General features: G+C 35.8%; 12 protein-coding genes and 2 long non-coding RNA genes across 16 annotated transcripts; 10 read left to right on the forward strand and 4 right to left on the reverse strand.

The window, feature by feature from the left end:
- The first annotated feature begins 421 nt into the window (after window positions 1–421).
- Window positions 422–9,066, forward strand: LOC117333760 (potassium voltage-gated channel subfamily C member 3-like). Its single transcript, XM_033893180.1, has 2 exons — window positions 422–941; window positions 7,811–9,066. The coding sequence occupies exons 1-2, from the start codon at window positions 468–470 to the stop codon at window positions 8,813–8,815; spliced, it is 1,479 nt and encodes a 492-aa protein (XP_033749071.1). The 5' UTR covers window positions 422–467; the 3' UTR covers window positions 8,816–9,066.
- Window positions 9,067–16,381: 7,315 nt separating this feature from the next.
- Window positions 16,382–36,264, forward strand: LOC117333093 (anaphase-promoting complex subunit 7-like). The gene is made up of 16 exons (XM_033892225.1): window positions 16,382–16,572; window positions 24,159–24,287; window positions 25,141–25,218; window positions 25,606–25,689; window positions 26,089–26,204; window positions 26,531–26,644; window positions 27,063–27,246; window positions 28,194–28,282; window positions 28,603–28,723; window positions 30,162–30,303; window positions 30,435–30,535; window positions 31,100–31,144; window positions 32,052–32,164; window positions 32,645–32,761; window positions 35,177–35,306; window positions 35,558–36,264. The coding sequence occupies exons 1-16, from the start codon at window positions 16,507–16,509 to the stop codon at window positions 35,618–35,620; spliced, it is 1,692 nt and encodes a 563-aa protein (XP_033748116.1). The 5' UTR covers window positions 16,382–16,506; the 3' UTR covers window positions 35,621–36,264.
- A 1,098-nt stretch (window positions 36,265–37,362) lies between these two features.
- LOC117333094 lies at window positions 37,363–41,408 on the forward strand. Its single transcript, XR_004533827.1, has 2 exons — window positions 37,363–39,968; window positions 40,055–41,408. It is a non-coding gene; the product is annotated as an uncharacterized LOC117333094 (long non-coding RNA).
- A 4,961-nt stretch (window positions 41,409–46,369) lies between these two features.
- LOC117333096 lies at window positions 46,370–63,798 on the forward strand. Of its 2 annotated transcripts, none has more exons than XM_033892227.1 (15): window positions 46,370–46,499; window positions 46,806–47,156; window positions 47,931–48,045; window positions 48,129–48,425; window positions 48,773–48,870; window positions 49,495–49,545; window positions 50,096–50,322; window positions 52,748–54,187; window positions 55,893–56,396; window positions 57,288–57,723; window positions 58,036–58,508; window positions 58,790–59,210; window positions 59,670–59,937; window positions 60,495–60,880; window positions 62,604–63,798. In XM_033892227.1, exons 2-15 carry the CDS (start codon window positions 46,874–46,876, stop codon window positions 62,696–62,698), a joined length of 5,094 nt encoding a protein of 1,697 aa, XP_033748118.1. In that variant the 5' UTR covers window positions 46,370–46,499; window positions 46,806–46,873; the 3' UTR covers window positions 62,699–63,798. The 2 variants fall into 2 exon arrangements, with proteins under 2 accessions (XP_033748118.1, XP_033748119.1); XM_033892228.1 differs by having other exon boundaries at window positions 46,379–46,499; window positions 46,838–47,156.
- Window positions 63,799–68,106: 4,308 nt separating this feature from the next.
- LOC117333098 (beta-1,3-galactosyltransferase 1-like) lies at window positions 68,107–72,914 on the reverse strand. Its single transcript, XM_033892229.1, has 2 exons — window positions 72,567–72,914; window positions 68,107–69,946 (listed from the first exon to the last, which is right to left on the reverse strand). Exon 2 carries the CDS (start codon window positions 69,932–69,934, stop codon window positions 68,870–68,872), a length of 1,065 nt encoding a protein of 354 aa, XP_033748120.1. The 5' UTR covers window positions 69,935–69,946; window positions 72,567–72,914; the 3' UTR covers window positions 68,107–68,869.
- Window positions 72,915–73,623: 709 nt separating this feature from the next.
- On the reverse strand, window positions 73,624–89,970 carry LOC117333099 (beta-1,3-galactosyltransferase 1-like). 2 transcript variants are annotated; one of them, XM_033892230.1, is made up of 2 exons: window positions 89,801–89,970; window positions 73,624–75,447 (listed from the first exon to the last, which is right to left on the reverse strand). In XM_033892230.1, the coding sequence occupies exon 2, from the start codon at window positions 75,433–75,435 to the stop codon at window positions 74,371–74,373; it is 1,065 nt and encodes a 354-aa protein (XP_033748121.1). In that variant the 5' UTR covers window positions 75,436–75,447; window positions 89,801–89,970; the 3' UTR covers window positions 73,624–74,370. The 2 variants fall into 2 exon arrangements, with proteins under 2 accessions (XP_033748121.1, XP_033748122.1); XM_033892231.1 differs by lacking the exon at window positions 89,801–89,970 and adding an exon at window positions 89,406–89,772.
- A 4,217-nt stretch (window positions 89,971–94,187) lies between these two features.
- LOC117332378 (beta-1,3-galactosyltransferase 1-like) lies at window positions 94,188–97,041 on the reverse strand. The gene is made up of 2 exons (XM_033891264.1): window positions 96,993–97,041; window positions 94,188–95,755 (listed from the first exon to the last, which is right to left on the reverse strand). The coding sequence occupies exons 1-2, from the start codon at window positions 96,996–96,998 to the stop codon at window positions 94,742–94,744; spliced, it is 1,020 nt and encodes a 339-aa protein (XP_033747155.1). The 5' UTR covers window positions 96,999–97,041; the 3' UTR covers window positions 94,188–94,741.
- Window positions 97,042–101,226: 4,185 nt separating this feature from the next.
- On the forward strand, window positions 101,227–106,381 carry LOC117333100 (fatty acid-binding protein, heart-like). Its single transcript, XM_033892232.1, has 4 exons — window positions 101,227–101,348; window positions 102,605–102,774; window positions 103,676–103,804; window positions 104,026–106,381. The coding sequence occupies exons 1-4, from the start codon at window positions 101,237–101,239 to the stop codon at window positions 104,077–104,079; spliced, it is 465 nt and encodes a 154-aa protein (XP_033748123.1). The 5' UTR covers window positions 101,227–101,236; the 3' UTR covers window positions 104,080–106,381.
- A 520-nt stretch (window positions 106,382–106,901) lies between these two features.
- LOC117333101 (fatty acid-binding protein, adipocyte-like) lies at window positions 106,902–110,571 on the forward strand. The gene is made up of 4 exons (XM_033892234.1): window positions 106,902–107,758; window positions 108,527–108,696; window positions 109,562–109,690; window positions 110,001–110,571. The coding sequence occupies exons 1-4, from the start codon at window positions 107,647–107,649 to the stop codon at window positions 110,052–110,054; spliced, it is 465 nt and encodes a 154-aa protein (XP_033748125.1). The 5' UTR covers window positions 106,902–107,646; the 3' UTR covers window positions 110,055–110,571.
- Window positions 110,572–114,654: 4,083 nt separating this feature from the next.
- On the forward strand, window positions 114,655–119,420 carry LOC117333102. The gene is made up of 4 exons (XR_004533828.1): window positions 114,655–114,800; window positions 117,044–117,215; window positions 118,028–118,156; window positions 118,449–119,420. It is a non-coding gene; the product is annotated as an uncharacterized LOC117333102 (long non-coding RNA).
- Window positions 119,421–124,736: 5,316 nt separating this feature from the next.
- LOC117333103 (fatty acid-binding protein, adipocyte-like) lies at window positions 124,737–139,866 on the forward strand. Its single transcript, XM_033892235.1, has 5 exons — window positions 124,737–124,854; window positions 128,853–128,999; window positions 136,657–136,826; window positions 137,419–137,532; window positions 139,566–139,866. Exons 1-5 carry the CDS (start codon window positions 124,815–124,817, stop codon window positions 139,617–139,619), a joined length of 525 nt encoding a protein of 174 aa, XP_033748126.1. The 5' UTR covers window positions 124,737–124,814; the 3' UTR covers window positions 139,620–139,866.
- Window positions 139,867–143,990: 4,124 nt separating this feature from the next.
- Window positions 143,991–156,484, reverse strand: LOC117333104 (deoxyhypusine synthase-like). Its single transcript, XM_033892236.1, has 10 exons — window positions 156,321–156,484; window positions 151,928–152,126; window positions 150,500–150,699; window positions 149,416–149,580; window positions 148,881–149,099; window positions 148,296–148,382; window positions 147,375–147,480; window positions 146,703–146,806; window positions 145,246–145,371; window positions 143,991–144,421 (listed from the first exon to the last, which is right to left on the reverse strand). Exons 2-10 carry the CDS (start codon window positions 151,944–151,946, stop codon window positions 144,326–144,328), a joined length of 1,122 nt encoding a protein of 373 aa, XP_033748127.1. The 5' UTR covers window positions 151,947–152,126; window positions 156,321–156,484; the 3' UTR covers window positions 143,991–144,325.
- A 233-nt stretch (window positions 156,485–156,717) lies between these two features.
- LOC117333105 (zinc finger protein Xfin-like) lies at window positions 156,718–177,649 on the forward strand. Its single transcript, XM_033892237.1, has 2 exons — window positions 156,718–156,797; window positions 171,591–177,649. The coding sequence occupies exon 2, from the start codon at window positions 171,652–171,654 to the stop codon at window positions 175,498–175,500; it is 3,849 nt and encodes a 1,282-aa protein (XP_033748128.1). The 5' UTR covers window positions 156,718–156,797; window positions 171,591–171,651; the 3' UTR covers window positions 175,501–177,649.
- A 3,203-nt stretch (window positions 177,650–180,852) lies between these two features.
- Window positions 180,853–203,360, forward strand: LOC117333106 (polycystic kidney disease protein 1-like 2). Its single transcript, XM_033892238.1, has 22 exons — window positions 180,853–180,926; window positions 181,551–181,605; window positions 182,050–182,189; window positions 182,526–183,362; window positions 184,396–184,632; window positions 185,369–185,503; window positions 186,076–186,448; window positions 186,782–187,429; window positions 187,963–188,066; window positions 188,612–188,851; window positions 190,594–190,764; window positions 191,095–191,249; window positions 191,459–192,095; window positions 192,714–192,855; window positions 193,223–193,449; window positions 193,870–194,041; window positions 195,160–195,255; window positions 196,614–197,189; window positions 198,475–199,041; window positions 199,370–199,413; window positions 199,619–199,690; window positions 200,149–203,360. Exons 4-22 carry the CDS (start codon window positions 183,291–183,293, stop codon window positions 200,326–200,328), a joined length of 4,848 nt encoding a protein of 1,615 aa, XP_033748129.1. The 5' UTR covers window positions 180,853–180,926; window positions 181,551–181,605; window positions 182,050–182,189; window positions 182,526–183,290; the 3' UTR covers window positions 200,329–203,360.
- The last annotated feature ends 10,267 nt before the right edge of the window (window positions 203,361–213,627 follow it).

Here is a 213,627-nt window from a genome sequence, read left to right on the forward strand (position 1 = left end):
ATACATACATATACCTTATAGATTACGGAATGATACCCAAGAACACATTATTGTCCACGGGTTCTAATAGGATTATATTGATTTATTGTAGTTCTACCTTCTCGCGTGACAGCAATGTGGAGATGATTCCTATTCTATGTCCGATTAATATAGATTTAATGTATTTGAAGCTACACCCGGGAGAGTTGAGGTGTTTATATTAATGCATATAGGCATACTGATATACAAAAATTGTCTATCAAACGGGATTTATCCCCAGTCATCACTGGCTATATTGTCGCTATGTCTATATCAATATTTAATTTCTATTGGAGTGAGCAGAAAGGTGATTATCATTTTAATGTCAACTGAATAAGATAGGGCGTCTGTATCCTGAGGGCAGAGTATATCGACCAAAGACACATTTCATACTCTTTGTATCCTATTGTACAACCCTTGTTGGAGAAACATTGTCTAATTGCGGCGAGATGGACGAGAAAATTAAATTTAACATTCGCGGAACTATGTTCGTTACACGGAAGTCAACGATTGAAAACCTAGTACCATCACGTTTATCTAGACTGACAACCGATTCCAATGAGTATGAGAAAAATACTGATGAATATTTCTATGACCGGAATCCTTCCTATTTCAACTGGATCTTAGATATTCATAGTTCAGGGGAAATACATGTGCCATCCTGGATGTGCCCCACCCGTGCATTACAAGAACTGGAATTCTGGGAAATATCTTGCAAGGTTCAGTCGTGTTGTTGGAAGACACTTTACGAGAACGACAATAGTATACTCAAGAATTTGATGGCAATGAACAGCGCTGAAGTAACGTCGAGTGGAAACAAGGTCTGGTCGGAGAAAAACTGTGGAATTCAAAAGGATATTACATCTGCAGTTGCCGTGCTCAGGGACGCTTACAACCACCCGTTCAGGTCAAGGGTTGGGAAGGTAATCCACTACATGTTGAAAGGCTGTGTCGTAAGCGTTTTATATTACAAGTCTTTATGTCATACGTATAGCTATATTTTTTGACGCATTTGTATATGTAATACTGTAGTACAAAGATGGAATGTTCTTTCTTGATAGAACTTTGAAAACCTATATATCCCGATTAAGTGGTGTCTAAGGCACATACAGATGATATGTCATTTTATGGGTATTTAATGGGTACATTACATCAGTGGTGTTTAAGGCACATACAGACGATATGTCATTTTATGGGTATTTAATGGGTACATTACATCAGTGGTGTCTAAGGCACATACAGATGATATGTCATTTATGGGTATTTAATGGGTACATTACATCAGTGGTGTCTAAGGCACATACAGACGATATGTCATTTATGGGTATTTAATGGGTACATTACATCAGTGGTGTCTAAGGCACATACAGACGATATGTCATTTTATGGGTATTTAATGGGTACATTACATCAGTGGTGTCTAAGGCACATACAGACGATATGTCATTTTATGGGTATTTAATGGGTACATTACATCAGTGGTGTCTAAGGCACATACAGACGATATGTCATTTTATGGGTATTTAATGGGTACATTACATCAGTGGTGTCTAAGGCACATACAGACGATATGTCATTTTATGGGTATTTAATGGGTACATTACATCAGTGGTGTCTAAGGCACATACAGACGATATGTCATTTTATGGGTATTTAATGGGTACATTACATCAGTGGTGTCTAAGGCACATACAGACGATATGTCATTTTATGGGTATTTAATGGGTACATTACATCAGTGGTGTCTGAGGCACATACAGACGATATGTCATTTTATGGGTATTTAACGGGTACATTACATCAGTGGTGTCTGAGGCACATACAGACGATATGTCATTTTATGGGTATTTAACGGGTACATTACATCAGTGGTGTCTAAGGCACATACAGACGATATGTCATTTTATGGGTATTTAACGGGTACATTACATCAGTGGTGTCTAAGGCACATACAGACGATATGTCATTTATGGGTATTTAATGGGTACATTACATCAGTGGTGTCTAAGGCACATACAGACGATATGTCATTTATGGGTATTTAATGGGTACATTACATCAGTGGTGTCTAAGGCACATACAGACGATATGTCATTTTATGGGTATTTAATGGGTACATTACATCAGTGGTGTCTAAGGCACATACAGACGATATGTCATTTATGGGTATTTAATGGGTACATTACATCAGTGGTGTCTAAGGCACATACAGACGATATGTCATTTTATGGGTATTTAATGGGTACATTACATCAGTGGTGTCTAAGGCACATACAGACGATATGTCATTTTATGGGTATTTAATGGGTACATCAGTGGTGTCTAAGGCACATACAGACGATATGTCATTTATGGGTATTTAATGGGTACATTACATCAGTGGTGTCTAAGGCACATACAGACGATATGTCATTTTATGGGTATTTAATGGGTACATTACATCAGTGGTGTCTAAGGCACATACAGACGATATGTCATTTATGGGTATTTAATGGGTACATTACATCAGTGGTGTCTAAGGCACATACAGACGATATGTCATTTATGGGTATTTAATGGGTACATTACATCAGTGGTGTCTAAGGCACATACAGACGATATGTCATTTTATGGGTATTTAATGGGTACATTACATCAGTGGTGTCTAAGGCACATACAGACGATATGTCATTTATGGGTATTTAACGGGTACATTACATCAGTGGTGTCTAAGGCACATACAGACGATATGTCATTTTATGGGTATTTAATGGGTACATTACATCAGTGGTGTCTAAGGCACATACAGACGATATGTCATTTTATGGGTATTTAACGGGTACATTACATCAGTGGTGTCTAAGGCACATACAGACGATATGTCATTTATGGGTATTTAATGGGTACATTACATCAGTGGTGTCTAAGGCACATACAGACGATATGTCATTTTATGGGTATTTAATGGGTACATTACATCAGTGGTGTCTAAGGCACATACAGACGATATGTCATTTTATGGGTATTTAATGGGTACATTACATCAGTGGTGTCTAAGGCACATACAGACGATATGTCATTTTATGGGTATTTAATGGGTACATTACATCAGTGGTGTCTAAGGCACATACAGACGATATGTCATTTTATGGGTATTTAATGGGTACATTACATCAGTGGTGTCTAAGGCACATACAGACGATATGTCATTTTATGGGTATTTAATGGGTACATTACATCAGTGGTGTCTAAGGCACATACAGACGATATGTCATTTTATGGGTATTTAATGGGTACATTACATCAGTGGTGTCTAAGGCACATACAGACGATATGTCATTTTATGGGTATTTAATGGGTACATTACATCAGTGGTGTCTAAGGCACATACAGACGATATGTCATTTTATGGGTATTTAATGGGTACATTACATCAGTGGTGTCTAAGGCACATACAGACGATATGTCATTTATGGGTATTTAATGGGTACATTACATCAGTGGTGTCTAAGGCACATACAGATGATATGTCATTTATGGGTATTTAACGGGTACATTACATCAGTGGTGTCTAAGGCACATACAGACGATATGTCATTTTATGGGTATTTAACGGGTACATTACATCAGTGGTGTCTAAGGCACATACAGACGATATGTCATTTTATGGGTATTTAATGGGTACATTACATCAGAAATCTCCATAACGTTGCTTATTCTGCTTTTTATAATTGATGTCGGCTTGATTTGGTTTCGCTTTAACTGTTTGTTTTGTTCGAGTCGTTTCTTTGAGCTAAATTGTACATGACATCTACATGTACACTGACATAGTTTTATACTGCAGATCCTGTTTTGACTCTCTCTCTCTCTCTAACTAGGTGTCCCAATGTCATTAGTATGAAGATAGGTGTCCCAATGTCATTAGTGTGAAGATAGGTGTCCCAATGTCGTTAGTATGAAGATAGGTGTCCCAATGTCATTAGTATGAAGATAGGTGTCCCAATGTCATTAGTATGAAGATAGGTGTCCCAATGTCATTAGTATGAAGATAGGTGTCCCAATGTCATTAGTATGAAGATAGGTGTCCCAATGTCGTTAGTATGAAGATAGGTGTCCCAATGTCATTAGTATGAAGATAGGTGTCCCAATGTCATTAGTATGAAGATAGGTGTCCCAATGTCGTTAGTATGAAGATAGGTGTCCCAATGTCATTAGTATGAAGATAGGTGTCCCAATGTCATTAGTATGAAGATAGGTGTCCCAATGTCATTAGTATGAAGATAGGTGTCCCAATGTCGTTAGTATGAAGATAGGTGTCCCAATGTCGTTAGTATGAAGATAGGTGTCCCAATGTCGTTAGTATGAAGATAGGTGTCCCAATGTCATTAGTATGAAGATAGGTGTCCCAATGTCGTTAGTATGAAGATAGGTGTCCCAATGTCATTAGTATGAAGATAGGTGTCCCAATGTCGTTAGTATGAAGATAGGTGTCCCAATGTCATTAGTATGAAGATAGGTGTCCCAATGTCGTTAGTATGAAGATAGGTGTCCCAATGTCGTTAGTATGAAGATAGGTGTCCCAATGTCGTTAGTATGAAGATAGGTGTCCCAATGTCATTAGTATGAAGATAGGTGTCCCAATGTCATTAGTATGAAGATAGGTGTCCCAATGTCATTAGTATGAAGATAGGTGTCCCAATGTCGTTAGTATGAAGATAGGTGTCCCAATGTCGTTAGTATGAAGATAGGTGTCCCAATGTCGTTAGTATGAAGATAGGTGTCCCAATGTCATTAGTATGAAGATAGGTGTCCCAATGTCGTTAGTATGAAGATAGGTGTCCCAATGTCATTAGTATGAAGATAGGTGTCCCAATGTCGTTAGTATGAAGATAGGTGTCCCAATGTCATTAGTATGAAGATAGGTGTCCCAATGTCGTTAGTATGAAGATAGGTGTCCCAATGTCGTTAGTATGAAGATAGGTGTCCCAATGTCGTTAGTATGAAGATAGGTGTCCCAATGTCATTAGTATGAAGATAGGTGTCCCAATGTCATTAGTATGAAGATAGGTGTCCCAATGTCATTAGTATGAAGATAGGTGTCCCAATGTCATTAGTATGAAGATAGGTGTCCCAATGTCATTAGTATGAAGATAGGTGTCCCAATGTCGTTAGTATGAAGATAGGTGTCCCAATGTCATTAGTATGAAGATAGGTGTCCCAATGTCGTTAGTATGAAGATAGGTGTCCCAATGTCGTTAGTATGAAGATAGGTGTCCCAATGTCGTTAGTATGAAGATAGGTGACCCAATGTCATTAGTATGAAGATAGGTGTCCCAATGTCATTAGTATGAAGATAGGTGTCCCAATGTCATTAGTATGAAGATAGGTGTCCCAATGTCATTAGTATGAAGATAGGTGTCCCAATGTCATTAGTATGAAGATAGGTGTCCCAATGTCATTAGTATGAAGATAGGTGTCCCAATGTCATTAGTATGAAGATAGGTGTCCCAATGTCGTTAGTATGAAGATAGGTGTCCCAATGTCGTTAGTATGAAGATAGGTGTCCCAATGTCGTTAGTATGAAGATAGGTGTCCCAATGTCGTTAGTATGAAGATAGGTGTCCCAATGTCGTTAGTATGAAGATAGGTGTCCCAATGTCGTTAGTATGAAGATAGGTGTCCCAATGTCGTTAGTATGAAGATAGGTGTCCCAATGTCGTTAGTATGAAGATAGGTGTCCCAATGTCGTTAGTATGAAGATAGGTGTCCCAATGTCGTTAGTATGAAGATAGGTGTCCCAATGTCATTAGTATGAAGATAGGTGTCCCAATGTCATTAGTATGAAGATAGGTGTCCCAATGTCATTAGTATGAAGATAGGTGTCCCAATGTCATTAGTATGAAGATAGGTGTCCCAATGTCATTAGTATGAAGATAGGTGTCCCAATGTCATTAGTATGAAGATAGGTGTCCCAATGTCGTTAGTATGAAGATAGGTGTCCCAATGTCGTTAGTATGAAGATAGGTGTCCCAATGTCATTAGTATGAAGATAGGTGTCCCAATGTCATTAGTATGAAGATAGGTGTCCCAATGTCATTAGTATGAAGATAGGTGTCCCAATGTCGTTAGTATGAAGATAGGTGTCCCAATGTCATTAGTATGAAGATAGGTGTCCCAATGTCATTAGTATGAAGATAGGTGTCCCAATGTCATTAGTATGAAGATAGGTGTCCCAATGTCATTAGTATGAAGATAGGTGTCCCAATGTCATTAGTATGAAGATAGGTGTCCCAATGTCATTAGTATGAAGATAGGTGTCCCAATGTCGTTAGTATGAAGATAGGTGTCCCAATGTCATTAGTATGAAGAACCCGTGGGTTTTACCCTCCTTGCTTGATTGTGTATCTGTGTTTCTTATTCTTTAATTCATCAAAACTGTTCTCACTGTCCTCTTTGCTACCCATAAGAGACAGCAGTGCTATTCATATGTCATTTGTCCACTACTTTGTCTGACATATATCAACAACACAAAGCATAGTCATGTCGTCAGCTGCTGAGGTTTGAAAAGTCTTATACCAGTAACCTAATGGCAAACGCTCCTTGTTAAAGATAATTCAAGGTGAAATACATTTTAATACATGTAGTTCTAATGCAAATTGGCATAGATTTGCTATCGCTTTTTGGACTCCGTCCAGGGTCCAGTTTCATCGACGTTCCTTAGTTATAAGGAGCTCCTTAAATAGACTTTCCCCTTAAATAGGGAAATTCCTTAGATTGAATAAAATTGCGTTTCATGAAGCTACCTTAATTTTAAATCCGTCCTCAAATCTAAGGAATCTCGTAAATATTTAAGGCCGTTTTCTCTCAGGCTCAAATCGCTATGGAGCTCCTGATTTCAGTTAAGGAATGTTGATGAAACGTATATTTAGGGAAATCTAAGCTAAGGATGTCCTTAAGGATTTTAAGTTAATGAAGTAGGAACGTTGATAAAACCATGCCCGGAAGAAACAAGATATACTATATATGCTGTCCTTCCGGCCTGTGAAAGTGTCTGAAAGAAGTTCATTTGGTCTTCTGGCGTATCATCAAGCCCGATAATGATGTTGGCTGTCTACACAAATCACCAAATGGAGACCAAATTCATATCAAGCAATAATATGTGCCTGTGTGCGATTCTGTGAATTGTTGTACATCATGTTAGTTAAATTACCAATATCTTATTCACCTCCTGAAAATACCGTTCCACATTTTCTTGGTTGGTCTTAGGTATGTTACCTCGTGTTCAGACTGACGGCTCCGAAATTAATTGAAACAACGTATACTTTGTCCCCTTTCCCTCTCAATTGCGAACGGTACAGAAGTCCTTCGCATTATTGACTCCTGTAGGATGTCTCCATACCAAATATTGGCCTTTTTGGATGTCCTTACTATAAAATAGTGTATCAGTGTTTACATTTTGTTTTTGAAAGACAAGTTTCTTATCAAAGGGATGTAATAGTAAAGAAACTGGCATCCTAGATACTCCAGAGCCTAAGATCACGTACTCTCTCTTCGTGAATAGAATGTATGTAATCGTAACCCCTAGTGTATCGGGAATACAAAATTGGTTATTGCTATTTATTTATCTATTTTTTTTTAATATTTGTATTCTGCCAGGTCAAATCCTGTCATATGTTTTCTGATATGAAATATAATATTGGTCACGACATTGTTAAACGTACGTTCAGAAATAAAACCAATATCCAATGTTATTTCTATTTCATATATATTTATCTCATCAAAATACTGTGAATGTCTATAATGTATGTTGCAGGTTTGCTTTGGCCTGGTACTGATGCTGACGTTGACCTCTATCTTTACGTACGCACTAAATGCTCAGAGTATAACAAGAGTTCGGCGGTCTGACGAAGAACTACGAGATATCTATGAGAATTTGAGATTTAGCTATTATGAAGGGGATTACCTGGACTCGGCTAATGGAATAAATGGTGGCGATGACACAAACCAAACCTATATAGATAGAATGTCACAATTAGATGACAAAGGCGACGTCAGCAGCCATGGAGAATGTGGCGAGAGGAGTAACTCGTTTTCTGTAAAAACAGAGATGTATGGAATGTCAAGAATGCACCCAGTTCTCTGGTATATTGAGGTTATTGTGAACAGTTTGCTGCTAATAGAGTTCATTCTGAGATTATGTCTATCGCCCAAGAAGTTTCGTTTTCTTACAAACCCTTTGAACGTGTGTGACATACTTTCCATTGTCGCATTTATCTTTGTAATATACTTTGATGAAGATCCTAGTTTCTTTACACATAAATACAGCAAGCCAATATTGATGTTGCTAGGAATCGTGTATACCGCCCGAGTGCTGCGTATATTGAGACTAGCATTTTACGTGGATGAGATGAAAATTTTGGTGTTTAGTCTCAAGTCCAGTTTTAGAATGTTATCATTCTTGTTTATTTGTTTTATGGTATTTTCTGTTTTGTTCGGTTTTCTCATGTACAGCTTCGAGTTATTCAGTCAGGACACTTTTGAAAATGTCTTTATATCTGTGTGGTGGGCGCTGGTTACCATGTCAACGGTGGGGTATGGAGACGAGTATCCGAAAACCCCGCAAGGCTATGTTCTCGGGTCTGTTACCACGATGTTCGGTATAGTACTGATCGCCATGCCCATAGCTATTCTATCCACCAACTTCAATGCATACTACTGCTGTTACAAACTCAAAGTCAAGGCGTTATCGTGCACAATGAAGCCGTGGGACAAACAGCTGGAACACAAGGCAAACCGAAATATCAGCGATACACGTTAGTCTCGGTACAACATTCGAAATAATTTCCATAACATTGACATATGATACCTTAAAATTCGTAGTTTTCTACAGCGTTACTGATGAGTAGAAACCGCATAATGTTTGTTGTACGATCCTTGTGGCGTTTGTCAGTCAGGCTACCTGTAAGTTTATACAGATGTTACATTTGATTAGGGATTGAAGTCCACTTTTGTCGATTTAACGGGGTGATGAACTGAGCTGGTCATAATATAAATCCAACAGTAACAGATTCTCTGCAATTTATTGCTTGTCATTTAATTATCATTGTCATAGGTCGTGATACAAAACATGTTTCTTGATACAGCTAGTGTTTTACACAGATCTATTTCGTCAGATGTGATAGGCAATTTGAGATGTTTTCACACGGGAGGGAAATGTTGATTTAGCCAGATCCACGGGGAAATGAAACGGGTGAAGTTAAGTAGCTGCGTGGGGTCAAACTTGAGTAGAAAATGAAATATTTTCGTTTGACAAGCAAAGTGTTAATGTTAACACACATGTATAGTATCTATTGTGGACTGTTCTCAGAATACTAACCTCACTCATACACTCTTCAGTATTCGACTTAATGAAATAATGATTAACATAAACAGCAAATGCAGAAACTACACATGATGGTTTGATAATATCTCATCCTAATGTTTAGGTATATGACCGTCCAAAGGTTAAGCAAATCACCGAAACCTGTCGGTTTTCAGGAATCAGCCATCTACGGTTCTGTTTTTAACATGGCGTGACAAAGGTCGTTCTTTGATACGTTGTGTTGATGTTGTCGCGTCTACCTGATAGTTTCCAAGATCATCACAATTATCAAGTACATCCGGTCTCCGATGTTACATAAAATATACTTTATTCCTCAAGCCATTCTTTTAACATTGATATGAATTATTGATTGATGTAAATAATTACTCGTTGTCCTTGGAGATATGGTCCTTGGCGATATGGTCCTTGGAGAGATGGTCCTTGGATATATGGTCCTTGGATATGTATGGTCCTTAGAGAGATGGTCCTTGGAGAGATGGTCCTTGGAGAGATGGTCCTTGGAGATATGATCCTTGGAGAGAAGGTCCTTGGAGATATGGTCCTTGGAGAGATGGTCCTTGGAGAGATGGTCCTTGGAGATATGGTCCTTGGAGATCGAGATGGTCCTTGAATATATGGTCCTTAGAGATATGGTCCTTGGAGAGATGGTCCTTGGAGATATGGTCCTTGGAGATATGGTCCTTGGAGATATGGCCTTAGAGATATGGTCCTTGGAGATATGGTCCTTGGAGATATGGTCCTTGGAGATATGGCCTTGGAGATATGGTCCTTGGAGATATGGTCCTTGGAGATATGGCCTTGGAGATATGGTCCTTGGAGATATGGTCCTTGGAGATATGGCCTTGGAGATATGGTCCTTAGAGATATGGTCCTTGGAGATATGGTCTTTGGAGATATGGTCCTTGGAGATATGGCCTTGGAGATATGGTCCTTGGAGATATGGTCCTTAGAGAGATGGTCCTTGGCGATATGGTCCTTGGAGATATGGTCCTTGGCGATATGGTCCTTGGAGATATGGTCCTTGGAGATCGAGATGGTCCTTGGATATATGGTCCTTTGAGATATGGTCCTTTGAGATATGGTCCTTGGAGATATGGTCCTTGGAGATATGGTCCTTGGCGATATGGTCCTTGGAGATATGGTCCTTGGAGATATGGTCCTTAGAGATATGGTCCTTGGCGATATGGTCCTTGGAGATATGGTCCTTGGAGATATGGCCTTGGAGATATGGTCCTTGGAGATATGGTCCTTGGAGATATGGTCCTTGGAGATATGGCCTTGGCGATATGGTCCTTGGAGATATGGTCCTTGGAGATATGGTCCTTAGAGATATGGTCCTTGGAGATATGGTCCTTGGAGATATGGCCTTGGAGATATGGTCCTGGGAGATATGGTCCTTGGAGAGATGGTCCTTGGAGATATGGTCCTTGGAGATATGGTCCTTGGAGAGATGGTCCTTGGAGATATGGCTCATATGGCCATCGGACTGTCATCTTGGTATAAATAGGATATCGATAAGGGTGACAAATCATTTGTAATTTTCATCCAAGAACCAGCTATAAATATCCATAACTGAAAAGATTGTAAGCCTGAAATACATACTACAGGTATTGTGATGTTGTATGGTATCCATCACTGTAAATAGATAACTGAACGCTATAATATCTCATTTTGTAATCAATATGTATATGCAATAACACATGTAATTATAACTTTTTATATGATATGAAAACGACTTGTATTATAAAAATAATAAATTGGTACGTGCATATTACATACATGTATCATTGATTTTAATTACCCAGAAAATGAACGGGTAAATACTTTTACAGTAAAGAGTTCCTCACTCTTCACTCGTCCGTGAAATGTCACAGCCTTGTAACCATTTTATAACCGCTCTATACCAGAGTTTGTTTGTTTGTTTTGTTTGTTTTTGTTTAACGTCCTATTAACAGTCATGGTCATTTAAGGACGTGCCAGGTTTTGGAGGTGGAGGAAAGCCGGAGTACCCGGAGAAAAACCACCGGCCTACGGTCAGTACCTGGCAACTGCCCCACGTAGGTTTCGAACTCGCAACCCAGAGGTGGAGGGCTAGTGTTAAAGTGTCGGGACACCTTAACCACTCGGCCACCGCGGCCCCTATACCAGAGTGTATTGGGATTTTGATTTTTCATATATTCATATATACATTGTATATACAATGAAATTGAGCACAAGCTTTTTCAACTTTTATCAAACCCTTTATAACATTTAACTACCTTATATCCAATGCCATGAGAAAAATATAAATTACGGCTATGATTACTAGGGCAATGGTTCTATTTCAAATATATATGAAAAAAGAAAGGTATATAACCACATCCGGAATCAACATCTTGTTTTGCAACTGACCAGTCCTCGATATATATACAGAAATGGAACCGCAGAACTTTGTTCTTTGTATTGAAATATTGATTATAAGACTCGTAATATCGTCCTCTTTTACATCATATTTCAATTCCAGCAAATACAATAACTGTTTTTTTCATTTATCGTTTGTTTTCACTTTTTATCTCTCCTGTAGTGGTGATTGATGATAAGTAATTATGAATCATATACAGATGTATAGCAGCGCAAAGTATTGTCAACAATGTAAACAAAATGTCATAAGTATGTCTCTCATTGCTATATGATGTGGAATCGTAAAATCAGTGCTTGGTAAACACAGCAGTAATTGATAACTGGGAAGTTATTCGACAGATTTTAAGCATCAGTGATCGAACAAAATAGTTGCTAGGAATTACCAGCCCCCACTCCGGAGGCTGGTTAGTAAAGGAAGACTGGAGGTGTGTCGTAAGTCCAAAGGGTGCAAAGATGGGCAAATATCTGGCTTTGTTGATTTGTAATGATCAAACTTATACATGTACATATGAAATCTGAATAAACTTTTTGAATTTCATTGAATTGAGTCATGACATTTAGTTTCTATTCCAGGGCTACAGGATCCCTCAATTGTCATCGAGTATTTTGGTTTATCATACCCCCACCCCCACCCCCACCCCCTAAGTTACACTTGCTTGACGTATATGTCGATGATTTAAAGCCTCTATGTTTCCGTTACATATAAAGATAAAACTACAAAAATCTGTTCAATGATAGAATATATACCTTAATGATAACATCATGTGAGAACCAATACCGTAGTTCTTCATAATAGCAATTAAAAACGGGAAACAACCCACTGATTACGGAGAATCTCTGATGCGGTGATCCACTTTCTATACTATAGTCAGTCGACCAAGCTGCCGCGAAGACAAAGGTATAAGCTAGGGTTGTGTAAAAGCACAGCATCTACGACTTACAGAGTCAACGTGAATCGTTGGACAAAAAATTAAGATAAATTAAACGTGAAAAAAACACCAGTGAATTTTCTCGGCATTGGATGTCATCCGTGAATCTAACTCGGCGCGCGCAGAGTTGATTCACGTGCATTTTGAGATGAATTGTAGGCGTAATTGAGCAGATTTGGAGGGAATTACATTAAGATAATTCCATAAGGGATTATGAAGTTTAAACTTCCTCAATTAAGTTGTATATTATCTATAAACAAAAGCATAAAGAGGCTGTAATATACACTGTATATAATCTGTTCCTTTTCCATAAAATAGGACCGCCTTGTTTAACTGATATGGTGGTCAGATGACACAGTCGTAATAAAACTGGCCCCCCCCCCCCCCCGGAAACTATACGGTTCCTCACACAGTAGGACCCCTCACGCGCTTCCATTAGTCTTGACCTTTCATGTCAATAAATAAATAAGTTATCATTCTGGAACAATCGTGATTAATAGAACTTGGTATCCATCGTTTCGCAATTGATGTAAAATAAATAAGTGGTGACGTAGTTCCAACATTTCATTGCACTCTTTATGGTCTGGCCTGTGTGATTATGTTATCTAGGTTAGATATTCCTCACCTTAAACTTAGGAATTCCATTAAAGTGATTATATCTGAAATCACAACTGAATAATTTGGCCAAAGAATTCTGCCCCTAGCATTAGCATTATCCCTTCCTTTTTATAAACTCCTGTTCGGGTTTTGAATTCTTAGTTGACATAAATGTACAAATATAGAATTATCTTATTAGTGTTTGCTAAATAGTTTTCTATGTCTCTATTGTGATATGTTATCAAGACATATATACAATGTATACAAGTGTATATACAGCTCTTACGCTTTCCTGATAATTTTATGCCGTTCCGGTGTGCTGAGAGATGCAAACATCTTTCCATTCTCTAGCTTTCTTTCGTGTTGACCTGCTTAACTATTCAATTAATTTACCCATTGTATATCATTTCTCTCATATCTCGCCATGTTGGATAGAGTTTGCCCATGTAAGATAGCTATGTAAGATAAATCTATCTTACATAGCATTTCACGCGCGCGGATTAATCTGCGTTCAAGGGGGACAACTCTCACAACGTCGTCTGCTTGTGTTCACATCCGACAGTCCTTATCGTCGGTGTCGGTTTTGAAACGTTGGACTTAACTATAAAAATACATACATTCTTAGATAAATATATATCATATCAGCAGTAAATCAATAGGGCTACACGGTTAACGATTAGACATTTCATTTGAGCGAACATATAACTCCGTTACTGTAACAAACAGTTAGACTACGCCTAACGTTACAGGCCTGTTGTAACAGTTACAGTACAATACAGACTTGCCTACCCGACAGATTTGTCATTTGTCATTAAAAACATGTAAACACACACAATCACCTGGCAATGACAGGAAGTAAAATAAAAGCCATACATAAAAAAATATAAAAAAGAAAATGTCAAACGTCACAACCTATGAAATGGTTCCGTTTGCGTCAGCAGGGGGCCCTGGAATTTGTTTACTCTACTGTACGGTACTGTCAGTAACTGTTAGGCCTACTCAGTAACCTGTGTATTTGGAAGTTGGGAATTGGCTCTTAAATGAATGAACATTCGGTAAAAATGACACCCATCGATGTTCATATAAAAATATTTATTTCAATTGTAACTCAGAGTCTACATGTATATTTGTGTAGAGTAACCATGAAAACTAACTGCCATCCTAGCCTTTCAATATGATCATCGTTAGCCTATCGACTGACCTACCTTCGTCATTCCATCAAGACAACCGGTTAAACACATATAATCCTATGTCACAGAAAAGATCGAATACTCGTATAGAGTCACTGTTCGCTGGTTCACACACGAAGTTGCCAAAATCATCCTAGCCTTTCAATATGATCATCGTTAGCCTATCGACTGACCTACCTTCGTCATTCCATCAAGACAACCGGTTAAACACATATAATCCTATGTCACAGAAAAGATCGAATACTCGTATAGAGTCACTGTTCGCTGGTTCACACACGAAGTTGCCAAAATCACAGTGAATTTAAAATTACCAGCCACGAAACATCGCCGCGTCATGGCGATCGAGATCGACATCACTCTCATTGAACTATGAATGGAATTCCAATGACAGTCGTGACGTCATGCAGTGACGTAGTATTTTATAAACAAAAATTTGACTTGACATTTAAAAGTACAGTGTGTTCTGTGAAATGATTAAATATGTCGAGGTGCAAATCAAATTATATGTGAAGTTGGGAAACTCATTTCAGCGTTGGCTTTCAGTATTGTTGATAGAACTTCTTTTTCTCGGATGTTGACAATTTGATCATGGCCACGTACAAGTCGGTCAAGTTACGGTAATTTTTATCGGCGAATTGTTCATTCGTTCATCACTTAACCACAAAATGAATGAAATTTGTGTGCAAACACTGTTTGCCAAAAATAGGGTATGATCTTTCAGAATATCACAAGTATATTTAGTAAAAACGTCAAATAAAGAAATTAAAAAATTGAAGAAAATGGATGGCTGAGGGACACTTTCGCCAGAAATTCGGTAAGCCTCGGGTTTCACCACATTTTGTGACCCCTCGGGTGGAATGTCCCTATCCTACATATACACATATGAAAGAGTCTTATAATCATACATGCCATATTTTTGGAGACCATGCAATAAGGTAGATTGATGAAAATTTTAAGGGATTAAATTAGGCGTAAAATAAGGGAGATTTGCTCGCGATATGAATATTGACATTTTTTTTACTCTGTTTAAAAAACAATAAATTAATTTTAAAATGGAAAAGAGTAGTTTCATTGATTGCCAATATCACATAAAAACAGCAAAAAATACATATAAAAAAACAGTGCTTAGGACGGTCGGATCTTGACCTTTCGTATGTACATCAAGTTTAAATTTGGTAGGGGTCTCACAGCAATGGCTCAGTTGACCCATGACGTAAGAACCACATTGGAGTGGAGGTAGATATAGATATTGCATATGGAAGGATCCTTAAAAGGCGACTGTTTCATCTTGCTAGGAGTCCTTAGGACGATGGATCTTGGATTTTACAACAAACATAGAGCATAGGACTATAAAGCGCCGTATACATTACAATACACAGTAATAAAATAAAAGTGTCCATATGCAAATCTTCACGAGTTGTCGAAATGTTAGTACGTGTTCGCCAAACAATGGTACTGTGCTTTATTTTTTTTGTATTTAGTTCGTCAATTTTAGTGGGATACGGATTGGCAGGTACGGATGAGTTAACTATCACTCAATGAAATGAACCCGTTCCCGCCACACTAAGATTTTTGCCATTACATTAATTTTAAATACTGTACAGTACTCTTTGAACATTTATTAAGGGAAAGGCCAATACCCCCTGATTTAATTCAATAAAATCTTTGTGAAATGAAAAAAAAACCATTAACCCATCGAACGGTGTGTGTGGTGTTTTCATGTCTTTTTAAATGCTATAAAACACCCAGCAACGCCACTTTAATATCGAAATTGGTATGCGTGTTCGTTCCGTTGCGTAGTTTTCCGTCTTTCCGAATTTTAGTAACTTCCTTTTATTTTGATCAATATCACTGAAATGCTTAAAATAAGCGTTGGTATTAAGCGTTTTAATGGCAGTGTTATTGAAAGTGATGTCGGCAGCGGGATTTTTTGCACGGATGTAGATAATTTTGAAGAGAACAAAAAAGCATTTAAACGTAAACATTTGACTTCAAAAATTTGATTCTCACAATGAATTTATTTGACCACGTGAAGCAATTACACGATTCGGAATTATACCAAGATTTAAGTCAACTGGTAAGTATTGACATAATTGTGATGGTCATCTTATTATTCTGACTCGCCTCCGTCAATATAATAATTTGTTTTCAAATAAGATTTGTTATGGGTAGGGTATGTCGCCCACAGGCTACTAGCTGTATGCTACTTACTGTATGCATCCTTCTTCGTCTGTTGAATTTTTTCAGTCATGTAATGTCTAATAACGCTCTTTCTTGTGTTCCTTGTGGGACTCGGTTGAATGCCAATCTTCATATTCGGGCTCGTCAAAGTTCTGGATTCACATGAAAACTCATACAAAAATACTGTGTGTAACGTGTGTGTGTGGTTTGGGGATTTTGGGTCTCAGTAGATGGAGAGGAGGGGCGGCTTGACTTTTTACTCAAATACACTCAAATATACTCAAATACACTCAAATATACTCAAATACACATAAAATATACTCAAATACACAAAAATATACTCAAATACAAATGTATTTCACACATATAACCTTATTTTGTGCGTAACATGGTCGTTAATAAGCGATCAGGCTACGATCTTGCGAACTATGATACCCGGATCGGTTGGGATATTTAGGCTTTACTGAAATTGACTTGGAATTATCAAAACGTTGGGAAATGGGGCTTAAATTAGCATTATTTTCAGAGAACAGAGCCAAATATTTGTTCTGAAATGCTCAACTGTATCATATGCAAAACATTAGTGGTTTATTTGACCGAGAAGTAGTTTAAATCAATGTTTTAATCATTCGCGATTCACGGTCCGATTGTCGTCCGAGTTGAATTACAGAAATGGCCGATAATGGACCCGAAATCGATATTTTCATAAGAGAATGGACTCAATATGGTATTCTTTGGTGTCTGTAGAGGTCATATGTCAAATATCTTAAATTAATTTTCACTAGAAGTATTTTGAAATAATTGTCAAAATATCCGATTTACGACCCCATTGCCGTCAGAGTTGAATTGTCGAAATGGTCGATAACGGACCTGAAATGAATATTTTTATGATATAATGGACCCAAAATAATATTCTTTTGTATATATAGAAGTCACATGTAAAATATTTTTTATTTATTTTCTCAAGAAGTATTTTAAAATGATAATCAAAATAGGCCTACCCCATTCACGACCCAATTTTTGTTTACGCATTGGGCGCGAATAAAATAAAAAGGAGCAGGAAAACTGAAATCCGGATTATCTACTCACAAATGCAAAAATACTCATACTAGATAGCTATAATTAATATTTAATACAAGAATTTCTATACTGTATTTGATTCTCTGTATAAAATTGTTGTCAAATTTGTGGTATTATGTAAAATAATTCATTTTTATTGATTTTTTTTCCCCCTCACAAATCCATATTTCAATCTTTGAGTAATTAATTCATTGAAAATTGAAGTCAAGGCAATGAATTAATATTTTCCGTAATAATTTTTCGATAAACTGTTAAAAAGTTTCCAGATGATATTTTGTGCCATGCTGTCATAAAATTTCAGTTATAACTTTAAAATTAAATTACATGTAGTATGTTAATATGATAACCAAGTTGTCAATATCCACAAAGCGAGTGTAGTCTACTGTAATCTCAATCACTGAGTGGATAGCATTACATATGAATATAATTATTACTGTAAAATACCTGTAGTATAAAGAGATATGTGACCAACTTTAGAATGAATGATATCAAATTTAGATTATATCTCAAGAGCAATAGGTGGATTATTAGAATTAACTTCCAAATGAAATCAACATATCCGTGTAACTTTAGCAGGATTTCATCATTGTTTAAGATCAGACTGATGAATAATATCCATTCTAAAAAAAATCATCAGAAATAATCATAAACCATCAGCTGTATAGCAAGAGTTTCCAGGGGATCTTGGTGTCTGCCATTGAGATTGATCTCTTTTCTACTTTTCCCTTCTTTTCCCTATTACTTATTATTCATTTGATTATATTGGAAACCTAAATTTGAAGTCTAAGATCTTAAGAAAAACTTTTGGAAATGTATCAATAACAGATTAAACTGTTGAAACTGATGGTGGGCTGGCTGGCTGGCTTAAAGCCATTTTGTTTTCCTGATCAGACTAAAAGATAAATAGGAATTGTTGATGTACTTCCATCTGATGATGGCAAAAAATCTTCATTCCATAATATAGATTTTCATTTTTTATATAAATAAATACTTAAAACATACAACAACTATTATATGTAAGAATGTTGAAAGTCATATTAGTTGTGTTGTATAACTTCAATTTATGTTATTACCTTAACTTGGTGATGAGTAATTAGATTATGAGCATTATAATATGGCCATGGTTTACTACTTAATAAGATCAAGTTTCTGTGTGATATATTGTTTGGTTTTATTTACTGGACAATATTAATTTACCATATTTTAGTTAAATTTTATAAATTACTCCACCCCCCTCATTACTTTCACAGATATGGATGTTATTTCTACAATATTTGTAGAGCAATTTTTCACACCTGGGGACATGATTGACACGCCTGTGTAACTTACACTAATTGACCAGTGTATTGAAAGAGTCCCCCTAAGGCTATAACTGAACTGTCCAGGTAATGAAAGGGTGTCACACCTGTGTTAGCAGGTGGAGAGAGATGGGTGAGGGGGAGGGGGGTCCTATAACCTCCAATTTTTACCTGTGAGATATACTGAAGATTTAATTTCCTAAGACCTAATTAAACCAGATATAAAATGAACTATCTTAAACTGGTCATTTAACAGCAGTATAAAAACTCAAGTTTAAAGATGAGTATGAATTAAAAATATTGTATCAGGGACTCAGCTTGTTACTCTTCTTTTGCACCTCGCGCAATTAATATTAAGTACATCAAATATATCATAATTACATTAAAATATAACATGAGCAATGTTAAGAACATATGCTCTCTACAATTATAGCACATTTTGCCAAAATAAGAATATATGTGATAAACTCATAATAATTTAAACCTTAATTTATATATAGTATACCACAATATCCCAAAATTTGTTAACATAAAAAAGAAACAAAAACAACATTAAACTGATAAAAGAGGCATAATACAAGCAAAATATTTCATATAGATTCTATGGAGACCCTTAAACAGTTCAAGGAGAAATAAGTTAAGACCATCAGGTGTTGATTCATATGGGCTTCAAAATTTCAAAATTTACTCTGTGATGATATGATTGAATAGTATGGTCCATAAGATGGTTTTACTTCTTATAAGTAAACTTCAAGGATTCTACTTCAAGTGCACTAAACATGTATGTTTAACGTTTTCCATAATTAGGTAAAGGCTTAACACATATCTTTGTTTTAACTTTTAATTTCCTATCAAAAACAGAAATACACCAGGATTGTATATTAATATATATGTGTACATTTATATATTTAGATGATTTTTTTTCTGTGTGAAGTAGGCATATCATCTAAAAACAAACTAAAAGCAAAAAAAAACAAAAAATGCAATACATGAATTTTATTCAATTTTATTTGAGAGGTTGCATTTTGCCTCAATATACTTATAACATGTATACACATGTATATATATTTGCAAAAATCATCTGTTCATAAAGTTGTTAAATCATCTGTTCATAAAGTTGTTAAATCATCTTTTTATTACTTTACCAAATCCTGGTGATATTCATTAAGAGACTGAATTCAGAAATTTATTATTTCTTATGGAAAAGTTCATCAGACAAGATAAAAAGAGATGTAATTATTAAGAATTGTAGTGAAAGCGATCTGAAAATGAAACATTTACAATCTTTTATTTTAGTAACAATAAAAATAAGAGCATTTTTTATATAGATTGGTATAGAAAAGGATTTATATAAAACAAATTATAGTCAAAGAAAATAGCAATGGTAGATTTTACAGCTATACAGAATTAATGGAGAAATTCAATATTCATACTAACTTTCTCACTTATCAAAGTGTCAAAAGTGCTATAAAAAAGAATTTTTCCAAAGAAGATATCTCCACTGAATTCATAAAACTATCTTACATACCTGCCAACTTAGATTTTTTTTTCAAACAGAAAAGAGGAGCAAGTTAATTTTATAACTGTCTGTGTAAAAATAATATAGAATCTACTGGAAAAAGGAAATGGGAAGTATTGTTTGATTTTGATGAAAATACATATATAACACAAGATGCCACAACATTTTAATCAAATAAAGTTCTACAAGATTTCCACTAGTCCGTTTGGCTACCGGAATTTCAAACCACTAGCCCGGGTAGAAAATCTACTAGTCCCAGACTATCGGGCTACCTTTAAGTTCGAGCCCTGTGCCAGGAAAAGAGTCTGTCTTTATCAGCTTTGAAAAATTACATCAAAGAAACATACCACACTCCAAGATATTGCAACCAGTAAAAGGGGAAATCATCTGAACTTCTTTAATAAGGACTGGAAAATATGGGAAAGACTACTGGTCTCTACAAAAATTATAAAAATGTTTAAAGGTTTCATTCTATTTTTGGAATTTCATATTTTATATGAAACTATACATTTGAAGAACGTGTAGCCTATACTCAACTTAGGCTTTAGAAAATGCTGACCTGCTTTAGATTTGACTGGAAGGACTTTAAAGTATTCATTTTATCAGTTATAATCACAGTTTTCTGTGCTAATGGAAATATAAATACAGTATACTATAAAACACACGTTAGCTTTTTCCTTCCCACAAACAGACAGAATTATTGTCAAAGATCTACATTGTCCTTCACCTTTTGATCCAAATGACCCTGACCTCTCACCCAAAGTGACCTAGCTTTGTCTTGGTCAGGAGTTGGCCATGATCAATAAGTATGAAAGTTAAGGAACTATTGTGGATGGGCAGACAAACAAACAAACAGACAGAGTGATTACTATAGGGCACCTGTATGGACCTGATTAAGAAAAACCATGTCATTCCTACATTAAAGGAAAATCTTAAGGATTTTTTCCTATTGGGCTCAACACTAAGGGCTCCATAGGTCACAGAACACATTATATGAAGTCATAATTAATTTCCTTAAATTGGCGGCTTTACATGGCTCAAAGACAGCTCAGACCAAAGTTGGACAAAAACCTATAACTAATTTGAAATAGAAGAAGGAAATTTGCCCATCAGATCTGAAGAAAATTTCAATCTAAATAATTTACAGAGGAAAATTGTGCTACAATATGCCATGAAAATAGATGAGACTGGACAAATGTTTTCGTTCATTCTAATAAAAATCTTGTCATTAATGCAAGAGAAAATGATAAAACACATTTTGATTTAAACATATTTTATTGTATCTTAATTTATACATGGGAATTGGGCACAAGTTATCAAACTTATATTAAACACTTTCCCTATATAATTTTACATACATATAATACATTTATTTTTACAAGATGACATATATTTACATATTAGAGAGAGAGAAAGAGAGAGAGAGAGAGAGAGACGAAGTTCAAACTTTTCACTTATCAAAACACTCTGCTGTTTCTAAAGTTCATCACATCCTGTGCCATGGTTAGCTCTCTCCGTCCGCTTCTGATGCCTCCTGGAAATTTGATTATCTTTTGCCATCGGCATCGGAATAGATATGATAAGCACAAATAAATTTACACAGATATATATAGAGAGATAAGGGGAATTAAAATCTATACAATAAAACACGTGAACAATAGTGCATTGAACACAGTCATTAGTACATGTATTGTTATATTTTGAGTATAGTGACACGGACAAGGACGAACGGAAACTTTTCCTTTAATCCATGATGATTCTGTTTAATGCTGAAAGTGACTATAACCTGACAAAAAGTCTATTTACTCAACTAAAAAAAATATTTGTGCATGAGTAAATTATTCTTTGCATACATAGCATTTTATGGTTTATGTATTGAAATCTAGAGTATTTTGATTGAGTAACAATAATACATGTTATATTTTATATATTTAGTAGAAAGAGACAGGCAGACTAAGATCCTTAAAAAATAATAATAATCAAATATATTTGTAGGAAAGAGTCAGGCCTTAAAAAACATTAAAGAAAACCAGACTGATGTTTTCAATAGGTATGGTAGGTTGTATAGGAAAAGGAGTTACCTCCCTTGCAAAGTTGTTGGTTTGGTTTTGTTTTTTATCAGGCCTTATGTCGTAATATTTACAAATCAATAATCACATCACATACAAATTGATGTTATAGAAGTGAATTTTATTTGTATTTGAGTATTTTTTTGTGTATTTGAGTGTATTTGAGTATATTTGAGTGTATTTGAGTAAAAAGTCAAGGGATACTAAAAAAGATAGGTCTGATCACTGGCCCATAATATAACCACTACTTTGCAGTAAACAAAAGACAAGACACTGATCTGAGGTCTAGCCCATCTATGATTTTGTTTACAACGTTCACAAATATAAGTATAGAACGTTATCTTTAAACCAACCCTGCATGCACCAAGTTACATCCCTGGATGATAAACTGAAAAGCATTTAAAACATGGGATTTTTTCAAATGCTGAGATGACTCTTTGCGGCATTTGCAGCAACTGGTACATCTGATTAACATAGGGATTCTGATGCATGTATTTGATCGCTGGCCCACCATTCATGAAAAAAAAAGGTTTGCACATACTTTCTTTAGCTCATTTAAATTTCCATATAGAGAGTGGAGCACAGCATTAAAAATTCTCCGTAATCAGTATATATAGTTTCCTGGTTTTAATTCCAATTTTAATGAACTGCATATATGAACTGTATTGATTCTCATATTATATCATCATTTATTAAGGTATTTTTTTTATCCTTCAGCAATTTTTTTTTTTTTTTTGTCATGTTTTTTTTAATGTTTTGTGCAAAAGATAAAGAGGCTTTTAAAGAAATGACATCACATGGGGTTGGGACACAAAAAGATCATATCCAAGGCTTTTATTATTACCTTATAATAAAGTAGGGAATTTAGCAGGGTTTAGTTTTGTGTTGATGGCAAATTTTATTAAAAGATTCCTTTCACAATGAAAACCATATACATTGTAGACAAATACTTTTGCACGCCACAGATATATAACAGGCTGAGAGCATGATAATTTTTATTTATTTTAATGCACCCAGTGCAGTCTGCTAGTGATTTCACCTAGGACCTTTGACTTACTCTGGCTGTCTTAAACTCATGTACACTCGACCAATCGAGCTAAAGAAAAGTTCATTTCTCCCTAGTCGAGTGGCATATTGCAGCTAATTATATTTACCAACTTGTAATTGCCATGCATGGTAATTACATACAATTACATCCTCTAGGAAAAAAGTGTCTGAGTTTCTAGGGCTAACAGCTGCTATATGCATGTGGAGAAAATTTGTATTATTTCCCAGGTCTCGATGTGGATGCCAATAAAATTAACAGATGGATCCAAAAGATCATGGCAAATTGTATTTATTTCAAGGCCACTGATCATGATAAGGATCGAACCCAGGACTGGTTAATAATTACTAGTCCATTAAAGGGCATGCAGTCCTTTGATTGCACTAGTAAGCAAGTCCAATCGAGGTGAGAGAATTCGAAGTTTTTCCCTAGCCTTAATTATATACTTACACACAGTTAATTTCATTTCAGGCAAGTGTTGTGATCACTCTCTGTGACAACAGTACAGATGTGGAACTTCTCACACTTCAGCAGCGCTACCAATGCATGGTTTACTATGGCAACGCCCTTTACAACATGTCACAGTACCTCAAGGCAGAGGTAATCAAAGGCTTTTGTACCTGAATTGGTTGTATTCCAATAATGCTTTAAATCATACAGGAGTGTATATTTGTTAGTTATTCATAGGCAATAAAGAGATGATAACTATAGTTTCCTATAATATATAATTAAGCCTTTAGTAGTGTGTCCAGATTGTGACATTTCAGTGAGATGGCCATGACATCCCTTGACCAATGTGTGACTCCCATTATCTAATAAGGATATACTGTGTATGGGGCGGGGTCATACTCCTGTAGTGTAAGCTTTAATTTGTCTGTCTTGTCATCAGGAAAAGTCACAATTCAGTGTCATATCACTTACTGGCTATCCTCATTTCAGTACAGGTATTCAATAAACTTTTCATCAGGTGTGGGAACCTGTATGTTCTGATAGAGACATGTTTTAAGTTCAATATCAAGGCCACCTATTACTGAATTAGCTTGGAAAAACTGACTACCTGTGTCTGTTTCAATTGAAGATGAAACAGTCTCAAAATGTAGTAGAATTTGATATGGAATTGTACATGTTTCAAATGTCAATAAATCATTTCTCATGTAGCCATTCTGATTTGTTATCATCATTAAATATTGTGTATAGCCATTTTATATATATTGAATTTTTTTATCTTTGATAGTTTGGAACCTTTTATATATGTTTTATGACTTATGGAAGTTGTAGTACATATACATGTTTCATGAGAAAAAAAAATCAATTAGGGTTTATTGAAGGTTACTCTAGCATTTTTCTTATCAAGGTGACACACAATATTGTAATACTAAAGAGTTGTTCTGCTTCTGATTTGTCATCATTAGTAAGGTATTACAAAATATTTCATAAATTGGGTTTGTTCCAGGACACATACAAGAAAGCTATAATTCTAAGGAAGGGTTTCAACAAGTCAAAGGTCAAAGGTGGGCCACCATGTCACATGGTAAGTACAGTCTGGTGTACAGTTCACAACAAATAATGAAATAATTATAATGAGCAGGTTAACGTAAAGAACTAGTACTTAATAATAATTAAAAGAACTTGATAAAAACACTTTGATTATATAAATGCCATTTGGGAAGAAATATACATCTTCAAATAATTTTGAATTGCCTCCCTGTCAATTTTGCTTGGTACCATTATATTGTGTCACCTTAAGGTTAAGAGATCCATGATCTTCCCATTCAGGAAGAAAATATTCTTATAAAAGTGAATTTAGTAAAATGAAATTCTATACAATTCTGCTCTCAAAGGAAAACACTTAATACTGTAAACACTTTGAAATAAGATATAACGTTGAAGAAAGATCAAAGGGAGGTAACTTTTACAGGAGCTGACCTCAGAGGTTGAAGTGAAGTACAAGATGTACCAGTGTTTGTTACAACAGAAGCAATACAAAGAAGCCATGTCTGTGGTGAGTGTCTGACTAATCCCGGTCTACACATTCTAGAATACTTCGATTTCCAATGCTACATATACACCACGGACAGCTATAAACAGTGCTTCTATTAAGGAGAAATGCTTAAAACTGATCCCACTGTATAGAAAACAGAACAGTATTATTACATTACAGGATCTGTCTCATGTAACTTCTCAAAATATTGAAGTGTTTGGCTATGTCCTGTACAGGTTATTTGTACAATAGATATTATATATCTATACATGGTAATTCTGTAATCAGTCAAGTGATGTTTTAAAACTGAAGAATTTACATGATAATTTGTATAAATTAGGAAATTATATCAGAGACAATTGAGATATGTACACAGTCATGACGATGTGATAATGTGATGCTCATGTCTGTTCCTCAAAGCTGGAGGGAATCAGCTCACGTCAGAGAAACCCAAAGATTCACCTGGCTCTAGCCAAACTGTACCTGAGGGCAGGAATGGACCGGTCAGCAATAACAAGCTACAAGGAGGTCATCAGGTCAGAACTGTGTTGATTAGAGTGGTCAGTTATTGAACATTTCAATAAGTAGGTTTTATCACAAAGCCTGTTGTACTATGCCTTACGTTTTTCAGTTTTGTTCTCATAAATGTGAGTTATTGTGGCCAAGAGTATCTTACATTTTTGGCTATGCCATACTAAATTTATCAAACCTCTCCTGTAAGATTTTCTATTTCTCACATACTGTCTGTGTAATACACTAATATATCCAGTGTGTGTCTCATTGATCATTGTAAAACAATTGGAATTGTTAAGCTGTAAACAATGTTTGATTTGCTTTTATAATGTTGCATTTGTTTTTTAAGGGTTTGTCCTCTGGCATTGGAAGCTCTGAACGGTTTACTTGGTCTAGGGGTCAAGGGTTCAGATGTAGCGACTCTTGTGATAAATGGTCTTCCTCATGGCACACCCAATGATTGGTGAGTGTTCAGCTGGCTGATATCATTTCCGTCATCATTTTCAGTCCTTTTCATATTATCATTATATATAACTTACAGTTTAATAACTGTTGATTGAACTTAAATTTGTTTATCAATTGTACAGTGTTAAAGTTTTCCATTTAGCTAGGATTTCAGCACACTTACTTTCTAAGTACAAGCGCTGCCATAACCAAAGCTGGAAATGGCCATCCCATCACACATTTCAGATTCTAAATTTTTCTCTATATTTTACTGTTAATTGAATTGGACTTTGAGAAGCAGGGACATGCAAGTTATGATTATATATTTATGTGTAATTCTTGATTCTGTAACATTCTGAAAAAATGATGGAATTATGTTGATGCAATTGAATTATAATATTAAACAGTAAATAAAACAGACATTGTATCTTTTACAGGCTATCAATGTGGATCAAAGGACAAGCACATTTGTCGTCTCGAGAGTTCAGCAGTGCTGTCGCAACATTCCAACTGATGGACACAAAAGCTTACCTCAAAGATAATGTTCTCCTAGTTAACAGTCTGGCCGAGGCCCTCTTCTATGATGGTCGCTACTCTGGTGCTCTACAAGCCTTCCAAAGGGTAAAATCCAACACTGGTCACTCGTACCTCATTAAATAACAACTGAACTTAGATATGTACCAATGTCTATTTTGACAATATTGAAACTTAGTCTTTTGTCAACTTAATTGAAGACAATATCAAAACTAGAATAGATGTTTGAAAGCCTGACCAGCCATAAGTGTGTTTTTATCTTACCTGTGACAAATCATGAAGCAACACTATGGTGTTACTTTTCTGGTGGCGACAGTGAAGTTGTCAACATTTTACTTTAAAAGTTGTGTATCTAGATCCATTTCTCAAAAAGTATAATTTCAACTTAAGCCAAACTTGGTGTATAGTTAGATCATAAAGTAGACGATACAGCCTTTATTTACAGAATATAAATCCAGAATTTTTGGTCCAGTGACGGGAAATTAGGAATACATGTACTGGGAATCTTGACTTTACAGTTTTTTGTTACCCCAGTTTCTAATAAAGACTGAATGTTATTTCAATTAAACTTGGAATATAGTTTATTGAATTATGGACATGATAACACACACTACAGATTACCTCAATTTTAACGTTTTGTTGTATTTTGGTGTTAGAAACCTAAGATTTTGAAAAAAATTGATATAAAATCTTTTTTTGCTTCTCCAATTGACTTAAAAATTAGGTATAGTCAAATTCGAATGAAGTCGAATGAGTAAAAAAATGTTTCTCTCACTTTGGTGTAAAAATCACAAATTTAGTTGAATTTTGAGAATTAGTGATTCTGTGAAATTTGATATGTGTTTTGCAATTCATGATATTTACACCAGTCTATAGTTATCCAGGACGCTTCCATACTTTCTAGCAGAGGTTCTTTTAGTTGTTTTTGGAAAAAAAATACTGAAATTTTAATGAATTTTGGAGTTTGCTTGATTTAAACTTATACTGGCAAAGTTGGACAGACGAAACATAACATGTATATCTTGTTGGTACAGGTACATGCTCTGGACCCACTTCAGGTGAAGAATATGGATCTATATTCCTACCTCCTATCCAAAGAAGATAAAGTGAAAGAATTACAAAGGTTAACCAGTGTGATATTTAAGATTGGATTTTTTTCATGAAAAAAAAAAACCAAAACAAAAAAGCAGTGAGATTCCAAAGTTGTATATATACAGTACATTGTACATATCAATAGAATTTTTTTCATATTTAAGAAAACAAAAGCTACAATAAAGAAAGTAGAAAACTGGGGTTTCCACAAATGTCCATATGATTGGAAATTAAATGAGCATTACAATACTACAGAACAACTGTTGAAGTAAAAGCCATGGTCATGTATTTATTGCTAATCAAATAAATCATTAGATGAGGTTAATTAAGATGTAACTTGTGATGTTGTAGGTTATCCCAGCGCCTAATGAAGATCACAGAATATGCTGCAGAATCCTGGATCTCCATTGGATATTTCTCTATGGTCACTCACAAGGAATCTCGAACCAGGACTGTTTACTTTGCACAAAAAGTATGATAATTGATTGTCACATGCTTCTGTACAATATTAACAGGGTAGAAATGTACCGCGGTATGTCATATATACTAATGAATCTTCACTAGTACATACAGTCAAACCTGTAATAGCGGACACCCTTATATAGCGGACACCTGTCCATAACAGACAGTTCCATGAATTCCCAATGAAAATCACTATATAAATATCATGTATATAGCGGACACCTTCCTAATGCGGACACTTATTATTGTCTGTAAAGTTGTTAAAAATTCTGTATAGACATATTGTGTGTAAAAAGTTTCTAGATAACCAGCAGAGCCTTAATTACTCAACTCCCCTGGCAGCAATGCTAACTATGGAAGTCACTACATCAGTCACAAATTGTCCTGTTACCTGTAACAATGGGCAGTAATTACAAGAGAGTGACCGATCGCCATCAGCAGAGGTGTTTGTTTACACAACCCCACCAGTGAGAGCTAAGCTTAGCCATTCAACTATGGCCTAGACAACAAGAATGGTCAGGTGGTACTTAAATAATTATCGAGACCAACAAAAGAGGGACAAAGCAATAGTTATGTCTGTCATAATTGTTTTACTTACAAAAACAACCGTATGAAAATCTGACAGGGCGCAACTGGCAAGCACATGGTTGTCAGCCGCCATTTTCTCACACTCGAAACTCCCCGGAATATGACTAAGCAACATATTAAGAACAGCTGAAGAGTTCTGAGTGTCTTTGTATACACTATAGTAATAGACAGAACCAGAAAACGGTGTTTATTAAATTAAATTCCTACATGGATTTCAGAAAATATGTCTCAAAATAAATACTTAGGGACTATAAATATCAGAGGAAAATGCACTTTCATTTATAAAGGGTTAATGTTGTAATAGAAAAGATATTTCAAACATATTTTTTTTCCCAAAATATTGATGATTAATGAAAATCGTTTTAATAAGAATTACCTTTACTCTTTTGACTATATTGAGTATTTGTCTGAATAGATATTCAGTATAGTATGATATTGTGAAGATTCTTTTTTGAAACTATAGACTTAATATAAATTATTCAAAATATCAACTTCAATTTTTGTGTCGGATGAATGATTGAAAATTAATTAAGCATTTATCTTTAATTATTTGTCTTTTATTCATTTGTTTTAGTGTTTAAATATAATTAATCAGGAGATATATAGTGTACTGTAATCAGACTTTGGTTTGTTTCTTCGAATCGTTTATAAGGGACATAACTTGTTGAACCTCTATATAAAGGACACCTCTATAAAGGACACTTTTGCCTTGTCCCTTAGGTGTCCTTTATACACAGGTTTGACTGTAGTTCTCTTGATAAAAATTGGATTTTGATTTGTTTCAGCATTAGTAATCAATTTAAAGTATTGCTCTGAATGATACATGTTTTGGCCATTACTACCATACACAATTGTTTCAGGCCAACAACTTGGATTCTTTTAACATAGAGGCATATCTACTGAAGGGGGCAGCACTGTTAGAACTGAAGAAAAGTCAGGACGCCTCTCTGCACTTCCAGGAGGCTCTGAGACTGGCCCCACACAGATACGAGGCCTACCTAGGTAATAAACAGACGTCCGGTTTATTGTCAAGCTTAGGTCTAATTATTAAAGCCTTTGTTGTGTCATTTAACAGTTGAAATTAAAACTGTCAAACAAAGAACAAATGTAACATGATTTACCAATATTTTCAGGTCTGATCAACTGTTACATGGCTAGTCATCGTACAAGAGAAGCGCTCTCCTGGGCTGGAAAGGCCATCAAAATTCTAGGAAACAACGCAAGGACCCTTACAGTAAGTTCAGTTGTTATTTTGTTAATTACTTGTAGTCAACAAAATCTTTGTGATTACTGTAGTCTTTATAAAGGATCGCTGTCATGAAAAGATAAAGTAAAATATATTTTGAAAAAAGAATTACTGGACAAATATTGAGGAGATCCAAGAGGGAATATGGCGACCACCTGGCACTATTGAATAATCTTTGTTGGATCTATGTAAGACTGGTCTTTTCTTGACTTTCCTTATTTTCTCCTTTTCTTCATTAATAATCATTTGAAAGCAAAGGAACTTCTATATGTAATTTGGGGAAAAGCTATGAAGAACTTTTTCAGAAACAAAGATAAGAAAACAACCACCAACTGATGATGGTGGATTGAAATTCAAACATATGTTTTCAAACTATAATTATACATAATTATATATTCAATGTTTTGAGACTAATACATAATTATATATTCAATGTTTTTAGACTTTTGTTGCTAATGTCGACAATATTACGACCAGATACAGAAGAAGCAAATGAAAGATCTATCGGTACATTGTATGATGAATTAAAAAATATCTACTTTCATTTGCTAGCTCTATGCATCAGTATTATCCAAGGAGCCAACCATGACTGCAAAGGTAAGTTGGTCCAAGTTATATTTATGTACTTGTATTATGGAGATATGTAAACTTATAATACTATGGAATAATACACTTTGTATGTAAAAGGTGTGTAGCACCAACAGCTTGGAGATAGATAGAACAGGTTAATACATTTCGTAAGACTTAAATGTTAATGTGTTTATTGAAAGTGTTAATATCAACGACTAAATGTGTTTATTAGCTCACCGGTTATGAGTAACCGTGAGCCTGTCACCCCGGTGTCCGCATCAATCTAAGTCCAAAAGTATACACCTCACACCCTTCTAATTTGGTTTATACATTCATTAGAGGTCTAGAAGTGATGTTATCAAAATCATGCAGAAAAAAATTGTGATTTGTTTTGGCATTTTAATTAGTGGACTTTTTTTGGACAAAAACCCTCTTTAATCAAAATTACATGCTTATACATACATAAAAAATGAATGCATAGTGTGATTGCTGCCGCCAGTTAGCTTTCGCAATCATTGATTGCACTTGTTGAAAGTGTTAATTTCAACAACTAAATGTGTTTATTGAAAGTGTTAATATCAATGACTAAATGTGTTTATTGAAAGTGTTAATATTAATGACATAATGTGTTTATTGAAAGTGTTAATATTTATGACTAAATGTGTTTTTTGAAAGTGTTAATATCAATGACTAAAGTTGATGTCCATTTCAACTTAAATTGTGTCAAATAATGAGTATAGAGGGTCTAACAGTTGTGTTCATATGATACTGACTTTTAAATTATTAAAACTGTAAATCAATTTAAGTATGAGGTGATTCTTTCGGAAAGTTTTACAAAAAAAGTAGGACAGACAATCAATACTATTGTTTAAATTTATCTTCAACAAGTGTGTGTTGAAATTTAACTTGCTTTGATATTTTACTTTTTCTGAAGGCTAAACCTTACTTGGAGAAGGCAATGAAGATGGACCCTAATTTCCTCGACCCTGTGTATATAATGGCAGACATTCTGTCTCGGGAACATCAGTATGAGAAAGGCATAGAATTGTAAGTCTGAGCAGGATTGAAGGTTCTGTAAGATGAAATATGTAAAGGACACTTGGTGAAAATGAAAAAATGAGACAGGCAAATTGTTGGGACTTTTGACACAGAAACACTTGTAGATGTAGGGGATTGAAGGGGTGGCATAAGGACTGATAACCGTAAACATTAAGTCTAGGGATCTAGAGTACTAGGGACTGATAACTGTAAACATTAAGTCTAGGGATCTAGAGTACTAGGGACTGATAACCGTAAACATTAAGTCTAGGGATCTAGAGTACTAGGGACTGATAACCGTAAACATTAAGTCTAGGGATCTAGAGTACTAGGGACTGTTTGAATGAGATCATGATCGATCCACTAGGCTTCTGTCTGATGGTTCCAGATACATGACATTATTTCTTAGCTAACATACATCGATGGAAACTGCATTCTTTGAACATGTAGAATCAGAATGAGAATTTCAATTGTTTGATTTTATTTCAGACTCAGGAAACAGCTACAAACCCAAAGTACATGTCAACTTCACAGGACTTTGGGTGACTTCCTGGGCTGCACAAATGAACACTTAGAAGCTATTGACCAGTACAGCATAGCACTCAGGTATGTCACTTTGTGTATAGAAACACAGAAATCAGATTATATTACAGTACACTTAGTCTAATCAGTTAGCTTATTTTGTGTATAGAAACACAGAACTCAGATTACATTACAACATTTACATATCACTCAGGTAGATTATTTTGTGTATAGAAACACAGAACTCAGATTATATTACAACATTTACATATCACTCAGGTAGATTATTTTGTGTATAGAAACAGAACTCGGATTATATTTCAGTACAGCTCACAGATAGATTATTTCATGTATAGAAACACAGAATTCAGACTATACATATCACTCGGGTAGATTATTTTTAGGTCATCTGACCCGAAGGGTCAGGATGACCTATAGCCATCGTGCTTCGTCCGTCGTCGTCCGCCGTCCGTAAACTTTTCACATTTCAATCTTCTTCTCAAGTTTCACCAGTGAGATTAAGCTGAAACTTGCCAGAAATGATCCTGAGATGATCCTGACCAAGTGTTGTTATTTTTCGGGTCGGTCCGAAATCCAAGATGGCCGCCATAGCCGCCATCTTGAAAAACACATTTTAAACTTCTTCTCAAGTTCCACCAGTGCTATTAAGCTGAAACTTGCCTGAAATGATCCTGATATGATCCCGACCAAGTGTTGTTATTTTTCGGGTCGGTCCGAAATCCAAGATGGCCGCCATAGCCGCCATCTTGAAAAACACATTTTAAACTTCTTCTCAAGTTCCACCAGTGCTATTGAGCTGAAACTTGCCTGAAATGATCCTGATATGATCCTGACCAAGTGTTGTTATTTTTCGGGTCGGTCTAAAATCCAAGATGGTCGTCATGGTCGCCATGGCCGCCATCTTGAAAAACACATTTTAAACTTCTTCTCCAGTTTCATTGGTGCCGTTGAGCTGGAAATGGGTGAGGATGTCAAGAAAAGCGAGTCAACATAGTGTTGATATTTTTTCGGCCTCGTAAAAACTTTGACATGGCAGCAATGGCGGCCATTTTGTAACATGATTGTGCAATCATGGTTTTCCTGAACAACACCTATTTCAAACTTCTTCTCAAATTCCACCAGTGATTCAGCTCTAACTTACCAGAAATGATCCTGAGATTGTCCTTACCAAGTGTTGTTATTTATCGGGTTGGCCAGAAATCCAAGATGGCCGCCATTGCAGCCATCTTGAAAAACACATTTTAAACTTCCTTCTCCAGTTCCACTGGTGCCATTGAGCTGGAAATTGGTGAGGATGTTAAGGGAGGAGGGCCAACAAAGTGTTGCTATTTTTCGGCCTCGTAAAATCATTGACTTGGCAGCCATGGCGGCCATTTTGTAAAATGATTGTGCAATCATGTTTTTCCTGAACAATGCCTATTTCAAACTTCTTCTCAAATTCCACCAGTGGGATTCAGCTCTAATTAACTTACCAGAAATTATCCTTAGATGGTCCAGACCAAGTGTTGTTATTTATTGGGTCAGTCAGAAATCCAAGATGGCCACCATGGCCAACAGTGCCACTATATACTTGCTACAGAGAATGCATACTACAATAATATAAGGGTTTTAATTTAGAGTCAGATGACCGTTAAGGCCCCTGGGCCTCTTGTTTTATAGAAACACAGAACTCAGATTACATTACAACATATCACTCGGGTAGATTATTTTGTGTAGTGAAACTGAACACAGATTATTGTACAGTACAGTACACAGGTAGACTATTGTGTGTAATGGAACATAGAACTCAGATTATAGTACAATTAATTAGTTACATGTATGGATGTAAAAGTAATTATATAGTAGTTACATGTATGATGTAAAAGCATAGTAGTTAATGTATGGATGTAAAAGTAATGTAGTTACATGTATGGATGTAAAAGCAATGTAGTTAATGTATGGATGTAAAAGTAATGTAGTTACATGTATGGATGTAAAAGCAATGTAGTTAATGTATGGATGTAAAAGTAATGTAGTTACATGTATGGATGTAAAAGTAATGTAGTTACATGTATGGATGTAAAAGCAATGTAGTTAATGTATGGATGTAAAAGTAATGTAGTTACATGTATGGATGTAAAAGTGACGTAGTTACATGTATGGATGTAAAAGTAACGTAGTTACATGTATGGTGAAAAAGTAAATGAGTTACATGTATGGATGTAAAAGTGATGTAGTTACATGTATGGATGTAAAAGTGATGTAGTTACATGTATGGATGTAAAAGTAAAGTAGTTACATGTATGGGTGTAAAAGTAATGTAGTTACATGTATGGATGTAAAAGTAATGTAGTTACATGTATGGATGTAAAAGTAGTGTAGTTACATGTATGGATGTAAAAGTGATGTAGTTACATGTATGGATGTAGAAGTAAATGAGTTACATGTATGGAAGTGTTTGTATTTCAATACCTGAAAATACTATAATTTTGCTGTCAGCCTGGACCCCACCAACAGTCGAGCACGTGAGGGGATGGAGAGGGTGGAGAAACAGAGTGACATGGGATTGATGGGCCTCAGTCTGGAGAACTCTTATGATGTCGATGACATCGAAGGCAGCGACAATGATGTAAGTGTAACTTTCATAATTTATAAGTTAGTCATTACCTGCTGTTGATTAAGAAACTAGTAACAGATTGCAGATGAAGCTTTTCTAATTGAGCGTTATGGATTATGGTAGTGACTTTAATTGATATAAATTATTTCCTATTTTGTATTGGTTAGGGGTTTACCTAGATTATATTAATGAAATGTAAATATTCAGAGATTTAGAATTCTATATCATACTAATACAGAACAAAATATTTTGGTATGTTGCAGGGAGACTTTGATAATAGTAACAGTGATGTGGAGAGTACCTGGTCAGAGACAGAATACACCTAGTTCTCTGCCAGTATATAATGTGTATGGGTGAATGATATGACATTTAAGCGACAAGTATTTGATACCTACCAGTCTACATACAGGGACATGGGACGTACCAGCTGGTCAGGGACAATTTGGCCAATGTATAATGTGTACATACACACAGGGACATTAGAAGTACCAGCTGGTCAGGGACGCCTTGGCCAATGTATAACAGGGACAAGAGAAGACAAAGGAATACCTCGGCCTATGTATAATTATACCCCTACTTTGATAAGAGGGGAGGGAGTTTTTAGTAGTTATTCTGTGAACACAATATCTCTTCAAGGACATATTTAGTTCATATTTAGCTCACCTGCCTGAAAGGCAAATGATCTTATGCCTTGTTGCAATGTCTGCCAGCCATTCAGCATCAACATTTTCTCAATAACCAAGAGGCCCAGAGACCTGATGTTAGATATACAGCATGCTAGGGTGAAGGTCTACCAAAGTTGTTCAAATGAAAGACCTTGACCTACATTCAAGGTCACAGGGATCAAATGTGTTAAACTCTTTAAATAATGACCAAGAGATCCAAAGACCTAATACTGGACCAATATGCTGGAATAAAGGACTAAACTTTATTTAAATGAATAAACAAGTGTTAGCATCTGCACAAATGACATCAATTAACTTCAGTTCAAAGCTGCATTAGAAGCAGGAGAGAGATGCAGGCCCATTGGGCCTCTTGTGGCACCTTGTAGGTAGTATCACACCTTCAAGGTATACATTTGGTTAGATTTCAGTGGTCATTGGTCAAGGTTAAAGGTGAAAGGTCAAACTTGATCACTTTCAAAATAGTTGACAGTTATACACATGATGCCACATCTATCTCTTTTCTCATAAACCCGTGGACAGATTTGTTTTTAGCTCACCTGGACCAAAGGTCCGGTGAGCTTATGTCATGGCGCAGCGTCCGTCCGTCGTCCATCCGTCCGTCAACATTTGCTTCAAATCGCTACTAGTCAAAAAGTTTTTATTGGATTTTGACCAAATTTGGCCAGAAACATCCTTGGCAGAAGGGGAACATATTTTGCATAAATGGTGGCTTTGACCCTGAAGGGGCCAAAGGGGCAGGGCCCAATAGGGGAAATAGAGTTAATTCATTAAAATCGCTACTAGTCATAAAGTTATGAATGGATTTGAACCCAATTTGGTCAGAAACATCCTTGGGGGAAGGGGAACAGATTTTGCATAAATGGTGGCTCTGACCCCGGAGGGGCCAAAGGGGCGGGGCCCAAAAGGGGAAATAGCGGTAATTCATTTAAATCGCTACTAGTCATAAAGTTATAAATGGATTTGAACCCAATTTGGTCAGAAACATCCTTGGAGGAAGGGGAGCAGGTTTTGTATAAATGGTGACTCTGACCCCTGAGGGGTTAAAGGGGCGGGGCCCAATAGTTGAAATAGAGGTAATTCCTTTAATCGCTACTAGTTATTACGTTATGAATGGATTTGAACCCCATTTGGTCAGAAACATCCTTGAGGGAAGGGGAACAGATTTTGCGCAAACGGTGACTCTGACCCCAAAGGGGCCAAAGGGGCGGGGCCCAGTAGGGGAAGTAGAGTTAATTCCTTTAAATCGCTACTAGTCATAAAGTGATGAATGCATGTTCTAAAAACAATTATTGAGGTCTTTCAGACCTTAGAGAGTCTGGACTTCATTAATGTTTAAAGCAGTTCGGATTCCCACTCTATAACCATATATAGCATTGTTAGAGATTTACAAATAAAACAAATTGAATATGAACATTATTTTGACATTTGGTCTAATCCAACCAGGTGAGCAATACAGGCCCCATGGGCCTCTTGTTTTGATTAGGGGGTACAGGTTATGTATGTTAGCACCTTCCCACATTGGTTTTATTATTATACTTGATGGACCAGTATTGGCTACCTACCAGTCTACAGACAGGGATCCATGATACTACATGATCTGTCCCTCAGAGACTATACCTCGTGTTCATTGGCTATAGTATTGTAACAGAAAAATGCATCTCTCTGTTAGCACGTACACATCTGGTAGGCCCAGAATAAAGTATCTCTATTGGTACGTACATATCTGGTAGGCCCAGAATAAAGTATCTCTATTGGTACGTACACATCTGGTAGGCCCAGAATAAAGTATCTCTATTGGTACGTACATATCTGGTAGGCCCAGAATAAAGTATCTCTATTGGTACGTACACATCTGGTAGGCCCAGGATAAAGTATCTCTATTGGTACGTACATATCTGGTAGGCCCAGAATAAAGTATCTCTATTGGCACGTACATATCTGGTAGGCCCAGAATAAAGTATCTCTATTGGTACGTACATATCTGGTAGGCCCAGAATAAAGTATCTCTATTGGTACCTACATATCTGGTAGGCCCAGAATAAAGTATCTCTATTGGTACGTACACATCTGGTAGGCCCAGAATAAAGTATCTCTATTGGCACGTACATATCTGGTAGGCCCAGAATAAAGTATCTATTGGTACGTACATATCTGGTAGGCCCAGAATAAAGTATCTATTGGTACGTACACATCTGGTAGGCCCAGAATAAAGTATGTCTATTGGTACGTACACATCTGGTAGGCCCAGAATAAAGTATCTCTATTGGTACGTACATATCTGGTAGGCCCAGGATAAAGTATCTCTATTGGTACGTACATATCTGGTAGGCCCAGAATAAAGTATCTCTCTATTGGTACGTACATATCTGGTAGGCCCAGAATAAAGTATCTCTATTGGTACGTACATATCTGGTAGGCCCAGAATAAAGTATCTCTATTGGTACGTACATATCTGGTAGGCCCAGGATAAAGTATCTCTATTGGTACGTACATATCTGGTAGGCCCAGAATAAAGTATCTATTGGTACGTACATATCTGGTAGGCCCAGAATAAAGTATCTCTATTGGTACGTACACATCTGGTAGGCCCAGAATAAAGTATCTCTGTTGGTACGTACATATCTGGTAGGCCCAGAATAAAGTATCTCTATGTTGGTACGTACACATCTGGTAGGCCCAGAATAAAGTATCTATTGGTACGTACACATCTGGTAGGCCCAGAATAAAGTATCTCTCTATTGGCACGTACATATCTGGTAGGCCCAGAATAAAGTATCTCTATTGGTACGTACACATCTGGTAGGCCCAGGATAAAGTATCTCTATGTTGGTACGTACACATCTGGTAGGCCCAGAATAAAGTATCTCTATGTTGGTACGTACACATCTGGTAGGCCCAGAATAAAGTATATCTCTATTGGTACGTACATATCTGGTAGGCCCAGAATAAAGTATCTCTCTATTGGTACGTACACATCTGGTAGGCCCAGAATAAAGTATATCTCTATTGGTACGTACATATCTGGTAGGCCCAGAATAAAGTATCTCTCTATTGGCACGTACATATCTGGTAGGCCCAGGATAAAGTATCTCTATGTTGGTACGTACACATCTGGTAGGCCCAGAATAAAGTATCTCTATGTTGGTACGTACACATCTGGTAGGCCCAGAATAAAGTATATCTCTATTGGTACGTACATATCTGGTAGGCCCAGAATAAAGTATCTCTCTATTGGTACGTACATATCTGGTAGGCCCAGAATAAAGTATCTCTATTGGTACGTACACATCTGGTAGGCCCAGAATAAAGTATCTCTATTGGTACGTACACATCTGGTAGGCCCAGAATAAAGTATCTCTATGTTGGCACGTACATATCTGGTAGGCCCAGAATAAAGTATCTCTATTGGTACGTACACATCTGGTAGGCCCAGAATAAAGTATCTCTATTGGTACGTACACATCTGGTAGGCCCAGAATAAAGTATCTCTATTGGTACGTACATATCCGGTAGGCCCAGAATAAAGTATCTCTATGTTGGCACGTACATATCTGGTAGGCCCAGGATAAAGTATCTCTATTGGCACGTACACATCTGGTAGGCCCAGAATAAAGTATATATTGGTACGTACATATCTGGTAGGCCCAGGATAAAGTATCTCTATTGGTACGTACACATCTGGTAGGCCCAGAATAAAGTATCTCTATTGGTACGTACATATCTGGTAGGCCCAGGATAAAGTATCTCTATTGGTACGTACACATCTGGTAGGCCCAGAATAAAGTATCTCTATTGGTACGTACATATCTGGTAGGCCCAGAATAAAGTATCTCTATTGGTACGTACACATCTGGTAGGCCCAGAATAAAGTATCTCTATTGGTACGTACATATCTGGTAGGCCCAGAATAAAGTATCTCTGTTGGTACGTACATATCTGGTAGGCCCAGAATAAAGTATATCTCTATTGGTACGTACATATCTGGTAGGTCCAGAATAAAGTATCTCTATTGGTACGTACACATCTGGTAGGCCCAGAATAAAGTATCTCTATTGGTACGTACATATCTGGTAGGCCCAGAATAAAGTATCTCTATGTTGGCACGTACACATCTGGTAGGCCCAGGATAAAGTATCTCTATTGGTACGTACATATCTGGTAGGCCCAGAATAAAGTATCTCTGTTGGTACGTACATATCTGGTAGGCCCAGAATAAAGTATATCTCTATTGGTACGTACATATCTGGTAGGTCCAGGATAAAGTATCTCTATTGGTACGTACATATCTGGTAGGCCCAGGATAAAGTATCTCTATTGGCACGTACACATCTGGTAGGCCCAGGATAAAGTATCTCTATTGGTACGTACATATCTGGTAGGCCCAGAATAAAGTATCTCTATTGGTACGTACACATCTGGTAGGCCCAGAATAAAGTATCTCTATTGGTACGTACATATCTGGTAGGTCCAGGATAAAGTATCTCTATTGGTACGTACATATCTGGTAGGCCCAGGATAAAGTATCTCTATTGGCACGTACACATCTGGTAGGCCCAGGATAAAGTATCTCTATTGGTACGTACATATCTGGTAGGCCCAGAATAAAGTATCTCTATTGGTACGTACACATCTGGTAGGCCCAGAATAAAGTATCTCTGTTGGTACGTACATATCTGGTAGGCCCAGAATAAAGTATCTCTATTGGTACGTACACATCTGGTAGGCCCAGAATAAAGTATCTCTATGTTGGCACGTACATATCTGGTAGGCCCAGAATAAAGTATCTCTATTGGTACGTACATATCTGGTAGGCCCAGAATAAAGTATCTCTATTGGTACGTACACATCTGGTAGGCCCAGAATAAAGTATCTCTATTGGTACGTACACATCTGGTAGGCCCAGAATAAAGTATCTATTGGTACGTACATATCTGGTAGGCCCAGAATAAAGTATCTCTATTGGTACGTACATATCTGGTAGGCCCAGAATAAAGTATCTATTGGTACGTACACATCTGGTAGGCCCAGAATAAAGTATCTATTGGTACGTACATATCTGGTAGGCCCAGAATAAAGTATCTATTGGCACGTACATATCTGATAGGCCCAGAATAAAGTATCTATTGGTACGTACATATCTGGTAGGCCCAGAATAAAGTATCTATTGGTACGTACACATCTGGTAGGCCCAGAATAAAGTATCTATTGGTACGTACATATCTGGTAGGCCCAGAATAAAGTTGTATGAAGTGATTCTGATGTCTTCTTCATATTGAGTTAAAAAGTATGCAGGTGTGATTTGTTAAAAAATCAGTTGGGTATATTTGATCTCAAAATCAGGAGGTTGATGAAGATAACTGTCAAAAGTAATATGATGAAATGTTTTAATGTGTCTGTTAGCAAAAAATAAACTTGTTTGATAGCAATACATGTGGGTTAAATGAGTTAAATTGGTCAGACAAAATGATTTCATATGTCATCTGAGATGGATTCTCAAATGACATTTAGTTTCTAATCGCCTTTTGTTTTACCATTGTACATCGTGTGTCCGTAAAAGTTTACATTTTCAATTTATTCTCGGAAACCACCGATTCAATATCAATAAAAATTAGCAGGAATTCCCATGGCAATATCGTGTGAAACCATCAGATCTGATCTTGCTGTTTGAGTTAAATACACGATAAATCTCGTCACTTTCTGAATATGTAAATACCACTTCCAAACATCCACTCAAATATGAAAAAGAAAATGCAAAAAAAAAAAAAAAAAAAGGAGAAGAAAATCTGACTTTCTACACCTAGAAATGACAAAAAATCGTAGATAACGAATATTAGGTGTAAAGCCGCTAATTTGAAGATTCAAAAGTATATCTAGCAACACGGGGTAGCTGCTATGACCACAGCTACAGCGCCTGACGCTAATTACTATCGTTATGTAGTGAACATACAACATATAGAGCTATATGTATTGGACCTACGTCTAACGCTAATTGTTATTGTTCAGCTTATGTGTAAATGCTGAATTTCGATCATATAGATCTATATGTATACAGGGTCACGCTCACTGGAGGTTTTCTGGAAGCATTATACATCCGGGTCTCTACGCCCAGGAATAGCGAAAATTCGTAGGTAATAGGTTTAAGTTGTAAAGCCCTCTACATGTTAAGCTGTTGTATAAATATGTGTATACATGTACGTTTCGTATTTCCTGTTTGGTTAGACAATGTGAATACGAGAAAATGCAATTTAGAGGAACGGTACTCCAACAATGTTCAGAGGATTACATGACGAGAAACTTATGACGGATGCCATGTCGGTTGGCGTCAGAAACAAAAAATAGCAAGATACCTTTAGCTGGATGAAATAGAGGAATACGGGGCTTGTGACTTTCAACAATGTACATTTGTTCATTTTTCGTACGAAGTAGTTCTCGTTGACAGAATACGAAGTTCACTGATGTTTTAGTCACACTTTTGCTCTCAGCACCGCAGAAAAAATCAAAGGAACACAACTAGCTATAGGTATATGTTATAAATACATAATGGCACGAGTGATGTATGGGATATATCGGAAGCGTGTGACGTGTCCGATACGTCACGAGTACTACTTCTGTATCTGTTTTTATCGTAATACTCTATTGAGGTTCAACTGCTGTTCCCGAAATTATGATTTCTTGTAGACAGCCCGCCTGTATCTTTGGATCTCCCGAGGCTGTGAAAATGCCTTATCATTTCCATTTAAAATGTCCTATTTATGAATATTGTAAAACAGAGATTTGAATTGTTTCAAAGTCTGAATATTATTATGAAATATCGTTAGATTTATTAAATTCTGATATTCCGGATCTGTCGGTTCAATAAAGTCATGTTTTGTTTTTTTGAAAATGTGAAAAGATTGATAAAGACCATGCAGCGGTACGTTTTGTTAGCTCACCTGCCCGTCCGGCGTCAACTTTTTTCTTTCAAACAACTTCTTGATAACCATGAGGCCCAGGGAGTTGATATTAGGTGCATGTAGCATGCTGGTGTGAAGGACTACCTTTAGTCAAATGAATCACCTTGACTTACATTCAAGGTTACAGGGGTCAAATAGGCTAGAATCTTTAAACGAGTTCTTCTCTATAACAAAGAGGCCCAAGGAGTTGATATTAGGCCTGTAGATAGCTCCAGTTTTCTCTGGCCCTGTCACCATGTCTGGTGTAGGGCCAGAGCGCACTACTATATGAAAACGTGGAATTATCCGACACCGTTTGGTGTCGCTAAGAATCTGGTGCAAATACAATAAAATCGGGAGTGACATAACACCTACCTTACATAAAAGTATAAATGAGATATTTATTTACCCCAAAACACTCACTTAGTCCCACCTAGGTGTTTTATTCCGTCCGTATAGACCCTCGCTTTACGTTAGTCAAAATTTCATACTGTTGACCCGCCATTTTGTAAGTGATAGTACGACTAACCACCCGAATCGGAACGCAATGTTGTGTTTTTCTTCTTACATAGTTAAAATTAAGAAAACTAAGCTTATTATTTACCACTATCAATCTAATTAAAATCTAGATGGTCATTCTCACTACGTTACATCAGAGACCTATACCTATATAGGTCTCTGGTTACATGAACATCTAACAACATCCCATAAGGGGTCACGTCGAGACGACCTTTTGGATTAGCCAATCAAATGGCTACTTCCAGAATCTTGGAAGTGAATTTTATGTGTCCGAATTAGCATGACTAGAGTGCATAGCTTGCATAATCTGTCAATATGTTTCAAGTAATTTCGTCACAGAGAGCATAAAGCTACATGTTAATACATGCTGTGACGAGATGGTTTGCTTCAGATGAATGCTGTGACGAAGTGACTTGCTTCGATGACATCGAGAAATTGACAATTCGCCCAGAGAGTGAAATACACATATCTCAAAGGTCATCAGAACGTGACCCCCTATGGGATGTTGTTAGATGTTCGTGTAACGTAGTGATAATGACCATCTAGATTTTAATTAGATTGATAAACTATAAGCGGTATCATATCTTAAAATAAATGTATTTTTTTTCTTTTCGCTCCATCGTGCACTGATTATGGTAATTTGGCCGCCCGCGACCTACATAGTTAGCAATATGGCGTCGAGTCAAGTGTGAAATTTTGACTAGCGTAAAGCGAGGGTCTATACGGACGGAATAAAACACCTAGGTGGGACTAAATAGGTGTTATGGGGTTAATAAATATGTCATTTATCCATATATGTAAGGTAGGTGTTTGCACCAGATTGACCTTGACCTACATTAAATGTCACAGGGGTCGGATAGCCTTAAAACTTAAAACAAGGATTTTTCGATAGCCAAGAGACCTGATATTAGGCCAAAAGTATGCTGGAATGAAGAACTAGTAGAAAATTTAAAATGAATAAACTTAGCCTATTCTGATATTTGAATAAAATGGTAATGAGCTGCATATATAGTATCTGCAGAAATACCATAGATCAACTTCAAAATTGCTGAAGTGAAGGTGAGCGATACACGCCCATTGGGCCTCTTGTTAGGTAATACTTCGTTATAACATTGATGAGACTGTTCACAGGTTTTCTAAGATTGATAAAGGTCAGTGGTGGGCTTTAGTATGTAATATATCTCTATTACATTTGCGAGACTGTTAACGGGTTGTACTTCTTTAATTTGTTTTGTTGTTGCGATGTTAGAATTATGTTACTAGGCACTATTTACTGTAAATCTGTCATTTAAATCTGATGTATATTGTCAGGTCACATGGGACGAAGTCTCAGTTGACCTATTGAGATCGCCTTTTGTCGGCGTCGTCCGTCGTGCGTCGTAAACAATTCACATTTTCAACTTCTTGATAACCAAAACTCCCAGAGACCCTATATTAGGTCTGTAATATGCTTGGATGACGGGCTACGAAGTTTGTTCAAATGGATGACCATGACCTTCATTGAAGCTCACAGGAGTTCAATATGCCAATATCTTTAAACAACATTTTCTTAATTACCAAAAGGCCCAGAAACCCAATATTAGGTATATGGCTTGCCGTGATGAAGGACTACCAAGTTTGTTCAAATGAATGACATGGACCTTCATTCAAGGTCACAGGGATCAGATATGCTAAACTCTTTAAACAACTTCTTGATAACCAAGCGCCCAGATACCTGATATTTGATGTGAAGCATGCTGAGATGAAGGGCTTCCAAGTTTGATAAAACGAATGACCTTGACCTTCAATCAAGGTCACAGGGGTCAAATATGCTAAAACCTTTAAACAACTTATGATAACCAACGGGCCAGAGGCCTGATATTTGGTTTGTAGTAGCTGGGATGAAGGGCTACCAAGTTTGATGAAACAGATGACCTTGACCTTCATTCAATGTCACAGGGGTGAAATAGGCTAAAATCTTCAAACAACTTCTTTTCGATAACCAGGAGGCCCAGAGACCTGATGTTGGGTTTGTTGCATTTATGTGTAAAGGGCTATAACAATTGTTCAAATGAATGACCTTAACCTTCATTCATGGTCCCAGGGGTCAAATATACTTAAATTTATCAAAACTCAGGTGACCGTTAATGCCCAAGGGTCTCTTGTATACATGTATATATCGGAGGACATAGCGTTGATAATATTGTTACAACTTGCGTCTAATCCTCTTGTTGTTTAAACAAATACATATAGATTTTAACTTAACAAGGTCGGCAACATAAAAACACCAGATACATGTTTGTAGCTGTTGTTAATACTTGCCCGTAATAAAAATATACGAGCATATAAATGAAATATAAGACAACAGGGGATTTATACGATCACAGATAATCGTCACGGCGATCAATGTACTCAGTTTATTGTTACGTTTTGGGCTAATTAAAGAATAGTCCCAATTGGCCAGACTCAGTTTCGAACTTGAAAAGACTGTCTACGAGATTAACTTGATCCATCGTATATATATTTTAATAGTGTCTTCTTGAATGAAATCGAAAAGTAAAAAGATTATGAAACATATAAATGGTTACTGTTAACATGCGTTTTTGATACTCCTCATTGAGTTTTGGTTTTACATGTAGGTAAGAAATACTGTAGAATGACAGGTGCCAAAGGACTCATTCTGTTATGTTTCACTCATCATTGTTTCGCTTTAGAAAATAATTCGTCCCGGTTTGAATGTTTAGCGGTATATTACAGGAACTTTAAACACACATTGATACAATGCCCGAGGTATTTACGCACCTACCACAAGTAACGCTGACCCGTCTTTGAAAATGAACTGTCTGGGTGCTCTTTGTTAAAGTTTAAAAGGACTCTCAATTGAAATACAGAATACAAAGCCGATAGAGTTGATGCTAGATAGTTTACACAAATAACAGAATAGTGTATACATTATACGACACTCTGTGTAATGTTAACCTACGTGGTCACGAGTTTGGGAATACCCTCATACTCAATCTTCAGACGAACGTGTTGATATGGCGACACTCCAGGCGAAGGTTACGGCCAGACCTCTGTAATATGTGAAGGTAAGTATATGTGGGAATCATAAATTGTACAAGGTCATTTGAAAGAAGTTTATAAAGGTGATATTTGGTATCCAAATGTCTGAAACATAGACGTACACACATAGCTACATACTTTCTGAAACAGTCTGTGTCTGTTTCCTATGTTGTTTTATTGACACCGTGCGTGATAATCGCAAATTACATCGTATGATGTACAGATGTAACTAAATGAAAGGATTTGAACTAACTACGTAGTTTTCCTCCTATCAATGCGATGTCATTTGCATAGATGTTTTTTATTTGCCCTATTGTGGACCAACCATCTAGACCAAGAGCTCTGTATCTGTTCCCCCTAACAGACAGTGACAATACTCTCGGCCTACAAAGGTTTCAGGATGAAGATGTTAAGCTACATTATGTTGGCAGTCATGATGACTGGTGCAGTTTACAAGTGTCACATTGCACAAAGAATGGAGCTGAGAGTTATCGGACTTTTGGACATTTCTCCAGGGAATGAAGATAACGTGGAGTCGTATGTTTCGGAAGTAAATGCCTTCCTTCGAGGACAAATGTCTAGTTCATATGGAAGGAATGTATCTCTGGCCATCGAAACGTTCGGTAATGTAACCGATGTTGATGATTTACTGCTACGGATAGGGAACACATCGAATGTTATAGGTACGTACAAACAAAATCTTACTGTAAATAGCAATACTGGTCAACTTACATAAGAGTTTAATTCAGAATTTTATTATATTAAATTGATTTACAAATAATAGAACACACACCACAATTCCTTAAATCGAATATCCACATTATATTAAACGTAAAGCATTTTAGTAGGATGTTTTGAGTTCAAGATGTCGTACTGAAATCTAATTCGGTTCCGAACTGAAATATTCTTGACAAGTATGTAGATGTTTTTTTTTCTTTTAAATATATTTCCCAGATTAATTTAGAGGGGCATCTCGTCGAAATGATTTTATTCCAAAAAATTTAAATAAAGGGGGATGTTGTATTTTTCCAAAACAGTAAAAACTTTACCTTATACGACACTCAAAGACCAAAGATAACAAAGTTCTATATACTTTTTTTTTGCTTCAAATCGCTATCGGCAATACAGTTATATCACTTTAAATATAAACCAATAACAACAAATCGGGTCACAGTTATTTGAGAGCAAAGTCAAAATAGATTCACTAGATTATCAACTGTTATATAATTTTGATTTCAATTAAGATCCAAAAGAGTTGGTCAAACCATAAAACATATTGCATGTATTGTCGAAATAATAATGAAGTAAGAGGTAACATAAACAAGAAGTAATTACACTATAAATAGATGACTAATCGCATTAATTACCAAAGTCATTGTCACTGTAATATTGTTTTCTGAAAGAATAGACCTAGCTATTATACAATTTATAAAGTATAAATAATATTGTTTCAACAGCAATGTACACTGAACCAGGACAGAGTCCATTTTTGAAAAACGACTTGCTGACTCGTCCGTCTACAAAAGGTATTCCTCTACTGGACATGTATCCGGATGAAGATAAAATTTCAAGGTGGGTTCACCCTCTTATCACACTTATTATTGGCCCGATTTGTAAATAATGAAATAATTAAAATCAATTATTTGTACTGACAGGTACCCGTCTTTAGTGTCAGTGACGTTGCCGGTAGATGACGTCACGTCCATCTTGGTTCAGCTGTTGGGCAATTTACGATGGAGTTATGTTCAGGCTGTGTATCAGAATTCGTCTTACTTCTCAACTATCCTGGAACGTGTGCATACTGTGGCCGGACGTGCCAACATATGTGTACTCAAGTCGTTCCCAATCAGTGATGACGTCACGAATACTATGCTGTTGAACACCATGCAGTCTTTGGGGAAGGAACACAACACAAGCGGTGTCCTGATTTTGCTGGACAAAGTGCTTACTAGGTATGACCAATACTCTGATGAAATGGGAGATACTGGCAGACTACATTGTTTAAAATAAATGAAATCAATAAATAGATAAATTCAATTCTATTTTTTTAATAAAATATCAAATTGATTGATAAACGGATATCTTTTTTATTCCAATTTTGTACCACCTTAATTGTGTAATTATTATTACCGTATTAATGTGTTGTCGAGGGACTGGGTGCTCCTAACATTACAAAGTGTTATACAAGGAACCAAAGGACCAACAGTAATATGTAGATGATATTACCTCAGATCATCATTAACGTAGTAGATATGACAAAAATTAAGTATTACTGAGGAATCTATATTGTCACTTGCAGACGCTTCATTGAAGTCATAAAGACACATCGAAGCTCATCGCTTTTTCATTTCCTCACCATTGGTAACTGGGAGGATACGAGTGTATCCCCAATATTAGGTAAGTGTAGCCTCGGAAACGTCACATGTTATCATCTCGTAAGCAATGTATTGCCTTAGCAACAGAGACGACACTTGTTAATCCCCCATGTGAGATGTGTATTGCCTTGGTAATGGAAACGACACTTGTTAATCCCCCAAGTCAGAGTTGTATTTCCTTGGTAACGGAGACTTGTTATACCCATGTAAGTTGGGCATTGTCTCGGTAACGCTATAATAAACAGTTATGTCTACACTAGTGGTTTCCCTTTGGTTATGTTTACAGGTACACTGGCGATCATTAGTTACCTCCCCTTGATTATGTTTACAGGTACACTGGCGATCATTAGTTACCTCCCCTTGATTATGTTTACAGGTACACTGGCGATCATTAGTTACCTCCCTTTGATTATGTTTACAGGTACACTGGCGATCATTAGTTACCTCCCCTTGATTATGTTTACAGGTACACTGGCGATCATTAGTTACCTCCCCTTGATTATGTTTACAGGTACACTGGCTATCATTAGTTACCTCCCTTTGATTATGTTTACAGGTACACTGGCGATCATTAGTTACCTCCCCTTCATTATGTTTACAGGTACACTGGCGATCATTAGTTACCTCCCCTTGATTATGTTTACAGGTACACTGGCGATCACTAGAGAATGGACCTTTACACGACTATCTGGATCTGGTCAGTCTATATTAAAATATAAAACATATAATCATATCAATAATTTTGTGATGGTGACCATGACTTACGTCTTTGCTACATCTACCGACATCTTAGAAAATTATCCTATACAAGTAATCACATGTGATAATTATATACATATAAAGATAATATCCTTCGTTATTATTATTTCAAAGTGATATTGCAACATGGATGTGACATAATTATATTTACCGGTTTGCCGGTGTCCGACCAGGAGGTCGACAATGTTTCCATGTGAAGAGCTTTTTATAAGTAACATTTTCTTCTTAAATTATTCGCTTGCAATGTCTCCGAGTGTGATCATGCCTGACTTCTGATGGAGGAGTCTAACCCTAACCCTTACCGATGAACCTGTAGGAATAAATTATAAAGCGACTGATGCGTATATCACGAGAGGAAGATAATGTAATGTCATATTAAATAAGGAGCTCGTGAAAGAGATGATTTGATATATTTTTTTCTGACAAAGCATATCGTTGAAGACTTTTATGTGCGAATAGGTATTTCATTACTATTATGTTTTGTGTAGTGAGAAGTGACATACCGGAAACTAGCTCTTTGGACACAGCGTTACAGTTCCTTCTACATGGACTAGACATGGCATTACCCGATGTTTTGAGCTGCCAAACAGAACCTGTTAGCGATAACCTCATGGCATGCTTTAGACAGTCTTTGCTGGACGTATTACGTAGAGACATTGATGATACATATGTGTACAACTTCCAAGGCAATACTAGCAGAGCACAATGGATCAAAGTGAGTAATGGGCAGTAATGTATTTTCTTAAAATTGATATGAATTTACTATTATTCTATTAATGCTCGACGCTTTTCATGAACGGTTGCATTGTTTACAAAAAAACCCGGATTAAAATGTAATGCAAAACAAGAGATGGGGTTATTACTCTGAACCATTGGTATGCATTTGTTTTAAGGTGACTTACGTTAACTTTGTATTATTACTTCAGGCGATGTTAGTATAATGTGATGTCTGTAGATGACTTACGTTAAGGCAATGTTAGTATAATGTGATGTCTGTAGATGACTTACGTTAAGGCAATGTTAGTATAATGTGATGTCTGTAGATGACTTACGTTAAGGCAATGTTAGTATGATGTGATGTCTGTAGATGACTTACGTTAAGGCGATGTTAGTTTAATGTGATATCTGTAGATGACTTACGTTAAGGCGATGTTAATATTATGTGATGTCTACAGACGACTTACGCTAACTTAATATTATTAATTAAGGCGATGTTAGTATAATGTGACGTCTGTAGATGACTTACGTTAAGGCGATGTTAGTATAATGTGATGTCTGTAGATGACTTACGTTAAGGCGATGTTAGTATAATGTGACGTCTGTAGATGACTTACGTTAAGGCGATGTTAGTATAATGTGATGTCTGTAGATGACTTACGTTAAGGCGATGTTAGTATAATGTGATGTCTGTAGATGACTTACGTTAAGGCGATGTTAGTATAATGTGACGTCTGTAGATGACTTACGTTAAGGCGATGTTAGTATAATGTGACGTCTGTAGATGACTTACGTTAAGGCGATGTTAGTATAATGTGACGTCTGTAGATGACTTACGTTAAGGCGATGTTAGTATAATGTGACGTCTGTAGATGACTTACGTTAAGGCGATGTTAGTATAATGTGATGTCTGTAGATGACTTACGTTAAGGCGATGTTAGTATAATGTGACGTCTGTAGATGACTTACGTTAAGGCGATGTTAGTATAATGTGACGTCTGTAGATGACTTACGTTAAGGCGATGTTAGTATAATGTGACGTCTGTAGATGACTTACGTTAAGGCGATGTTAGTATAATGTGACGTCTGTAGATGACTTACGTTAAGGCGATGTTAGTATAATGTGACGTCTGTAGATGACTTACGTTAAGGCGATGTTAGTATAATGTGACGTCTGTAGATGACTTACGTTAAGGCGATGTTAGTATAATGTGATGTCTGTAGATGACTTACGTTAAGGCGATGTTAGTATAATGTGATGTCTGTAGATGACTTACGTTAAGGCGATGTTAGTATAATGTGACGTCTGTAGATGACTTACGTTAAGGCGATGTTAGTATAATGTGACGTCTGTAGATGACTTACGTTAAGGCGATGTTAGTATAATGTAATGTCTGTAGATGACTTACGTTAAGGCGATGTTAGTATAATGTGACGTCTGTAGATGACTTACGTTAAGGCGATGTTAGTATAATGTGACGTCTGTAGATGACTTACGTTAAGGCGATGTTAGTATAATGTGATGTCTGTAGATGACTTACGTTAAGGCGATGTTAGTATAATGTGATGTCTGTAGATGACTTACGTTAAGGCGATGTTAGTATAATGTGATGTCTGTAGATGACTTACGTTAAGGCGATGTTAGTATGATGTGATGTCTGTAGATGAATTACGTTAAGGCGATGTTAGTATAATGTGATGTCTGTAGATGACTTACGTTAAGGCGATGTTAGTATAATGTGATGTCTGTAGATGACTTACGTTAAGGCGATGTTAGTATAATGTGATGTCTGTAGATGACTTACGTTAAGGCGATGTTAGTATAATGTGATGTCTGTAGATGACTTACGTTAAGGCGATGTTAGTATAATGTGATGTCTGTAGATGACTTACGTTAAGGCGATGTTAGTATAATGTGATGTCTACAGACGACTTACGCTAACTTAATATTATTAATTAAGGCGATGTTAGTATAATGTGACGTCTGTAGATGACTTACGTTAAGGCGATGTTAGTATAATGTGATGTCTGTAGATGACTTACGTTAAGGCGATGTTAGTATAATGTGACGTCTACAGACGACTTACGCTAACTTAATATTATTAATTAAGGCGATGTTAATAGTTAATGTAATGGGATGTCTGTTCGTACTCCGATGTAATATAAAAATGTGAATTACTGTTAAAAGGATACATATCCGGGATATTCATATTTGAAAAAACAACACTTATTTCAGCGTTATATAATTGTTAGTAATAAAGTTTTGAACAACACACAGAAGTAAATGTTCAGATTAAGTGAGAGATATAATGTACTATTGAATAAACCTGCATACCTTTTTATGTTATCATTTAATATTGATATAGCATTTTAAATAATTTCGTTTATTAAGGTCGATTCTGACAACAGTTTTTATGTTGTAGACAATCGCTGTTATGAACAATACAAAGAAGATGATAGCTCCCATTGTTTTTTACGACAATGAGGATGTACCAATAGAGGGGCATGCTGTCTCGACTAGTCAACCTTTTCGCCAGGAATGCCGAAATAACATTGTTCAGGAAATTCACCTGTCTGAACATGCAGATGTATACCTAGTTGGTGTATTTCCCATGCATGAACGGGCCAATACTCCCAATGGCTGTGGGGACCTCAATCCTGACCAGGTGATTCTTGCAGAGGCGGTCACATACGGAGTGGATATCATCAACAATAATATGGGAACTCTGTCGGGTTTGTCCCTTGGATATATCATTATAGACAGCTGCTCTCTGGCAGATCGTACCATAGCTCAATTTGATCAGATATACAGCGGGAAGGCTAGTAATGGGATAAATCTTGAAGTCGTGTCTCAAATATTTGGAGCGGTTGGTTTCACCGGTCATGATGAATACGCACCTTTGGCGGGATATTTACATAGCAAAGACTTACTTACTATCAGCGCGACAGCCATTGATTCCGAATTCAGTAAAAAAGACGTCTACCCAGATTTTATGCGAATGGTGCCAGATCAACGGGAAGAGATTAGTGTTATGTTTCAAACACTGAAGCTCTTCGGAGTTAAATATATCGGGATTGTGTATTCCGAAGAGCATCTTAATGAAGCCAGCGCTAGTTTAGCAATAGATACAGCCGACTCTTTAGACATATCAGTTGTCTACGCGATGCACATAGCAAAAGACATGGGACAAAGTGATTTATATATGGATAACTTGGTAGACGAATTTATAGAAAGAAATCTGAACTCCACCAGAGTATTGGTTACATTTGCGATGGCTGAGGAGCTACTGCCATTGTTTAAAGCGATGAAGCGAAGACATGTTGAACAGATGATGTGGGTTGGAGACAATTCGTGGTTTACAACCATACACCACGACGAAATGGTACCTTATATCGATTTATTGGACTGGGCCTTTGTTGTTGGGATACCTACATATCCAGTTCCAGCCTTCAATCGACACTTCATGCAGATTCAAAACAACAACTCTGCTGCCAGCGCGTTCACAAGGGAACTTTTAAATCTGATGGAAACATGTAATAACTTAACTAATAATGAAGAGACTGGCATTTGTAATAAATTACATTCTGACATGTTTAGTCACAACGATGCATACCTGGTCATTGATTCAGTAAAGGCCCTGGCAGAGGGTTTGGAAGAGCTATTACAAACATGCCCTTTAGGAGACTTTTGTCCAGACGCAAAGAATGATTTAGCAAGTCATCTTCGGGAACATATATTCCAAAATCACTTCCTTGGTTCGAGTGGGAAGATTGTTCGTTTTGACAGCAAAGGAAATGGACCTGCCTCGTTTGGAATTTATCAGGTTGTCCCTGATAAGGAGCACGTTGTTAAGTACCAAAAGGTAATGACATACTTCTGTTTTAATTTGTATTGAAATGCGATCTATATCTTCATGATTTATATTCAAAATGAAATTATGAGTCATTAACAAATGAGAGAACCGACATAGTAACGATACTTTAATATCTAAAGTATAGATTTGCAAATATACCCTTTAAAAAGTACAACAAAACCAGGCGTTCCGGCAAAATAAGCGTCTTCTGTTTAATCGACGACACCCGCCACGCAACTTCATAGGTCAAAACCGGATTAAGGCGCATTCACAGAGACTAGGCTTATCAACATCGAATGCGTCTGACTCACTGCATATCGCACAAGGACATAGAATATTCCAGAGATCATTCTAACTACCCTAAATGTTCTCCGTGGTCTTCACCACACTGCATCCCACGAAATTTTGTGTTGTCAAATTTTTGTCCGTCAATATTCCACATCTGTCAAGGAAAACGTGATAATCGAAGCAAGTCCTTGAATATCTAATCAACGTAACTACCGAGGTAGAGGAAGCGGGATGTTACTATCTAGAAATGAAAAAAAAAACAATTGGGAAAATAAAATTATCGCGCTTATCATACAACAATCACGCTTACCATACAGCATATTCATAAGGTGCCCCGCCCCTGCTTGTTATCACCCTTACCATTCAGCATATTCATAAGGTGCCCCGCCCCTACATGTTATCACCCATACCATACAGCATATTCATAAGGTGCCCTGCCCCTACTTGTTATCACCCTTACCATACAGCATATTCATAAGGTGCCCCACCCCTACTTGCTATCACCCTTACCATGTAGCATATTCATAAGGTGCCCCACCCCTACTTGTTATCACCATTACCATACAGCATATTCATAAGGTGTCCCGCCCCTACTTATTATCACCCTTACCATACATCATATTCATAAGGTGCCCCTACTTGTTATCACCCTTACCATACAGCATATTCATAAGGTGCCTCTACTTGTTATCACCCTTACCATACAGCATATTCATAAGGTGCCCCGCCCCTACTTGTTATCACCCTTACCATACAGCATATTCATAAGGTGCCTCGCCCCTACTTGTTATCACCCTTACCATACAGCATATTCATAAGGTGCCCCGCCCCTACTTGTTATCACCCTTACCATACAGCATATTCATAAGGTGCCCCGCCCCTACTTATTATCACCCTTACCATACATCATATTCATAAGGTGCCCCGCCCCTACTTGTTATCACCCTTACCATACAGCATATTCATAAGGTGCCCCACCCCTACTTGTTATCACCCTTACCATACAGCATATTCATAAGGTGCCCCGCCCCTACTTGTTATCACCTTTACCATACAGCATATTCATAAGGTGCCCCTACTTGTTGTGTTGTAGTAGCCTTGATTTCAGGTTCTACATGGTATATCCGACCGACATGGATTTTGATATAACATATCAATACACATATTAGTGATATTGAATGCAGGGTCTCTGTTACTTGTTCTGATCCTCTGTCTGATGCGGACTTTTACATCAAATAGAGATACATATCCTGTTTTATATGATGATTTTTATTCAAATGAATAGTATTGTTTACCAAGTTTCTGAACGATGAAACAAAACATCAGAGGTTGCATTATTTTAAGCAGAACTATGTTTTCTTATTTTGATAGATTTTCATTTTGAAATAATAACGAAATATTAAACTGTAGTTTTATTTTGATTTAGGTTGGTTCTTTTGAGGACGGATCACTGAGCGTTTCTAGTGATCTCTCTATTCCGCTGGATATGAAAAAATCAGAATGCAGCATTAAAACGTGTGCCCATGTACCTCTCGATATTTTCGGCAAACCGTATGTCTATATAGACGGTAATCCAATGTTGTATGGGTTTGTGAAGATCTATAAGCGCAAAGATGAAGCATCTTGTTCAGGAGAGGTGAGTCGTAACGGATATCAGGCCATGGAGACAATGGTTTGGGGAGTGAATGCCATTAACAACAACACCTCTTTACTACCAAACGTCACGCTAGGCTTGGCCGTGTTTCCCACTTGTGGTATATCCACAAATACTAAAAATATCGTTCAAAGCGTTTTACTACCAAACTTAGTGCTGTCTTCAAGAGGATTACGTCCAAACACCACTATTCTCGGTATCGTTGGAGGCGAAACAGTAGGGGATGCTATTGCTATGGAAACTGCTACACGCGCATTAGATACGGAAGTTCCAGTGGTAAGTTTTTTCCTGAATATTTGTGTACTCTATAACTATTGTACGTCTTCACTGGGTTGCCATCTTCTGTATATATCCAGTGTGGTATCCTTAAGATCGATCAATACAAGGGTTCAAATGCTAGTCCTACGAAACAATGAAGGCAAATAACCTCATACAAATAGGCAGACATAACAGATCGTAATCACTATAAGTTCATCCGGACGTGACATATATACAATAAGGTTACAGAGCCAAATGTCGGACAAAACTAACAAAACTAACAGAACACCATTACATTAAAGTTACCCAGAGCCAAATGTCGGACGTGACATTTAACCATCACAATGAGGTTACCCAGAACAAAATGTTGGATGTGACACTTTACCGTCACAATGAGGTTACTCAAAGCCAAATGTTGGACAGTTCATCATCACAATATGGTTATCTTAACTGCATTTTGTATATTATAGATGCACTTAAACATTAGGGAACAAATTGACAGTCGTCGTTACTAACAATCACAGGACAATACCCTGTCGTTCCTATTGGCCCAAAAAAATCATTCACGCGATTGCCAAAATAAGAATATTTCTGACAGAGTGACTACTGAACCAGAAACACCAATGCATGTATTTTACATTATAAGGCATACAGACTTTCCATTTGACCATTAAAGTTCATATAGAATCACGCTAAAACCTTTATATGTGGAGGGAGAAATGAAATAAACGTAACAACCAGTTGCAGTCCCAGAATTGTCATGAGAATGAAAGGGAAGCTTCAAATTCATTGTTTACCTTTCGCGCAACGTTTAAGTGTATTCTGCTTGTATAATTGGTGAAGGACACATGTGGTCAAAAGATAAAACATACATCTCTCAAAATGTTTCATTTTGCATTTTACTTCCAGATAATTTCATCACGAGCTGACGTAAATGACGGAAAACCACACCCACGTTTGTTCAGGACAGTGCCCTCGCCATTTGCGGAAATGGACTATATTCTTGAACTATGTTTGCAGCTAAAATGGACATATATCCATGTCATATATGGTCAGCTTTCGGACAGTGTCGTTAAATATCTTACGGACATTACAGACGTAAATGGGATCTGTATAGCAAGTCGTAATATGTTGGATGGATCGGTCTCCTCTGACGTAACGCGGTCTACGTTGATTAACATGACGACAGTAGAGGGCGCCACTGTGGTTATACTAGTTACGACTCCAAATACAGTTAAACAAGTACTGAAGGAGGCACGGGATTTGTACCTGTTAGGACGGCTTTTCTTCGTTCTTCCTTTTGAAATGTATAATTTAAAGCAACATCTGTCGGAAAATGACATAGGTAAAGCACATAACCTTTTGTTATGTCTTAATATATCCTCTGATTAATGTGACTATTGATTAATGTGACTATTACCAGATATTATTGTAAGACTTATATGGTTCAATACTTTATCACAAATATTTAGACTTCAATGCATTGCCACTATAAACTATAATATACTCGTAAATTACCATGAACATTTTCAAATGAACTGATTATCTTATTGCTGATTGAGATATTATTACAGTACATATGGTATTCAGTCTTACAAACGTTATAATTTACAATTATCAAAGATCAAATGTGAAATAATTACTGAATTCTTTTCAGGGTTGCTCTCCTCCCGCCAAGACATCCAATTAAATGACCGATTCATGGACTACTTTTTAGGCCTTAATATCAAGGACAAAGCAAGCGATCCTTGGTTTGCTGATTTTTGGCAGCAAGCAAACAAGTGTAATCTGCGTTTTTCTACCACCTATGAAAAAGACTGCTCGAATTCAGAACATCTTTCTACAAGTAATTTTCCTGCCATTCCTTCTACCAATGGTATTTTGGATTCCGTATTTTCCTTGGGACACGCACTCCATCACCTGATCAGAGAATGCAAGACCAATGTATCCGAGTGTATTGCAGGCAACCGGACGAACTTCTACAATGATATAGACCGCTTTCTTATTGCATCTGACTTCACATCTCCAGGAGGGTCACCATTTAAGTTCCGGGATAAAACTTCTGTTTCCAAAGCTTTGATAGTAACAAATGTTCAGAAGAGTCCTGACGGAGGAGTCAGATTAGTTGATGTAGGTTTGAATCACATTTCTTTTCATTTCTGTTTATTTAAAACGTACCGTAGTTATTCGCGTATCGTTCACATTTCGGTTGCTATACATTTTTTGTTTAGATAAACGAAAATTCTATTTTCTTTTTCTTTGAGGAAGCAATGCTTCCACTATTCTTTTATTTGGCTTTTTGTATGGTTTATCTTTTACATATAGGTCACACTATCTTCATTCATACAACCCGTACTGGACCCATTCCTTATGCCATATCAACAAATATCACAAAATATTTCTGTTTGTAGGTTGGTACTTTCGTGAACAGAAAACTAGCGCTCGATATGAGGAAGCTGAGCTTCTATAGAAATGGTGTCCGTGTCATACCTGAATCGAAATGCCTAGGCGACTGTAGGAATTGCTTGGATCCTAACTTTGTGAATGATTATGACGCGCGAGTGACGTCATTGCTATCAGCTGGTCCTATTCTACAACACAAGATTTTCACAGCTCTTGGAGTTATAGATATTCTCCTGATCTGTATCTCATTTATGTTCATTGGAATAGCAGTATACTTCCTGCGTAAGTTTCACACGCATAAAGTGTTCAATCTGTGTTTGGATGCCGATACTGGGATTCTGATCGGCTGTGTGCTGATGACTTGTTCAAGTTGCTGCTACCTGTTTACACAGACCAAACTGATGTGTACTCTACAACTTGGTACTCCAGGTAAGGGTTATTAATTACATTTTATATGATATATAAAAAGAGATGTGTTGACGTGCGTCGAAAATAGTAAACCAATAACATTTTCCTAATTTCGTTTTCATCAACATTTGCATTATCAATTTTTGAAGCAACTATTATTGATGCTATAAAACGCCGTTTGATCATGGTTAAAAGGCCCCACAAGTGGATAAAAAATCTAACATGTATATCGATAAGGATATCAATATCAACTAACTTTTACTTTTATGCATTAATTTAATTTACAAAAATAAATTCTTAAGGAAATGTCCAACGATATCACCACCCATCAATATCGTTCTCATTGTCCATTATTCACAAACAGACTACAATTGTTTTATTATAGTTGATTGAAGTATGGCACAGCAATTGTGATTTTAACACATACATGTATCTGTATTTTAACAATAATCAGCCATGTCAATAACTCAATAATTTCAGCTCTCTCATATGCCATATGTACTGCGTCTTTGGTTGTGAAAATTAACAAGACGGCATGTTTACGTTCGTATCTCGGACTCCAACAGAGTAGCGTACCAAGCTGGGATTTTGCTTTGACATACATGCCGTTGCTGCTGGTTCCAACAATCATATTATTCTTTAAATGGATGAAGAGTGATGCTGTTCAAATAAATTCAACTGTTCCTGGTATAAGGAAAATTTCGAGTATCGACGAAGTGACCATCTCCTGGCGTTGCAGTTTTGACAGGTACCAGTTTTCTGCATTATTTCATATTTTTATACACTGACTATGAATTATTGGTATAAAGTATATTGATTAAATCTCGATTGAAGATGCTTAATGAAAAAGATTGTTTGGACTTTGACAGGGGTTACCCAGGCCTTGCTATAAATGAATGTTGGTTTTCAATTTTAAACGTAGCCGACGTCAATCATAATCGATTACTAGGTAGGGTGAGTATGTATAGATTTACATGGGGACATCGGAAAAAGTAAAAGAATAAAATCATGTGTTTCGAAAACATATGCGCCCCCTGATTCACCAGCGACGTTTGCTAATATTATATATGTGTAGTAAAGATATGCCAAATCTAGGTCATGTTCATGTTCTCAAAATGCTAATCAAGATAGTAAATGTTGATAGTCACTGAATAAACCAGGATTGATAGTTTAATATAACTGAAATTTTCCATAAAATCACTGCTCTGATGTTATTTGAAACTACTGAGTAAAATAAATTTGATTTTTTGTGTAAATACGGAGGCTGAATATGTTATGATTTTGTTGCTTTCCTCTTTATTGCAGGGAATTTTATTCTTTGTATATGACAACATTTTGGTTCGTGATTGTAGAAGTGATTATTATTACATTCTCGTATATACTGCGCTGTAACAAAGAGCCGGAAGTCAAACAGGTCATGTGGTCTTCTACAATAAGCCTCGTTTTCATCACTGGATCTACGCTGGTACTGATGCTGACCGGTAATGTTGAGATATACGGAATAGTTATGTGCTTTGTACTGAACCTCAACTCTATGGTACTTACATGTGCTAACTTTCTCCCTGCGGTGTTTATATTGATGACTGAGGAACAAAGGGAACACGAGTTCATGCATATGATGACACAGGATAGAGTTACGCGCATGGCAAAATTTTGGCGTAATGAAAAATCAAGAAAAAAGGAAAACAAGGGTATGTTCTTTCAATTTTTAGCTCATCTTGTCCGAAGGACCAATGTGAGCTTATGCCATACCGTTGCGTCCGTCGTCCGTCGTCCGTCGTCCGTCGTCCGCCCGTCCGTCCGTCCATCAACAATTGACTTTTTCATAACCACAGATCAGAATTTGACCAAATTTGGTCAGAAGCATCCCTATGGGATGGGAACTCAAAATTGTACAAATGGTGGGGCTGACCCCTAGGGATCTGAGGGGCGGGGCCAAAAGGGGTCAATTTGGCTCTATTAATATAAACGACTTCTTCTCTGAAACCAAGCAAAGGATATTGCTCCTATTTGCCTGATAGCATCACTATGGGGTGGGGATTCAAAATTGTACAAATGGTGGGGCTGACCCCCTGAGGGGCGGGGCCAAAATGGGTCAATATAACTATATTGATATTAACGACTTCTTCTCTGAAACCGAGCAATGGATATCGCTCATATTTGCCTGGCACCATCACTATGGGGTAGGGATTCAAAATTGTACAAATGAAGGGGCTGACCACCCCAGGGGCTAGAGGGGCGGGGCCAAATGTGGCCAATTGGGCTATATTGATATACACGACTTCTTCTCTGAAACCGAGCAATGGATATTGCTCATATTTGCCTGGTAGCATCGCTATTGGGCGGGGATTCAAAATTGTACAAATGATGGTGCTGACCCCCCAAGGGCTTGAGGGGCGGGGCCAAATGTGGTCAACTGGGCTATTTTGATATAAACGACTTCTTCTCTGAAACCGAGCAAAGGATATTGCTCATATTTGCCTGGTAGCATCACTAGTGGGTGGGGATTCAAAATTGTACAAATGATGGTGCTGACCCCCCAGGGGCCAGAGGGGTGGGGCCAAATGTGGTCAATTGGGCTATATTGATATAAACGACTTCCTCTCTGAAACCGAGCAAAGGATATTGCTCATATTTGCCTGGTAGCATCACTGTTAGGTGGGGATTCAAATTTGTACAAATGGTGGGGCTGACCCCCCATGGATCTGAGGGGCGGGGCCAAAAGGAGTCAATTTGGTTAAATTAATATAAACGTCTTCTCTGAAACTAAGCAATGGATGTCACTCACATTTGTATGGTAGCATGGTCATGGGGTGAGGATTCAAAATTGTACAAATTTTGGGGTCTCCCCTCCCCAATTTCATTTCTTCATTTCATGGATTAATGCATTTTTGGCATAAAAACCTCACGTACCCCTATAAAATGCCTATGGTATACTGGCATAGCAATACCAGTGACAAATATACTTAATGATCATTCTTGTTTCATATCTCATGAAATCCAGGTGAGCGGTACAGGCCCTCTGGGCCTCTTGTTTATGATAATTTTACTAGTTGATGCAAACTATTTTGATAACAATAGAGATTTACATTCTTTTAGCATAAAACAATGTCTAGTAACTGTAAACAACAAGTATTTCAAATGCTATGAAACACGTAATTAATGTGGTACTATTATGAGATAACATGTGGTTTGATGCGACACTGCAATTAGTTGAATCATATTAGTACTGCATTTCCGTTTACCCGTTTTATGACAAGTGGCTGGACCAGCGTCAGTGTATGGATAAAACATTCCAATATGAAACGATCTACCAAGTATTTGTGTTATGTGTCGTGATATATCAGTGTCCAACTTTCTTAATTCTTGTTTGACAGTCATTCATGTTGCTTCATGTTATTTTTTTTATTGCAGGTAATGTCGAAAGAAAATATGCGAAATCGTTATGGAAACAAGGAGCAGAGCTAAGTGTGTTCAAGACTGCGACGTCTATTGAAGAGGGCACCTGATATTGATTAATTGTTATTGTGTACGCCAACACATACTTCATTCAAAGCTTATCATTTTGCATAAATCGTCATGCATGCAAATCGGTATTCAGGAAAATGTTTCACAATGGAGAAATGGTTACTTAAATTGCCCTGCAATCGATTTGTGAAAGAACATGGAATTCATTTCTGTCGAATGCGCCAACAAATCCACTGATCCTGTTATAGATAGTATCATAACTTCAGCGAAATCTCGATAAGCATATCTAAAGATATTTATATTCTTCTTAAGTCAGAGAAGTAGCTTTAATTAAATTGGTGGTTAAATGTCGAATGTACCGATATTCACCATTAGCAGCGTGTGAGGAATGACCCAAGGAGTCCGATAGGTCCTAGGGGTGACTCAAGGAGTCGGAGTGATCATAGGAGTGACTCGAGGTGTCGGAAAGATCCGAGAAGTGACTCGAGAATTCGGAGAGGTCCTAGGAGTGACTCAATGATTCGGAGTGATCCTAGGAGTGACTCTAGGAGTGACTCGAGGTGTCGGAAAAATCCTAGAAGTGACCCGTGAATTCGGAGTGATCCAAGGAGTGACTCGAGAACTCGGAGAGGTCCTAGGAGTGACTCATTTAGTCGGAGTGATCCTAGGAGTGACTCGAGGTGTCGGAAAGATCGAGAAGTGACTCGAGAATTTGGAGTGACTCAAGGAGTGACTCGAGAAGTCGGAGTGACCTGAGGAGATGGATTGACACTGGTTACGCTATATATATATATACATTTTATATGTATATGTTGTGTTAGAAATAAGATATAGATAACGTATACCTATAACCCTTAGTATAGTAATCATCAGTGTCTAATGACCAACATACCAGGGTTAAAATCGTTGATTTATCATATTTAGGAATACAGAGGTATGACACTATGCTAACTTTTTGACATTTGGTATATGTCGGGAGCGTCGATGCTAACAGAGATATACGTTTGTATGTTAAGTATGCTACGCATTTATTGACATTTTAACCAGTGAAATACACGACTGATGATTATAAGACTCTATCATATGTGGTCATGTAGGATAGGGATATTCCACCCGAGGGGTCACAAAATGTGGTAAAACCCGAGGCTCCGCCGAGGGTTTTACCACATTTTGTGACCCAGAGGGTGGAATATCCCTATCCTACATGAACCACATATGATTGAGTATTTTTCTCTCATTCCCCAACCTAAAATATGCAAAATAGGCACTATCTGTCGATAGCTTTCTCAGATAGACGCCATTTTTTCTCAATCCAAACTATTTTCTACTGCATATAATAAAAAAAGAACAGCGCCAATCGATTTACCATACCCCATATATGCAAACGGCGTTTGCTGTTCTAAAAACGAAGGAAACCATTCATTTCCACAGTATAACGTTGTTTCAGCAGCCCTGTCATTGCAAGCGAAGCCAAATCACTTGATGTCGGCCAAGCTAGTGTGTCCTTACGCGTGAAAATACAGTTCCATGTTTTATTAATAAAAAAACAATAAAAGAACGTGTTTTTTTTTTTTACATAATTGATATCATAAATAAAAAAAATTATTATCTGATTACATATCTTAATTCAATGTATTGTTTAAATGTTTAAAGTCATGTAGATCTACTTTCGGTTCGGCGACCTACTTTTGTATCATTGCGCGCGCGTGGCTATCCTACACCGGAAGCGAGGTAATACACACACAGCAAGCATGGGTGTATTTACCTGGACAGACCAGTATGATACCGGTAGGGATGAGAGAAAAACATTTTGACACTGTCGCAGAGTGCAATACGATTTTAAATGCAGTAAAACGTGATCGGACTTTAAACTGTATCATTCTATTTTGCAACAATTGTGAAACAAGTTATACTAACTAATATCAACCACACCAGAGTACCCTAGGGAAACCCACGAGGTCGGGCAGGTGACCCCCATACCTTTTCACGTCCGATCGGGGAATCGAACCCCGGCCGCCCAGGTGAAAAGGCGTGTGTTTAACCATTGTGCCACCTAAACACACCGTGATCGGATGAAGACCAATTAGCATCTAATACAAAACTGAAAATAGTATCATTACATATACTTGAAATAATTATCCATTAAGTACATATCAGCAATAGTAATTGGTGGTATTTGAGCAAGTACATATTAACCGACCCCGAAATGCCTGTGACGGTTACAATGTAGATTAATTACTTTAGGGATATGGTCGGTTGAAGAAAATGCATATGGAAACTAATATCGAAAGTACGTTTTAATTAATGATTAATTATATGATGTTGTGAATGAAAACTACCATACACTAGTCAAGTTAAAAAAAAGAGCAAAGTACATGTATAACGAATCGAATATGACTCGGTTACAATGTATCTAGGTACATGTATATCAGTTCCAGAATGTGTTTACTTCTGTACAGTAGTTTTAATCTAACAATATTAAACAATAAACAGTCCGGGAAAATTGATCGACCGTACGCGTGCTGATTTTGTATCAAAGGTGAAGGCCGCAGTCAGTGTTTATCGGCTGCATAATCATGCATTGCCACAATCTTTTGAACAGAGTAAAAACATCCCGCATATCATTGTTACTATTGCATCGTCGTATTCAGAATTTAGGCATATATAAATAAATCAATGACAGACAGGTATTTTTTCTTTGCATTTTTCGATGGAAGATATGTAATTTATCGTTTACTTTTTTCCTTATTTTTTTCGGTGGCCGTGTGCATCAAAACAGTAAACAGAACACATATTGGTTTGTAGACTAAAACGTGCACATTTTATTCTTAGTTATGTATACCTGAACGTTTTACTTCACCTGAGCACCTGTATAAACAATGGGATGATTTATAATTAAATACGGAAACCGATTAACCGACATATGTACAGTACTATATTATGAGGAATATTAATCAACCATATTGTCTACTGGCAACATCAGCAAAAAAATACATTGTAATCCACTTAATCTTACAAGGGCTGCGCCCAATCACAGAATTGATACTAATTATAATACACTGTTACAGAATGAGGATTCTATGAGAACTTTTATAACAGTCAGTCAGAGAGACATGGAAAAAAAGTATCAGATAATACCATTTGGTAAACACGACAGACGGACACCGGGAGGTTCAACAATGTATAAGCACACTATTATGCAATAACGTGTTACATCAAAACTCAACACCTACACAAACCAAGTATATTTACGCAATTCTGCAACTAAAAGCTTCTTTGATAAATCTTCCTAGCAAATTCAATTCTTTAAGACTATTTGTGTTCAGTAATTCTATTACTTTGAAGACTGAAGGTTTTTTCCAAAAATATTTCTTTATATATTTTCCTCTAAGAGTTGAATATTTTTGACATACGAGTAAAAATGAAATTCATCCTCAACTTCTAAAGAATTACAGTTAATGCAATACCTATGACACCTAGGAATATTCCTATACCTTCCTGATTCTATAGCTAGATTGTGTGCCGAAAGTCGGTCAATCAGACGAGGCCAGCAAATTTTACCTGAGACAGCATGACGCCTCGATGTTCGACACAAAAATGGAAATTTTGGTATAGTTTAGAAGGGAGGGACCACAAAATATATTCGACACAACCGCAGTATTCGATTCAACAGTGTTCGAGTCGGCTCATTCCCCGAACACCAACTCTGGTAAAGACAAAGGAAGGTGTTTATGTAGGAAGTTCTTTGAAGTTCAGTTATAGTCTGTTTCAATATGGAATACCATCTCAGGTAAAAAATAGGGTCAACTCAGGTATGTGAATCAGAAATAGTTTTCTAAATTCCAATCACTATGGTATAGATTATTTTACTAGTAAGAATGAAACGACAATATCATATCAATAAACAAGTATAAAATGAGTAAAAAATAAATATTACATACATGTACATTTGTATGTACATGTATATGGGTAATTTTATCTTATAGATATTTTTGACATGTTCACATCATCATCAATTGTCCTTATTATTTTTGGTAATGTAAAATTTATATTCATTTCATCATTTATGTTATAAGGGACAAGACGGATTTGAAATTTTATACTTGTGTCTATACACAAATTTTGTTTTGACAAATAAAATAGGTCTAAACGAAAAATAAAAAATAAAATTTTCAAAGCACTATATGCCTACATGTAACTATATATTTCACTATTGATCATGACAATATTAGATTAAAACATATAGATAAAAGATAAATAAAATTAGAAATTGTTTTCTAAATTTAACGTACTAATTATATATATTATTATTAATAATGACCTGTGCGTTCTCCATTTCGTGTATGATTAACAAAAAATATTACTAATAACTAAGCCTGAAACAGACACAAGAATGTTACAATTTTTTCTACAAGAACTGATCTATACAGTAATTATATGATAATCTCAACAAATCTGGAAAAATCAATTTATGTATAGGTATTCGAAGTAAACCTGTACTAATCAAACCTGATTACAGCTACAACTTTACAAGAATTTTACAATTCTACAATACCTTAATTGTCTATACAAATCTGAAAAACTTACAAAGTTAATCAATATGAAAAAATCAAAGTCTTACTAATGTACAACTGCTTTGCAGTGAAAAAGTAAGAATTTAAGATTCTGTTATTATGCCAATTGAAATGCTAATTCAAATGACGATAATCAGATATATATTTACAATATAAATGAAAAATGATACTGGACTGAAATGATTTAAAAGAATGTAAATTAAACAGCGGTATTAATGTATTGTTTGAATATTTACACTTAATCTGAAAACAACCACAAATTAAATCAATGTGACACAAACTTTTACAAAATGTTGAAGTTTGATAAACTTTTTTTCAGAAAATATAATTTAACAGTATTCAACGTACAACTGTTTTACAATTCAAGATTCAGTAAGTATTTACATGTATATGTCTGCCACGATGTTGATAATTCAAATATCAAATCAAAATGTGATGATTTTCCAAAGGGTGCTTAGTTTTATACACTATTTGTGAAACAGTTTGGCAATCATTAACAGCTAATGATTTTCTGATCACCTAACAGGTGAATTGATTTACCTGTGTTCTTACACTGAGGATATTTCTGTAACAGACTATAACTCCCTATCAACACACCTTAACCCCTATGTAAACACCCCACCCTAACCAGAGTTGGTGTTCGGGGAAGACCCCTTCGAGTCATCCGTGCTTAATTTACTAAGATAAAGAAGGGAAAAAGTCGGGACCGAACGAAACGTTCGACTCATCCGATGTATTCGATTCAACCGTGTTCGACACAAGTGAGTTTTACTGTATATCAGTTCCAGAATGTGTTTACTTCTGTAGTTTGATTTAGAATAGTGTATAATGTTCACATTTATTTTTAATTACAAACATACAACGTAATTGTCAAATTCAAACATTTGTATATTTTATTGCACCTTAATATATAGATAAGTTTCCAAATGTGGTCTTGAACATCGTCTTAAATAGGACAAAATTCGTTCACATGTGTATACATTGTATATCGACATAGTGTATCTGTATGATTCACCTCTCATCTCAGTTCCTACATTCTTTCATACACACACTACTCATTCATCCATATTTTTACTCGACCCATTCCGACATCCTTACGACAGTAATTGTATTAATGGTATATATATATATCTATATATATCTTACGTAAATGTCAATATCTCGGTATAGTTGTACTATCAGCACTCTAATATTTGTTCGGCTTCGTTCATCAAACTACGTCATATGACCTCTTCACTCAACCAATCACTCGATGTCTGTCTTCATGTTGATCTTTGGAGTGTGCTTTTACATCAATTGTGAAACAAGTTATATTATTTATATCAACGTATAAAATCATTCTTGTCGACCCGGATGAAAGCGCGTTAGGGATCGTACTGTGGGAGAGAACAAAACGAATTACGTGATCAGACAGGTGACCTCTTCTATGAAAGATAGTTTTGATTTATATATTATATATATCTTATATATCAATCACTTTGCACACATCAATTAAATTTTTCCCGAAATCGTTCGAATATCAGTTGGCAAGTTTATGCCATGTAGAAAAAACGTTGATTTGTCTTATTTTTGCGTACACACTTTGGAATTCTTATTGACAGTATCTATTATGCTGTAGGTACACATCGCTCTTAGATGTTAACATTTCATGTTAGGATCTTGAAGTTCCCGCCATATCTTTTCGATCTCCTCTAGTGTATTATCGTGACCGGTAATTATGTGTTGGTAGGCACACCCGGTAGGAGATCTATGGGAATAAGTAAAGCCATAGTCAGCCACGGCGTTGGCACCAATTTTCCGTCTACACAAACCAGTGATATACACATCCTCCAGCCAGAATAACGGTGTCATCTGCGATGCATGAAACAGTTTAGAAACAATATCACCGGATATGACGTAGGCTGTTCCACTCAAATATGGAGGGTAGACAGCTTCCTTGTACAATTTCTGTGGAGTGTGCCACTTAGAAGCAGGATTGTGAATAGGACGAGCACCTTGTATTAACATTCCTATCACACTATTTGTTATATGTTTATGTTTCAACACACCAATAAGATATGGAACATTAATGAACATATCATCATCTGCTTTTAAAACATATTTTGCGCTATTACAATATGACATTGCCCACCTTAGCATCGCCACTGACTTTAATGACAGATTTCTGTACGAGTCAACAAAGTCTTCCTGTACGATATCGTTGTATTCTTTACTTTCGTTGTTGATTTTTGATTGAGTCGTTTCATTTTTAGTTTTAGCAATAAGAAATATGAGCCTTACTTCCAGGTTGTATTTTGTTATGGATCCCCAGGTGTTCCTTATAACTTCCCTGTGTTTAAAATTCGCCGGAGCGACACACACACATATTAACAGATATACATCCGTGTTATTCCTTCTCACGCACGTGCTGTTTCCCTGAAAAACATACTGGAAGTTGTGAGGGTTCACTAGTTTTGCTATCGTCGAAGTAACAGGTAGTAAGGCCGTACGTGTTATATTAATGTCACTACTGGAAGCGTCCCGTGGAACACTAGCGTTTTGTATGTAGGGCAAAATGCTTTGACTGTAGAATTGTACAACACCGTCTCTTCCAGTTATATCCCAAAAAATGTAGATACTTAGTAAGCTTGCCAGAAGTAATAAGGAAAATCCTTTTCTGTACGATCGAAATCCATTTCCATCACCTTCGCCCGTCATCGTCATCCAACTGAATATCTGAAAATAAAAATAGGTAGTGGTACAGTCTGTCAACATGTTAGAGATAATAATGGCGATATCACTACACAAAGAGTGTTCATTCTGAATTAAGCCCGGCAGTATACTCTCCGTTACGAAATGTTACTACAAGCGTATTTTAACTGTGGAAAAGTTACAGAAGTTGAAATAAATACTCGCTATATATCGCGATCAGGCCTATGTAGTACCATCTGTCGCTTGTAACATACGTGTACAAATATTGCCAAGGAAATTATATATTGCGAAACATAATTTCCCTGCGACCGAGTTTAAGTAAATTCCGTCTCTCTTAATAGAAATTGGAGAGAGAGAAAAAAATATGCACGTTTCATGAAACCGGAAGTTGTGGACAGTGTATCACTTAAAATGAAGAATGGTAACATATCCATTCAGTGTTATGTTCAATCTCTTATTCACATTAATCAGGAAAACATTTTATATAAAATATCCTACCCGTGCTGGGACTCGAGCTAGCGACTTCTCTCAACTTTTACATTAAGCACACATAATGCCAAACATTTTCTGGAACAATCAATGTACTGCTGTTCTGTGTACATTTCTGACACCTGGTACTTACCTTATATTTCACTGTGCTATATGTTTGTATATTCATCCTTACACAATATTGATCCGCATCAGTATATACAATGTAACTGATCACTTTATAATGTCATGGGTAATTTATTTCGCGACAGCTAATAATGATCTGCAATGAATATTTCTCTGAATGATCAGTTACTTCTTCAAGATTAGCATCAATTAGTATCTCAATTATTTTCATTAAGTAAGACAGTTGTCTTTGATAAAGAGATTAAGTATAGAGATGGTATAAACAAAATAATTAAATAGATAAATAAAGGATAATGCCTCTGCTCTAAAAGGAATGGTATGCTTATTTACATCCGTGTAACTTGTCCGACAGGAAATGTGGGAATACATGTTGGATTCTAAATCTGACTGCAGCAGCTGGGCAGCACGTTCAGCATGAAACACCAGAGACTAAGCGGTCCTTACAGCATGAATACTCATTATCCAAAGCTCCCACTACTTCTAACACACTCTAGCTATGTTGATTAATTTGGTTGCTTATTATAAAAATCGTTATTTGACAATCCCAGAGTCACCCATAATTAATGAAGATTCAATCCCCCAGAATAGAACAATATAGACCGGACTGTCGGAGGAGGTGGGGAGGTAATTTTTACCCAAACATTTGCCAGATTCACACCACCTTCCCGACGGAATCCGTTGATGCCAGAGTTGTGACAACAATAAATGTAATTTAAAGGTTGACGGAGGAGATTGTGAACCACATCAGATACCTTGTTTTAACACAGGCGTCTGCCTCTGGTTACTACTTATAGAAAAAATATTAACCCCTGCTCTTAATATATCAACAAGTGTAAGACTCGAAAAGTCGGAAATGGGGGTGAGCTTCGATTCACTTTCAATTAGTTCAATCCGACTAAATTATAAAAGCACACAGACTTCAGTAACATACCTTGGTTAAGAATCCTAAATATCAATGCATGTTATTATTTTGTCGTGTGACAATGATTAAAGATGACCTGTGTGCTCCAAACACGGGCGATACTCGTACCTAGAAATATGATACGGACTTGAAGACAGCATCAAAACTGGTATTGTTTCATGGGTACCTGTTAATGTAGCGTAAGTTTACTTGTCCTCTGAAAAGATTTACGTCTTTTTTTCACGTTCCCCTTGTTTCACTTGGCCTACATTGTAACTTGGAGCAGTACAGACACATCTCCCTGGTCGTTATTGTCATGTTCGTTAGTAATATGCTTCGACAGATATAGCCCATTATTGATATATTTTAATTCGGTTTTAGAACATTAATATTCGCCATCTCGGGGTCCAAAATTTGAATCAGTCAAACAATAAGAGTATTATACTGGAGTCTAAAGAATGCTGGACAATTCCAACGCAAAATCGAAAAACTAGGGAAAGATATGAGCAAAATATAGATAAACAAGGAGACAAAGGGAACCAGGAAGACGGTAACAATCAGTTTGGGTATACATGTAAGTGATATAGTGCTGACAAACTAGCATCTGATGACGGTGGGCTAACCAAATCGGCCTACATACGTCGTCTGTCGTCCGTCCGTAAACAATCCTTGTTATCGCTATTTCTTGAATAGTACTGAAAGCATAGTGTAATAGGCTCCCCTTGGTCCCTATTTGTTCCAATTCAATTAAGATTGTTGATAAGAAAAATGGCCGACATTCAGCCATCTTGGAGTTTGACAATTGAAATTTGTTATCGCTATTCCTTGAAAAGTACTGGAGCGATATTTCCTCAAACTTCATGTGTAGGGTCTCCTTAGTTTCTTGTTGTGCAAATTTAATTAAGATTCTTGTATCAGAAAAAATTACCGACAGGCGGCCATCTTAGATTTTGAGAATTGAAGTTTGTTTTCACTATATCTTGAAAAGTACTGGAGAAATGTTTCTCAAACTTCACATGTAGGTAGGTTCCACTTGTTCATGCCATCAGATTATCAAGAGGAAAAAAGAAAAAAGGGAAAAGTAGAGAGAAGTTCCCTGGTTAGAGTTTAAAACACTTGATCACTTACCTGTACACCAATGTGTCAGAGTTCAGAGAATTAATCCGCTCTGAAATGAGTACTTGTTCTAACACTATCAATATTAGTGTTGTTTCTCTACCACTAAGCCGTGTTGAGCCTGGCATGTAAACTCAGCTTGGCATGAGTCAGGGTAGGAGAGGTGGGGTAAGGCATGGCTACTGACATGGGTGTATGATCAAGATACTATTTGTACAATGGTACGCTTTCTGTTCCAACAAAAGTAGCACGACAGACAACCACTCATATACATATTGTAATTCACTAAAACTGGGACACCTATCGATTAGGTTTCATTGTATACATATTTACATGTATGATGTCGGTGCAAGCCACTCAGACTCGTGAAACCAGAAGTGTGAACGAAAAATATTATCTAATCCCTATCGCTGTACCGCTTAACCGTTCATGTGTATCAGAAAAGGTGTACAGTAACTTTGCCAGGCCAATCACATGACGTGCGTTTAAAACGAGAGCCGTGATTGGTCGGAATTGCAAATTATGTGTGCAGGAGTGCATCGATATAGTGTTGTCACAGGAAGGTCTACGTGTCAATCAAGTTACAAGCGTATTCGATAGCGGGCGGTCACTAACCCAAATGACGGTACGGGTGCATGATGTGTGAAAATAGTATCATTACATATACTTGAAATAATTATCCATTAAGTACATATCAGCAATATTAATTGATGTTTAAGTGGTATTTGAGCAAGTACATATTAACCGACCCCGAAATGCCTGTGACGGTTACAATGTAGATTAATTACTTTAGGGATATGGTCGGTTGAAGAAAATGCATATGGAAACTAATATCGAAAGTACGTTTTAATTAATGATTAATTATATGATGTTGTGAATGAAAACTACCATACACTAGTCAAGTTAAAAAAAAGAGCAAAGTACATGTATAACGAATCGAATATGACTCGGTTACAATGTATCTAGGTATATCAGTTCCAGAATGTGTTTACTTCTGTAGTTTGATTTTAGAATAGTGTATAATGTTCACATTTATTTTTAATTACAAACATACAACGTAATTGTCAAATTCAAACATTTGTATATTTTATTGCACCTTAATATTTAGATAAGTTTCCAAATGTGGTCTTGAACATCGTCTTAAATAGGACAAGATTCGTTCACATGTGTATATATCGACATAGTGTATCTGTATGATTCACCTCTCATCTCAGTTCCTACATTCTTTCATACACAAACTACTCATTCATCCATATTTTTACTCGACCCATTCCGACATCCTTACGACAGTAATTGTATTAATTGTATATATATATAATCTTACGTAAATGTCAATATCTCGGTATAGTTGTACTATCAGCACTCTAATATTTGTTCGGCTTCGTTCATCAAACTACGTCATATGACCTCTTCACTCAACCAATCACTCGATGTCTGTCTTCATGTGGATCTTTGGAGTGTGCTTTTACATCAATTGTGAAACAAGTTATATTATTTATATCAACGTATAAAATCATTCTTGTCGACCCGGATGAAAGCGCGTTAGGGATCGTACTGTGGGAGAGAACAAAACGAATTACGTGATCAGACAGGTGACCTCTCCTATGAAAGATAGTTTTGATTTATATATTATATATATCTTATATATCAATCACTTTGCACACATCAATTAAATTTTTCCCGAAATCGTTCGAATATCAGTTGGCAAGTTTATGCCATGTAGAAAAAACGTTGATTTGTCTTATTTTTGCGTACACACTTTGGAATTCTTATTGACAGTATCTATTATGCTGTAGGTACACATCGCTCTTAGATGTTAACATTTCATGTTAGGATCTTGAAGTTCCCGCCATATCTTTTCGATCTCCTCTAGTGTATTATCGTGACCGGTAATTATGTGTTGGTAGGCACACCCGGTAGGAGATCTATGGGAATAAGTAAAGCCATAGTCAGCCACGGCGTTGGCACCAATTTTCCGTCTACACAAACCAGTTATATACACATCTTCCAGCCAGAATAACGGTGTCATCTGCGATGCATGAAACAGTTTAGAAACAATATCACCGGATATGACGTAGGCTGTTCCACTCAAATATGGAGGGTAGACAGCTTCCTTGTACAATTCCTGTGGAGTGTGCCACTTAGAAGCAGGATTGTGAATAGGACGAGCACCTTGTATTAACATTCCTATCACACTATTTGTTATATGTTTATGTTTCAACACACCAATAAGATATGGAACATTAATGAACATATCATCATCTGCTTTTAAAACATATTTTGCGCTATTACAATATGACATTGCCCACCTTAGCATCGCCACTGACTTTAATGACAGATTTCTGTACGAGTCAACAAAGTCTTCCTGTACGATATCGTTGTATTCTTTACTTTCGTTGTTGATTTTTGATTGAGTCGTTTCATTTTTAGTTTTAGCAATAAGAAATATGAGCCTTACTTCCAGGTTGTATTTTGTTATGGATCCCCAGGTGTTCCTTATAACTTCCCTGTGTTTAAAATTCGCCGGAGCGACACACACACATATTAACAGATATACATCCGTGTTATTCCTTCTCACGCACGTGCTGTTTCCCTGAAAAACATACTGGAAGTTGTGAGGGTTCACTAGTTTTGCTGTCGTCGAAGTAACAGGTGGTAAGGCCGTACGTGTTATATTAATGTCACTACTGGAAACGTCGCGTGGAACACTAGCGTTTTGTATGTAGGGCAAAATGCTTGGACTGTAGAATTGTACAACACCGTCTCTTCCAGCTATATCCCAAACAATGCAGATAATTAGTAAGCTTGCCAGAAGTAAGAAGGAAAATCCTTTTCTGTACGATCGAAATCCATTTCCATCACCTTCGCCCGTCATCGTCATCCAACTGAATATCTGAAAATAATGATAATAATAGGGTATGTGAACAAAAACAGGTAGTGGTACAGTGTCAACATGTTAGAGATAATAATGGCGATATCGCTACACAAAGAGTGTTCATTCTGGATTGAGCCCGGCAGTATACTCTCCGTTACGAAATGTTACTACAAGCGTATTTTAACTGTGGAAAAGTTACAGAAGTTGAAATAAATACTCGCTATATATCGCGATCAGGCTTATGTAGCTCCGTGCAAACGCACCATCTGTCGCTTATGACATATATACAAATATTGACAATGACATTATATATATATTGCGAAACATAATTTCCCTGCGACCGAATTTAAGTAAATTCCGTCCCTCTTAAAAGAAATTGGAGAGAGAGATAAATATGCACGTTTCATGAAACCGGATGTTGTGGACAGTGTATCACTTAAAATGACGAATGGTAACATATCCATTCAGTGTTATGTTCAATCTCTAATTCACATTAATCAGGAAAACATTTTATATAAAATATCCTACCCGTGCTGGGACGCGAGCTAGCGACTTCTCTCAACTTTTACATTAAGCACACATAATGCCAAACATTTTCTGGAACAATCAATGTACTGCTGTTCTGTGTACATTTCTGACACCTGGTACTTTCACTGTGCTATATGTTTGATGTATACTCATCCTTACACAATATTGATCCGCATCAGTATATACAATGTAACTGATCACTTTATAATGCCTGGGTAATTGATTTCGCGACAGCTAATAATGATCTGCAATGAATATTTCTCTGAATGATCAGTTACTTCTTCAAGATTAGCATCAATTAGTATCTCAATTATTTTCATTTTTTCATCTGATACTTTTCAATAAGTAAGACAGCTGTCTTTGATAAAGAGATTAAGTATAGAGATGGTATAAACAAAATAATTAAATAGATAAATAAAGGATAATGCCTCTGCTCGAAAAAGAATGGCATGCTTATTTACATCCGTGTAACTTGTCCGACAGGAAATGTGGGAATACATGTTGGATTCTAATTCTGACTGCAGCAGCTGGGCAGCACGTTCAGCATGAAACACCAGAGACTAAGCGGTTCTTACAGCATGAATACTCATTATCCAAAGCTCTCACTACTTCTAACACACTCTAGCTATGTTGATTAATTTGGTTGCTTATTATAAAAGTCGTTATTTGACAATCCCAGAGTCACCCATAATTAATGAATATTCAATCCCCCAGAATAGAGCAATATAGACCGGACTGTCGGGGGAGGTGGGGAGGTAATTTTTATCCAAACTTTTGCCAGATTCACACCACCTTCCCGACGGAATCCGTTGATGCCAGAGTTGTCACAACAATAAATGTAATTTAAAGGTTGACGGAGGAGATTGTGAACCACATCAGATACCTTGTTTTAACACAGGCGTCTGCCTCTGGTTACTACTTATAGAAAAAATATTAACCCCTGCTCTTAATATATCAACAAGTGTAAGACTCGAAAAGTCGGAAATGGGGGTGAGCTTCGATTCACTTTCAATTAGTTCAATCCGACTAAATTATCAAAACCACACAAACTACAGTAACATACCTTGGTTAAGAATCCTAAATATCAATGCATGTTGTTATTTTGTCGTGTGACAATGATTAAAGATTACCTGTGTGCTCCAAACACGGGCGATACTCGTACCTAGAAATATGATACGTACTTGAAGACAACATCAAAACTGGTATTGTTTCATGGGTACCTGTCAATGTAGTTAATGTAGCGTAAGTTTACTTTTCCTCTGAAAAGATTTACGTCTTTTTTTCACGTTCCCCTTGTTTCACTTGGCCTACATTGTAACTTGGAGCAGTACAGACACATCTCCCTGGTCGTTATTGTCATGTTCGTTAGTAATATGCTTCGACAGATATAGTCCATTATTGATATATTTTAATTCGGTTTTAGAACATTAATATTCGCCATCTCAGGGTCCAAAATTTGAATCAGTCAAACAATAAGAGTATTATACTGGAGTCTAAAGAATGCTGGACAATTCCAACGCAAAATCGAAAAACTAGGGAAAGATATGAGCAAAATATAGATAAACAAGGAGACAAAGGTAACCAGGAAGACGATAACAATCAGTTTGAGTATACATGTAAGTGATATAGTGCTGACAAACTAGCATCTGATGACGGTGGGCTAACCAAATCGGCCTACATACGTCGTCTGTCTTCCGTCCGTAAACAATCCTTGTTATCGCTATTTCTTGAATAGTACTGACAGCATATTCTTCAAATTTCATGTGTAATAGGCTCCCCTTGGTCCCTATTTGTTCCAATTCAATTAAGATTGTTGATAAGAAAAATGGCCGACATTCAGCCATCTTGGATTTTGACAATTGAAATTTGTTATCGCTATTCCTTGAAAAGTACTGGAGCGATATTTCCTCAAACTTCATGTGTAGGGTCTCCTTAGTCTCTTGATGTGCAAATTTAATTAAGATTCTTGATCAGAAAAATTACCGACAGGCGGCCATCTTAGATTTTGAGAATTGAAGTTTGTTTTCACCATATCTTGAAAAGTACTGGAGAAATGGATGTCAGCAAGCATCGAGCATTAGGTGGAAAGTGAAAAAAATAGATTTTAGAAAAAGTGACCTTAAATGTTAAATTATGTTATAATTGGTGGATATGAATAACAAAAATGGAATTTCAATCATGTCTGTGGTTCCGTATCTAAGCAATATGACTTCCTTAGTTACGGGCTCAAATAACACATCGACTACATCAAATTTTTAGGATTTAGAGTATCTCTGGATCCTAAATAACAGTGAGATTAAAGTATTTACAGCCAAAATTTAATAATGGTGACCCCCCTTAATCATTTGATTAAAAAAATATAATTGGCAATATTTACAAACTGTTGCTATGGTAACCTGAATACAGCAAGGAATTCTAACTGAAAAAATATCAAAATATAATAAAGTTTGGTTGACCTTAGTTGGAATCTACAACCATATATGGAGTATTGCATATGGTTTTCTTTTCATTAGATATCTACAGGGTAAGTTTAAAAAATAAAATTGGCTGGCAACTTAGAGGCGCTTTTGGTATAATGATTCGAATTTTCCCATTTTTTTCATGATTTCTGACATTTTCCGCACATTTTTTCTCATAAAACCATGTATATATATATAAATTGAACTTTTTAACCACATTTTAATTCATCTCCTTAAACAGAAGTAATGAATGGACATTTTCAATGATACAATTATTATGAAATTAAAAAAAAAGAAGGTTTATTTGCAGTTTGGTTGCCATGGCAACCACTTATTTAATTAGAGAAAATGCACTTACAGTTCTTTTTTGTAATAATTTTGAATCAAAGAAATGAACTCTTCTTTCACTGTTTCAATGTTGAACACTTAAACATTTTTTACTTTGACACATTTTGATATGGTCACCAAAAATATTGAAGTTGTCAGATATCAACAAAAAATAGTAATACTTAGCATAGAAGAAAATGAAAGAACACAAAGCTGAAATCAAAAGTGTCATTATGAGAGTTGCTGTAGATTTTTGTTCCTAATTACTGTAACTTAACTAAATTGAGATGTAAGGTTGATTTCTTCTACAGACTTTATAATGTTGACAAATTAGGCCTACTGGGGTATTAAAGACACAAGTCACCTTTGTGACAATTGTATAAGAGTTATCCCCCTTTTTGAACAACTTCTCAGTGGATTTCTGGCCATGCATACTCTGTTTCTCCACTCTTTTCCCAGAAACAGTATAAGTATTGACAGAGTATACCTATATAGTATGGCTTTCAACTTCAAAATATCTTGTCCTTGCCTTTATGAGGTAATGAGGTATACCACACTTTATTTTTAGGTCACCTGAGACAAAGTCTCTAGTGATCTACATTTATTCTAATCGCCTTTTGCCGGTCCTTGTCCGTCTTCCAACAGTAAACAAGCTACATTTTCCACTTCTCCAAAACTGCCAAACCAAATTCAATGAAATTTGGCAGGAAGCTTTCATGATCAAAGGTCCACCAAAATTGTGAATTATATATGGCTGATGGGTGGAGTCCAAAAGGGTTGAATAAACTAAAATATTGCAAAACTCTGGTGACCATTAAGGACCACGGACCTTGTATATGAAAAAAAAGCAATGTGAATGGATTTCAGGCATGATAGTTTTTATTGTAATGGCTGCATCCATGGTTGTGAAGTATTGGTTTTTGTTTAGAGATGGAAAAGACATTCATTATCCTGTAATTAGAGAAAAACCCAATATTACATGAATCATAAAGTGATTTTATCTCAGATATACCTCAAATGTGTCAAAAACTAAAGTATTTTTAGTAATCAGTGGTCACTGGACAGAAATTCACATTAATTTGGCATTTGACCTTAAAGTCAAGGTCAACATTATCATTTGGTGATAAAAGTACTAAAAAAAAAAGGATATAGAAGCTTAAAAAAATAGTAATCGGTGATTGTTAATTTGAATTGCTGTAGAAGTACTTTTGGTTGAATTTTGAACATTCCAAATTTATAAGTGTATATAACAGTATAAAACAGAAAAGCATTCCTGCTGAGTACTTAGAAAATAATCCCAGACTCTACCTCCTGAGTCCATATTTATGTATGATAGTATCCATTTACAGGTGAAATACCTCTGCAAATTGTATGCCTATCATGCTACATGTACACCTCTGGGTGTAAATACATTAAAAAATAAGCAATTAAAATATCTGTACACATCCTTTGCTCTGAGTGAATTTGGTTCCTGCAGTCTGTAAAACCCTCTTGGGTGTGAAAATTAATAGTTTGGATAAATGTTGTATTACTTTGCAGTCAAATTAAGGTAGACCGACCCTTCTGTGACGTCACAGACATGAGTCCGGCGATCCGGCAATCCGGCAATCCGGCGTCCGGCAATCCGGGCCCTTGATTATGTTCACGAATAGTTACACCTGGTTTAATTTTCAAGTCAGCTGGGAGATAAATGTTTAGGCCTACAGCACGATGCAGTCAAGAGGTGAAGGGGTCAGGTTTGTAAAACTAAAAGACTAGATAAGGCTTATGCTTTCAATGAAGTGAGAACATAAATTAAAGATGGTCCATTGAAAACAAGGACAGCGCCGATGTATCACATAATGTGCCAATGTGTGACGACCATATAACGTTAGTTACAGTCTCGGCGGAGACAATTTATATCAAGTCAGGAAGAGGTTAGCACATCTCCAATTTATGGCAATGTAGAACAAGAGGACACTTCATGGCGCACGGGCCGACGCATATTGGAGTTGGGGACTTTGGCCGATGCTCTAAAAGCATGTGCACTTTGCGGCAACCAACAATTACTTCATTATGTACTCCATCTGTCAGATTGTATATTGTTAGGGGAACGTAAGTTCGGCCTTTCGCACTTTACATGTGATATATTGTTATTCAGAATGCGAGGTAGTCAACCATATTCCAACCGCGGGTAGACACAGATCAGAAAAAGGAGGAAACGCATGGGACGTAAACACAAAACTTGCAACATGCATTGATGGTATAAAAGATCTATATAAACTCTCACGAAATTTACGTTGACATTCGACAATTTTTCAAAAACCTAAAACCCGTGAAATTGATGTAGATGTTAAGAGCCTTTTTACTCATATTCTGGATATATTATAAATATTGTATTTAATCAACTGTAGGCCTATAAATCACGTTTCTTGTGATCGGTCTAGGCTGGAGATTTCACTCCATGGGGAGCTCTCTACAAGGTTCGAGCAGTTTTATAAATAGATCATAACAAAAACGGATGACGGATTGACAATCACAAATTCGGACCCTTTAAAGAGGCATGTCCGTGAATGAATTGTAACGAGTTGCATAAATGCAAAAAATACATAAACAAAAACCATCAAAAGGCCAACTCTAGTAATTTCTACATCACTACCATGTCAGCAAATTGCGGCGCCCGGGTGTTAAACTCAAGAGCGTCTTGTTGCCACAGGTGTACAGTAGAATACGGATCCAATAAGACTTGACAATGTCAAAATATATAATTCCGATAAACTGTGAAAATTACAGTCATTTCAATCGCGGATTTTGCTGTATATGTTGCATAATTCGTGGATTGCGGCATAATTTGGTCATACCCGCCTACAATGTGGGCGAATTAGCAAAAAAATGAGAGGTGGTTTTTTTCTGTCAGTTATCCTTGCAAGTTATAGCCAATTTATCATTTTGTTCCGTGGTCGGGTTATTTTCCTTGAAGGACATCATTATCACATCAAAAAAAGAGAAAAAATATCCCAACCGTTCTTCCGATCTCGTCTTCGGCGTTCATTTTCTATAGAAATTATCGTTGCCCGGTGTAAAATTCATCGATGCCCAGGTGTAAGCACCGGCGTCCGGTCAGTACGATTGAACCGGCCGGTGAGTAAAGCCTGGGGTCGCGGTTCGATGACGGTGGAGGCACACTACTTGCTTTTCTGTTACATCGGTTGACCATTCCAAGTGCAAGCTATATGAAAATGAGAGGATTCGTTGGGGATAAAACCTGGGTTAATGTGTGTCCGGAGCGAACTCGTTTGAAAAGTGAGGAATAGTGAAGCAGGTTTTAATTGTAAATAGGGTACATAGTGATTTCAGGTGGGGGAATTTCAATTAAGTCAGTCGGTAGAGCGACGGAGCAGTAAGCAGAGGGTCGCGGGTTTAACCCCTTGTGGAGGCACTAAATTCGCTTTCCTGTTATATATATCATGAAAATATTGTTGTATCGTCTGCCCTTTTACGTTGTTAGTAGCAAAGAAATATGGCAGTAGAATACTGATGCCTGCATTATTAAGTGCACGATCATTTGGAATCCAACAATGCAAAGTAAAGACAATGAAATTCACATCAGGACAACGATGGCCTAAGGCTATAGAAAACCTGGTCGGTCTATGTAAAATTTCTTAGTGTTGGCCCCAATGGCTATGAAAAGTTTGAGTCCTGACATACATTACAATTCATGTAAACAACATTCCAATATTTTCTGACAAATGATGATATGAAATCAGAGCTTATAATAGAGTTGTTTTTTAACCCATAATAGCGTGTTATTACTGGATGATGCAAGTGTTTGCGTGACAGTAATGCTACTTTTCAACAATATGTTTACAAAATGGGTCTATGGAAAAATGACTTGGGCTATGGAATTTCAATTTTCTGTAGACATACTGTCTAAGGAATTTTCATATATACTTTCATGTATAGATGTTTAGATGTAATAGGCGATCTACATAGTTTATATTACAATGTGTTTACATGTTTAGATTTAGATTTTTTAAAAAGGGGGGTATAATCACCTATTATATTTCGGCCTAGTTTGTAGCATTTTTTGTGTGTCATTCTTTTAAATTACCCCCCCCCCCCCCCCCCCCCCCCCTAAAAAAAGTATAAAATCTGAAAATGTGGTAGTATATACATGTTACATTGTTTAGCGCTGCAAATGAAGCATGTTCTGGCATTCTGTATCGCCGATACGCTTCGTTTGACATGGCGTATTAGAAGCAAGCGTCTGAAGGACCATTAGTAATGTTCTAATTTTCATCCGGAAAAGAGGAAAATATTCAGAAAATGTTAATTGCGTTTGGGAAATCAAACAAATAAAATTCTTTTAAGAAAAAAAGAAAGTACCAATAACATAGATTACAATAATATGAATGAAGGCAAAGCCTTAGAAGAGCGCAGCTATAATCACCTGACTTACCGTTAATCAAGAAGGAAACACGGGGACCTGAGAATAACAGTCTAAGAACATGTACCACATTTTCAGATATATATACTTTTTGGGGGGGGGGGGGGGGGGTAATTTATTTAAAATAATAACACAACGCGTCTGCAAAGTATGCTATGTACAAGCTAGGCCAATATTAGGTCCTAAACCAATACATATTATACATCCCCGATTAAAAAAAATAGATAAATAAATAAACAACAACAAAAATATATCGTATTACTATGTACACTAATTTACAATTAAAACCTGCCCCGAACACACATTAACCGAGGTTTTATCCCCAACGAAGCCTCTCATTTTCCTATAGCTTCAGTAACAGAAAAGCAAATGTGTAAGTTTAATACGTAGTGCGAAAAATATCTACATTCGTAAACTTTGCGGAATACTAGGTGATCAAACACATGGGAAATCTTGGTGGAAAACGGTAGGTAAACTGATGTTAAATTCTAATGAGAAGAGTAATATACCACCCATTCATACTAGCACGTCTACTCTTACCAATGACTCTGACATAGCCAATGCATTTAATTAATTCTTCTGTCTTAACTCCACTGTCGATGATACTAACGCAGAACTTCCACCCACTTACAACAATGAACCTTTGCTTACTCATATCCATATTGAAACAAATGAAATTTATCCCGTCTTATCTAATCTGGACTTTTCCAAGGCAGTGGGACCTGATCTTGTAAATCCAAGAATACTTAAGGAAGCGGCAGCAATTTTGTGTTATCCCCTTCAAATAATCTTTAATTATTCTTTAGCCACTTCATCTTTTCCTAGTACACGGAAATTAGCAAATGTTACCCCTGTGTTTAAAAAAGACGATCCTTCTCTTCTCAAAAACTATCAACCAATATCTTTAATTTCAATAGGAGGTAAAGTAATGGAGAGATGTGTTTTTAAGTACCTTTATAAGTTTATAACTGAAAATTCTATATTATCACCGTCTCAGTCTGGATTCAGAGCTGGCGATTCTACAGTAAATCAGTTAATTACAATTACTAATGACATTTATTCAGCACTAGACAAAGGTAAAGAAATTCGAATAATCTTTTGTGATATTAGTAAGGCATTCGATCGAGTTTGGCATACGGGTTTACTTTCCAAATTACGCAAAATAGGCATCGGTGGAAGATTTTTATCATGGTTTCAAAGTTATTTAAATAATAGGAAGCAAAGAGTTGTTGTTAATAGTAAGACTTCCGAATGGATGGAAATTAGTGCTGGGGTTCCCCAGGGGTCAATTTTAGGCCCTCTATTGTTTTTTATTTTTATTAATGATATTGTTGAAGGCATCAACACCAAAATAAAATTATTTGCAGACGACACTTCTCGTTATGCTATAGTAGATACTCCCACTCACTGTGCTGATATGTTAAATGACTGTTTAAGGAAAATACATGAATGGTCTGAACAGAATCTCTTTTAGTGAGCAGGAAAATTAATAAACCCTGTCACCCCACATTATTCATGAATAACGTTCCTGTTAGTGAGGTCAAACATCATAAACATATAGGGCTATTCCTCTCCCATGACGGTACTTGGTCTGAACATATAAATTATATGATTAAAAAAGCATCAAATAAACTAGCCATATGGAGACGTTTCAGATTTAAAATAGATAGGAATTCACTTCAAACCTTATACTTCTCTTTTATCAGGCCCATACTAGAATATGGGGATATCGTCTGGGATAATCTTACTATTCAACAGTGTCAATCTCTAGAAAATATTCAACTGGAAGCTGCAAGACCAAACTTACAAGCCATGCTAAATTATATGAAGAAACTGGGTGGGACACTCTACAATATCGCCGTAAAGTGAAGAAAATTGTTCAGGTGCACAAAATGATTTTTGACCTCACTCCCCCATACCTTTCTAATTTACTCCCTCAACGCAGAATGGACGTTCATCAATATGACACACGCGATGCTGATAACTTAAATAATGTATTCTGTAAAACGAACTTCTATAAAAACTCTTTTCTCCCTTCTTCTATTGACCTGTGGAACTCACTACCCCCAGATATTAAAAATAGCCCCTCCCTTAGTAACCTGAAAAAATACCTACACAGACACTCACCGACAGTCTCTCCTTATTATAGTTATGGGAAACGTTCTGATCAGGTTCATCATGCTAGATCGAGGATGAATTGCAGCTCTCTAAATGCCCATCTATTTAGTCGTAATCTTATCGACAGCCCTGTATGTTCATGTAGACAAGCGTATGAAACCACTGAACACTTTCTATTGTCTTGTCCAAACTATACCATTGTAAGAAACGAATGTTTTGTAGATCTACCAATAGACTACACTTTTGATATGCTTCTATACGGAAATCCAAATCTATCGATTACAGAGAATGAAAATATTTTCCATTGCATCCAACTTTATATTTTAAAAACCAAACGTTTTTTAAATTAATAGTGCCATTTTACGAGTCCCAAGAGGTCACTAGTGCTGTATATTTACATTATATTACTATGTTTTATTATGTCATTATGCTTATGTAGTACCTATAGTATCACTAGGTCCCATTACATCTCTCTCTCTCTCCTCTCTCTCTCTCTCTCTCTCCCCCCCCCCCCCTCTCTCTCTCTCTCTCTCTCTCTCTCTCTCTCTCTCTCTCTCTCTCTCTCTCTCTCTCTCTCTCTCTCTCTCTCTCTCTCTCTCTCTCTCTCTCTCTCTCTCTCTCTCTCTCTCTCTCTCTCATCAATAGTTTTGATTTTAAGTTATACTATTTGACTAATAAATGGCTATACAGTGTTGTCACCCGCCAATCTATTATTTAAGGAGACAGATTTAAATAAGTATTTTCATACTTTTTTCTGAATCCTTTTATTATTATGTATCATATATATGACATGTAAATATTGAATGAAAATATTGTTTAAACTAACAGAAAAGCAAGTAGTGTGTTTCCACCGGGATCGAACCCGCGACCCCCGGTTTTGCTGGTCAGCCGCTTTACAGACTGAGCAAAAGGGCTAGAAGGCAATCGTATCAATATATAAACTATTTACAATTAAAACTTGCAACTTATATGTTATGGGTTTGGGTTTTGTTTTTGTTTTGTTTTTGAAGCACGGACATATGTTAGTATGTATATCTAAGTCCGTGGTAGAAGTAACAAGAAGCAAAATCACTCGCTTAGACTATTATTTGAGATATGTTATAAACATACATCAAGGTTTTTAATCTGAAGTGAGTGCTTACTGGACAAGTTGTGAAAAAAAGGCTTCATTTTCCACACAAAGAAACAAATTACTAAGTCTGTTTTCTCCTGGGAATTTTGGTATACTTAACGTCCTCACTGTATGCTAAGACAATGAGAACTATAACGTGGAAGTTTGTAATAGAACATCAATAGATTTTGGAAAGTTAGACTAATACAAACAGAATGGAATTTCCTCATTCAAAGATGTGTTTATACACACTGCACAATGATAACTTGTACTTTATTTTTCACTGGGCGATACCTTGTTAATCATAATACATATATAACGTTTCTAGTAATTTAAGGTCAGGGTTTTTCTTAATTATGAAGTTTTATTAATAAAATACAAGTTTTGATTTTTTTTTAGGATACGTAAAATGGAACAGTTACTGCAGTTAATACAGTCTATGTCCACTTAAAAAATACAGAAGATATTGAATTGTTTGCCTTAAATTATCACATATGTCAGACATCTGGAAGACGAAACTCTTAAAATATATGCGCTGAGAAAGCGCGGGAATCAGTGGCAAACTTTTTGACATTGAATTTTTATGACGTCACGATTGACGACAATACAGTACCATTCTGAATGGGGTGTTCAAGTCAGTAATATTTCAGGGTTTTCGGTTGTAACATGGAAAGTTATGCTAACTAATTAAAAACTTTTCTATGTAACGCACATATGCAGCAAAATAACCTCGTATTCTACTCTCGCATCCAATTTGATCAGCACCGAAACAGGGAGGGTTCCGATTTAGGTAACCAACGGAATATCTCAAGCCAATCAAATTCGCAAAATACATTGGTAATTTTTAAATGAATCAGACCTTTGACATGGGTTGTGTAGATATTTCAAGAATTAAGTAATTTGAACTATCTTTCAGTTATTTGTTTCGACGAGAGAGAAATTAGTCAGATCTCGTCGTGTAGGGAATGATATTTCAAACATGGCTGCCTCTACTGGAGGCGCGCGACTTTTCCCGCGGGACACGATTTCAAAGTTGAAGGGGTATAGATTTGATTGGAAATATAGCTTATACACGTGTTGTCTTAAAGAGAGCTTCGCTCTCGCGCCCTTCGGGCGCGATGAGCTGCGCTCTTATAATTTATGGAAGAAAATGGTAAAGATTTAACAAAAAAAATCATCAATCTCAGATTCCAAAATAACTGCTCTAATTTGGTAATTTGAGCCATACTTGAAGCACAAGTTTTGGGGTACCAGCAAAGTAAACGGCCATGGTGTGAAAAGTAATATGGTGAGGTGTTATTTTTCTTTTTTTTTTCTTAAAGCATAGCATATGAAATTTTTAATTAAGCAAAAAAAGGGGGGTCATTTTTCTGTTCATTTTTTCAGGAAAAAAATAAACGTGTATTTTTTAAAACAATTTTCCACTAAAAATAACCGGCTTTTCGTATAAAAATAGCCATATTTTGTTAACCACCCAAAGAATCTTCTCTTTTTTTTGATAATTATGAATGATATTGCTCATACTGATGATATAAATAGGATATAAACTTCTTTTTATGCTTCAGGTGAATATTATCGGGGAAAGATAAAATCTACCAAAACCCTTAAAAATATAGGTTCAGCTATCAATTAATACGTATCATTATGTGGCCCTGGTAGTAAAACGAACGTGGTGACATATGTTTTTTATGTGCTTTTTGTGATAAGAGCATAATTAACATTGAAATACAAATAAAATTAAGGAGATCTATCAGAGGAAACCCGAAGGGTCGGTCTACCTTAAACCATATTCAATATTTGTTCCATGTACCTCTTCTTAGACACCAATGATTAGAATATGTCAGCCATTTCTGGCACATTTTTTTTTATAATAACTCTTCGATTGCAGATAATCCTACTATTCAAATGAACATACAATGTATGTCAAAACAATTTTAATTCTGTTACTGGGATGAATATGTTAGATTTTGAAATAGCTATCCGAAAAAGTATGCGCAGGTTATTTTGGCCTTAATTTGTGAATTTTTTTTTTTAGGTTTTTTTATGTGGTTACCATGGTTTTCACAGGTTTGAAAAACAGAGAAGAAGAAGTTTACTAATTTTTAACAACTGTATTATAATTGAAAATATTGTACAGATTACAATTATGTATACTTTTGTATAGTTAATATTACAGGAATAACCGGTTGTTACATATTACTGCTGGGTAGCAATCTCCTCACAATTTCACTGTACTTCTAGTATACCATCGAAGGGAAATTCCATACAAACATTATTTAAACCGATTCCCATGTCTTAAAAGAAGTTCATGTCTTTTCAATTACCATAACTGTCTAGAATGCTGTGAACTGTGGTATCCATCTTTCCATGTAAACAATGAACTTTTTGTACCTTTCACCAAAGAGTTCCAACAGGGGAGATAACTCGTCCCTCTCAATAGCTTAGATTTAATGGTATTAATACTAAATCCTCTTTTTTTCCAATTTACAACCTCGATGAAGCTAATGATTATACATTATATTTTCTGTACTTAATGTTGCATTATAATCAAAAGAAAAATTGGCTGGCAAATAATTAAGAAAAAAAATAGCAATACTTTTATCACCTGATATCCCAATTTAAACAGGTGGTATATGGGACAATTTATATTATACGGGCTAAAAGTCTTGATAGATGTTATACTTTTCAGTCTAAAATTATCATATGATATGCACTAAGTAACTATAAACTTGAAAAGTAAAGAAATGTAACACCAGAAATTTATAATAAATTAATTTCTTTAAATATTGTAATATTCCACTGAGTCTGATTGGGTTTTTTAAAGACTTGTCGGTTTCCATGGCAACGGTGATCACTTTGATACTTGATACCTATTTCCTTGCATGATATTACATTTAGACCGACATATGTAAATTTGAAGCATTTTGGTAATTTTGACACTTTCCATATTTTGCCAAAATTGCTCGATGCTTGCTGACATCCACTCTTAAAACACTTGATCACTTACCTGTACACCAATGTGTCAGAGTTCAGAGAATGTATCCGCTCTGAAATGAGTACTTGTTCTAACACTATCAATATTAGTGTTGTTTCTCTACCACTAAGCCGTGTTGAGCCTGGCATGTAAACTCAGCTTGGCATGAAAGTACACCATTTGCCATTTCTAAGTGTTGTGATACAATGCTGTTTAAGGTATCAGGAAACAGGAAAGAATGATAACAATAGTGCCCAAACAATACCATAATCAACAGGAAATTAGCGTTACATACTATATCATATTTAAACACAATGGTTACCACTGTAATATGTTATAGTGATGTACGTCGTCACACAGTGTAACTGAAAGTTCTGACGATTTAAGATGGTTAACAATCAATAACAAAGTGATATGGCTGTACTTACTGCTGGCTGTTATCTCAACAATAAAGTATTTTAAGCTGCTTCCGTGTCCTGGACAATAACATGACCATTTGAACCGTTTAGGTAAAACGAATCATCACGAAACACAGGGACTATTTTGTCACCACAGAAGAGGTTTCAAGCCGGATTGTGTCGATAGATAACGATGTTGACATAGTGGCCCTGTCTCGGCGTGTCCACACCCTATATCATGCACATGTGTAGGCAGATAAGGGTACAGGTTATCACACCTGTGTCTCACTGGAGTTTAACTTATGTGGCTGTAAACCCCATTAAAATCAATTTACAAGATCAACGAATTAAGAGTGTAGAAACGATTTAATTGTACCATTGGATTTATGATATCGAAAATGAAGCAAAATTTGATGTGATTATTTGCACACTGTATTATTACCCATACCGGTGGGGTCCGGGGAATGTAAAATGGCATGTTTTAAGCATATAGTAAACTTAATTTCACATAACCTGTACCGGCATATTGTCCGCGGATAATACTATCTATGTTCTCTACATGTACGTGAACTAATCGGACATTGTATCTTTGAGCGTTTAGCCGTAAGCAGTGAACACTAGAATGTATTTTCATGGCCGTGACCAGTGAACACTAGACTGTATTTTAATGCATGTGATCAGTGAACACTAGACTTTATTTTAATGGTCGTGAGCAGTGAACACTAGACTGTATTTTAATGCATGTGATCAGTGAACACTAGACTTTATTTTAATGGCCGTGAGCAGTGAAAAACTAGACTGTATTTTAATGCATGTGATCAGTGAACACTAGACTTTATTTTAATGGCCGTGAGCAGTGAACACTAGACTGTATTTTAATGCATGTGATCAGTGAACACTAAACTGTATTTTAATGGCCGTGAGCAGTGAACACTAGAATGTATTTTAATGCATAAGATCAGTGAACACTAGGCTGTATTCTAATGCATGTGGCCAGTGAACACTTGACTGCTTTTAATGGCCGTGAGCAGTGAACACTAGAATGCAGGTTTTAATGACTTTGACCAATGAACACTTTACTGATTTTTTTAATGAATGTGAGGAGTGAACATCAGACTATGTTAATATGGTTGTGATCGATGAACACTAGACTGAATTTTAATGACTGTGACCAATGAACACTTTACTGAATTTTTAATGACTGTGAGCAGTGAACATCCGACTATATCAATATGGCTGTAACCGATGAACACTAGACTGAATTTTAATGACTGTGACCGGTGAACACTAGACTGTATTTCCTTTTGGTTTTATATTTGTATGTGGTATTTGTCTGTACACCTACGATGACCCATTCCAGCCGTAAAATAACCAATACTTATTTGAAGTTGTTCCTTGTAATAAATTGACAAAGTGAAGATACCAACTCTGAAGTTACCTTCTATGACTAGGCAAGGGGTATATGAAAACTCTCTCTTTGAAGTTGTTGCACACACTACCTTGACAAAGTGTACACGCTCATTTACTCTGATGTTGTTGTATAGATTACCTTGAATATCGGATAATGCCATATTGATTACCGATATAGAAACCACACCCCGAAAACTCTTACGTCTGGAATACAGCAAGGTTGATAATGACCTAGGCAACTTCACACACCTGAACTGAAAGAGGTGAATGCAACAGGCTGTAACATCGATACCACTGGACAAGGAACACCGTCACTAAAGTCTGGACAAGAACATTCTGACAAATTCCAGTAAGTTGTCTAACACAATGAACTGTTATCCCTAACATTTAAGCATTGAACTGTTACCAAGTGGTAGTATGCAGTCAATATAAATACAATTTGGGTGACAGATAAATATAACGTAGGGCGACATGAAATATTTCCCTGTCACCCAAATTGTATTCATATTCATATCGACTGTATACTACCATTTGGTAACAGTTCAATGCTTATATTTACATCCATAAAGATTTTTTAATTAGTGTAGGTAATGACGAGCTTAAATTTGCCGCTTATCCTATCACTGACGTCATCAGTTCAAATACCGGAACAGCCAATTTCCAGAAGGAATAATAAAAAATAGTCCCTCATGACGTTATTAATAGCAAACACATTAAATGGTTTTTGCACAAATTTGGCTTTATTTTATATTTCATATACGTTTGTAGATATCGTTAAATTGTTCATAATTGCATTATTTCTGATTGTTTAAAATCGAAACCGTTTTTCTGCGCAATGATATACCGTTAACATTTAGAAGTGATGCGGCGTTGAACGGGCATTGCACAGGACAGACTCGATTCCTCGGAAACACTTATGTTTCTATCGACTGGATTTACGTTATTTTCAGAAGAATATCAGCTCTTAAATTCTAAATGAAAGTCGTCTTGACAGAAGATGAAAAAAATTCCAAGGATATTTTGTTCGAAACAGATTCCAGTCCAACCGGTCACATCAATGTCACTAACTAATTAGGCTAGCAGACGATTTTCAACTTCACAAACAGGGGCCCGATTTTGTAAGGTAGGCCCTTGACATCAATGAATAACCACAGAACTAAAATCCAGTATACATACACAACCGGAAACCATGTCGTACTCTCGATTTTTCTTATAAATACTTGACTTTTAATGTTGTCGTGTCCTGCATTTTTGAAAATGCGGAAACGAGCCCCTGTGAGTGTGACGACATTGGCAATTTGATAATTTCTACATTTTTTAGTTATAATTGTACTCTTATCGCTTGTGACGTTGCTTTATTTTTTTCGTTGTGGCTTCTGTAAATAAGTGCTAGCATTCGAAAGCTCTCTAGGCCAAAAGTAACTGGCGGCCATTGTTTAACCTACAACACATGGAGCTGTATTCCTACACTGACCGAATCACTGTAAATTGTAGTATACAGCCTCATGAATACAATTTGGCTTACTAACGGCATAAAGACAAACACAACACAGAATGTAGATATAGTACTAATATGATTGGACGTTGAAAGGTATGGGGTCACCTGCCGGACCAAGTGGGGTTCCCCGTGTGAGTCCGGTTTCCTCCCATAGTAATTACGACCCCTCGCGCGCTTCCAACCGGGCCAACAAGCGTGGTTAATATAAGTTGATATAACTTGTTTCACAACTGATAAATAAAGTTTACAGTACAGCGTGAAAGGAAGGCAGGTATGTAATCTATAGCCATTCTATGCACATTTCAGGAGCTAGAGAAATGTTCCTGGCAAATAAACAGATAAGAAAACAATACTTACTTTGTTATTTATTTCATTTTCTAAGACAAATACTTCGTGGGGTTTATAATCATAATATGCACCTTTGGGAGCATACTGGTCAACCAGAGTTACTTCCCTTCGTTCAACTCTACCGGATATGATAGCCCAGAGGTTTGGTATGGATTCCTTAAACACTCGTGTTTATATATATTTCTAATGCATTATGCTGCACATGATCAACAGCATATGGTCAGATAACTGGGGAAACTTTGATATATGCGGAACGAAGGTAGGGAAATCGTGCTCAGCCTCTGTATATGCCACAGGTTGTCGTTCAATTGGAATGAGAAAATGGATATAGCCGTTCTCTGCTAACAAACATTTTTATTAAAATGCATATAAGATAGTTATTTCTATTTACAATAAATTACATATAAATCAATTTTCGGCTGTCTTTAAAAAATTCAATCGTATGGCCCGTGTTATAACATGGTTCCTGAGTGGTAGGTCACAATGGATTTAAGTCAGTAAAATTTCGCCTCGCTACGGCGCTCGCATTATCACTAACTTACTGGACCCCCTCCCCTTTCTAAAATCCTGGGTCCGCACCTGGGAAAGATGGTTTTGTCATATTTCTTGAGGATATCTCTGCTGCTGCCTAAACAAGAAAAAAATGAAAATGGATGCTGTTCATATCTTTATTTCACAGAAAGTGGGTTACGGCGCTCGCATTATCACTAAATTACTGGACCCCAATCCCCCACTTTCCAACTCTATTTGATGCTCTCGTACGCTTTTAAGATATTCTTTTTGTCACTTTCTGGATTATTCTGATATTAAGTTAAAAAAATCCATTGTATCAAATTATACATTTATGATACTGAAGCTTGTGTGGTTGTAAGCAATTTTGGTTGAACGGACATACTATTTCATAGGTCAATTCAATATAAAGGAAAACATTTCTCGGAAAAGGAGACGTAAAACAATACTGAATGGGTCGACCCGAACGATCGAAACATCCCATGTTGTTAATTGTACTTACTACTTATGAAGTATAAAGTGTGGTTTGATAGATGCTTTCTTCAATGTTTATTACTATGTGTATACATTGCCGAACATAGACATTTAGCTTCGGCTTTGTAACATCTGCATCCGTTAATTTGTACGTCACCTGTGTATAACGTGAAAAAAAAAAAAAAAAAAAATGCAGCCATATCTGTAAGCTTTATTTAAGGAATGAAATTTATTTTTAAACATTCATGAGGTCATTGAAACATTGGTTCTGGGCCTATTCCATAACTGGCGTTATTCCTAATGGTAACATGTTTTGAACATTTAGGAGAACGTTTCAATATTGGATTATTTAAATATCTAATGGGTCGTGTTTATTTAAAAGAACACGAGACGAAGAAAAATCCGACAGTGGAGAGTACTACTCGTGGAAACATGGTCCCTGACATTACTGCATACTGTGATAAGGCATATTGTGAGTTCATTGGTTTAGATTTCCTGATTGTACTGCAACCGTGTCTTGATTTCCGTTTATCAATTATTTCGGATTTGTATCTATTGGTTTAGTTTTCATGTGTATTTGTTTGGTTTTAACATTAATTATTCCACAACATATGTTGATTTGTCTATTGGTTTTCATTTTCACATTGATTTGGTTTTTTGCTATTTCCGCCGCCCATACAGGAGACATGCTATCTCCTAAATAGACGGTGATTCCATGCCATCAGTGCCATCTAGGAGCTACAGTTTATGTATGGATTGTTAAACTCCAGCCAAATCTGAATGATTTCCTCTGGGGTATTCCTGTGACCAGATATTGCATGTTTGTACGAACATCCTCGAGGGGGGCGATACAGACACGAGAAATCCCAATTGTCAATGATATTAGCTTTTATCCTTTTTCTGCATAAACCAGTTATGTAAACATCTTCAAGCCAAAAGAACGGTTCGAGGAATGTTGATTCGTATAACTTGGTCAAAATATCACCGGAAATGACGTAGCTCGTTCCACTGGTGTAGTATGGGTAAAACCTGTCACGATACATTTGCTCTGAGGTGTACCATTTTGAAGTTTTGTTGCGAATCGGGTTTGATGCCGCGATTCTTTGTCCTATCACAGCATTACGTATCTGAGTGGCGTTTAAGTAGTCGATAAGGTACGGTACATTTACAAACATATCGTCATCAACCTTTAAAAGATAACTTGTCTTTACACAAAATTTACTTGTCCACTTTAACATAAATATAGATTTCAAGGTAAGATTTCTATATGAATCCACAAAGTTATCTTGAACAATATCGTGATAATGCTTGCTCTCATTTAAAATGGCGCGTTGAATTGTCGTATCGTTCGGGTTTCCTATGATAAAAATGAGCTTCACTTTATTGTTATTATGCACGATTGATCCCCAGGTGTTCCGAATAGCATCGCGTTGTTTAAAACCAGACGAGGAAACACAGACTGCAATAAGTAAGAACGTTTCTTCACGCCCCTTACTGCATGTGTCATCTTCTCGAATGATGAATGGTAGTCGATCGTCTGTACTGTGTTGTGTTTGGAAATGAAGTAATTCCTTTGGTTCCTTTAATATAGAAAATGGAGGCTGTTTAGAAATAAGTTTGAAATGGGCGATATCTGTTAGAACCATTGATAGCAGAATGTAGGCAACAGCAGCAAGAATGAACATCCCAATCCAGTAATGGACCATCTTCCGTTTGGTAAGTTTTACTGTCGGCAGACGATCGTTCTGAAAATTAATCAATATCCAGTCAAGTGCGTAACAATTCGATTAAATATACAGCAAGAAGAGGAGTTTCAAGTTTTGTATGAAAGTCATACGGTACGTTGTGTCAATGTATTCAACAAAAAAATGTTTTCAATTAAGTCCTACACTTTGACATTCGCGCACTTCCATCCGGGCTAACAAGCAGGATTAATATCAGGTAATATAAGTTGTTTTCGCATTTTTGTTACATGTTTGATTTCAGTTAAATCGATAATTATAGCGCAAGTTTCATTTGTATTCTTTATAGCACAAAGCACCTGTACACCACAGTAATATATATATAGATTACAATTTAATATTATATCACACTCATTATAATATAACAAAATAATACCTATAACACCCTGACAGTCAAATAAATATGTTTCCGTAACACATCGACTGTAGTGTAGACATATCATTATAAAAAAACATATTTTTCACACTTTTTAATTCGCTAAAATAGTGTCACGTGATTCCCGATAAAAGTCATAGTGACCGACCGTGCAGACAAACTGGTAAAAATGGGGGTTAACAGGATGTTTCATAAAATAGAATAATGAATTACTTCTCCTTGGTATTATACAACAGTGTAAAATATCTTGCACGTTTTTGAAACATGACAAACAATTACCTTAATTGTTAGAATATTAAATTATCGTGAGTAGTAATTGGATGTCTTTGAATGCATTTAATGTATTAGTTTACTTTGGATTGTTTAGTGTTTAAAATATTATGCAAATATAGCTGTTTTAAGAGTCGATACATGGTTTTATCAACCTGAAACAAATATCGACCTATAGTACACTGACAGTATTGTAGACAAAATAATATATACAATGTATATAAACATTGACGATAGTGTAGACACAACAATGTATACATGTACATACAACATTGACGATAGTGTAGACAAAATAATATATATAACACATTGACAGTGTTGTAGACAAAATAATATATATAACACATTGACAGTATTGTAGACAAAATAACACCTAAAACACAGACAATACTGTAAACAAAATAACATCTATAACACATTGGCAATATTGTAAACAAAATAACATCTATAACACATTGGCAATATTGTAACACAAATATGTGTTTGTTTGTTATTAAATAAATTCGTTTGTATATACTTTTAATGCGTGAAATGTTTTTAAAAACAAAATGTAATTATGAATGAACTCATCAACGTGTATATCAATTTACTCACCTCCATTTTTCTTGTTTTAGTTCCAATGGACAGTAAGTAACCTGTGCGCTTAAATCTTAGACCTATATAGTTTACGTGTTACGATATTTATCAGATAGGTATCACCTTGATACAAAATGTTTTCTCTGGAAATCTTTACCAATGATATCAGAGTAACTCCATAATACAATTTCTATCGTCTTTTGTGTCCACAACACGCTACCACTGATACGATTGTACTGGACATCCGCCTGAACGTCAAACCCCAGGGTATAGTTAGTCGACATGTCGATATTAACAATGAATTTAATGACACTGCCAAGATCATGTTTGGACATAAAGACTTTACCACAGTTTGTAAATGACAAGATTCACTTGTACATTACAAAAAAAAACACCTTAAAATCTGAGTTGCTTTCATGAAGAAAATAAAAGAATCCCAGATAGACAACACAACATTTTTCTTTCATCATTTTAATCTTAAGCGATAATACGTATTTATGTGATCAATGAAGTCACCAATACCACATACGTATGTAGGTATACTATTAACATTATCACCAGAAGACTACACCTCCGCCAGATATTTAGCTTGGTTAGATGTGACACAATGCATGTGCTGCCATTATTGTCATTATTAAATCACGTAATGCATTTAAATTGTTTGACATTTGACAAAGAAATAAAAAGGCGACGCATAAAATAACGCCTTACAGTTACCTTATAAAGAAAACAATTTGAAATATATAAATTATAAACAGAAACGGAAAATTCGAAGGGCGGAGGTGTGGTGATTGGTGGAAAATGGGATCTCGAAACATTCGGAATGCGTGCGATTAAATACCGTGACCCACCTTAGAGTCTCCAAAAATGCTAACATAAACTTATCTATTTCCAATAAATGCTATTTTACAATTGATATTGAATCCAAATTTACTGAATTATTATCAAATAGTGCATGCATCTAGAAGCAAATTGTGGTATTGCAGCTTGGGAGCAATTAGCGATAAGTACAGTACATTGGAACAACTGAGTAGAAATTAAACAATCAAATTTTACAGGTAAATATATAAGCCGCATTTTTTTTGCTCGCTAAGGCTCGCCAATTTTGTCTTTTTTTTTTACCCTCGCCAAAATACAACTTATATTTAAAGACACCAACCAGATATTCTCTATATATTAACAAATAAGCCAGAAAATATATAGTGGTCTGACAGTGACACACCAAATATAAGGATAGTGTTTTCCATTACATATTATTTGTAGCTACCTATTGTGTTCATAAAATTTGTATCGTATTATTTGAAATAGTATGTGTTCAATTTATTGTTTCTGGTATGTCTTTAAGTACACACTATGTAGACATACACAAACCCAAATTAAAACATACAAAAATATCATTCAAATAGTAAAGATACCTCTCATTTGAAGAGAGCCATAAACACACAAATAGAGAAAGATATCTGACTTTCAGATCTCCTTTTGCTGTCACTATTTAATTTTTCATTCCATTATTCTTTCTACCAAATGAGATTTTCAGAAATCAAAGAAATGAATTAATTAATCAAAATGTAGGAATGATGTGTGTATGTTTATGTTTGAGTAACCTCCCTTAAATGTTAGTTATATGTATTTTTTTCATTTCAAAGTAAATTTACATATCTAATTTTATATTTATGCGATCCACTTGCCACCTAAGGAGAGAATGTATATAGGCTTGGCCTGTTATTTAATCCTTTTGACTAATACCATCAAATGTCAATAAAATTTGTTGAAATGAAAATGAATTAATTTTGAAAACAAAGTAAGCAATGTATAAACTTGTTAATAATATCATATCAATATTTTAATATTAAAATGTTGAATTGAATCTTTATTATCTTAGATATTATAACATGACAGAGATTTATATTTGTATGTATACATAATTTGGGTGCTGGAATACAGTGTAAGAGCGTGCAATAAATTGTACATGGTATTTTATAACAGAAAAGTATGGGATAATTGAAACTTTATACATTGGTAGTCAGGGTAGGTTTATACAAGTATGCAAGTAGTGAAACCGAAGTCTATCTGAAATAGAATGATGTGGAACATGTATGATATGAGCACAGATTATAGTTAAAGTTACTGAATTGCAAGTTAATTAGCATGCTGCAAATTATAATTCCTATGGACGTGAAAAAGAATCTGTATGACTAAACTATGAATAACAGTTTAACAATGCTATGAAAGTATGAATTGATAACATTTTGTAACTGGACAATTTTATTGTAAATTAAAGGAAAGTATCCTAGCTAGGGGCCCTAGTTGTAACTAGTAAGTGTCGAATCTTTTATCGACACCAGTGTGTGGAGCCAAAACAACCGCCACATGGGATGCTTGCAGGTCATGTCAAAACAAACACTGAACAACACTTGAAACTGAATTTGAGTCGCAAAGGGTATATTGTTTTCGTTAGTATTCTTTCATTCGATACAACTATCTTTTTGCATTAATCGCCACTTTTAAAGAGAACGAATGATTGTTTAAAACTTAATTTGTAAGATATCAGAAGTATGTCATAATGAATTATTCCATAACGGCGAACAGTCTTTAAACAATAACTTTTCGGAAGTCCAGTAATCAACAAGAATATGAACCCGACTATCATATAACATGTCTTTGCCTGAATATTAAGTCCCGAGTCGTGTTAGTGGTCGCAATGGTATCGCATCGTAATGACTGACAGTAAAAGTGTATTATATCAATTTTGGTCAGGCGCTCAAACAGTCACATGATGCAGATTGCTTACACAGTATATTCAGGGACTGAGATTTGTATACTTAGCTTATAAGACGTGTGAGTTTTAGTTCAGTTGGATAGCATTGCATTTCTCAAGTAATCTCTCATTGGTATAGTTAATGACGTGAAAGTGGAGAGTATAGGTCACCTTACTAGCTCAGGCTAGCGAGAATCTCCATTTAGCGTAGTAGTAGGCTGTTTGTCTTGAGAGTGAGAAGCCGTTAGTTCAAATTTAGTGCATCCATCATGTCATGTAGTGTTGACCATTTAGAATGCTGTAATAAATCAAAGCTGGCGCAGTTAACCATAAAAGCGTGATGTGGTTGTGTGCACGTATGTGATAAATGATACGGTAGTATAGACTATAATGGAGTTTTCTATGACAAGCCAAGTTGCCATTTATTCGCGGAGCAATGTTGATCCCTGGTATTTTACCAAATTATATAAGATATCTTATATGTTTATGAGATATCTTATTTAAAGTTTATAAGATGAAATATGTAACATATCTTATACAGTACACTTTTATTTATAAGATACAGTTTTGTAAGATACAATGTTTGTTATATATTATATAAGATATCTGATATAATATATAACATGTCTTATATCTTTCACAAGATATCTTATAAACTTTTCTTTATGAGATATCTTTTAAAGTATATAAGATATCTCATAAAAGATATAAGATATCTTATATAATATATAACGTGATTCTCGTGAAACCGGCAAAACCTAAAAGTTCGAGATTGACTGCTCCATCTATAATGTAAATTCCGTTTTGTTGGAAGACACGCGGAACATACACAATCCACCCTCTGTCGCGACCACGATCGGCTAGACGCGGAGCAGATGTCGTGTTCGAGCAATAATGAATATATTATAAAACTGTTTTAAACCATTATATTATGCAGTTTCCGCTTCATCTCGGCTCCTTCATCGAGAGGAAAGTTCATTATCTCAAATTCAAATCTCGCTCTTTATAAGATGTCTTATAAACGAGTTATATCATATAACTTATATAATTTCCTTTATAAGATATCTAATATAATATATAAGATATCTCATATAATACATAAGATATCTTATTTAATTTTCTTTATAAGATATCTTATATCTTTAATGATATATCTCATTTATTATATAAGATATCTTATATATAATTTGGTAAAATCCTGGATCAACGTTGCTCCGTGAATAAATGACATCTTGGCTTGCCATAATTTTCACTATTTTTTCTTGCATCATGGATACTATATCTTGTAGATGTACATTGTAATAGCAGTTAAATCTGTCATATTTGTTATAAATCATAAACTTGGTAAGAAAATAAATGCAGTGCCTTGTTTATTGCCTTGCGGGTCATATAGGCCTAAGTAAGGACGAGTTGAAATCGTGGAAATTCTTATTATAAGTGGACAGGGAGATCACCCTCTTTGGGCCCCACAGAACATAAACATCCGTGCTTAGGTAGATACAAGATGGCTGACGCACCAGACGTATCGGCTGATTTAGAGGCGATCAAAAAGAAGTTTTCCGGCAAATGGAAGCTTAGAAACAGTGAGGGACTGGACGAATATCTCAAATTTATAGGTATGCTGTTATCAGTGAAAGTATGCGTACCATTTTGGCCGAGTTCAGTCAACTTTCGGTTTTGTATGTCGTACCATATGACACGTGATCGGAGCCGTGTTATATATAGGTATCGACGACGTTTTACTGGTGTATTGCTGTATACACACCGTGGTCCGCTATACTGGTTTATAAACATGACCTGCTGTGATATGCAACCACCTACGTGTAGCCACTATTCAATTTACACTCCATAGTCACATAATGTCAGGAAATAGGACGCTATCGTTATATCATGTAAAGACATTTCTTTAACCATTTCTTTCTCTTTAAAGCTTTTACAATGCATTGCTTACTTATATGGGTCTATACAAGTTACTGTGTATCTAGTGTGGTTATACACTGTATGTGTAAGTACACATTACTATAATATCATAAAACGGAATGGGAGAAATTTTGCTTATTGGCCAATATTTAGTGGATATAACAATACAAATGTAGCTGTAGCCGGTCATCTTTCGGGCATGTTTTGCATCTATTTATCACAAATGATATCATAGTTAGAAACATAATTTCTGCCATACTTCACACAGAATCTCCAGAAAGACACTAAGCACTCCCCACCGGGTAGATAGAGGACAAGAAAAGGGTTTCGTGATGATTATATAGGGTTTTGTGATAATTATATAGGGTTTTGTGATATTATATAGGGTTTGGTGATGATTATATAGGGGTTTTGTGATGATTATACAGGGTTTGGTGATGATAATATAGTGTTTTGTGATGATTATATAGGGGTTTTGTGATGATTATATAGGGTTTTGTGATAATTATATAGGGTTTGGTAATGATAATATAGGGGTTTGTGATGGTTATATAGTGTTTTGTGATGATTATATAGTGTTTTGTGATGATTATCAAATCAATATTAGCTCTAATGGATCTAATTCAAAATTTGTTTTGAAAAGTGTTAATATTTTGTGTGTCTTAAGTACAATCCTTTTAAAGTCCTTACATTGTTTGACGCATACCTTAAAATATACCATCGGACGGTTAAATGCGATTTTTGTTCAACTGCTGGTTCTAAGACATACACGAAAGAGGAGCTATAACCAAACGTGATAACCAACTGCTTGGTTGCGATTGTCCATTGTCATTGGCTAGTTATAACAGCTAGATATGGCGTCCTTCTTGAATCAATAAATAATAGTTGTGATAAAAGAAAACCGTTTTATGTTGCACTAACGTTTTGATATTGTTGTCCGATTAATTTCCAGGTTTAAACTTCGTGTTCAGAAAGGTTGCCACAGCAGCTAGTTGTACCGTGGACATTTCTGTAGAGGAAGACAAAATCCGCTTAATCACCCATGGACCCAAGACCTCTAACGACGTCTTCAATCTCAACACGGAATTGGAGGACACGGATCCTGTAGGCAATGAAATGACGGTACGCATATCTCGAACGTTATAATGAACGATGTGAAAGGGGAATAGGTTCCTTGGAGGTCATTGTATATTCTGACCTAAAGTTATTTGATTGTTTAAGGACCAAACATTGAAGGTAAGCATGTCGTTTTTACTGCAGAATGAGTTTAAGGAATATTATAATTCATCATACAGCTGTTTGTCCTTCCAAGACTATTCAGTGATGTTAGGGACATCATATAGCTGTTTGTCCTTCTAGGACTCATCAGTGATGTTAGGAATATTATACAGCTGTTTGTCCTTTTAAGACTAGTGACAGTAATGTTAGGAACATTATACAGCTGTTTGTCCTTCTAAGACTAGTTAGTGATGTTATGGACATTGTAAAGCTGTTTGTCTAAGGACTCGTCAATGATGTTAGGGACATATCATACAGCTGTTTTCCATCTAGGTCCTGTCAGTGATGCTGAAGCTAAACGTGAAAATATAAAAGAGGAGACAAGAAAAGATATGTTTTATTAACCAAGCAAATACCAGCATTCCAATACAATCGCAACATGTCGAGAGAATGAAATCGAGATGTTCCGATTGGATTTCAACCACGCTGTTCTTCATTTCAAACCTGAATAGTGGGACCGTATCTTACTTCATAGAAAAGTGTAACACGCATTCGTCTATTAGCTGTAGTCAGGTTACCTGTGTGTTTTCTATAAATGTTTCATTTCACATTATTTCAAATAAAAGTATTAAAAGACGAACGAAAATATTAAATCAATGTTAATGAGACGTAGTAACAAGATAATATTATTAGGATTGATGTGTTTATGGGAAAGATGAGGATACAATGCAAGTGCAGTAACAGTAGTATGCGTATTGGGTTTATTTTATCATCTCATTCTCGTCTATTTCTATTGACTACACAGGCTGTAGTGACTTTTGAGGGTGGTAACTTAGTAACCAACTCCAAACCGAGAAATAAATCCAAGGCGAAGGAGACAAAAGTCACTAGGGAAATCATCAAAGGGGATGATGGGAAGGATGAGATGATTATGGTAAGTGAAGGTCACTCAAATATATTTGATAGTACATTAAATATATGTGCTTTATAACAGCATTATGTTGTGTTGAAATTGTTATTTATTTCAGATTTCAAAAACATTTCAATCTCATTATTTGATAATAGTTTGATCAACACATTATTTAATGATCTGAGAACAAAACTAACAATTTGTTGATACTTGCCTGATATTTGCGAATAATTTTTGTTATACAGACAGTGAATGCTGGGACATTGGTGATGAAGAGGTTCTTTGTTAAACAACCATGATTAATGATATACAGATGTGAATATCCCCTTTTGTATGGGTATTAGCAGCAAAAATGTCAGGAATAAAGGATATCGAACCTGTTAAAATTCTGAATGTCGGATCTAAATTATAGCATTAAAACAACACATACTGACTAGTTTGATTAAGGTGGTTTATGTAGATAGATGCTGAGTACGTGTTGAGATGGGTATTTCTTTGGCACATAAAGGGCTGCAACAATTAAAACTATACATATGCCTGAATCCCATTCTGTGGTGCTCTGATATATTTCCACGCCGCTGAACCTTCATTCAGTGTACATGGCAACCCGACAATGGTTGTCGTTATCATTGTTATACACTTTAGTGTACCTGGTAACCATGGTTGTCTTTGTTAATGTTATTCTCCTGCGTGTACCTGGTAACCCGACAATGGTTGTCTTAAACATTGTTAAACACCTAAGTGTACCTAGTAACCATGGTTGTCTTTATCATTGTTAAACACCTTTCTGTACCTGGTAAACATGGTTGTCTTTATCAATGTTATTCTCCTGAGTGTATCTCGTAAACATGGTTGTTTTAATCATTGTTATACACGTGAGTTTACCGGGTAACCATGGTTGTCTTCATCATTGTTATACACGTGAGTTTACCTGGTAACCATGGTTGTCTTTATCATTGTTATACACGTGAGTTTACCTGGTAACCATGGTTGTTTTAATCATTGTTATACACGTGGGTGTACCTGGTAACCATGGTTGTCTTATCATTGTTAAACACCTGAGTGTACATGCAAACCATGGTTGTCTTTATCGTTGTTATGCACCTAAATGTACATAGTAACCATGGTTGTCTTTATCATTGTTAAACACCTTTGTGTACCTGGTAAACATGGTTGTCTTTATCAATGTTATTCTCCCGAGTGTATCTCGTAAACATGGTTGTTTTAATCATTGTTATTTACGTGAGTTTACCTGGTAACCATGGTTGTTTTTATCATTGTTATACACGTGAGTTTACCTGGTAACCATGGTCGTCTTTATCATTGTTATGCACGTGAGTTTACCTGGTAACCATGGTTGTTTTAATCATTGTTATACACGTGAGTTTACCTGGTAACCATGGTTGTCTTTATCATTGTTAAACACCTGAGTGTACCTGGTAACCATGGTTGTCTTTATCATTGTTATACACATGAGAATTATCAAGGAAACGCGATGTGACCTCCGGTGTACTGGAAGTACTATTGCAAGTTCGAATTCGACCTCCTCGCCGAAAGGATTCGCTTTGCAAAAATACATGGCATCACAGTGCATCATCTGTCTGAGAGAAACGGCACAAAGTCGGGTCATCAAATTCTAGTGATGTGGGGAAATTTCCACAATGAACACAAAGATCATAGCATAATGAGAGTGCAGTACGGTTATTGAATTGTGTCAGTATATATAAAAAATCTTTCCACTCAACCGAATTTCTTTTTCCTATCACTATTCACTATTCTTTGTATGGAGGAAGGTAATTGACATTTGAATATGAATCATATTAATTTCATGTTTTGCGGATTTTGTCTTTGATGTGTTTCTCATTTTATGAGTTGTTTTTTGACAATTAACATTTTCTCTCTTTTATATGTTTATCTACATATTTAACACAGATCTTCTATTGTTATATTTTTATACTTAACATTCCAATTGTTTATCTCTGAATAATTCAAATTATTCTGAAGCGTCTGGCTTTCTATTTCTGGGACACGGGTAAGTTTGGAAAGGGAGGAATTATATCAGTTTAAAAATCAGTGGACAAAACTATGAATATAATATACTTTTTGTTTATTTGGAAGGTTTTTCGTTTTCGTTTCATCACCATTTGCCCTATTTTAAAGATTTTGTATGAATACTCACGTTGATTCTGCAAGTTGACTTGTAAAGTGGTTTTGTTTATAAAAAAAATTGAGTTTTACTTGTGGTATTGCCGACTGTTGACGGGGCCATGCTCTCCTATAGTTAATGAGGGGAGCTTAGAATAAGTACGGCAGACAGCTTATCCGAGTCATACCAGTACTGGATGAGGGGGTGCACACTTAGTCATATTCTACACTTTTATTTTGCATAATATAGTGTCAACAGGGTTCATAGATAAGTTATCGTGTTAATTCTATGATGTGTCATCATTTCCTTATACGACGATTTTATTTAAAATAATTGGGTATATTACTAAAAGGCTTAAATCTTTGTAAGCTTTACATATATTATAGTAGTTAGTTTTAATCTTACATTATTTGATTCCTCTTTTATTCACAAATAAAACCTATTTTCTGAAATTCGACGTGTGTACTTTTTGTTATTAATCGAAATCTTTAAAATCAATGGTTTCCTTGAAATACCCTTTCTGCATCATGGAATGGTTGTGAAGAATCTTCATATTGATCAATTATATTATTGGTTTTAGACTGATCAGTTGCTCAGGTTATATACAAAACTAATTAAGCTTAATTTCTATTAGAAACAACACAGTAAACGCTTAAAGAAAATTCTGCTCTGAGAGTGGCACACTTTAATTTCAATCGTGTCATCTGCTTCAAATTTCTTTTTCGGTATGTTTCCTTGCTGACATCCGATTCGTACTAAAATATTGATTTAATGACCTCTCTGTTATTGGGATATAATTTTACAACGCCACCAATTGTTACGTATCACTTGTTTCTATTTAATCGCATTTTGTCAAATTTAACTAAAATTCTAAATGTCCAAAGGTAATACTGGTTTTCCCATTTCTTTGACGTTCTTCACATGTGATGCCACTTCCTCCATGAAAATGGCACATTATTTCTAAATTAAATGTCAACGCGCGATGAAAGGCGTTTTCCTCAACAGATAATGTATAGATAAACAATGTTGTAATATATAAGTTTGTCCTAAAACTAAAAGTTGTGTTTTGTTATGGTGAGACTGAGAAATATTCTTCAGGAAATTTAGGTTGTCCTTGGATTTTACTTGCTGACGGCAGTGTTTTTGTTCGCAGGATTATTATTTCAGCTAAATTAATAAATAAATAAAAAAGGTAAAATGAGAATGGAAGCTTTAAAGTGTTCCCTAAGCCACTGGACCACTATCTCATAGGAAAACCTTAACACCTGTATAAAAATGTGCATGGATGTATTGAGTAATAGCGATAGGTACACGTCGATATATTACGCAAAAAGAGTAAAATCTAAATGGAAGTATCGAAATATTACCCGATATGTACGGTATGGCCCTGTCGTCCAAACAGACGGTAATTTATTGATCTGTCATCCCGAGTCATTTCGACTGCTTTTAACAGTTCAATGCTTAATTGAAATGCCGTCTTAAAACCTCTATCATTATACCTACACTGTACATATAAAACCCTTCTTTGTGTCTCATGCAGGCATTTCACAATCTGACACTTCTCCTGAACTCGAACTGGAACGACAGGTAATATACAACACAATTACATGACTTGTGAGGAAACTAAAATAGATGTAACTGTAAACGTCGGACGACATGCTCGTTTACCCACGGCTCTCATTCAATTTCGTAAGGTAGACACTTCTATAGGAATAAAAAGATGGCAAGCGCCTCGGACGTAGCTGCAGATCTAGAGACGATTAAGCAGAAATTTGTTGGAAAATGGAAGCTTACAAAAAGTGAAGGACTGGACGAATATCTGAAATTCTTAGGTATGATGTATACATATTGGTTTGAGATATCTCATCCTATAGTTGCCATGAGAGTAATCGGTCGGTTGTTTTAACTACATGCACACTCTATACGTATCTGTGAACGCTAATGCTATCTGTGATAGGTTCGCATTTTCTTATTCTTCAATGATATTTTACTGATCGTCAAGACAAGTCCTCTATATTGACCTCTCGGTGTACTCTGGGATTCACGCTATGCAATACACGTCAGGCTTCAGTAGCCGTGATGGTGTCAAAATAGGACCATAGAAATATACTGTGGGTATTCTACCCTCTGACTCCGATCTATGTCCATATTAATAACAATATCCGACCACTATGTATGGTCAGATATTAGCACATGATAGATAGGGACCCATTGGAATTTTTTTGTCTATTCTTACTTATATAGTAATTTTGTGTCTCTTAAACAGTAATGATAAACAGTAATATAATCGGATCATAGTTTGTTTACACAAGTATAGGTAGGTCAGGGCAGGAACATTTCAAAATTGTTGATATACTATTATGTCCATTATAAACTGGGATGGCTTTTATAGAATTATTATCCAAGTCTGGGGTATGCATGTTCATGGGGTTACATTCATACCAGTTTATATAATCAGACAGTTACATGTCGTATCCCGTATCTCCAGACGTTGATGAGCTACATCATAAAACACCAAACAGGTGTAATGCAATCGTCGATTTTCATCACGTTTGAAATCTCAGCGATCCGTTTTTATACCATTGTCCGATTTATTCCAGGATTAAACTTCGTATTCAGGAAGTTGGCCGCGGCAGCTAGTTGTACCGTGGAGATTTCTGTAGAAGAAGACAAGATCTGCTTTATTACTCATGGACCCAAGACCTCTACCGAAGTCTTCAGTCTTAACACAGAATGGGAGTTAAAGGATCCCGTAGGAAACGATATTACGGTGGGCAAACTTATCATTCCATACAATAACTTCCTCACGAAATTGCTTTGCTGGTGTCATTTTTAGATTTGAAGGCCAATGACATTGGTAATATATGAAATAATATCTTGGGATAAAATCTAATTACTGTTTGCAAACAAGAGATAGAGTTTTTTTTTTTTTTTACATCAGACACCGAGATCGATGTTGTCATTTTTATTCTAGATTCTTAACCAATCAATCATGATATCTCGGGGAACTGAAGAACTTCGGAAATCAAAAGAGATGAGTCTGAACATTGCCGGAAAGTTTCCATTGAAATTCCCTCGTGTTATGGTATAAGATAAAATGTTAATGTGTATTTTCTTTACTGGTTTGGAGCTTTCAAATTATTTCGTTGGTACAAACTTTCGTTGTTAGTCCCTTAGTCTCTCAACATCAACATCGAATAGTAGAACCGCGTCTTACTTTGTAAATATGTGATTTGTTCACATACATGTACATTCATCTCAAGCTTTTAGTAAATGTAGGTTTGAAGTTGAAATTCTGGTCTTATGTCACATTATTTCAAATCGAAATTGTTAAAAGACAGTATTTATTACTAATGAGAATCTATTACTGAATCATTCATCCGTGTTACTGTATAACGTACAACGTTGGTGAGTACTTCTTTTTGTGGTTTGGAGCTTTCAAATCATTTCGTTTATGAAACCGTTCATGGTTAGTAAATACTAAAATAACCATTATATCAAAACAATTTATTACTAAACCGCAATTTGATTAAAGTACGTATTAAATGAAGATATGAAAAACTAAATCATATCAGGTCGAGTTAAACTTCTTCTATTGCTTCTATTGACGGAAATGCTGATTCGTTTCTACACAGGCTATAGTGACTTTTGAGGGCGGCATGTTGGTTAACAACTCCAAACCAAGAGGAAACTCCAAGGCGAAGAAAACTAAAGTCACCAGGGAAATCTGTGTGGGGGCTGCAGGGAAGGTTGAGATGGTTATGGTAGGTCAAGGTCACTCAATATTAAATCAATTAATAGAAAGGACCTCTCAATATTATATACATATATTATATCTTTATTGCTTTATTTAAATTGTATTGAAAATCATGTTAATTCTTATTCTAACCAACACTGGTACTTGTATTATAATTTGATGTCTAGTTATGCACAGTGATAATTTCCTTAAATGTAAGCATTTGGTTTTCGTTTGCTATGATCCAGGTCTATCCATTTTATAGTAAATATCTAAGGCAAACATTAACATTGTGTTGATACTGTTGTGACATTGGCGATCTATTTTCTGTTACACAGACAGTGAACGCTGAGGCATTGGTGATGAAGAGGTATTTTGATAAACAACCATGATTTTGATGTACAGATGTGATTATTCCCTTTTGGATAACGGTACCGGTAGCGAAATGTAAAAGTCTTAAAGGGCGTCTAGGAACTAGTGAAGTTATCAGAAGAAATACCGCCTATTGTATAAATATATGTACACATCTCGTAGACGGATGTTGAGTACGTGGTAGTAGTATGTAGAGATTGCATTAGAATGTTTGGTTCATGCCCGGCTTAATGATTAAAACCGCTCCACATACCTGAATCCCATTTTGTTGCGATCTGATATATCTGGTTGGTGCTGAACTTTCATCAAAATGCTACAAGCTTTGTTGTACCATGTAACCAGATCATTGTTGAATCAACTCGACATATGCGACATAGCCGAGGATATCTCAAAAGACCTGAACTGGACACAGTGTTGCAAGTTTGTTCCCCTCTTCACATGCTAACGCTTCTAAAATTTAAATGGGTATCAAAGAGCACTGCCTGTCGGAAATAAACGGTACTAATCCAGTTTAAGTGATTAAAAAAATCAATACGGTATGCTGTGTTGTGGGAGTGTTTTTTTCTGCTTTTTATAAGAAAGTGTTTGCAATCAATTGAATTTACTTTTATTGTTTTAAGGTCATTTACCTGTCGTGTTTCGTCCATCGTTGTCCCATTTCCGCCGTGCGTCATGCGTAAACTTTGACTTTCATAACGCAACCTGTCCTTACGGGTCGTCTATATAGGAAAATAATGTTGAATTCCAAACACGAATAAGTATATACCGTACGAAAATGGTCATGGAATATACCAACATGTTTCAATAATAATTTGTTGTGGATGCTTACAGTTCCTTCTATAAAGTTACTTAAGGAATGGAATTATTTTTTCAACATTCATCAGGTCATAACAACATTTGCTTCTGGACACATTGCATCAATCGCATTAGAAGACTATAACAACATTGGATTAATGTAAATATTACATGCATCGCGTTTATCTAACAAATACGAGGAAAAAGAAGAAATAAGACGGCGGAGAGTACTACCCGTTGTAACGCGGTCCTCGACATCATTTTTACCAATGCTTTCAAGCATACTGAATGTGAAGATTTTATGATAAGATGTAGCATGGAATAATTCCAAGTCACAAAAATAATCAAATCTGAAAACTAGCCATGCTGGTATGCTCACAAGTGTCTATAGCACACGATGTTTGACCAGATTTGACTTTATGTACGTATAAACATTTCGTTTTTTAGGTGTAAAAAAGGTAAAAATTTAGGTCAAATTTGTCTTGGAATAGGTTTTGATGACTACACTGACAGATAGTTACCCACAGCTGACCAGAAGCACATTAATGGAAAATAGATTCTTAGTGAGATTTTACTAATGTGGTGTGAATATGAAAGTTATCATTCTCTCTGCTGCAAGAGTCTTTGTAGTTAGATAAAAGTTTTGGCCCATGAGTCTGCTGACATTCTAAATGGAACGGATATATAAACGTTCCAAGGATTTATATCAGAATAATTCGCAGTTCCCTGGATCGTTTTGGTTTATCTTTCTTGAATTTGGGTAACTTAAATTTATTTGTTTTATTATAATATATAGATGTTTCTTTTGAATGTATAAAGCAGTGTAATAGCGTGAAATCGAATTGATAGGTTAGATTCACATAACATAAACAAGTAGAATATTGATGTAAGCGAACTGTTGTCAGAAGCAAGTTGTACATGTTTATGATATGGAGACCATTTTGGTGACAGATTAATAGTTATTTCGCCCAGAAAGACGATATTTTGGTGATATGTCATAAAATTGCTGTGTAAAAAGCTTAAATGAAATTTGTCATGCAAAATTTGTTTTACTTGTCCTATATATTATGTATTACAATTTACAATTTTTATTTATTCCGTGTGCATCAGCATATGGGATTAGAATATACATACATATTATAACATATTTCATTATACAAGATGGTGGAGAACACAGCCAGCATAATTCAAAACATAATTAAAATACAGCTCAATGCGTCATAACAATATGACGTCATCGTGGAAAAAACAAACAAAAAACAATAGTATACAAACAAACAATGAGTAACATATAAAAAGATGGTTTTGGAAAGTATAGCGGAAAATATGTCCTCTTAATATTTATGATCAAAGATACCAAAGAAACTGTTCGTATTTTATCTTGAGCTACATCAGCTATTCACAAGCATCCTGAACTTGTAAACAACAAACCAAACAATACATAACGTTATAAAGATGATAAATATGAACAAAATCTATGTAAAAGTAACCCTCTCTTAGCCGTAGCATGAATTGTATATCTTCCAAAATTTCTTAAAGTTTTAATAATGTTGTTAGAGAACAGTTCCGTAATTTTGAAAATGAGTTTCATCTTCAATTCTATTTCTTTCACAAAGAGTACATAGCTTTTCAGACCTAGGGATACTATTGTATGTGCACTCAACCTATATTTAGCTGATATTTGTTTTATATTCAATGTCAGTGGCTTGCTTAGAAAGACCTGTGTAACAAACTGGTCAACAATATGTTTATATATAATACACCTTGAAGAGTTTTCCATATTATTTCTCAATTCTTGCATAAAAATGTCATGTATCCGTTGTTTATAAAGCAACAAAAATATTTTCTATTGAACATATGCTGTGCCAACCATACATCACCGAATCCCGATGAACACAAAATCATGTTTCAAATGAAAAATGCAGTTACAATTCGGGGTTTTTAGCAGTTCTACTAATTCATTATAACAGGCCCTTAATATTCAATTATCGGTCTTCAACCATTTTAACCAGTATTTAACAATAGAAACTTTACGTTGTACATAATATGGAAAACGACCAAGTTCAAAAAAAAAACGTAGAAGTATGAACGTTTTTTTCGCACCCAAAACATATATCAAAAACGACAAATGTAGCTTCTCAATATGTGACGCGTTGTTGAAGTTCAAGACCTCACAACCATAATTTAAAATGCATGATATGTAAGTATCAAATATAATAATTTAGTATTTTCATTTAATATAAACTTCTTTACCTTACGATTGAGGAGATAATAAACCTCTCTGCCTTGTTACTCTGTGCCACTGTAAAGTTCCCGTTATAATTAAAAACCAAACATAACTAACACGACTTATCTACCACCTTTTTAACTTTTCCTCCACATCTCCACTGTTCATTTGATAACAGTCGCTTATTTTTTTCTAAAATCACTATTTTCATTTTATCTACATTTACAGTCAAATTCCAACGCTCCGAATACCTCTTAAAAAGTCAAGCATATTTTGGAGGTCAAAATTATCTTCAGAAAATAACATAGTATCATCTGCATACACAATTAAGAACATGTATGTATTAATTTGTTGAATATGATAACTTTGGCAATTATATTCAAATTATTCTGATCCCATGTCATTGACAAATAAAGAGAACAAAATCGGCGACAAAGATTCCCCTTGGAATAAAACGACCTGTAAGCCGAACATAGGGGACAATTTACCATGCAGTCTTACACAAGACTTGACACTTTCATATAAAGACGTAATAACATTCAGCAAACGTCCCCTTACACATGATTTCCATAGTTTAGACCATAACGTATCTTGCGATATACTATCAAACGCTGTTCTATAGTCGACAAATACACAGTAAAGTCTTTTGTTGCTTTGAAAAGATCAAACTATTAAAACAAAAATTGCGTCTCGGGTACTGCTTTCCGGCTTAAAGTTAAACTGAGCGTCATACACAACACCATCGCTCTTACTCCATTTAAGCAGACGTTTATTCAGAAGGGAGGTTAGCAACCTAGCTATATGACTTAATAATGCAATGCCCCTATAAAAATTAACATCATGTTATCACCTTTCTTGTGCAAAGGAATGATAACTCCTTTCAACCTAACTTTCGGAAAATATCCTTCATGAAATATGGCGTTGAATGATTTTAATAGAAATTTTTCAAACATTTCACTGTATTTTATAAAATATTCATTAAGTACCCCATCTAATCCCGACAACTTACTCCTAGATAATTACTTAATTGAAGTTAACAACTCATCGAGACTGAAATCGTTATCAAGCTCAGAGTAGATACATTCGTTATCTGTTACATGCTCTGTATTTCCAGGGGAAGAAAAACTGAAACATTAAAAATATCTTTGAAATGTTCGTAAAACCAATTTAAGGATAAACATCAAACGTTCTGAGTCTTCAGCTTAGAATTTTCTTTAAAATGATTTTGGATCGTTTTACATGTCACCCTCCATATGAAGATAATTACGTTTCAGCATTGCTCATACATCGTGTACTTTTCTTATGACGAACTAAAACCTCTCTATTACCTGAGAATCTACATGTACATCTATTTTAAGAAAACAGAGCTTTTCTATACACTTTCTGTAAACGTTTTCATTCACTACCCTTGTATGCTACCCTTTTCAACACTAAATATCATTTAACAGACATAGCATTCGTGTAGCTTCTTTGTGTCCGCTCCAATCTTCTGAACTGGAACTGGAACGAAAGGTTACTAGATACATAGACACATCATTGTAACTGGACTCGCGTGGACACTATAAATAGAAACATCATACAACAGCCTACGGCACAAATTCGATTTCGTATTCAGGTATATAGGAAGAAAGTATGGCTGACGCCTCGGACGTAGTTGCTGATCTAGAGACGATTAAACAGACATTTGTTGGAAAATGGAAGCTTACGAAGAGTGAAGGACTGGACGATTATCTGAAATTCTTAGGTATGATGTATGAACGTAGGTATGGATATATTGTATCACATAGATACCATGGGAGGAATATGTTGGTTGTATATACCTGAGGTTGTATCATAACTTATCTGACATAAGCTGTTAGCATGTTCTATAGGTATTTATGTGAACGCTAATCTCTATCACATTTTCGTGTAGGGATTTATCTTCATTACTGTTCATAATTTCGTGTAGAGATTTATCTTTTCATTACTGTTCAGAATTTGTAAATATATATACTGATCGTTCAGAACCACAAATTGTCCTCAATATTGACCTACAGTGGTGAACTTTCCGATTGCTCCTGTGTATTAGAATACACATCATGCTTGAGTAGCTTTATTCCATGCAGCTTTGGTGTCAGAAAATAGGACGCCACGTGTGTGTGTATATTATTGGTATTCTCCCTTCCGATGAATGAGATTGGATGTAAGGTTAATATTGAGATCGAATCCTGATCTAAGTCCATATAATTTACAATACACAGTTCGACAGATACACATGGTTTATCCGTGCAGCTTTGGTGTCAGAAAATAGGACGCCACGCGTGTGTATATAGTATTGGTATTCTCCCCTCCGATGAATGGGATTGGATGTAAGGTTAATATTGAGATCGAATCCTGATCTAAGTCCATATAATTTACAATACACAGTTCGACAGATACACATGGTTTACAATGAGCTGAGGACATTTTAAATATATATTCGATTGTCAATTTCGATTTCAAAATGAGGTATAGTTTCTAACATTTGAGAGACTACTAAAATTCTCACAGATAAAGGTTCTAGATAACATCTATCAATTTAAACTACCACTGATTTTTTTTCACAAAACAAAAACAACAACAAACAAACAAAGGTTGGTAAGTATAAGAATAGACTGTTATATTGTAACTTGTATTTTAAGCGTGACCTTCCGGTTTCCATATCCCGTCACCTTCATCAGGCAAATGACCAGTAAGACGATGCACATTCAGGTGTTAATTATACGCTATTTCAATACAAAATCGACCGATTCTTCGTCTACGTTATGTTCGCTATGAATCGGTCATATAAATAGCATATCAATTATACTTTCACAAGGCTATAGACCACTATTCTAGTGCAATTAACATAAATACTTGATCAATTAACAGTGTGTATTATGGCTAACCATGGGCCTTTCTGTTGACATGTAATTGGTTAAGTTTGTAAATTTCGGCATATCATTAAAAATGCATGTATCAAGAGAACATAAGCAGTCACCAGTATTACACAAAAAAACATGCTATGTTCACAAGTTTATATAGCAAGTATACAGGGCATTCATTTGACCGGATTGTACTCTATTGATAGCAGAAACATTGGTTCTGTTTTGACCTTGAAATGCAAATGTCGATTGTGAATTTTAACACAAATATGACTTATAGAGAGGTATTTCAATTGATAAAATAATATTATCATATACTAACAAAGTACTTTTTTTTTGTATCTCAACATAGTAAGAAGATTTTTTTTGAGACAATTAGATTGTGGAGGGTTTGTTTTCCAGAAATGTGCATGTTTACCTAAAACGAGTTGAGTTATTTTTCCTAAAAACAGTCTTCTTGCCACGTTCAAGGTTCTTAATAGTGTCTAATGAGGACATTTTTGATGACTGAAATGTCCCCCCCCCCCCCCCCCTCATTTGCATTTAAAGGTGAAAAGACATCCAATGTTTATACTTTCATAAGGTCAAATCCGTTAAAAGAAATGTCCCAATTGCGTGCTAATCTATAGATAAAGATTCCAACTATAAGAACACAGGGAGTTCTGTGACCTCAGTTTCCTGGAGAATGCAAACCAGCACTGATAGGGATAGGAGGTTATTAGATGTTGCAGTTGGCTTGCCCAACAACCACGGCAAAACAGGACGAACCATGATGCAAGCTTCCTGAGAAACGTAAACCGCCTCGTTGGGGATAGGAATTTGAGGTTTGCAATAGCCTGAACCGGGTAATATTTCAGAGACTACTCAGCATTTTTTTTAAAGTCTAACCCCGGACAAGATGGTGATTTATTATTTTGTTACATTCTACCTAATATGGCAAAAGAAGGTGGCATGATTCTGTAAGTATATAAGCACCCTAATAAATCGCGGTTAAGTGTTAATAATTACGTAGTACATATATAGTCAGAGGCCATCAGCAGAATTAGGGCCGGAAATCTTTCACATGTCCCTGTCCAGATACTTTATGATAGTTTGATTGTTTCAGGATTCAATTTCGTTGTCCGGAAGCTTGCGGCGACGGCTAGTTCGACTATGGAAATATCCGTGGAAGGGGACAAGATCCACTTAACAACCAGTGGGCCCAAAAGTCTACACACAAATCATGTAACCTCAATACGGAGTTCGAGGACTCTGACCCGTTTGACAATGTTGTAACGGTACGATAGAAAAGTTGTATGTTGAAACGAAACGACGGTCACTTTCGCTCTCGATACCCCTGAGATATTTAACGGCAAAATCGAATGCACACGACTAGCTATTCGATTGGTATCAGGAAATATCCTGACAAATAGCAGAGCTGATGCATTTCTTTTGGAGATGACGGGGGTGACATTGAAGTTCAAACTAGTCAATTTAACGGTAATGGAAGCTCGAGATCACAAGATCAAACAAGTCTTCTTGTGTTAAGCCTAACTGGCTACTGAGCCTTCGTGTTTGCCATGACATAGTCCAGGGTCGTAGCGAGCGAAAGTGAACGTAACCCGTGGAATATCGAGGATCGATTTCGACCTCAAATATGATATAACCTGTCCTTAAATATATTTAAGATATCAATATCATAGATACATTTACCAATTCATCTATTGTCTTACTACTGACACTGTAATGTTGGTTTCTGATTCAATTAAGGAATGAATTTTTTTTTTTTTAACTTCCATGAGGTCATAACAACATAGGCTTCTGGACATATTCCATGAATCGCGTTGGGTTATTTTGATGCCGTAAACATTTAGGAGACCGTGACAACATTGGATTTATGTAAATATAACATGGATCGTGTTCATTTAAAAGAACAGGAGAAAAAAAAATCCGACGGCGGAGAATACTACCTGCGGTAGCACGGTTCCCGGCATTACTACACACTGTGATGAGGCCAATGTTGTTATGAAAAATGAATACAATTTTCGTCAATGCTTTCAAGCATACTGAATGTAAATATTGTGCAATAATGACATATCCACCATTACAGGCTATAGTGACATTTGAATATGGTAGACTGATAACCAACTCCACGCCGAAAGGAAACTCCAAGGCCAAAGCTACAAAGGTCATCCGAGAAATCAGCAAACAGTCTGACGGCAAGGATGAGATGATTATGGTAGGTCAAGGTCACGTGTTAATATTTAAGATTAATAAAAATATATATGCCAAACCACACGTGATTTGATGAAATCTGCATTTTATTCTTTTTCAACAGCGCGTGCACTTATTAGTTAGTAGTTTCTTACAAATGCGTTCGCTTCAAAATGTTAACTTTGACCTTTCTTCTGCTAAAATTCACGAGACATACATGTACTTCGATATCGTTTATCGTAAGCTTTTGTATTCAAACTAGAATCTGGTGATTTTATCTGTTTTAAAACTGTGAATATTATTTTTCTACTAAACAGACAGTGAGTGCTGGGACGGTGGTGATGAAGAGGTTTTTCATGAGACAATGATGTATGGCGACCCAGATGTACGATACCCCTTTGTCGGAAGCGCCTTCAAGTAGCAGATCAAGGAAATCAAAGACTTGAATCTGAATGGCTGACGTGTTACCATTGTATTGTGCGATATTTTGTTGAGACGAGACTCCGTAGACGGAGTAGAATGATATGAACAATTTTGTCTTTAAACGACATGGTCAATCGGGAAAAAACACCACTTGTTTAATATTGACCTTTCTCAACCTGCCGTGATCAAAACATTCCTTAATACGTTTTATAAATTATACTTTGATCATAATTTGGTGATAATTTTCTGTACGTGATAAAAACCAGAGAAATGTATTGTGGCCTCCTAGTAGGTATACTACATTGTTACTTTAGTTTTATATTCCCACTGTTACATTCACTTCGGAAATACAAAATATAATCAGAGAGTGCCGCTTAGCGGAGAGAAATGGTACCTATAAGCAAGTAATCTACATGTAATTCACTATTACACATTATAGTGACAAATGACTTCGGACAGTCAGTTTGACATACTGCCCAGATATATATATAATGTCTTTAACTCTTACTGCCCTTTATGACGATGTTTTCATTCAAGGTGCATATTATTTTTTTTTTTACTTTATTTTCGTTTTTATTAAAAGGATTTATTTATAGAAAAAGTCAAAAAGTTAATATTCGTTCTAAAGTGTATTTTATGATTTTTTTAGTTTCGTGGTCATATAGTATATACTCTGATTTACAATATATGTTCTGTTACTTTGTAGTCACGTGGACCATATTCTTATTCCTGTTAGATTCGTAGAACGCGGACCATCATCAGTTTTCAAACTGTTTCTTTCATCACCAGGAGGGGAGGCAACTGGTCAAACTTATTACAAAGAGTTGTCCTTCTTTACATTGACGAAGTCTTATCGAGGGCAAAGACAAATGTGTTTTACTTCTTCCTACCAAAGAAGTTCCGACAACATTTAGGGTCATTTGATCAGTTTGATGACATGAAATTCGTGTTTGTAGCATACACCTTCATTAATGTTAAACCATGTTTCTTGTTTCTATTAGAATATATGGTTATTTTGTTACTTTTATATTTTCAAACAAGATTTCATCTTTTTTTTTTAAACTTGAAACATATGTATACGCTGTCTTCCAAACAGTTACAGATTTACAGGACAAGGTTTTATCAGTAAAAGTAAAACCTGTTCATCTACCATGTAATAAATATTGTACAATTGTATTATGTTGTTGTTTTGATATCTTGTGTGGGTAGATGAAGACGATGGGAACGTTTTACGGTCGACATGATCTTACTCAGATTTGACCTAGATTTGAATGTCGGGTGTCGTCGCTGAAGGAGAAGACGCTTATTCTTTCGCTACACCTGGTCTTATTATCCGTGTCAACCTTTATTTACTTTGATATGTCGAACTCTGATGATTGGAAGACCTTTCCTAACTCCAACGTAAAAATATAGTTCCGTGAGTTAAAATCTATAAAAAAAACATAACTCGATTACCTCCAATGATCGGATACCTCAAAGTATTATATATTATATAAATGAGGCTGGTCTGACCCCTGGGGCCAGAGGGGCGGGGCCCCAACAAGGGAAACTTTGGTGAATTCTTGCTTAGAAACCCTACTCCATCTTAACCCTTGGGTGAATTACAACCAATTTGGTGTGAAACATCATTGGAGGAGGGCGATCATATTTTATATGAATGAGGCTGGTATGAACCCTAGGGCCAGAGGGGCGGGGCTCCAAAAAGGGAAACTTTGGTGAATTTTTGCTTTAAAACCCTACTCCGTCTTAACCTTTGGGTGGATGGCAACCAAATTTGGTGTGAAACATCATTGGAGGAGGGCATTATATTTTATATGAATGAGGCTGGTATGAACCCTAGGGTCAGAGGGGCAAGGCCCAAAAAGGGAAACTTTGGTGATTTTTTGCTTTAAATCCTACTTCTCCTTAACCCTTCGGTGGATTACAACTAAATTTGGTGTGAAATATCATTTGGGGAGGGCAATCATATTTTATATAAATGAGGCAGGTCTGATCCCTTTGGCCACAGTGGAAGGGCCCCGAAGGGGGAACTTTGGTGAATAATTGCTTTAAAACCCTACTCCTCTTTAACCCTTAGTTGGATTACATCCAAATTTGGTTTGAAACATTATAAGGGGACGGTTATCACAATTTGTATAAATGAGGCTTGTGTGGCCACTGGGGACAGAGGGGCGAGGCCCCAAAAGGAGAACTTAGCAAAACTTGTTTTAAAATCGTACTCCTTCTTAATGCCTTTATTGATTACAACCAAATTTGGTTTGAAACATCTTAAGGGAACAGCAATCATAATTTATATAAATGAGACAGGTCTGAGCCCTGGGGAAAGAAGGATGGGGCGCCCAAAAGGATCACTAAGGTTAAATATTGCTTTAAAATGCTACTCCTCTTGTAATACCTTAATTGATTACAACAATATTTAGTATGAAACATCATTGAGGAGAGGAAATCCCTAATTGATATAAATGAGGCCTGTCCCACCTATTGGGACAGAGGGGCATGTCCCAAAAATGGGAAATTTTGCTCTAAGATGCTGCTCCTCCTTTAAGCCAAAATGGATAAAAACCAGATTTGATCCGAAACATAACTGGCTGCATATAAATAATTTATGGTAATGATGCTGGATTGAGGGGGGGTGTCCCTGCTGTAAGTGTTTGTCAGATGACCGTTAAGGCCCATGGGCCTCTTGTTATCCTTACGTGATGTTTCTCTCTCAATGTTTTATCTATGTATTTAGCTACCATGTTATTATTATCACGGCATGGTTCTTATCGATGTCTGGTATAACTGTAGTGGAATCGGTAGAGATCTTCGTTTACATGTATATAGCATGTGCTGGGTCACGGAATGTGACGTCAGCATGGACTATTAGCTATACGTGTGTATACAATGTAAGCGGTATGAACGGTAATCTGGAAATATCTCACAGTCTATTCAATACATATTTTAAATAATTACGTCTTACATAATTAATGTTCACTGCCTGATCTGCAGATTGTGCATTTACATTATAGTATACTAGTTGTACGTGGACTTTACCCTGGAGGAAAATCGTTTCTATTGTTGAGACTATGCCACCAGAATATGTACAAAACGAGAGACATTTTGCAGAAGGGAGAGTCGAAAACACAGCAAACATAAGTCTGTATGTAACGCTAGCCTGACTACGATCTATGTAAGCACAAGTTAAGTGCCTACAGGTGAGACATCTAATAACTCGATCTTTTAAAAAACAAAACAAATTCCCTGCGCCCAAAACGAGAGAATATAAATAATTACCTACAAATCTGATATGTTTTATATGTATTTTATAAACACATGTTCCATTATAACAGTCTTTCAGCTTACCACTAAATGACCTTACAGACCTTAGTCAATTAATATCATCATCAGTACAGTCAAATCAGGATTGTCTGAAGATTTCATTGTTGAACATTTCAAAATAACGAGAACAATAAACCTTACAGATGTCTCCAATTTAATACACGATTTAGCTTTCAACGTTACACAATGATGAGAGCTTAATAAATAATTCCCTTCAACCGTCTGTAGATTCTGTACTAACAAACGAGACCCAGGAGAACAAACAGCTATATCATTTAGTTTAGCCTAACCGTCTGTAGATTCTGTACTAACAAACGAGTCCCAGGAGAACAAACAGCTATATCATTTAGTTTAGCCTAACCGTCTGTAGATTCTGTACTAACAAACGAGTCCCAGGAGAACAAACAGCTATATCATTTAGTTTAGCCTAACCGTCTGTAGATTCTGTACTAACAGCTATATCATTTAGTTTAGCCTAACCGTCTGTAGATTCTGTACTAACAAACGAGTCCCAGGAGAACAAACAAACTATATCATTTAGTTTAGCCTAACCGTCTGTAGATTCTGTACTAACAAACGAGTCCCAGGAGAACAAACAAACTATATCATTTAGTTTAGCCTAACCGTCTGTAGATTATGTACTAACAAACGAGTCCCAGGAGAACAAACAACTATATCATTTAGTTTAGCCTAACCGTCTGTAGATTCTGTACTAACAAACGAGTCCCAGGAGAACAAACAACTATATCATTTAGTTTAGCCTAACCGTCTGTAGATTCTGTACTAACAAACGAGTCCCAGGAGAACAAACAACTATATCATTTAGTTTAGCCTTACCGAATGTAAGTCTCGATATGTATAAATTGTTATTATCGTGTGTGTTTGTGTTAAGGAGGACGCTACCAGCCTGTGATCAGTGTTAATATGATCTTATCCTTCTGGGAAATAGTCTCGTACCTCTCGTCTTTACATGATCTTTAGATCACTAACTATACATTTGTTTACGACGATGTACATTTTAAAACAGGGACATGAAGCAATGGGATTTTACTCACTTAAACATAGGAGGGGTAATCTCTAATACGGCCAATGTTAACATCGACTGAAGGATGTAACTGATCGTGATCTTAATAGTATTTAATGACCTTGTTTACAAACACGTCTTTGATAAAATACTGACCTGTTACAGGTAGCTTCAGCAGACTCGCGCTGGATGTTATTGATGATGTACATGTAGTTGGCCAAATCTACTGTCATAATATGCCTATAGTTATACGAAGTTGTGTGACAATCGATACAGACATAACGAGACTCATTTGAATTCCCTAAGCTAATTTCCATTTGTCACTAGGGACAGTTTCAACTGAATTCATTTGTTATATATCTATAGCACAGTCGGATGAAAAACAAGAATATCGACATACATGTATATGTAATAGATAAACCACGATTCCAACTCAAAGTCGATCAAACGAGGTCACAGCAGATATAAATGTTCCTGGAGTCCCTCGAAAAAGCAAAATGAGAATACGACCAGGTGCTCCGGGAGAGTAAGCTTGCTTCATCGATGACGTCATCCATCCTGAACTGAATGAAATTAACACTTTGTCAATGTGTCTGCTGTAAGATATTCAACAATAGACATTTATGAAATTGAGTCACTGTGACCTACATTTTGACTATTGGTTATATTTTTCAATTGGTTTTATTTTCAACACATCAATGCATCATAATTACAAAGACAGATTAAAAAAATATTAAATTTCGTCAAAATTGAGCCAATCAGGAAAATACCACCCAATCTGCCCCCTCATAACTCGAAATAGCCTCTGACCTGACCTTTATTTCAAGTCATATCATGAAAAAATAAAACTGCCCAAATTGGCACCCCTTCTTTATAATAACCTGGAAGATTGAATAAAGTTGATTATTAAAGCAGGATCACAGTTCTTCATTTGTTTTTCGAAAATATTTCAATTTAGACAAAATACTCTTATTCACATCAATTAATGTAAAAATCTCACATAAGGAGACAATATTTTATGTCCTACTTACTACACACACATTGTACACATGACTTTGTGAACTACATGTAGCACATATTACACACAGTACAAATACATGTTATACATTTCACACACATACTGTAAAAATCAAGTTAATATGATTTGTACGATTGGGACGTAAATTGCAATATTGGATTGTTGGTTCATATTACCACCGATACTGGTGGCTGTTGGTTCATATTACCACCGATACTGGTCGCTGTTGGTACATATTACCACCGATACTGGTCGCTGTTGGTACATATTACCACCGATACTGGTCGCTGTTTGTACATATTACCACCGATACTGGTCGCTGTTGGTACATATTACCACCGATACTGGTCGCTGTTGGTTCATATTACCACCGATACTGGTCGCTGTTGGTACATATTACCACCGATACTGGTCGCTGTTGGTTCATATTACCACCGATACTGGTCGCTGTTGGTTCATATTACCACCGATACTGGTCGCTGTTGGTACATATTACCACCGATACTGGTCGCTGTTGGTACATATTACCACCGATACTGGTCGCTGTTGGTACATATTACCACCGATACTGGTCGCTATTTGTCTTTCTACATTTTCCTTTACCTTTACTTCCTTTAACCAGAAAAAGTACATTGTGACAAGCACCTGTGGGGATTTGTACTTTAAATTACATATCTACCCGATCTTATTGAGATGAATAGCGTCTAATTAAGCTCTATTATCACTGTTCAGTAGTGATCTGGTGAGTAGACTGTTTAATTACGTAACAGTATTATAGGTATGTAACTCTACGTCATTGTATTAACTGGGGCTGACTTTGGGAACTGTCGCCTTAAACTTGTATATCTAACAATACTTTTATTGCAATTAGACTAACTGGAAGGACCCGTCCGAGGAATGGAACGGTTTTATGTACATTATAACATTTACAATGAAGGTGAGCATTTTTATACATGATAACATTTACCACAGAGGTGAGAGTTTTATGTACATTATATCTACAGAGGTGAGAGTTTTCTGTACATTATAACATTAATCACGGAGGTGAAAGTTTTCTGTACATTATAACATTTACCACAGAGGTGAGAGTTTTCTGTACATTATAACATTCATCACGGAGGTGAGAGTTTTATGTACATTATAACATTAATCACGGAGGTGAAAGTTTTCTGTACATTATAACATTTACCACAGAGGTGAGAGTTTTCTGTACATTATAACATTCATCACGGAGGTGAGAGTTTTATGTACATTATAACATTAATCACGGAGGTGAGAGTTTTATTACATTATAACATTTATAACGGAGGTGAGAGTTTTATGTACAGTATTACATTCATCACGGAGGTGAGAGTTTTATGTACATTATAACATTAATCACGGAGGTGAAAGTTTTCTGTACATTATAACATTCATCACGGAGGTGAGAGTTTTCTGTACATTATAACATTCATCACGGAGGTGAGAGTTTTATGTACATTATAACATTGATCACGGAGGTGAAAATTTTATGTACATTATAACATTCATCACGGAGGTGAGAGTTTTCTGTACATTATAACATTCATCACGGAGATGAGAGTTTTCTGTACATTATAACATTCATCACGGAGGTGAGAGTTTTCTGTTCATTATAACATTCATCACGGAAGTGAGAGTTTTATGTACATTATAACATTTACCACGGAGGTGAGAGTTTTATGTACATTATAACATTGATCACGGAGGTGAGAGTTTTATGTACATTATATCTACAGAGGTGAGAGTTTTCTGTACATTATAACATTAATCACGGAGGTGAAAGTTTTCTGTACATTATAACATTTACCACAGAGGTGAGAGTTTTCTGTACATTATAACATTCATCACGGAGGTGAGAGTTTTATGTACATTATAACATTAATCACGGAGGTGAAAGTTTTCTGTACATTATAACATTTACCACAGAGGTGAGAGTTTTCTGTACATTATAACATTAATCACGGAGGTGAGAGTTTTATGTACATTATAACATTAATCACGGAGGTGAGAGTTTTATTACATTATAACATTTATAACGGAGGTGAGAGTTTTATGTACATTATAACATTCATCACGGAGGTGAGAGTTTTATGTACATTATAACATTAATCACGGAGGTGAAAGTTTTCTGTACATTATAACATTAATCACGGAGGTGAGAGTTTTCTGTACATTATAACATTCATCACGGAGGTGAGAGTTTTATGTACATTATAACATTGATCACGGAGGTGAAAATTTTATGTACATTATAACATTCATCACGGAGGTGAGAGTTTTCTGTACATTATAACATTCATCACGGAGATGAGAGTTTTCTGTACATTATAACATTCATCACGGAGGTGAGAGTTTTCTGTTCATTATAACATTCATCACGGAAGTGAGAGTTTTATGTACATTATAACATTTACCACGGAGGTGAGAGTTTTATGTACATTATAACATTGATCACGGAGGTGAGAGTTTTCTGTACATTATTACATTGATCACGGAGGTGAGAGTTTTCTGTACATTATAACATTTACCACGGAGGTGAGAGTTTTATGTACATTATAACATTGATCACGGAGGTGAGAGTTTATGTACCTTATAACATTCATCACGGAAGTGAGAGTTTTCTGTACATTATAACATTGATCACGGAGGTGAGAGTTTTATGTACATTATAACATTTACCACGGAGGTGAAAGTTTTATGTACATTATAACATTGATCACGGAGGTGAGAGTTTTATGTACATTATAACATTTACGATATACGACAAGGATAAAACACTTGGTTTTGATTGACACACTGAACGTGGTAATGTTTATTTTCATATTTTAAGATTAGCCTGATATACCTTTACATAAAGACAGATACAATGTATCTAATATAAGACTAGACATGTCCGCCTACACTGGCTGTATATATAGGTATATCTCTTACACAAATCTTTCCTTAAAGCAATACCACAAAGTCTTCCAGTGTCATCTCCAACTTTATCTACTTATTGTGTGACACATACTACACTGTATCTTCCAAATTTCCTCCATAGGAGGTCTCTAATAGTATCATCACGTTTCATACCATTAACATGTTTATTGTAGGTTAGAAAACTCGGGCAGCATCTATGAAACATCTATGTATTTATAACAGAATATGTTTAAACATAGATTATATATCATAAAAGCAGAAAGATAGTCAGTAATGATTCTAACTCCGACTTCTGGTGTGGCATTCTTATTTGTAACTTTTGTCAGTGGTGACTTATTTATACTAGATAGAAATAACATGGGTTTTTTTTGGTTTCTTTTCTATCATTGTATTCAAACTTAATAATCTTACTGTTCTAGTAACACTGAGATCAATCAGAATAATTCGCGTACGAGCGTGTGTTAGAACTCCCGCTGTCACCAGCCTTCATCTTAACGGTATATATATATGATTTATATACGGTCTATCGGGGGTCAGGATCCCCCCCCCCCTCCCCCTTTTTCGGATGATGAATTTTTTTATAGCCTTATCCCCGAAATATTGCAAAATTTGCTATAATCATAAATTTTGGCCCCCAGACCCCTCGCCAAAAAAAATTCGTCTCGCGCCTACGGCGCTCGCATTACCACTAAATTTCTGGACCCCCCCCCCCCCCCCCCCCCTTTTCAAATTCCTGGATCCGCGCCTGGACTTGGCACGAATTTCAAACTCACGGTCCATACATATGTAGTATTCTATATAAACTTATACAATGAACCGTGGTTGGTTCTAATTTCCATCCCAGGGTTCATATAATAAATGTATTCTAGTAAAACCGTACCAATCAGTGGCGTAGGAAGTCGTCAAAAAGTGGGGGGGCAAAATTTTTTTAACATTAAATTTTACGCACTAAACAAATCGTATGCCATCTCCGCAAAATTAGCCAATAATTATCATTTCAACATCCCATGATAATTTTGATAATTTATGTAGTACAAAATAAGTTATTTACGCAAATCAGGATATATCATTTATGGCAAAACATGAATCACCAGGTCCGGCCAGGATTTTTGAAAGGCCGGGGGGTCCAGTAATTTAGTAATAATGCGAGCGCCGTATGCGCGAGCCGATTTTTTTTTTAACGAGTGGTCTGAGGAGCCGCCCAGCGGGTCCTGGGCAGCGCCCTGATAGGGGGTTCAAGGGGGTCTAAGCCCTCCGCGGAAAATGAAATATAGCACATTTCCAAAAATTCGAGATCAGGCGCGGATCCAGGAGTTTTCGAAAGGGGGGTCCAGTAATTAAGTGATCATGCGAGCGCCGTAGGCGCGAACCGATTTTTTTCCCCTTTTTGCGAGAGGTCTGGGGGCCGCCAAGCGGGTACCAGGGTGGCAAAGCCCCCCTGCGGATCTGCAATCGAAAGGGGGGAGCAGTAATTTAGTGATAAAGTGAGCGCCGTAGGCGCGAGACGATTTTTTTTTGTATTTCCTCGTACCTGTTGGTAAAAAGTATCACTCGATTCACGTTTAAACCGCGCATTCTTATTCATGTTGCCAATTAATATCCCCTTTTCTCGACATCCACATGCAGTGTTCTGAACACGATCGATCTTGCAGCTAGAGTAGAGCTAATACAATTTCCTTCGCACAAGCTCCAGACGCGTGACAGTATTTGCTTATGATATTGTACAGCGTGTGTGTGTCTGCACACTTCCCACACACGTTTATACACACACGTACGGTCTTTGACGATAGTAACTGTGATAGGGCCATTCACAATCTGGCGATGGAGTGACGGACCACGTGGACTTACTGGACGGGGTACAAAGTACCCATCTGTCGCGTTAATCTGTACACTGGCTAGTGGACTCTGCCACCGTAATATCATCGCCGCCGTCCGACATACTCGCAGTCTATCCAATACGTGAATTTTTTCTAATACCATTATTTTTCACACAAGGTATTCACATATTGTATAAGAGGGCAGACGACACTAGCGTTACAATGGCAGACTCCGAGGCAGCTCTTGAAGAAGTTGTGAACACCATCGGCGGCGTGTGGGTTCTCGACAAAAATGAAAATCTGGATGATTACTTAAAAGAAATCGGTAAGATTATGTTAATCTATCTTTGTGTTGTGTTATGGTTTTAATGTATTTTAGACAGTTAGTTTTGTCTTCTATAACACAGTAACCGCTGATGCTGGTGGACCGGGCCGGGTGTTATAGATATCTAAAACGTGTTTAAAATATTAATTAATGTGCGTAATGGTGAACATTGTTGGTCTATAGACTCGTACGTCAATTAATTTATATTACCATATACAACTTATACACCCCCTTCACGTTATTTAGTTTAAACTTTAGTACACAAAATATGTATTCCATGTATATGTGTATACTATATTGCTGTCCTGCTATGCCATACATTGTATATCTAATAATTAGCCAGGGTTGAATTATCATAGTCTTTGATCTAACTACATGTACGTATACTGGTACATTTTAGCTACAGAGAATTAACTTATTGTTCTTTTTGGTATATTTATCTTCAGGACATATTGCCACATACTTGCTAACTAGTTTGACCCGATCACGTTACACCCTGCAGGGTGACATTGGAGGACAGGCGTTAACCCGTCAATATACTCATAACTAATTAGAATGCTATCTTTAAATTGATGACATGCCGATCGGTAGACGGTATTGGTGTGGTGAGTGGAGGATAAAAAAATGAAACTGAAACGATGATGATTTCTCAAGGTACAGGCCAACAACCATTACCACCCTCCTGTCCCAACACTGGCCCCGGGCTACAGACTTACAACCATTACCACCCTCCTCTCCCAACTCTGGCCCCGGGCTACAGACTAACAACCATTACCACCCTCCTACCCCAAATCTGGCCCCGGGCTACAGACTAACAACCATTACCACCCTCCTACCCCAAATCTGGCCCCGGGATACAGACTAACAACCATTACCACCCTCCTGTCCCAACTCTGGCCCCGGGCTACAGACTAACAACTATTACCACCCTCCTGTCCCAAATCTGGCCCCGGGCTACAGACTAACAACCATTACCACCCTCCTACCTCAAATCTGGCCCCGGGCTACAGACTAACAACTATTACCACCATCCTGTCCCAACTCTGGCTCCGGGCTACAGACTAACAACTATTACCACCCTCCTATCCCATGTTACACCTGGGGTTAGCTTACCACAATTACATGTTACACCTGGGGTTAGCTTACCACAGCTACATGTTACACCTGGGATTAGCGTACCACAGCTACATGTTACACATGGGATTATCGTACGACAGCTACATTTTTTGTACATGTTACATCTGGGGTTAGCTTACCACAGCTACATGTTACACCTGGGATTATCGTACGACAGCTACATTTTTTGTACATGTTACATCTGGGGTTAGCTTACCACAGCTACACGTTACACCTGGGATTAGCGTACCACAGCTACATGTTACACCTGGGGTTAGCGTACCACAACAACATGTTACACCTGGGATTATCGTACCACAACTACATGTTACACCTGGGATTAGCGTACCACAGCTACATGTTACACCTGGGATTATCGTACCACAACTACATGTTACACCTGGGATTATCGTACCACAACTACATGTTACACCTGGGATTAGCGTACCACAGCTACATGTTACACCTGAGATTAGCGTACCACAGCTACATGTTACACCTGGGATTAGCGTACCACAACTACATGTTACACCTGGGGTTAGCTCCGATATCACCAACGTGTATTTAGCTAAAACAGTAACGGTTGTTTAAAGAGAGCGTCATTTGTTTAAACTGTTTTAACTTCAGTAAATAAATGAACGTTCTTCAAATCACTAAAGCTGCCGCTGTATGTTTGGATCCATCCAAAATGTGTATAATATAAACACGTTTTACAGGTTTTACATGGGATATGGTGCTAGATTAACACTTGGTAACATGATACCCCTCGCCGTTGTCCAATAAACAAAGACTGTTACACATTCTCATGCCCCTGTGTGTATGACAAGTTTACATTACTCTGCCAACCCGGAAGGTATGATGGCAGGTGGGGACGTATTAACATAACCATACAATTATACAATAGTGACGTCTTCATCACTGTTGTCGTGCTGACTTGGGACCGTTATTAATTAGCCAGCCTCTCGGTCAGCGACCTACAGCACAAACACGTAGCTACTTTATTACAAGTACGATTAAATATTACGCTTGAAACCAACAGGTACTTGACACAATTCCCTAACTACATCGTGTATGTGTATACGGTTTGAAGAATGTTATATGATTTGTCCTCCATATGTATTGTGTCAAGTTGAGCTAGTGTCAAGTTTGGTTAGTGATGTGTCAAGTTGAGCAAGTGTCAAGTTTGGTTAGTGATTTGTCGAGTTGAGCTAGTGTCAAACTTGGTAAGTGATGTGTCAAGTTGAGCTAGGGTCAAGTTTGATTATAGTGATGTGTCGAGTAGAGCTAGTGGCAATTTTGGTAAGTGATGTGTCAAGTTGAGCTTGTGTTAGATTTTGGTTATTGGTGTCAAATTTTGGTTGTGATGTCATGTTTTGTTAGTGAGGTCAAGTTTGGTTAATGACGTCAAATGGTTAGTAGACTGTCATTATACAAATAGCACCTTTCTCGATGCCTGTCATGTGAGTTAAAGTGTCACGTGACACAACGGCCAATTGCGTGTCACGTGTCTGTATTTAAAAATGTTTTAGAGTTTTAAAGTAAAACGCATTAATTGATTGAGGACAGTTGGGAATATTTTACTGCTGGACTAAGATGGTTAGCATGTTCTGTTTCATGGACAACGCTAGCCGCGAGTCAAGGTCGAATCTAGGTCGAATCAAGGTCGCGTCCTCTAAATGGCAACAAGGGTGCACGTGATGACAACAGAACTACTTTAATTATCCGGGAGCATCGACCACGTCTTACTTGATTTCATGAGATCATAATATGCGTGCATAAATTGAAAGTATGGAATCTGCTTAGTGCTATAATATTTCATCACACAAGACAGTGAAGATACAGATCAATTTACTTGGCATGTTCCTATGACCAAAAATGGAAATTTAACCTTATGGTCCGATCCCATAAGTGATCTAGGGATCGGACCATAGGGCATTTTTTTCATTCTGGGTCATAGGACCAGACCAAGCCCCTGTGGTTGACATCAAGGATAGCAGGTCACGTGTCCCGACAAAGTATATTACACATACTGAACTGGCTGTGTCATGATGACTAAACTGCCCGTACAACTAACACAGTCCATGTAACAATACGTATTTGTCATGCTTTTGTTTATGATGTACATATATACTTTAATTATGATTACTAGACATACTGTAATTACGACAGGAAATACACATATTTAAACCTTTTGACCAGCATCACTTAGCGTTAAATGATACACAGCTGATGGGGGGAGGACACAAAACATTATTTAGTGCGTTCATAAGTCAAAGACCGATTTATCGTTTTGCTAGTGTCATGGTTTCCCTTTGACGTTCCTGTCCATAGTTGAGAATTGGTATACGTTCTTCAGGTGGTCAATTTTACAGGGACATGGCAATATTAGTTACAGTCTACATGTATTTTGAGACGTTTTGGGGGGCTAGATTAAAATTCGGTAAAAATGACGTCCCCGGTGTTATATAAGTTATAACATTATATTTATTATATTAATACCGGGGGTGTCATTTTCACCGAATTTTAATCAGCCCCCCCCTTTATGTCTGAAAATGTGCTATAGACACCGGGGGAGGTCCAAATACATGTAGTCTGTAACTACTTATTAATTACCTGTGGTCAGTTTGTATGTATGAGAACAACGTGTATGTTTCTGAAGCGGATGCCCTTGATGAATACTTTGTTGACGTATTCGTCGCAATTCGATGAAATAGCTGACAAGTGTACAGGGTCGATGTGGTTATACTTACCATAGAAAGGCATGCGTAGTGCCAACACCTATGGGAATACTCCCAGGACAGTTGGATCGATTGACTGGTAATACGTACTACTAAGTACCATCTGGTTTTGATCATGTTTATTATGATAGTGAGGTGTGACAAAGTAACGTTATACCTAATACATTAATACCGACAAGGGAGTGAGTATCGACAATAGTGTTACGATGGAGACAAGACACGGAAGCCATTAGATATAGGTTCCGTATCTATGGGTCTATGATGTTATTAAGTCTACGTTAGACAAGTCATGTTCTGAGTGACCTTTGACTCCATTTCCGGACTTCATACATTTTGACAGATAGATGTTTGCTTGATGTTTACCTCTCAATAGATATCGTGTCCTTGCAAGATGTTGATGTAAGGGTTTATGGGTGTGGCGAGTATGTAAAGGAGATCGGAGAGAATCCGCATGGTGCCATATCAATTAAAAATGTAGATTGTATATTTACAAGACTGTGACGTCATGCTTCAAAATATATCATGGTATGTAGCATAGTATACACTTGATCACCAAGTATATAGATAAGTGGTACATCTAATAAGTCTCGAGTCTGGGCCGATAGTATCTCGTTATCTACCCATACAATCACAGTATACTGATAACATTGTAGGTACTGGACTCGGACACGAACTCACATGCTGGTCTAAGTGGTCAGTTAAGATGTTAGTATTGATATGAGACTGGAAGTTTAGCACAGGAATTACAGTACATGTACGTACAATCATAAAAAAATCGATTTCAACATGCCATCACGACTAAACGCACAGTAGCTGATGAAGGGTCATCTGAATAGCAAATCCAGGGATATTTTCACAAGCCCATTAATCAGTCCTCTGGTGCAATTAGACATAAGAAATAGATTGAAAAGCGATAAGTAATCTAGTGTTCGGATTCTGTGGTTATTTTTATTTTTCATTCTGTATCAAGGCCCTGTGATTAAATCGAAATCATAAATGACCTTCATACAATATGGGGTTTTAAATTGTGCATGAATAAAGATATCAGGACAAAACATAAAAAATGGACTTATCAAGATTTATGTTAGACTTGAGGCTAGTGAAGCACTGGTTTTTAAAGAAAAGACATCGGGGTCTCAATACTTTTATTTTTTAATGGAGTTTACATCCGCTATTACGACCTCTCAGCTGACGACGTGTAGAGTTCTTCCCCTCCTTGTCAAGTACCGTAAATAACAAGAAGGATGTTGATGGCATTGAGTACCTGGTAATGTATGATTCATTATTTGACAAAGACTAGTCATGACTTAACAGCCCTTACAGTGGTTTTAGTTCATTTGGGGTATCGATATTAGGAATGGACCGGGGAGCAGTCGTGTAATAGGCGAAACCGCGCCAAACTATGCGTGACCCGATTCTGTGGAAGCTTCAGTTGTAATCTATTACAAGTAAACGTCCAGCGTTACTCTATACGAATGTATTACACTTCGACGTATCGGGTCCCTGTGAAAATTATCGACAGAAGAACCTGTATTGTAAATTTGATTTAATAATCAGTCTATACACAGGTACTTGATGTCATATCACAATAAATCACCCAATGGTGTAATATTTATAGCAGGATTGTTCAAAAATAGTTCAGCTTAATAAAACTTCTAGCGCTGTATAAATCTTTACGTCAAGTCATCAGTTTTTGCTGTGTTTTATTACTGTATTGAGGACAGGCTTACAAAGGTGATTTTGCGCTTAAATTCTGAGCCAACTGAACAGTATTGATCGATATGTCAATTTACTACGAACGGTCTGAATACTGGCATGCATTTAAAGAACAGTAGATAAAGTCGTTCGTCAGGGTCAGTTTACTTATAGGCTGATACTGTCTATTGTTGTCTGTAGAGTAATCTACACCGTGGGCTGTATGCATACATGTATATACATGTTACATGCATGTGTTGATTGATAACGTAAAAGGAATTATTGATAACATTCAAATGGATTTGGTTATACATACTTCACATCGCACTAACATGCAGAACGCGTGTCACGAATCGGGAGCAACCATGTACACACCTCTTGTACATGCACTTAGAAACTTACATATGTATTAACCGTTTCCTATTTTGTTTGTAGAATGACGCATTTAAGTGAATTTCCTATCATTACATCACTATCGGTCCCTTCATCAGTATACTATAATACACGTCAGTACACTTAGCGTGATTCATCATACAGCAACGCGAGACAAAATACGAACTTTATATTAAACGCATACGTCACACCACACATACACCACGCCATATACATCACACTAACTTGTATACGTCACACCACACATACACCACATCACACATACGTCACACCACACATACACCACATCACACATACGTCACACCACACATACACCACACCTACACCACACCACATGCATCACACCAACTTTTATACGTCACACCACACATACATCACACCACACACACCACACCACACATACATACATCACACCACACACACCACACCACACATACACCACACATATATCACACCACACATACACCACGCCACATACATCACACCAACTTGTATACGTCACACCACACATACACCACATCACACATACGTCACACCACACCACACACCTACACCACACCACATACATCACACATACACCACACCACATCACACATACGTCACACCACACCACACACACCTACACCACACCACACATACACCACACCACATCACACATACGTCACACCACACCACACACACCTACACCACACCACATACACCACACATACACCACACCACATCACACATACGTCACACCACACCACACACACCTACACCACACCACATACATCACACCAACTTTTATACGTCACCCCACACATACACCACACCACACCACACACACATATATCACACCACACATACATCACACCACACATACATCACACCACACATACACCACGCATATATCACACCACACATACATCACACCACACATACACCACACATATATCACACCACACATACACCACACAACACATACGCCACACCACATACACGCCACACCAAACATACGTCACACCACACATACATCACACCACACATACGTCACACCACACATACATCACACCACACACACGTCACACCACACATACACCACATCACACATACGTCACACCACACATACATCACACCACATATACACCACATCACACATACGTCACACCACATATACACCACATCACACATACGTCACACCACACATATATCACACCACACATACGTCACACCACACATACACCACATCACACATACGTCACACCACACATACATCACACCACACATACGTCACACCACACATACATCACACCACACATATATCACACCACATATACACCACATCACACATACGTCACACCACACATACACCACGCCACATACATCACACCAACTTTTATACGTCACACCACACATACACCACGCCACATACATCACACCAACTTTTACACGTCACACCACACATACACGCCACACCACACATACGTCACATCACATGTAAGAGTTTGACTGGCCAACAATCGGCAAAGCTTGTGCTGACTTGTCAAACTGTTACACTCGGGTTGAGATGTCCGTGTCCATGGAACAGACCCATATTAGATTCTATTAGTCCCGAACATACACAGTTATCAGTCAACCATCCCTCAAAATACAGTTATCCATTTCTACACTGACCTCGAGACATAGCTAACTTCGCAAAATATAATTGCCTATTACTTATTGCTGAATTATTGCAGGGGTGAACTTCATGTTGAGGAAGTTGGCGACGGTCGCCAGTTCAACTATGACCATCACCCGAGAGGGCAACGAGATCCGTATCGTCACAAAAGGACCTAAAGACACCGATGTCAAGTTCGAACTTGGAAAAGAAGTTGTGTCACATGACCCCAACGATAACGAACTGAAGGTTTGTCGTCGACCAACCCAAATCCGTGTCTAAATTCACTATAAACTCATCCGCTCCACGATTCCCATTTTCATTCATTCATGTCTTCATTTCTCCAAATTTGAAAAGTTACAAATGACATCAATAGTGTGTTACAAAGATAAATATACAACGACAAAAATAATTAGTGGTAATAAAATTAAATGAACGAGATCAAACAAGAAATAATATACGATTACATAATAAAAATATACTATGTATTTTTGCTTAGTTTCCAACTCGCCATTGTACATGTGTGTAGCGTGCGTATGTGGTTTATACACAAGCAGTTTATCTTTGTTAATACAACATCTTGCAAATGATGCCAAAAGGCGATCTTCATGTTCAAATATGTATTTTATGGCAGCAGGCGGACTACCGAGGATCGTTGCAATTTGAACTTCAGCGAGTAATGTACGCATGGACCGAACAGTCGTCTTGTATAAGATACCATTCTGATCCGTTAGAGTTGCTTCCTTTCATTTACTGGTACCATGATAGTTTGACAGCCGATTGGAAAAAGCATGATAAATACTGTCACTTTCTGGGTTAACCTCTCGACGATTTTTTTCAGGCTATTGTTACATGGTCCGGAGGTAAACTAACGACAGATTCCACTCCGACAGATGGGTCAAAGGCCAAGGCCACCCTCGTGGAACGATGGATAGAAGACGACCAGCTGATTATGGTTGGTATATGTTTTGATGTAGTCAGATATTGAATGTAGATATGTACTAGACAATAGTCCGATAAGAGAGGGCATAAGAAAGGTGAAAGGTCAAGGCTGTATAAGGTCAGAGTGTGTCATTCGTAAGGAGACAAAGTACAGTATATATATGTACATATATGTAGTGGAGGCGCGTGCACTGCGAACAAAGTGTGGACAAGAATGATCGCATGAATTACACGTAATCCATTGCCCTGCTGACGTTCCATACATTATCTTAGCAGCACTGGTGTTGTAGGCAGTATTCTAGAGACAAGTCTGCTGGCTAAATTGTTTTCGTATTAGAGATCCAGATGAAGTGATTGATTTTTCAGGCCAGGTTATGAACATTGACTCAGACGGTATGGCTGGGTTGTATCATACCACTGCATTCCTCTCCGCTCTTCTATCTCGATCAAATTCGATATTCGTTTTATACTGTAGGCTGTGTCTGTTTACATCCGGATATCGCCCGATAAAGTATCTATTAAAGGTTCAATGAATATGCCATTTTCCTCTGGAATGATTAACAATGATATGACAATCGCTTCACTACAATTTTGATTTTATTTTTCGACAGAAAATATTCCTTCACCCTTAATCAGATTCCTAAGCGTCGGGTGTGTAATAGTTCAGTGGGGAAGGTTTTGGGGCCGACGTCTGTGACAGTAGTACATACAGTGAACGTTATAGTGGTGTGACCAGTCCTCGTGTTGTACAGTAAACGGTATAGCGGCGTGACCAGTCCTCGTGTTATACAGTAAACGGTATAGCGGTGTGACCAGTCCTCGTGTTGTACAGTAAACGGTATAGCGGTGTGACCAGTCCTCGTGTTGTACAGTAAACGGTATAGCAGTGTGACCAACCCTCGTGTTATACAGTAAACAGTATAGCGTAGTGACCAGTCCTCGTGTTGTATAGTAAACAGTACAGCGGTGTGACCAGTCCTCGTGTTATACAGTAAACGGTATAGTGGTGTGACATCAACCCTGGTGTTAAACAGTAAACGGTATAGTGGTGTGACATCAACCCTGGTGTTAAACAGTAAACGGTAGAGCGGTGTGACCAGTCCGCGTGTTGTACAGTAAACGGTATAGCGGTGTGACCAGTCCTCGTGTTATACAGTAAATGGTATAGGGGTGTGACCAGTCCTCGTGTTATACAGTAAACGGTATAGCGGTGTGACACCAACCCTCGTGTTAAACAGTAACGGTATAGCGGTGTGACCAGTCCGCGTGTTGTGCAGTAAACGGTATAGCGGTGTGACCAACCCTCGTGTTATACAGTAAATGGTATAGCGGTGTGACCAGTCCTCGTGTTATACAGTAAATGGTATAGGGGTGTGACCAGTCCTCGTGTTATACAGTAAAAACGGTAGAGCAGTGTGACCAGTCCTCGTGTTGTACAGTAAACGGTATAGCGGTGTGACCAGTCCTCGTGTTATACAGTAAATGGTATAGGGGTGTGACCAGTCCTCGTGTTATACAGTAAACGGTATAGTGGTGTGGCACCAACCCTCGTGTTAAACAGTAAACGGTATAGCGGTGTGACCAGTCCGCGTGTTGTGCAGTAAACGGTATAGCGGTGTGACCAACCCTCGTGTTATACAGTAAATGGTATAGCGGTGTGACCAGTCCTCGTGTTATACAGTAAATGGTATAGGGGTGTGACCAGTCCTCGTGTTGTACAGTAAACGGTATAGTGGTGTGACCAACCCTCGTGTTATACAGTAAACGGTATAGCGGTGTGACCAGTCCTCGTGTTGTACAGTAAACGGTATAGCGGTGTGACCAGTCCTCGTGTTATACAGTAAATGGTATAGGGGTGTGACCAGTCCTCGTGTTATACAGTAAACGGTATAGCGGTGTGACACCAACCCTCGTGTTAAACAGTAAACGGTATAGCGGTGTGACCAGTCCGCGTGTTGTGCAGTAAACGGTATAGCGGTGTGACCAACCCTCATGTTATACAGTAAACAGTATAGTGGTGTGACTTTTCTTTGTTTCTTGTTTCAGTCTGTTAAAGTCAACGATGTGAAGATGAAGCGGATATTTAAAAAGAAGAGTTAATCAACTCGACAGAGTTTAGGATACGCTTTCCTGTGACCACAAGTGTATTTAAACGTTTTTTCTACATTAATTGTGCACATGTTCGCGTAATTGGAGACTTTCGTGTCCCGGACATCTGCCAGACATGCCTTTAGAGAGTGATGGATGACGGATGGAACTTCTGTGTTTAATCAATGTTGTTGTTTTTGCTGATTTTATTTACACAGATTAAAGCTCTGTTTGTTTACATAATAAACATATTGTTTAATTTTTCGTCAAAAGTTACTTCATCCAAGCGCAAGGTCACTTAATGCAATCGAGTGTTCATTTTGGGGAGGAAGACTCCTGATTTCGGACCCTATATTTAGACATTAATTTTCTGTAAATCCTATAGTTCAGAATTAAACAAATCAAATTATGTCACAATAAAGAGCCGAAAACATACATGCATGTATTTTTGAGTTAAAGAGATATTGCTCACAAGTTAGGGTTTTCATAATGTGATTTTAATGATAACTTGTACAAAAGCATCTCCATAATTGTGTTCCTATGGAAATCGTACGCCTCACGTCAGTATATTACAAACATTATTATCTGATGTTTGGAAGCTCTTTATAAATCTAGCTAGCTTGATTAGTAAACGTAAACGTGGTACTGATTGTGTATTAATTGCAGTGTGCCAAACAGAAGTATTTCATAATCACCGGTAAATAAGTCTAACGAAGAAATGGAATTTCGATCGCAACAGAAATTAAAAGTGAACAGCGCACACTTTTATCCATTGCTTTTCATTAAATAATGACCAGCGAGACTTCATTTCCTGATTTTCTCGATTCGCTATACTTAGTCGGTCTAATTTTGAAATGTATGTGCCGGGGAATTCACACCAATATCATATTGTCCAAATTCATTACAGGACAGATATTTTGAAGCTTACGGGAAGCAACTTAAATATAATGTAGAAGGTACAGAATGGTAAGAAATTCTGCGCATTATCTCTTTAAAGGATGTCTGTGTAATTTTCCGCGGCTGGACAATTTGAACACGTACATGCTATATTTTCTCCAAATTACTCTGTTTTTTTTTACACGCCCATGACGCGAGGGTTATGGCGTCGTCCGTGCGTTCGGTGTATATTTCGACCAATCTCTTTGAAACTTGGTTTGGACCGATTTAGAGGTTGTGTTTACCCACATTTGGATTCGACTATGTTTTACAAGTTATTTCCCTTCGGCTATTTCAGTGTCTGTTTTAATCTTGCTGTATAGATATAGGGAAAAGGCTAGAAGAATTATAATTTATTTGAGATAAGCATTCAAAACTATTTGGGTAAGAATGTTTTATTAGCATAAATTCACTTTTCAACAAAAAATTATGGAAACTATAACAGACAAAATCAAACATCTTGGGCACAGCTACCTACAAATGTATCGGCCACTTTTTTACCAGCCTGATTTTCTTTCTCTTTTTACGGCACATCGACACTCTGAAAAATCTCGTTACTGAAGAAATAATTTGAATGTGATGACAAACCTCGGCTGTCAAAATCTATGATAACCGGCATGCTATTACGTAATCAATCTCAAAATTGGAAATGCACAACTATTGTTACCAATGGAACATACACATCAAAGATCAAACTTAAAATGATAGTTGGAAAGATTTCGTGAAGCAACGATAACAATATCCAGATGTTAAAGTTCCGTAATTCATTGCACTATCGTCTGCAAACTCTGTATTACTACATGCACAGGTGCCTGACTCGTTTTATAAAATAATAACATATAGAGTACATATAAATGAGAATTTCTCATTTATATGTACTCTATATGTTATTATTTTATAAAACGAGTCAGGCACCTGTGCTACATGTATATCTGAATATCCATTATGGAAACATGTTTCACCTCATAATCACTACGGTAATTTCAACCAGCACAACAAGCCGATCAAAAGAAATGACTCTGGAACCAATAAGAATTTTGCTGCAAATATTTCTATAACTGTAGGAACGAAACCGGATATTGGTACTAGTAGAAGCGTAGACATGAAATGCACACGAGGGCAGGAGGTACGTCTATAAAGCATGTTATCTATGTTTAACGTTCTTGCATACATGTACATTTGATACTCTGCATATAAATTTTCTAAGTTGATAACGAATCAAGCCGCTGGCAAGTAATCCAAATATAGCGATTATAGTAATATTTAGTTATCATACTTGTGTGTTCGCTAGTGCCGGAATAAATTGATGACGCTAATTTCGGAACACCCAAACGCCTCCTTTTACTGGTTTCGAGTCACAAGCATTGGGTCTAAATATTTAATTATAATTAAACTAAATTTAACATTTACTGAAAGTTTATAAATAGAAAGTAAAATGGAGAACTTAATGTTAGTGCTGGTTTACGACTTACTTCACACCATATGTACGGAGATTGTTCTCGACAGAGACTGACACTCTCTACTGGTTTATCATTTGATATACTTCCAATGTTACAAGGCGCCCGTTGTAAGTTTCTCATATGAACATCTTATAATGACCCATAACTAACGCCTCTGTTTTTCCTGGTGTCCTTTAAGATTGTTTTAGCAATATTGCCTACTTTCTTTAATTTTCAACAGATGGAAATCAAACAATATCAACATATTGTGCCAGCAGCCCAATCAATTAAACACATGCTACAGTATATACAAAATGTATCTTACAGACTTAGTGGAACCCACTCTAAACCGGTGCATGGTTATCTCCCCTCCTCTGCATAATAAAGAAAATTGGAATTTGTAATTTTTCATGAATCCCAATCCAGAAATGACTTTAATATGGAAGTTTATTAAAAAACAATTTTAAAAAAGAATCAGGCATACAACGTACATATTGTGTATACCAAAATGCATCACATAGGCAGAGACTTACATGTATATAACTAAAGTTAGTACATATATCTCTGACATAGGGCATGAGAAACAGACATTTGTATTGCTTTTTACTGAAGCAAAACACGTTTTATTCTTAAGTGAAAATTATTTTCACTTCTGAAATTTCTACTTAATCTTAAAACATCTAGCATATCAATATTTATCTTATACAAAGACAATACACAAAACTGAGTGAAATCTGAGTTTATAAAAGTCGTGCACATACAGTATTTCTTAAAATAATTTACTAGATGTGTTTTATTTCATTTTATAGAAAAAAAATATCTGCATTAGGCCCATGTGTTATATGACCAGGAAAGTTGTCTAGCTATAAGTGACTCCGGTCTTGATGAATAAAAAAAATGATGGTCGCTGTCAGCACATCGGAATTAATATATTAAATAATTTCTGCTGTGCCTTTACTATATATGGATTAAAGATGATGATAGATGTGGTCCTGTCTTAGGGTAGATTAGTGCCTTATAATGGTATTTACACACCGAGATATAAACTAACATAGAATTGCATCACCGTGGCCACTTTCCACAACTGTGGCCACGTTACCTTCTTCAACATAGTAAATGCCCCCCCCCCACCCTTTTTTTCTGGAAAAGATCAGGATGGATGCGCTAATTGAAATAAACGTGTATATAAAAAGTTCCTTACCTCCCTGATCAGCTAATATAATCTCCAGTCTTTTAACCAGTGATAACATCAGCTATATAACTGGTCTAGAAGTGAATTGACATTGTCTGCCAGAGACACAAGAGGTCAGATGTACAAATTCTCCTGATTCATTACACAGGTCCAAATTTTTATACCATGACACAGTTCTTAAACCTTTTAGGAAAAGCATGTTTAAACTCAGATAACAAACATTTATGTTTCGACAAATGTTGTCTACAATGCTACACATAAGTGGTAAGGTAATGTATATACCTGCCATCACAAAAAATGGGGCACCAGTGTTTTTACTATAAAGATATAATGAAAAATTAAAAGTGGTGATTAAAAAACAGTTTTAAGAAAAACTTTGGATATAAAACCCTTTATACTATCACACACCACAGTTTTTTTTGGGGAGTTTGATCAACAGTTACAACATAAGTTTTAAAATCTATAATGTTTCCTGATGACTTGATTAGGTGTGTATATAAGGTACTCTTCATAACAATGTGTACCCTGTAGTTCATGTACAATTGTACACAGTAATACAATGTATTTAAGGATTGAATAATGTTGTGTTGAGGTGTATGGGGGTATAAACCTCAATAGGTCTTGAGACAAATTTTATGAACTGCAAAGCAGTTCATAATAAATTTGGTTCAAGACCTATTGAGGTTTATACCTCCATACACCTCAACATAACTTTATTCAATCCTTATACTTATATTTTTTTGATATTTTGTACAATATTTTGTCTTTGCCAAATAGAGACTTGTGCAAGTCTACCACAGAACTAACCGAAATGTACGTCATTCTTCTGTTACATATAAATTGTATTACCTGGTAGTTCACATACTTAGTACGTATATCAAAAGTTAGGTTACATCAATATGTATTTGGTAGTCCATGTACATTCACATAACAATTATGTCATTCTTTTAACAGTTTAACGGTTAAAAATAAGGCAGATAATACTACGTCGTATACTGCTCTCAATCTTAACGAAATAAAAACAGTGGTGTTGCCTTTATATAAAACAAATAACAGGTTGATGTTTCTCGGTCACCTAACAACCTAAACATCAGTATCACAAGGTTTACATGTCAGATTAATCTCCCGTATAGGAGAGTAAGATTTCAGCTTCAGTCTGACTGATGTAGAGATTGGTATTCCTTTTCCCTGCGAGCAAACGTCTCGGCAACCATTAAGGGAAAAACTAGTGTAGCTTCAGCACAGACCTGTCAATTTATAAACAAAATACTTATAAACAATCCTATATCTTTATGTGTATACTTAATTTGGAATCATCCTTTGGTATAATTGTTAAACTTTTTATGAGAATTTTTTCATTCAGTGAACTCATGGTAAGGCATCCATTGTCTACATAAACTTTTTCATTTAGAAGACTCCTTCAACCAAGAGATTGAGAGCCAGGATAATGGTCAGAAGCATGCTTCAATGAAGAATTATCAAAAAAAGTATTATCAATAAAAGAACGATCAATAAAGACAAATAGAAAAAGAATTTTCAACGAAGAACTTTCAACAAAGAACTGTCAACGAATAGCTATCAATAAAGAATTATCAGCGAAGAAACGAAGAAATAGTAATTAAGAAAAATTGATGAAGAACTTTCAATAAAGAACTTTCAATAAAGAACTATCAACGATGAACTATCAACAAAGAATTATTACATTTGTTCAATAGTATGGGATGACCTTAGTCAACTTGCAGCTAAAGGTGTTAAGTGTTCAAATGCAGAAGCCCATGTACAATGCAAGGATAAATTTAAGGACTATAAGTATATTTATAGACATAAATCTGACTCATTGTGAAAGGAGTCACATTTCATCTTGGAAATGGCTATCAATTTCAAGTTTGTTCACACATAGGTGAACTGAAACTTCATGGTAAAAGGAACCAAATGTTAAAATTAAAAAGAAATGTGCTTTACATGTGATACTATAACAATTTCTTCCTGTTAGAGTATTGATCTGCAGCAAACTGGATGGAAGGGTACATGAATGATATTTTGGATCCACATATATCAACTAGGGAAATACCTTAACAGGTGTGGCATCCTTTTTTATCTTTCCCCAGGACACGGCCTCGTCTGGACTAGCACCAGCGTCGCTGCCATCAAACTCACCGGCTGTATTCAAGTACACAGCAAAATCTGCTCCATTCCTCTGTCAAAAAGCAAGCAACAGGAAAATAATTGTTTTGTGTACCGGTGTTTGGTCTGTTGGGAACATTTACGTATTTTATCTATTTTTATCTGTAAACTAAAAATCTTCTGGTGTGATATTTGACAATTCACCATTAAGTTAGTTCTACAGGTGTGATGTTTGACAACTCACCATTAAGTGAGTGATACAGGTGTGACATTTGATGACTCACCATTAAGTTAGTATTACAGGTGTGACATTTGATGACTCACCATTAAGTTAGCATTACAGGTGTGACATTTGATGACTCACCATTAAGTTAGCATTACAGGTGTGACATTTGATGACTCACCATTAAGTTAGCATTACAGGTGTGACATTTGATGACTCACCATTAAGTTAGCATTACAGGTGTGACATTTGACAACTCACCATTAAGTTAGCATTACAGGTGTGACATTTGATGACTCACCATTAAGTTAGCATTACAGGTGTGACATTTGATGACTCACCATTAAGTTAGCATTACAGGTGTGACATTTGATGACTCACCATTAAGTTAGCATTACAGGTGTGACATTTGATGACTCACCATTAAGTTAGCATTACAGGTGTGACATTTGATGACTCACCATTAAGTTAGCATTACAGGTGTGACATTTGATGACTCACCATTAAGTTAGCATTACAGGTGTGACATTTGAGGACTCACCATTAAGTTAGCATTACAGGTGTGACATTTGATGACTCACCATTAAGTTAGTATTACAGGTGTGACATTTGATGACTCACCATTAAGTTAGCATTACAGGTGTGACATTTGATGACTCACCATTAAGTTAGTTCTACAGGTGTGACATTTGATGACTCACCATTAAGTTAGCATTACAGGTGTGACATTTGATGACTCACCATTAAGTTAGCATTACAGGTGTGACATTTGATGACTCACCATTAAGTTAGCATTACAGGTGTGACATTTGAGCACTCACCATTAAGTTAGCATTACAGGTGTGACATTTGATGACTCACCATTAAGTTAGCATTACAGGTGTGACATTTGATGACTCACCATTAAGTTAGCATTACAGGTGTGACATTTGATGACTCACCATTAAGTTAGCATTACAGGTGTGACATTTGAGGACTCACCATTAAGTTAGCATTACAGGTGTGACATTTGATGACTCACCATTAAGTTAGCATTACAGGTGTGACATTTGATGACTCACCATTAAGTTAGCATTACAGGTGTGACATTTGATGACTCACCATTAAGTTAGCATTACAGGTGTGACATTTGATGACTCACCATTAAGTTAGCATTACAGGTGTGACATTTGATGACTCACCATTAAGTTAGCATTACAGGTGTGGTGTTTGACGATTCCTCCTCCCAGGATTATCATTCCAGTGTTAATAGAATACACAGCCTGGTTGTTCATTCTCCTGATATCTGGCCAATAAAACAAGGTTTACTTCAGTATAGTCTAGCTTGGCATATTGTCAGAAAAGTACATACTACAAGGATGTAATACAAAATAGTTTCTTTAGTAATACATACTCTATAGGTATATCTTCTGAAATATTGCTTCAGATTTTGACAACACATTAACTATATAATGTATAAATCACTACGCGTAGTTAAATTCTAATTAGACTGCTCATTCATGATAACATGATGTTGTTCTTTTTCAGAAAGCGTCATCTCGATCGCTAACTTGTAAAATTTGTAACAAGTCAAAGCACCATTAGGTGTTACTGCCTGTTTGTCTGTAACTTAATTTGTGTAGTTGATCATAGGTCTCTGATAACAGGGTAGATGTAATCAAACCACAAGGAAATAGAATGTGATTTGATAAACTCACCATTTCATTGTCAAATTTACTTTATTTACCAGTATTCATTGAATAAGGTTTTATGTCTACTATTACATCTGTATTTCCTTTCAGCTGACAAGACAGCAACTTTTTACCAGAATAAATACAATATACATATATAAAGGCATTTTGTGTTGTACTTACCTTCAATGAGGTCTAAAACTAAACCTGGCTTTCTGTAGGAATGGAAGTACAGCATATCTCCAATAGATCCATCTGTGAGGGCTGGACAAAATACAGGAATGTTGTTCTACAACACAAAATGATCACATAGTAATGAACATAAATCATGTCTTTTCACTGGTGCAAAACAAATTGACATTACTAATAATTTGTTTATCCTCATAGAAATAAAGATGGTATTATATATTCTAAAATTTGTAGCCCATTAAAAACCTTGAAAGATTTTAAATAGATATACCGTATTTATTCTAATAAACGCCCCCACCCTAATAAACGCCCCCCCCCCCCCCCTTTTTTTGGAAAGAAAAATTTCTCAATTCGAGAAAAAGAACTTACCATGGTATGTAATATGTAATGTACAACTACCATAAGTATAAATAACAAAGTTTATGTTTCTTGCAATTTCATACACGGGTGTCAAAATGTTTGTCACTTTTAGTTTTACAATGTTTTGAATACATATACACATTTTATGGTGTGAAATGGGTACATACAACAGATCTCACAACTTACCGACTCTGAAATTTTGATCTCCATTAAAAGCCCCCCCTTGGAAAAATTTCACGCCCCCGGGGCATTTATTAGAATAAATACGGTAATTCAAATCTTACACATCATTATATATACGGGGTAAACTCTCTTTTAAATAGCATTTTACAAAAAATTTCATATCACTGTACGTTACTGGTATTTAATTAATGCACATTCAAATAGAAATTAAACATATCTATAAAAGATAATTACAAGTGTACATGTATATGTACATGTACATCACAAACATCAATATTATAAATGTACATTTACAAATTTCATTGTTCAAAAAATTTAATTTTAGTAACAAAAAACTTCCCCAAATAGGAGATGATTTATATGAATACTGACTTTGTAGGCCCAGTAATACACAGAATCTGGGTTGTCTATCTCCTTGCCAAGTCGAGCAATGAATTTGGATGGACACCACAATGTTCCCTGTTAAAGAAGGCAAATTACATTAATTACATCTGAAGATGTTCAGTCGCTCAAAACAGACCAGAATAAGCAATATGAAAACTAAAAATATGAATATTCCAGTTTGTTCACAAACCCTAGTCAAAGTCACAACATACAACAAAGTACTGTATTTATCCCCAGATCAGCCCCTGCCCACAAACAAGCCATTTTCATTAATTTTGCAGACTAATTAATTCTAAAATAGTAAATCAAAATGGGTTCACCTTTTTCAATATAAATAATGTACTAAACTTTTCACTACAGAAGGATGTTTTGAGGATAAATACAGGGGTGGGTTATTTGAGGATAATTATAGGGGTGTATTTGAAGATAATGACGGGGAACTTATATGAAGATAAAGACCGAGAACTTACTTGAGAATAAATAAAGGGCCTTATTTAAGGATTTATACAGGGAGCCTATTTCAGAATAAATACTGGGGACTTCTTTGAGAATGAATACGATAAGTGTCATTACCTCTTCCTGTTGTTCTTTGAGCATTATGTCCAATTTGGGCATGAGCCAGTCCTCAAACAGACCGTAATTGTCATTAGGTACGAGCAGGTTTCCTATTCTGTTGATACCTTTCTCACGCAGTTCTTTCCCCTTGAGACTGAAGTCTCCTATGAATGTTGGAGCTAAACACTTGATAAAATCTTCCTCCACTCCTCCAGCTGTGGTTACTATACAGTCCACCTGTAACATGTTACTGTTTGTGTAAGTTCTATGTCATTCTAATTAGAGACATGACACCTTGCCAAAACTTACAATGTTAAACTCTAATGAACTTGGATATAAATAACGTACTAAATTTACAAATACTTTGAAAAGTTTCATGGAACTTAATTATGGCTAAATTTTGAAGTACAATACTATGTACATATGTACTTTAAAAAGTGTCATGGAACTTAATTATGGAGTGTATACATCCACATCAAATTTGGTGGTAAAAATCAACAAAGGGACACAACTGGGGTCTGGATTTTTTTTTTTTTTTTTTGTATGGACTTACCATATTGTTCTGTACAAGGTATTTGAAAACCTCTCGGACGCCTGATGATATGAGATTGGAGGTGTAGCTAAGGAAGATTGTACAGTTGGATCTTTTTCGATTAACAGGATTCAAATTGATCTCCTCTTGTCTGTCGAGGGGAACTGGTTCCATCTTCTTATCGATCTGGTATACATAATACAATCTTATGGAAACAAAGATGACTATGTAATTTACTGGAAATTTCAACAAATTTTATTGACAAAGACAAAAGTCAGCATACTGGAAATGAAGGTGGTTGGATTATCTACAGAAAATCAGGGTCACTGTATAGATTATATACTGTGGATTAAAATGGCTGAATTATCTATTGTGAATTAAGGTGGCTGGATTATCTACTGTGAATCAAAGTGGCTGGATTATCTACTGAAAATCAAGGTCAATGCATAGATATTATCTACTGTGTATTAAGGTGGCTGGATTATCTAGTGTGAATCAAGATGGCTGGATTATCTAGTGTGAATCAAGATGGCTGGATTATCTAGTGTGAATCAAGATGGCTGGATTATCTAGTGTGAATCAAGATGGCTGGATTATCTAGTGTGAATCAAGATGGCTGGATTATCTAGTGTGAATCAAGATGGCTGGATTATCTAGTGTGAATCAAGATGGCTGGATCATCTACTTATAAAGGAATGAAGATGTCTGATTTATCTACTTGGAATTAAGGAGGCTGGATTATCTAAATGGGAGTGACGATGTCTGAATTATCTTCTTGGAATAAAAGAGGTTGGATTATATATTTGGAGTGACAATGTTTGGATTATCTACTGGGAATGAAAATTAAGGGATTACATGTATCTACTGGGAATGAAGATTAAGGGATTATCTACCGAGATTAAAAGAGGTTGGCTTATCTACTGGGAATGAACGTGTCTGGACTATCTACATGGAGTGACAGGAATAAAACACACAAATATGGAAGAATAAGAACTTTAACTCAAATGTGCATAATAAAGGATTTGTATTTGTTTTGTCTATAGTAAGAAGATCACAGATCTCATTACAAACACATTAATACAACAACTATAGTGTAAAATCCTACCATTTTATTGATTTCCTGAACAGCCAATCCAAAGTTGGTGGCCTGAAATCCTGAGCAGGCATAGGACTTTAGGAGCTCATGGTAGTTAATGCCTTTGTTGAAATCATAACCTTTGACTTTGGGGACAGAGTCTGGAATCTCTTGTGTACACTTAACCAACACAGCATCAGTTGCCATGGAAGGTGGCCCAGGAACTTGATCTAAACATCAAACACAACATCAAATTGTAATTTGCATTTAATTGCTGATATTTGAAGAAAAACAAATTCATTGAAATTTGTAGTTTGGAATACAATATGGTTTAATTTAATGTGTTCATTTTTTTAGTATGATCTTAATCAAACATGTTCTTTCCTGATTTGTAAAAAAAAATTAAATATAGCATCTGTATTTTTGATTACAAACAGGATGCAAAATTTACAAAGCATTTTAATTGATGATTTCACAATTCTCCTTCATCCTAACATATCTTACCATATTAAAGTGTAATACATGTATGCCTGTCCATATTTTACCATGCCCATTTATGATAATGTATGTGTGTTCATGACCATAAATTATATTCATTTTAGATAACATCCATGAATGAAGATATCTGAAATGTGATTTTTATGTTACTAATATCACATTCTGTATTGGATTTTATGCATCAACCAAAAGTGACTTCAGAGTGTAGCTTACTTACTATAGGAATTGAACCCCCTTTTCTTTTCAAAATACAAGCCTAAATCTACACTATGCATTTACAAGAAAATCTCCATGACTCCATAGCTGATACGAGCATGGCTATATTCTTGCTTGCAGATCTGTAATATTGGTTTGACATGTTCTATGTATATGTAGTTAAGAGATATTGAGGTTAATTTACTGATTGTGTAAGGGTACGAGGTCGGAGAGTGTGTACGTAAGTCTATATTTGAGTAACGTGTTTGTTTTTGCATTACAGGTCTTTGTCTTGTACATTAAATCTGTTGAAACGGAAGAACACCCGAGTACATTATTTTTTTAATCCCCGTTCGACAAATGTTTGTTAAGATATTTGATCAAAGATATCAAGAAATGAAACTCAATATTTGGGATGTATATTCATTGCAAATACCACAATATATATTTATATAACAAGCAGGTGACAGTTTTCTATAAATAGTATCAGTGACCTTAAAAAGTTAGCTTATCATTAATAGATCTCTCATAATTGTAATTTTATATTAGTAGCTAAACTATTATTTACATATTTTACATATCCTTATATAGTTTAACAAGAAATATTCTTAGAAATGTTGATAGAGTGTTCTGATACAGAATATTACGACAAGTACTGTACTAGCAAACCTATATATGCTCAACAGTTATGATATTTCATTTTCCCTACCTCAAATTAAAGAGGGTTAGTTAGTATGATTTCCTGTCTGAACAATATGCACATACCTGAACCAAATGCAGACATTTTCACCAATCACTTTGCGCTGTCTGAAGAAGTGAGCTCAACCAATCTGTCTCTGGCTGTAGACTACCTGGGTGGATCGTTCCAATGTAGAGATGTTGCTGTTACTTTCTACTGCTAGTAATTCTGAGGTGAAGGTGGAGAACTTGTTGCTTATAAATACTAGGGACTCATGTTCTCATTCTGTGAAATATAGTATTGGAGTTTAAACAGTTTAACAGGGCTATGAGCTGGTTTTTATGCATTACACAGTTAAAAGCATCAATATAAACATGATCCATAATTGACTGCATGTGTACACGACACACCGCTTCAAGATTTGCATTGAAAAATGACTTCAAATTACTTGATAATTTTATGTATATTGTACAACTATCTATACATATACACTGTGTGTACAAATTTAAATGTACCCAGTGTATTAAAGTTACTGGAGCCTCACAATGCACCTTATTACTTTAAAGGCCCCAAAAAGTATTATCTCACTGCCAAGGAAATTTGAGCTACATTTTTAATTTTGTTTTCCGGTGCATTGATCTTAAAAAAAAACAACTCATTAAACTGTCAACCATTGTACATGTTGAATCACGTACAGAATCATAACTTCATTTTGTTAGTGATATGACATTGTACTTATTAATCTCGCACCAGCTATTACTATTTTACTTTTAAGCATTGAACTGCTTTCAGTTGGAAGTTATGGGCTGATGAATGCCAACTGGACAAAGGCAAATCTAATGAAGAGTACTTAAGTTTTAACCCACACATGTACATCACATATCCTATAACCTTAACCCAAGCACATCATATATCATATAACCTTCACCAAAACACATCATATATCATATAACCTTCACCCAAACACATCATATATTATATAACCTTCACCCACGCACATCATATATTATATAACCTTTACCCACACACATCATATATTATATAACCTTCACCAAAACACATCATATATCATATAACCTTCACCCACACACATCATATATTATATAACCTTCACCCACGCACATCATATATTATATAACCTTCACCCACACACATCATATATTATATAACCTTCACCCACGCACATCATATATTATATAACCTTCACCCACACACATCATATATTATATAACCTTTACCCACACACATCACATATCCTATAACCTTCACCCACGCACATCATATATTATATAACCTTTACCCACACACATCACATATCCTATAACCTTTACCCACACACATCACATATTATATAACCTTCACCCACACACATCATATATCATATAACCTTCACCCACACACATCATATATCATATAACCTTTACCCACACACATCATATATTATATAACCTTTACCCACACACATCACATATTATATAACCTTTACCCACACACATCATATATGATATAACCTTCACCCGAACACATCATATATTATATAACCTTTACCCACGCACATCATATATCATATAACCTTTACCCACACATGTACATCACATATCCTATAACCTTTACCCACACACATCATATATCATATAACCTTCACCTACACACATCACATATCCTATAACCTTTACCCACACACATCACATATCCTATAACCTTTACCCACACACATCATATATTATATAACCTTTACCCAAGCACATCATATATTATATAACCTTTACCCACACACATCATATATTATATAACCTTCACCTACACACATCACATATCCTATAACCTTTACCCACACATGTACATCACATATCCTATAACCTTTACCCACACACATCACATATTATATAACCTTCACCCACGCACATCATATATCCTATAACCTTTACCCACACACATCATATATCATATAACCTTCACCAAAACACATCATATATCATATAACCTTCACCCACACACATCATATATTATATAACCTTCACCCACGCACATCATATATCATATAACCTTCACCAAAACACATCATATATTATAAAACCTTCACCCACACCCATCATATATTATATAACCTTCACCAAAACACATCATATATCATATAACCTTCACCTACACACATCATATATTATATAACCTTCACCCACACACATGTACATCACATATTATATAACCTTCACCAAAACACATCATATATCATATAACCTTCACCAAAACACATCATATATCATATAACCTTCACCCACACACATCATATATTATATAACCTTCACCCACGCACATCATATATCATATAACCTTCACCCACACACATCATATATTATATAACCTTCACCAAAACACATCATATATTATATAACCTTCACCCACACACATCATATATTATATAACCTTCACCCACGCACATCATATATCATATAACCTTCACCCACACACATCATATATCATATAACCTTCACCCACACACATCATATATCATATAACCTTCACCCACACACATCATATATTATATAACCTTCACCAAAACACATCATATATTATATAACCTTCACCCACACACATCATATATCATATAACCTTCACCCACGCACATCATATATCATATAACCTTCACCCACACACATCATATATCATATAACCTTCACCCACACACATCATATATTATATAACCTTCACCCACACACATCATATATCATATAACCTTCACCCACACACATCATATATTATATAACCTTCACCCACACACATCATATATTATATAACCTTCACCCACACACATCATATATTATATAACCTTCACCCACACACATCATATATTATATAACCTTCACCCACGCACATCATATATCATATAACCTTCACCCACACACATCATATATCATATAACCTTCACCCAAACACATCATATATTATATAACCTTTACCCACACACATCATATATTATATAACCTTCACCCAAACACATCATATATTATATAACCTTCACCAAAACACATCATATATTATATAACCTTCACCAAAACACATCACATATTATATAACCGTCACCAAAACACATCATATATTATATAACCTTCACCCACACACATCATATATTACATGTATATAACCTTCACCCACACATATCATACCTATGTATATTATATAACATTCAACCACACACATCACATATTATATAACCTTCACCCACACACATCACATATTATATAACCTTCACCCAAACACATCATTTATTATATAACCTTCAACCACACACATCACATTTTGTAAAACCTTAACTCACTGTTTGCCGTTTACCAGCCATTTTGTTTTACAGATCAGTTTAAAATAAAACTAATCATACACAATAGGGATCAAGGACCTAAGAAAGAACCTACACACCAAGTTTGAGAAATACCCTGCGAATACTTCCCAAGAAACGAAAGAACAATAACAAACAAACATCAATCTACCTAAGATACTACTGTACATTTAGGAAAAAATACCATTGAACATCGCATGATCAGTTGATGTCAAACAATAAGTCAAACAATTGTATCTGATTATCGTCCAATCACTAAAGACACATTTCCTTACAATGTGTATCCCATCGTAACATTGAACACAATGTCATCTCACTAAGACTGCTTATATTTTCTGTCAGATAATCCAAACGGATAACAATATTTAGTTGAGTTTAAACAATATTTAATTAATTACTCAAACTACTTAATACATATACAAATGTTTTATGGGATGGGAAAACAAGCTTTTAGAGCTTATATCAATTCCTTTTTCATATTTGTTAAGCAATGCTTGTGTACAGGCATAGAACTTATATAAAGTGTTGTAAATGCCTGTTAGGATGAATATGGTCAATTCAATTCAAAATTAATTTTAGAAAATATTTGTTAGTTATAGTTAATTTTCAACATCAAAGGAACAATCAGAGTGCTATCTACAGAGGACTCAAAATATAATACTTATTGTTCATTTTCTTTAATGTCAAATGTCAAATCTGTGTTCACATGGACTTGACACACTGTCAATGTCATGACTAAGACCCGTAAAGGGTCCGACTACCGAATCACTTAAAATTGATCTAGCCCCTGTGTATTTCCCTAGGGTCCATCTCTCGATCACTTACATATGTATTATTGACAATAAAGCTCTTGTCACAAGGCTTGTACATGTACACATGAGTGTGACGTTCTATCTATAGGAGATTAAACAAATCCCGTTTACTAGTTTTTTTCATAGTATACGGGGTATTGTGTATGGATTGGATGAGAACATATTTGTTATTTATGATATGAATAAACAGGTTTTAAGCATGCATTCATTACTTTGCTATAAAATATTCTTATAGATAGAACTTCATCCTTGTGTCCCGCTTGCACACGAGCTGTATCCGTCAAAACTGGTAACACGAAAGCACCTGTCGACAGAAAAGGTTGCATCACTTACATTATCGATAATCTGATTGTGACAGTCCTTTCTTTGTTACAGCTACTAATGAGCCAGCCAATTCTGACTCCGTCAGTCGGTGTACGTGTATATTTGTACTGTGTCGCAAACTACACGCAATCTTTTTGGAGGAATATGTTGTCAGCATGCAATATCCGTCAACAATCAGCGTACCGGTGACGCTTGAAACTAACGAAAGGGATCATTGAAAAATTTAATAATTTTATATTGCAATTTTATCGAAAACATAGTTTGAAATTCAGCATAATATATTTCAAAGTTTATAAATTTCTAATTGTAGTTTCGGTTTTCTAAATCATGGTGTGGATATCTATGCCATCCGGAACTAATAATGATATCCGTATAAGTTGTTAGATCTAGAAGCCTATTGTAAACTTCCGTTTATCGATTGTTTCAAGAAATTCGACCATAAAATGGTGACAAAGACCTCATATAAGACCCATGAAAAAGAAAACAGTAAGTTTTGTAGTGCAAGTCCGTAAATGAAGCCAAGATATTTATTGGCCATTTACTTAGAGGTCTTTGCAGATTTTTATCAGAATCCTATCGATTTTTTTTCTCAAAATGTACCTCTGCAGTCTCTGACAGTAAAATGCATGGTTGGCCGAGACATGGATACATTACCTTATGTTAATTATGTAACTGTAGTCCTGTTATAAGGTCTAAAAAGTAATTCGCGTGTTTCCACTAACATGTCAGAAAAAATAAGGATATGTAGGCGGGGAAATCTTTTTTTTTTTAAATAGATTTTACCGAGGTTATCTAGACCAGCAATTTCGACTCCCTTGAAAATGACGAAAACAAAATTGGCTAAAAAATATAGGGTTGGTGAGGTTGGAGGAAACACATGTATTTTTGTTTGGCCTAAACTAATGAATAGCTCTCTCTTTCAAAGTCTTCACTGCCGAAGGTATAATTGACCCTCGATGAGTCCCAACAGTTGATGGGAAATAACAAACAACAAAAAACTAAACTAAAAAACAAAACAAACAATCAAACAAAACAAGAGGCCCATCAAGGACCTTATGGTCATCTTTCATCAGTCTGATTCAAATCATATGTTTGTGTTACAGGAAAATGGATTTCACAATCTTGATAAAGCATATACATGTAGCCTATAAAAACTCCTTCTTTCCCAGAAGAGTCTCAGACTGGAACCAGCTTCCAACTTCTGTAGCCTGTAGGAACTCCACTGAGTCCTTCAAACGTGCACCACTTTAAGCTACAGGCAAACTAGTAGTGCACTACGTCCAGTCAGGTGTGACCACAAATCCCCCTATACAAAGTAATGGATAGTTCCACTGGACACATGTACTTTAGATCCCTATAGTTGTTACATACATTTTGTATACAGACCTGTGTAAATTGACTGCCTTTTATCTGTCATCCTGACTTTACCAGGTATATTTAAAAGTTGATAAAATTTTATCTAATATTAACTCAAAATAAAATTGGCTACGGTTCTTATATGATATATTGCACAAGAGGAATTAAAACTCTATCAAAAGGATTTGTAGTGGGTTTTTTAACATTAATTTTTTCTTAAAGATTTCATTATAGTTTAAAATTAAGGTTTATCTTCTTGATTTCAGAATTTTGATGCTTTCATTAATTTTTTTAGATGTGATTAATATACATTTTATATTAATGATTAATTCTACCTTAGACCTTGATGACTGTTTGTAGATTTGTTTCTCAAGTACACTGTATATGTACATACAGTATATTTTAATATTTATTATTTTATCAGACAAGATTATTTTTAAATTCAATGTATTGTTACTTCACTAATATCTGTTAATTCAACCATGAAATCATTTCATAGTAAAGAATCAAGAATAAGAAGTTTTGTATATTCTCATTTATGTTCTGTAAGAGACATATAATATTGATCTACACAACAATTATATACCTGTATGTTTAAACTAAATGGTAAATTATCCGCCATGTTCGATTTGCATGTCGGATTATTGCAAGGAGAATCTTTATCCCCAATGCTCTGTTCTCTTTTTGTAAACGATATGGAAAGTCATTTTATAAATTCTAATTGTCAAAGTTACTCATTACAGCTGATTAACCTCTTTATGTTAATGTACGCAGACGATACAGTCTTGTTTTCAGAGGACGTTACCGACCTCCAAAATATGCTTGATAGTTTACAGACTTATACTCTTAAATGGAACTTAAAAATAAACACAGATAAAACAAAAATTGTTGTTTTTAGGAAAAGAAAAAGAATGCTACCCTCTGAAAACTGGACTTTTAATGGAAACCCTATAGAAATTGTCGATAAATTTTGTTACCTTGGCCTGATTTTTAACTTTAACGGTAGATTCACTGCAGCATTAGATACTTTGGCTTGCCAAGGAAGAAAAGCATATTATCATTTAAAAAGAAAAATGAAAGTGTTCACCCTTAATATTGAAACGAAAATGTCTTTATTTGACACTTATGTTGCATGTGTTTTGAATTACGGATGTGAAGTATGGGGACAAGCTGTTTCACCACAAATTGAAAAAATTCATCTTCTTTTTCTCAAAGAATTACTTAATGTTAAGAAATCGGTAAATTCTTCTATGGTCTTCTTCGAATCTGGTAGATATTCATTGTATGTACAACGTAAAATAGCAGTAATGAAATATTGGCTGAAATTACTAAAAACCAATAATTGTGTTTTAAAATCATGTTATGACGCACTTGTCGAATTGAATAATAAAAAACCTAATTGTAAAAGTAATTGGGTTTATCATATTAAAAATGAGCTTTGTAGTTTAGGTTTTGGTTATATTTGGAACAGCCAATACGTTTTAAATGAAAGTCATTTTATGCAAGTATATGTCCAGCGTGTTCATGATGTATTTATTCAAGAATTACGCAGTGCGTTTGATATATCGTCGAAATGTTATTTATACAAACATATTGTGGATACCTTCAATACTCAATTTTATCTTATTAAGCCAATTAATTATAAATTTAAAAAGTTATTGAGTCAATTCCGTATGCAAGGACACAGTCTAAATATTGAATCTGGGCGCTACAATAAAATACCTAGAAGTCAAAGAGTTTGCACAGTTTGTGACAAAAATGATGTACGTCGAGGACGAAGTACATTTTGTGCTTCTTTGTCCTGCATATTCTGAACTAAGAAAAACATACATCAAAAAGTATTATTATTCTCGTCCAAGTGCTTATAAACTGATAGAATTATTTTCCAGTAAAAGTGTTAAAACTTTGAATAGATTGGGTAAATTTTTGTTACATGCCACTGCAGAAAGAAAAACTCTCCTTGTAAGTAATTAAATTAAATGCATTTTGGAAATTATGATCACAGTTTTCATATATAGTGTTCTTGTATATATTTAGAAAGTATGTTATTTATATTGAATAGTATATGTTTAAATTATGTCGTCATACTGTCATGACGTCATAGGCATGCAATACGTAAACGCTGTAATTGTTATGCATCAGTTACAAGTTTTCAAAATCATTATGTTATTCATTATTATGTGTCGTAAGTATATTGCCTGTGTTGGGCCCTCCGCCATCTTGTCATTCAAGTTGCAATATGTATACATATTATATGAATATTGTGTTATCCTATATGCTGTGTTGCATTTGGAATAAATAAATTGAATTGAATGTATAATTGGTACTCTCAGGACATGCCTGTTGTCCTGGCCACCTGGGCCCCAGGGCCCAAACCTCACCCCACCACCACCTTATGGACCTCCATAACACCTTACCTATACTGTAAATTTGTGCCTGTTTTAACACCTGGCTATAGGTTTTGTCAAGTCCCCAATTACGCCCCCCCCCCCCCCCCCAAGGGTTCCATTTATAACATGATGTGCCAGGCTCCTCTGCCTTACCTACCTGTAATTAACACTACCCATATATAATATCTACCTGTGGATGTTTTTCAAAATATTAAAGTTTTTTTTGTGAATCATCAAAAAATAATTAATTTCTATATACATTTTTCTTCACAATAAAGATATTCAATAAAGATATAGTTTATATGCTGATTTTCTTAAATTACAAGAATAGGTAAAATCCCCATCAGTTATCTTTTTCAGGTAAAGAACAATTAATCATTTTCTTAATGCAATAGGGAAACACTTAAGTTCTGATCAAAATGTATCCCAAAATTTTGTTTTTAAACAATATTGCAAAAAACATGTTAGCCTGCAATCATGCAGAGCTGTAAAAAATAAATTTTGGCTTAAGGTCCACATGATGTACATGTGTATATAATATATTTGTTAGCAGCTGGTAACTTTTTAGAAGAAAATTATGAAATCAAAAATACAAGTGTTGTATAATTCAAGTGTTGTATGACAAGTAAGCTCCAGATACATGAACATGTATGTGTGTTTGTTATATAAGCTTAAAATTAACTGTTGCCCTCCCCCGCCCCAAGTTTGCCAGTATATGTATTTCATGACAAAAATGACATTAATTGTTCCCTCAGGCCATTATCTCATTCTGTGTTACCTGTAACTGATACAATTCATGTACCTGAAATAAGATCTAATATGTTTAGATCTTCAAAGTATTAATTTAGATACCTGCACACAGGTACATGTACAGAAATTTCAATTATTTCAGTAAAGGATGATGGAAGGTGTATTACAAGTAACATATACCTTTTATAAACTTAAAATTTTGAAATGTAGAACTGTTAAGATCACTTAATTACCATAACATTCAAAGAATTTCTTTCTTTATGTGTTAAATCAATGTTTAATTAATTTCTTTATGTATTCAATTTTCTGCCAGGCTTTAAGCATTGGATGTATACACAAAGAATGTACAACATATATTATTGGCTGAATTAGGTTTTAATAAGCATAATACTAAACGTATCACATCACAAATGAAATTAAGAATATGCTGCTTATAATTTAATATGAAATTAAACTACAATATAAATTAAATGTATCAAATAGAAAATGTTCAAGTAACGATAATTGTTTCAAATGTTTTATTATATACTTTCATGTGATGAAAACAAAATTACTGGAATTAAACATGTGAAATATATAACTGATCAATCAATACAAAATATAAAGTACCAAAAGATAAATGAAACTTGGCTTGAACAATTTAACTTAATAGTTAAAGGATTTATAAAGTAAATCTGTCTTGATTTAGTTACAGCAGAGACATATATATGTCTCTGGTTACAGCTAGTGTATAATTAACAAGAATAGAAAGGTTGAAATATAACATCAAACTAAACTTCCAAAACCTTTTTAATAACTATTTGAATATAACTGCTAGATAACCTTATATATACAGTACAGTTAAAAATCACAGGTAGCCTTGGGTAGTGCCCATTACGTCCTGTATGGGGGTTTTGAGCATGAATGAGCATCTTGGATTGCCATTAATACATGTACATTTTTGTACATGTATGTAACTAGAATTTTAGGTTGTTTGTGAGTATGTGGCTTTAAGCCCCTGGGGATGGACCTGTCCTGATAATCTTATCTAAGTTTGAATAATTTCCAACTGAATATAAACAAAATATAGACAAAAGTATCATTTTCCTATATATAGGCTATATAGCTACAGTATTGAGATTAACCCTCTCACCAAGGGGATTTTGGTATAATATGCACCTTCTTTCTCTGAAGATCATTTGTTTCTATCATATCTGGAACTTGAGAAGAAGATTTATGAAATTTATGTCAATGTAACCCTTTTCAGCCCATAATACAGTCCCTGTGGGTCATTGAAGGCTGTGCATACCATGCATCAAACTGTCATAGAATTTATTCTATCCAAGTTTAAATTATTTCTAGTGGAAATTAAACAAATTATGCTCAAAAATGAAATATCCCTAAATAATCTAGAGTAAAGTTTACCCCCTCCCCATGAGGGTCAAACACTGTCACCATTGATTACTGAATATGTGACCATGCAATGGATCTATAGACCAGGGGCCGGTTGTTTGAACATTCATTAAAAGATAATGATGAATTAAACCTTCATTAAACCTTTATTAAATGTCATGACGTCATTGGCAAAATTATGACATTGCACAAACGTTCATTAATGCTATAATCAATGATTAGCGGCTCATTAAAGCTTAATTAAATCACAGATATTATTTAAAGATGGTTGGGGGCATCATTAAACCATCATTAGGCCTACTGAAAATGGCGATGAATATGATAATGTTTGATGTACTTGGAAGACAGCACAGTCAGCTATCCTATCAAGACTTTTCCCTGTCAGATGATTATACATGTACCTAAAAACAAGTCCGAGAAATTCTTCTAAGCTATATATAGATTTATCATTTTTAACAATGGCATAAACAAATTGTACCCCCTTCTTAAACCAAGCTTTATTATATATAACTTTCCTATCAATCATTATTTCACTATTAGACCATATTGGATTATTACTTGCAATGATATACCTCTTTCCAAATTTTATATATATTTTTTTTTTGTATCCATATTATCCATACTAATTTCCTAAAGTACCAAAGTCTGAAGAATGCTGTAAATCAATATATTAAAAAAAATCAATGAATATTCAATTCAGAAAAAAGCGTTATATTACCTAACATACCTATAAATCTTAAATTAATACTAAGAAACAATAAAGGAGCTCATGATCAAGAAATATATAAGATATTAAGTAGAAATGAACTCAGACCTACTGCTGAACGAAAATTGAACCAATTATTCAACATAAATGAAGAAACATGGAAAAAAAATATATGTACTATCTCCCTTCGATTCCCCGATTTGACATAAAAAGGTAAATAGGGCTACCTGCCCTTCCCGACTACGTACTTTCCCCCATATAATCTGGTCTCCTCCCACATAAAGACACCTCCGTGATTCCATCCGGGCCAACAAGAGGGGTTAATATAAATGTTATAACCTGTCTAACCTATTTTTCCTACATTTGTATGTCTATTAAAGCTTGTATCATTAAAACATTACAGGAACATGTTATTATTGATTTACAGGAATATTCACGAACATGGTCGCAAGATGTCTGTATCAATTTTTTCCCTCTTGTCATCTTTGCCATCTTGGATGTTTACTTGTCTCCAGGATGTTTACGCGGGTTGCATTATGGGAAGAGGAATCACCATTTAATGATGGTTTAATTGTTGATCCCTCATTAAGTCTTCATTAAACCTTAAATTAATTTGTTAATGAACCCTTAAATGACCTTTCCAACAACACATTCTTAATGATTCATTAACTAATCTTTTATTAGATATTTAATGAATCATTAAGGCTTAATGATACTTTAATGCTGGTTTGATTTAATGAACTTTCGAACAACCGGCCCCAGGATCTGAACAGAACTCCGGACTCCAGTAGGCTGCTATAGCTTACTTAACCTTGACTGTTGATTGACCCAATTTTCTATTTGATTATTAGTAGTAAAAAGTGCTTATCTATAATAGTGGCTTTAGTCCTATTCCTGTAGTGTGCTTTTTGCATAGCAAGCCTGCAGTTAAAGATCAGATTTACTGTACATTTATAGCGTCTGTCGTCCGGCGTCCGTCAGCATTTCCTTTAAATCCCTAGCTACTTGTCCTGAACGCCTGAATGGATTTTGATGAAATTTGGTCTGGAGCGTTATTGGGCAAAGGGGATCAAACATTGTATAAATGGAGGGTGTGCCTCACCTGGGGCAGGTGGGACGGGGCCCAATAGGGGAAATTGAGTTAGGTCCTTTAAATCCCTACTAGTCCTGATCGCTTGAATGGATTTTGATGAAATTTAGTCTGGAGCATTATTGGGCAAAGGGGATCAAACGTTGTATAAATGGAGGATGTGGCTCCCTAGGTAGCACACCACAGTAAGACAGCCTGGCCATGGGCAATTTTTTTGTTAAGCAAATAACTCCTGTATTATGATATGTATAAAAAATGAAAAAATAAATGTACACTATAATTGGTATATCCAGTATGAAGTAGTACATACAGGCTTCACATTTATTAAAACAAAAATCAATAAATTGGTTCCGGATTTTAAATATCCGGATTTTCCGAACGTGTGTTTACACAGGAAATTTAGTTTCGCCTACAGCGCAAAATGGAAGCCCACAGAAAAGGTAAGATAGCGGAAAAACTTAATTTACAACATATGTCCAAACAAGATTAATTCTGTCTTTGGGATAGAGATATTTAATTTTAAATAGGTTTCAGAAAAAAAATTGTGTAGAGAATTGTGCCATTTTGGGTCAAATATCATAATATTTTGCAATTTTTGAGAATTTTTTAAGCTGTTACCATGGTATTCACAGCTCTAAAAATCACAGAAAATATCAGTTTACTTATCCTTCAGAGCTCTATTAAAATTGCAAATGTTGTACAGATTTCAAATATATATACTTTATTAGAGGTTATATGTAAGGTTAACTGGCAATGTTTACATATCTAAAGCATGTGCCATATTTTTCAGAATTTGGCATTTTTACTGTACACTGCTACCTTATAAGGGCTGAAAAATGTTATTTTTTGGAAATTGTGCTTAATTATGCTTGATTAAGCTTCATTTTAGTTCATTATTGCTCAAAAATGCATAAAAACAATTTAAAACTTGTTTATTATCAGGCTTGTCATATTAGAGGAATCAAGGGAGGTAACTCGCATATTTACCCATTTTAAGGGTGGGTTAATTAAGCATAATGTTAATGAGTCAGTGTAAATTGAAAAGATATTCTATGTTTTATAACAAACCCAAAATAACTTATTGGGTATCTAACAAACCATATAGACTGAATTCTGGTTTGTTTTACCTGATTTATTACCCCGTATCCATGGAAACTATTACAGTAAGTGTTATTTTTTGAAATATTTGGTGAAACCATTATTTTCAATTTATTTATACATTGGTAAGCATGTAATTTCAATTGATGGAGTGTACGGTTGATACAATATTGTCAATTATTGTCACTTCCTTCGGTAAAGCAGAAAAAATAGCATTTTCCGCATAAAATGGGATCAGCGGACACTTTCATATGATCATTGGTACATATCTGAATTACCGGGGTGGAAACAGATGACTGTGATGTCATAGGCATGACATTTTGAAATCTTGGATGTCATGTCATGATTTATCAGTTAGAATATTGCATGTGTTGCTAAGCTGAGGTTTGGAAAGGAATTTGGTTATTTATTATGACACCATTGAGTATTTATGACGTCATAGATACCATCTGATGACGTCATAGTTACTGATGACGTCATGGTAACTATGACGTCATGTTACAAGGCTAAATTTGATAGTTGTATAGTATTTTTTGCTTGATTACATGCACAGAGACTCAAAGTAACACATTCAACTCAAAACACAACTTTATTCAAGAGATATACAGAATTATGGGAGTTTTCATCTTTAAAATTACCTCCCCTTATTACTGGATTGAGAGAAAAAGTTGTCAAAATACACCTCTCAGGGAAATCAGCAATACTCGGTGACTATTAAAGATACACAGTAACCCGATATGTCATTTTGTTCGTCGGAACATATTCTAGACATTCATGGGGTTTTTAGTAAAATTAGAATTAACAAAAGTGATGTATAAGGTAGCACACCACAGTAAGACAGCCTGGCCATGGGCAATTTTTTTGTTAAGCAAATAACTCCTGTATTATGATATGTATAAAAAATGAAAAAATAAATGTACACTATAATTGGTATATCCAGTATGAAGTAGTACAAACAGGCTTCACATTTATTAAAACAAAAATCAATAAATTGGTTCCGGATTTTAAATATCCGGATTTTCCGAACGTGTGTTTACACAGGAAATTTAGTTTCGCCTACAGCGCAAAATGGAAGCCCACAGAAAAGGTAAGATAGCGGAAAAACTTAATTTACAACATATGTCCAAACAAGATTAATTCTGTCTTTGGGATAGAGATATTTAATTTTAAATAGGTTTCAGAAAAAAAATTGTGTAGAGAATTGTGCCATTTTGGGTCAAATATCATAATATTTTGCAATTTTTGAGAATTTTTTAAGCTGTTACCATGGTATTCACAGCTCTAAAAATCACAGAAAATATCAGTTTACTTATCCTTCAGAGCTCTATTAAAATTGCAAATGTTGTACAGATTTCAAATATATATACTTTATTAGAGGTTATATGTAAGGTTAACTGGCAATGTTTACATATCTAAAGCATGTGCCATATTTTTCAGAATTTGGCATTTTTACTGTACACTGCTACCTTATAAGGGCTGAAAAATGTTATTTTTTGGAAATTGTGCTTAATTATGCTTGATTAAGCTTCATTTTAGTTCATTATTGCTCAAAAATGCATAAAAACAATTTAAAACTTGTTTATTATCAGGCTTGTCATATTAGAGGAATCAAGGGAGGTAACTCGCATATTTACCCATTTTAAGGGTGGGTTAATTAAGCATAATGTTAATGAGTCAGTGTAAATTGAAAAGATATTCTATGTTTTATAACAAACCCAAAATAACTTATTGGGTATCTAACAAACCATATAGACTGAATTCTGGTTTGTTTTACCTGATTTATTACCCCGTATCCATGGAAACTATTACAGTAAGTGTTATTTTTTGAAATATTTGGTGAAACCATTATTTTCAATTTATTTATACATTGGTAAGCATGTAATTTCAATTGATGGAGTGTACGGTTGATACAATATTGTCAATTATTGTCACTTCCTTCGGTAAAGCAGAAAAAATAGCATTTTCCGCATAAAATGGGATCAGCGGACACTTTCATATGATCATTGGTACATATCTGAATTACCGGGGTGGAAACAGATGACTGTGATGTCATAGGCATGACATTTTGAAATCTTGGATGTCATGTCATGATTTATCAGTTAGAATATTGCATGTGTTGCTAAGCTGAGGTTTGGAAAGGAATTTGGTTATTTATTATGACACCATTGAGTATTTATGACGTCATAGATACCATCTGATGACGTCATAGTTACTGATGACGTCATGGTAACTATGACGTCATGTTACAAGGCTAAATTTGATAGTTGTATAGTATTTTTTGCTTGATTACATGCACAGAGACTCAAAGTAACACATTCAACTCAAAACACAACTTTATTCAAGAGATATACAGAATTATGGGAGTTTTCATCTTTAAAATTACCTCCCCTTATTACTGGATTGAGAGAAAAAGTTGTCAAAATACACCTCTCAGGGAAATCAGCAATACTCGGTGACTATTAAAGATACACAGTAACCCGATATGTCATTTTGTTCGTCGGAACATATTCTAGACATTCATGGGGTTTTTAGTAAAATTAGAATTAACAAAAGTGATGTATAAGGTAGCACACCACAGTAAGACAGCCTGGCCATGGGCAATTTTTTTGTTAAGCAAATAACTCCTGTATTATGATATGTATAAAAAATGAAAAAATAAATGTACACTATAATTGGTATATCCAGTATGAAGTAGTACATACAGGCTTCACATTTATTAAAACAAAAATCAATAAATTGGTTCCGGATTTTAAATATCCGGATTTTCCGAACGTGTGTTTACACAGGAAATTTAGTTTCGCCTACAGCGCAAAATGGAAGCCCACAGAAAAGGTAAGATAGCGGAAAAACTTAATTTACAACATATGTCCAAACAAGATTAATTCTGTCTTTGGGATAGAGATATTTAATTTTAAATAGGTTTCAGAAAAAAAATTGTGTAGAGAATTGTGCCATTTTGGGTCAAATATCATAATATTTTGCAATTTTTGAGAATTTTTTAAGCTGTTACCATGGTATTCACAGCTCTAAAAATCACAGAAAATATCAGTTTACTTATCCTTCAGAGCTCTATTAAAATTGCAAATGTTGTACAGATTTCAAATATATATACTTTATTAGAGGTTATATGTAAGGTTAACTGGCAATGTTTACATATCTAAAGCATGTGCCATATTTTTCAGAATTTGGCATTTTTACTGTACACTGCTACCCTAGGGCCGGAGGGACGGGGCCCAGTAGGGGAAATCTAGGTTAGTCCTTAAAATCTAGTTGTGCTGAACGCTTGAATGGATTTTGATGAAATTTAGTTTGGAGCATTATTGGGCATAGAGGATCAAATATTTTTTAAACGGAGGGTGTGGCTCCCCCGGGGCCGGAGGGGTGGGGCCCAGTAGGGGAAATTTAACCCCTTTAGATCCCCACCCCATAACCATATATAGCATTGCTGGACATCAAGAGATAAACACAATCCTGTTATAGATATAGGCCCTGGTGTCTTTCCTCACCCCTAGGGACTTAATTTCTTTGATATATCTTTGAAACCATTGAGATCCCCACCCTACAACCATATATAGCATTGTTGGGCATAAAGAGATAAACACAATCATGATGTAAAAATTGGCCCTTGGGTCTTTCCCCACCCTAAGGGACTTAGCTTCTTTGATATATCTTTGAAACCATTGATATCCCCACCCTACAACCATGTATAGCATTGTTGGGCATAAAGCAGATAAACACAACCATGATGTAAAAATAGCCCCTTGGGTCTTTCCCCACCCCTAGTATCTTAGTTTCGTGGTAATATTTTTTGAAATCGTTGAGATCCCAACCCTATAACCATATATAATATTGTTTGATATAAATAAATATAGGTATTAAGAAATAGAACATTAACATTTTTTTGAAGTTTGGTCATATCGAACCAGGTGAGCGTGACAGGCCCTATGGGCCTCTTGTTATTCAAATGTCAAACATTTCAAAATGCACAAAAGTACATCATTGACTGAAACACATAATATTAAAATTTGAAGCACTTCAATACTTACAGGACATTATACAACTACATGTATTTTTTTTGTCAATATTAAATCTAATGTATGTAAAATATGTCTGTGAATGTAACATCTGCAGAGCAACAATCAATATCATATGGTTCATACCAATCATGTCAATTTAAAATTTCACAAGGTATAATATTATGGCTTTGTAAAATTTTTACAAAGCCATAATATTATACCTTGTGAAATTTATCATTTTATGTTCAAGGGTCAAGCAATGAATTGTTGGTACATAATTATTGGGCTGCAGTATTTCTTTAGCAGGTGAATACAAAGTACCGTGTAATTTGTTGCATGCATGTATCAAGATCCTTTTCAATGTTTTGTTTAATGAACAAAATAATACAGCGGGGCTGCCATAGTTAATAATTAGTCGATAGAGCATTAGACTGATGCAACTCTAAGATCTAAGGTACATGTATGTGGTTCCATCACTTGGGCACTTTGTGTTCATCAGGTGTTAGAGAGGACATATATCTTTTTCATTGAAGTAGCCACCAGAATGAACATGTTTGTTCATTGGACAATAAACCTAACAAGACTATTAAAAGTTGAACTTGTGTAATGTGTAGTAATAAGCATTATTAATTGAAAGTATTCGGGTCAGCAGAACAGCATTGTTTACCCATTGATTGGTGTTGAAATCAAGTGTAATTAAATGTTTACCAGAGTTCTTTATTGATATATTTGTAAGTAGATTCTTCATCCTTCCTATAATCATGCTAATGCAATACATTTTTTGAATAAAAATGTTTAAACAGCTTGAAGTATCACAGAGAAATCAAATAGCTTGGAATTAAAATAATATCTTGATCAGGATCAATAGCTTAGGTGTTTACACACACAGTATCACAATGGTACCTACTGGCCACTAATAATTGGGTATAGTATTTATACAAGTAGGTTTCATAAGGTGTTCAGATCAATATTGTACTTATCGAGATCTGTTCTTAAGTGTTGACACTTACAAAGAACGTAGAAGATATCAACAAGTGAGGAAGTCTGATTTACGTTTCCATTCCACTCATATGATACTCCCTTAGGGGAGCATATATATATATATATAGTTGCCACTTTGTCCATCCATTTCCGTCCATCCTTTTCATGTCTGAATAACTTTGCCTACAGTTAAGCAATGATCATGAAGCTTGGCTTGTACATCAGTTACTCTAAGGCTAATGTGCAGTGGTTTAGATTCGAAGACCACAACCCCTTATTTATAGGCTTATTTGTTTTTTTTATGTTCAGAGCATAACTGTTTTTAGAATTGATGTTGATGAAACTTATAGCTTACATGTACATTAAGTATCACACTGAGTGAAATATGCCCTTGACCTTACATTCATAATTCAAACATACATAATATGTGCCCGTCCCGGGTTTCAAACGTAGCAACCTTTTGCTCTAAAGGCAAACATTCTACCACTAGGCTAATGGGAAATTCCTGCTAATCTGATTTAGTAATGTGACCTATACTCTATACTTTTACACTATTCCCTCCTTCAAAAAGTCTTCGCCCCCAAAGACAACCACAACCCAGGTTCTTTAGCTCCAAGGAAGCCTCTCAATCTCCTGTAGCTTTCACTTGGAGCGGTCAACAGCACCAAATCTGTAATAGGAAGGAGTAATGAAAAATACCCTGCCAGTGGCGGGCTTTGAACTAGAACAGATTGGAAAAGCCTCCAAGAAAGTTGTTTTCGGGAAACATTCATCATCAGTTCCACTGCTGGTCTTTAGTAGTAATGCACTAGCTTCAGCTGGTGCCTCATTTTACTTCAAATTCTTGAAAATTAAAAGAAAACTTTCGAAATTATATCAATATTGAGTCTTGTTTTTTTCTATCCATAAAATGGAAGTAAATATAGCGAGACACAATGTCACATGAGCATATATCATTGCACCAGACTGATTGAACAGAGTAAAAATTAATCCAGAAATCAAGTGTAAAGGAAGGTACTTTGAGATATATTAAGCTGAATATGCAAATATACCTAAAGTGAGATTAACACATTACAGGCTGGTGAAACTGATGGAACTACAGAAACTAGATTATCTTCTGTGTCCATCTCTTAACTATAAACATAGGCATACATTATCTCACTGGCTAGTTCCTTTTGCAAAATAACTTTGGAGGATTATACAGGTCACAATGCACATATATTAATGTACAAGTTACACAACATAATACTAACACATTAAAATAAAACATTGGAAAACGGTAACACTATCATCAGTACAACATGCTATATCAGGAGTGGAAGTGCAACTGATGACCACTGATCACAATCAGTATAATTAAGGCATGCATTTTTAGCTGACGTTTTCCACTCATTTAGTATTTGACATACTATTATTTAATGCATATATTGAAACTGAATAGGCTGGAATGTTTTCTTAGTACATGTATTGAGTTTATAAAATTCTTCTTTTGTTTTTCAGTTATTGCATGGATCAAGAGTTGGAAAAGAACCAGAACACATAGTAGCTAAGAAATGGTAAGATGGAAGCAGGTGATCTTGTCAAAGTTAAGGCAGAACCAATTAATTTAGATACTGATGAACCTGATTATTTACCAAATAAAGATGAAAACATTGGGATACCTACAGAAAAAGAAGCAATACAGCAACAAACAGATGAGGAGGTGCTGCCAGTTCAGTCTTTAACTCCTCCTTACTATACACAGAGCCACATTGTAGGAGGAAAGTGGGAAAAGCCAAAAGAAAAGAAACAGTACAACTGTAAAACATGCAAGTTTAAGTTTACCAGTAAAGCATGGCTTATCAAACATGAAAAGATGCACGAGAGAATGGAGAACAAAGCTAAACTTTATAAATGTGAGATTTGTAGGAAGGAATTTTCTCAGAAGATAATCCATCATGACCATATGGCAGCCCATGCAGGACGAAGACCCTATGTATGTGATAGATGTGGCATGGACTTCACATGGTACAGGGCATTTTACAGACACCAACAAAGTCACAAGACAGGTGGCAAGGGATTCTCCTGCCATCTATGTCGCAGAACATTCAACAGTAATTGGAACCTTTCTAGACATCTCAAAGTAATACATTTGTCAAAACAAACTTTCAGATGTGATATTTGTGAAGAACTGTTCGAAAAGAAAAACTTGTACCAAATTCATATGAAAGCTCATCATAGAGAAGAAAAAAAGAAAAGGAAAATCATTGGTATCGTGAATGAAACGGTGAAGCAAAAGCATTTAAAATTTTCAAAAGCCGTTCGCGCTATGATGCAGTCACAGTCTCAGAATAATAGTAAGCAAGCAAATAACCAAGGAAGTCTCGTGTCATTCGGTGATGAGATTGCAGCCTCCGAACTGATTGAAGAGATCACAGATATCTCGAAAGTAGAAGACACAAATGACACAAAATGTAATTCCTATGACGAAGACAGTAGTGTGCAAGTTCTACAAAAGTTAAATGAAGCTCCCAAAATAGACGATAACTCTGTTAATAAAACTGATGCCGATTTGGAAGACATCCAAGATCAGGGTATCAAATATAGTATTGGAAAAACTAGCAAAAGTACCGCGAAATCGTCAGTGATAAGTAATCTTAAGCTAAGTCAACAACCATACGCATGTGGTATATGTGGGAAACGTGTATTCAATTTGGATGCTCACATGAGAATTCATAGTGGGGACAAACCATTCAGATGTTGCCTGTGTGATAAAGATTTTGCACAGCGGGAAGCACTAAAAATTCATTACAGAAGCCATACAGGTGAGAAACCATTCATCTGCAACACTTGCGGAAAAGGTTTTGCAACCCGTGGCCTTCAGCAGGATCACGTTCGATCTCACAGAGGCGACAAGCCCTATCAATGTGATGCCTGTGACGCTAGATTTTCTTGGAGGTGTGCTCTAAGCAGACACAAACAACTTCATTCTACCGGACCAAAACCCCACGCATGTTCTATATGTACTTTTGAATGCTGGAGAAAACATGATCTCACAAAACACGAAAAGACGCATTTGAATGATCGCTATTATAAATGTGATTTCATTAACTGCACAGCTTTTTTCTCGAACAAGAAACACTTAGTTAAACACAAAAAGGAACATAAGTGTTCTAACATGGACAAGACATCTCTTAACGGCAGAATGATCAGGATGAAAACGGCTAAAGGTGCTGATGACACTGACAAATTTGAATCGGATGTTTTTCTCACTACTGACATAGTTGATATAAAACAGGAACCAACTGAGGAGTTAGTGGATGATGATCTCCATAATATGTCAGTCCCAAGTACAGCTAGTATGTATATAACCTCAAACGAAGGCCAAATGGAGACACTGGTGACTCACAGAACAGATCCTGATTCCGGCAAGCTTCGCTATACCAAAGGAAAACGATTGCATTTGGATCGTGATTTACAACTTTTGTTAAACAAGAAACTTAATGAGAAGAAAACTGTCAAATCTCGAAACACCAAAGATGGGTTGTCTGGCAAAAATTTAAAATCAAAACTTGAAGGTGGAATGCATAATGAACCTACCAGGCAATCGTCAAAAAATCTTGGATTCGAAGGCTTAAAAAGGAAAAGCCAAGTGAACATTTCAATGGATAACGTGGTTGAAAATGATGGTAATCCTATGAAAGGCTTTGATAAATTTATGTCGAGCAGCAACATGGTCTGTTGTGAAGTTTGTGGCAAATCTTTGAACATCTCCTACTACCACATCCACGTGCGGAAACACATGGAAGAGATGGCTCATACATGTGAGATATGTAACAAGTCATTTTCGCGGAAAACTGACCTAGTGGTACACTCTAGGGTCCATACTAATATCAGACCGTTTAAATGCACTATTTGTCCAAAAGCTTTCAAAGTGAAAAGCTTATTAGAGGATCATATCAGATCGCACGATGGTATAAAACCGTATGTCTGTAGTCTATGTGATGCCTCGTTTGCATGGAGATGTGCACTTCATCGTCACGTTAAGACACATTCCATAAATAAACCATTCCAGTGTGATGTTTGCGGGAAAGATTTCCGTCGTCGGAGGGATTGGGTTTGTCACATGGAAAAGAAAACCTGTAAATTTGTGAAGTCAATCATCTATAAATGTAACGACTGTCAAGCTGTTTTTGCAAATCTGGAAACATTAGTGTATCACAACGAGAAATATCACAAAGAAACATCACTGACGACAGCGGATAAACCTCCTGAATCCCAGACGATCTTAAACTCTTCATCTGATAAATTGAAAGAATTTTCATCACCAGAACCATATAGTGATGATATCGTGGATGAAGATACCTTACAAGAAGAAAACGACACAATTGATGAATTAAATGAATCAATCCAAGCAAGAGAAAATGTAGCAACCTTCCAACAAACAAATACCAGAAAAGATGTAAACCCACCCAGTGATTCCGTCTTGTTACCGAACAACAAATATGATGAAACTTATTCTGAAGAGGCAAGTGGAAATAAAACGGATATAACGCTGAGTGAAAACTTAAACAGTTTCATAAAGAAAGAAAGTATCGATAGCGATTCAATGTTTATCTCGAGTGTTGTGAATTCTGCCGACTTAATGGAAGATTCCCGCAGTCCTTCCAACACACACAATGATACTCAAACCATTAGTCAACAAGATCCAGATCACGTTGATAAAACAACGCTTCCCTCGTCAAACTTTAGCGAGTTTTCTTTTACCACTTGGACTGGTGAGGATTTGCAAATTAAGCAGTCCAATGTGAATGGAGCTTCTAATGCTGGTGCTGTTGAAGACAAACTCAAATGCAAAATATGCAGTAGAAGCTTCGTCTCTTCCATAGGTCTAAAGGTTCACTTGCGAATCCATTCGAAAGACGCGATGGACATATACGCTCTCCACTTTCGTCCAGATGAGATGATGACAAAATCAAAGAGGGAAAAGGAAGCTAGGAACTTAAGATTCAAGTGCAAACTTTGTGATAAGACTTTTCCGTTCGCTAGTGGTTTGAGGATCCATATGATGGCACATTCTGGCAAACTTCCCTACAACTGTAAAACATGTGGGAAGAGATTTCCTTATTTAGAATCTGTGAAATCCCACATGCGTGTACATACGGGTGAGCGACCTTTCACCTGTGATGTATGTGGAAAATCTTTTGCATATCGGCACAACCATGACGATCATTATAGGACACATACTGGTGACAAACCTTACAAATGTGACCGTTGTGATTCCGCATTTACGTGGAAGAGTGCTTTACACAGGCACCACAAGACACATAGTTTGGAGAGCTTGGAAGTGTGTACCATATGCAAGGCCAAATTCAAGAACGGAGGACAACTTGTGCGACATATGAACAGGTTTCACAGCAGTCTTGTATGAAAAATATGCAGCTAAAGATTTAAATGTAGGTACTATATAAACATGTTTTGATATAAGTAAGGTGTAAAAGCTAATGCTTAATGTATTCACGGTTATTTGTAGAGAGGAAGGTGCGTACTTTTCAAGAATTAATGTCGTGGTTTAATACGATTTACTATACCTTGTCATATCAAGTTTATTTATATCTTTTGTGTCTTTTGTACATTCCATTGTCAGTTACACTTCCTATCACGAGTCATACATGTTAAAAAAGTGTCGGATGTGAGATATCTAAAGCAGAATCGGATAAATGTCTCCAGTATTTTCGAAATACCGTTATTATTATACCAGCAAACCAAGATGAACTTCCAAAATGTTTCCTGAATCAGTATCTATATAATAGGACATCGCCAGAACGAAGAAGTACACATTAATTGCAATTTGACTAGTGGTTTCCTGATGGGAGTTCAAACGTTTTCTAGTAGATGACATGAATCCAGCACATCATAATCTCATAAAAAAACTTTCAGTTACGTTACAAGTGTACTTAGTAGCACTTGATGGGCTATTTAAAAATCATTTGTGTATTGAACCCCCAACATTGATATTGGTATTGACAAACGAGTTTAATCACTGCCAGCGTAATTGTGTTGAGGTTTCTTGCTCAAAGACTCGGCGTCCTTTGCATTTTAACCTTTTAAGACATTTCTCGGTACACGGTGCCGCATATCTGCAATAAATCTAGTTAATTCTCGTATTATGTACATTTATGTTTACATGTTTGCAATGTTTATCTACAATCAGTCTAAAGTATTCCAACATATTATAACAAATGGAAGGTATTTTGTGTATAACACTTGCAACCATCTGTATAATGTAAATATCTGGTAAATCCAACACTGCTGATTCGTACAATGTGGACTGATGATTGAATGCTTTACGACGTTTAATGTATTAATATATACATGTATATACATATATATATTGCTAAATTGAAATGATATGTACGTGGTGTCAGAAATATTTTGTTGTACCTTGTTATTGTATTGAGAAACGGTATCTAATACTTTACTATCAATCACAACATCTCGGTCCATTCTGCCACGTTGTTGACTTAGATGTTGCGTTTGACTTTAATATTAATATGATTATGAGTGAGAATTGTGTGTCATACCTCGTGTAAACACATGATTTTTTTTACAATAGGACAAATGTACTTTGTCTTTATTAAATTGTTAGTACGTTTTTTATAAGTGTAACCAAAGACAAAGATCTCACTATGATACCATTATATGAGTTTGTAGTAATCTTGTTAACACAACCAAGAAAAGCATGTTGAGACTTAATTTAAGTGCTAATTATTTATTTGCCTTAGGCATTTATTTTTTCTCATTTGATACTTACAAACATTCCACGTGACATTCCAAAACTATATGCATTGGGGGTATTACGAAAAAAAACAAAAACAAAAAGAAAAACAAACACAAACACAATTGCAGCCTGATAACAACCTGTGTCACTTCGCTTTTGTAGCATAATTGTAGGTTGATACCTACCGACTGACTCCATATAATTGAAGGAAGTGTTTATGTGTTGAATTGGCTATGTAAGATCACTTTCCACATATCTTTGAAAAACACATTAACTTTGTTTATACATGTTTCTGAATATGTGACTTAACATATAGTCCATGCTCATATACGTAATCACTTCATTGCCACATTTGTTTTTTGAAAGGGTAATTATTTGAATCAAGAAATTTATACTAACTAAGTAGTGCTTTTCTTTTACCTGAGCATATACAGTTATACAAAACATGTTTATTAGTGTTGTTAGTACTGTTCGTTTATATTGTGTTTTGTTTTTTAAACGTATCATTGTGTCAAATTTCTTAACAAATACTTTACTTTTTACCGTGTTAAGTTAAATGTTTACAATGTTGTTGCTTTTGTTTTAGTTACCTATTTGAACATTCCATTGTTATGTCTTTGACTGGTATTTTTACTGAGGATTCCTGTCATTTTGACAACATAGTTAAGAATGCTTTGCAGAAAATGCAGAAAAATTCTTTGTCATTAGTGCTGAAATATCCATTTGAGTGATGCAGGCCCTCTAGTCTCTTGTTATATTTGCAATTATACGCTTTAAAAAAATAAAATTTAAAACGTCACTTATTTGGACTTGTTTTATTTAAATAAATGCCTCTTTTAGAACATTCTATTTTTCACAGTCACATTGGTGACACCAGAAAAGTCAATATTACAACCTTGCCGTTTTCAATATGTTCTATATGCGCTTATTATTCAGATGACTTATCTATTCTCGTCTATCTCACGTCGTTCGTGATTCATTTAACCGTCTGAATAAATTACAAAAAAGACATGAATAAAAAAAATGATGTTAAACAGAGATAATTTCAACGATAGTTTGTTGAAATGTTGAGCAATTGGCGCTGATAAAAAGTGTTATGTTTTGGAGTCAGTCAGATATCCAAGACAGCATCGATAAGAAATTAAGAATTGTGTGGAAATATTTAGTTCTTTTGAAAGAAATCATATGACAATGTCCAGTATATGTTCTGTCCACTTGTTACTTTTCGGGCCGGTCAGGTTTTCATCATGCACCGTCTGTTCTAATACTGATCGGAATGTTTGGCAGGGGACAAACTTAATTCAGCAAAGGCTATACAGATAAAAATCTATTTCGCTAGGAGCAATAAACATTGAATCAATATATAAATATAAAGTTTAAGGATGTTATAAAATGAATAGTATGCCGTCCTACAATGGAAACAGTAACTAATTCAACCTTCTATCTCAAAATCGACAAGACATCCGGTTATCTTTATTTTTTTAATTCTTTCAGAAGTCAAATAATCTTTTCTCAGAAATCTGAAGGATAAAAAAAGCATGACAAATAGACGTGTGCTTTCAAACTAAGAAGAGTCGAATGGGATTTAAGGGCGTCAAAAATACTCTCAAATGTCTACTGGAAAAGTACAGAACATATAGAGTGTGTCTGTCGTGTAAGCGTCTTTTATTACATTTTTCTTATTGAAATATAAAGTTTTATGGTTAAATACAAGTGATACTTTTACTCGTTTTTGACCAATCAAAGTGAAAATATAACCCTTGACGGAACTACCTTTTTTGGAAATGTCAAATTGACATTTATCTCCTTTTATTCAGTTTTTTGTTTACTCAATATTGTAAATTATCTAGATCTGTCGTCTCCTATTTTCAACTTTCTGACAAATACTGGCATATATTCAATAAATGTCGCTGTCAAGAAACAAGAATGCATACAGTCTAAATAACAATGGCATAATTAAAATATATTTGAATCGCGAGATCTCCCATATTCTATCATTAACAAATCATGATCAACCCCACGATCATCTTCCCTTGTCCAAGCTACATCATCTACAACTACAAGCAAAAGCCTGTCTCTATAGCATTAAGTTTTCTCAGCCAACCTCAGAAGTAGCAAGATTTGTAATGGGGCAGTTACTTTCAACTTGTATGAACAACACACCAGTCTTCAGAGCTCACGTCAAGCGAGTATGTGTCTCGTTACGTATCAACTGATCATAACAAGTGCATATGCTATGTCCTAACAGTGACAATGATTGAATATAACCCACCGATCTTGATCTTTGCAATCAAGATTTGTTTTTTTAATTCAATAACTTCAATAGGTCGACCTACAAATAATATTCACAACAGAAATATGTCACTTGGCCATATTTTGACAGCTGTGTAACCGTTGATATTATTACGCGAGCTTTTCCAATAATTTTACAGCGATAGAAAAAATAATCTAGTGATCCTAGAATATTTGCATTAAATTGCTAGATTATTACACATGTATCTATTTACTTAATGTTAACTTTCTTCGAAACTTGTGTCCAATGGGTGGCACTTAATTATTTAGCGGAGTAATAATAACATGGCAAGCAAATAGACAGAGTGGTATAATTTAACTGACATCGGTAGAGGTGGAAAAAGTGTATTTTATAGAATTTTTCACTCGTGCTTTGTACTCACGAAAAATAGTTTTCATACAACTCGATGAAATATAAGTGTTGTTTATCAAGAAACAAAGATATACCCTATTTACTCCATAGACAACACCCGCCATACAAATCTAGGTCAAAACGGGTTTAAGTCACATCCTCAAAATGTAAACCAGGCATATCAAACACCGAGCACGTCTGACTTCATATCGGACACGGAAATAAAATATTTCCCATTGAGAGCTCTCATATTGAACGGTCCCTAGCGTCCTTGAATTCGGATTATTTTGGGTCATACACATAATAGAAATAAAGTTAAAATTAAAAATAGAGTCAACTTGTATTATGAAACGTCTAGCAACACTTAAGCTGAATGTTAACATGTTAAGTTCATAGTAATATTAACGCATTGTGTAAAAAATAGATCTAATAAGGATGCCAGTATGTTATATAAAGAAGGAAGTTTCTCGGAGTGAAAATAATTTTCTGCCAAGTATGTGACCTCGAGTTACAGAATTTTGTACAAAATCATGTATTTCAACATTTTCGTTATGTCTAAAGTGACTAAAATGACTGTAAATGAAATTGTTGCCACTGACTGACAACAGTTTACCGTCAAAAGAAATGTTTTATACACACTTCAACGTAGTTAGTAATAAATACTTTTAAATCAAAAGGAAAATAATTTACATTAATGATTTCAATCGTTATAACTGAATACCGGTAGTGCTGAGCAGGTAAACATAACAAACTACGGTAGCAAGACATTTCATTACGTCGTGCCATCGTGGAGTGCCACTTAGAACTACAACTCCTTGATGTATTTCACAATATTCCATGTAATTGTTTCTAGTGATGACACGAATCATAAAGAGATACTTAAATTTTTATTTTAGCCCTTCCCGAATGAACGGCTTGTCCTGAGTCCAAAGCCATTATGATTTATATTTTAATTATACCTCCTCTAATGAACGGTTTGCCACGAGTCCAATGTCAATATGATATAAAGAAATGCCAATATCGCAAAAATCGATTCTTTGTCTAAAACAATAACAGCAATATAAACATATTATATAAACATATTATATAAACATATGTTCCCATTTATCAAATAAGTTTGGAAAATAATATATATACAATTTATTTGCTATTTAGTAAAGAATACTAATTGGTAGCTATATATCAATATGTCTATTTGCTCATTAAGATATTGGAAACGATAGAATATAATTACGGTCCGTTTTACTTTTGAAAGCTCCACTTTAACCTCGCTTCTATTGTAATTAACATGTGACCGTGAACAACACTGAATTGATTTAAGTGACGGAACGACACGAGAGTAAAAATAAGAAAACTTTACATACAATGTAAGTTCAACAGAGTGAAAGCATATCCCGTGCTGGGAAAGGACAGCAGGATGAGTACAAGTCTGGTGAGTAATCGGCATTAGATATACTATGAGGATGCATGTAAGCAAATATTTTATTGATATTCTAAAACATAATTGATCAAACTGGAATATACACTTACATATGGATTTGAATGTTAAGTATAGACCTGTGCAACATAAAACATTAAAAACGGAAATATTCTATCAATTAATTATCTGGCCACGGGGGATTTAATTTTACAATATTCACGATTATTATAAACATAGAGTGAAAAGTAAATAGTGAAACTTATATTGATATGTACACAGAAATACATTTAAGTTTATATTGCTGAATTTTAACAAGGCTATGCCGTGCGAAATAGTTCGACAGAAACCACCGCGAAATGAAATCCTCATAAAATTTAGCATGTATACAGGGAGTGAAATGCACTTTAAAATGCATCCCTTATGTACTTGTCACCTATAAAACACCTTTTCAATATGACTTAAATCAATACCAAACCGATATTATCCTCACTTGAACACTTTCTCTCTTAGAGAAACTACTTGCTGTTGTATTTCTATTTAAGTCAATTATTGATAGTCAACATATTCTGCTATACAGTCGAAAGTATATAGTTTCCCCTTATAACATTAAATGTATTTTTATGATATTATGGACAGGTCTTTGCGTGTTATTTCCTCTCCGTGTTCATCTCGACATGTCGATGTGGTTACAGTAAGTACGCATCTGCTTAAAGGTTATAAAATTAACTTCTACAATATAACAAACATAACTGGGATCTATATATTGTATTTTTTATATATTTAACACAATGTATATATAATGATTACATCATCCAGTGACATCTCATTGTGTGTTTGTATTGTTTTCATTAAGAACTTTGGCACCAAAGACTATATAAGCCCCATATTATGTCTATATTCCATCACATTTGACTAGTTAAATTACGAGATGCCATCTATATACACAAATACCTACCAAATTGCTATTTTACTCATTTTGCGTGACATTTATGATTGTTCATAGAATCACACAAGATATCTTGTGTATAGGACAGCACCAATGGGGAGGATTAAATATGAATCTACATTACGTAATAAAGATTAAATATGAATCTACATTACGTAATAAAGATTAATAAGCGGAGTTTTGTTACAGGGGATGCATTGGTAGTTTCTATTCCTACTTTTTATGACGACAGTTTAAACGCTAGCACGACGATTGACACCTTGGAAAGTATCCGTAACGTTTTGTCTTCCGACCTCCAACATGCGGATGAAAACCTTGAGGAATCTTTGGTCAGGTTCTTCTACAATATGTTTTTATGGTGAAGTATAACTCAACATAAGAAGTTACAGCATACAAAAAACAACGCTTAAATTTCATGTCAACAACACCAAACGGCTCACTCTAAGAAATAACAATTTACAAAATGTATGTTAAAGTTTAATGCTGCCTTTGACCATGCATGCATTTGAAAATAATGAAATTCTTCTTTTGCAATTCCATAAAATGCTTTGTTTTGTTCGACATATATTTTTAGATATTGCTATTTTAAAATCATCAAATATTAATCTGGTCAATACAACCTTCATTTATTTATGAAACTGTTATTTATAATTGTTTGTGTTTAGTTCGAGACTGGCAGTATGATCGATAACATTATCATCAAGTACGGCCAGACCCAGCTCGACAATGCTAGCATGTTGGATATAGCGGTAGGTAAGTAAAACACGTGTTTGGAAGGATAACAGAACATGCGGAAATACGTGCTCCCTGTTACATACTAGTATTCAACGCTGGAGAAGACTTAATTCTGATAAGAACAAAGAAAAGAGGTAAAATATGTTAGACAAGAAAATAGAAACTTTTGACGAGAATTGCAAATTTTAACGGTTGTTGTACATATATGTATAATTATATTCTACAAAAAAAGTTGTTTACTTATTGTAAAACATTCGAATGAAAAAATGTTTTGAGGATGAAAGTCATCCTGTGTTGGGGACATTTTACTGTTCGGTGAGTTGAGCTCAAGGTCCCAATTATGCATACATTGCTTTGCTGAGAGATATGATTGTTTTAATTAATCACGACAATTGGCCGGAATATAGTGGATATATATTGTACTAACCTATTCCACTCACTTAGTCTTTGATTTAAGGAAAATGATAGTTCTAAAATAATATATAAGTAATAATATACTATGCAAATTGGTTTATAAATGAACCTTTGTTCGTTGATATTCTAACACATATCCAAGCTTTAAGTAATGCTAGAGATTGTTACATGATTCTGTAATTCCTTACTATCGTGATAGGTCGAAAAACCGTTTTCAATGTGAACACGTGCTTTTCTTTAAAAATTAATTTGAGACAGAACTGGTAAAGTTGGTAGAAGTCATGCTTGATGTCATCAGCTTCCTAACGTGCACAGCCAACAACCCTACCGACTGTTCCATCGACAGCTCTAAGGTAAAAACAATTACACCACCGACAACCCTACTGGTCGTTCCATTGACAGCTCTAAGGTAAAACAATTACACCACCAACAACCCAACTGGTCGTTCCATCGACATCTCTAAAGTAAAAACAATTACACCGCCAACAACACTTTTAATTGTTCCATTGACAACACTTTGGTAAGAACACTTACATTTCTAGCGTGTCAAATATTTACAGCTGGGAAAATACAATTCAATTCAACTGAATTAAATTTTATTAGCACCTTTAAGTAATCAAAAATGTAAATACATGTATCAATACTATGCGTATTAAATACTAAATCGAACTGAATGCAGTCCTTTCTTTCTCAGCTGTAATGACCACTTAATGAATAAACAGTGTATAAAAGTACTATCTTCGTATTTGACGACAACATGATATTTGTAAGATTTGTTGAATCACTTAGAGTTTAGGTTAATGATATCCGCATTTTCAAGATAGACACGTATCCATCCCATCGGGACAGTAGATACTTGGACAGAAAGTCTTTAAGAGCTGTCATTTAAAATGTCTAGTCTTGATAAAGTGCCAATAAAGTCATTTATCATGGCCATCATGTAGGGCAAGAACTGAAAGCCGACAAATAACAAATTTCAGTGTTGTTATTTGGAATGTTTGCACCCTGGGAGCTTTGACGTATAAAACGAAAATATGATGTTGTGTTATAGTGTCAAAACAAAAAAGGCAAAAAACTGACCACAGCATATATAATATACATGTCATATACGAGCATGATAAAACAAATATGTTAACATGTTTGGAAGCCAGTCTTTGTTGTCGAATGTATGAGATAAACATCCTATATATACTATATCTACTGAAGTTGAAGAAAAGGTTTCATCTAGAATTACGAAATAAGAATTGAAAAAATGTCAATCAGAAAAAATGAATATTCTACTTATTCCGTTTTCGTTTACAATAATCCAAATGCTTTTCTTACCAAAAATCAAAACGATTTCTTATACATGCATTCCACACACTGGAAGATGTTTTGTTTTTGTAGTCAATGGGGTATGTGAACACCACCGAGGAGCGACTTCTACAGTTCATGACGATCGTAATTAACAGTCAGTACTCACAGAATGAGATAGAGATTAGCGAAGGCAATATTGTGATAGCAACAATCAAGAGTAAAGGGGATGTATTGGACAAGATGGTAACTAAATATAGTAGCACGCTGGACATCCCTTACGTCAGACCGGACGCTGTCCAGTACAACGACCAGGAACTATTACTTTATGTACGTGTTATTGACGAATGTAATATAGGGTTTGTATCAGGTGTTAGGTGTGTACGTCTAGATTACATAGTGATGATTCATTAAATCTGTATGTGGCTGCGTTTCGAAAGTTGATGAAATGAACTCTTTAATAGTATGCATCGCAATTATGTGAAATTATGTTTAAAGTATGTATTTTTTTTATGGTATAACGTTTACGTCCATCCGTCTGTCCGCCCTGTTAAAGTTCGAGTAAAAGCTTCTACAATAATCTACAAATCATGTGTTATTATACTAATATTTGGAGATTTTAATTTTTCGGGAACCATGAATTTAATTTCTGGTAATTATTTCTATCCTTTTTTAATATTTCTTATCCGTTTTGGATTTTGATTGCCAAGACCATGAATACTTTATATATATATATATATATAAATCTTTGGAGAGGGTCAGAAGGGCGTATTATGTATCCATTTCCGGTGTTCTCGTTTTTAATGGATAAGAATGTGGTATACTGCTTGTAGAGTCTAAATCCACACCCTTATAAGATACTGCTTTTTGTAAAATAAGGATTCGTCATGATACATTTAGAACGCGTGTTGTTATAAGATAAGGTCATTACTTGCTGTATTTACTTATTAATTGACATCATTACAAAGGTATTTCACATGAAGACATAATTAACAGAATAAATGTTTGGAATAAAGACTCATTATGTCCTTACTGATACATGTAAATTATTTGTACATTGTTATAGGTTCTTTCCTACAACATCAATAAGTATACATACGTAGACAACCAACGCATGATCAACACGGGAACAACTCGTACGGTAATACGGGACAAAGATGGCGATTTCATTGACCTTTACAGTGGGGATGATCGACTTGAGGTACTGGATTGTATCCCTTTAAATTGTAAAATACTGTTTCAGTTTAACAGACACTTACCTTAAAATGCCAATTCAATTAAGATATGTTGTTTATGTTTACGATTTGTTCTTAAATATCATATTAAGATGAAAACTAGCATAGTCTGTATTTTAATCGATAGGTATCGAAATGGATTTGGTATAAACACATCCAGTACACAAACGAAGCATTAGCATATGCAAAATATACTGATATATTTTTCCATTTTCTAAAGTAATAGCGTAGATTTTGTACTTGTGCAATATCAGTTCATTATATTCAATATGTAAACGGTGTAAATGTATAGTACACAATAAGCAAAATAGCATATCACTTTGTAACCATACATAGTTTCATGAAGTGTTCGTTATGACCAAAGTGCTGATGGCGTCTGGGCATCATATTGTTTTTTTTTTTTTTTTTTTTTGTGGATTCATGGGATAGAGTTTAAGTTATTTGATCACCGTATCAGCAAACTATATCAATTCATCGTTACATGAAGAGTTTGGTAATGGAATTCACAAATCACTGTTTTCTTATGTTGTACCGGTAGATGGTGGTCGATGCAAACAACGTAATGAACGATCCGAGCTTTTGGGAGAACATAACTAACGTGAACAATAACAACGAATTCTTTCTGAATGCCTCCTTTCAAAACAATGTGGACGGGGCGTTGATGAATGTTCGCATTAAGAGCATCATGCCGTGCGTGATGAAAGGATACGATGCAGATCTGAATGCCAGCATCGACAGCCAGACACCAGTGGTAGACCTACTGATTGACGGGGGCAGGGACCTCACCATCTTCGATAAACCTGCAAATTTGAAGATTGAGTATCGAGGGCAAGATCTATCGATTACCTTCCTTCCACCTGACAGTAATCTGGATTCTATGATCTCACTCGACATGTATTTTCAATGCGAAGGTAATCCTTGTAATATTGTCAATTTTAAATGCTACATTCATGCATGAGAGTGTTCGTCTTCAGATTTTTTAAAGCGATATAAGGGTGACTGAAACTGTGCCAATGGGTGTGTATGTGCATGGAGGTGGTATCAAAAGTTATTTCACTTTGAAAATATTAACATAAGTAAATTATTCACTCTGTGTATCGAAATATCCCCTAAATTGTTATAGCAAATGCCACATTGGGAAGACATATAAGGGCTAACATATCAACTGACATCAAAGTTATATGCAATATCAATATGGAGCGTTAATAAGCTATATCATTAAAATATGGTATAATTTGTTCCAGTTTGTCTCGAGAGGGCGCAGATGTCGTTCATCATTGTGAAATCTGAACTCACCGAACAGGACGACTTCGACATAGCAATTAATTTTGTCAAAAAGATGATCAGTGTTGTGAATAATACCCAGTTTTCTCTTCATACATTTGAAACGGTATTCCAAACAGTGTTTTCGTTTGGAGATGGCGTAACATCAGAGTCTCAAGTAAACAGTTATATTGGAGTGATTTCCACACCTTCCTCGAGTATATCAATTACCACAAGTATCTTGGGGACCACAACTACCGAAAGTGCGACAACCTCCACAATCGACCCAAATGCAACGCTGGTCTTGGACCCTGTACGTATCGACACCGCACTGTACAATATGACGTCATACTTATCAACAAACGCTGACTGGTCAAAACAGCAGATAGTTCTAGTGATAACAGACGGTCAGTTTGGTCTGAATGATAGTATGATTTACCCTGCACTTAACGGACTTCGCAGCATGAACGTCACCATAATGGCTGCGGGTTACGGGTTAAAATCAAGAGATGATATCAAATCATTGGTTAACTTACCTACCAATTGGTACATATTCTGGCTCACCAGGGATCCGACAGCTGATATTGAAACAAGTGATTTAGAAGAGTTTATGAGCTCCTTCTGTTACGGTAAATATCCTAAATTGACATGTGCTTTTTGTTTAAACTTCATTTGATTTACATACCAAGTTCAATGGCATATCACTGTTTAACTTAGATCGCTTCCTGCTCTTGTATGTTAAATATAAAACGCATAGCTATACACTGGTAAATGTTTTTTTTCTTGAATTTGTCTGTACTAAAATATGTTTAAAGCTTTGCAAATACAACACATAGTATAACGACATGTACACGCATACAGTTATTTCAAATTCCATTAATGACATTGTAATTGCTGACAAATTAAATTTGCTTAAATAGCATTTCAAGACAAACAAATCGAATAGTAAGTTAAGAAACTAAAAGACAATTTGAGACATTGTCAATACTATGATACAATTACAGACATTTCACGCATAATATTACTCGCTCTTCCCTTATTGCGTTGCTTAAAGTTTGCTTATATTGATACAAATGTATATGTATCATACCCCGATGGAAACAGATGTAAGTAACTATATAAGATAAGGTAATGATATTTCTTCTGATTCGATATTTTGCAGGTTCTTATGGAAATCTGGCTTTTAATGCAGTACGATTTGGCCGTGTGTCAGCTCTTATGCTCAACGAGACGACCAATCGGTGGCATATCTCGGAAAACATCAAGGTGACTATTTACCGCTATTCCTCTGGGGAGTGACATGATCACTGTAACATTCATGTCTGAATTAAATACGTAATATCGTTTACCCCCCCCCCTCCCCTCAAAAAATATATCAATAGATAAATAAATAAATAAATAAATAATAATTAAAAAAAGAAAATCACTTGCTCTTACTCATTAAAATTCTTGATATTTGTAATTTATCCTAATTCCGTCTTCTGCCATTCTAACACTACTCTATCATGCTTAAACTACACCAAATATCACACATTATTCTAGCTACTTTTTCGTACATGTCTATAGTTATTTCTAGCCATGAGCAATTATCTATTTTGTTTCTATCCGACTATCAGGTTGTTTTTTTCTCTTAATGGTATGACAAATCAAAATCTTGAAATCATATTGTATATAACGAAGAACTATGCCAACACTTAATTAAAACGCTTTGAAATATAGAGTTTTCCTTCGTAAAAGTTATTGGAATAGCTCTTACATTTATGAACAAAACAGTTTATATATGTCGCTATTATCTATTTTTTCTGTTTCAGATGAGTGATATATCCATGGCTTCCTCCACAGTGACGTTTAAAAGTAACTTTCTTGGCACGTTTGGTTCGAATGTGTTTGTAATCCCACCGGATGTGATAAACTTTGATACGCTTTTCGTTGACTTTGCCAGTAAGCTAGAGGACACGCCGTATGTTCTGGCAGTTAATGTGGGATGCCTCAGTCTGATGGTTGTATTAATGATTTTCCTTAGATATTTCGACAGCAAGGATTTGTTAAAGGTCAGTATGGTTAGAATTCTGGATAGGTTCTGGTTTTGTAGCGTATATGTCAGCTGCTCATTTTGCATTTAAAACATTATTACTTTAAAAGAGTAATTCATTTTCGTCTGATCATTAACCCCAAAATTATCCAGTGGTGTTTCTCATTTGCCTCTTTTGCTGAGCAGAAGACTGTACTGAATGGGTACAAATCTGAGTGTCGTTCAACAGAAGTTTATCTAAATAAGCGTCTTCGGCTGATACTAATGTATTACACACGCTTTTATTGCATTTTTGCCAGTGAAATATAGAGATTTATGAAACTAATAAAACTCATATTTTCACTGCAGCGATGAGCAGTGAAAATAAAAGAATTTGCAGCGAAAATATAAGTTTTGCAGTGAAAATATAAGTTTTCCGTTTTTGACCAGTCAGAGCGGACCTTTGTAGTCACCTCGTTGAAACTTGCCGATTTTGCCAATCGAAGCGGAGATAAATTGGTTATTTTGCTGTATTTTTGAAATATTCTGACCAGGTTTTGACTAAATACTCACTTGACGTTGGCTATTCATGCACAGATTCTCCTAAAACAGCAGAAAACGCTTAAATTGCGATGATCAGTCCTTTCAAAATGGTGCCGCCGTCAAGTTGACGTGGAGTAACGTCACACAGAGATGACGTCATTACTGATTCCCGCACTTTTTGATGCTATCGATTTTTCGATGTTTTTAATTTTTACTTTTAAGTTTATGAAATGCAATAAAAAGAAAATTGAATGGTTTCCCGTTTAATATAACATATATTTCACGAGTATGACAGAATATCGATATTTTCACGAGTGCGAAGCATGACAAGAATATCGATATTCTGTCATACTCGTGAAATATATCTTATATTAAACGGGAAGCCATTCAATATCCTCTATATAAAACGAATTTTAAAGTTATTTCATTGTTATCCATATTTGAGTAGTAAATCTCACTGCGAATGTGCTTTTTTTAGAGACGGAATGAACGGAAAAAACAGATTTTGAATTTGGATGGACTTGCGTGTTGCACCCAACAAGTCTTTATACAAACCACTACACCCCATAAGTCGACCTTGGTCGTATGTCTGCCCATAACAACAAATCTGCTACGACCGCTATATAAGTGTATTATATTTATACATATAAATTATACATTACACAAGATATTGATTTCGAATTAAACACAAGATTACGGATAAAATTGAAATGGGAGATTCTTTGGTTTATTCATAGGGTGCTACAATAAGCGGTTAGCGGTAAATTACACAACAGCTTATTTATTTGTCTCAACGCCTGTAAAAGCAACACTAATGATATTTTGCAATAACACTTGCGAAGAACATCTATCCTTTTACAATGTTTCGAGATATTAAAGCTGGTGAAGGCCACAGGAATTTTCTAAATATGACATCATGATCTCTTTTGAAAATAATCGATTTCCTTATGCGAAATGATGTCAGATGTGTTTGATGCTTGTTGGTATGCCAAGTACATCGTAGTCACCAATCTCATTTGCGACTGTGATTTAATCCGACATCGGCCTATATTCCTATGTTGTTTTTAATAATAGGTGTTGTCGTCGAAGCATGAAACGCTTACTCCGCTGGAGCACATTGTCTTTTTCTCCTCTTTCAGGAATTTCCACGAAAATGAGTATTTTTCTTTATATTTTGACCTCGTTTAATCGATTTTGGTTTCGGTATTATGTCAGTATTCCTCGTCTTTTTTTTTACAGTGGGAATACCTTCCTTTAAAGAACAATCCGCGCCAGGCTCGTTACTCGTACTATTTGTCTTTTTACACGGGGTTTTGGTCCAGTAGTCGCCTTTCGTCTACGGCATTTATCATACTCAAAGGCTCCAAAGGGATAACAGGGGCCAGAGCAGTCAAGGACGGGAAACGCAAGGTTAACACTAATAGTTATCTACTGAGCCGAATTGTTCAAAAGGTGACTAGCACAATCGCTTGATTAGTGAAAAAAAATCATTTTCCTTACTTCAAAACCTTTGTGTGCATCTTCCTTAAAAAACAGTGATTGACAAGTGTTATTTTTGTCAAGTTAGCATTACTAGAAACGATTTTATCAGGATTTCAAAAGCGTTGCTAAACCTTGATTAACCTTATCACCTTTTGAACAACCGGCCCTGAATTTTAGTGCTTCAGTACTTTTTATGTCTATGTGCCATTATGACAAACGTAATGTTGCCTATTCCACAAAGTTTTTATCTATATATAGATGTTTGAACGCTGGACGCTTGGCAACTTTTTGTTGACCACCGACCGAGAGCTAGGGCAACTATCGGAGATTAAAGTATGGCATGATGAACAAGGGGACTCTCCCAGCTGGTACCTAGAAAAGGTGCTCGTCTATGATCAATTCAACGATGAAAAGTATGTTATTTCTATGTCAACTACTGTTTACTACTTACTCTGAATCAAGCAAATACTCTTTTGCTAATTCTGTGGTATATGATATATTTGACACTAATTTCATTCTCAATTTATTCTCAAAGTTTACATATACATTGTATTGCGAATTAGTTATATTCTGACATTATATAGAGGTACGCGTGGAGTTTCAACTGATCTTGTTGTCCTAGGTACGCGTTCCTGTGTGGACAATGGCTAGCCCCGGATAGGGACGACCGTAAAACAAGAAGAACGCTCTATGCTGCTAAGGCAGAACTGAAGGACGGCAGTATTTTGTTTGGAAGTAACACAAGATTCAACCTGTTCGACGACTATCTTTGGCTTTCACTGCTTAGCAGGCCTTCAGCTAGCCGTTTTACAAGAGTTCAACGCTGTGTATGTGTGTTTTCCATGCTGTTTTTATCCATGCTAGCGAATGCGATGTGGTACAGAACATCACAAGGAGTTCAGACTTATGGGATTCACCTTGGACCGTTCAGTCTCACCTACAAGAATATTTACGTTGGTTGTATGGCAAGTTTGGTGACATTTATTCCAGGATTTCTTATTGCGTGGATATTTAGGAACCGCAAAGTAAAAGTCGGCAAATCCTTTATGGAACAGAATACGAAGGAAGTGATGAATGAAGGTTTCTTACCTTGGTGGTTTATCTTCATTGGATATACCATAGCAATGATGTGTATGTCTTCTGGTGCAACCTTCACCTTTTTCTATAGTATTGAATGGGGTCGAGATACCACGCTCGAATGGCTAGGGTCTTTCACTTTCGGAACAATGCAGGGAATCATGTTCTTAGATCCACTCAAGGTTTGTAATATCTCATCAAAAGCAGCCTTAATAATGTTAGTATGTGTTATAACTTAACTAGTCATACTTTACACAGGCAGAAGTGCTGTCAACATTTCAAATCATCGCTAATCCAAAATCACCGTCGACAAATTTTAAGAAATTTTAAGTACGGATTGTTATGAATCATACATCAAATTAAGAATAAGAAACTCATTTAATGTTAATCCAGAGGCAATTGAATAATGAGTAAAATCAGAAATTTGACAGAATAATGACTACATTTGAAGTTTTAAATTCCAGCCTTCAGGGCGGGGAAAGATGATTTTGTCTATAACAAAAAAAAAAGAGCATTGTGTGTGCTGAACATCACCTTGTATACATATGCACATATACATGCACAAACATGTCAAACATCAGGCAAATGAGCCAATCAATATGACACGGTTTGATGATCTTGCGAGGTTGCTACATTTGGTTAAATGACCAAATATCTTATCCTCTCTGATTAGATATGTTAAGGTCTAAATAAGCTAGTTCATAATCAATTAATCTTCATTGTACTAATCATATTATCTAGAGGATAACAACTATTTTACCCCAATATATTGTACATGTATATAGCGGTGACCTTTGTAGGTGGTATTTCTTACCTTGATGGTAGCATTTTTCTGCAAGAAATATGCCAAGAAAGATCTGGAATGTATGGCGCCGGTACTTGTGGAGAACGATGCATCTGAAGACAGAATTGAACAAGATGACGATTTCGTTGACGTTGACGGTATCTTTCTTATCTGTATCAGGCTTTCAACTTCCAATGCATTGTGCTTTGTGCCTTCTGGCTATTACCATCTTTAAAATTACTTTCCACGGATTTTAGATGTTTAAATGCAAAATATGTAGGTGGTGTATTGCAACCGATCAAACACTATTGTTTTAATTTGAACTAAAATTTCTAAAATAATCCAAAAGCTTAGAGTTACTAACTCACGTATATATACCCGTATTTACATCCGTCCTGGATAACAAAAATCCTCTTACCCTTTATCAGTGGTATACAAAATGATATCAGTTATCTACACTATTGATTTGCAATTTATTTCATAGAAAGACCTCGATTGTAAATCAAAATATTAAATTGTTCACAGAAAATATCTTTGAAGACAAGTCAAACACAACGAATTACGACAAGAGGGAGAGGGCGCGGTTGTACAAGTTAGTACAGTTAGATAGAAAACTGTTGTTGTCCGCTCGCGCCCTTCTCATTCAGGCTGCATACATAACTATTCTAGCGGTAATATGTGCCCACAACTCTGTTTGGACATCTTATCTTCAGAACAAGTCTTTGGAGAAACGTCTGACTCCGACTTATCGGGTAAGTGTGCTGGTGAATTGCATGCTAACCTGAACTGTACTTCCTACGTCATGGTGTGCGCAATTGATTGGTATTACTTTGTAGTTTTTTGTCATTCCTGCTTCGTAAGTAAATACATTGTATTCACTTAGACGAATACCAGTATTACTTGTTAAATGTCAAACAGGGTAATAAATAAAAGTGTTCATTAGATAATTTTTTAGTTTGATTAACTTTGTTATATAATAGTTTTTGTTGAAAAATCCCAATGAAACAATTACTATATTACAAATGTCAATAAAACAAATGAAAACAATTGTAATATCAAATAGGAAAACAGTTATATATTTTGCTGAAGGTTTTTTTACGCGGTTCAATATAAAGTTTACAATACTAACTATAATAATATGTCAAGGCTGTTAAATTGCGTTTGTATCACAGATCAATTCGACAGACGACATATGGGCGTGGCTTCGTGGACGATTTGCTGACGCATTGTATCCAAAACTGTTTTACAATGGTGATGTAAGGCTGAATGAATCCCGATATTACATGTCCGATGACGTCAGTTACCGCATGGGTTTGGCTAGGATTCGACAAATGCGTGTTAAAGGTTGGTGTCCTCATCATCAACAAAAACTGCAATGCTCCGAAATGTTTGAATTTATGATCACCACATGTATCAACTCATCATTTTCTTAATGATTTACTGAATAGAGGTGTGGGGAAATTTCGCCGATATGGCGATTAGGTGTCTAAATCATTTTCTGTGTAACATAAATAATTTTATGAACATCTATGAATATACAAAACTTTGATGTTAATATACTTATAACAAACAGTTTTACCATTTGATAGTAAAATATTTTCTGAAATTAACTTAAAATCAGTAAAAACAGATTTCAAAACACCGTTTTTCCTAATTATCTGATTTAGTCCATAAAATGTTGCTAGGCCCCCTCATACACCTCATGATATTGTGACGTCAAAATGTGTTTCGCCATATAGATAAGGAGCCGTCTCTTTAGTAGGAATTCAAAGAATTGCATCCTCAGTTTTATATCGCACTAATAGATCTATCTAGCGTCATTTTCAAAGTAATTATTTAGATGAAGATGAACGACAATCGGAGTAATAAATAAGTATTTTATAGGAATTAGACCAGGTGGATTTTAAAGACCCCTTTGGCCATTTTAATCGTGTGAATAGTTTCACCGGGAATATACATATATTTCATGTTTAAAAAAAAGTATGACCTGATATCCACGGAGATATGGAACTAGTTTAATTGTGAGGTTTATGCGTCATTTTCAATACTTTAACATTATGTTTTGCACTTTGTATTTTTCTGACTTTTCTGCTGGATTTCCACACTTTGTTCTCAAGCATCACCAACAAAATCTGTATATATTAATGTGTTTTAATTATAATTCGGCATTCATTAAATCCATGTTTGTATACATTGGTATTCATTGGTGATCTTCTATACAATTCTTTAGTTTGTTTGTTTGTGTTGATATATACAAGGTGTAATGTTTATTGAAATATGATACATGTAGTTATGTGATATTTCGATATGTTATATATCTTTTTAATAGTTCTCCTTTTTAATAAATCGCTGAAACTGATGATTTCTTTTACAAATATTTATTTTAATGTTCTTTGCACAATTTGTATAAAACATATCAGGTTATATAACGTTAAAACGACCATAGTATTGTACATTTACAGGGAAGTGCGACATTCCGTCACTGCTACAGGGTCTCATATATACATGTCCTCCAGAGTATTCGGCTGCGAGCATGGAAAAGACTCACTTTTGTGAAGGTAACTATAACAAAATACTCTGTATTAAAGTACATGAAGGGTAGGATAAGGTCATCGTCGGTAGCCTACGTTCCACTGTACTGTCGATTATCGAAGAGACACGTAATGATACTACTGCGGGCTACCGAGGATGAGATAAGGTCTCGTATATCAGTTATTCGTCCCATAATGGTGGTGGTTCAGTCAAAATGTCGTAAGAATTATCAAATATTATTTCATAACTTTAAAAGTTTTGAAACATTCTGGTTAAAATACAACACTATAGCATATTATGCATTACGCGTTACATTCAAGGTTGTAAAAGGGTTTCTACAATATAGGCATTATATGATTAAAAACTAATATTAATTACATGTGGTATATTGTTATAACACATAATGATTGATTGTTCTGGATAGAATCACTAGAAACTGCAACACTAGAAATCAATACGCTGTGCATTCATTATTGTCGGTAAACTAGTCCATATACACAACTTTCAGTATTGGTATTTGCGATATCAATATTTGGATTGCACACAAAGTAACACGTTTTAATGCTCTCTCTACACCAATGGATTTTTGTTTAGAAGGTAATTTACATGAACAAATTGACCTAACAAACAACTACCTATGAGTAATGTATCTTGCCGGTTAGTTTGGCCTGTAAGGTCGTGGGGTTCAATGATGTCAGTGTAAATATTGTATCATTACGTTGCAGTCTTTTGTTTTAATTCATCTGTATGTAGGGAGTGGCGTCTTCTCTAATATGAGTGAAGTGATATTCAACCGAGTCTAAACTATGTTGGGTTGTAATATTATTAGTCCCCTGCCGACGTACAAGCTCCTTTATATTTTTGACAACCTACTTATTTTCACAAGAGAATATATCTGCTGGTGCAATGTTTATAAAGGGAAGATAAAAGAAATACACATTTACCGATCAAATACAGGGACTTGTATTAAATAGGTATTGGGCAGCACAACCGAGTGGCTAATGACACAATAATGTACATGTGCAAGTACCTGTCATTGTAGGTAGGACTTGAACTCTGTAATACTCTTATCACTTGAATTGCCATTAATGAAGTTATATGCTTAATTTAATATAAACAATATAACACATTATTCTAAGACAATGGTGGAAATCAGTGTAAATACCTCCAGCTGCTTGATACTAAATAATTAAATGTTCATGGGCAGGCGTGGGCAAAACAATTAACGATTCGTCGGTTAAGATGTATTTTGACTACGTTGGTACTAATACTTCCTTAATTATACCAGAACCAGGGATAACGAAAAATTCCAGTGCTCCTCTGCAAGTTACTTTCAATTATTTACCATTAACTAAATTTTAATCTTATGTAACTATCCATTCAGGTTGGACGGACTATAATCCAAAGAAATGCAACGGCAGTGAATGGACGTTTAAAGGTGAGGATGAGATCGATTCCATGTCCATATTCGGTGACCATGATATCTATGGCGGAGGAGGATATGTGAAGTTACTCGACCAATCAGTGAAGGAGATAAGAAACGATTTGTACGCCATGCAAGCCTACGGTTGGATAGACCGTTTTACTCGACTTGTTGTTATAGAATTCGTTGTATACAACCCAGATTCCAAACTGTTTTCATTACCAACGTTAATCATAGAAATGCCTCAAACTGGCGGATATTATCCGACAGTTAGAATAAAGACGGCACGGTTGTACCCATATATAGACTCGTTTGACTACCTTGTTCTCGGATTACAACTTCTCTTCCTGGTTGTCACGTTTTGTCGCTTCTTACATTTGATTTATACGACATGGCAGATTGGTCGGCGCTGTTTCTCGCAAATCAGTCAGTGGGTGTACCTCATCAGCATCATGACGTCAGTAGCAGCCATTGTGTTCTACATTGTACGCATAGACAGGACAATCTATACTATAGAAGAATTATTTAATTCAAGCGGTGAGTAAAGATAAATGTATCATTTACAACATGTCATCGTTCTGTCGATATCTATGAATCAGATCACTTTTCATACATATAGGATCTTAATGACTTTTTATTTCATAACGATTTTTGTAAGTAGTCTTCGATTAAAAAAATGCGTTCCTTAGAAAGCAAACGGTAAAATATGATATTAAATGAAAGTAACGGTAATATATTTTTAATGCATTATTGAGAAAACTTACATTTTGACAGTTATAAAGTCAAAATGCTGAAAACAAAATCAAGCCTAAGTAGCCATTTTGTTGTGCCATTTTTAATATATGGCCTAACGCCATTTTCTATATCATATTTACATTTACACTGCAGCCCCACTAATAACTTTACCATAACTTCCAAATCTTTATTATGACGTCATTATTATAGTGCCGTCATAATTGTAACGTCGGCGATAACGAAAGATGGCTGTTGAAAAGGCTGTTCCGGCTTTGACGATAATAATTTGTTCATTCATCGTAGAACCAAAATTCCTGGATATAGACTTTAAAAATCGTTGTCAAATGTAAATATAAGCATTAAACTGCTTTCATTTGGAAGTTATGGGCTGATGAATGCCAACTGGACAAAGGCAAATTCAACATGAAACGCTAGCGCGCTTCATTGAATTTGCCTTTGTCCAGTTGGCATTCATCAGCCCATAACTTCCAAATGAAAGCAGTTCAATGCTTTAATAACATCACTTCACAAATTGACTAGCACAGCCAATGGAAAACGCTCCAGACATTTGCAAAATATTACAAATACCTGGAAAATAGGCCGATTATGTGGTACAATAGGATACGGCAGATGTCGTAGAAGCTGAGTTACACTCTTAAACCCTGTATGCTATACATTAATACCCGACGTGGGAAATCTTAAATCAGAGTTTAATATGAAACTTCCGAAGTTCAATATCATCGCCACTAAAAGTCGTTGGTTTAAAATACCGTTGAATTTCAAGTATATTCAATGTCTCTAAAGTTTAATAATTCATAAATGCAAATGTTTAGATTAGCTTGCCTGTTGCTGTTGTGGAAAATTGATTTCCACATACATAAATTACCTATACCGCATCCAAGGTGATAACAAAAGTTGATTCTAGGAATCAGACCAGGTGATTTTTACAGACCCCACATGGATATTTTGTCCGAATCCAATGAACATTAAATCAAAGCGATATTTGATATTTTCGCCAAGTCGTATACAAGACCATGTCGTTTCGAATATACGCAACTCTTATGAAATGCATCAACTCATTTTGCAGGCGAGTTCGTGACCTTTGATATAGTGGATGCCATGGACACTGCATATAAGGTGTGTGTCAGTGCGGAGTTGTTTGTGGCAGTGCTGGACTTATTGCGGCCTCTTACATTCAATCACAACATCTATTTAATGAGGACATCTGTTTCTGTGTGCGCCAAAGATCTCCTGTCCTTTGGATTGTGTATTATGGTCCCGATGGTTGGTTTTGCAATTCTCTGCTTCGTTTGTGTAGGACCGTATCAAATGGAATTTAGGAACTTTGTAGCCGCCTTTATTACATTGTTTCGGACGTTATTAGCAATGGTCAAAATTAAGGACACTTTTGGGGAGCGTGACATCGGTATCAGCTTTGTCTTTTCAGTTTTTCTATTTGTTATGACCATACTTATGGTGAACTTTTGTATCGGTATCTTAAACAACGCGTTCAGTCATGTAAAAAACAACAAACCGATGCATGCTGATGTCGAAGTATACGACATGGATCTCCACAAACACTTCTGGCGCAAGATAAATGATATCCTAAAAATATTTGAACGAAAACCGAGAAAAAACAATTATAAGGAGGAAGGTGAGTAAAAGGGTGATGTTTAATGTTCTCCGAATTTCTCGGAAAATGTTATTGGTGTTATCTAGTTTTGATGACAAGGAAATCATGTTGGAAATCGATGATTGCTATTTCATGATATCTTGGATCATTAAATTTTAATCATTAATTATATATACAGGTTTTATGTCAACGTTTGAAGACAAATAAAGTGTTACATTCCATCAGTTTCAAAAACACCGAAAGAGATAACATCCGAAAACGTTAGATTTCATCCTGGTGATGTAAACAGAAAACATATATTACAAAGAAGTTCTTTTATAAAAATTAAATTATTGTCTTTATTTTTTAGACTTCGCTGGAGTACTTGGTTTGTCAATGACTCTAGACAATCAGGTTAGTACGTATAGCTTTGTAGTCAATCTATCTCTTCATATTGTATTAATATAACATTGAAATAATAACTCTGTGTATATAAATGTATTAAGAAAAGTAAGAGCACTCGGTGATTTTGTAAAATTATTGTAAAATCATTCCTGTTGTTGAAGATTAAGTTTCTTAACGAAGAGTTAATAAAACATATTTCTACCGTTCTAAACAGATCTTCAAACTTGTGAGTCATTTGGAGCGTGCCTACCACAACGAAAACAACTTTAAAACGAAATACAATGCTGTGAGTATTTTACATATATTGGAATGTGTGTTATTATCATGATATTGATGCGATTAATTTTGAAATGATCTGAAACTAAACTGATTTTCTTCACATTTTGAAATTGATCAATAATTTAAGAAAAGATGATTCTGTGTATCTGGCTTGACATTCTGTATAAAACCCTATCATAACATTAAAAGCGTTATTACTCTTTATTTGCTTTAAATACAAACAGAAATCAGTCCCGTGTCAGCATACAACCACACACTCAAAATTGATTTCGATAACAGGATTATTGATACTTCAAAACAGAAGAAATGACAAATCTTGCGGTTAGATAATGGGTCTAAAATTGAATATTTGATATTTTGACTTTGGCTTATCCGAAACGGGCGTTTTGTTAACGTTGGTATATTAATTAATTTAGAATATATAACCTTCCTGGAAAAAAAATAGTCTTTTTCTAAATATTGCAGATGGTGAAGAACTTACCCAAAAAATACCATAGGAAAACAGGTCCTTTTGGATACGAGAACACATTCTACCAGTCGCCATTCGACGACATCCAAGAGGAAGGTTACGTCGATGGACAGTCAGAAGATTATAATTCCGGGGAAGCCTTTGAAACTTCGTTTGATTATATCGTGGATAGTTAGAATGATGATTTCTTAAATAACTATGTATACCCATGAAACTACGCTGTCCATTATAATTTAACAAGGTTCATCCAGTGATATTTTACAAGCTGTATAAATCACGATTCTGGTACAATTAAACAGAAGTAAATTGACAAATGGTTAGTATATATGTATCATGGCTAACGAAAAGTCTTGCTGTTGACATCTAATTTGTTAAACTTTGTTAAAATGAAAGTTTCAGGAGAACACAGTTAGCTCATGTGGATTACGTATATTGCATAAAATAACCATGCCTTTATGCTCACAAGTGTCTTTAGTAGGTAGTGTTAGCTTTCGATTGTCCGCAAATAACGATATATTCTATTTTGACCTTAAAATCCAATGGCGGCTGTCAATAATACAAACAATAATGTCATATAGGGAAACATTTTAATAATCGAAAACGTTATAATTAGATACTATGAAGAATTTTGAACATACAAAATGTAGCAAGAAGCCCATATTTAGGAAAGATAGTTCAACCGCATCAATGAAACTTTATATGTATCAGATTGATTTTGAAAAAATATCTGTTTTAAAAGTCGATAATGATAAAACTAAACTTCTATGAAAGGTCAGAAAAAAAATCAGTGCAGGTGTGTACCATCACTGATGGAAACTAAACTGGGGGAAACGAAATTCAATTTACTCGGTCTTGATTTTTCAGCTAAGAAATTGTTATGATGAATTATTTTTAAGCTCTGAAAAATATAAAGAGCAGTATAAGGCAGTGTTCACGGGGAACTCCAACACCTCTTGGAACGATAGTAGCATTTAAAACAATCGTTATACCAAAACTAAACCATCTGTTTATATCTATTCCCCTGACAATGCCTTCATACAACAATTGAATAATGTTTTCTTTAATTTCATTTGGCAATCACAAGTTGACAAAATAAAAAAAAGTACTATTGTTCAAAATTATGCAAATGGCGGCCTGAAGATGAATGCTATATCAAAAATGATTTTAAGTCTAAAGTCTAGATGGTTGCGAAGACTACTTAAGAACAGCTGCAAATATTGGATACATATTTTTGACACCCTTTCTGCAAATATATCAGACCTTGGTACTGATTTAAAAAAAAATGAACTGATAATAATTTTTAGAAAAATGTTTTCAGAAGCAGCACAGGAACAAGCTTTTCATGAATTCTTAAGTCTTCCGATTTGGTATAACTCAAATTTCTGTATTGAAAACAAATCTTTTTTTTTAAACAGAAACTTGTTTAACAATTGTGTCGGAAATATGTGATTGACTAGATCAGGAGAATACTTTTTTATCCTTCATGTATTTTAAACAGAAATGTATAGAATCAGAAAACTTCTTGCTTCATCAGAGTATATTCTTAATGACAGAAAATACGATAGAAAGACCATTTATACCAAGTCGTATTTATATTTTATCAAACAATAGTAAAGGATGTAAGAACACGTATACATGCAAGTGTGATTAAAAAAACTAAATGTTGAATAAAATCCGAACAAAAATGGAAACAGCATGATGCCATGAAAAAACAAGAATATTTGATTAAACTAGTAAAAGAACTGATTTTAGATTAGAAACATTACTTTTTGGAGATACCAGCTGATTTCCATTACTTATTAATTTCCTTGTACTGTACGTAATTTTTTTTATATATACTCTGTGTCAATAAATAAAGGCAGAGTCTTGAAGGTTAGAATGAGTTTTTGGCATTCAAATATGTAATTGATGAACTATGGATTGAATGGAAAGATATGTTCTAATTTTTTTTTTTACTTCTGTTGTAGTGCACAAATGGATAAGTGGGTGATAGTTTGATTACAATCCAGTATTATGTAATCTAATCAAAGTCACATTATGTCAAATTGAGTGAAAAACTTGTTTTATTTCCACCTTATCTACATATGTGGTAGACTATAACTTCCATTATTGTAATTGATCAAATTTACATAAATATGTGAAAAAATATAAACATCTATATTCTAAAAGCATGTTCCCTAGCTATATAGGTTATCGGACATATATCCCTACTGGTATTCATTTGTGTATTACAACAATAGAATCCATATACATGATTTCGTATTTTTAGATCTTGTATGTCAACCTATTTGTGGTGTGAATGTATAATGTGCATAATGATGTGTTTTTAGTTTTTGATTTTCGTTCTGTTTCTGCCTTGAAATGTTTTGTTCTCAATATTACCTGTACTGAGCATGTAGTCATTGATAAATTATATTACATTATTTAGCACTTGAATTTTTCCTCCTTTTTACACTTGAAAGTTAAAATATTTCAAAATCTACTCATCTTATCTTTTGAAACTTGATAAAACTAAATTATCATGGTAATTCAAATGCCCTTTTCATTGAACAGTTTATCAAAAGTTACTTCCCCTTACATATTATGGTAGAATCTAGAGAATATGTGTTCTTCATGCATAACTTTTTTTTTTAATTTTTTTATTTCAGCCTTTTCAACAATGATTTTAATTTCTCATACTATAATATTGTTCGGGGGTTAAAACCAGCATGCAGGGCACCCCCCACCTGGCGATCCCTATCAACCATTGTTAAAAATATATTTACGACGTGTATCTTAATGAAAAAGTAACAATAATTTCAAAATGTAAATAATTTAAAGAAAACTGATGCTTGTAACTTGAAGTTATCTTATATAAGCCGGCGAGTAGCTACATATCTTAATCATGATATTCTAATTTGTTTTAATACAGTTTTAGATTTGAGAGAGAATATAAGGCATATTTAATGTTTACACACAATGTTTTCGTTAGTAAGCTTATATAACGAGCACACAACGGAAATGTAAATATTGTTCTTTGATTTTTTGTCTCTATTTATGGTATTAAAGATCCTGTTTCTACTTATATAAGGCATTTTTATCAGATGATATGTTTTCTTATTATATGAAAGTACGGTTAAGTCATCACATGGTATCAAAACATGCCTTACTATGATAGATGCAATGACCTCCAGTTGTTATTTTGATCATAAAAGCTAATCCAATTAAAACCAAAGCAATTATGTTTTCAATTTATTTGATTTGTTTTGATTTTAACACAAAGTCTATACTAAAATTATTTGTGTTATTTGTGTAGATCCGCCAGGAAATCTACATGTAAGTCACTTTTCTATGATCGTCGATACTGACGGACCCAACTTCCTCATTCGGTTGAGAAAACCGGTCAACGCATACATGTATGTACATGTACATGTTCTGTTGTTGTATAATGATATGCCACAGAAAAGATCGAATACTCATATTGAATCACAGTTCACTGGTTAATACATAAAGTATATCAAACACGAAACATCGCAGCATCACGGCGATCGAGATCGACATCGATCACACCTAATAGCCTTGAACACGAATGGGATTCCAACGAAAGTTTTGCAGTGGCGTAGTATAGTTTAAAGGAAAATGACTGAACAATGCAAATACGGTGTGTTCCATAATATGATAAATATGTGGAAGTAAAAATCTAATTATATGTAAAATTGGAAATCTGATTTCCCCGTTGATATTTTAAACTACTGTTGAGAAAACCTTTTTTTCTCGGATTCTGACAATTTTGATCACAGACATGTCAAAAGTCGGTCAAGTTACAACCATTTTTATCGGCGAATTATACATTTGTTCCTCTTCAGTTTTGACTCAAAATAGAAATTTAGAAATGAAAAAATGGATTATTGAGAGACATTTTAACCGGAAATTTGGTGAGTGGAAAAGACTCTTTCATTATGTTGGTATTTAGGATAAAGATATTCAACCCTCAGAATAAAAAATGCGCTCAAACCCCCAACAAGCCTCGGAATTCACCTCATTTTGTCACCCTCATGTGGAACATACACACATACGGTATGAAATAGTCTTCGATAGCATATTACGCGCGAAGAGTAATCGTCGGTCAAGCGGAACAACTCGTACTACGTCGTCTGCTTGATTTCACATCTGTCAGTATTCACCGTCGATAACAGTTTTAAAAAGCTGGACTTAAAAAATATATGTATTGAGTAGATACAAGTATCGCACAAGCAATAAGCCGATTAAGCTCCCCAGTAAAAAGATAAATAAATCTATTAAAGCGAAAATATCACGCCCGAATCTGTACGTAAACAGTCACAGTGGGACTGCTTAAACCTGCAGCCAAGCAAGCAGTCATCCTTCCATTGATCGTCGTTATCGACGCACTCACACTCGTCATTCCAACATAACAAGAAACGCGGATAACACGTATAATCCCATGTCACAGTAAAGATGGATTACACAAATCGTATCACCGTTCGCTGTTTCCCACATGGATTTGGAACCATCACCGTGGATATTACCACACATACTCCAACACCGAAACATCACCGCATCTTGGCAATCGAGATCGAAGGTTGAATTATATGCAAAATTGAAAAGATCAGTGCTTAGTTGACTTTTCAAATTATTTAGATAGAACACGTTTTTCCTCTTATGTTGGCGTTTTGATAACAGACACGTCAAGAGAGGGTTACTGTTTATTTTGCTTCCGAAATATAATTCTTTCAGAAATTGGCCATAAAAGAACTGAAATTTATTTGCAATATAAGCAGTTCAAAACAGGGTATGATTTCTTCAGAATAATTATTTTTGATAACATTCCGAAAAAATAATATCAAAATATATATAAACATTCCGAAAAAATAATATCAAAATATATATAAATTGGATGGTTGAGATATGTTCAATAGAAATGGTAGTCATATGTGAGAAAACAACTATATGTGTATGTACAGGGATGTTCCACCCGAGGATCTTTTCGGAAAGTGTGGCACTCTGTCAATACACCCGTACCCTAATGTACATAATTCTAGTGATCTTATTATTCATTCTTGACAAATGATATCTGCTAATATTTCAACCGTGCTTTGCTCTGATTAATGGTGTATGGTATCTCGCTTGGAACTATTCCGATTGACAAGACTATAAATATGTACTGATTATTTGAGCCGTAGATAAGCATTTTAACAATACAATAGGTTAACAATAGGTCATTCCGTGGATGTTTTGAAATGCTGTGTTCGTTTGCGAACGACGCTTTCACTAAAGTCGTTTGAACTTGTCGTTTTAATTCACGTTTTAGGTCATATGTAGCAAAATCAACACTCGGTATAATAGCACAATCAGACAAAAATGAAGCCGTATACATCACATGACACCTGTAGATATGTTAAAATACACGGACTGTCGAATACGTGTAGATTTGCTAGCAGATCTAAGCCAATGTAAGATATTCCTCGTTACAACAAAGGTGGGGTTTCAAAAGGCATAAGAAGCAAATACGATAGCTTGTATTTGCTTTCGTTAGCCTCTGTAAGTATGCTATAATATCATTTCTTCATTTATTTGAGAAAAAATAATCATAAACATGCTGATAATAACATGTTAGATAGCATACATGTATATGAAGAAAAGTAGTTACATATTGGAAGACATTAGGAAAAGGGGATACAAATGTGACGGATTTCGAGTAAAACATGCTGTTTTTACAATAAGCGAAATTTTCAGTAGGTCAAAAATACAACTTCCGATTGCAGTCCATTCGTTATTATGCGCGTAAAAATATCTTCACACAGTATAAAATACATTACCCAAAAATTAGTAATTAGGAGTTTTGTGCAAAGAAATTTAAATTGATTGACATTATTGCTATGTAATTTTTAAAGAAAAACGAGCACATGGGAATTTTTTTTTTGCATTGAAAGATTGTAAAGTAAACCGAAATAAAATGTTTATACCTGTTCGGTTTTATTAGTACACTGAGACTATTATGTCCACTAATAATCCACTAAAAGTGAATTTTCTACTTTCAAAATATTCCCTGATAAAGTATTAAATGTTCTTACAACTGCCGAATACATTTTCTGTCAAGAACGCTACATGATAGATTCATCTTGTTTTACACATTAAACCACCTAATCTGGCATGCAATATGGCTTCCTCTTCCAAGAATCTGATTGGCCATGTCAGTGTTGGTCTACATCGTATTTCTGATTGTCAAATTCGACCATACCAGATACATGTACCTGGAAGATTACGGTTGGTAGCGAAACCTACATTACTTAAGGTTTGTCTTTAACCATTTTGACGTTTGGATACAAAGGCTACTGGTTTCCAAATGCATGTAGTAACCTAAATAATGAAAGATACGGGCTATGTGAGCACATACCCCAATCTGACACCGTACAATGTCCTGTGAGTGCCGATAGATTCATATCTCATAGTCACCATCACTGAGGTGCTCAATGATGTAGCAAGCTGCCAGTGATATTTGTACCACAGGATATTTTCCTTATTTCCTAAGGTACTCAATCTCTAATTTTGGAAAGTCAATATTATCCACAGTCGCATGTAGTTTGCCAAATAGTGACTTGGCCCTTCTAGTAAGAAATGGGTCATCCTTCACATGCTTAGCTAAGGTGCTGTGAACGATAATGTGCGCTTTCATTTTGTCAGTCAGAGCCCTATCCTTACGTCTCGCTTTGGAGTTCTAACATAAATGGGTCCTCGCATCTCATTGAGGCAGGCTGATGCTATTCCAACGAGTTCCTCGATGACATTGATGAAATAGTTGGAAGCAAGTTGTGTTTTGCCATGGCCTGAATCGTCCGTGATAAGACTCCATTACCCATATGGATTTAGTTGTTAGTCTATCTGTCAAGGTTAGTTTGTAGGTCATCATGTTGAATCTGCCCAGGTTTTAGATAAAACAGCATAGTTGTTGTCAAACCACGTGATTCCAAATCTGGCAAAAATCGCTAGTTTCGAATCCCTAAACCCTCGATCAACAAAGACATTGTCATCTTTCTCGAGCCAGAAGAGACTATCCATGATGGCTTTGTAATCTTCGCATCATTACTGCTTCCAGGAAAAGGTCCTACTGAGTCCAGAATGTAAGGATCAGACAGGGCTATGCTCATGAACTTCAAATAGTTCCGCTTCTTCTTGCCACAGCAGGAAATTATCTGGAGTCTGTGATCAGAACTCATAGGAATAAAGATATAGGTACCATCATACATGACAGTCGCCCGCTTGCCACAATTTTTTAGGAGAACATTGTGTTGTGCTCCAGAATATTTTTTTTACTATGGAATAATTTTATTTCGATATACTGGATACTGACATGTTAAAAAGAGTTGGACGCTGTTTCAACGAGATATCCGTCTTTTATCCAGAACCACAACAGTGCATCCTCGTTGTTTGGAGTGAAAATAACAGTGTAAATAGAGGACGAACAGTGTAAAAGAATTTCTAGAAACTGTGTTACTGTCCAACATGTCCAGGGGGTCAACATTTCTCTTCCATCAGTACGACTGTCAACGTTAGGGTTAATATATTCCCATATGACATGATGTGAACAAATACATGAGGAACAAGGATAGTTGAACACACAGTTTATGATGAAAGATGAGTTGGTGTTTTGTGCGCTTGGGTTTTATTGAAACTCTTCATACATGGTGTGTATATGGTGTCGGGAGACTGTCCATAGAATAGATCCTCTATGGATAATAATTAGGTGTTCCGGCTCGTATCACTATCAACATCAACATTTTGATATTCAGGCTGCGGCTTTCGTCTATGATAATTCTTGAAACACTTTTCACACATGCCAATTTCTTGATCATCAGTAAAGTAACTGTCATCTGCTTTTGTCAGAACGGTACTGTATTAGGTATTTAAAGTGTTTGTCGGATGCGATTTTGTAAATATGATAGAAGCATAGAAGCGATACAATATAATATTTAAAATCATGGACATACAAACTATTTACTTGAAGAAAATGTAAAAAGTTATGTAAAAAGAGCAATTAGATTTGGATATAGGGTATATTGTTGCAAGATTTGTTTAGTCACTATCGGTCATGTAACATATAGTATTGAACGTCCTTATTATGCTTATCAGCGATGATTATTAAAGGACGAAGCCTTCACATGTCGACATTTCTTGTATGCGTGCTACGGGTTGTTCTATATTAGGAGAGGCACATGTGTGCATTAAGGTTTAGAGGGTTACATAGTGGTCTGTTATGACCACTATCGCTCAACAAGTCATTGAAGTGACACACGTCAAAGCCAGAAATCAACACTTTGCACAAATGGTAAAGTTTTGAACTTTGGGCTGGATTGGGGTAAGTGATGAAGTTCTCTATGCGCTAAATAATTTTGAATGGACAGAATATGGAAGACACTCGAATGTTATTTGTTCACAAACAAATTTTTATTATTTTAGTATACTTTTCTTCTTTATAACAAAAAACAAACAATGAATTTGGATTTAAATGACCGCAGTCTCATTTAATATAAAACGTATACAACCTCAGAATATGGCGAGCAGGCTTATCAATTTATGAATTTAGTATGACAATGGCCGCAGCCAAAACTTATTATTACAAGTGCATGCAAAGGCAAGGACCCATGCTAAATGTCTACCCGCAGGTACCCGGACATAAAGCCCCTTGCCCTCTGACCTAGCAGATATTGCCTGCACTTGTAAAAAACCGAAACCACCTCTCGCAAGAGGAACCAACATCTCCAGCCTGGAGAAAACCATAATCCTGCCTTTAGCTCCCAGGATATCACGTGGCAAGCATAACAAGATCAGGATTATTATATTTAGACTTAGCACTGTCCTGCCAGAAACTCCTAGGATACCTCCGTAGCAAGATTTAGTCCCCCAGGGTAAACCATAGCAAGACTATTGGCCGAACAGAGCACAGTCTAGTATAATTAATACCACCAGAATTAAATAATATGACACAAAAATGTGTAATTATATGCCTGCCCGCCATATCCTGCCACTCGGAACTGTCTATACAGTTCCGTAATCCATACAAAAACACTTGAGGTTGTATACAGTATCATTGATTATAAACACAATGATCAGTTGATGTTATAAAACATTCTATTGCTTCCTGCAACGTGTTTAGGAATATGGCGTTACCAACCGTGTTTAAATGAACCGTGTCATGCCTAAACAGTCCTTTACACGTGTGACTTATATCTAGGTGCTTAATCACCCTACCCCCAACATCTAACTCTGCTAGTCTGCCAGACCTATTTATTCTCTTTCTTTTCCTTTCAATAGATTGTACTTTGTCACAACCCCGATAGGTAATCCTTGGTAAAATATCAGACCAGATAATAGTGCACCCAGGCAACATTTCGTGTAAATGTTCGACATCGTGCCTAATACGGGCACACAGGCCGCCAGTGGGGACGGACACCAGGTCATTACCTCCAGTATGAAGTATTAGAAAATCTGGTGGAGGCCTTAGTGACAGCTGGTCCGTAATAACATCAAATAGCTGAAACCAAGACATTCCCCTGTGCCCCGACCATCACACCAAAACGCCTCTGTGTCTTAGCTTCAAATGGCTGTCCAGCAGCTTCACAGACACCGTTGTGCCCAGTATATTATCGATGAACCAACTATCCATACATCTGAAAGAACTTGCGCCGATTACTAGCCTTATATGCAAAGGGGGGTGGGGGTGGGGGGGGGGGGGGGGGGGGGGGGGGGGGGGGGGGGGGGGGGGCATCTCTCTAACATGTATTCATATATCAATCAAAAGCGGATGTAGGTTTTGTAGGCCGATGACTGCCACCGTCCTAGTTGTCTGATTTTATCGTAAGGCACGCCCTTCATTGCTAGCGTTGTTGCCCCGCCAATTCTAAATGAGTGTGACTTAAAATTTCCTTGAGGTAGGCCTAACGAAACAATGCATTTTTTCAGCACCTCACCAAACTGATATCTATTTAGAGGTGTACCGTTTAAATGTAAAAATAGATATCCCGAGCAGCAATTTCGTACTTGAAGGAAGGCATGCATGTTTTTAATAGGGCAGACGACATTTCCAGGGATACATGGGATTACCACAGTAAATGCTTTAGCAAGCTGGTCTGTCTTTGATTGCCTTAATATAATGACCATCTCTGTAAGATTTTTATTTATTTGAATATCAGACCTTAACAAAGGTCTATGTGCCAATTTCGCAGATGTATACACAAGCTCCCCAACCCGGAATAGACCAAAAAATGCTAAGTAAAACACTGCTCTAAATATATTTATTTAAGCAATATCAGGACAGTAACGGATTTTGTTGTCATGGAATTGAGAATTGCAACAACAGATTGATTGTCGCACCGGAATAGTACTTTCTTGTTCTTAAGTCTATCCCCCCAAATGTACACTGCAACTGGAATTGGGAAAAACTCCAATACCGTTATGTCATCAGTGTAGCCTGCTTGAAACTAGGATTCGGGCTATGTGCCAAATGCCCACCGTCCTTCAAAATATGCACCCAATCCATTACCCTTCCTGGTCGAGCTATCAGTAAATAACTAAATCTGAATTGGTGATCCAAAATTGATCACAAAACACAGACACGCCGTTAAAAGAATGAATTTTTTTTTTTTTTTTTTTTTACTAATAGTTTTAGATCTTGTCGTAGTGCATGTGTGATCCTTATATGATGATAAGGTTTGGTTGTCCCCATGGTAGCGTAAATAAGGCGCCTACAAAAAGTTCTCGCTGGTGGGATAGCTCTACAAGCAAAATTTAAAGCTCCTAACAGGGACTGCATTTGTTTTAATGTCGTGCGACCTTTATTGAGCGAAGTGTTAATTTTCTTGATTATATCTTGCACCTTTGCCATGGGAACCCGGATACACATATTTATTGTATCGTTCTCTAATCCAAGAAAACATAGAACAGTACAAGGCCCTTCCGGTTTTTTTCGGCGCTATAGTAACGCCCAACTCACTACATAAAATCTCAAATTCTTTTAAAGCAAGGAAACAATGGTTCGTGTTGTTTACACCTCCAAATAAAAAATCATCTAAATAATGCAGTAACTCCCCCTTGTCCAATCGCTTACGCACGTTTTCCTCTATGACTGTGGAAAACTTCTCAAAAATAGAACAAGAGATATAACAACCCATTGGTAAACATTTGTCAAAAAAAATACATATTGTCAAGCTTAACCTAAATGCAGCTTTGATATCTGCCTTAGCTAATAACGCCCCCCTTCCAAGCCTTTGGACCATTCTAACTGCTTCATCAAATTTTGTGTACGACACTGAGCATAATTTTGGATCAATGAAGTCATTAACAGAAGCATTTTGAGAGTACGACAAGTGATGAATTAGCCTAAATTGCCCGGTGGTTTTCTTAGGAACTAAGCCCAATGGTGAAATTCTCAAATTAGGCAAAGGTTGTACTTTAAATGGACCTTCTATTCTTCCTAACTCGATCTCTTTCTTACTTTTCTCCCTAGCAGCATGATTATTTTCGCGAATATACTTTAAATTATTTGCATGTGTTGTTTCTCGAGGGCCGGTATAATGTAGTGGGAAGCCATGTTTGAAACCGTTTACTAACTCTGACGCTAAAACTCTGTTCGAATTATCCCTAAGTAAAGCTTCTAACACATCAGCTTGTATTGGCGTGGCCACCAAGCTGTGTTTTCCCCTTTCTGTTATTTCTTTGGGTACCCAACTGTTGTGATTCCTGTTTGGCACGAAAGGAATTACAATTCATTTGTGAGTGTCCACCATTACATTTCCTACAAACATGCTTAAAACGGCATGGATTGTATTTACATTTCCCTACGTCATTGTATGCGTTGCACACACCTGTTCTGATATTCTGAAAATTTGAACCAGCAGCGCTACTTGTGTATGTGTTAGCATTCGAACCATCCATATTACGTGGTACTGACATCAACCTTAACCACAGGTCTGAATTCAGTTTAGCCCATGATTGGGGGCAGATCACCTGACGTAGCCTAAATTGCTCGTCATAGATCCTCCAACCCACCCCCTGGCACCTACTGGCTGCGTCCCTAATGATTATCATGTATTGGATAAGTTCTAGAGTTTTTTTCAGTAAATTTCCGCACATAAATGTGCATGTAAATCAGGAAGGCATCTGACCATTTCTCTATGCTCGGGATCCTATCCTTGAGAACTCTAGGCCTTGATTCCAGAACGCCCTGTTCATTAATACATAGATTACTCCCCGCATAAATAATGGAGTTCCGCGCTACCTTTTAGCAACAACGCTAAATTAACGTATTGATTTGCCCATATTTTCTGACATAATTGTACTGGTACATGAGCCGCTACGGTGTCATCAACACAGTTGATTAAATCCGGTAGCGAAGAATCAAAAGGTGAAAACCCCCCCTGACCTAAACTACCTGTCAACCCTCCACGTAATGGTAAAATAGGCCTGCTACATGTAGGTATACCTTCCCCAGCATTTAGCGAGCCACCCCTGCCATCATTATTTTCACCCAAAGCCACCCTCCAAACGTTAGACAAGTCATTTTGCCGCCTAATATTCACCGGATTTAAATCAATTGGTGGCCTACCAGTCTCAACGGGCGCCCGTGCCTGTTCCCCCGGGACATTGTCCGACTCTGGGTCAGGCTCCAGCCCTGTCTCCTGCTGAGGTTCCGGCTCCGGCTCTGTGGTTCCTTCCGTCTGGAGACGTGCTGGCCTCCTTCTCTTTCTCTGACCCAACGCTCTAGAGGGAGTCCCTGCAGGCCTCTTCTTGGCTGACGATTTGTTATACACTGGCATGATTTGTTCAATTTAGTAATACAATGTTCCCACTAGCCGTACTTAGCACTGATACAATGTTCCAATACCACGCTGACGGAAGATATCCCGAATTAACACAATATTTCCAATATAACACAGTTTAACAATATGTCCAATATAACACAGTTTTACACTGTCTCTAAAATAACACAGTTTAACAATATTTCCAGTATGACACAGTTTAACAATTAATACTAAAAACCGGTTGTTATAAGAGTGCTGCTCATGAACGTGTCAAGTGCTAGGGGGTCTACTGAGAACTGATCAGCTTCATGCAGGATACTCCCGATATACCTTTACATCAAAAGTGCGTGTCAAGTGCTACGGGATTAATTAAACAATTATCAGATGCAATAGGCATGAAGCTAAGTTGTGCCTCCCTTACCCCGGAGGGGTCATTATTAGTATTTTTTTTACAAAATGCTCAAAAAACGAATAAACATTTTGGTATTTAGTTTATGATTTCAACTGTCCTATTTCATTAAAAAACCTGATTATTGTTTTTTTTCTGTTTTGTGATTATTTTTGTTCCTAGTTTAGTGATTTAATTACATAATTAGTTAATTCAAGTGCATCATCGATTTACTTGTATCGGTGAGTGGTCTCTTAAGTGTAAAAGTTTTTAGGCCGACCCCTATGGGGAAT

This window comes from Pecten maximus, chromosome 8 (genome assembly GCF_902652985.1).
Source record: "Pecten maximus chromosome 8, xPecMax1.1, whole genome shotgun sequence".
Classification (NCBI taxonomy): Eukaryota; Metazoa; Mollusca; class Bivalvia; order Pectinida; family Pectinidae; genus Pecten; species Pecten maximus.

What these genes read in the sequence shown, in the direction of transcription:
- LOC117333760 (XM_033893180.1), top strand. Translation starts at nt 468, where the DNA reads ATGGACGAGAAAATTAAATTTAACATTCGCGGAACTATGTTCGTTACA. An exon ending in TCAGGTCAAGGGTTGGGAAG is followed by an intron (nt 942 to 7,810) that starts GTAATCCACTAC and finishes TGTATGTTGCAG; the next exon opens with GTTTGCTTTGGCCTGGTACT.
- LOC117333093 (XM_033892225.1), top strand. Translation starts at nt 16,507, where the DNA reads ATGAATTTATTTGACCACGTGAAGCAATTACACGATTCGGAATTATAC. An exon ending in ACAACGCAAGGACCCTTACA is followed by an intron (nt 30,536 to 31,099) that starts GTAAGTTCAGTT and finishes TTCATTTGCTAG; the next exon opens with CTCTATGCATCAGTATTATC. An exon ending in TATGAGAAAGGCATAGAATT is followed by an intron (nt 32,165 to 32,644) that starts GTAAGTCTGAGC and finishes ATTTTATTTCAG; the next exon opens with ACTCAGGAAACAGCTACAAA.
- LOC117333096 (XM_033892227.1), top strand. Translation starts at nt 46,874, where the DNA reads ATGAAGATGTTAAGCTACATTATGTTGGCAGTCATGATGACTGGTGCA. An exon ending in ACGTTGTTAAGTACCAAAAG is followed by an intron (nt 54,188 to 55,892) that starts GTAATGACATAC and finishes ATTTTGATTTAG; the next exon opens with GTTGGTTCTTTTGAGGACGG. An exon ending in TCTGTCGGAAAATGACATAG is followed by an intron (nt 57,724 to 58,035) that starts GTAAAGCACATA and finishes AATTCTTTTCAG; the next exon opens with GGTTGCTCTCCTCCCGCCAA.
- LOC117333098 (XM_033892229.1), bottom strand. Translation starts at nt 69,934, where the DNA reads ATGACGATGACGGGCGAAGGTGATGGAAATGGATTTCGATCGTACAGA.
- LOC117333099 (XM_033892230.1), bottom strand. Translation starts at nt 75,435, where the DNA reads ATGACGATGACGGGCGAAGGTGATGGAAATGGATTTCGATCGTACAGA.
- LOC117333100 (XM_033892232.1), top strand. Translation starts at nt 101,237, where the DNA reads ATGGCTGACGCACCAGACGTATCGGCTGATTTAGAGGCGATCAAAAAG. An exon ending in CGAATATCTCAAATTTATAG is followed by an intron (nt 101,349 to 102,604) that starts GTATGCTGTTAT and finishes ATTAATTTCCAG; the next exon opens with GTTTAAACTTCGTGTTCAGA. An exon ending in CTGTAGGCAATGAAATGACG is followed by an intron (nt 102,775 to 103,675) that starts GTACGCATATCT and finishes TTGACTACACAG; the next exon opens with GCTGTAGTGACTTTTGAGGG.
- LOC117333101 (XM_033892234.1), top strand. Translation starts at nt 107,647, where the DNA reads ATGGCAAGCGCCTCGGACGTAGCTGCAGATCTAGAGACGATTAAGCAG. An exon ending in CGAATATCTGAAATTCTTAG is followed by an intron (nt 107,759 to 108,526) that starts GTATGATGTATA and finishes GATTTATTCCAG; the next exon opens with GATTAAACTTCGTATTCAGG. An exon ending in GGAAGGTTGAGATGGTTATG is followed by an intron (nt 109,691 to 110,000) that starts GTAGGTCAAGGT and finishes TCTGTTACACAG; the next exon opens with ACAGTGAACGCTGAGGCATT.
- LOC117333103 (XM_033892235.1), top strand. Translation starts at nt 124,815, where the DNA reads ATGGAACGGTTTTATGTACATTATAACATTTACAATGAAG. An exon ending in TGATTACTTAAAAGAAATCG is followed by an intron (nt 129,000 to 136,656) that starts GTAAGATTATGT and finishes GAATTATTGCAG; the next exon opens with GGGTGAACTTCATGTTGAGG. An exon ending in CCAACGATAACGAACTGAAG is followed by an intron (nt 136,827 to 137,418) that starts GTTTGTCGTCGA and finishes GATTTTTTTCAG; the next exon opens with GCTATTGTTACATGGTCCGG.
- LOC117333104 (XM_033892236.1), bottom strand. An exon ending in TCAAAGAACAACAGGAAGAG is followed by an intron (nt 148,383 to 148,880) that starts GTAATGACACTT and finishes CTTCTTTAACAG; the next exon opens with GGAACATTGTGGTGTCCATC. An exon ending in AGTTTTAGACCTCATTGAAG is followed by an intron (nt 146,807 to 147,374) that starts GTAAGTACAACA and finishes TTTATTGGCCAG; the next exon opens with ATATCAGGAGAATGAACAAC.
- LOC117333105 (XM_033892237.1), top strand. Translation starts at nt 171,652, where the DNA reads ATGGAAGCAGGTGATCTTGTCAAAGTTAAGGCAGAACCAATTAATTTA.
- LOC117333106 (XM_033892238.1), top strand. Translation starts at nt 183,291, where the DNA reads ATGCTTGATGTCATCAGCTTCCTAACGTGCACAGCCAACAACCCTACC. An exon ending in GATCAATTCAACGATGAAAA is followed by an intron (nt 191,250 to 191,458) that starts GTATGTTATTTC and finishes TTGTTGTCCTAG; the next exon opens with GTACGCGTTCCTGTGTGGAC. An exon ending in TCGACAAATGCGTGTTAAAG is followed by an intron (nt 194,042 to 195,159) that starts GTTGGTGTCCTC and finishes GTACATTTACAG; the next exon opens with GGAAGTGCGACATTCCGTCA.